Source organism: Tursiops truncatus, chromosome 6, assembly GCF_011762595.2.
Source record: "Tursiops truncatus isolate mTurTru1 chromosome 6, mTurTru1.mat.Y, whole genome shotgun sequence".
In the NCBI taxonomy this organism is placed as follows: domain Eukaryota; kingdom Metazoa; phylum Chordata; class Mammalia; order Artiodactyla; family Delphinidae; genus Tursiops; species Tursiops truncatus.
The window spans coordinates 70,859,241-71,147,598 of NC_047039.1; the positions used below are offsets into that span (position 1 = coordinate 70,859,241).

The 288,358-nt window shown below is 39.1% G+C and overlaps 5 protein-coding genes, 2 long non-coding RNA genes and 1 other non-coding gene across 16 annotated transcripts; 4 read left to right on the forward strand and 4 right to left on the reverse strand.

Moving 5' to 3' along the window:
* Window positions 1-898: 898 nt before the first annotated feature.
* Window positions 899-6,486, reverse strand: C6H9orf40 (chromosome 6 C9orf40 homolog). 2 transcript variants are annotated; one of them, XR_002176283.3, is made up of 3 exons: window positions 5,747-6,486; window positions 5,440-5,619; window positions 1,336-1,474 (listed from the first exon to the last, which is right to left on the reverse strand). XR_002176283.3 is itself a non-coding variant. In XM_019934661.3 (2 exons), the coding sequence occupies exons 1-2, from the start codon at window positions 6,173-6,175 to the stop codon at window positions 1,316-1,318; spliced, it is 588 nt and encodes a 195-aa protein (XP_019790220.1). In that variant the 5' UTR covers window positions 6,176-6,438; the 3' UTR covers window positions 899-1,315. The 2 variants fall into 2 exon arrangements, 1 of the variants encoding a protein (XP_019790220.1); XM_019934661.3 differs by lacking the exon at window positions 5,440-5,619 and having other exon boundaries at window positions 899-1,474; window positions 5,747-6,438.
* An 8,261-nt stretch (window positions 6,487-14,747) lies between these two features.
* CARNMT1 (carnosine N-methyltransferase 1) lies at window positions 14,748-54,971 on the reverse strand. 4 transcript variants are annotated; one of them, XM_019934656.3, is made up of 8 exons: window positions 54,481-54,971; window positions 46,863-47,058; window positions 45,856-46,019; window positions 32,880-33,020; window positions 31,750-31,928; window positions 29,600-29,713; window positions 18,987-19,090; window positions 14,748-18,284 (listed from the first exon to the last, which is right to left on the reverse strand). In XM_019934656.3, the coding sequence occupies exons 1-8, from the start codon at window positions 54,969-54,971 to the stop codon at window positions 18,183-18,185; spliced, it is 1,491 nt and encodes a 496-aa protein (XP_019790215.3). In that variant the 3' UTR covers window positions 14,748-18,182. The 4 variants fall into 4 exon arrangements, with proteins under 4 accessions (XP_019790215.3, XP_019790218.1, XP_019790217.3 ...); XM_019934659.3 differs by lacking the exon at window positions 54,481-54,971 and adding an exon at window positions 54,002-54,127; XM_019934658.3 differs by lacking the exon at window positions 18,987-19,090.
* A 37-nt stretch (window positions 54,972-55,008) lies between these two features.
* On the forward strand, window positions 55,009-70,026 carry LOC141278981 (uncharacterized). The gene is made up of 4 exons (XR_012332563.1): window positions 55,009-55,123; window positions 58,718-58,962; window positions 59,868-60,010; window positions 69,821-70,026. It is a non-coding gene; the product is annotated as an uncharacterized lncRNA (long non-coding RNA).
* LOC141278980 (ribosomal protein eL22-like) lies at window positions 55,658-57,222 on the forward strand. The gene is given in 2 exon segments (XM_073806226.1): window positions 55,658-56,002; window positions 56,004-57,222. Coding segments are annotated over 2 exon segments (366 nt in total). The 5' UTR covers window positions 55,658-55,811; the 3' UTR covers window positions 56,179-57,222.
* Window positions 70,027-70,078: 52 nt separating the features above from the next.
* Window positions 70,079-74,557, reverse strand: LOC141278982 (uncharacterized). The gene is made up of 3 exons (XR_012332564.1): window positions 74,404-74,557; window positions 70,770-73,191; window positions 70,079-70,635 (listed from the first exon to the last, which is right to left on the reverse strand). It is a non-coding gene; the product is annotated as an uncharacterized lncRNA (long non-coding RNA).
* A 4,993-nt stretch (window positions 74,558-79,550) lies between these two features.
* NMRK1 (nicotinamide riboside kinase 1) lies at window positions 79,551-112,200 on the reverse strand. Of its 4 annotated transcripts, none has more exons than XM_019934653.3 (10): window positions 112,061-112,200; window positions 111,429-111,532; window positions 99,257-99,310; window positions 94,792-94,882; window positions 94,448-94,496; window positions 87,591-87,738; window positions 87,439-87,510; window positions 86,716-86,822; window positions 84,379-84,462; window positions 79,551-80,158 (listed from the first exon to the last, which is right to left on the reverse strand). In XM_019934653.3, the coding sequence occupies exons 3-10, from the start codon at window positions 99,283-99,285 to the stop codon at window positions 80,139-80,141; spliced, it is 600 nt and encodes a 199-aa protein (XP_019790212.1). In that variant the 5' UTR covers window positions 99,286-99,310; window positions 111,429-111,532; window positions 112,061-112,200; the 3' UTR covers window positions 79,551-80,138. The 4 variants fall into 4 exon arrangements, with proteins under 4 accessions (XP_019790212.1, XP_019790213.1, XP_019790211.1 ...); XM_019934654.3 differs by having other exon boundaries at window positions 111,429-111,529; window positions 112,061-112,198; XM_019934652.3 differs by lacking the exon at window positions 111,429-111,532.
* A 339-nt stretch (window positions 112,201-112,539) lies between these two features.
* On the forward strand, window positions 112,540-161,503 carry OSTF1 (osteoclast stimulating factor 1). Of its 2 annotated transcripts, XM_073806227.1 has the most exons (11): window positions 112,540-112,791; window positions 134,351-134,397; window positions 137,008-137,160; window positions 140,446-140,496; window positions 143,291-143,354; window positions 145,236-145,289; window positions 146,947-147,054; window positions 148,176-148,225; window positions 151,243-151,321; window positions 154,550-154,648; window positions 160,926-161,503. In XM_073806227.1, exons 3-11 carry the CDS (start codon window positions 137,137-137,139, stop codon window positions 160,982-160,984), a joined length of 588 nt encoding a protein of 195 aa, XP_073662328.1. In that variant the 5' UTR covers window positions 112,540-112,791; window positions 134,351-134,397; window positions 137,008-137,136; the 3' UTR covers window positions 160,985-161,503. The 2 variants fall into 2 exon arrangements, with proteins under 2 accessions (XP_073662328.1, XP_019790208.1); XM_019934649.3 differs by lacking the exon at window positions 137,008-137,160 and having other exon boundaries at window positions 112,544-112,791.
* On the forward strand, window positions 124,663-124,735 carry TRNAA-UGC (transfer RNA alanine (anticodon UGC)). Its single transcript has one exon. It is a non-coding gene; the product is annotated as a tRNA-Ala (tRNA).
* Window positions 161,504-288,358: the final 126,855 nt, after the last annotated feature.

Consider the following 288,358-nt stretch of genomic DNA (forward strand, 5'->3'; position numbering starts at 1 on the left):
AACTTAGTTACTAACTTAAACACAAATTGCTTACTTTAACAATGAAACTGTAATAATGACACAATAATTCAGTTGTAACAAAGCCATCAACAGAGCAAAATAAAAACAAAGCTAACGAAGGAGGCAGTGCTTCAGCTCAAGTTAGTTATCTCCTTTAAACAGGAAAAACAATCACTAGTCTAGTGGTTCTTGAACTGGCCTGCTCATTTGAGGAATGGGTGGAAGGAAGATTGGTGCTTAAAAAAATAGCTACACCACGGGCTTCCCTGGTGGCACAGTGGTTGAGAGTCCGCCTGCCGATGCAGGGGACGTGGGTTCGTGCCCCGGTCCGGGAAGATGCCGCGGAGCGGCTGGGCCTCTGAGCCGTGGCCGCTAAGCCTGCGCGTCCAGAGCCTGTGCTCCGCAACGGGAGAGGCCACAGCAGTGAGAGGCCCGCGTACCGCAAAAAAAAAAAAAATAGCTACACCCAAAGCCCACCTCAGAACAATTATATGAGAATCTCTCAAGAGTGGGGCTCATTTGAAGTGTTGTCAGTGTTGACAAGTACAAGTCTAAAATAATAAGCAATAAAGAGCATTCCCTCAAAGCAATTCAAAACCAAGAAATTAATAAAATAAAATAAATATGATAAATTTCTTGCCTCTTATCCTGGGAAAAGGGGGAAGCACCTACTCATTTCTCTTTGTTCTTTATCCATCTTTGATTGCCCAAAGTCAAGTTTAACAAACGTTAAATATTGGAAGTTATGCAAACATCCTACCCAAATTAAAATTTTCACTACTGTACATTTAGAAAGCTCTTTTAAAACAATACCAGGTTTCAGAAAGAATCCCCCACATTTTAAGTTTGCACAGATGTTTAAGTCAGCTATTTGTTCAACGAAGAAGAGTCAATGAAATGTATTAGAAAGCATTTTATTAATAAGTTATTATAAAACAATATTTATTTCATGTACCACAAATTAACTTTTTGGTGCAACAAGAGCAATATCTGAATGTTTCCCATCTATTTCTAAAACTGTCACAATTCCTTTTTATAAGATATCTTCAAATTTAGAACCTAAACATAAATTTTTCTTAAGAATGCATACATAAAATACTTCTCCTATAACTGCACTATATCCTTGACAAATCCCTATTGGGAGGTATAGTAGTGACTGCAGGCATTTATCTTTAAAACAACTTTTCCTCATTTTTCAGGTTTGGGAATGATATCACATCAAGTATGGAAAATAACTCTTTTCCTTAAGAATACATAAATTCACTTAGAGATGTCTCCTCAAATTCAGAAAAACCCATTTCTTCAGCTCCTTCTGTCAGGACTCCATATCGATCTCAACAACTTCATTCTTGTCCTGAAGTGTTGTTTCTGTCAGGTTGTCTTCACTTACATCTTCAATGTCTGCCAGATCAATAGGTGGTAAAGGATTCCTCCAGTACTGGAAGGTGTTATACTGCCAAAATTCTTCATTGAGCTTTAGTGAAAAGGAGAGAGAGGTGAAAGTACATCAATGGTCTAGAAAAAATTAAGTTGTTTCACGAAACAAATTTTTTTCTGTTTTAAAAGCAAACTCACGTTAAGATTTTGCAGTCTTTAACTTTGCATCTTCAACAAATACATATTTTTAATTCTGCCTAATCAAAGTACTTCATGGACTCAGTCAACTCTGCATTTTCATATTCATGAATTGGTGAAAGTATTTCCTGTGAGTAAATTTAAAAGAATTTCCTCCAAGAGCTTCTCTTCCCAGAATTTTCTTCCATTTTTCAACCAAAAAAAAATGCCTGAAGATAGTCTTAAAGTTTTTTACCTTTCAGTGAGGAAAACAATTTATTTAAAAAACACATGCACACATCTTAAAATTTACTTTTGGTCTTTTTCCTGATGTTTGGTATTTTAAGGGATTGACTTGATGTAGGCTAAAATATTTTGACAACCTTCTAAAAAGCATTAGAATAAAAACATGGTAAATAACAAGAAAATCTTAAACTGATCATTTTATTAAAGATACCATTTTGTACAAGACATGACTCAAGATACCAAAACTGATAAATCCAAGTGAATGCTGGCCCCTTCAAAATTCAACAGCTTACTGTAAAAGGCTATAAAATTGTTTCAAGTAACTATGAAGTGAAGTTGATATTCCAATGAAGTTCAAAACTGGCACAAAACTAAAATACTTTGTGCAAAGGAAGTGGCATTGCAATTACATATAGGCTTCCAAAGTGACCATTTTGAAGGTTAACACCTTTCCCAGATGGATATCTATATATCTATATTTAGTCTACTAAGTTGTCTTTGTACTTTAGGTTCATACTTGCTATAGCAGCACTAACCAACAGAAATATAATGAAAGCCACATATGTAATTTAAAATTTTCTAGTAACTTCAGCTAAAAAAAAGTAAAAAAAAACAGGCGAAATTAATCTTAAAATTTTACTTGACCTTATAAAGCCAAAATACTATCATTTCAACATGCAGTCAATATTTTTAAAAATTGAGATATTTTACATTCTTTTTGTCTAACTAAAAGTTTTCAAAATCTGCCAGGTATTTTACACTTCCAGCACTATTCAGACTAGGCCCATTTCAATGCTCAATAGCCACATGTGGCTAGTTAATTAAATGGGGAGCACAGGTCTTCTCAATAATAAGTTTATTCACTGCCTTAGACACTAAGGCTTAGAGAATTAAGAGTCTCTTTGGAATTCCTTAACACTGGGATAAAAATGTAATAACTCAAAGGATGCCAAGAAAAACTTCATTTTAATAAGTAAATAGGGTTAAAAACAAGGACCTATTTCTCTGCCTTTTGGGAAAATAAAAACTATTGTTCAAATGATCTACTTATAAGAACAAACCAGAAAAGATCCTTAATGAGGTCAGTATAACCTAGTAGCTAAGAGCACAGACTTTGCCACCAGACAGACCTGTGCTTGCATGATAACTCCTCCACCCATTAACTCTGATCTTGACCTAGGTCTCTTTCATCATTGGTAAAAAGCAGAAAGGCTCTTGTGCAAATTACAGTTTAGCACTATAAATGCCCAATATAGCTAGTTATTATATCCCAAGAAGCCTACGAACCAATATCACTATGAACCAAAATCACAACATTTCTGCTTCCTTTCTATTTAAAGTATTTAACAGTAAGTGTCAGCACTGACAGAGTACTCAATCTGCGTAAAGTGACACTAAAGTGACACTAACATGAGAAAATACATGAATATTTATTGAAGTAATACCTGGTTTTATTTTAGTTCTCCGGTTAAAAAAAACACCTGAGGGGCTTCCCTGGTGGCACAGTGGTTGAGTTCGCCTGCCGATGCAGGGGACACGGGTTCATGCCCCGGTCTGGGAAGATCCCACATGCCACGGAGCGGCTGGGCCCATGAGACATGGCCGCTGAGCCTATGCATCCGGAGCCTGTGCTCCACAAAGAGGGAGGCCACAACAGTAAGAGGCCCGTGTACCGCAAAAAAAACAAACACACACCTGAAACAACTCAAATATTCTGAGGTTCTAGGACAGAAAAATAGGTATCACAATTCTGCCTAGATTGCATCTTCAATATAGAAAGGACATATTTGAGGAAATTCTTCCCAAATGAGATCCCAAGGGTACGGGTAGGGACTTAAGCTCTATTCTGAGCAAAACAGGAACCAGGAAAACATTTGCTTCATGAAGTGAAAAAGCTTTTTAACTTCTACATGTTTTTGCTATATCCTATTTTCCCCTGGCTGTAAGACCCTTAAAACAAAAACCATGCATCTTTGGTGGCAGGAAAGAAAGAGGAAAGCTGGAGAAAATTAAGTTTGCACAAAGAAGCAGCTCAAGGAACAGAACAAAAGAAAGGAACATGAGGGTTCCTGGGCTTTTGCCAAAAGAGAACAGGGGACTAGTCTTGATGAAGAAGGAACCCCTAGAGGCAAGCTTGTTCCCTGTCACAGGTTTGTAGTGACTACAAGAAGCAGAGAGCTGTCAGATGTGGTCACTGCTGTGGAAGAAGACACAGGTGTGTCTAGGAGATTCTAAGCAAATGTCTGTGTCAGTTTACTAAAAAATTCCTTTGCTTACCTGCCATTTCCATGTCCCTCTTATCAAGTTGTGGCATACTGCAGTCAGTATATTCTGGTAGCAAAGACAAGCCTAAGTATGGGTCCGGTACCAAAAATGGCCAAGTTTTCAAACTACACAGTACTTATCTCCATACCAAATAGGTCTGGATGGCTGTCACTCTGGATTTTTGTTTTTTCAGGTTTTGCACACTGGTGTGACATGATTTAATTGGAAATTCTAATTCTTTATTCTACTTTCAAAACATAAGTGCTATCTAAAAGCAGTCTGAAGAAAAAAAAATCTAAATAAGGATCATGTTTTCTAAATTCCAAGAAAACTGGGGGTAGAAACATTTACAATTTATAGTTTCATCCAGAAATGCTCATCATAATAATTATATCTAAAGGATAATTTCTCATGACCACAGAAAAAGATCTTTCCTAACTACTGTATTTTATTGGCAAGGTGTCTGATAAATTCTGCATAAGATACTTGAGACAATGAAAAATGTGGGGTGGATGCTATGATGGAGTAATTGAAGAGAATTTGGCGAAGTCTGGGCTCTACATTTGGCTCTTCCACCCCCAAAGCTCCTGGTTCAACCCAGAACTGCCAAATCGCAGCTTGAATTCCAAAGATTAGACCAACGCTGCCCAATAAATACAAAATGCCAGCCACAAACGTAATTCGAAATTTTCTGATGGCCATATTAAAAAAGTAAAAGAAATAACTGAAATGAATTTTAATATAATTTATTCAATCCAATATCTCCAGATTATTTCAACGTGTATTCAATATACAGTTTTTTGAGATCTTCGAAATCTAGTGTGTATTTTACTTTGAGCGCATCTCAATTTGAACTAGTCCCATTTTAGGTGTTGTGTCACATAGCTAGTGGCTGCCACACTGAATAGCACAGATCTAGACAGATCTTATGTGCAGAGATAGGGCAGGCTCATTTCCCAAGGAAGAGGAACTCTCCAAAGATCCTCATACAGACGGCTGATCTTAAGAACCAAATTAATTCTCAACAACGATCCTTTTTCATAGGATCCGATTTAAGACTGCCTTTTCCCAATACACGGAGGCCCTTCCTCTCAACCAAAAGAGCTGTAACATGCCTAAAGGATGTCCAACTGGTGGCTACCACATTCGTCACCCTCTTTAGAAAGAAATCGATCACGAATTCCAGAAAAAAAATCATCGTTAAACCAAGGAAGACGCAATACATCTTTCTCTGACGTTTGTCGTTGAGCTTAACTTATTGCGGTTCACGGTCAACATCTTCCCAAAGTTCTACAGTCTGTCATGACCCACGTCCCTGCTTCCCTCTTGGACAGCACAGATGCTGAAGGTGCAAGGCCACGCCTACTACCTCACCCAATGGTCTGTCTCCCCAGACTTTAGCTTAGTGCTCTCAGCTCGTCGGACTCTCCCAAAACGCTGCCAAAGGTGGTCTCTGGGGCCCCTGGTGTGCTGCCTGGGGTGGGGGGTCGGTGTTCATTCTTGCGGCGAGGATCCCGGCTTTTCATCTTTTGGGGCGTCGTGACGAACATGAGTCTAGAGGGGAACGATCGGTTCCTTCCCGGGACGCGCAGTGCCCGGGAAAGTATGACCCTTTTTCCCCTCACCCCGGGCCCCGCCCCCCGTCCCCCGCCGGAGCGCCCAGCCCACCGCCAACCCCTACCTGGTGCGGTGCGGCCCCCCAGTCTCCCCGCAGGGACTCTGCGCGCTCCGCCCCGTCGTCGCCACCGCCTCTCGGTGGCCGAACGCCCCGGGGCTCCTCCCCCGGCCCCCGGGGCCGCACGGGCGGCTGCAGCAGCGGCGGCTCGCCAGTCTCCAGGCCGCGGCCCTCACGCTCCGCGCCGTCCGGAGCGCCAGTGTCCCCGCCGTCGCGGCGCTTGCTGGGCGAAACCAAAGGCTCAGTCATACCCCCTGCGTCGATTTTACGCTTTCGGGGCAGCTCCGGGACGCCGAGGGGCTGCTCGGGATGCGAGGCCCCCGGCGGCGGGATCCAGAGCGGTGGCCGCGGCGGCTCCTCAGGAAAGTCGCAAAGCAGGAGCCGCTTCCAAGGCACGTGGAACGTCAGGGGCTCGGCCGCACGCCGCTTGGCCATGGGCCCCGAAGGCTCGGGCGGAGCCCGCCAGGCGCGGGAGGCCGAGCGCCGATAGCTGTGGGGGCGGAGGGCGAGGGCGGAGCGCGCAGCGCGCTAGGAAGGGCGAGGACCGAGTCCGGGCGAGGCTGCGGCTGGAAGGTGCAGAGGGCGGAGGGGGCGGGGCGGCCGGTGTGGCCCAGCCCGCGCACGCTGCCCTCGCGACCGCCGAGGTGCGGCCGGACGCTGAGGAGCAACCACGAAGCGGCTGAGATTCGAACCTGCGCACAAATGTGCGCGCGCGCACTCGCACCGGCGAGGCGGAGTCTTTGGTTGGTGGAGGCTCGCGGGGCGAACTCCCGAGCGCCCCTGCGGCCGGAAGTGCGCGCCCCGGGGCGAGGCGGGAAGGCCGCGGCGGGTTTGTTAAAGGCAGAGTGGCGCTGTCTTCGGAGTGCGTGATTTTTCCTCAGGGGCGGGGATAGGGGTGTGCAAATCCCGAGCTTAAAGTGTATATGTTAATATTCCCTTCCTTGAGTCAGTGGCCGTCGGGGCGTCCCCAGGAGTTTAAAACAGAGAATTATACAAATTTGATAAATTAGTGTTAACAGGCTTTAGCGCTACGTTAAATGATTACGCAAGACAGACTGCTGAACGGGGGTTGGGGCTGAGGGAAATAGATAAAGCCAACATGCAAAAACAAAACAAGAGAAAACAAACCAACGAGCGTGTTTTGCAGTGGCTGTTGTGGACGGTGAAGTAGGCACCACATTCCTTGATCTTTTGAATAAAAATTCACTGATGAAGTTGCAGAGAAGATGCGTCGCTCATCTAAGGGCTAATCCTGGAGCACAGACCTCTTCCGACTGAAACCTAAAATTGTTTGGCTCTTAAATTACGTGGGAAGTGCAGAGAATTCCCTGCTTGCTCTGCGCGGTGATCAAAAGTGAGATTCCAAGACCTTTGTTATTTCAAACTTGTGTGTGTTGTCAAAGAAAATGAGGAGACGATAACAACATATAAGGTATTTACCTTATATTTTAATGGTTAATAAAGACAGTAACCAAGTAAAGAAGAAAGTAAGGAAGAAAATTATATATAAGTGCTTTGAAGGGAGAAATTACTATGATCTTCTAGAGGAAAATAGTGCAAGGAAGATAACTGTCCTCTAAATGGTTGGTACTACCTATATATTAATTACCCCATGCCCCTATACCTCAAGGCTGTTGTGAGAAGATAGGGCAACCAGTTGTTTATTAATAAGCACAAATAAAATAAGTAGGGTAATAAATAGTAGCTTTTCTGTCTGATCTTTCCATTTCCTCTTGTTTTCCTCTCATCCCCGCGTCCCCCTCCCTTCTGGCAACCACCCGTTTGTTCTGTGTATCTATGACTACTTCTCTTAAGTTTGCTCACTTGTTTTTTAGATTCCACATATAAGTAAAATGATACAATATTTGTCTTTCTCTGAATTACTTCACTTTGCATAATATCCTCTAGGTCCATCCATATTGTTGCAGATGGCAAGATTTCATTCTTTTTCATAGCTGAGTAATTTTCCATTTATTTTATTGATATTAATATTATATATATATATGTATGAATATATCACAATTTGTTTATCCATTCACTGATGATGGACATGTAGGTTGCTTTCAGTTTGGGGCTATTACAGATAAAGCTGCTGAGAACATTTGTATGGACATAGGCTTTTTTTCTCTTGGGTGAATAAATACCTAGGAGTGGAAAGGCTGGATCACATAGTAAGTGTGTATTTAACTTATTAGCAAACTGCCAAACTGGTTTCCAAAGTGGTTATACCATTCTACATTGCCACGAGCAGTGTATGAGAGTTCTAGCTCCTACACATTCTCTCCAACAGTTGGTTTAGTCAGACTTTAATGTTAGTCTTTCTAAATAAGTATCTCATGTATCCCATTGTAGTTTATCCCTTTGCATTCCCCTAATGACTAATGATGTTGAGCATCTTCTAAGTGCTTACTTGCTATCTGTATATCGTCTTCACATTTTGACCAATTTTATTTTTGCCCTATTTTATTTTTGCCCAATTTTAAAATTGGGTCATTTGCTTTCTTATTTTTCTTATTTCATATTTTTATGCATGTAATCATATTTCATTCATTTGTATTAAGTATAGCATTCCATCATATGAATCCACTTCATTGTTGATAAACGTTTCAGTTTTTTCAGATGTTTGCAGTTACAAATAGTGTGCTATGAGCATGCTTGTTCATAATTTCTAAGGCACATGTGCAAGAATGTCTCTACAGAGTGGAATTACTGAGTTGTAGAATATGTTTAACTTCACCTGGACTAGGTAGTGCCAAAGCTTCCCAAAGTGCTTTTTACTAGTTTATCATTCTAGTAGAGGACAAGAGATGCCTTTTTGTCGCATCCTCACCAGTAAACTGAGTATGGTCTTACCGGAGCAGTGTGATATGGTATCTCATTGTGGCCTCAGTTTGTATTTCCCCAGTGAAATTGGACATCTTTTTATATCGTTTATGGACCATTCCTGGAGCAATAATCCTGGCTCTTTACTGTGCATGGTGTCTTGTTGAACAAGTTCTAAACTTAAATGTGGTTTAAATTATGTCTTTTCTTTGTCTAGTTTTTGCTTCTTTTTTGTCTTTAAGGCATTGGCCCTTTCACCACCACCTCTGCCTCAAGACCACCCTGCCTAATCCCAGTCTCTGCTTGGCCCAACTTGGATCTCTAGCTTTTTGTAAAAGGATTGTTAAATTCTTTGCCCTTTAAAAAAATTGGTTTAGTTGGGTTTTTTTCTGATTTGGAAGAGCTTCTTTTATATTCTAGAAAGCAATGTTCTTATGGGTAGTAGGTGTTGTAAATATTATAAATATTTCCTCCCAATTTGTGTCTTGTATTTTTACTCTCTGTGATACCTTAATTTTAATGTAGTCAAGTTTATCAATGTTTTCTTTTCTGGTTTACACATATTGCATCTTGTTTAAGAAGTCCTTTCCTGTCCCAGTTCTATACATTTTATGGTTTTATATTTTTGCTTCCACATTTAAATCTTTCATCCATGTGTAATTGATTTGTGTGTTTTTATGGTGTGAAAAAAGACTCAAGTTCATTCTCCTTCCCTGTATGGAATAACTAGTTTTCTTAACACCATATATTGAATAGTTGTCCTTTTTATCACTGTTATGCAGTACCTGCTTTGTCACAAGTCAAGTTTTCATAAATACACACAACTTTGGGGGAGCTCTCTATTCAGTTAGATTGGTCTATTTGCTATCCTGGGCCAATTCAACAGTGTCTTAATTACCATAGCTTTGTAATAAATCCTTGATATCTTTAGAGCAATCCTCCACATCTTGTTCTTCAGGAATATCTTGACTCTACTAGGCCCTTTGCTCTTGCATGTACAGTCATCTTGTAGCATTACATTACCCTTTGGAATCATAATTGCATTGAAACTATAGATCAATTTGGAGAGAACTGTCATCTTTACAATATGGAGCCCATTTCCTTCTCAATGATATTTTATAGCCTCAAATTATTTAGGTCTTTTAAAAAGTTTTATAATTCTCACTGCAAGGAGCTTATGTATCTTTTGTTAGGTTTATTCCTATGCACTTTATAGTTTTTGTAAATAGTTTTTCCCCCCACACCATACCTTTTTTTTCTCCAACATTTTGAGTTATTACTCAGTTGTTACTCCCGCGCTGTCTTTAAAAAATTAGTTTACTCCAAGTTTTATATAGTACCACATTCATTGCTTCAAGGAATTTATCCATTTCATTCCAGCTGTCAAATTTGTTGGTGTAATATTTTCTATTTTCTGTTTCCTTGATTTCTACTTAATTGGGGTTTACTTTGTTCTTCGTTCTCTAGGTTCTTTTGATTTAACCTCTAGCGTCATTGATTTTAGCCTTTCTTCTTTTCTAATATAAACACTTAAAGCTATAAATTTCTCTGTAGCACTTCTTTATCTGCAGCTGCCCAAATTTTGCTGTTACATTTTCATTATCTTTCAGTTTGAAATACTTTCTAATTTCCCTGATTTCTTTTTTGACCTATGGATTATTTCAATGTGTTAATTTTTCAAATATCTGAGATTTCCCTAAATATCTTTTTCTTATTGATTTCTAGTTTAATTTCATTCCTGTAATTCATACTGTGTGTAATTTTAATCCTTTTAAATTTATTGAGATTTTATGACCCAGTATATGAATTATCATGGTGCATGTACCACGTGCTCCTGAAAAGAATATATATTCTGCATGTATTGGGCACAGTGCTGTCACGTAAGTAGATGTCACAGGTAAAGGTGATTGATAATGTTTGGTGATTTTTTTGTTTCTCCCTTAAGTTCCATCAATTTTTGTCTATGTATTTTGAAGCTGTTATTAGGTACACACATATTATGATTGTCATGTCTCTGATGTACATCCATTTTTCTCTCTGATAATGCTCTTTGTTTTGAAGTCTTAATTTGAGATTAGTATAGTTGTTCCAGCTCTCCTATGCTTACCATTTGCATAGTATATCTTTTTTTTCCATCCATTTACTTTCAGCTTGTCTGTATCTTTACATTTAACGTATCTCTTGCAGACAACTTACATAGCTGGATCTTGCTTTTCTGGCATTCTGACAATTTCTGAATTTTAATTGGAATGTTTGTATAGTCCTTTAACATTTGATATAAATTATTGATATGGCTATATTTAGGTCTGCTGTTGTACTATTTTGTTTGTTCCCTTTCTTTTCTGGCTCTGTACCTCCTTTCCTGACTTCTTTTTTTTTTTAATATTTACTTATTTATTTGGCAGCACCAGATCTTAGTTGTGGCACGCAGGATCGTTAGTTGCAGCATGTGGGCTCTCTTAGTTGCAGCATGTGGGATCTATTTCCCTTACCAGGGATTGAACTCAGGCCCCCAGCATTGGGAACGCAGAGTCTTAACCACTGGACCACCAGAGAAGTCCCTTTCCTTACTTCTTTTGGATTAACGGAATATTGTTTTGAATTTCATTTTAATTCTTAACATTTAACTACATCTCTTTGCATTAATTTTTAGAGATTGCACTAAGGATTGCAGTATACATCTTTAACTTTTTAGTCTATATGAAGTTAACACAGTACCACTTCATGTAAAGCAGAAATCTTGAAACCCTTCTTTCTCACCCCTGCCCTGTCCCAGAAGCACGTTTATACTGACCCAGTAGGATATTCTACCTATCCTATAATTTCGTTAGAAGCACTCTGACTTCCTTCCCCAATACTTCTTGTGGAAAATAACCCAGAACTCATCATTAGTAACAACAAAGCAACAAAGAAGTTTTCTTAATATCTTCTTGGTAAAGAAGACTCTCATGAATTTATTCTGCTTATCTTTAAACTTGCCTGTTTCAGACTGATTGAATGAAGCCTCAGAGCAGTTTAGGGTAGGGAAGTGGTTTAAAAATTTTTAGCAACTATATATTTGCCAGACCTTTTACATATCTCATTTAATCCTAAAAACTGCAGCAGATGCTATTACCAATTTAACAGATAAACCTCACCCCTGAGCATCAGATCCCTGTCAACTTTTCAATGCGTCCAGACTTGACCACCGTATTTAAAATTGCAACTCACTCCATGTTAAGATTCCCCTTGCCTTTTTTTCCCCCACAGCACTTTACACCTTCCAATATATTATATAATTCACTTATTTGTTATTCTTATTATCTTCCTCTCTAGAAAGTAACCTCCTTGAGGGTAGGGTTCTTTGTGTTTTTTTCACTGATATATTCAAGCACTTAGAACAGCGCCTGGCATGTATTAGTAGCTCTTTACATATTGTTGGATGAATGACTATTCTTCACTTTACCTGGGTGTTTCACAGGCGTCTCATACTCCATCCTCCAGTATTCCCTATGAGCCATCATTCATCCAACCAGGTACTCATATCAGAAATACTCCTGTGCCCCTTCACAATCTTATGTTCACTCATTAATTTATTCTTTGAACAAATATTTTGAGCATCTGCTATGACTGGGCAAAATTCTAGACACTAGAGTTTCAACAATAAACAAAGCTAAAATCCCTATCCCTTGACTCTCCCACCAAAGCTTTGTATTGGGGGAATTAGACAATAAACAAGTACATCTGTCAAATGCTGAGGAAAAAAATAAAGCAGGGTAAGAAGGATAGGGAGGGTTTATATAAGGTGAGCAAGAAGGATCTCTCTGATAAGGAGACTTAAGCAGAGACCTGAGGAAAATGAAGGGACAAGTTGTATATATATATGGGGAGTGACTGTAGGCAGAGGCAATGGCAAATATAAACGTCCTAGAGCAAGAGCATACCTGGCATGAGCTTGGGACAGCAAAAAAGCCAGTGTGGCCTTTTTTCTCAGTGTTTTGTTTTGCATAGTTGCTATATCTGCTGTTAACCCTATACATTTTTTCATCCCAGACAATGTACCTTTCAACTCTAGAAGCTCAATGTGGGTTTTATATATGTCTCTACATAACTTTTTGAACATATGGAATACAGTTATGCTATTTTATTATTTTTAAAAAATATATTTATTTATTTGGCTGCACCAGGTCTTAGTTGTGGCATGTGGGGTCTTTAGTTGTGGCATGGGAGATCTCTAGTTATGGCCTGTGGGATCTAGTTCCCTGACCAGGGATTGAACCCGGACCCCTTGCATGGGTGCACGGAGTCTTAGCCCACTGGTCGACCAGGGAAGTCCCCAGTTATGCTATTTTAATGTTCTCTGCTAATTGTTGGTTCTGGGTTGGTTTCAGTTGATTGATTTTTCTCCTCTTTATGGGTGGTGTTTTCTTCTTTCTCTGCACACATGGTAATTTTTGATTGGATACCAGATATTATGAGTTTTATTTTGTTGGGTGCTTTTTTTTCCTCTGGCTTGGGTATGTAGTTATCTCACACACATGCACTGATCAGTACTCTACAGATTACTCCAGGGGCACTGTCCTTAGATCTCCAATGTTCTCTCTGTGTGCAACTCTTTCCTCTCAGGAACTCTGTCCTACACAAGGTAACAACAGCTCACTGCCGGTGGAATCTGAAGCCTGTGATGCTGTGCGATAACAAAAACAAGACGCAAACCCAACTCAAGTTCTTCTAAGATTGACTCAACCTCCCATGCCTGCCTGAGAGGCATAAATTTACACCAAGGCATAAATACTCTTTACCTCAGGTTCTGTTTTTTTCTACACAGTAAGTGGAATTCAACATTATGAGACTCAGGGGAAAAAAAAAAAAAAAAGCCCTAGTCAGCTGATGAAGCAATTAATGGAACTAGACTCAGAGTTGACCCAGATATTGGGATTATCAGTTAGGGACTAAAATATCTATAATATATTAAAGGATACAGTAAAAAAGGTGGACAACATGCACTGATACACAGGGAATTTCAGCAGAGATGAAAACTACAAAAAAGAGATAAATGGAAATGCTAGAAATAAAAAACATAATATCAGAGATAAAATTTCTTTCAACAGTTTCATTAGTAGAATGGACAAAGATGAGGAAAGACTCAAGGAACTTGAAGATAGGTAAAAAGAAACTATTCAGTTTGAAACACAAGGAAAATTTTTTTTTAAAAAAGTGTAAAAACAAAAACAAAAACTAAGAAACCACCAAAAACAGAGCATCCAGGAGTTGTGGGACAATGACAAGACAATCTGATGTACATGTAATAGAAGCCCCAGAAGCAAGAAGCAAGAGACAGCAGGGCAAAAGAAATATTTGAAGAGATAACGGCAAAGAACATTACAGAAATAGTAACAAAATATCAAACCACAGATCCAACAAATGGGGTCCAATGGGCTGCTGCTGGTCAGCTTCAGTGCCAGCTACGTAAAACCAAAAGCAGATGTGGTCAGTCTTCAGAGGCCAGAACTCAGAACAGTCCTCACGACTCTGGCCAATCCTCCGCTTAATGAACCTCACTACGTTTCTACTAACTTTTGGGTCTGGTCTGCCAGGTGAGAGCCTACAGACTGGCAGATTAAAGACACCTCTCTTTGTCCCTTAAACTTACGCAAATTGCTCAGCCTCTCTCGTAGTTAAAAGAATAAATATTAAAATTAGATACTTAAATTGACAAAATACGGAAAGCTTGGCAATATCTAGTACTGGCCAGGAATGGATGCAGTTATTCTCAAACGCTGGATGGAATGTAAATTGGTAGTCTTCTTGAAAGGCAACTTGACTGAAAGTGCACATACACACCCAATGATCCCACTTCTAAACAGCTACTGAAGAGAAATAAACATATATATGAGGCATGTACTACTAGCATGTTTGTGAAAATGAGGGTAACCCTCCATTAAATTTTACTTGTGCCCTCTGTCCCATTACCTACCATTATATTTCTTTACACTTCCCACCAAGCTTTTGGAATCTATACTTACACCTGTCATCTTTGATTTTTTTCCCTAAGAACAGTCAACACAGATTGAAATCACATTTACTTGTCCACCATATGCTTTCACATATTCACATACAGGCATACCTCAGAGACACTGCAGACTTGGTTCCAGACCATTGCAATAAAGCTAATATCGCAATAAAGTGAGTCACACAAACATGGTTTCCCAGGACATCTGAAAGTTATGTTTATACTGTCGTTTATTAAGTGTGCAGTAGCATTATGTCTTTAAAAAATGTACATACCTTAATTTAAAAATGCCATCATCATCTGAACCTTCAGCAAGTCATAATCTCTTTACAATGGTAACATCAAAGATCACTGTTCACAGATGACCACAACAAATACAATAATGGAAAAGTTTGAAATATTGCAAGAATTACCAAAATGTGACACAAAGACATGAAATGAGCGAATATTGTTGGAAAAATGGTGCCGACAGACTTGCTCAACACAAGGGTTATCACAAACCTTCGATTTGTAAAAAATGCACTATTTGCAAAGCACAATGAAATGAGGTACGCCTGTATAATATTTCACAGATAGCACATACGATCTCATAAAAACCCACTGAAATAGGTGGTATCAATCCTGTCTTATAGATGAAGAAACAAACTCGGAGCACCTTGCCCAAGATCACAAATAATAATTCAGGAAAAGTATCTAAGTGCAAGTTAAGTGCTCATCCTACTAATGGCTGGTCCTGGAATTTTCTTCTACTGGTTCCTTTACAATTCTTGGTTGATTATTTAACAAAACCAAAGACCAAGATTAATTAGTATGAGGCCCAGCATACTCAGAAACCAAGTGATCATATTAGAAGCATATAAAAATAGGCTAATCCAAGGGTTCAAAAGTATTATGTGTTCAATTAAAATTCCCATGTCTATGGTTATGAGTAATTTAGATGGAAACAACCAAGCAAATATTGTTTCATAGCAATTGGCAGACTTTAATATTCAAGAAAAATTAAGTCCATCATACACATTAAAAATATAGGAAATTTCATGCAGACATGAAGCTTCCGATTAAGCCTTTGTGGCAACTTTTAGAATGAGAGTTACATACAAATACAGTGCATTTTACAGTTCCCAAACTTCGTAATTTTATACTGTGATTTATACAGCTTCTCTTTATATTTTACATATCCCATCTTGCTCACTTGATTAATATACCCTAGCCTGCATTGCTTCAGATTATGTAAATTTAATAAAAAACAACAACAAAAGCAAGCACAGTGACCTATCTCCTCCCACTTGATGAAAATGAATGAAAACATTTGTATATAGAGTTATTTAAGAAAAATGTTTTAAACTTTAAGGCTTACACACTTTAGTAGCTATTTATACACATAAGAAATACAAAATTAAATCCTCCAGTGACACCTCTATTATTGATTGATACCACAATTTTCAAGTTTAGAATATATTAACTACAAAAGCTATAAGAAAAAGAGTGATGCAAATTTGTGAAGTACGTTTAAAAAACAGTATTCATAATATGAGGGAGAAATTAGAAACAAATGAAATGATTTCAGAATTAACTAAAATATAAGCTATAATTTAGAAATATAAGTAACATTATTAAAGAATAAAACCTGATAGCAAAAATTTTAAGTAATAATGCCAACCCATTGGTGTCAACCTGTTTTTCCCTCTGAGAAAACCAAGATCGTTTGTTTTGATACAAGTTGTAAAAAAGTGAATATTAATCAGTGAATAAAAAGCATTTCTAAATTACAAACAGCATGATTCCTTTCAATGGCTTTTTTAAAATACTTATGCTCCTTTTAAGTTTCTTTCTTTAAAAGTAAATAATAAATTTGGGGGCTTTTTCCCCTTGCAATTAATTTCAAGTTCATCCATGTGGTAGGTAAGGAGAATTCCCACTAAGTGAATATCTGCCAAGTACTGAGGAACACAAAAAAGAGAAACAGTTTTTCAGAAATACTCAACAGGTTACATACACGTGTCCATAACTTGACAAATCAAATTAACTTCACGGAATCCTTCACTGCATCATGGGCATAAAGGCCACAGGAGCTCCTGTAGTGTATGCAGAAAAGGTCCTACTGGTAAGATGCCAAATCGCGTAGTGACTCCCCCGCACCTAACTGACAGTAAAGGTCTAAAGATTTCTAAGTAAGTTTTCCTATGAAAACATGACATTTATGCTACCAGCACATTATTGAGATTAAGTCTATCTAATCCAAATTGCCACAGAGGTCACTTAATATCATCACAATCATCTGTGAAAATATTCAATATTACTTCCTTTTCTCCAAGAAAAGGTTAAATTAGTCATCTCTACTTATCAAGCTACTGGAAAACAGGATAATAAACATTAAAAAAATACAAAGGAAAACTCCCTCCAATAAAGATCCGCTAGAGGTAGAAATTTAAAGCAGCATATATACTGTTTTAGCTACAGCTATCAGGGAACAAAATTGGTATTAATCTGAAATTATATTAATGGCTGCTTCTTACAATATTAAAGACACAGACCATGGGCAGTAATTTATCCCTAAATTTCATAATCAAAATTTCTCCACATTAATACTATCATGACAGTTTTTACTAGTATATAATTGTTTTAACGGAAAAAAAAGTGCTTGCTTTTGTAATTCATGTAACCTAAAGAAAAGACATTATTGTAAACATCTCACTGACAAACTCTGTATTCATTTATAGTTTGAAATCATACATTTCAAATGGGCAGATTTTATTCTTATGTCCCCAGTTTCCGAGCAGTACCTTTAATAAAGGCTTTTGTGCCTCACTTAGAATGCTGAGATCTCATACATTTCAGAGTGATCCATGATGGGTATGCTTTCAAAAAGCGTTCAATTTAGTGTGTCCAAAAGACTTAATTTCTCAGTTATTTAAAATGCATTTTACTGGCCTGTGATCCTATGAATTCAGCACTTCATAAAAATGAAATGTTTGATGCTAACTATAAAGTCAGTTGAGCTAGAAAATAAAATCAAATAATCTGAATGATAAAAGAATAGATGCACATTTTACATATAGATTCCTTAGGTCCAAAGTAAACAAAATTCCCAATTCCAGATGTTGAAAGTGACAGAGGATCCTTAGACTTTTTAAAAAATAACATGTGCAATGCATACAAAAGAACAAAAAAGGAGATTATTATGGACTTCAATACTATTAGTCATTCATATGGCAGACTTGCAATGGACAGCTTCATGAAGACACTGGAGACAAAGTTTTTTCTACTGAAAGATAATTCTGGGCTTCAAGGAAAATGTATACTTGAAGACATTTCCTCCATTTTTACTTGTGTAGTACAAATATGCATGGCATAGTATGTTTCTGAAAAAGCAATAGACATATTAAGAAAATAGACGCTATTTCTTAATTTTGTTAGGAATAAGAAGGCACCACTGACTTGAGGTTGTGTCCTGTCATTGTGATAGTTGACTTTGAGTTGTTTATTTCAGCATCTGCTATTATTAAACTTTTTTCCTTGTGATACCACTTGAGATTGTGTCCTGTCATTGTAATAGTTGACTTTGAGTTGTTTATTTCAGCATCTGCTATTATTAAACTTTTTTCCTTGTGATACCACTTGAGACCGTTATTGTGGTTTACGGACCACAAACAAGACACATTCATAGTAGTACTTCATCATGGAGAGATCATTCACAGTATATGTTGACAAGACAGATTCTTTTTCCACCTGAAATGCAAACAATAATCATAATGATGATGATGATGACAACCATGGTGCTATTTTAAACATATTCTGTATATTCATTTATTACACACAAGTACCCCCTAAGATTGGCACTATTAGTAATCCCACTTTACCAACAACAGTTTTGCTCAAGGTCACACCACTAATAAGTGGTGGAACTGGAATTCACACTCAAGAAGTCTAATTCCAGAGCTTGAACTGTAAACTACTATAATATGTTGCTTTTCTTTATCTTTAAGAACAAACCTGTTATTTACTTTTTAAATGAATCAAATGCTTCTAAATAAACATACAACTAAAACACAATAGTCAAAGTATCATGAAACCTTATAATCACATGATAAGGAAAGACTGAACAGTACAAAAGTACATACAGTTAACAATATCCCTCTTACACCTGCCCTCCCACCCTGTCTACCTGGTACTTTTCAGTCTACAAAGGCCAATATTATAATGGTCAGCTACCACTTATTGAAAGGTGATTACACCAGAGATTACTGTTTTCCATTTACATACATATTATCTCAAATCCTTATAGTTCTAAAAGCTAAGTATTATTATTTTCACTTTATGGGTGAGAAAACAAAGAGGTTAAGAGGTAAAGCCAGTAACTACCATAACATCACCATTCCTGTTTAAGTGCTTTGGAAGTTAAATTTTGGCAATACTTCATTCCATCCTTACCTCTACCTGGAATCCATACTGCAGGACAACGTTTTTTATATCCTCATAGCTCAATTCTATGGAAAGTTCATTTGCCAAATTTTCAAAGTGGTATAGCAGAGGACCTATGGTTTAAAGATACTATGAATGAACTACTTAAATATAAACATGCACTAGTAGCCGTTTAAACTGAACTCCAAGTTGAGAAATAAGTTGGGTAGAGGATGAAACGTAAAAAGGAGAGGTAAAGAACCATTACATTTGCCAAGGACAAGTATCCAGACCACTGAAACTTTGGCCAAGTAACTGCCATTTGAGTGCTGGGCCTACATTCATGGGGAGCGAGACCCTCTGGTATAACCACCTTGCACTGTGATTCTCCACATCATGGGCCTTACACCTGTAACTCTTAAGGTCCTGAAGGAGTAGCTGAATCACAGAATGCCTAGTCCCCAAAATGCAAGGGTATACTGTAATTATAATTCCATAAGTAAATGCAAAACTGCAGTTACAAACTGAGTATCGCGTGAAAACAGAGAAGAGTCCTCAAGCCAGACTGGGAAGGAAAAATGCAGGGGTAAGGGGGGTTGGAGAGTGATAGGCTGGGCTTCCTAGAAGGAAAAGGTGATACAAGAGCTAGCTTTTTTTTTTTTTTTTTTTTCCCCTTCTTTTTTGGCAGCACCTCGTGGCTTGCAGGATCTTAGTTCCCTGACCAGGGATTGAACCCGCGCTACCGCAGTGAAAGCACTGAGTCCTAACCACTTGCCTGCCTTGTGCTGGCTTTTTAAGAGCACAGTTCATATCCCAGCTCTAACACCAACTAATTGTGTGCCTATGAACAAGTCACTAACTCTGTCCCATCTGTAACATGACTTTAACGTGAGATAACACACCTGGCGTATTGTAGGCACTAAGTTCATCAAAGCTATTACAACTTCTTAAAATGACATTCCCCCTTTACTATTCTCTCACTCCAGATATCCAAGGAACTATCACCTGACTCAAACCAAATTTTCCAATCTTTTAGTCTCACATTTTGCCCAATCTATCGGCTTTATCCAGGTAACATTATCATTCCAAAGTTATACTAAAGGATTAATCTAGACAACCATCTCTGCACCTTTCATTGGGTTAATTATAAACCCTGAGACCAACTCACCACCCACACCCCATCCCCACTGCTCATACCATGTGCTAATAATCACAAGAGATAAAAGTAACAAGACAAAGTTTCTGCTCCCAAACTGCTCACCACTCTGTGGAACATACTTACTTAGGGTTAAAAGGTTTTTCTTCTTCTCTTTTTTATTGTACATAAACCACTAGAAAAAAATAACTATAATTTATATATTAGTGCTCTTTTCAAAAGATAACAATGACTCCCCACCAAACTACTCACTCTATCAAGCTTCAATTCCTTTTAGCTGGATTAGTACTAGTAAAAATGAAAGATGCTACCATTTACTGAGCACTTATTGTAACCAAGATCATCCCAAAGCTTTTGAAGCCTTTTATTAAAGAACGCAGAGCCTCACAGCAAAGTCTTTCCAGCTCTAAAGCATATGCTGTTCCTTCTCTATTATTTTAAAAACCTCCAACAATATTGTTTTATTATATCTACATAAACACATTCCTAGGCCAGATTTTACTTCTACGTATGTTTTATTCCATTACAAGCTATATGTCTTAGGTTTCTTTTGAATCCACCATAATGCCCAGCATAGCACTGAATGTACAGTTAAGCATCTGTAACTTTACCACCCAAAGACAGCCATTACAATTGCGCTGTATTTTTCAGTCTCCTATCACAAATGGTACTTCAACAAATAGCTCTGTGTATATTTCAGATTCTCCCTTACAAAGAAATTCCTTGAAGTGAAATTTCCAGGTCAAAGAGAATAAACAGGGCTTCCCTGGGGGCGCAGCGGTTAAGAATCCACCTGCCAATGCAGGGAACACGGTTCGATCCCTAGTCTCGGAAGATTGCACAGGCCGCGGAGCAACTAAGACCATGCGCCACAACTACTGAGCTTGCACTCTAGAGTTCGTGAGCCACAACTACTGAGCCTGCGTGCCACAACTACTGAAGCCCACGCACCTAGAGCCCGTGCTCTGCAACGAGAGGCCACTGCAATGAGAAGCCTGTGCACTGCAATGAAGAGTAGCCCCCGCTCACTGCAACTAGAGCAAGCCCAAGCGTAGCAACGAAGACCCAATGCAGCCCAAACTAAATTTATTAAATAAATAAATAAAATAAAACAAAGAGAATAAACATTTTTACTGACTTGATTCAAACTGCCAAAATGCTTTCCAAAGGAGAAAATAACAGTTTTCACTCACAATTGCAATGGTAAGTACTTGTTTTAACACCTTACTTAGGAAGGGGTGGGAATACAATGGTACAGTCACTCTGGAAAACTGGTTGGCAGTTTCTTATAAAGTTTTCCATACATGCACCACATATGACCCAGTAATTCCACCAGTAGGTACTTATCCAAGAGAAATGAAAACTTGTGGCTACAAGATTTGTACTCAAGTGTTTATAGCAACTTTATTCATAATCATAATTTGGGAACAACCCATATGTCCATCAACCAGTGAAAGAATAAAAAATGTAGTATATCCATACAGTGAAATATTACTCAGCAATAAAAAAGAAAAAAGCTACTGGTATATGCAACAAAATGGATGAATTTCAAAAGCATTATGCTAAGCGAAGAAAGCCAGACACAAAAAGCAACTTACTGTATGATTCTATTTATATGGTATTCGGGAAAAGGGAGAACTATAGTAACATAAAACAGAGAACTGCCAGGTATTAAGGATGAGAAAACTGACTACAAAGGGGCACAAGAGACCTTTTGGGGATGATAGAAATGTTCCCTATCTTGACAGAGGTAACAGTTACATGATTATCCAGCTTTCAAAATGCATCAAACTGTACACTTAAAAAAAAAAAGGGTGAATTTATTATGTCAACTATACCCCTCCCAAATCTAACTTAAAAAGAAAAAACACAGTAAGTATTTGCTAAATTGGCAAGAGGAAAACAACAGGCCAGACATGATTTCATCTGCATTTCCTTGAGGCTGAGCAGTTTTTCACATTTATTACCTGGTCGCTCATTCTTTAAATGAATGTTTACCAAGCACCTAGCAAATACCTGGCACTGGATATATAAAGATGAAAAAAACACTGCCACACTCCTCAAGGAGTTCTTTATTTTCTCAACTCGCGTGTCTCTTCACATTTTTTAATGGAAATAACAGAAGAAGCAAAGAAATATTTTTTCCTTGACCATAAGTATAAAGCAAGCTCAGTAAGAGAAAGCTAAAATAACATGAAATTTCATAAAAATAAAATCAAACCAATAAGTAATCCTAACACTCAGAGATAACCACTTGAAAACTTAATGTATCTCCCTGATGCATTAGCATGAGATATTACGTATATAGTTTTGCATCTTACACTTCATTCGGAACATTTCACTATTTTATTGATTATTTCTGGAGAATGGTTTTACTATGTGGCTATCCTATGACTATCCATTCCATTACTGTTAGAAATGTAGGTTCAGTCTAAGTTTTCACTCAGTGAGTATGTCCATTAATTGGTCTTTAGTCTTCACCCATATCTAATTATTTCACTCTGACAGACTTCTACAAGTATAATTAACCTAACACATGTACGTAATACTGAATGCAATTATGTAATAGGTTAGATGGCAAGGCAAATATTTGAGGCTTTGTGGGCCACATACAATCTCAACCACACATTCTTATTTGTGTGTCCCCCTACCCCAACGCTTTAAAAAATGTAAAAAATACTCTTAGCTGGTGGGCCATAAATAGGCGGCTGGCTAAATTTGGCCTGTGGGCGATAGTTTGCCAAACCCTGACCAATGTATGAATTGTTAAGATTTTATCATACATTATCAAAATGTTTTCTTCTTGAATAAAGTTTTATTACTATACTCCCACTAGCAGTACATAAGCACACCCTATCTCACTGTACCTTATCTAAACATCAAGCAAAAAATTTAAAAATCTACCCAATATGATACGTGAAAAATGGCATCTCATGTATATTTATTTGATTAGCAATGAAGGTGAACATTTTTCCCCCTGTATATAGGTCATTTACATTTACTCTTTTATAACTTATACATTTATGTTGTCTGTCTATTTCACTTCTGAGAAGGTTTCTCTTAAAGACTTTTACTTTTTTTTCCCTTTCCAATTTTTTTCTAATTAAAAAAATAGAGCTCATTGCAAAAATACAAAAACATATAAAGGAACTTCTGCTTCCTGTAAAGGCAGGTTAGGTTATTCAGACCAATGTTTCTACTGAAAACAACTAAAATTGGCGTATATAATTTATTTTTTTAAATCGTAAAAATAAAGAACACATGGCAAGTTACTAAGAAACTACCAGGAGCCCAGAGGATTAACCAGAGGTAAAGCTAGATGCCATTTTTTTTACCCTGAGGGTATTTGACTATCCATATGAAATGGGCCTGCAATTTAACAAACTCTTTTGGCCAGGGTGATAAAAAGACAAAACTCTGAGCCTACCAAAGGTAGGTCTGACAGATCACCCAACATTATATTTGGAATCTTACAGGCTATCTTCTTCTTCTTTTTTTTTTTTTTAATTTTTTTAAAAACATCTTTATTGGAGTATAATTGCTTTGCAATGCTGTGTTAGTTTCTGCTGTATAACAAAGTGAATCAGCTATACATATATAACCCCATATCCCCTCCCTCTTGCGTCTCCCTCCCACCCTCCCTATCCCACCCCTCTAGGTGGTCACAAAGCACCGAGCTGATCTCCCTGTGCTATGTGGCTGCTTCCCACTAGCTATCTATTTTACATTTGGTAGTGTATATATGTCCATGCCACTCTCTCACTTTGTCTTATGGGCTATCTTTAAGGTAAGAAATAAGTAAACTGAATTCTATCCTTTAACCTGGGGGTGGGGGGGAAGGGGGTTGCAAGGAAAGCTGACCTAGTGCTTACTAAACAAGGGGGAAAAAGAAAAAAAATAATTTTGCAGAGATATTGTAAATCATGCTTTAGCCCTAGGGTAGATTTTCAGCTTAATTTTACATAACATGAGTGGTCCAATGAACCTCAAGTCCAGGTTTTAGTTTAATATTTAATTTTAATTTAGTTTAGAATTTAATATTCTGTTGTTTTTCTGATAATGTTCCAATCTTCTCCCAGAAGCAAATGCACATTCCTTTGGAGAAAAAACCCTTTAATGTAGGTCTCCAGAAATCTCCAAAAGTAACTTCTCAAGGGCAATGAGCAATAAATAAATGGTTAAGGTCCACAGCCCAGGGAAACAAAGAACCATAAGCAAGAACCAGCAGGAACAGGAGAAAGCAGAGACTCACCTGCAAAGACTTGAGATATTACAATTATTGGACAAAATACACTCAGTATTTTCAAAGAAATAAAAGACTATCTTGAAAATGTATTCAGAGAATAGAAGATTCTTAAATGACATAGACCAAAACACACAAACAAAACAAAAAAAAAACCCACCTAATAGAAATAAAATAGATATTAGACACAGTGAAAGAGAGAATTTGTGAATGGGAGGACAGGTCAGAATAAATTATCCAGAATGCAAAACAGAGAGACAAAAAAATAGCAAGTAAAGAGAAGTGAAAGCTAGAGTGAGAAGGTCTAAAATACATTTGATTACATTTCCAGGAGAGAAAAAGAATGAGGGAGAGGAGATTTATGAAATAATAGAAATAATACGTGTTATTACTTATTTTGATGCTATGCTTGTCTCATATTGGCAAGTGGAGACCCTTTTTTAAGCTAAGATTTTTCAGAACTGATGAAAAAATTTACAGACTCAGGTAGCCCAATAAACTGTATAGTTTTTGTTTTTGTTTTTTTTTTTGCAGTACGTGGGCCTCTCACTATTGTGGCCTCTCCCGTTGCGGAGCACAGGCTCCGGACACGCAGGCTCAATGGCCATGGCCCACGGGCCCGGCCACTCCGTGGCACGTGGGATCTTCCCGGACCGGGGCACGAACCCGTGTCCCCTGCATCGGCAGGCGGACTCTCAACCACTGTGCCACCAGGGAAGCCCAACTGTATAGTTTTTAAAAAGAAAAAATCACAACTAGATGTAATATTGAACCTGAAAAACCTACAAAGTGAAAAATCTTAAAAACAAAACTGATTACTTAAAGAAGCAACAGTTAAAATAGCTAAAGTCTCAACAGAAGCTAGAAGCCACTGGAATGATATCTTCCATGTACTGAAAGCTATATGCCAACCTTGTGTTGCTTGGGAACTAAAAGTACCAGCATAAACTCATGATCTATAAACATGAACTGTGTCTATAGACATAGAAGGGTAGAAACATATACTTCTAAAAAGGTCTAGAAGCAATACCATCACAGTGGTAAAATCCAGATTTTCATTTCTACATACCATTCCCCACTAAAAGGAACTAGGAATCCTTGGAAAAAATGACTGACTTCAGGGATCTCAGGCAGAAAAAGTATAAGATGAGCCTGGTATACCTGGTTATGCCAGAACGGAGGTGCTCAAAAAATGACAGGGATATGTCAAAAGGACACAGGAGCCAGCTTGAAGAAGATCCCATTTACCAAATCTGGGATAAGTTGATTTAAACCATTTATATCCTTAAGGTTCTAAAAGTTCCAGTTAAGAGACAGAGATTATTAGATTGGATAGTGAAAGAAAATTTAACTGTATGCTGTATATAAGAGACACATCTAAAACATAAAGATACAGAAAGGATTTAAGAGAAAAAGATCCACCATACGATTATTAAAAGCTAGTGTAGGACTTCCCTGGTGGCGCAGTCGTTAAGAATCCACCTGCCAATGCAGGGGACACGGGTTCGAGCCCTGGTCCAGGAAGATGCCACATGCCGCACAGCAACTAAGCCTGTGCACTGCAACTACTGAGCCCGCACTCTAGAGCCTGCGAGCCACAACTACTGAGCCTACATGCCAAAACTACTGAAGCCCGCGCACCTCTATCCTGTGCTCCACAACAAGAGAAGCCACCGCAATGAGAAGCCCGCGCACTGCAAAGAAGAGTAGCCCCCGCTCACCACAACTAGAGAAAGCCTGCGCGCAGCAACAAAGACCCAATGCAGCCAAAAGTAAATTAATTAAAAAAAAAAAAAAGCTCATGTAGCTATACTGACATGCTGACTTAAAGAAAGATGGCTTGCATCTGTGCAAAACAGACAGCTGGCACTCAAACTCCAGCAAAAAGTTTTATAGTCAGGGTAGGGAGGTGTTGGGGGTAGGAGTAGGGTGAACTGGTGGTCACTGCCTGATCATTTTCCAATGCAGACTTTTAATTAATCCTCTTCTTTTCTGTCCTACATTTCATACTCACTCTCTACTAGGCCATGCTTTCATAAATTCTGCTCCTTTTCCATTTACTTTTTCCAGGGAATTAAACTTCTGGTCTCCTGCCTGAGCATGGACTGGAAGGGGGCATAAGGTAGGCATCTTGGTTACATAAGAGGTCAACTGTTTCCTAAATATAGATTTTTCAACTTATGTTGTTTTCATTTGGTGCCTCATTTTCCAGGGTTATTCCACGTCAACCAGCTCTATTCACGTTGGTCTCTTTGCACAACTTATCCACCTACCCCATCTTCTGAAATACTGTTACATTCTTTCGTCCCCTGATGACATCCCTGCCATTATTTGTTCGTGTGTTTTATACCTTTTTATAAACTGTAACAAGATCTCAGTGAGGAGATAATGTATGTGTTCAATCATCCACCTTCTATAGGAAATCGTTCATGTTTTTAAAAATTCTGTAGGTTTACAGTGCTTTCAAATCTGATAGGCTCCATTTCTCATTACGCTTTACAAAGACCTCCTTTGGTACTTTAACCTGTTTCTCCTTCCAGATGAAGTTAGATTCAATTTGCTAATTCCCTGCCCTCCGCTATCCAACTATAAATGTATCAGTGCATGGGCAGAGACACGCACACCTACACCCCCACTTTTAAAAATAAATTCTGTATAAATGCATTTAAGGGGTACTGATCACCATGAAAAACAGTTGCACAGGATGCACAGGCATTCTTCTGCATTTTGCCAGACCAGAGCCTTTCCCAAAGGACATATGCAGAAGAGTTCCCTTGAAAAGCTCACTAGTTTTCCAGAACCTAGGAAACATTAAAGTGAATACCTTAAATACCTCTTAAAGCATTTTATAAATTAATAATATTCCCAACTCTAATCTCATATAATGTCACTAATTTTTCATTACAATTTAACTTCCAATGTAACTTTTTAGTATTCCAGAATGGCTAGCAGTTACCTCTCTCATTACATATGAGTATGTTGACATTCTGGTCTATGTAAGCATGATTAGGGTGAAACTGTCCCCGAAGGGCTGGGGACACACTCTCAGTTTACAGATAAAACTAATTTTCCAAGTCCACATGGCTGAAGCCAAAACCATAGGAATGTTATGAATTTACCAATATAAATGCCATTTTATTAAGTCCCTTGGCAGCAAACTTCTGTGGCATCTTAACATTACTTTGATCCTGATTTCAAATTCTGAAACAATACATCCATTCATACACCTAACAGTTGCTAAATATTCACTCCAAGTGAGGAAGAGGCATTAAGATTCCTGCCCTCATCAAGCTTAAAGACTAGTAGGGGAAACAAAAAGATGACTGACTATACCACAATGTGTTAAATGCTAGGGACAGATTCTGTGAGAATATAAAAGAGAAATACAGGATATTTAACCCAATCTGAAAGGATCTCCTGAGCTGAGTGTTAAAGAGCACATAGGGAAGAGCCAAATGAAAACAGAGAAGAAAAAGAAAGGGCTTCCTAGGCCAGAGGACTAGCACCTGAGGTCAGGGCAGCGGCAGTAAAAAAGAAAAGGAAAAAATGAAGCTGAGACACAAGATAGAAGAAAGATCACAAAGGGCACTACACATCCAGAAGAGTTTAGGTTACCAACAAAGTTAGACTTTTATGCAGGGAGTCTGTCAGGGATAGATTTGCACATTGGGAAGATCACTCTCGTGGTAAATGGAAAAACTGAAAGAGGTGTAGAGGGTTGAAGATAACTTGAAAGCAGGGATACTCTTAAGAAAACTACTGCATTAATCCAGGCAAGCAATGATGAGGGCCTGGACTGGGGCATTAGCACAAGGTTAGAGCAATGGTTTTTGATCAAGGGCAGTTTTGCATTTTTGGCTGTCACAACTGGGGAAGTACTACTGGAATCTAATAGGTACAAGCCAGGGATGCTGTCAACCATCCTACAGTGTACAGGACAAACCCCCAACCCTCAAATGACTGCATAGTCAGAATAATGCTAAGTTATAGACTGACCCAGCACAAGCCTGCAGAGGAGCTGATTAGGCATTCAAGGGGTTGGATGGGGGCTGTCAGCCTGTCTCTGCCATATATAAGCTCCACAACCTTTCTGCTAGTTACTTAACCCAAGATTCAGTTTCTTCAATTATAAAATAGCAATAATCCTATTTCAACATAGGGTTGTTTTGAGACTAAACAAGGTATTTTTAAGTGGCTAACATAATGCCTAACCCACAGGGAGCAAATACCCAGTAGGTAATGTTATCTGTCAATCATTCCTCAGGAAAAAGAATACTTTTAAGGAAGACCCAAGGTTAGAGATATTTGCTTCATATCATGGCTACAGTTTACAGCTGCTCTCATCTTTCCTATGGACTTCTAAAGAGAAGTCTGGAAAAGACCTACTACTACCTGTAGGCTTAGTCCTACTGGCTAAATCTCTGGTAAAGTCAAATCATTAAAGAGAGCACGTAACAGAACCCACCAACAAAACTACACCAATACTGAAGACACCAAGGACTCAATGTTTATCTGACTTTTATGTAATATAAAGTCTTCCTTAGTATGGATTATATATCCTACTAAAAAAGACAAGTATATTTACCTTGATTATCATTATTCTCCCTTTATTTTAAAGGAAGAGTATAAAATTGGCAATTTCCCTTAGACTCTAGATGGGAAGGACCACGTCATACTCATTATTTGATTTCTAGCACATGGCAATAGGATGCAGTAAAAAGGCTTTTGCATAAATTAAATTATATTTCTACCCTTTCTTAAACTCAAGGTAGTCACAAAAATTATCATACCTACTCTTTTCCTAGTATGTATATGTACTGGGGAGGAGGTTTCCAGGGGAGAGATTAAGTGCTTTCCCTCAAATGTTTCATTACAGAAATAAAAAAAGAACACTTCCTTCTTAAAGGAAGCGTTGTCTCCATGGAATGGAGGGTGGGGAAGATAAGGGAACGATTATAATCAAGTTAATAGTTAGTACCTCTTTGAAATTATGACTGCTGTGAGACTGACCTAGTATGAATATACAAATTTTGGGGGTTCTACTGCTTTTGGAGGAACTAACTATGATTGGAGGAACTGTACCACTAACTAGAATGCAGTCTAAAGGAAACTGCAGAGGTTTTAAAACATGTATGACATAATTACAACTTCTGTGAACATTTAGTACTGTGAAGTTACCAAATGCAGAACAGCTCTAAGTACTCAGATTAATGTGTAAATTCTAATAAATACTGAGGAACTTACCTAGATTTATCCAAATTCCACCTGGTTTGAGTATTTTCCATATTGTGTCAATATAATCAATTACATTGTGAGCTGTGTCTATGAAGAAACAGGTAGCAATACAGTCCCAAGTACCTATTCAAGGAAAATCAAATTACTACATGTTATATTATTTTGCCTTTCTTTTAATGAATTCTATAAAGGTACCAGTTACCTCTTTACAGACTATGAATATTTCATTTAACTGCAGGGGTATAGAAGCTAAACTCTTCCAATCAACTGCTATAATCAAGGCTACCAAATAAACATTTATGAGATACTTTGTAATTCATAAGAGCTTTTATTACTAATTTGATAAGGTAATCAATTTGGAAATCATTTTTGATAACCTATATCACTATATCCTTACCAAATAATATTTATAAGAGTTTTGTTTATAATCTTTTCAACTTCTAGCCTTCATTTTACATCAGTTAAGATGAAATAATATCTGAATTTTAAGTTGTGATTTAAACCAGTGTTAGCTACCAATTCCGGAAGGTTTCAAAAAGACTGCATGCATTTGCTGCCAATTGAGAAATGAATGGCATCAGAATACATAAGCGTCCACCAGTACTTGGGAGAACTGCCAGTTGAAAAGGGGGATGGGGGCAGTCAGCAGCAGTGGGTGGGAACCCAGCAGAGAACTCTGTTTGCCTTCTGGAGGCTGTGGCCTGGCACAGAGACAGAAGAGACTGCATTGAAGGTGGCTGTCTGTACAAATAAGGCACTTGATCCAACTGCGGATTACCTTCACCATCTCCTCTTTCAAACCTGCTCCAGAAGAAAGTCACTTTTACTTGACAAAGCAATGTTTTCCATTATTTCACTCCTATTTTGAGACCCTGCTCCCTAACTTACCCCCAGCACCTAACACCTTCTATCTCCCTCCTTCTACCTTCAGAGTGCAGGTTTTCACAAGGTCAGCGTTCAGGGAAAAACAAACAAAAACTTTACTATCTTGTTCCTCTCCCGCTCTAATCTCTCCAAGGCCTCCCATTTCTCTCAGAACACAATTCAAAGTCTTCGCTGTGGCCTACGAGTCAGCCTCACCAAACCCACTCCAACCTCATCTCCCATCATTTGCCCACTGCTTATCAAACCCCAGCCAAACTGACCCTCTTACTCTTCTTGAGCAGAACAAGCATACTTCCCACTCCCTAATCTTCTTTCCTTTGCCATTCCCCCTGCAACACTTTCCCCCACATATCTGAATGGCTTGCTTCTTCATTCCTTTGAGGTTCTCTGCTCAATCTTTCTTCTTAAGTTCCCCTTTTAGAAAGATCTTCCCTGGGAATTCTGTATAAACCAGCAGTCTCTCCCCAGTCACTCATTATTCCCTTTACCCTGCCTTATTTTTTCTTCCTCACAATATTAATTTGTTATCGCCTCTCTCTCCGAACTAGAATATGGGTTCCCTGTGCACAGGGGCTTTGTTTTGCTCACTGCTCTCTTTGCAATGCCTGCTACTTAGCAGGTACTCAACAAATACCTGTTAAATGAATGAACTTGCTGACCCCTCAGCCTGCTATTTTTTTTCTTCCTTTTATTGCCAATCCCTCTCTCCTCTTTCCCCATTATCATCTCCCTTTCTCTAATGCCTAGCTCAAATTTCTTCAACATTTTGCCAGGCTGAAGTCCAAACTTCATAGCCTGATTATAAAGGTCATCCACAATCTGGAACCAACCTACTTCTCTAGCCGTATCGCCCATTAAATCCCCAAATGTCCTTTTTCCTTCCAGTAAGGCTATTCTACCATCCCCGATTACCTAACTCATTCATATCTTTGTACCTCTGAATGCCATTCCTCCCTATCCTTCAAGTCACAGCCTCTCCACAAAGAGCTCACTTCTCACACTAACCTACTTCCATCTTTATTGTATTCATTACTCAACCTTTGTTTACATGTTGTCTTATGTTAATAGACCCAACAGATTCTAAATTTCTTAATTGTGGGATCTCATATTTCTTTATATTTCCCATCACTGCCTTATACATAACTTTGAAAATATTCTAAATTGTCGTTGAAGTATACCTTATATTCTATCGTCAAAATGAATGACCACAACGCTGGCCTAGTATAAAATTAGCTCATTAAATTTAGAATAAAGCATGTGATCTTTGGACTTACTGCATTCTGAGTATATCTCCTGAAAATCTCCTGCTGTCATAGAAAAGTTAGAACCGGGAGGAAGACTGTGGGGGTCAACATCAGGGAAAAAGATGGGTCGAATCTGATCAGCTGACCTCCGGTTATTGCTAAACTGATGAATCCAGGGATAAAGCTTATATTTATTAATTTCAGAACATCTGCAAAATATGAGCATAAAATTCAGTGTTAACTAAATATTTTACCAGGGAAATCTACTTTAAACACTAAAATATAATCTGTTTGATTGAAGATTTACTTATATAATTAATACTTAAAAGTGTTACCACTACACTCTACCCAATTATCTGAAACTCCACATAGGCATGTAGATGAGTAACCAATCACGGATTAAAACACAGAAACAAAATTAAGGTAAATTCAGATATATAAATGTGCTATTTTCACTCAAATTTTTAAAACTATATCACTGAAACTCAAGCTCAAGTAAAAAAGTCTAAGTATTTTTTTCAAAAAAGGTATGGGTTTTGTTTGTTACCTAATTATTTTAATTATTTTGTACAACACTCTCCTTTCTACCTTCTCACTCTCCCCTAACTCACACTGCTATCAAGACAACACATTATTTAAACAAGGCAGCTATTTATTTTTTTCTCTAACACACCTCTTCTCGCTTTAAAAACTCTTTTCCACTACTTTCTAAATGAGGCCACAGAAGTTCTGCGAGATCTTTCCAACTCAGATATGTGAGCCATTTATAAGAATTTGACTAAGAAAAAAATTATGATTGCTACATTATAATCTTACTCCACTAAAGAAACAAAGGGGTGAATAAGTTTAAGGAACAATAAGAAAATACTCCTTCCAGGACAATACTTAGCCCAAAATTCTGCAGAGAAATCATTTCAGTTTCATGGAGTACCCAATCACTTTTTAAAATATCACTTACCCATCCCGTTCAACATTCTGTTAACTAGGCAACTAATTAAAGTAGTAATTGTATAAGCAATTTAATTTTAATCAGAAACATTTATGATATATACCATATTTAAACACTACGTACTTATCTTCAAATTCAGAATTCTGCAAAAATAGGTAAGTCAATCTGATTCTGAGAAATTACTATTTCCAGCAAAAAGTAAATTAAATACCTGTTGAGTACAAAGTTGGAAGAAAAGAGCATAAAAAAACTCCATTCATTTCCTTGACAAGCATAACCTAGCATAGCTATTTCCCAGGCCAGTCTTCCTAGTCCAGCACCAGGTACCAGAATATTTACTTTAGAAGGATCCCTGAAATGAAATAAGGCAATTATGTCCAACCCCTCAAAGAAAAGGGGAAAAAAAAATAGACAAAATCCATATTAACAACTAAAAACTTAAGATATTTAGTAAGAATAAGCTCACTCAAGACTCTGACTTCTTAAATTTGAGAAATACTTCTAAATATCAGTGAGAAATAAGGATATAAAGAATTATCAAATGTTCAGTTGTTGTGTTAGGGTTTTATCCCCAAAGTATTATTTTTAAGAAGAAAAAGGAGTCGCCTTATATCCAAGACTTATGAAGACACTCATATTCCTAGTAGCTATCACCTATCTGGGAAGACAAATTATTCCAAAAAGGATCCCTAAACATACAAAGAGACTGAACAAAATTATTTTAGCATATGAGACAGTCAAACAAGACATAACTTTATTTCTGAATTCTATATGTAATACAATGGTTTATGTGACCAAATTAAGTACAAGCAGATCTTAATGTGTCAGGTCTCTCCTTAAAATCTTATATATTTCAAATGGCAAAAGAAGCTGGAGCTGGGATATTCTCATGGGGAAAATGGGGAACTGCCTTCTAATTGAGCATATATGATGGCAAACATATCACACCAAACCAGAGGTTCACAATCAAACTGTTCTCCACTTATTAGCATCACTTTACCATCACAAATTTCCTTTACTGTAACATCTGTCATTCTATTTTCAGACCACTGAAAAGCCTTAGCAAAGCAAAGACTTTTCTCAGTACTTCTGGCAAATCAACATAAGCCTAAGGGAACTAAAATGTGTTCTTGTGAAAAACCAGAGAAAAATGTGTATAATCAGCTGTCATTGTGTCAATTAAAAAGGAATTTCATTATTGTCTGTATTCCCCAAATTTAGCTCATAAGTCAAATCCAATTTCCAAGTCTACTCCCATGAACAATTCTTTTTTATCTTTAAACTGTATGGGCTTTAAGTTTGATGTGCTCCAAATGGCAACAGGACTTTTTACTAGTAGCCCATATGATAACCTTTAGCATTTCCCACTTTGAAATGAAAAGAAACAAATAGAACTATGGGGCTTCTGAAAATTCAGTCTACAAATACAGTAACAAGGGAATTTGCCCAGCATCCTTCAATCTTAAATATCTATATATGGAACATGTATTTGTATAAAAATCGCAACAAAGTCTATTTAGTCTGTTTTACTGCTGAATTTTATATATACAATAAGGCATAAACTGAAATTTGTTAAAAATGATTTCTGACAAATAGGCTTAATATGATTAGTAAGATATTCTTTAATACTTGACATGGACAAACTAATGCCAAGGTGCCTTATAATAGTTTTCACTAAAATAAAATAGAATGTTTCCTTTTCATTCCAGACTATATGCAATATGTTTGTATGTGCGAACACTAATTTTTAATAAAGAGAATGGGTACGTGCTCTCATTCTGTTCAAGCCTACCTAAATCAGTTATCTAACATGAACATATATATTTTTAATACTAGAATCTGAAAAAACTCCTAGCTGTAGGACTCTATGCTAGCCCTTGTATAAAGGACCAGCCACTGTCATTTTCTACTCCCCACCAGACCCACCAAAACACTTACTCTCCAGAACTACTACCTCTTTTCTTTTCCCAGTTCCCATTTGCCCAATCAAAATCATGTTTTTTTACAAGTGGCTGTTTTCAGCTTAGATTTTTTTAAAAAAATCAAGGTAATGCAACAGAAAGTAAAAGGATCTGGAAGTAAATTCATAGAGTATTTAAATTTTTATAAAAACAATCACTAATAATCAATTTCTGAACGGCTCATAATCCGAGTAAAAGATTACCATGCAGAAATTAGAAATCATGTCAAACTTAAGGGAAAGTTGTGTTAATAACTGTACTAATATTTATTTTGTTCACTTAAAGAAAGTTAACTTTATGATAGCTATTACCAAATACTTCCAAACTGATCAGGCCTATAGAACTCTTTATCCCTACCTTGTGACAGAAAGTTTCTATATAAAAATGCTATTAAAAGGCTGTCATAAAGCCATGGAATACAGAATACATCAAGCCTTACCTTAAGAGTTAGTAGAGATTACTATAGATCTATCAAGAGTTAGTAGAGATTACTATAGATCTATCAAGAGTTAGTAGAGATTACTATAGATCTATCAAGAGTTAGTAGAGATTACTATAGATCTATCAAGAGTTAGTAGAGATTACTATAGATCAATTATTTGTATTACAGAAAGAAAAAAGAAGGATTTTAGTGGGAATATTAAAGGAGACACATTAAAACAAATTCTCTAAGAACTGAAAAAATGATCAAGAATCAAGCACTGAATGGGAGAATTCTTCCCCAAATCTTTGTTCTTAGCTAGATTTTTTTCCCCCAATTGGGTCTTCATATAAGGGATATTAACAGCATAAAAGAAAGTCTCTCTAAACACAATGTGTATAAAACTAAGGCACTCTAAAAGGCATTTTCTAGTATGAGTTCTTATAAAGTCAAGGGCATTTCTACTCTGTGGAGAATAAGAGACATATAAGTCTAAGTATAGACCTTAATGGTGAACTGACTTAAACTTAGAAAACCGGGAATAGAGCCATATGACTAATATGTGCCTCAGTAATCAAATGTTGCCTGTTTGAGAGTCTCGGCAAAAAATTGGCAAGCAAACAAGTTTATGTAGTTATTAAGGCCCAACTATGGAGAAGCAGTATATTCACTACAAATTTAACACCTCTGATAATAGTGGGAAAAGTTTCAATGGTTTCCCAGACAAGCAAGAATGAAGACGACAGAGAGCCCCTGTGTCTGAAGAGGCCGTGGATCATGTTTGCACCAACCTTTGTGATCCAACTATTTTACCAGCAGGAAATGTTGTTCTTGAAAGAAGTTTCCTTTATTGTACACAGAATGATTTTTGCATAGCAGCTGCAAATCAGCAAATTCCAATAGACAAAATTCTTTTTCTCGGTGTGTCAGCAGAGTGACACTTAGCTGACCCCTGGTGATAGGAGTATGCACAACTTTCAAGCATCAAAAGTGCTGGGTTCTATTTGAATCACAGCAATTCACATGGTAAAAGCCACAACTCATTTGTGGCTACTAAATACTCAAAATGTGGTTAGTTCTAATTGAGATGTGTTTCAAGTATAAAATAAATACCAGATTTCATAGACTTAGTATAAAAAAGGAATGTAAAATATCTCATTAATAATCTTGTATACTGATTATATGTTAATATATTTTAGATATACTGGGTTATTAAAGTATATTATTAATTTCACCTGTTTCCATTTACACTTCTTATGTGACTACGAGAAAATTTAAAGTAACACAGGCAATTTGCATTGTATTTCTGTTGAACAGTGCTGGTCCATACAGAGAAATCATAAAAACACAATTCTGAGCAAAAAAACAATTGTGAAATGACACCACAAACCATTATATGGCCTTTTAAAACACACAGAACACAATGTGTTGTTTATGTACATGTATATAGACACGTAGCTAATGCAGGAAGGTAAGATTAGAGTAACAAATTTATATTAGTTGTTATCTCTGGAAAGAGAGAAGAATGTGCTCTGTATTGTTTGCAGGGCAGTTTCAAGTGTATCTGTAATGTTTCTTTTAAAAAATACAGAAAAAAGAGATCTGAAGCAACTATGGCAAAATGTCAAGGTTTAATAGAGTTGGATGTTGAAACACTTTTTATTCAAACTAGAAAGTGGGTTAGAAATCAGAATTAGTGTCTAGCCCCTTCAAAAATATGGTCCCAACTTCCTTATCTACTCCCAATAAAGAACTCCGTATATCAGCAAGACAACTTCTCATCCATTTCAGAAAACACTTTCTTACCTTAATCTTTAGAGCTCCTATAGAAACTGAGCTTAAATTATCACCGAATCTATAAAGTCTTCTTTTTCCAAATATCCCAGGCAAAGCTTTAAGTCACTTCTCAATGCTTTCAGTACTTCATTCATATCTCTATTATAGTTTATATACCTAGTTCATCACTTCGCTTCTTTCATTTAATACAGGGGTCAGCAACTATGACCCACTAGCCAATCACCTGTAGTTGCAAATAAGGTTTTAGAACACAGCCATGTCCAGTCATTTATGTATTGTCTATGGTTGCATTCCCATGACAAGAGAGCAAAATAGTCAGTCCCCAGAGACCACATTGCCTTCAAAATCTAAAATATTTTCTAACTGGCCCTTTAAGAAAAAGTTTACCAATCCTGATCTAATGTATCTTGAACTTCTTTCCCAATCCGTGCACAGAGCTTTCTTAATCTGTTTTATGACTGAATAAGTAGTCCATTGTAATACTGTATAATAATGTATCAAAATTTGATAATTAAGGACTAGATTGTTTCCAATCTCGTTATTATAACATTAAAACTAATATCCTTGGCATAAATAGTTTCCCTCATGTACCTCTGTGGATAGCTTTCCCAAAACTGAACTGCAAGGATCAAAAGATATGCATTTGAATTTTGTTAAAATTACCAAGTTGCCCTCCATAAAATTTTACTAATTTATTCTTCCATCAGCAACATGTTTCCTCACACCTTCAGTAAGTTATATAACTTTTAAATCTTTACAATATAATGGATGAAAATGGCATCTTAGTGTGTTTTTTTTGTTTTTTTGTTTTGTCTTTTTTTTGCGGTACGCGGGCCTCTCACTGTTGTGGCCTCTCCCATTGTGGAGCACAGGCTCCAGACGCGCAGGCTCAGCGGCCATGGCTCACGGGCCCAGCTATTCCGCGGCATGTGGGATCTTCCCAGACCGGGGCACGAACCCGCATCCCCTGCATTGGCAGGCGGACTCTCAACCACTGCGCCACCAGGGAAGCCCCTTAGTGTGGTTTTTACATTTGCATTTTTGTATGAGATTAAGCACCCTGTATTTCTTTTTCTGTTTACTATTTACATTATTTTTCTACTAGGTTATAGTCTTGAATTGTTTTTCCACTGAGTTATTACTCTAGATTTGTAAGCACTTGAAATCCTGGAATGTAGGTGCTTGAGATCTTGATTTGAAAGAAATCTGAAATATATATCTGTCTTTGTTCTAAGAGGACTTTCTGGAGAGAAAAAAGAGACTATTTTCAGTCTCTAAACTACTTCGGCATTATTTGGCAATCTCCATTTGCTCTTTTAAAATGGTTTCTTACAGCTAAAAATAATCCTTTTAAAATGTGTAAATCTTAACAGTTACTATCTCTGATAGATTAAACAATATGATTTTTTTAAATCCTTTTATAAATTATAACTTACATTCTTTATTTCAATCTAAGTGAAAAATGCTTCTTTAAAGCTCAGCATATTTCTTCCTAATGCTCAACTATATAAAAGAAAAAATATATTCAATGTAGTCAATAGTATATCATAGTCTTCTTGAAGTGTTAGACATATACTGAAATGCAAAGGCATAATAGATTTACCACCAACAAACAAAATATCACTTCAAATTCTTCTAAAATAGAATGGGTTAACAAAATTAAGCTCTAGAAAGTACAGTCCAGAAATTTTCAGGATTCATTAAGAGAATATGATTCTACATGGTTGTGATTTCCCATTTCAAATAGGACTCGTACCTAAGAATCTCTCCTTAGCAACTATAAACTTTATGGCACTAAATTCTTGAGCTAAAAACTACTGAAGTGTTTGGCATTCAGCACAATTAAAACAGCATTTCCTTAATTTAAAAATAGACCCCAATATAGATGTTAATCTGTGGCTTCAAAACTGCTTGTACTTGTAAACTCAGACGCTTAAAAATTCTAAACAGGAACAAATTGGACAAACTGAAAAGACAAATATGCTTTCATAGGAAAAATTATTTTAATGATCACAAGTACAGTTAATTTATGCATATTTAGGTATATTGTTTTTTGCAGACAGCTCAGTTAGAAAAGGCCTTTATTGAAATTTCAAAAAGAAAAGAACACAATCCAAAGGCTAGCTGACATAAATGTAAGTCAAATTCAGCCTGAGTGTAAAAATATAAAATTCTCACGTGCTTGCTGTGGCACAAACAGAATCCTAAAAATTTATCTGAGACCCAAACTTAACCAGGATTTACCTAGAGTCAACCTGGATTCTGAAGGGCTATAATTATTTCCCTTTTCCAGGACTCGGAGTTTACTTTTTATGGCAAAGTTATAACTTTAATATGGATAAAGACTTTGCTGTATTTTATTAGGTTTATTTTTTAAGTTTTTTTTTTAATAGCTCATCTTATCTATTATAAGGAAACCAATCTAAGTTTAACAAGCAAAACAAATGACGTAGGAAGAAACATGTAAATTTTCCATTGGGTACCAGAATGCCAAAAATAAAGTTTGATATTTTGGTGCACTTCATTTAAAGTTCATATATCAATGTCCACTTTTATAACATTGATTACTTTCAGGGAACGGAAATGGGTAGCTGGGTAGGAAACTTTATATCCTTTGAAACCTTTAAAATTTTGAACCCTGCAAAACGTTTTACCTCTTCGAAAATTTTTTCAATTATTTACTTATTTTAAAGAAACATTAAGAGTTAATGTTAGAAACACTGAGTGAATTCATCCTTTTCTCACCAGTCTACATTGTATCTGCCAACAGTAATAATAATAACAACAACAGTAACAGGGACTTCCCTGGTGGTCCTTCCAATGCAAGGGACGTGGGTTTGATCCCTGGTTGGGGAACTAAGATCCCACATGCCGCGAGGTAACTAAGCCCACGCACCGCAACTACTGTGCCCGTGAGCCACAACTAGAGAGCCCACACGCCACAATTACTGAGCCTGCGTGCCACAATGAAAGATCCCACGTGCTGCAACTAAGATCCAATGCAGCCAAAAATACATAAATAAATTTTAAAATAATAATAACAATAACAGATAAATAATAGTAAAATAATACTTGTGCTAGTTCAGTAAGTACCTTTAACAATGACATGCCTTTTTAGTACAGCTAACATTGTTACGCTGACTGGATACCATGGTAATACACATGATTCAATGATCACTGAGTATGAACGAAATCATGTTTAAAGTGCTAGAAATTATGCTGACTTAAGCATTTGGCCTTCCAAAAATACCCAAACTTTTGTATACTCCAACAGTAAAAAGTCTTATCTCACAACCTGCTTTTCAGAAACAAAGATATTTTGAATTTTGAGAAATACCTGGATTTTATGTTTACAAAAGCTATCAAACTATATTATCCATTATTTTATAAACAGTATATACATTGAGAGAGTGCACCAAGTAGGAACTTTAAGAATATATTTTTGGAAGCAGCAATATTTATAAAAGTTCCTTAAACTGAAAACATATATTTATAAAAAGTATGAAAAATAAGGAAATAATGAGACTAGATTATAATTCTAATAGTTGTAGAATATTTAAGGTAAGACTATCGATAAAAATTAACAAAAAAACTTGTAACATTTATTAAAGTAAACAAAGGTAGGCTTTAAGAATAGAAGAAAATTAATAGAACAAAGGGAAAAAAATGATCATTTCATCTGACACAGAAAAGGTATATGACAAAACATTCTTTCATGACAAAAACTCTCAGGACAACAGGAATACAGGGAAAATTCCTCAATATAAAAAAGGGTATTTATGAAAAACCCAGAGCTAAATGCCCCCTTTCACCACTGCTATGTATTGTTATGTACTTCCAGAGCTATTTAAATGGGGAAAGGAAGAGGTAAAAACTATATTCACAGATGAGATGCTCCTATATGTAGAAAAACACAAAGAATCCAGAAGAAAGCTACTAGAGCTAATAAACAAATTAAGCAGTTGCAGAGTACAAGATGAACACATAAAAAAGTTAGTTGTTTCTATACATCAGCAATGAACAATCAGAAAAGGAAATTAAGAAAACAATTCCATTTACAATAGCATCTAAAAGAATTTAAAACTTAGGAATAAATCTAAACAAGGAGGTGTTACATTGAAAACTTGTATACTGAAAACTAAAAAACAAAGCTTAAAGATATTAAAGAACACCTAAATAAATGGAAAGACATCCTGTATTCATGGATAGGAAGATTTAACATTATTAAGGTATCAATACACCAAAAACAATCTACCTATTCAACACACTCCCTAACAATATTCCAATAGCCTCTTTCACAGAAATGGAAAAACTGACTCTGAAATTCATATGGAATTGCAAGGAGCCCCAAATAGCCAAAACAATCTTGAAAAAGAATAAAATGTACGAATCACACTTCCTGACTTCAAAAATTGCAAAGCTACAGAAATTTAAATAGTATGGTACTGGCAAAGGGCAGACACATAGACCAATGGAATAGAATAGAGAGTCCAGAAATAAACCGTCACATATGGTCAATTGATTTTCAAGGACAGTGCCAAGACAATTCAATGGGGGGAAAAGACAGTCTTTTTAACAAATGGTGCTGGGAAAACTGGATATTCACATGTAAAAGAATGAAGTCAGACCCTTACCTGATACCATATGCAAAAATTAACTCAAAATGGACCAAATACCTAAGCTTAAGAACTAAAATTATAAAACTCTTAGAAGAGAATATTGGGGAAAATCTTCATGACACTGGATTTGGCAATGATTTAATGGATATGGTATGAAAAGCACAGGTAACAAAAGAAAAAAACTGATAAACTAGACTTCAAATTATAAAATTTTGTACATCAAAAGACACTATCAAGAAAGTAAAAACAGCCTACAGAACGGGAGAAAATATTTGCAAATCATATATCTAACAATGGATTAACACATGCAAAAAAAGAAAGAGAGTCAAACCTTATCACACAATCTTATCTATGAAAATCATCTTCAATCCAGACATAATAGAGTATAAAAATGCATTAACAAAGCCTATGGACAATAAAAATGTAAATTAAAAGCTTGTCAAGTGACTACTATATATGCCAAGCATTTGAAATCTGAAATCTGAAATATCTGTAGTTGAATATTTGAAATCTGCCTAGCTTTGAAGCCTAAGAATAAACTTCTTTCTAGAAAAAACACGTCACTAAAAAACTTCTTTCTAAATCGTATCTGCAGAGCACACACAAAAAGGCAGTGAGTTATTACCGATTCTACATCTGAATCTTGTACATTAGATATCTGGACATGCAGAAATAAGCAGTCGTCTTTTTTTTTCTTTTTTAAGTCTGACAACATGGCTGAAATAATGATAAATTCAACTGTGGGGCGTCCAAAGTTACTCGCTTACTGAGCTATTTCTGGGTCTCACACCCAGAACTCTATACACTTGACTGAAGAAATATTTATAGAATTGAACATCAGTAGTGTCATGACTTCATCAACAATGGAATAAAAATTATGAAAGCTTTAAGTGATTAAAAAAATCAAAAGTATACAACGAATCTATTATCCCTTCACCTGTGTGTTCAGAACATAATTACAGCACAGCATGCCAAAAAACTACTGGTCACAAGCAGAAATACACTGGGTGATTTTCATACTTATTCAGCTAAAGACAATCTACATGGCACACAGACATAAAAGTATTCAAACAAGGTGGATCAGCATCCGTTACATGTTAAAGGCTCACTAAATAAAACAGATATTTTCAAGTCTTTCAATGGGCTTATCAACAGACTGGCATAATAAAGAATCAGTGAAGTTCAAGGGAAGTCAATAGAAATTATCCAAACTAAAATATAAAATGAGTTAACGGAGGGGCAATGTAGAAAAAGAGCCACTTGAAACCTGAGAGACAATAGCAAACAGTTTAATATATATGTAACTGGCATCCCTAAGAGAAAGAAATAGAGAAAAAGGTAGGAGAAACATGTGAAGAGATAAGAGCAAAGAATTATTGATTCAGTGATATATATCTACTCAAACCTCCAAAAGCAAAGCCAACCTCAAGTGGGAGAAACACAAAGAAAACCACATCTAGTCATACTGCTGACAAAGGTGGGGAATGGGGTGAAGAGAATGGCAAGTAACTGTTTAATGGGTATGGGATTTATTCTGGGTTGATGAAAACGTTTTAGAAGTATACAGAGATGATGGATGCACAATACTGTGAATGTACTTAATGCCACTGAATTGTTTCCTTTAACATGGTTACTTTGAAACCACAATGAAACAAATCCTGCCAACAACCTGAGTGAGCTTGGAAGTCAATGCTTCTACAGTCAAGCCTCTAGATGAGAACACAGCCCAGCAGACATCTTGATTACAGCCTTATAAGATCCTATACAGAGAACTCAGTGAAGCCATGCGCAGACTTTTGACCCACAGAAACTATGAAATAATAAATATGTGTTGTTTTAAGCAGTTAAATTTATGGTATTTTGTTGCACAGCAACCAATATACATTTACCTTTCAGATGCAGCAATCCCACATCTAAGAATTTACACTAAAGATACATCTCCAAAAATACAAAAATATACAGGCACAAGGTTATTAACTGTAGCATTATAATTGCAAGATACTGCCAGCTACTTCACTTAAATAACCAAATATAAGAGACTGGTTGAAGTATTCCGAAACTGTTTTAAAAAAAAAAAAAAGATTGGGTAAAATTTCCATGAACTGATACAGAGCTAATCGAGGATTAAGTGGAAAAAGGAAAGTGCAAAATAAAATATATAGTATGCTCCATTTTGTGTATGAAAAAGGAGGTATTTAAAACGAAAAAAGTACTTATCTGCTTACTTCCATAAAAAAAAAAAAAACAGGGACTTCTCCGGTGGCGCAGTGGTTGAGAGTCCACCTGCCAATGCAGGGGACATGGGTTCGAGCCCTGGTCTGGGAAGATCCCACATGCCACGGAGCAACTATGCCCATGTGCCACAACTACTGAGTCTGCGCTCTAGAGCTTGTGAGCCACAACTACTGAAGCCCGAGCGTCTAGAGCCCATGCTCTGCAATGAGAGAAGCCCCGCAATGAGAAGCCCTCGCACCACAACGAAGAGTAGCCCCTGCTCGCCGCAACTAGAGAAAGCCCTCGCTCAGCAACAAAGACCCAACGCGGTGAAATAAATTAATTAATTATTTTTTTTTAAAAAAGAAGAGAAACAGTAACTAAACAGTGGGAAAACCAAATAACATCTTGATTAGAATCATCAATGATGGGCTAACAGACTTTGCATGTCTCTGAAGGTGATATCCTGAAAAGGATACAACATCAATTATCTATTATTTTGAGAAAGGACACATAATCTAGATCTAATGATGAAGAAACATCAGATAATATCAAACCGAGGAAGAGTCTATAAAATAACTTACTTGTATTCTTCAAAAATGTTAATGTCATGAAAGTCAAAAAAAAGGCCTAAGAACTGTTCCAGATTAAAGACATTAGAATTAAACATAACACAATATCCTGGATTGGATCCTAAACTGTACAGAAAAATAAGTGTCATAAAGGACATTATTAGGATAATTTATGCAACTTAAATATAGATCATTGATTAGAAAGCAGTAATCAAGTTTAAATTTCCTCAATCTGGTAACTGCACTGTATGCTTATGTAAGAGTATCATTGTTCTTAAGGAAAAAAACTCAAGTATTAAGCAGTGAAAAAGCATGATATATGGAAACTAATCTCTCAAATAGTTTAAGTAATTATCGTGTATATGTACGGCTATAGACTAACAAAGCGGGGAAGGAGAAAGGAAGGGAAATAGGAAAGGAAATAAAAAGCAAAGGTACAATGCTAAGAATTGGTGAATTTAGGTAAAAAAAATACATGGGAGCTCTTTGTACAATTCATACAATTTATCTGTAATTTTGAAGTTATTTCAAAATAAAAAGTTTTCAAAAAAGAGAGGGAGAGAAGGGACACACACATATGTACAGAAATTTCTGAATGGATACATCCAAACTTAAAGATGTCAATCAATGAGGAGGGGAAGAAGATGAGGAAAAGGAGCCTCTCGCACTACAATGGTCCTTTTAAACAACAGACTGAACTCCACCCAGTGGTTCTCTTTAAATATATAACCTGTAAGTCAGGTTCCTAACCTGGGATCCATGGACCAAAGAGGTCTACAGACAGAATTCACTGTACCTATAAGGGGGTGGAAAAAAATTACATTTTCATTTCATTAACCTTTAACTGATTGTTCTTTTGTCAATTATGAATGTAGACAACAAACAATAGTAGTTTTAGGAGTACCTGTAACTGTATCACCAATAGAAATCATATATATTTTCACTTCACATTAGCTGTTGAGATTCTCAAAATAGCATATACCATTTAGTTCTTTTCAAAGTACATTAACACTTCCTGCAAGACTTTTATTTAATGTGATACATGATAAAAAGCAGGTTACATAACATTTGCTTTTTAAGTATTTTCATAAGTATATTTCAAAATAACTGGTTTCTTTGTAATCCTATGGATGTTATTTTATTCACTTATGTTATTCTGAAAATGAAAATTATGAGCTTCAGACTGCTCAAGGTTTTCATGGCATATAAAAGTTAAGAATCTGTTCTCTGAGCTATAGATCCCTCACTTGTTTACAAATATGCCATAATGAGGAAAATTAAAATAGTTTGCAGCTTTTTGCTCTGCTATAAAGCAAATTATAAAAAAAAATGTCGCTGATAATGAACATTCAATCTAATCTTCTCATTATGTAATTTCTAGATAGAGTAATTTCCGATAGTGCTAGAGCAATAATTATTCAAAACACTAACTGCAATCTCACACAAAGTACCCAAGAACAAATATAACAGCATACACCCACACATGAAAAAATACAGTCACACAGCAACTTGTAAAAATGAATCAACACTGTGAAATATCTCTTAGAGAAACTCAGTGCTTACATATCTTAAAGAAACTGGTTAAAAACAAGATACTATTTACCATCTCTCTTTTGGAAAATTTTTTAAAATTTCTTTAATGATTGGCTGGTAGCAGGCATCCCTTTCTGCTTTCCCAGTTTCACTCCAGTCTCTCACAAACTGTTTCAATGTGGATTTTAACTTATCCATGTCAAATGTAGATGCTGGCATAATCTTTCCATTCTCCTGTTTAAAAAACAGAAATCAATTCGTTTCTCAGAAAGTAATCAATCTTGAATATGATTAAATAAACATGCTACTAAGGGGCTTTATAGATGGTTTAGAGGGTAGGTCACTAGCCTTTCAACTCGACCGGGGTTCAAGTGCAGCTTGAGATTCTAAATGAAAAGAGTTTGGTGGTCTCACTTCTACCCTCAATACAGTATGGTCCATTAATCATGAAACCACCATATAATTAAGCAGTCTTTACTCAAGAGAGAACCAGAACTGAGCTGCTATGGAGACCAAATATTCTCTCCGTCTAAGAGAGGAAAGAAAGAGCCTCCAGGTCATTGATGGGGCAGCATGGAAAGGCTCACACTGGAGTGGCCCAACTGTATCTATCCTGTGGATACAAAAACAGGACTTCAGTTTCTATTACTTCCAGTCCCTTGAGATTTATAAGGGAAAATAATCTTTTAGAGTAAAAGATGAACATCAATAGATGCAAGATTCTGAAGATAATGTTTAGCAAGGGAAATTAATTTCACACAGCTCGTAAAGTTGTTGATAAAAATGTAAGTCACTAACTCCATATGCCACAATAGGCGGAACACTATGTGAAAAGTGTATCAAAATGCCCACAATTATCTTAGTACTTTTAGGGGAAAAAAATCAGTGAACAAATCCAGTTTCTGGCATACTGTTCTATTAAACCTAATAAAATGACTGAACATACAAGTGAAAACATTCTCTAAGTAGAGCCAATGACTCTTTCATTTCATAAAAATGAAATCCAGGAAGATAAAGATCTCAAAATATAGAAGTCAAACCCTAAAATAAAAACAAATAGAACAAACTTGCACATACGTCTTCTCCATATTCTTTATTTTCAAACATATGTATGCAATCATTCACAATGGTGAGTAGTATCTCTTGATTATGATCAACGCATTTCCGTATCTTGTCCAAGTGAAGAAGAAACTGCGGAAGTAGTTTCTGCTGATTAGCTGGGAGTGATCGAAATTGTCTTTCTGTTCGGTGCACTCGCTCATGCATACTGGTGCTAAAACATAAAAGGTGTTTTTTAAATTGGCAAAGAATTCTCACCAGAGGCCAATCTTATTTTAAGTTTCTCTTCCTGTACAATTATTTCCTTATAATGTTGGATACTGTCCAGCCATTTTCAATCTTTTGGTTTCTTAAAAGGTATCGATTTACGAAGTTTCGTATATTTTCATCTTATTACAAACTCTCTAAGCAACCAAACAAAAGACAAATAGTTAAAACACCTGCACCAATTAGAAGGGAGAAAAAAGGAAACATAAAGAGGATTAATGCACAACATGTTTATTTTTATGATTTCAATTTCCAAAATTAAAATTTTCAGCAGAACAGCTTTGATTTTAGAAATTTTAGATTTCTCCATCAAGTAGCAGAATACTGCTCTGAAGTTACTTTAGAATATATACAAAATGTGTTTTGAAATTATTAAGAGCCAACCAAGTTGAATTTTTTTAAATATTGTAAAAGATCTTATATACTACAAAAGTAGTAAACAAATGAAAAACTGAAATTCTATAGCTTTTTACATGACGATATTCACACTTTGTATTCCAAAAGTTTCCAGATAACTCTAACGGTCACTTTGAGGACTTTTTAAAGAAATAAAACCTAAAAAGAACATCATTTTTAAAAGTTAAATATTATACTCAAAATAAAATGTCATTTTACATCAATCAGATGGGCAAAATTTTAAAGCCTGACTATATGAAATACTGGTAAAAGTATGGAAGATTTAGAATATTTATATACTGATTGATGGTGGGTGCGTAAATTAGTACAACCACTTCAGAAAATTTAGCATTACCTAGTAAAGCTTAATATGCAGACTCCCTATGACCAAGCAATCGTACACCTAGACACATACTCAAGAAACTCTTGCAAACGGGCACATGACACATGAATAAGTCTCATCACAGCACTGTAAGAAATAACAAGCAAAAAATCTGGAAACAACCCAAAAAGTCTATCAGCAGTAGACTGAACGAAGAAAATACAGTATAGTTATACACAGAATACAGTTAATAAATACAGCTACACACAATAATATGGATAAAACTCAGAAACAAAACATATTGTAGGGACTAAACATATGTAGAGAAACTACAAGGAAAGTAAGGAAACGAAAATGCAGGAAAATGATGTCCTATGAGGGGAAAAGGATAAGATAATGTTCTTTCTGTAGACTGGGTGGTACGCGTTCACTACATCATTCTTTACATTTTACATATACAAATAAACAAATACATAAATGCATATGCTTCTTTTAAATGTCCTTTAGCATTTACTCAATATTAAATGGAAATGAAAAATATTCTTTTTCATTTCGTTGCCTGAGTCTCTCTATTTATCCAAATCTGTCATTTTATCATATGTCAAATTACTGTATAATTTCTGAACAGTCATATTTAAAGAGGTTCTGAAGAAACTTGACAAAACTGAAGCAAAAACCTGGTCACATTTTTAGAAGATTGCGTGTGGTGGTATTCTAGGGGTGGTTAGGGATAATGTGAAACCAAGTAGGCAGTGGCTGCACTAATGTTTGCTTTTTTCCCCCCCTGGAGACAGTACAACAGTGAGCTCTGGAGTGTAACAGATCCAGATTGAAACCCAGGTTATGCTACCTATTCGCTTATGTGACCCTTGGCAAGTTACTTCCTTTCCCTGTGGCTCAACAGTCTCATATACCAAAACAAGGAAATACATAACAATGATGATGATGACAGAAGCTATGATTTATTGAGATTTAATAAATGTCAGGCACTAAACCAAGTCACTTAAAATGAATTATTCTGAAAAATCTCCATAAAACCCCACGAGGTAGACACCATTATACTCCTCTGCCTACTTAATGGATTTCATTGAAAGTGTAACAAAATAAAGCACACAACACACTTAGCCCAGTGCCTAAATCATACTCATATGATTTTTATCATAGTCATAATTTATATAACTAATGTGTACACAGTGGAAATACGAAAAATGAAGAAAAGTAAAAGTATTCAGGAGGAAAAAAATTCCTAATAATTCCTCTTCTAGAGGCAACCACTTCTAACTTTCTGGCATATTTCTCTCTGTTTAAGACAAAGTCATCTAACACCTTTCTAGTCAAAATGCGGTACAGACCACAGCAGATCACTTGGAAGTGGTTCGGAATGTAGAATCTCTGGTGCCATGCAAGACCTACTGAAATGTAATCTGCCTTTTAACAAGACCACCAAATGCTTCACATGCACATTAAAGTTTTAGAAACACTTGTAATTCTTCATCCTTATCAAAAGAATTTTCCCAGGTCAGAAAAAAAGTTCTCAAATATCTATATGACAAATGACTATAAGGGCTGCTCATCATCATCCCATCTTAAGCAACCAAAATTTACTTAGCTATTTCCCAAACATTGGGCATCTAGATACTTTCACTTGTCTATACAGTGAAATTTTGTGTTCAAAATCTGTCTACATTTTAGAAAAAAAAAAAAAAAATTACCACAAACTCCCAAACGAATTACCAGATCAGAAAGATAAGTATTTTTAAAGCTCTTGATACAAACTGATTTTCAGAAAGATTTTACCAATTTACATTCCTATCAGTAGAGTATGACACTAAGTAACTACTTAAAGTGGGCAAACAGCAGAGTTGCAACAGTTTACAATTCACTGTCAACAGGTTAAATAGTCTCACAGTAATCCTTTCCTAGAATTCCTCGGCACTGGATACCCCACCAACTCCCTCTCACCACGCCTCAAAACTCAGCATTTCCAAACTAAACTTGGCACACGTCCCACCAAAAAAACTTGCACATCTTCCTATATGGCTGATGTTGATGAATGGTACACCACACATCCACTCAAGTCAGAAATTAATGAGTCATCCTAAAATGCCTCTTCTCATAGCACACACAATCAAGAAGCCTGAAATCCTTTTGATTCTACTTCATAAAACTATCTACATATTCCCCCTCCTCCAATGCTTTACCTCGGGCCCTCACTATGTCTCCCAAAGATAAACTGAGAGGCCTGCTACCTAAATATGCTTTCCCCAACCTAACCCCCTCCCACCTCCAATCAGATAAATTCTTCTAAAATACAAAACTCATCTTTGTCACTATTTAAACTCCATATTTCAGCATATGTAAAAAGCAATCAATAAATGTTCAGTTATGCTCCCTCGGCACCACTTCTGGTTCTCCTTGGAGACTACTTATTTCCATAAGTGCAGGGGAGTTGAGTAAGTTATGGATTGGTCAGAAAAGCCAATCCATATAAAAGTTCTGTTAATTCCATATAAAAGTGATGTAATGGGGCTTCCCTGGTGGCGCAGTGGTTAAAGAGGCCGCTGACCAGTGCAGGGGACACGGGTTTGATCCCTGGTCCGGGAAGATCCCACATGCCGCGAAGCAATTAAGACCGTGTGCCACAACTACTGAGCCTGCACTCTGGAGCCTGCGAGCCACAACTACTGAGCCGGCGTGCAACTACTGAAGCCCTCGCACCTAGAGCCCATGCTCTGCAATAAGAGAAGCCACCGCAATGAGAAGACTGAGCATTGCAATGAAGGGTGGCCCCCGCTCGCCACACCCAGAGAAAGACCGCAGGCAGCAAGAAAGACCCAATGCAGCCAAAAACAACAACAAAAAGCCAAACCAAAACAAAACACAACAAAGAAAGTGATGTAACTACACAGAGCAGGATGAGATGCAGCATATCCCTTAACCCCTGGTTACTTAATGGTATGCAAAGCTGTCCATAACATACATCTACATACTATCTTGAAATAAGTGAGGTCTTATCAAAGTTGAGAAGAGTCCAATCCTTACTATACTATTAAAACTGGGGCTAATTTCCCTATTCTGTAAACGCTTACATTATCAATGTGTTTTAAGACAGCGGTGGGCAAGTTATGACCTCCTGGCTACTTGTCTGTTTTTGTAAAGAGTTCTACTGGAACACAGCTATACTCATTCCTTCGCATACTGCCTGTGGTTGCTTTCACACAAGCATACAGTTGAACAGTTTTAACAGAGACCTAGCTCTCAGAGCTTAAAATGTTCATTGCCTGGTTCTTTAAAGAAAGTTTGCCAACCTTAGTTTAAAGGAATGTTTTACAACCTTCAGACTCTCCTTGGTTCTGAACTCAGTCAGCATTAAGAGGCTACATCCTTGGGCACCTAAGAGGAGAATAGAGTCAGCAGCCACATTTCCTCAAGGGTATCCCTACCTCCAGCTCTCTCTAGAAGGCTGATCTCAGCAGTGACCCCAACTCTGACTCAAAGTGGGTCCAGTGCTGGATCTAGCCAAGGGCTAAGGTCATAGACCCATTCCTCTGCAGTTGTTGAACTATTCTACAATTCCAAACACGGAAGCATACCTTTTCAGAGGAGAGTCTGTCTCAATCCATTTAAAATATTTATTAAATGCCCAAGGTTAAAATTGTCTTACTAGTACCACTACTTACTAATGCAGGGTAAATTTTTAGTTAATGACTTTGGATTTCAGGCCAGACTCTACCACAATTTGGTCGTATAACCCTAGGCAAGGTGCTCACCATATCCCCTCACCTGTAAAAATGAGCTCTACATCTCAGTTTTTAAGATCTCACCTAACTGCTATTTCTAAAAGTAGGACATTTCTGACGACGTTTGATATTTCAAATGTAGTATTTCTTCTGTGAGTAGGTATCTCCATTCATAACAAGAGCAGTATTTTAAGGCTAACATTTTTTGCTATTCAGTACAATGCTATCATCATTTTTACCTCAGTCAGAATATGTCATCTAAGCAAAATCTGTAGAAAGTACAGGACTGGAAGCCACTGGAAAGAGAATTCTTTTTTTTTGAATTTTATTTTTTTATACAGCAGGTTCTTATTAGTTATCCATTTAATACATATTAATATATACATGTCAATCCCAATCTCCCAATTCATCCCCCCACCACCACTCCCCCCTGCTGCTTTCCCCCCTTGGTGTCCATACGTTTGTTCTCTGCATCTGTGTCTCTATTTCTGCCCTGCAAACCGGTTCATCTGTACCATTTTTCTAGGTTCCACATATATGCGTTAATATATGATATTTGTTTTTCTCTTGGAAAGAGAAAATATTAATCAAAAGACATTTCTTGCCTTATGACCTTTATCTAAATCTCCTATATATTGACAAAAAGGCAGTGAGTAGTAAAACCAAACTGTCTGAAATTTGGAAGCATCTGCTAAAGGTCTAGAATAGAATTGTTCATAAGAACTTACTACAATGATGGAAAGGCTTACATCTGCACTGCCCCATACAGCAGACAATAGCCGCATGTGGCTACTGAGCATCTGAAATGTAGCTAGTGAGACTGAGGAAAGGAATTTTTAATTTTATTAAATTTTAAGTAATTTAAGCTTAAATGCAGCCAGATGTGATTAGTGGCTATGGTATTGGACAGTACAGGTCTAGAAGATTATAAAATGTTGGAATGTAATAATCCAGTGTTTTCTGCTACACAATCCTTCCCATACCCCTAAACATACTTTTAATTGTATACTATTTTCAGTACAGGGATTTCGATTTTTTCATTAAGAGAGTACATGCAAATAAAAAGGATTGTTGTTAAAAATGAAATTTTCCTCAGTCCCACACTGAACTGGTAAAGAAGAGGGAGGAGAGTATAGGAAATTGTATCACAACCACCAGAACGTGCACACAGTGCCCTTTTCTATATTGCCACACTTAGGTTCTAGTTTCAGGTCAAAATCCCCTGCCCTCCCCCACAAAAAGGCCCAGCTGATACTCAATCATAAATATCAATTTTAAATTAGTCCCAATATATTAGAACTGCGTACAAACACACATTTTAACTGAGTCCACAATAGTCCCAAGACATTTCCCAGTATTCTTTCTACATTTTTCAACAGTAAAATATACCAGACTTCTCTGCAGCTAACACTTCTGGCTATCTATTGTCAGCTTCTTCCCCTCGCTGCATGGTTCTTCCAGACACAATACTTGTAACAAGTTCAATGCTCCAGTTGTCTGCCTTCCTCACTCCGTTGATACTAAATCAAATCCCCATGTTACTAATTCCCTTTTGAGCTCCATAAGTAATGCAATCCATGGCTCCTATGCCCGAGTTTAATTAGTAAATTATTTCATCAAGATGTCTCAACTTCAAAACTTCATGTCACCAATTTAATCAGAGTCTGAAGTAACTTTAAGCTTTCATTAAGCAAGTTTTAAAATTCAGAATAGTAACAAACTAGTTTAACCATCAGTTACAAACTGACCAACTATTTGGGAATGACAAATATACTTCTTTGCTACTACTTGTCTTATTTGTTAAAAATAGAGCTCCAACAACATGCCAAGCACTGGCAACGTAAAAATAAATAAGGCTCTGTCCCTGCCCTTGAGGAGGTCAGTCAAGCAATATTTAAAAATTTGCATAAAGCACAGCAGGAGCCCATCTAAGGGAACAGTTTTACTTCAGTAGGAGGTCACACCTATCGGATTCCAACTGCAGACTCAGAACATCGCCGTCGGTGTACTCATCTCTCACACGAATAAAAGTGCTTTCTTTACCTGAAAATCCAATTGTTTTAAGTCCCTTTCAGATCTTGGAATTATAATTTTGTGACTAAGCTACTTTACGATTTATCTACAAGAAAAATGAAAGTTAGGAAGTTTAAAAGTCCTACCACTGTGCCCAACCCACAGTGAGAATTCGATAAATATTTGCAGAAAAAAAATCATAAAAGCGGCTCCTACAGTGCTTTCCCTCATTTCCCCCTTAAAAACTCTGCAAATTTTAGAACATCCGGACCATCTCCGATCTTAATTTCACCCAGCAGTTAAAGGCACTGCGCAGCATCATTCACTCGTTCATCACAAAAGTGCTGTGTTTTCGCAGCGCCAAGGGTGGGGGGTGTGTGAGGGGCGGAAATCTTAACGCTGCTCTCACGAGAACTTACAACAGTTTGAGAAAAAAACATCCTACGGCATCCCACGTGTAGGTGAACTTGGGCTCTCCGTCTGTTCAGTTTGCAGGACAGCGACAATACATACAAATCATGCCCAGCACTGGACGATTTTACCACCACCATCTTCTATCTGAAATTCTTACAGCACTTTTCCGGTCACCCTCACCCGCCTCAAGCCAAACCTTTAACGAGGAAGGAAAGGCAAGAGGACTAATCTGATCCAGAGATCAGAAGACAAGAGGCTGAGCAACAGACGGCGCGGCAGACACGCGACAGTGCAGCGCCAGGAGGGGCTAAGGTGGTGCGAGATGACTCGGGGGCGCGGAGGTCAGCTCAGGCGGCCCGGTTCCGACGCCCCGGAGGCGTGGCGACCGGAGGGCGAGCGCGGCGTGCGCCACGGTGCGGACGGGTCAGCCGCAAGCAGCGGGCGCGCCGACGGGCTGAGCGGGGGTCCGCCGCAGGCTCCTTACCCGTAGTAGCGGAAGGCATTAATGATCTTCCAGAAGTGCTCGCGCTCGAGCCTCTCCTCCTCTTCCTCTGTGCTGCGCGTGGCCGCCGCCGCCGCCGCCGAAACCGCCGCGGCGGAGCCCAAACGCCCAGCGGAGAACTGCACTTCCACCTCCTCGTTCCCGCCGCCTCCTCCGCGGCTGCCGCCGCCTCCCCCGCAGCTCTCGGGCAGCTGAGAGACTGGCGGCGGAGGGCGCCGCCGTCGCTGCATCGCCGCCGCGGCCCTCGGCCTGGCTCGCTTGCGTCTCGCCGCGACTGAAAGCGTGGTGGCGGCTGCTTGGCCCTCCTCTAGACGGCGCCCGCCGTGGACATGCCCCCAGCACGCGGCGCGCCCCGCCCCCGCCGCCCTCAGGCCTCCATCAGCGCCTGGCTCCGCCAGGTCTTCCGAGCACCCGGAACGACCGCGCTTGCGCATTCGAGAGTACGACGAAGGGCCGCAGCCACCTGCGCTCATTTGCTGCCGGCCTTTGGCGACGGCGCGCTGATGTCACAACAACGCGTGAAGTAGGCGCGGGCAAGGGCCAGATGGGTGGGGCGAAGGAGGAGATTCCTGGCAGGTTGGGGATGGCACCTGCGAGCAGCCGCGTGGTTCGGGCTTGAGAGCCGGTGAGTGCTGGGTGGTGGAACAGGCCGCTGAACTAAGGCTAACACATTAGCAGAGGAGAAATGCAGAAAAAAAGTTCAGCTTTGATGAATTTAATAGGAACTTTTATTTCAGAAAGTCTAGAAGGAAGGTCTTGTATTCGCTCGCCCTAAGTTGTTTTAATGAATTTCTTAAGTGAATTTCTATTTTTAATTGCATAAATGTAGAGGGACACTGTCATCTTTTCAGTGTTTAGGGGCCAGCGAAAGCCCTAACCCAAGCCCTGGACTGGTCATGGCAGCAGATCGGGAAACATTCAGGAACCTAACTCTGGCTAGTACTCGCACTTTGGAAGACCACCAAAGCGCAAAGGAGCCGTAACGCGGTGCAGCATTAACATCAAACGGTGGCCCATAGCAATGTCAGACTTAACCACTAACCCTTATTTACCTGCGTTCATTTTCCGCCCCATTTCTCTCTGGGCTCGTGGATAAAACCTCTGCCCTACCTGCATTTGATGCTATTCTTAGAAAATAACTCGTTTCACTCAATTTATTCTACCATCCAGCAAAATAGTCTTTCAAAATAACGGTAAAAGAAGATTGTTTTACTCAGGAGAATTAAACTTGCTCAGGGACCACGGATTCTGTTAAAAAGATATAATCATATTGAAAATGAAGTGGCTCTCTGATCGCGCGGCGGGCCTTCAGGATGGCGCCGAAGAAAGACAAGAAGCCTAAGAAGTCAACATGGAAGTTTAATTTGGACCTTACTCATCCAGTAGAAGATGGAATTTTTAATTCTGGAAATTTTGAACAGTGTCTACGGGAGAAGGTTAAAGTGAATGGAAAAACTGGAAATCTTGGGAATGTCGTTCACATTGAACGCTTCAAGAATAAAGTCAGTTGTTTCTGAGAAACAGTTCTCTAAAAGGTATTTGAAATACCTTACCAAGAAGTACCTTAAAAAGAAAAATCTTCGTGATTGTCTTCGTGTGGTTGCATCTGACAAGGAGATTTACGAACTTCATTACTTCCAAATTAGTCAAGATGAAGATGTATCCGAGTCTGAGGACTAGATGAAGCCATCCCTTATAGGGCTTTGCTTGCTAATAAAACAAATGAAGTATACAAGAGAGACATCTTGAAATGGACCTTTCGTTTATCAGTGAATAAAAAACATTACTCTGGGGCTTCCCTGGTGGCACAGTGGTTAAGCATCCACCTGGGGACACAGGTTCGAGCCCTAGTCTGGGAAGATCCCACATGCCGTGGAGCAACTAAGCCCGTGCGCCACAACTACTGAGCCTGCGCTCTAGAGCCCGCAAGCCACAACTACTGAGCCCTTGTGCCACAACTACTGAAACCCATGCACCTACAGCCCGTGCTCCACAACAGGAGAAGCCACCACAATGAGAAGCCCGCGCATCGCAACGAAGAGTGGCCCCCACTCGTTTGCTGCAACTAGAGAAAGCCCACGCACAGCAACGAAGACCCAACACAGCCAAAAATAAATAAATACATTTATTTTAAAAACAAAAAATCATTACTCTGTATGTTAAGCATTCATCTCTTTAAGTGTATGCTGTTTATATGGTGCTGGCTTTCCTTTAATACTTTTTTTTTTTTAATTTTTATTGGAGTATAGTTGATTTACAATGTTGTGTTAGTTCTGAGTGTATAGCAAAGTGAATCAGTTATACACATATGCACTCCTTTTTTTTTAAGATTCTTTTCCCATATAGGCCATTACAGAATATTGAGTAGAGTTCCCTGTGCTACAGAGCAGGTTCTTATTAGTTATCTATTTTATATATAGTAGTGTGTACATGTCAGTCCCAGTCTCCCAATTTATCCCTCCCCCCCTTATCCCCTGGTAACCATAAATTTGTTTTCTACATTTGTGACTCTACTCCTGTTTTGTAAATAAGTTCATTTGTATGCCCTCGTTTTTTTTTAAATACTTTCTGTAAGCAGTATTTAAATAGCCTATAGCTAGTGGAATTTCTTTCAGGATTTCTAAAATGTAGTTTTGAGTTAAAGTATATAGTGAAAAAATGAAGCACAATTCTGGGTATAACTTTATATAATAAAATATTTAAATTCTCAAAAAAAATGAAGTGGCTTCATTTTCATAATTTAAATTAATAATTGAAATAAGGCAATGCTAAGAAAAAGTACTGTGGTTATTCTGTGTTAATGTTACATTTTAATACAATGTTTTTATAAAGTTTAAAGTTATTTATTTTTTGAATAGTAATGCAGTAATACATGGTTCAAAATTCAAAAGGAAAATGCAAAGGGTTACAAATGTAAAGTTTATTTACCCTGTCCCTAACCACCAATATCCCTGTCCCAGACACAATATATCAATTCCTTGCCTATTCTTCCAACTTTTCTATCCAGTACCTTTTTTCTTAGAGTCTGGTGTTTGGAAGTTATATATAAATTCTCATAATATTAACTGTTACCAATGCTGTTTTCATATGCACACACAAATTATACATGTCATAATTTGTGACATATATCATGCTAACATTTAATATTTTATATTTTGATTATTTTCCCCTATTGTATCCCCTTATTTGTTCCTTACCTCAACTCTGTGAAGTAAGTCTTGTTATATTCCTTTAAGAAATGAAGACAGACTCAGCAAAATTGTCTTACCCAGGGACACATAAATAGCAGAGCTAAAGTACATTTATTCATCCATTCTTTCCAGCAAATGTGTTGGTTGCCACCTATGTCTCTTGCACTGAGCTAAAGGCAGCTAGAAGCTAGTGGAAACATGTACTTCTCATTTTCACTTTGCCAGTTAGTAAGTGTGACCTGTTTAGAAAAGTTACTTGAGGTGTCGACTGTATTGTTTCTAAAATGGATGTAATATTACCCTTCCTACAGGGCCATTGGGAGAAATAAATGAGATAAAGAGCAAGAAATGCCTAGTATATCAGCTTAATAAATGTTTTCTCTTCAGAATACATTTTTGATCTTGTTTTAAAACACTTTTCTTAAGACTTCCTCTTCCTAACTTCTTTGCAATGAGTTTCTCCTATAGAAATCTTCCCAAACAATAGAGCCCTTTGGGCTGAAAGTTTGGGAATGTTTTCATCCCAAGGTCAATTAAACTCCAAGAATTAATAACCAAAACATACTAAGCATCCCTTAGTTTTCCCAGTCCTACCAACAAAGTTACGTCTTCATTATTCTCAAGGTTGTTTCATAATGAATAAATGTTTATAAATAAAGGCTTAGAAATCAGCAGGCCTATTCACCTGTTAATCGTAAGTATATTTCTATTCGCCTCATGTCCCCAAGTGGATATCTCACTGAAAGTTGGCACTTAAATATTATGTTGGTTTACCTTTTAACCAATTGCTTTCCCTACTAGACTCTTAAGTTCTTTGAGGGCGAGATGCATATATTGATCTGTTTTGTTCAAGACCATATCCCCAACATCCAGCACAGTGTCTGGCATGTGAAGATTTTCTAAAACCAGTTTATGGATTGAGTACAAGAATTTACAAGTGCCAGGCACTGTGCTAAATACTACATACATCATTGCCTTTAACTTAGTACTTAAAATAGTATTGTCATTCCTGGTTTTTTTTTTAACAGATGAAACCACTGTAATTTAAAGACTTTAAGTAATGCTATCAAAGCATACAGCTCCTACATGGTAAAGCCCAGATTTGAAAGCAAGTGGACAAAGCCCAAAATACTATTAACCACTGGATCTACTGCCTCTATTGAAGTTGATCTTGTTTATTCTTACATCAGTTTCATGAAGTCCTTTTACTTTTGGAAACCTTGCAAATAATTGTTATTTACAGTAATTTGACCTTCTAGGTGGGCGAGAAAAGGTATGTATACTTTACTTACGAAAAGCAAGAGACTAGATTGCTCAAGAAATATGTTTATGGAGATAAACTATTTCTTACTCTTTATGTTTAAATATCTTGTTTTTATATCAACAAAGATTCAAATTGCTATTGATCTAAGCACCTCATGGAAAAAGGGGACAGCAGCTAGGGACTTCTTCAGCTTAATATCAGGGTCCCCTTATAATCATTATCATTCTGGGGTTTACAGTTTTTCTTCCTGGAATCCCTCTATTAAGTCTGCTCTTTATGAGTACTGTCTTTGACTGAGAACTAGCTAGTTTTGCCTTTGTATTCTTTGTTCTAATACCTGGATTTAGGCTAAGAATACCATAATTTGTCTTTAAATAACGACCATACTCTCCACTGTGGAACTAAAGATATGACTCCTGTAATGATCTCTTTTTCCCTCTAGAGAATCTTTATCGTCTTAATCACAGGAGCCACTTCCAGTTGCAATCTTTTTGTACACATTATTTTAATGCTCTCAATAGTTATTCTCAAACTTGGGAAAATAAGTCCTAGATTATTTACCATACTGCTAGGAGTCACTACTTCTTTCCAGAAGCACTAAAGTAGCCCTGCAAATAAGTTTTCCCATCCTCTAAGCTCTAAATCATTTTTTTGTTGCTGTTGGAAAACATTTCAAGTTAAAAGAATCATTTGAACTGACATTATTCCATGCTTCCCTGTCCAGAAATCCAGGGCCAACCGACCCTATTGGCATCATACCCACGCATGTTTAGGGTACCAGTCAAGCAAATGTACCCCCACCAAAAATTTAAGAAGAGTAACATATCTATTACTTCCCCCCCCCAAAAAAAAGTGTCAGAGTAGTCATTGTGGAGGAAAATCAAAATTTGTACTTCCTTACACTTATTTTACAGATTATCTTGGTGGTGGTGGTTTAAATTACCTATGGTGGTGAAGATGGGAGTACCGCAATATTTTCAGGCAAAAGGCCTATAACAGTCATCTAAAAGACCTGCTAGTACCAAGAATTTGTGCTTTGTCTGAGCACCTCCTACAAGTAAGAAAGGCACTTTCTGCTTCCTTCTTCTCTGCAGAGGCAGTCTCTAAGATCTTGTCCTGGTTTCTGTCTGCCCCTGGCACCTATCTGCCCCTTACCTTTTCTGAAATTATCAGTATTAATAAGGAATAATATTGGGCTAATCTGTTTGAATTAGCAGTCACTATTGTACCTCATCCTGACTCCTGGCTCTCCCTTTAAAAATCCTGTCAGTCACTTGGAGGTTTCCCATCTATCTAACCTTTAATGAGCTATAGCTGTGGTCTACATTTGCTGCTCAAAGGTGTGGACCCTATTCCAGCACCATGGACAAATCCTGGGAGCTTCTTAGAAATGGAGTATTTCAGGCCGCACCTACTGAATTTGCATTTAAACAACACGCCCAGGTGTTTGATAGGTACGTTAAAATTTGAAAAGCACTGCTTTAGAAACAACACAGAACATACACATATGAATCCCTTTACTGATGATAGATACATGTCTCATAGTATCTTTCTCTCTGAGAGCCTATATTAGGTAGACTGCTCTCGGTGATATGAACAGAACACCCAACTAAAACTAGCTTAAATAATAAGGACATTTACTATCAAAAAAACCATGAAGTTCCAAGCTACATCAGCTCCAGATTATCAACCCAGTCCTTCCCATCCTTGGGCTCTGCTATTTTCTGCATGCTAGCTTAATCCCTCACAATCGTAATGATGGCTGCCACAGTTCAAGGCATCACACCCAGATACAACAAATTCAGCAAAGAAAGCCTGTTTCCTCCTATATGGGTCTCTTTTCTTCAGTAGGAACACTTTTCCTGGAAGCCACCCAGCAGACTTCCCATAGTGCTTCACATTCCCATTTCTAAACTAACAGTAGACAACAGATATAGAATTACCTGGACAGGCTTAGACTAATTAATATCATCTTCATAATCCTGAAATACAATCATAATTTTTTTTTTTTTTTTCAGTACGCGGGCCTCTCACTGCTGTGGCCCCTCCCGTTGCGGAGCACAGGCTCCGGATGCGCAGCTTCAGTGGCCATGGCTCACGGGCCCAGCCGCTCCGCGGCATGTGGGATCTTCCTGGACCGGGGCACTGAACCCGTGCCCCCTGCATTGGCAGGCGGACTCTCAACCACTGCGCCACCAGGGAAGCCCACAATCAGAATTTTTATTTTCGCCTAAACTTATCAGGCCCGTCTTACCAAGAAGAAAACTAAACACTCTAAGCTAGGTGGGGATGGGGGGAGTTTGCTGCTAAGAAGGCAAATAACAGTACCTTTATCTTCACGTTTAAACAGAAAAAAGAAAGTAGGAGTGACAGAAATCCTCTCAAAGAACAAATCCTCTCTGATTTAATATATACCCACACTATAAGCATAACTAACTTAATATGTATATATAATTAAGGTTTGGCTTTAGTTTCTTTTATTGTACTCTATGCTCTATGCCAAATGCATCCTTGTATGTACTTTACTTGCTAATAAATAGGCTGACATAAAAATTATTGGGGCCAGGGCTTGGCTGAGGTCAAGAATCTGGTCTATTGCAACACTTCCTAACTTATCTGCTAGCCTCCAGATTTCCCTCACATATGAGAGTGCCCCAGGTATATGAGAGACTTCAAATGATTCTTTTCTCAATAAATAGTTTTCTTTTTTCAAAAGTGAATTGAGGGGCTTCCCTGGTGGCGCAGTGGTTGAGAGTCCGCCTGCCGATGCAGGGGGCACGGGTTCGTGCCCCGGTCCGGGAAGATCCCACATGCCGCGGAGCGGCTGGGCCCGTGAGCCATGGCCGCTGAGCCTGCACGTCCGGAGCCTGTGCTCCGCAACGGGAGAGGCCACAGCAGTGAGAGGCCCGCGTACTAGAAAAAAAAAAAAAAGTGAATTGAGTAGGGACTTCCTGGTGGTCCAGTGGTTAAGAAGCCGCCTTCCAATGCAGGGGACGCAGGTTCAATCCCTGGTTGGAGAAGTAAGATCCCACATGCTGCAGGGCAACTAAACCTGTGCACCGCAGCTACTGAGCACACAAGCCACAACTAGAGAGCCCACGTGCCACAACTACACAGCTCACATGCTCTGGAGACTGCGCGCCGCAAGGAAAGATCCCGCATGCCGCAACTAAGACCTGATGCAGCCAAAAATAAGTAAATAAATAAATAAATACTTTTTTTTTAAGTGAATTGATTATGTTGCTCTTCTGATTCAAATCCTGCAGTGACGTTCCACTGCCTATTGAATAAAGTCTAAGTTCTTTAACATAACATATAACATCCTTCCCAGTGGGCCACAGGCAATCTTTCCAGTTATGTCCTATAAGTCCCCACCCATCCCCTCACCTTATCACCCACAATCACTCCTTCCCCTATGATCTCAGGGCTCTCTTTCCTCTGTTACTGAGTGCCTCACACTCCTTTGTAATTAGTTGCTAAAATATCTGGTTCCCCAGCAGAATATGAGCTCATTTATCTTCTTCATTTTGCATGACTGAATTTTCTAATTTTTCTACAAAATTTTATACCATAAGTTTTATATCAGCATTTTACTAAAAGTATGCCTTAATAAAAAATATGTTGTAAACAAGCTTGTAATATTTTGGATGGACATAAAAAATCTGGGTGGGAGGAGGCATCAGGCTGCAGAAGAAGGAAGTATCTGTGGTGGATGTGATGTCCATGTTCAGATTTAATGTCTTTTCAGAGAGAGAAAAAAAAAAAAAGCCTTTTTACCTTCAGCCAAAGGCAGAATAAGAGTATGATGTCATACAGCAGAAAACTGAAGTTCTGAAGATAGAAGAATTTCTTTTGCAGAATTAGAGCCATTCAATAGATGAAGATGAAGAAATGAAAACTTACAAGCTGGAATCATGGCTAGGGAAGTGGCAGAATTCCATTATCTCACTAAAATCTCCAGAAAAATCAATGTTTTTTGGTGGGAGGTAATGTTTCTTTCCCGCTCTTGACCTGTCCATCTATGAAAAGGGAGTTCAGTCAAGCAATACCCCTTGACTTTCTCTACTCCTCTGCCTGGAGAAGGTGGGGTGTCTCATCTGATTGGAACATCTGGGAGGAATAAACTGGGCGTGCTCAACTTAGCTCCGGGCCTTATTTATTTCGTCCCTCTTGGGAGTAAACTTGCTTACAGTAAGCACAATTTCTTCTCTGTTACTCATGCCATAAAATCCTTCCCAGCTGGAAAAGCTGTCCTGGTCCAATACTGCTATGACTATATGAGTAAGTCTAATTCCGCATGGAGTTAGGAGGCCCATTTGACTCTCGTGTAAAGATATATTCTCCAAGGTAGGCTTTATCAGTAAAAGAGGGGATATTTGGACTACCATCTGCCTCTGCTTTGTCTTATTGCTCGATTGTTCTGAACCCAGGTGGGAAAGAGAGGAGTGTAGTAACTATATTTTATTTTCTGTATACTTTTTTTTTAAGTTTTATTATGGAAAATTTCTAACATGTACAAAGTACTGAGGATAGCAATGAGAACTACCACACAGCTTCAACAGTCATCACTCATGGCCAATCTTGTTGCCTTTGTACCTCCCACTCTCCATTATTCTGAAGCAAATTCTAGATATCACATTATTTCGCCCCTAAACATGTAGGCACGCACCTCTAAAACGAAAGAATGGGAACCAAGACATTTGGTGTCTATGCCTAGCTCAGTGGGTGGCAGTCCTCTGTATCTTCATTTCTGCAATTTGTAAAATACGATTTATAGGTGGTTGCAATGAAATATTTTGTTTTTTAAGTAACCACAATCAAAAAGGAGGGCTAAATCCTCACAAGGCTCCAGGAGGGAAGCTCACCCCCTAAATCCAGGCTGGCAAAGCCCAAGGCACCACTCAGGAACAATTCCCTTCAAGGTGGGGATCCCAGGCACTGCCCATGGTCCCTGGCCGTCTAGGGTGCAGTGGGTCCTCGTCCCCCCCTTATCTTCCATATTCTTGAGGCTCTGCCACCTGGGGCCTCACTGACTGGGGAGAGACTGCTCCTCTCAGGGCTAGCTAATTGTCCAATAGCTAACAAATCCCCTGAACCTTTCATATACAAACGGACCAATCCAGAACCCACATCCATCCTTCAACCACCTTCTTTATCAGACTCTCACACACCAAGTCAATATTCCCCTGCCCTAATCAACCCAGCGCCAGGTACTAGATAACTGGAGACAGTCCCTACATCCCAGAGCCTGCTGAAATTATTCAGACTAGCCAATCCTAAGCATGCTTACTCTGCCTTGCCTTTACTGTGGAAACCACAATAAACGCTTTTGACCACGCCTTCCCCTTGACCACCCCCATCTCCTGATTGATCCTGATGCTTCCCTGTATGGCCCTATGTGGTGAAGCATGCCCCTCTTCTTGAAGACGGTAAGTAAAAACTATCTTGTCAGTGGCATCTGTCTCCTGATCTCCTGGTCTCACCATACTGAATAATAATAAAAGCTACTTTTTAAAATGGGGAGCTGCTATCAGGCTTCTCCAAAGGCCCCAAAAGATATCTTCAGGAGGTGGTACAAAATGTGTCTTTAAAACACACTCATTGATATCATTTCCCCTTCTTTCTTGCCATATTTGTTTTTAAATCAGTAAGGTGGGAACAGAATTACCCAAAGAGCTAGGCCCTGGTTAGCAACAATTTGCCCAGTTTTCATTTATTCTTGAGATTCTAACCACTGATTTCTAAAGAAAAATAACATATCCAATAGTTTATCAGTCAATCTGCATCTTAAGTGTAAAAAATTCTTAAGTGTTGTGAACACAAGAGAAATGTAATTCATGGTCCAAGCATTCAAGAAGGTTATGGTACAGTGGGGAAGTAAAACTAGGAAATATTAAACAACTGAGATGATTTAGTGTTAAAGCAGTAGATTAAGTAAGGTATAATGGGAGTTAAGGAAAGGGAAGAACGGTTTGAAAGTAGCATGAGAGCTACATCTTAAAGGGTAAACTTAACTTGAAGAGGCAAAGAGGTGGGAGTATTCTTTGCAAACCAATTCAAATTGGTTTAAGTCAAAACAGAAAAAAAAATATTTATTGTTTCTTATTACCAAAGAGATCAGTCATATGTAGATCGAGAAGCTCAATTATATCATCAGGAATCTGTCAGTTGCTGTTTCTTGGCTTTGTCAAGCACTACTTTTTCTAAAAGTTCCTGCTGAAGGTTCAGGCAAGGCTCACTTGGGCCAGCTTGGGTCATATGTTTTTTTTGTTTTTTTAATAAAGTTATTTATTTTTGGCTGAGTTGGGTCTTTGTTGCTGCGCGCGGGCTTTCTCTAGTTGCAGCGAGCTGGGTCTACTCTTTGTTGCAGTGCGCAGGCTTCTCATTGCAGTGGCTTCTCTTGTTGCGGAGCATGGGCTCTAGGCATGCGGACTTCAGTAGTTGTGGCTCACGGGCTCTAGAGCACAGGCTCAGTAGTTGTGGCACGCAGGCTCAGTAGTTGTGGATTGAGGGCTCTAGAACTCAGGCTCAGTAGTTGTGGTGCACAGGCTTAGTTGCTCCATGACATGTGGGATCTTCCCAGACGAGGGCTCGAACCCACGTCCCCTACATTAGCAGGCGGATTCTTAACCACCGTGCCACCAGGGAAGCCCCAGGTCATATGTTCTTTATTGAACTGATTGCTGTGACCAAGGGGTCATGGTCCTCTGATTAGCTGGGCTTGGGTCACATGTCCACCCTAGAGGTGGCTGTGGAGTCAGCCCCATGCAAACCTATGGACCAAAGGTAAGAGTTTGATGATTCCCAAAGGAAATTCTGAACGATGTTACCAAAAGGTAAGATCAATTCTGGACAGGAAAGTATAACAATCTTTGGCGTGGTGTGGGAATAACAGCATGAGCAAGGTGGAAAGGAAAGCAAAGACCTGTCTGAGTATAATCCATATTAAGAAACAGAGGAAAATTTTGATAATTCAGGTGGTGTAAAATTATTAGAACCTTTAAAAGTCAGACTGAAGAGACTGAATGACTCACTAAGCAGTGGAGATTCATTTTAGATTCTGAAGCAATAGAGTGATATGGTAAAAGCAGTATTACAGAACAATTAATCAGACAAGAGCCAGTAGCTAAGCTGTTGTCAGGAAGACCAGATGAGGAGATTGTTCAAATAATCCTGAAATGACATGATAAAGATTTATGCTAGACAGTAATAGTGAAGGGAAGAGATTAAGGTAAATCTAGATATTACTTTCCAAGGAAGAAAAGACTAAATTGAATACAGGGATGAAGAGAAGAATCAGAAGGGATGACAAAGGTCGTAGCTACAGTTACAAAACTATTGCTAATAGGAATTTATAATGAGAGTGGGCTTCCCTTTCTCCCAATGCTCCCACCTACTCTCTTAGCCTACGATTTCTTTCAGTAGCATGGATATAGACTGCTGAAGGGTCTAAGTACTGAAAGATTATGGTACCTAACTCCACCATCATATGTGATTCCATATAAAAATATTAAATGGTAAAATAAGCATAAGAAGTCCAACGGTCATGATGTGTCAAATGATGTTTTTTTTTACAATCACAAAATTTTCTCAGAAATTTACTGGTGACCTAAATGTGAATGAAATCCAAAAAACGTGATATATGAATACATATAGCTGATTCACTTTGCTGTACAGTAGAAACTAACACAACATTGTAAAGCAACTATACTCCAATAAAAAGTTTTAAAAATTAAATTAAAAATAAAAGAAATTTACTTATTGATACCCTAATTCACATTTAGTTTATATAATCCAGCACTACTTGTTAGTAATTATGTACTTATTTTCACCCTCGGGTTGAAAACACAAATTTTTAGACTAGTTTTTTTTTTTTTTAAGCAACTTTTAACAGTGCCCTAATACAGCTGAAATACTTCCCCCCCACCAAAGGAAATGAAAACAGGGTATCGAAGAGATATCTGCATTCTCATGTTCATACCATCATTATTCACAATTGCCAAGACATGCAAACTACCTAAATGTCCTTCAACGATGAATGGGTAAAGAAGATGTGGTACACATATACATATAAATAAGAATTCTGAAATTCTTATTTATAACTGTCAGCTGTTTAAAAAATAAAAGCTTATTTATATAATCTTAGTAATTAGGACTATTCAATTGGGAGTACTAATTACACATAGGCACAGGGAAGAGAAAAGAGCGAAGAGGAAAGATGAAAAGTACATGAGGTAAAGCTATCTCTTGATGGGGGATGGGACTCACATTAGCATTCAGGCAAAGACATTCATCTTCCCTTCTAGCTTCCCTTCTCTGGTCACTAGATCAGAGGATGGATTCCTCATTTTAGGAAGCTAGAGAGATTCAATGATTTGGTGGATAGAATACAGAGACTGTGAGAATTACTGAAGGAGTAAAGTCTAGAATGGAAAAAGAAAGCTGAGTAACAGCTCCTAATTTAAAAAATATTGATTACTGGATTGATGGAGCATGAATTGGAGTCATACTTGAATGTCTTGTCACTAACCTTCCACTGCTACAAATTTTAGACATTTTCTCTAAGTAACTAATATTTAAATAATGAATAAAAATAAATTTAAATAATAACAAATATTTAATGAACACACATTCTGTGCCAGATTACTATGTTAAATGTAAAGCATTTGCATGGGTTAAAAATGTAATCTTCACAGCAAATTTATAAAGTAAATTGATCATTATCATTATCTCTATTTTATGAACAAGGTAACTAAGCCTCAACATAGATAATAACTTGCTTGAGGTCACAGAGCTAGATTTGATTCTGCTCTATGTGATGGACACCAAGCCCTGGTTTTCACTGCCACATTATACTCTTTTCCAAATAAATAATCTCTTAAATTTCTTATAGCTCGGTGACAATGCTCTGGCCTGAAAAACCAGGATTTTTATTGCTAAAGGAGGGGCAGTGGGAAATTGGGAGGCTTTCTCTGCCACATTCAATAAATCAGCACAGTTTTTCCTCTACTGTTGGAACAGATCACTGTTTCTTCAGCTGAGCACCAGATGAAGTAACTAGCTTGCATTTAGGGGGTGTATTTTCTAAAGAGTGAACCACATTTAGCATTGTGGGATGCTCATACTATATGTGTATGTGAGGCACTAGTGGGAGATCGTATAAATTCATGTCTTATCCCGTGGTACCTGCCAACGTACATTCATTTCCTGTCTTTCTGCCTCTCTTTCTCCCTTTCCTCCTTCCAGCTATCCCTCTCTCCCTCTCTACTAAGCTTCTATAGTTACTTGGAATTTGTTGTAATAGCATATGATTTTTCTTCTGGTCTCTTTTTCTTTTTTTTAATATTTATTTGGTTGCACCGGGTCTTAGTTGTGGCACATGGGCTCCTTAGTTGCAGCAGGCAGGCTCCTTAGTTGTGGCTCACTGGCTCCTTAGTTGTGGCATGCGAACTGTTAGTTGCAGCATTCATGTGGGATCTAGTTCCCTGACCAGGGATCGAACCCCCGTCCCCTGCAATAGGAGAGCGCAGTCTTAACCACTGCACCACCAGAGAAGTCCCTCTGGTGTCTCTTTTATCTACCTTTTGAAATAATTTTTCACTTTGTAAAAGTTACAAGAGTGGTACAGAGAGTTTTCGTATTCTCTCCACCCAGCTTCCTCTCATGTTAACATCTTGCTCAATCATAGTACAATGATCAAAACTAAGAAGTTGGTACAGTAGCATTAACTACAGAATTTATATGAATTTAATCAGTTTTTCCTCTTACGTCCTTCCACTGGTCCAGAATCCAATCCAGGATGTAGCATTGCATTTACTCATCATGCCTCCTTTGTCTTCTCCAGTATGTCACAGCTCCTCAGTCTTTCTTTTCCTTTCATCATTTTGACACTTTGGAAAAGTACTGATCATTTGTTTTGTAAAATGGCCCTCAATTGGGTTTATCTCATGTTTAGATTGAGGCTCTGCACTTTCGGCAAGAATACCGCAGATGTGATGAGCCCTTCCCAGTGCACCATGTTGGGGAGTACATGATGTAAATGGCATGTTTTTAATCAAGGGAGTGGCCTGATAAAATCTACAATTTTGAAAGATAACTCTGACAGTGAGGTGCAGAGTAAACAGGAGTGAAGGAAGGTTGTTGTCAAGATACCAATTAAGGGGCGGTTGTCATAGAATAGGCAGGGTATGAAGGTAATCTGAACAAAGGCTGTGGCTGTAGGGATGGGGGTGAAAGTCTGAATATGAGATTCCCAAAGTAAAATGAATAGGATCTGGGGAGTTGTTTCCATGCGTGAAATGAGGTGACAGAGGAACTGAGGATAATTATTAGGATATTAGGATATCAGATAGATGGTTGACTCCATTATCAATTGGTGGCCAAGATCTTTGTAATTCACATTCCCTAATAAGATTTTTTAAAAAAATAATATGCTGGTGTGTGGCTGCAATAAGATGTTGTTTGCATGTTTCTGACAAAAAGATACAGAAAGAGGGGAAGAAAGAGATCTTCGGCCATTTATTTACTCCTGTTTTCAAGTTTCAGGTTTGGAAATTCAGCGTCTTTGTTCTGTATCTATGAGTGAGAGAGAAGTCAGCATCTCATCACAGCTCTCATTTTCACTGGGTAAAAGGGACTTTTCATACATACTTGACAATATTTGTAGAATAGTGCATGAAAGAGTTAGTATGTCTGAGTCAGGGGCAAGGGAGACAACAGAATGTGATGGAAGCCACTGAAAATTGTCTCATGGCCAGAAGTATTTCAAATAAACTGGCTCTGGTCTTAACCTGGAACAGTGAAGCCAAGATGGAAATTCAAGATGAAAGCAGTGAAGTTTAACCTTTCTTGCTCATTTCTATGTTAGAGATAGAAGAGAGGAAGAAACCTCGGATTTTCCTGATGTTGGAGAAACCTACCTGAGCTTCCACTGACCTAAAAGCTGACCTCACAGTGCATCATGGCGGGAAGAAGGGAGTTTAGCTGATTTGAAGCCAATGGATTATAATTGCATGTTAAACATTCATACTTCCCAATAAAACAGAGGTTTTTAACTGGGCTGCACATAAGGTTTTTAACTGAGCTGCACATAAGGTTTATCTGCAGAGCTTTAAAAAACTACAGATGCCCAAGACCCATCCCAAGGGATTCTGGTACGGAAGGCATATTATTCAGAATTTCTTTGACTGAAAACAGCAAAAGAGCAACTCAAATCAGCCTCAGCCACAATTTGGAGTGAGTTGTGAATTATTATCTAAGGCTGCATAACAAATTAACCAACTCAAACCTTAGCAGCTTAAAACACACCTTGTACAGTTTCTGTTGATCAAGATTTGGGGGCTGGCCTAGCTGGGGGTTCTGCCTCAGGGTCTTCCACGAAGTTGAAATCAAGGTGTCAACTGGGCTTCAGTCATCCGAAGGCTTGACTGGGGTTGGAGGACCCACTTCCAAGGTGGCTCCGTTACATGGCTGGCAAACCATTTTGCCACGCAGGTTTTTTGCACAGGGCTGCTTGAGTCTTCTCACAATTTATTGCCTGGTTTTCCCCAGATCAAGCAATCCGAGAGAACAAGGCTGAAGCAGCTTGATACGATTTTATGGCTCGGATGAAGGTGTCTTTGAGTAGGAGGAGGGGCATCATCACAGGTGGGATGTCTATTGTCGCAAAGACTGAGGACCATCCTAGAGCAAACATACCATATGTTCCAACACACCCATTCATTGTTTATAGGGTGAAAGTGATTAAAATGAGTATCAAGGGAAGGCTTGAAGGGGAAAGTATAATAATTTTAAAAACCTCAAGGGTTATGACTCACCTCTAACTGTGGTAATAGACTTAGATCTGTCTCAATAAGCCTTTAACATTTGCAGATCCCTTTAGAGTTTCTCGGATGATTTCATAACATCTTATTTGATCTTAAGAACAATGTTAGGTTTGTAGGCTGGCATCAGGAGGATTGGGACTGAAAGACAGAGCTAATAATAGTGAACACCCACCATTTGACTAGATACTTCATATTCATAAACTTTTTAACCAAATGCCATGAGGTCAATATTAGTAATTTCAATTTTGAAGGAGGCTTAGCTTCCTTGGGCTCAGAGAAGTTAAATGACATGCCCACAGGGCTTCCCTGGTGGCGCAGTGGTTGGGAGTCCGCCTGCTGATGCAGGGGACGCAGGTTCGTGCCCCAGTCCGGGAAGATCCCACATGCCGCGGAGAGGTTGGGCCCATGAGCCATGGCCGCTGAGCCTGCGCGTCCGGAGCCTGTGCTCCACAACGGGAGAGGCCACAACAGTGAGAGGCCCGCGTACAGCAAAAAAAAAAAAAAAAAAAAAAAAAAAAATTACATGCCCATAGCCGAGCATTGGAGCCAGAAGGGGAACCCAGATTTTCCTTCTCACAGTCCTACATGCTTTCCACTTGGCTGCTTCCCTTTCCAGCATAACAACCGCTGCTGCTACTTTCTCCACATGCTACACCTTTGACTTAACCTTCATCTTATGGTAGCATGGGACTCCCCAAAAGACAGAGGACTCAATAATTACAGGCTGGTGCAGGGGTGGTGGTGGTGGGATGAATTGGGAGATTGGGATTGACATATATACACTAATATGTATAAAATGGATAACTAATAAGAACCTGCTGTATAAAAAAATAAATTAAATTAAATTCAAAAAAAAAAATTGCAGGCCCAGACTTATAGTACCCTAAGAATGGTGTTTTTTGGGTTTTGTTCTCCCTTGTTATTTTGGTGACCACTTCATTACAAGCCTATTGGAATGAAAAAAGAAAGGCAGAGAAAAAAATATATTGAACAAGAAAAGATACCTAGTTTGCAGTTTATACTGAAAAAATCCAATTCTCTAGGAACGTCTACCTTTGTTTGATTTTTATTAAAAATCTGTCTCCAAAGCAGACAACCTGAGTGGCCACAAATAACATCTTGGCATCTCATTTTCCCTTGTTGTCAAGTTGGGTAATACTTCTTAAGGTTGGCCTAACTTTCATGGGTGTGGAAGGATAGGTGGCATGAAAGATAAGATGTACTTTGTGTTCCTACACGTGTTTGAGTGAAATAAATGATTTTCAAGAGGTAAACGTCATCTCTATTACTAACGGCCTCAAACTTCTAACTGTTCTTCTAACTTATAAATATGCAGTTATACCTCCATGTTGTTTGTGGCTTAGTAAAAGCAATGTGCAATAGTATGACCTGAGATAATCCAAAATAGATGTTAAGTCTCCCACCAAATAAATCTGCTATTTTTAGCAGCTGCAGGGTAGCTAGGCAATATGGCCTCCATCCAATATTGTCAGGCTAATCATAGCACCTTTTCTGAGCTCTGTACAACCTTTGCTTCAGTAAGGACCACATCAAAACAGAGGTCTGCAGGTTCTCTCCTCTTACATACCCTATATATCCTGGCTTACAGGATACTCAGCCAGTCATATCTTCAATGAAGTCTTATCCCTTAACCCCCTCATTCCAGTCCTACCAGTCGGGTACTCAAGCATTCCTGTTATTATGGTAGAGTACAGTAGTTAAGAGCATGAAATTGGAAATCAAATTTGGATTTGGCTCTGCCACTACTTGTACGGCCTTGAGTAAGTTATTTTACCTCTTTGTGTCTCAGTTTCTTCATCTGAAAAACAATACTATCTTCTAGTAGGATTTAATGCGTATTAAATGAGATCATATATGTAGGGAGTTTAGAATGATGCCAGGTATATGGTAAGCACTCTACAGGTGAGACCTATTTTTATTATTGCATGTATTTTTCATAAAGCTAAGTTACCTCCTAAAAATTTGAAGACTCAGGAAACTGATTGTTTAACCAGTGGGTCAAATAAACATTTATATGCTGCCTACTGTAATTAGTATTATTGGACTAAACAGAGAAGACATGAAGATCAGCATAGACCTAAACAAAGTAGCTTTAAGTGTTGATGTCATGAATCCCTGATGCCTTTCTGCCTTATTCTACCACATCCCCCATTTTTAAAACAGCGAAAGGGACAAAAAGTGATTACCAGGGGAAGCAAGTTCCAACAGAGTCTCCTGCTGGGTCTTTTACAGGGTTGGGGGAGAAAGAGGGGGGGTGCAGGGAGAGAGAGGGAGAAGGTGCATAGCAACTCACTCACAAAGATAAGTTCAAGAAGTGTGTTGAACATGGAGTCTTGAGTTGAGTTGCTACAGATTCCAGGTCTCCTCTGTCAGCCTCCTATTCTGTTGACATCTGTGATATTATAATAAAGTGAGCATGGAATGGTCCAAAGTTAGAAGGCTACTCTGATTGGTCCTTGGATTTTTAACTACGAAGGCCTTTCATAGTGTATAAATGGGGTGGCCAAGAGCTGCAGAGGTATAGTTGCAAGCTAAGCACAATGACAACAGCAAGCCGAGTCCCAGAGTTTCAGGACTAGCCTCATAATACAGAGTAGCACAGTGATTCACTATTTGGGGTCATAAAGTCTTGGGTTCCAAACCTGGTTCCAACAAATGTTAGCAGTGTGACTCTGGGTAGTTACTTTATCTTTCAAAGCCTGAGATTTATACAGTTGTTATGAGAATTAAATAAAGTAATGCATGTAAGGTACTGTCAAGACATACTTCCCAAAAAGTTAAAAACATGACTCTCATACAAATATAAAGTGAGCACGCGTCAAAGATTCATTTCACATGTTAATGAGAGAACTGACAAGATGGTTTAAAGAAAACTGGAGAGAGCAAAGTATTTACAGTGGCTAAAGAAAAAGGCTTGAAAAAGCTGGCTAATTTAGATACAAAACTGGTTAATGTACAGGGCAATAAAACTGTAACTTTTGGGGTTGTCTTCTTTACCAGATAAATAATTTGCATCTCTAGTGAACAAATTTCATTTTCATCACAATCAGCAGTTGTTCTCAAGTGGGGGTAATTTCTCTTTCCAGGGGACATTTGGCAATGGCTGAAGACATTTTTGGTTGTTATAGCTGGGGGGTGAGGGTATGTGTGAGTGCTACCGGCATCTAGCGGGTAGAGAACAGGCATGGTCCTAAACATCCTTCAACGTACATGACAGCCCTCCCCCCTCCCCCGCAAAAAATAATTTTCCAGCCCCCAATCCCAATAGTGCTGAGGTTGAGAAACCTGTGTATCAAGTTCTACAAGTTAACATCTACTCTTATGAAATTTAAAATATCCTAATCAAGAGAAAATAGCAAGTCAAACAAAGATACACACTCCCAGAGAACTGGCTAAGGTGGGTTGGCTAGAAAATGCTTAGATAACTCTGAAAGGACATGCAGTAGCCCTTTTGCCTATTTCCCAGTTTTGGAAAGTTTTCTTGACAATACTTGACACCATACCTGAAACATGGTAGGTGTTCAGTAAAGGTTAGTTATTTCTATAAATTTATAGGCCACTAGATAGAAGTCCAAATGCCCATACAGTAAAATAAATACCATACTTTGACAGAAGCATCGTCATTGTTGGAAATCTTTTCCCTGTTGGATTTTTTCATCATGGTCACTTTGAAGTTTTAAGAAAGTCCTCCAATATAACCTTCAGACTTACAGATGATAGATCTATTAAAAAAGACAAGTCATGTTTAAAAACTTTCCTGAAAGCCTCATTCAAAAAACTGAGCCCCTCCTCCTGCATGAAAAACTTATTGTCAAATTGAGAATATCCAAGATATCCTTAGGAAGTCCATTTAAAGTCTGCTATAGAAAGGATACTAAGGTAAAGATCATAGAATTGCAGATCATGGCCCTTTTTATTGGCCAAAATGTGTATGTGTGTTTTTTGGGTTTTGTTGACATTTTAAAAATTGAAGCATAATTGATGTACAATAGTATATTAGATTCAGGTGTACAACATAGTGATTCAATATTTATATACATTACAAAATGGTAACCACAATAAGCCTAGTTACTGTCTGTCACCATACAAATTTATTACAATATTATTGACTGTATTCCTTATGCCATACATGACAAGGGTAAAAAAAGAAGAAAAAGCAGCCACGCAATTGCCCAAGTTTGTCTTGTATAAATCAGTTGAAAAGTATATCCAGTGGTTGTATCTATCAGTCTGAGTCCAAAGGAAGAGGTTTTATCCCCCCCCCCAACCCCTTCCCCCCTTATTAATGACAGCCAGATCTTGTTGGAGAAGGTACTGCCATGGCTCACTGAGTATCAAGGAAGCAGCTGTGGTGAAATGCTGGCAAAACTTGCTGGAAATATATCCCCTGGAATTCTGGGGAAATCCACTCTCTAGGGTGCCATGGAAAAGCTGTTCCCCAGCAGATGTCTCACCAGAGACACTCTGCTGCATTGCTAACCCACAGGAACCTAAAAGCAAAATCCATTTCCTGCAACGGCTCTCCAGTGCCCTCTATTGACAATGCTTAACATTGTTCCACTCGGCAAAGGAAAACTATTTAGAAGGCCCAGATTCATTTTCACAGAAAAAGCAAAAAGGCAGGATTTGGAGCTAAGAGTGAATAAAATCAATAACTGATGCAAGAGTTATTCTGTAATATTTTTAGGAGCCGACAATACTGATAATTTCAGTCTGGTAGTGTCTGAATAACAGCCAGTTTGGGCCCTCCTGGGCCCGCAAGGTGCTTATTTGCCCACTATAGAGCAGTAATTCCTCCTGGGCCCTGAGTAGGCAATATCGACATCACCTGGGACCTTGTTAGAAATGCAGATTCTAGCACCCTACCCCAAATTAACTGAACCAGAAACTCTGGGATTGGGGACCAGCAATCTCTGTTTTAATAAGCCCTGCAAAGGATTCTGGTGCATGCTAAGGTTTGAGAACCACTGTTATAACAGTAAGTTCTAGGAACTTGCTGTGCAGGCACAAAGAGGAGAGTCAATAAGGATTTGTCTGTATGAGTTTTAGTCTCAATTTATTTATTTATTTATTTATTTGGCTGCTTTGGGTCTTCGTTGCTGTGCGGGCTTTCTCTAGTTGCAGCAAGGGGGGGCTACTTGTTGTTGCGGTGCACGGGCTTCTCATTGCAGTGGCTTCTCTTTGCTGTGGAGCATAGGCTCTAGGCACGCGGGCTTCAGTAGTTGTGGCACATGAGCTTAGTTGCTCCGTGGCATGTGGGATCTTCCTGGACCACGGCTTGAACCCGTGTCCCCTGCACTGGCAGGCAGATTCTTAACCACTGCGCCACCAGGGACGTCCTTAGTCTCAATTTTTAATCTTGAAGAACACAACCTAACTTCTCTGGGATCTGGAAGCTAGCACGGAAAATAAAATTTTAATCTCTACTTTTACATTGATGATGTGTTTCTGGACTCGTGGGCATGAATTCATCAGCTATGTTCACTTTGGTAAGAAATTCTGTTTTTGATGTTCTCTTATCTGCAGGTCAGGCTACCTTGATGCAGGCCCCAAAGCTGCTATTGCAATTTTCATCTGTTTCTGTGAGTACACAGAAGTGGAGAGTAATGCCCATTCTACATTTTCCATACCCTTGCTTTTCCCTAGGTCTCCACCATGACTGCAGTTACTAGAAGAAGAGCTAGAGCCACAAACCTAAGGTCAGCATAGCAGACAGTGGCATGGAGCTCACATTAGCTCACCACTGCTCCTCGCCCCTCAGATAACCTCATGAGTTGGCTCGCCTCCTTGACAAAGCTCCAACAGCCCAGAACAGAAAGCTTCATTTTCCCGACATAGCCTTTGCCTTTCCAATTTGCTCCCTTTGAAGGAAAGATGGTGAGATGTATGCTAGCAAGATATTTTTCTGCCGTTTTTCACTTTAAAATGAAAAATATGCGTGTGCGTGTTCGTGTGGTGTAGGGATTATGTCCTGTCCCTGGTCCTGCCAATAACTAGCTGCATGGGGTTGGGCAGGTCACCAACTCTGGCTCTAATTTCTACACATAAATATAGAGCATTAGACAAGCTGATACTCCTCCAACATTTTATGATTCTATGCACTACCACAAGCGTATCCTTAAAAGGTAACTTGGTGGGCTTGAATCTCACCCTTTACTGTAACAGTCTGTGCATGAGGCCCTCTTCTAAATTCCCTCCTCTGGGTTTAACATTAAGCACAATGAAACCTTCCTACAGCAAATTCATCCTAAAGGGATTGAGGTTATTTATACATAGAAGGTGAAGTCTTCAGCAGATTTGCTCCTTTTCAATAAATAAAGAGCATGTGTCTTTCTAAACAGATATCTATCCCATTAACTGCTTTGATAAGAGTAACTTAATGTGAAAGCATACACTGGAAATGAAGCACTAGTATTCTTTATTTCAAATTCCTGATTTATTTCTCACTCATAGTAGTAAGCAAAAATGTTTACTTCTTCCCCGTTTGAAGGTTTACTTTTTTTTTTTTTTTTTTTAAGTACGCGGGCCTCTCACTGTTGTGGCCTCTCCCATTGCAGAGCACAGGCTCCAGGCGCGCAGGCTCAGCAGCCATGGCTCACGGGCCCAGCCGCTCCACGGCATGTGGGATCTTCCCGGACCGGGGCACGAACCAGTGTCCCCTGAAGCGGCAGGCGGACTCTCAACCACTGTACCACCAGGGAAGCCCTGATCGTTTACATTTTTAATGTTTGTTAAAGTGTGTTTTTTTTTTTCTCAAGATAAAGAGTCTTTCTCTGACCTGTTTTCACATGCTGAAATGGGGGGAAATGACCGTGAAGTATGATGCTTCTCAATCAACAATCGCCCTCTGTGGGGGATGGTATTTCAGAAATTCTTGGAAAAAATAAAGTTTGAAAAGTCATATCTAGACTTTTACACTAAAAAAAAAAACAACCTCTTGTTTTGATAACACAAATTACATCTATCTAAGCTTGCTAAAATCAGAGCCAGGGAGGATAAGCAGAGAAAAGGTTGTGCTAATACTTGGTGTTGCTTACCTATTTTCTCCTCCTTCCTTAGTAAAAGCTTTTTCTTTCCCGTGGCAACATCCCCAGACAATGAAACACAATGAGCTCAAACCTCTCAGAACGCCTCTTCCCAGCCTCTCTTTCAGTGAGAAGTGGCCATGGAGGCAGTTCTGGCTGTTGGGGTCACTGCTGGGTGACTCTGGAAGGCCTGCGGCTGGCTGTGCGTCCTCTACCCAGCTTCCTGCCTTTATAATTGACACTGTGCGGGGAGCTTCTGCTGCCTTCCTGTGACCTCCTGGGGTAGCTCCGAAGGCAAGGATGAAAGACCCTGGCTTTTCCATAACACTTTCAAGTTGCTAAATTTCAGAAAAACAGGTCTTCAATATGTAATATTTGGGACTTACCCTAAAATGTTATTTATAGTTTATCTGAAATTCAAATTTAACTGTATGCCCTCTAATTTTCTTTTTGTTTTTTTCCCCCTAAATCTGACAATGCTAACCCTAACCCTAACTCTAACCCATAATTCTTGGTTATGTAAAAATAATAAACCCCAATAAGCTACTATTAGTCAAGTAACACGTTGCTTGCATGTGAACTCATTCCTGACATAGTAGTAATTTATAACAAGTACCCAACGTTTATTGTGTTCATTATGTGCCAGACACTGTGCTAGTTAGCAGGGGTGTGTTTGTAATTAAGTCACAGAGGTAGGTCCTGCCTTCAAGCAGCTTGCAGTCTAGCTGGAGAGACAGCCACTAAATGAGTGATTCTGTAAGCAGCAGTATAACTACAATTGTGATTAACGCTTTGAAGGAAAAGTAGAACTTTGAGAGCACCTATGAGGGCGGGGCAAGGAGGAGGGAATCCTCTGAGAAGCAGCATCTTCTGAAGGAGGAGGAGTTAGCAGACTAATTGGAGGGAGGGGTTGCAGAAGTTTGCTCTAAGTATCGGGAGCAGCACATGAGCCCGCTGTGAAGCAGGAAGGGTCCTGGTAAGTTTGAGGAGAGGAGGTCCCAATGGCTGAACAGCAGTGGGTTGAGTGACTGGAAATGAGGGTAGAGAGGCACTCATAAGCTAGATCAGGGAATGTCTTGGGGGCCATATGAAGGATTGTGAACTTTATCCTTACTCTCCACTAAACCCACACTAAGCACTGTTGATATGCCCTTCTTATAAAGAGGAAGTATACACTTTAAATGGTTTGATCAAAGACATATAGCTATTAAAAGGATGAACTTAATTTGAGCCCAGATTTTTTTTTTTTCAGTGTGTGTGACCAAAAAACCCCCTAGTCATGGGTGAGTGTAAGCTAGTTACAAATTTCTAAGTTCTGAGTGCTGATCAGATAAGTCTGTAGAGAATGTTTAAAGTTAATGTAAGAATATATTTTATATTTGTAAGGACTGAGAGGGTGTGAGCAATCTATCTATTATTAATAAATAACAAGTTGATCACTAATTTAACTTCCAGCATTGAATGAGGCCTCAAAGAAATGATACGATTATACAGATCTCCCGTTGTGTTTTTCAATGAAAGCTCCCCTGTATTACATATCACTGAAGTAACTGTAACTTATTTCTGCTATTTTAGACCAACGGTTTGACAAAAACAAAATAAAACACGCACATAAAAACCTTATTTGTAACAAAGTCTCAACATAAGTGACACAAATGATTCAGTGGTTTCAGACGCATATAAAAAAAACAGTAACAGCGGCAACAAGGACAAAACACAAAAAAGATACTGTTGGCAAATTGTTGATTTATTCAATATGATTACCAATATGACTACTCCTGGTAATCCCTTTATTTGCAGGAGGTGGGCATTGGTATGGGATGGTAACCAATATTTTTAAAAAATTAAAAATAGAGAAATATCAAGAGTACATTGTATGTGAGGTAAATATTTTATAATTCTTGATATGATACACGCAACACATATAGATACATACACACAAACACACACATCAATAGATTACATATATACTGGATTGTGATCTATATCTTATTCCTTACTCCGGGTCCCATTCAGAAGAGTTTGACAATCACTGGTCTAGAGAAACTGACTCACTCTTTGTGAGCTATGCTGTGTCTTGTACTTCCTGGAGTGAGAACAAAGTTAAAGTAAATTCCTGTCCATTGTCATGGATAACTACTCACTTTTCCATGTGTTAAGGAAATCATGTGTGATAGAACAAACAGAGAAACAAATAAACAAAACAACAGGCTGTCATCATACCAAAGTACACATTGTATCTTGGTTAAGGTTCTTGCATAGCTTCCTTTGAATGTCCTAATTCACTCCAGGAAGGATTCAGTGCATTCCAACTCTACGCTGTCACTTGCAGACCTGGGGAATAATGATAAATAGAAAAGAAATTAATGGAGAATTCCAATAGTCATTTTATTAAATCTTCACACTAACATCTAAGGATGTTAAGATTACAGGGATTGTGGGGCAAGAAATGCTGGTTTTCTGTAAAGAATTAAATAGAGTCCAAGTCTCATTCATTTAATCCTTGTGTTAAATTTAAGCCTATTTTCAGCTATCAGATATCCAATATCATCTGCAATTGATATAATAATCCTTGACTTCAAAGAATGAAATAATTTGAGAACTAGAAGAAAAACACAAAAGGTGGCTGGTACAGTAGAATTCTTGTTTTGGAATGTTATCCTTGGTTTGAGGAAAGAAGTATTCTTACCTTCAATCTTTATTTTTTTAATATTTTTTATTTATTTAAAGTAAGGAAGTCTTGCTGAATACTTAGTGACTTTGGCTTAGAAACTCAGTGATAAGCCTACCGCATTCTTATTACATATCTCATGCTGGAAAAGCACACCTATTTTAGGATACTATTTAATCTTTGAAGCATGTAAAATATAAAAATGATGATACTCTTTGACCAAGCAAGTGCTACTTCTGAAAAATTTTAATTCAAGAAGAAGAAAACCAGTAATTTGTGCAGATATTTTTATCGCATGTTATTTGTCAATGTAAAAAGCTTTCTAACAACACAAAATATCCAACAATTGGGAAATGGTTCAATAATTTTGTTAATTTGGATATTATACTATATAATTATACTACTATTACTTTGTAACTGGAAACTATTTTAAATTCAATATAGAAAAATATCCCAAATTCATTTTATTAAATTTTTATTTTACAATGTTTGTTCCTTTGATTTGACATCTTTCTTCTGTAGTAAGATGTCACTGTCAGGTCTTATAATTTACTTTTAACGAGCAAAACAACTCAGCCTTGAATCCTTCAACTGGGAGAACTATTCAGTCTTATTCAGTTTCATTACATAATGGACTCTATAAAGCTTATTAAATATTAAATACTAATTTAAAAACAAAAGTAAGCATGGCAATTAACTATGTAAACCATGTAACCATATGAAAGACTGATGGGAATAGCAAAAACATGGGATATGTACTTATCAAAATGTTAACAGTGATGATTGGTGGGAATATAGGTGATTATTTTCTCCCTAAAAGATTAAAAATTTAAAAAAATTATTATGTTTTTATAATGAGATGAAAATAAACATTTTATTTAAAGGGAGTTTGAATGTTCCTGGTAGCTAGGGCTGCCTTGTCATAGGGAGAATAGGTAATGATTAGATTTTGCCTCAAAGTCTGGATTTAAATAAGGATTAAACATATAACTTTATAAACTTACTCTCCTGGGTTATTTGTTTCATTAATAATTAAATTCAGTCTTTGTTGTTTGCCTTTCATTATTATTACTTAATCACAATTATGATTCTATATGCTTAGAATAGAAAATTAGTTAAACAGTTTATGAGATGCTATCAGAAGCTGGAGGTGTAGTCGACTGAAACATTGGAAAGGTCTCCTGGCTAGCTCAGACCCGTACTGAGGGTTAAACCAGGCTATGCTGAGGATCCCTCCAGGTTGGCTTTGGCAGGTGCTGTGGTTGAAAGAACTGGGAAATGTGATGTGTCATAAATAATGCAGTAACTTATTTATGCAACTGGAAAAAATGAACATAGATCTTGGAGGTAGGAAAAGCTGATCTTCTTTGGATTTTACGTCTTTTCTAACATTTTGCTATTATTTTTTTTTTCTTTTTAAGCTTTATGCAATATCTTGAACACAAGGAAGATAGCCTTACAAAGGAATACTTCCTTACAAGCCTCTAGGATGTAGGCAAGGAAAGAGGAGGGTGTCACACACATAGAAATGTACTTTGCTGTGGGCTTTCAGCCCTCATCAAAACATGCCAGCTATTCTTGGGCCTTGGACCAGATAGCACAAGCTGGTACTTGGTATGGAATTAGGTGCAATTTGCCTGAGCTACACGATCAAGGCTCCTTCATTTTCTTATAAATAAATAAATAAATAAATTTATTTAGTTGCGGCGAGTGGGGGCTACTCTTCGTTGCGGTGCGCGGGCTTCTTATTGCGGTGGCTTCTCTTGTCGCGCAGCACGGGCCCTAGGCGCGCGGTCTTCAGCAGTTGTGGCACGAGGGCTCTAGAGTGCAGGCTCACTTGCGGCTCAGGGGCTTAGTTGAGGCTCACGGGCTTAGTTGCTCCGCGGCATGTGGGATCTTCCCAGAACGGGGATCGAACCCACGACCCCTGCACTGGCAGGCGGATTCTTAACCACTGTGCTACCAGGGAAGTCCCGAGGCTCCTTTACTTTTATCAGCAGGTGGATCATAAGGGCAAACTTCAGCGTGTGACTTGGTCATTAAAGGAAAATTGGACCCAAGCATTAGCCATTATTGAGAGGATGGAAAGGTACAGATGTCCAACTGCTGAAACACCCAATAAGTATCTTATCAAGGTCAGCAAGGAAGCCAATAACTCTCAGAGAAGTGGCTCTGGCTCAGGTGCTATCGTTTACAAAGGCTGAGCCCCTGTCTTCACCCTACACTCTGTATCCACTTATGCTGGTGCCTGAGCTTCATCATGGGAGGCCTATCAGAGTAACAGATGGCAGGGGTGAGCAGGCATACCTGAGCAGGCAAGGATTTTTTTTTTTTTTTAAACATCTTTATTGGAGTATAATTGCTTTACAATGGTGTGTTAGTTTTTGCTTTATAACAAAGTGAATCAGCTCCTGGCAAGGATTTTAAGTTCCACTTAAAGGAAGAAATTTTAATATGGTCCTGAAATTTCTTTAAATAGGTTCATGTCTACAGGAAGGGCTGATCCTGAAATTGGGAATGTGTCAGGATCAATGAGCTGCCTGGCTGGGCTTAGACTGCTAGTCAGATAGGAATTTTACTGAGGGCATAGGAAATCTAATTCTTATTGAGAGACTTTGAGATTTGGACTGGGGGATTTGTTTCTCACCAAAAGAGCATGTAATATTCTTCACTGCCAAACTGGCTCATACGTCATCTCTTGAGCCAGCTGATGACTGCATTTTGTATGTTAGCCATGAAAACACTTTTAGTTCAAACAGTTCCAATGAAACAGCTAGATCTATAGTTTTGTTTTCCCAGCACACTTTGTCATCTTTCTTCTTCTGGTTTCTACCTCCTGTCCTGCTTTCTCTTGGGGAATTTCTCCCCTTAAGTCAGGAGGTCTTAGGAGAGGTACTCAATTACAAGATGAGTACATGATCCAGTCCTAGCCAATCAGAATAAACCATCTCCTCAGGCACAGTGACTGGTTTAGCAAAAGTCATGTGACCCAAGCAGGACCAATCAAAATTTTTCCTGGGACTTTTCCACTGGGCTAAAATGGAAAACTGCTTTAAAAAATGTTCAAAATAAAGAATTTTAAACATATGCAAAACAAGTGAGAATAATATATAGACCCCCTGTACTCAACACCCAGCTTCAACATTTATCAACTCATAGACAATCTTGAAAAAGAATAAACTGTCTTTTTACTGGGGCTGTTGGACCTAGGAGGATGGTGTGGCCAAAAGACATCATATCTGTCAGTGGAGACAGACTGACTTCAAAATATACCCAAACAGAAAATGAAATTGAGGCAAAACCATGAGGACCCCATATGAGCTCCTTAATACAGCTGAGCCTGAAGCCACTGCCACGCCTGTACTTTATTTCTGCTTAAGCCAGATATAGGAGGATTTCTGTCACTTGCAAAATGTATTGCCTGATATGAAAACCTTGAAGAAACACTCAGTAAGTAATTAAAAAAAATTTTTGTTTATTTTGGGAATAGAATTTATGAAAAATCTTTAGGAGGAATAAATGAGAAAGGGAACTTTATACATATTAAAAGAAGATCACCAGCATTTTAACTTCACTAGACTCAAAGGATAATTTCAGTCCCATTGAAATAACAGCCATCTACTAAAAATTTTAAACTAAATAACATAAATATCATTAAGAGATATAACAAAGGGTGAATATTTTCACCCTTAAAAAAAACCTCACAAAGTAATCAAGTCCCTAGACCCATTCAGAGTGTCTGATTCTGTACTATCTTCAAAGCAATGCATGAATAGATACAATCACTCCTACACTAGCTGTCTGGTATACCATTCTTGGGTATGTAATGAACTATTTCTCCTGGCTGCTCCTTCACAATCCACTTTGATTGGACAATACTTACAATTTTGCTTTGCTAGTTGTTGCATTAGGTCTTCATACACTTGTGAAAAGAGGTCCTCTTCAGATTTTGTTCCATCTAGGTAAACTGAGAAGGGGGAAAAGAGAGCAGTTTAAATGCTAACAGGCTGATTAATACAGGATGCTTACTCTGGCACTTGGCATCTCTTGAGAACACCAATAGGTTTAATCAAAGAACCCAGGAACATAACTTAAAAAGAAATTAATAGCCATTAAAGAGAGAAGTATATCACAGCCAGGTACAACGGGTAAGAAATTTTGATTTATTGCAGAGAAAATTCAAACTAGCTGATGTGAAAATTTAAAAAGAAAGAAACAGAGTTAAGTGGCACTGTGCATATGGTACTTTAGGAGCACTGAAGAGGTCCCTTCTCAAAACAATCATTTATGGAATTCCCCGGCAGTCCACTGGTTAGGACTCCAGGTTCAATCCTGGTCCGGGAACTAAGCTCCCACAAGCTGCACAGCATGGCAAAAAAAAAAAAAAAAAGAAAGAAAGAAAGAAAAAGAAACCACTTAAGGGAGTAGTTCTTGAGCTTACTTATACATCAGGATCACCTGTGAGGCTTCTTAAACCATGCAGGGGGTCTGAGTTCACATGTGTACTGAATCTGAATTCTCCAGGCCCATGAGATATATATTTTTAACAAGACTGGCATAGTCAGTTTGGGATAAAAAGCAGAAGTTATGTAGGTTAAAGGAAAGAAAGGGCCTTCTAGTCAGAAAACTGCAGAGGTTAGGGAGGTAGGAGGAACTTTGCCTGTTAAGGAAAAGATGCTCAGTTTGGAAAGGCTAGAATGTGGGGAGGCAGGAACAGTATAGAGATGAGATTTTAGAGCTGTGCCTTAGTCTTTAGTGGCCTTGAGGTCTGGCTGTTTGGATTTTATACTGAAGGGCTGGAGACTCTCTGAAGGTATTTAAGCAAGGTAGGAGCATGGTTGGATTTGCATTTTAGATGGAGAGAGAGAGGGGTAGTAAGAAGACATCCCTGCAACCAATGGTCCATGTTGGGAGTGGTGTGGCCAGAATGTCATGAGAGGCTCTGTGGATGGGGAAGAGGGGTTGAACTGGACTGAAGAAGGGATCATAACAGCTGCCAGATCATGGGGAGGCCCTGTGTGCTTTCTGTAGCTACCAAAGAGGCCACGAGGCTTCTCACAATATGCGCAACTCCCTTTATTCTGAAAAGATACGTCAGTTTTGATTGCTCTACCCCATCCAAAACCCTTCTCTCTCCAGCCTCCTGCATCTTCTCCATGTGGTACTCTATATCCCAAGGATCTGTTCTTGGCCCAGGTCCATAGATCCAGATATTTATTTCTAAATCACTGCTTTAAGTCCCTCAGGCATCTCAACTTCATTATGTGCGAAACAGACTCGCATTCCTCCTTACAAATCTGCGACTCCTTCACTTTTTCCTGTCTTCTGAAATAATGCCTGCCAATTCCTGAGCTGTTGTCCTTGCCACCTCAGTGGCCTGGACCCTCCATGTCCATCCTATCATGCAGTTCTTCTGAGTACATATGTCCAATATCGCACCCTCTACATCTACCCTTCACATAGCCAGAGGGATCTTACTAAAACAAAAATTTTATATCTACCATATCCTTGTATAAAGCCGCTCTGTACAGGGCTTCCCACTTTCCTTAGGATAATGACCTAAGTCCTTAACTGATCTATGGCCTTGCAGGGTTTGGACCCTTCCTGTATCAGCAACATCACCTCTTGCCTTGGCTTTCTCTACCACAATCTTCCTTCCGGTGCCCCTTGGTCTTTTCATGTACCATACCCACCATCTGGGGTGACCTTCTATCTCCCCAAGTTACCTCCCTTTGTCCAGTTATATCTATCATCTGGTTTAAATATGGCTTCCTCAAGGAAGCCTTCCCGGATTGCTGAGACTTGGGCGGTCCCCCTGAAGCTCAGTGTCCCAGTACTCAGCACAGCTAAAAAGGATAATCTTGTGCGTCATCCATTTAACATCCATTTTCCTGATAGAATGCTGGTTCATAAGAGTAGAGACTGAGTCTGCCTTATTTCCCTTGATATCACCAGGGTAGTGCCTTGTACATGGAAGGCATTCAATCAATATTTGCTGAATGAATGACCATCTAGAAGTTGACAAACTTTCACAAGAGCCATAGAGAAACAGAAGGCAGGAGAGCCAGTGTGGAAAAGGGGGAGCCCAGAGCGTTCTAGCCTAAAGTGTCCTTTTATAATCTAATATATGAGAAAAATGCCTTCTAAAGTCCTTTCTTTTGTGTACTTTGAGGCAATGACAAGTAAAAAGGCTTCCGCGGAGGGAAGAAAAGGCACTTACCGATTTCCCATGAGATGTTCTCCATTTCTTTCCTGTGCTTTAGATACATGGGCCACACGTGGCCCTCAAAGTACCCTGGGGTGTCTGGAGGCTCGTAGATCCTTGTACTATCAAAATACGTAGGAAACTTTACGTTGACATAAACACAATTGATAAAGTAAAATAATGGTCAGGACAACGGGGAAATCACTGAGACTGTCTAAACAGGATTACGACTACACTTTTTAGACTCAATGCCAGTTACAAAGACAACACCCAATGGATTTAGTCCCCTGATCTAAAAAATGAACTCTAATTCACTGCCATTCATAATTATTTCCCCCCTCTAGTGATTTATAAAAGAATTGAGAGACAAATGTTAATGTAAATAATGATAGAGATACTGAGATGTTGTCATAAGCTTTAAACTAATCGGTGTTCTCTGTGGCTGTAGCAGAATACAGGCCCCCTAATTTAAAACCATAATCAACATGGGATTGCTTCATATGAGGATTTAGGAAAGATAAGCCAAAGAGCTTGTACAAGAGCCTTTTCTTAGAAAAGTAATTTGCATTACTCCATGTGGGTGACCATTTATGGAAAAAGGTCTTGCTCTTTGTATGAAGAATTGAGGCTTCTCTTGCTTGAAAAATGACATACACATTGCTCAATAATGCTGTTTCCTTGTTTTTCCTAAAGTTTGTCTTTTGAATTACAATCCACAAAGGCAATTTCAAAACTTACCTCCTCCTCCTCTTACATTCTTCATACGGAATGGTCAGAAAATAGCTTCTATTCCATATAGTGTCAAGGGGCCTAAATTAACAGCATATTTAGTGCACAAAGTTTTTTTTTCCCATTCATTCAGAGTCAATATTAGAGTGGGGAATGCTTACTTGTAATTATAGAGAAGGAAACCTTCGATAATTAAGATGGGAATTTCCTCAGTGTTTCCCCTGTCTCTTGATGCCAGAGGGTGTGCTGCACTTTCCATCCAGTGGGAAATGGCGGACATCATTTCCTCCATGTTAAGTGCTTCAAGCACTTCAAACAAACACAAAAATATGAAATCAATACAACAAAATTTTACGCTGTGGCTTTTTATGATGAGTACAGCCAGTGGTCTATAAATATATAAAATAACACTATTTTATTTACCCTTCAAAACACCTAATTAGGGACTTTCCTGGTGGTCCAGTGGTTAAGAATCTGCCTTCCAATGCAGGGGACACGGGTTCGATCCCTGGTCTGGGAACTAAGATCCCACATGCTGCGGGGCAACTGAGTCTGAGCGCTCTAGAGCCTGCGCGCCACAACCAGAGAGCTAACGTGCCGCAACTACTGAGTCCACGTGCTCTAACTAGAGAGGAGCCCACATGCCACAACTAGAGAGAAGCCCACGCACCACAATGCAGAGCCTGTGCACCGCAACTAAGAGCCTGTGCGCCACAGCTAAGACTAAAAAAACACCAAATTAACAAATGCTTTAGACAAAAAATATAAACTCTAATATTGATAAAGTGGTATGCTTGATATATTTTCATTCTGGAAAATTTTATTTATCTGTTTATTTATTTTTGGCTGCATTGGGTCTTTGTTGCTGCACGTGGGCTTTCACTAGCTGCTGCGAGCAGGGACTACTCTGTTGTGGTGCGTGGGCGTCTCATCACAGTGGCTTCTGTTGTTGCGGAGCACGGGCTCTAGGCGTGCAGGCTTCAGTAGTTGTGGCTCTTGGGCTCTAGAGCGCAGGCTCAGTAGTTGTGGCGCACAGGCTTAGTTGCTCCGCAACATGTGGGATCTTCCCGGACCAGGGCTCAAACCTGCGTCCCCTGCATTGGCAGGCAGATTCTTAACCACTGCACCACCAGGAAACTCCTGGAAAATTTTAAACATATACAAAAGTAGAGCGTAGAGTACAATGAACTCCCATGTCCCCATTACCAGCTTTGACAATTATAAACTCATTGCTTTATTTATAACTTCTATTCCCCCTTGACTATATAAAAGTTTAACATTTTTGGATAACAAAATATTTATAAATTAGTTTGAAAGATATGACACACTGGTGAAAATACCTGCAATGTATTTGGCAAAGAATGGATATCTTTAATATATAAAGAGCTCTTACAGATAAATAAGAGGAGGAAAATCATTAAAAGAATTTACAAAGGATACAAGTATGTCACATTCAAATTCTAAAATGTGCATACTTTTAGAGTTTACAGTTGTTAATGCTAGAAAAGTACCCTATAAAAGTGATTCTCAAAGCATGTTATCTACACTAGCGGCATCAGCATCATCTGAGAACTTATTAGAAATGCAAATTCTCAGCCCCACTCCAGAATGACTGAACTGAGCCATCTGTTCTTAAAGGTTTTTTAGTGGAAGGTTTTAAAATTATGAATTAATTCATTTAAAAGATATAGAGCTATTAAGATTTTCTCTTTTTTTCTGGTGTTTGTTTTGATTAATTTGCATTTGGTAAGACTGTCAATTTCATTTAAGTTTTCAAATTTATTTGCATAAAATTCTTCATAATATCCTCATCTTTTTAATGTTTGCAGGATTTGTAGTGATATTAACCTTTTTGGTTTTGATATATGTAATTTGTGCCTTCTCTATTTTTTTATTGATCAGTCTTATTTAATTTTTTTGAGGATCACTCAGATTCTTCAATCTGTAGGTTTATGTCTTATGCCAAATTTGAGATGTTTTACATCATTACTTATCTGAATACTTTTTCAGTACCACTCCTCCTCTCCTTCTGAGCTTCCAATGATATAAATGTTAGATCTTTCATTATTGTCCCACATTTCTGTTCATTTTTTTTTTTTTTTGCCTGCTTTGTGTCTTCATTGCTGCATGTGGGCTTTCTCTGGTTGTGGCAAGTGGGGGCTACTATTCATTGTGGTACACAGGATTCTTATTGTGGTAGCTTCTCTTGTTGCAGAGCACAGGCTCTAGGTGCATGGGCTTCAGTAGTTGCAGCATGCAGGCCCTAGAGTACGTGAGCTTCAGTAGTTGTGGCACATGGGCTCAGTAGTTGCAGTGTGAGGGTTCTAGGGCATGTGGGCTTCAGTAGTTGTGATGTGTGGGCTCAACAGTTGTGGCTCGCAGGCTCTAGAGAGCAGGCTCAGTAGTTGTAGTACACGGACTTAGCTGCTCCACGGTATGTGGGACCTTCCCGAACCAAGGATTGAACCCTTGTAACCTGCACTGGCAGGTGGATTCTTAACCACTGCACCACCAGGGAAGTCCCTCTGTTCATTTCTTTTCAGTCTACTTTCTCTTGCTTGTTCAGATTGAATAATTTCTATTGTTCTGTCTTGAAGTTCACTGATTCTTTCCTCTGTCATATTTATACTGCTGTTACACCCATCCAGTGAGTTTTAAAATTTCAATTATTGTATCAGTTTTCAGTTCTAAAATTTCTATTTGGTTCTTTTTCACATCTTCTCTCTCTTTGTTAAGGCTTTCTAATTTTTCACTTGATTCAAGAATGGTCACAGGGCTTCCCTGGTGGTGCAGTGGTTGAGAGTCCACCTGCTGATGCATGGGACACGGGTTTGTGACCTGGTCTGGGAAGATCCCACATGCCGCGGAGCGGCTGGGCCCGTGAACCATGGCCGCTGAGCCTGTGCGTCCAGAGCCTGTGCTCCGCAATGGGAGAGGCCACAACAGTGAGAGGCCCGCGTACCAGAAAAAAAAAAAAAAAAAAAGAATGGTCACAAATGCTCACTGAAGCCTTTTTATGAATACTGCTTTAAAGTCCTCGTCAGAATTCCAGCATCTGTGTCCTCACAGTGTTAGTGTCTAATTGTCTTTTCTCATTCAAGTTGAAAGTTGCCTGGTTCTTAATATGACAAATGATTTTTAGTCTCATCCTGGAAATTTTGGGTATCATGCTATGAGGCTCTGGATCCTAGTTAATCTTTTTTTTTGCAGGCAGTGTCCCTGTTTAGGTGTAGTGTGCAAGTCCAGGTGGGGTGGATGTTCAGCTGCCTGCTGGGCCTCACCAATACTGAGGTGGGGGGTGACTGTGGGGGGAAGAGAGGAAAGCATGCGGGTGTGGCTTCATTACAGCTCAGTGAGGATAGAAGTTCAGCTCTCAAGTGGGTCCTGCTGACAGTAGTTGACACTGCCTGGTTAAGGAAAGTGGAGTGCCAACTAGCACCACCTCACACTGCCTTATTCGGTCTCTTTGCTGCCAGGTAGGTGTGGAAGTTCAGCTCCGTTTGGCACCACTGATATGATCCCTATGATGATGTGGAAAGCCAACTCACCATACCTTGCTGGTGCTGATGGGTCTAAAAGTCTAGCCCTCCACTAGGCCCTGCTAACACCATGAGGGGAAGTTGGTTTTTCCTTTTGTTTGCCTACAGTAAGGTGGATATTAACAAATTAATTTTCTATTCTGTTAGGCCACCCTTTTTCTAGTCCTTTGACTATAGGGAACAGGTTTCTTGGGAATTTTGGGTTGTACCTATTGATGGTTCCATGTTGTACACTTCTCCATCACCAGTCACCTCCTTCCAGATATATGAGAGACAGACAAAAAACAAAAATCGAACAGGAAACTCACAGCTATGTCATTCCTCAAGATCCAAATCCCCCAGTCAGTCTTCTCTCTTCATCTTTCAGAGTTTTTCCTTTTTGTTGTATTCCATCCGTGGTTTTTAGTTATAAGAGGGAGGAATAGCAAGGAATGGGGCCAAGCCATCTTGGCTGGAACCAGACGTACCATCAGTTTTAATGTATTTCCACTATCATTCAGTTAAAAATATTTTCTAATTTTCATTGTGATTTATTCTGTGACCCATGGGATATACAGAAGTGTTTTGCTTCAGATCAAATGTGATGATGTCTGGAATTTGCTTCAAAATAATATAGAAGGAGCAGGAGGGTGAGGGTATGGATGAAATATAATTGGCCAAGAGTTCATCATTTTAAAAACAGGATGGTGAATTCATGAGAGTTCATTATACTTTTCCGCCTTTCTTTGTATATGTTTAAAATTTTGCATAAGAAAAAGTTTTTAAGAATCAGACAAAAGGTACTGATTAATTTTCAAACGCTTGGGAATTTACTATTTACTCTTTTGCTATTGATTTCTAATTCAGTTTTCTGTGATTAGAAGATATCTCTATATTACTTCAATACCTTGAAATGTATTAGGACTTGTTCCATGTCCTTGTGTATGCCTTCCATTTTGGTTAATGTTCCATGCATTCTTGCAGAAAAAAATGTGTATTCTGCTGTTGTTGGGTACATGTTCTATATATGTTAGTTTGGTCAAGTTTGTTGTGTTGTTCAAATCTGTTAGACTCATAATTTTTGTGACTTTGTTCCATAAGTTACTGAGAAAATTGTATTAAAGTCTCCCACAATACTTATAGATTTGTCTATTTGTCCTCTTAGTTTTGTCAGTTTTTGCTTAATGTATTTTGAGGTCATTATTATTAAGTGCATACAAATTTTAGATTTTTTATATTCCAGTTGAATTGATTCATTGAGCTCTCTTTATCTCTAGTAATACTCTTTGCCTTAAATTTTACTTTGTCTGATATTAGTACAGTTATACTAATTTTCTTTCAGTAGGTATTTGCATGGTATATCTTTTTCTAGCCTTTTACTATTTACTTTTCTATATCCTAATGTTTAAATATATCTCTTATAAGGAGCTTATAGTTGACTTTTTAAAAAAATCCAGTCTGACAACTTTTGAGTATTTCATTTTAGTTAATTTAACTTAATATAGCTACTGATATGTTTGATTTAAGCTATCATTTTACTATCATCTTCTATTTTTCCACCATCCTTTGATATTTTAGTTCTGTTTTTTACTTCTTTTGCATTTATCAGGTATACTTTAATAATTCTACCTACTTATAAATGTGATAGCTATCTATTTTATTACTATTGTTATTATTTTAAAAAATATTTATTTCATTTATTTGCGGCAGGCTCCTTAGTTGCGGCAGGTGAGCTCCTTAGTTGTGGTGTGCAAACTCTTAGTTGAGGCATGCATGTGGGATCTATTTCCCTGAGCAGGGAACGAACCCGGGCCCCCTGTGTTGGAAGTGTGGGGTCTTAACCACTGTGCCACCAGGGAAGTACTGATAGCTATATACTTTAAAACTACTGTTTTGGTAGTTATCACAAAGATTTCAACATTACCTTGACTTACCTTAAATTTGTACATTTACCTAAAAGTTCAGGTTTCTCCTTAAGACAGATTCCTGGAAGTGGGACACCTGAACACATGGCATGAATATTTTACTGTCTTTAGGACATGTGCTCAACCTCCTTTCCAGAAAAGGTTTTTGTTTTATTTGGCCTATGCCATTACTAATTATTAATCTTTTAAAAATCTGTCTATTAGGTAAGTGAGGAAAAAATAAGTTATAATTCTTTGACTAGTTTTCTTTTTCAAATTTAAAAAAAAATTTGGCCACACTGTGCAGTATGCAAGATCTTAGTTCCCCAACCAGGGATCGAACCCGGGCGCTGGCAGTGAAAGCACCAAGTCCTAATCACCGGACCGCCAGAGAATTTCCTTGACTACTTTTTTTTTTGCTGTTACGCAGGCCTCTCACCGTTGTGGCCTCTCCCGCCGCGGAGCACAGGCTCCGGACGCGCAGGCTCAGCGGCCATGGCTCACGGGCCCAGCTGCTCCGCAGCACGTGGGATCCTCCCGGACCGGGGCACGAACCTGTGTCCCCTGAATCGGCAGGCGGACTCTCAACCACTGCGCCACCAGGGAAGTCCCCCTTGACTACTTTTGAGGTTGACTTTTTATTGTACATTCATTAATCATATAACCTTTTGCTTCTGTGAATAACTATTCACATCATTGGACATTTTTCAACTGGGATATTAGTGTTTTTCTTATCAGTTTGTAAGAACTTATTTAGATTAGGAATAATTCTTCGTCAATTGTTGAAAACCGTTTTTCCTTGTTTAACTCTTACTTTGTAATAATCTTCCTTAATAACGTTTAGAAAAGGAGGAGAGAAGAAAAAAATATCCTAGCTGCAGCTCAAGACACAAGAATAGATAGCCAGTCAAGGATTTTGCCTCTTTTAAAACTATCATGTTTCTGTAAGAACTGATTACACAACATTTTTCCTCCAAGGTTATCAAAGTTAAAAATAAAGAACAAATTTTATGGCTCTTTAAGAGAGCTCTCTCTATTGCTAGTTTGCATAAGCACTCAATGATCATCTTGTTAATTATAAATGTTGATAAGACCATTAAATATAGTTTACTAGTATGACATTCCTTTGCAGGTCTATATAGATGTTTTTCTGATGGACTTTACTCCGCTGGCTTCAAAGCAGTGTTAAGACTGGGCAAGAGGGTAAAGTGAATCCATCTAAAAAATATTCACTATTCTTTTTGAGCAGTGAAAAGACTCAGTACCTTGGGTCACTGAGAAAGTAAGCTCAGAAGATAAAGAGCCCTAAAGTTCGCTACAAGCAAGAGGAGTAGACTAACAGAGACCCACCTTACCCCACCTTCAAAAGAAAAATTTATTTTCCAATGTTTTCAGTTTTAACTATAAAAGTGGGGAAAAGGTTTCATTTATTTAAATAGCTGAACATAAATCAGAAACCCGTACAAAAGCATGCTTAAAGTACAGCAACATAATTTAAACTTATTTTGAGACTCTCTTCAGAGATAGCAAAGTTATTTGGGTTTGAAAAAGGAAACAAACATTATTGCATAATGTTTTGTAAGCTCATCTACTTACCATCATACTGAAGAAATCCATTTTCATCTGTCTCTATCTCAGACTCTGGCTGGAAAAATAATAAAGTACCCATAAAAATTGTGCAGTGCAGAAATAATGCAATCATAGAATGAAGAGTTGATAAACCTTTATTTTAACAAATGCTTTGGATGGTGAGGATAAATAAAATCAAAGATTAGCTCCCATAAGTGTGCCATCTAGTGGAGAACTAACACTACTGCATTGAGCCTCCCTTCACTACAAAAGCACAATCACTCAGCAAATGCTTTTGGATGTAATTCAATTAACTTTGCTACTATGACTTCTTTTGGTTAAATAAATTATCTGAGAAGTTTTATAGATACCTTAAAGAAATTATCCTGAGATATGATACTGCAGTTTGGAAGGCGTTTCTGCAAATTCTTAGCCAGTGTTGTCTTCCCACCATTTGTCACACTGAACAACAACAAAAAAAGAAAACAAAGTAAGAAAATACCAAGAAGGAAGATGCATTAATAGAACATAAAACATTTTAAATTGATCTTAGAAAAAGGATATTTAAAACAATATGTAATATCTAAGAAAAAAATATTTCTTTCATAGATAGGACTTTGTTGGCAAAAATCATAGGCTCAAGCAGGTCTGATGCAACAAATGATAAGAAATAAGCTGGAAAGGATGGAGCAGAAAGGTAACTAATATTGGGCAAGTGAACTGCGTAATACTAAGACTTAATTACAGCTATTGCATTGGAAGAAAAAGAAATTTTTGTCTATGCTGAAACATTCATAAGGTTCACATGCCACACAGAGAATATGAGTAGCACATTTTAGTGCAAGTATATAAAACTGCACGTGGTCACTGTGATTTTGTTTCAATGCACAGTGAAGAAAAATGGAGGAGTGGCTTATTACAAGCCCACCTATCATGACTTTTCACCTCCTTTGGAATGCCTCCTTTTCCCCAATCTCTCTCCACTTCGGCGCTGGCTGGGAGGTCCACTATAGCTTATCACATCCTGTCAGTTACTTGTCCCTTCTGGCTGGACTGTGACATCAAGGAGAATGGCGACCCTGACCAACTCCTCTGTGTATGTATCCAATTTTCCAGTACCCAGAACCATGCATAGCTGGGGGGGAAGCACTTCTCCACTCAGTCACTCAGAGTTTTTTTTTTTAAAACCTGGGGCTTATGTACTTCCAAAGAGTCTATGGACAGATTCAGGATCTTTGTGAACTTGAAAGATATTATATCTTTATTTTCAATAAATTCTAACAGAATTTTGGCATTTCCTTTAATTAAAATATGTCACAAGCAACAGTATTATTAATAGTACCTGTGGCTTTTTCACCAACAGAAATCACAGACAGGTATTTTCATATCATGTTGCACTTGGGGCAGACATCTGGAAGTATCATTGACACTCTATTACTTGAAATTTACAGCAGCTTTTAGACTCACCACAGGACACAGTTATTTAGTGAGTTAACAAAGAAGCATGTGTATCATAATGCTACAAATTTTCTTTTAAAAATATTTTTATAACTATATTATCATAACTGGTTTCCTTTGTAGTTCTGTATTTTATTTTGTGCATTTAAAACCACTACTCAGAGAAAGCAAGACTTCATCATACCACCAAATGCCTACAGCACAAAAAACTTCTGACTGCACATGAATTGTGCTTATTCCGAGGTAAGATGAATTGCAGTATGTTTATAATCTAGAAAGGGGAAAGGAACTAATACTTATTCATCAAAATTGTTTATTGGATATAATTCAATTATTAGCCAAATATCTTACACCTACAAAGTATTAACAGAAGAAACTTGATTCACACTTTTTTTGTTTTTTTTTCTGTTTAACCTTAGATCACACAATTGGGTAGGATATGGGCAATCTCCTTAAAAATGGAAAAGTGGGTGGGTATTACCCTATGCATTGAGAAAATACTGTTATGAGAATTTTTTTCCCCCTTTACAGAAAATGTCTATAATCCATGTTGAATGCCCATAGTTCGATTATTGAATTTTGGTTTAAAATACATAGTAAACAGGGAAAACTTTATTACAGTATGAGCAACCTGGCTAGAAAATGTATCATTTTCTAGACTTACCTCTTTAGTTAAGATCATGCAATTGAACCAACAGTAATTAGATCCCTTCTCACTGACTTAGCTAGAGCCAATGAGAAAAAAGCACCCCATTTTTGTAGACTTGATAGAGATGGACCAGCTAGAAGGCAGTCCAGGTCAGAAAGATGAGGGAGGGGGAAAAGCATGTAACAAGTCTGAGCCTAGGACCTGTAATTAGACTGTCACCATCCAAGTCAGGTGACACCTTAAGACTCAACCCTTCTCCTTCAGCATGCTCATACCCACCATGCACCAGCAGGCTCACAGCTTCATGCATGTGCTCTCCAACCCTGGGGCCAGAGTGTCCAGACAGGAGCATGTTCTATCCTAGGGTCTAGGGAAGGAAATGGGGGACTCCTTGGGCCCACTTGCTCCTTTGTTCATAACACCCAAATAAATGCACAACTCCTAGTCCATTTGTTTTTTATGTGACAGGTGAAGAGAGGTCACTGTATTTGGAACATGGCATTTGGGAAGGAAGAAGTTAAAAAGGCTGTCTGTAATTACTCCAACAAGTGGAGAACCCATTCTGCAATCCATTTGCCCAAGGTAGATAATAATTTTCCCATTGTCCAGTTGAGGAAACTAAGGGTTGAAAAGCTGTATTCTCATAAAACTTGCTCAAGGTAACAACTAGCAAGTAATGGAGATGAGATACAAAGTCCAACTCTAACACCCATGGAGTTTACATTTTTTAACATTAAGGAACTTTGCGAGAATCTGATGAAAGTTATAAAATCTTTCCCCAGAAAAATGAACATCTTCACACATGCATTAAGTTTTCAGGAGGTTCATGGATGCCACTTGAATCCTCTAGAACCTTTACTATTCCTTGCAGTCTCAACTGAATATTTCGTTCATAGGGCAGCAAGTGGTAAGTACATGGGAGAGATACAGCACAGTGAGTTTGGAGGAAGGAAGGCAGGAACTGCAGCTGAGTGTGGCAGGGGCTTTGCAGAAGCAGCAGCACTAAAATGAAATCCTGACACTTGCTGAGGAAGAGACAATGAAGAGAGGCTTTCTTAGGAAGTTATGCATAGAACCAAATGCACGTGGCACGAAAGCATGACACAGGTTTCTAGACAGAGGGCATTATACTGGAATATTGAGATGAGGGGAGTTTATTCACACACGTGCAGAATAGAAGTCGGATTGGATTCTGTAGTGGACCTGGTAGTGGCCTCCCCAGGTTCCACCACTGTTTCCAAGGTCTGGTTGGGATTGACCCTGCTCTCAACTCCAGAGCAAGGGCCCCAATGGCCTAAACCAATCAAGGCAATCCCCTCGCTTTTGCCACAGTAACTGTGGCTATGTGACCCAGGTGGTCCTGTCAAAGACCCTTGACCTAGGGGAAGCAAAGCACTTTTTTCCCCCTAGTGACAGGCTAAGGAGAAGCATGAGGTCCCAGGAGCTGCTAGTAGTCCCTTGAGACCAAAAAATGCAGCCAACTTTAGGATGAATCCAAAAGGAGGAAGACACAGAGAAGAGGCAGAGAGAAACGGAGTCTTTGGTGACACCACTAAGCTCCTGTATCAAATCTTTCCTGTACCCTGCCTATCTACCCACCCCGAAGCTAATACATTTTATTATTTTTGGATGGTCTTCATATATCAGGAAATTTAGACTGCATTTTAAATAACTGGGAACCACTGAATATTGTTCATCAGGTGAGAGAAAATTTAAAAATTCTGTATGAAGATTAAACTGGCACAGGTATGCAGGGAAGATTGAGAGGAGGAGATTGGAATTAGGGAATGAGGGCTTGAATTAGGATGGTGGCAGTGAGTGTGGAAAGGAAAGGAGGGATGAGAAGCAACGCAGAGAAAAACTGAACTTGGTTCTGATTAGATGGGAGCAAGTCAAGGCAGAGTTCTGGCATTTAATTCATTCAATGTTACTTCTAATTGATTAATTAGAAGTAATTAATCTAATTAGTCTAATTAATTAATTAGATTGATTGTAGTTATGTAATGCAATAATACATTGATCTCCCCCAAATTATAAACCTTTAATTTCAATAGTCTTAAATATTTTATTAACTAGACTACACATAATGTGAAAGGACTCAGAAGAAAGACGAACATAATACACTAGCAAAACAAAAAAACAAATAATGTCCTTTTAAGTTGCTGTTGTCTTATTTGATTGCCCACTTCTTGGTACCATGGGTAGGGTGACCATAAAATTTAGGACACTTCTGAGACGGAGAGGGGTGAATGATTAATAATCATGCCAGGGAAATAAGGACTACCTCAAGATGAAAAGTATGGGGAAAAGGGGTAGAGGTGAGGTGATTCCTTATTCCACATGTCCAAAGCTGGGCATAACTGGCAAGAAATGATAGATTTTCTCCTATGTCACACTGGAGGAGCAGCCGTATGGAGAACGATAAATCACCCTGAACCAACGTAGCATTAGATCAGGCCTTGCCTCTGGTGTCAGCTTTAGAAAACAAACAGTAAAGCAGGTAAACTTTGTGTACCGACTCCCCTGTTTCTGTTTATAAGAAACTCTCCCATCTCCTGTTGGCATTTACATAGCCAGTGCTCCACTGTTTTAAATTCAAGTGTCGTGTTCTCTTTTCTGGGACTCAGGAATCCTTCTCACTGCTTCTCCTTCCCCCACCACATCCACAAGGAAACACCCTTTGGACATCCTGAGTATCTCAATCAGCTGTTTGTAGCAAAATTACTCACCCACCGATTCCAATGACAAATGTTTTCATAATTAGCTTTGAAAATCACGTCTTCCTAAAATTAAAAAAAAAAAAATCGAAAGCACATCACTTAGGTGTCTAAAGAGATAAGAGTCCTAACTTACAAGGGCCAGCTGAGGGGGAAAGATGTCAGTGATCTTTGGGTTACCCCCCTAGGATTACCCACATTCTGTGGGAAAGTTTCACACTATACTGGCTTCTCTCTGCCACAGTCTCCTGCTACGTGCCAACAGCTGGAAGTGCTCAGGGCCTGTAAGCAAGTCAGGTGAACTAAAGGGGCCCCCACGGCCAAGCATACATACTTGAGGGTCTGTTTTCAAGGGCATGGAAGAGTTGCTGAGCCACAAGGCACACTACAGAGTTTCATGCTCCCCTCAGGCAGGTGGCCTGTCACCTGCATGACTCAGTCACCCAGGGATGACCCATTACCCCCAAGGCAGAGAAGTGGCAGAGATGGCCTCTCTCTCCTTCTGAAATGAGGAGACAGTCACTGCTGGCCAGAGGCAAGAGGAAGTGAATTCCCTTTAAGTATGCTATTTCCGCACCCTAGGGCCGGGGTAGACAAACTTTCAGAAATGAGCCAGTTAGTAAATCTTTGAGGCTTTACGGGCCAAGAGACAAAATCAAGATTATTATGTAGGTACTTATACAATAAGAGAGAAAACACTTCCACAAACTTTCTGATGGAGGTCAAAACATAATAATTGAGTACAATTTTTTTTTTCCTCGTAATTCATGTCTACAAATGAAAATAGAATTCCTTTTCTATTGGGATAACATTTCCCTTATTGGATATCAGAGTGAGTGTCTCCTATTACAAAAAGGGACTGCAGGTGTTCAGGCAGAAGGCCAGGTTTTATTTTTTTAATTTTTTTATTGAAAAAAATTTCTTTTTATATTTATTTATTATGTGGTTGCACCAGGTCTTAGTTGTGGAATGCGGGCTTCTTAGTTGCGGCATGCACATGAGATCTAGTTCCCTGACCAGGGAATGAACTCAGGCCCACTGCATTGGCAGTGCAGTCTTTTTTTTTTTTTTTTAACATCTTTATTGGAATATAATTGCTTTATGATGGTGTGTTAGTTTCTGCTTTATAATAAAGTGAATCAGCTTTACATATACATATATCTCCATATCTCCTCCCTCTTCCATCTCCCGCCCGCCCTCCCTATCCCACCCCTCTAGGTGGTCACAAAGCACCAAGCTGACCTCCCTGTGCTATGCAGCTGCTTCCCACTAGCTAGCTATTTTACATTTGGTAGTGTATATATGTCCATGACACTCTCTCACTTCATCCCAGCTTACCCTTCCCCCTCCCTGTGTCTTCAAGTTCATTCTCTACGTCTGCGTCTTTATTCCTGTCCTGCCCACAGCTTCTTCAGAACCATTTTTTTTTTTAAGATTCCATTTATATGTGTTAGCATACGGTATTTGTTTTTCTCTTTCTGACTTACTTCACTCTGTATGACAGAATCTAGGTCCATCTACTTCACTACAAATAACTTAATTTCGTTTCTTTTTACGGCTGAGTAATATTCCATTGTATATATGTGTCACATCTTCTTTATCCATTCATCTGTCGATGGACACTTAGGTTGCTTCCATGTCCTGGCTATTGTAAATAGAGCTGCAATGAACATTGTGGTACATGACTCGTTTTGAATTATGGTTTTCTCAGGGTATATGCCCAGTAGTGGGATTGCTGGGTCGTATGGTATAGTTCTATTTTTAGTTTTTAAGGAACCTCCATACTGTGGCTGTGTCAATTTACATTCCCACCAACAGTGCAGGAGGGTTCCCTTTTCTCCACACCCTCTCCAGCATTTATTCTTTGTAGATTTTATTTATTTATTTTTCGGCTGCGTTGGGTCTTTGTTGCTGTGCGTGGGTGTTCTCTAGTTGCGACTAGGGGGGCTACTCTTTGTTGTGGTGTGCAGGCTTCTCCTGTTGCAGAGTACGGGCTCTAGGCACGCGGGCTCGGTAGTTCTGGCACACGGCCTTAGTTGCAGCATGTGGGATCTTCCCGGAGGAGGGCTAGAACCCAAGTCCCCTGCGTCGGCAGGTGGATTCTAGCAGTTGAATTCTTAACCACTGTGCCACCAGGGAAGACCCTGTTTGTAGATTTTTTGATGATGGCCATTCTGACTGGTGTGAGGTGATATCTCGTTGTAGTTTTGATTTGCATTTCTATAATGATTAGTGATGTTGAGCATCCTTTCATGTGTTTGTTGGCAATTTGTGTATCTTCTTTGGAGAAATGTCTGTTTAGGTCTTCTGCCCACTTTTGGATTGGGTTGTATGTTTATTTGATAATGAGCTGCATGAGCTGCTTGTAAATTTTGGAGATTAATCCTTTGTCAGTTGCTTCATTTGCAAATATTTTCTCCCATTCTGAGAGCTGTCGTTTCATCTTGTTTACAGTTTCCTTTGCTGTGCAAAAGCTTTTAAGTTTCATTAGGTCCCATTTGTTTATTTTAGTTTTTATTTCCATTTCTCTAGGAGGTGGATCAAAAAGGATCTTGCTGTCATTTATATCATAGAGGGCTCTGCCTATGTTTTCCTCTAAGAGTTTTATAGTGTCTGGCCTTACATTTAGGTCTTTAATCCATTTTGAGTTTATTTTTGTGTATGGTGTTAGGGAGCATTCTAGCTTCATTTTTTTACATGTAGCTGTCCAGTTTTCCCAGCACCACTTACTGAAGAGGGTATCTTTTCTCCATTGTATATTCTTGCCTTCTTTATCAAAGATAAGGTGACTATATGTGCGTGGGTTTAGCTCTGAGCTTTCTATCCTGTTCCATTGATCTATATTTCTGTTTTTCTGCCAGTACCATACTGTCTTGATTACTGTAGCTCTGTAGTATAGTCCGAGGTCTGGGAGTCTGATTCCTCCAGCTCCACTTTTCTTTCTCAAGATTGCTTTGGCTATTTGGGGTCTTTTGTGTTTCCATACAAATTGTGAAATTTTTTGTTCAAGTTCTGCGAAAAATGCCAGTGGTAGTTTGATAGGGATTCCACTGAACCAGCAGATTGCTGTGGGTAGTATAGTCATTTTCACAATATTGATTCTTCCAATCCAAGAATATGGTATATCTCCCCATCTGCTTGTATCATCTTTAATTACTTTCATCAGTGTCTTATTGTTTTCTGTATACAGGTCTTTTGTCTCCTTAGGTAGGTTTATTCCTAGGTATTTTATTCTTTTTGTTGCAATGGTAAATGGGAGTGTTTCCTTAATTTCTCTTTCAGATTTTTCATCACTAGTATATAGGAATACAAGAGATTTCTGCACAGGGCTTCCCTGGTGGCACAGTGGTTGAGAGTCCACCTGCTGATGCAGGGAACACAGGTTCGTGCCCCGGTCCGGGAAGATCCCACATGCCGCGAAGCGGATAGGCCCGTGAGCCATGGCCGCTAGGCCTGCGTGTCCGGAGCTTGTGCTCCGCAACGGTAGAGGCCACATCAGTGAGAGGCCTGCATACCACAAAAAAAAAAAAAAAAAAAAAAAGAGATTTCTGTGCAATAATTTTGTATCCTGCTACTTTACCAGATTCGTTGATTAGCTCTAGTAGTTTTCCGGTAGCATCTTTAGGATTCTCTATGTATAGTATCATGTCATCTGCAAACAGTGACAGCTTTACTTCTTTACTGATTCGGATTCGTTTTATTTCTTTTTCTTCTCTGATTGTTGTGGCTAAAACTTCCAAAATTATGTTGAATAATAGTGGTGAGAGTGGGCAACCTTGTCTTGCTCTTGATCTTAGTGGAAATGGTTTCAGTTTTTCACCACTGAGGACGATGTTGGCTGTGGGTTTGTCATATATGGCTTTTATTATGTTGAAGTAAGTTCCCTCTATGCCTACTTTTTAGAGGGTTTTTATCATAAATGGGTGTTGAATTTTGTCAAAAACTTTTGCTGCACCTATTGAGATGATCATATGGTTTTTATTCTTCAGTTTGTTAATATGGTTTATCACATTGATTGATTTGCATATACTGAAGACTCCTTGCATTCCTGGGATAGACCCCACTTGATCATGGTGTATGATCCTTTTAATGTGCTGTTGGATTCTGTTTGCTAGTATTTTGTTGAGGATTTTGGGATCTATGTTCATCAGTGATATTGGCCTGTAGTTTTCTTTCTTTGTGACATCTTTGTCTGGTGTTGGTATCAGGGTGATGGTGGCCTTGTAGAATGAGTTTGGCAGTGATCCTCCTTCTGGGATATTTTGGAAGAGTTTGAGAAGGATAGGTGTTGGCTCTTCTCTAAATGTTTGATAGAATCTGTCTGTGAAGCCATCTGGTCCTGGGCTTTTGTTTGCTGGAAGATTTTTAATCACAGTCTCAATTTCAGTGCTTGTGATTGGTCTGTTTATATTTTCTATTTCTTCCTGGTTCACTGTTGGAAGGTTGTGCTTTTCTAAGAATTTGTCCATTTCTTACAGGTTGTCCATTTTATTGGCATAGAGTTGCTTATCGTAATCTCTCATGATCCTTTGTATTTCTGCAGTGTCAGTTGCTACTTCTCCTTTTTCATTTCTAATTCTATTGACTTGAGTCTTCTCCCTTTTCTTCTTGATGAGTCTGGCTAATGGTTTATCTGTTTTGCTTATCATCTCAAAGAATCATCTTTTAGTTTTATTGATCTTTGCTATTGTTTCCTTCATTTCTTTTTCATTTATTTCTGATCTGATCTTTATGATTCCTTTCCTTCTGCTAACTTTGGGGTTTTTTGTTCTTCTTTCTCTAACTGCTTTAGGTGTAAGGTTATGTTGTTTATTTGAGATGTTCCTTGCTTGTTGAGGTAGGATTGTATTGCTCTAAACTTCCCTCTTAGAAGTGCTTTTGCTGTATCCCATAGGTTTTGGGTCATCGTGTTTTCATTGTCATTTGTTTCTAGGTATTTTTTGATTTCCTCTTTGATTTCTTCAGTGATCTCTTGGTTATTTAGTAGCATATTGTTTAGCCTCCATGTGCTTGTATTTTTTACAGATTTTTTCCTGTAATTGATATCTAGTCTCATAGCATTGTGGTTGATAAGATTTCAATTTTCTTAAATTTACCAAGGCTTGATTTGTGACCCAAGATATGATCTATCCTGGAGAATGGTCCATCAGCACTTGAGAAGAAAGTGTATTCTGTTGTTTTTGGATTGAATGTCCTATAAATATCAATTAACTGCATGTTGTTTAATGTATCATTTAAAGCTTGTGTTTCCTTATTGATTTTCAGTTTGGATGATCTGTCCATTGGTGAAAGTGGGGTGTTAAATTCCCCTACTGTGATTGTGTTATTGTCGATTTCCCCTTTTATGGCTGTTAGCATTTGCCTTATGTATTGAGGTGCTCCTATGTTGGGTGCATAAATATTTACAATTGTTATACCTTCTTCCTGGGTTGATCCCTTGATCATTACGTAGTCTCCTTCTTTGTCACTTGCAATAGTCTTTATTTTAAAGTCTGTTTTGTCTAATATGAGAATTGCTACTCCAGCTTTCTTTTGATTTCCATTTGCATGGAATATCTTTTTCCATCCCCTCACTTTCAGTCTGTATGTGTCCCTAGGTCTGAAGTGGGTCTCTTGTAGACAGCATATATGCAGGTCTTGTTTTTGTATCCATTCAGCCAGTCTATGTCTTTTGGTTGGACCATTTAATCCATTTACATTTAAGGTAGTTATTGATATGTATGTTCCTATTACCAATTTCTCAATTGTTTTGTGTTTGTTATTGTAGGTCTTTTCCTTCTCTTGTGTTTCGTACCTTAAGAAGTTCCTTTAGCATTTGTTGTAAAGCTGGCTTGGTGGTGCTGAATTCTCTTAGGTTATGCTTGTCTGTAAAGGTTTTAATTTCTCCGTCAAATCTGAATGAGATCATTGCTGGGTAGAGTAATTTTGGTGGTAGTTTCTTCCCTTTCATCACTTTAAATATGTCTGCCACTCCCTTCTGGCCTACAGAGTTTCTGCTGAAAGATCAGCTGTTAATCTTAAGGGGATTCCCTTGTATGTTATTTGTTTTTCCCCTGCTGCTTTTAATATTTTTGCTTTGTATTTAATTTTTGATAATTTGATTAATATGTGTCTTGGCATGTTTCTCCTTGGATTTATCCTGTATGGGACTCTCTGTGCTTCCTGGACTTGATTGACTACTTCCTTTCACATATTAGGGAAGTTTTCAACTATAATCTCTTCAAATATTTTCTCAGTCCCTTTCTTTTCCTCTTCTTCTTCTGGGACCCCTATAATTTGAATGTTGGTGCGTTTAATATTGTCCCAGAGGTCTCTGATACTGTCCTCAATTCTTTTCATTCTTTTTTCTTTATTCTGCTCTGTGGTAGTTATTTCCACTGTTTTATCTTCCAGGTCACTTATCTGTTCTTCTGCCTCAGTTATTCTGCTATTGATTCCTTCTAGAGAATTTTAAATTTCATTTATTGTTTTGTTCATCATTGTTTGCTCTGTAGTTCTTCTAGGTCCCTGTTAAACGTTTCTTGTATTTTCTCCATTCTATTTCCAGGATTTTAGATCATCTTAACTATCATTACTCCGAATTCTTTTTCAGGTAGACTGCCTATTTCCTGTTCATTTGTTTCGTCCTGTGGGTTTTTACCTTGCTCCTTCATCTGCTGTGTGTTTCTCTGTCTTCTCATTTTGCGTAACTTACTGTGTTTGGGGTCTCTTTTTCTCAGGCTGCAGGTTCATAGTTCCTGTTGTTTTTGGTGTCTGCCCCCAGTGGCTAAAGTTGGTTCAGTGGGTTGTGTAGGCTTCCTGGTGGAGGGGACTAGTGCCTGTGTTCTGGTGGATGAGGCTGGATCTTGTCTTTCTGGTGGGCAGTACTGCATCTGGTAGTGTGTTTTAGGGTGTCTGTGACTTTATTATGATTTTAGGCAGCCTCTCTGCTAATGGGTGGGGTTGTGTTCCTGTCTTGCTCATTGTTTGGCTTAGGGTGTCCAGCACTCTAGCTTGCTGGTCATTGAGTGGGGCTGGGTCTTAGCATTGAGATGGAGATGTCTAGGAGAGCTTTCGGTGTTTGATATTATGTGGAGCTGAGAGGTGTGTGGTGGACCAGTGTCCTAAACTTGGCTCTCCCACCTCAGAGGCAGAGGCCTGACACCCAGTTGGAGCACCACGACCCTGTCAGCCACATGCTCAGAAGAAAAGGGAGAAAAAAAGATAGAAAGAAAAAAATAAATAAAATAAAGTTATTAAAATAAAAAAATTATTAAAAATAAAAAATTAAAAAGTAATTAAATAAAGAAAGAAGAGAGCAACCAAACCAAAAAACAAATCGACCAATGATAACAAGTGCTAAAAAGTATACTCAAGCAAACAAACAAAAAACGGACAGACAGATCCCTAGGAGAAACCCTAGGACAAAGCAATACAGACAAAATCACACAAAGAAGCATACATATACACACTCACAAAAAGGGAAAAAGGAAAAAAATATATATATCTATATATATTAAAAAAAAAGGAGGAAGAGAGCAACCAAATCAATAAACAAATCTACCAATGATAATAAACTCTAAATACTAAACTAAGATAAACATAAAACCAGAAACAAATTAGATGCAGAAAGGAAACCCCAAGTCTACTGATGCTCCCAAAGTCCACCGCCTCAATTTTGGGATGATTCAGGTATTCCAGTGATGCAGGGTATATTCAGGTATTCCAGTGATGCAGGGTATATCAAGTTAATGTGGAGATTTAATCCACTGCTCCTGAGGCTGCTGGGAGAAATTTCCCTTTCTCTTCGTTTGCACAGCTCCTGGGGTCCAGCTTTGGATTTGGCCCTGCCTCTGCATGTAGGTCACCTGAGAGTGTCTGTTCTTGGCTCAGACAGGATGGGGTTAAAGTAGCAGCTGATTAGGGGGCTCTGGCTCACTCAGGCCGGGGGGTGGGAGGAGTACAGATGCAGGGTGAGCCTGCCGCGGCAGAGGCCAGTGTGACGTTGCAACAGCCTGAGGCGCGCCATGTGTTCTCCCAGGGAAGTTGTCCCTGGATCCCGGGACCCTGGCGGTGGTGGGCTGCACAGGCTCCCGGGAGGGGAGCTGTGGATAGTGACCTGTGCTCACACACAGGCTTCTTGGTGGCGGCAGCAGCAGCCTTAGCGTCTCATACCCGTCTCTGGGGTCCGCGCTGATGCTCATAGCCGTGGCTCACACCCATCTCTGGAGCTTGTTTAGGCGGTGCTCTGAATTCCCTCTCCTTGCACACCCCGAAACAGTCGTCTCTTGCCTCTTCAGCAGCTCCAGACGTTTTCCCGGACTCCCTCCCGGCTAGCTGTGGTGCACTAGCTCCCTTCAGGCTGTGTTCATGCAGCCAATCCCAGTCCTCTCCCTGGGGTCTGACCTCCAAAGCCTGAGCCTCAGCTCCCAGCCCCAACCTGCCCTGGCGGGGGAAGAGACAAGCCTCTCGGGCTGGTGAGTGCCAGTCGGCACCGATCCTCTGTGCGGGAATCTCTCCGCTTTGCCCTCTGCACCCCTGCTGCTGCGCTCTCCTCCATGGCTCCAAAGCTTCCCCCCACCCCCCCCCATCTCTACCAGTGAAGGGGCTTCCTAGTGTGTGGAAACCTTTCCTCCTTCACAGCTCCCTCGCACTCGTGCAGGTCCCGTCCCTATTCTTTTGTCTCTGTTTTTTCTTTTTTTCTTTTGCCCTACCCAGGTATGTGGGAAGTTTCTTGCCTTTTGGGAAGTCTGAGGTCTTCTGCCAGCATTCAGTAGGTGATCTATAGGAGCTGTTCCACATGTAGATGTATTTTTGATGTAACTGTGGGGAGGAAGGTGGTCTCCACGTCTTACTCCTCCACCATCTTGAAGGTCTCCGGGTGCGGAGTCTTAATCACTGTGCCACCAGGGAAGTCCCTAGGGGGCCAGGTTTTAGCTGCAGCCCATTGCTTATTGACCCCTGGTATGAGGGGTGGAGGACAGCTTCATGCATGGCCCCCTAAGGCTCACCAAAGCAGTCCTGTGGATATTCCAAGGACCACTGTCATCTCTTTAAGTGAAAAGATGAAGCTCAGCTGCAGGGAACCTTAGCATAGTGGTTCTAGAAGGTTGCCTCTGACTGATGCTGCTCTTTATTCCTGACTCCTCTGGTGGGGTGACCAGGAACCTAAGCTGTGCCACCCGGGGTGTGTGGTGGCTGAGCTGGAGGCTCTCAGCTACCCTCCCAGTTCCTATCCTGTGTCCCCTGTGGGGAGGTAGTAGAGAAGAGCGTGGTGGAGAGAGGGCTGTTGTTCCTTGGCCTGTCCTCAGTTTTTTCAGAACACGGTTGGCCCTCCATGTCTGAGGGTTCCACATTCGCAGATCCAACCAACAGTGGCTCGAAAGTGTTTAGGGGAAAAAAATTTCAGAAAGTTCCAAGAAGCCAAACTTGAATTTGCTGCACCAGCAACTATTTACATAGTATTTTCATTGTATTTACAACTATTTCCATAGCATTTACATTGTATTAGGGATTACCTGTAATCTAGAAATGATTCAAAGTATGTGGGAGGACATGCATAGGTTATATGCAAATACTTTGCCATTTTATATAAAGAACTTGGGTATCTGCAGATTCTGGTATTCCTGGGTTGGGGGGTGTTGTCCAATCACCACTACCACCCCTACTAAGGAACAGCTGTATTCCAAATTGAGTGCAATTTAGTAAGGTTTGGTTCCACTTTCATTTACTAGACTACATGAGACAAGAATGTGACTGTGACAGAAATAAAATAACATATCAAGTTGGACATCTGAGTTTCACCAGGAGCTGCATTGTTGAATATTTATCTCCATCCACATTGCCACAGTATATCAAGGGAACAATTACATATAATGAGTATTGTAAAATAAATTTTTACATTGTAATTTTTCTGCTTTTGAATTATGTTTTACCTTATTATTACCTTTAATATGTCAGTGTAAGGCTGCCAACTATCCTTTTTTGGGAAAGGAAAGGTTACCCTTTTACAAGCAAGATGGTAGTTTGCTTACATTTGCTAAATGTCCTTTCTCCTATGAAATCATGCTGGCTAGGTAGTAGTAGATTGATGTCCTCAGTTGGCAAAATAAGAAAAAAAATTCATGAAAGTTTGTTATTCCTTGCTTCCACGTCACCTATTTTTGGATAATTCATCAGAGCATAAATTCTCAAGCCTGGAGAAATAGAGCCTTAGGTATCACACAGTCCACCCCTTCATTTTACGGAAGTTGAAACTGGCCCAGACAATGGAGTGACTTGTTCAAGATCACACAGACAGTAAATGGAAAACTAGAGAGAGTTCCCTGGTGGTCCAGTGGTTAGGACCCAGCGCTTTCACTGCTGGGGCCAGGGTTTGATCTCTGGCCAGCGAACTAAGATCCTACAAGCTGTGAGGTGTGGCCAAAAAACAAAACTAGAAACAAAACTAAACCAAGTGAGTTAACTTCTTTCCATCTTTCTAAGCTGCTAAAAAGCACTTTATTACCAAGAGCAAAGGAAGGATGTTGCACAGGTGCTGGCTTAATTGTGAGGCTCTCATGTATAATAGATGTTATTTTTATTGATGTATTATTGATGGGGCATTTTCTGTATCCACTGAATGGCAAGGACTACTAGTCTCCTGTGCTTCTTGCCACATCTATGCGTACACATGAGGATGTTGTACTGATTACCTAGCATGTAAATAACAAGGAAGTGTGGCTGAAGCACTTGAAATAGGCTTGAGGTGGTTATTTGGGTGGAAAATCTAACAATTCTGAAACTAACAGTAAGGGAGTCAAGAATCTTCTTATGAAATCTCCTGGGCTCGGGAGAGAACTCCCAGTCAAATGCCAGTTTTTACCAAAATAGGAACCCTCACTTCTATATTAGTTAGCAGTTTTAGCCTTTCCAAGACAGTGTTTGGGTAAATATTGGGCACAGTCCATCAGCAATGAACAGGTGACACTGTGGTGGGAGGTTAGGGAATTGAGAGAATTAGAAGCAAGACCTACGGCTGGGCTGAGTGGCTGGGGTGTGGGATGGGTATAGCAATCCCAGAAGCCATGTATTTCAAAACCAGTGTTGGATGCACAGGGCAGCTTCAGGTGAACTCCAAGCTCAGCCCTGGCACTGTCCATCTCCACACCATGTTCTATTATTTCACTGCCTGCTGTCCCGTTTAAGAACTATTTTAAAATCACATTTAAAAAGCTTGCACTCCAGAGGTGCCAGGCTCCAAAAATACATAGAAGTAGACTTCAATGAATGAAACACAATCTCCATCCCCTACAAACTGTAAATCACTAGATGTCTCCGGAGAGACAACCATTTGGACTTTCTAACCTCCTCAATCCAGGGCAGCCAATTACTAGGAGTACATACCACTGCCACTCTTGTGGGATATTTATGTACAGTTGACCCGTGAACAACTCAGGGGTTGGATATGTCAACCTCCTCACAATCAAAAATCCACATATAACTTTACTCAGCCCTCTGTATCCACCATTCTGCGTTCTCAGATTAAAACAACCTTGGATTGTGTAGTACTGCAGTATGAATTTAGTGAAAGAAATCCGAGTATAAATAAACACATGCAGTTAAAACTTGTGTTGTTTAAGGGTCAACTGTACTCTATTCTCCCAGTAAGTGCAAGGCTTTCCTCAACAGCAGAGTGAATTTGCTTAGGAGGAGGAGAACAGATGAAGATGGCAAACAGCAAATCCGAAATGAGTACTTTTAATTTTTTTATACTTTTTTTAACCCTAAGTAAAATATGTTGTTGAGTCCTTTTTTCATAACTGGTATGTGTTTACTATATTTAAATTATTTCACTACTAAATACGGTACATTTTGGATTCTAAAAGAGTGAAATGTTTCAGGACTTCTCACTCATTTATTTAATTCAATATTTTGATTATCTTCTATGTGACAGGGTAGTCTTTTTCTACTATTTTCTAAACTTTGCTCCTTTTTGGTAAATGCCAAGGCTGGCGTGTTTGAATACACAACCCTTGCCCAGTTCTCTTGGAATCACTCTGTCACTAACCCCTAGTAGAAACTTCAAAGCTTCATTTTACATAGACTCTCACGTAAAGTTTTTCTTTTCAATTTTTCTTCCCCCAAACATACAAGCGATTTATCATATTGCCTGTGCTATTTTGAATTTACACACGGTGCATTTATTGTCTGCTCCAGCCCTTACCTCTCAGTGGAAATTCAGTTGGCTAGGTCTGGGGTCGGCAAACTTGCTCTGCAAAGTGCTAGATGGTAAATGTTTTTGGCGTTGCGGGCAGCTGCTCAACTCTGCTGTTAGGAAGTGAAAGCGGCCGCAGACAATACATAAGCAAATGACAGTGGCTCTGTTCTAATAAAACTTTATGGACACTGAAATTTGAATTTCATATAATTTTCACGTGCCACAAAATCTGCTTCTTTTGATTTCTTTTAAGCCATTAAAATAAACTTGAAAACCATTCTTAGGCTGTACAATAACAGGCAGCAAGAGGGCCGCAGTTAGTCAACCTCAACGCTAGAGGAGTCAAGATGTCTCCTCTGGCAGGGACCTGACCCTGACCTCAGTGACTTCTCCCAACCACCTGTCCGGTCTCTAGAAGGCAGACTCCCGTTTTCAGGATTATAAGGGGGCGTGAGGGCACTACACCATCACGAGTGCACGTCCTCCTTGGCAGGCCACTTATCAGCCCATTTAGGGTGGTAGGAGTCCCAAAAGGGCTTGCAAGACACAACGGGGCTCGGGCTCCAGCGCAGTAACACTCTGGAAACACCTCCAGGCCCCAGGGAGTCTGCGCGGCGGGGCATCAGGCAGGTACTCACCAGGCGCCAGTTCGAGTGGTCCCAAGCAAAGCGGCACAGGCTATTGCCAAGCGCGCCTGTCACTAACCCGCCGCAACCCCCGAAGCTCGTTAACCGAGAGGCCCACGGCCCCTTCTCCCGTGCCCCTCCCGGGTGAGAGGCGACGCAGGGTAGAGGTGGCCACTTAGGGCTCTGCCCAACCCTGAGCGGACGCGGCGCCCGGCTCCGGCCGGCGTTGGATAGGGCGGGATTCCGGCGAGCGTGGTTGCGCGCGCGCGCTCCTGCCCAGTCCAGCCCTTTCCCGTCCGGGGCGCGCGCGCAGCCAGGCCGGCCCCGGCGCGAGCCTGCGGCGCCCCCGTTCGGCTCCCGCTGGTTCGACCGCCGCGCGCGCCGCCGTGCGCGCCGCCCGCGCTCCTGCAGCGGCGAAGCTGGCAGCCGGGGAGCCAATTAGCGCTCCGCGAGGCAGCGGCTACTTCCTCGTCTGCCCGGCTGCGCGCTCTGGACAGCTCTGTCGGCCGCGGGGCGGGGCGGGGCACTTCGCCGAGCTGCTCTGCCTGCCTCTGCTCGTCCGGCGTCCCGGGGTGGACGCAGGTCCTTGAAGGCGCACCACTGCAAACCAGACATAAAGAAACTCTGAGGCGCCCGGAGTGCCGGCTGGAGGGGCATTCGGTTGGCTTTTCGTGCGTGGTCTTTAGAATCAGCTGCTCCAGGAAGAGAGATGTCGAAGCCGCCACCCAAACCGGTCAAACCAGGTAAGGAAGGTGCTCGCTGGGTCCCCTGGCCGCTGCCGTGCCCTGCGCTCCCTCTGCCACTTGGCAGGGCAGATCAGGCACGTACCCGGCCCAGAGCCTCGCTTTCGATGCCACCCACCAGGGTGGGAGTTGTTAGCGTTGCTGTGTTCGCTGCAGGGGACGGATCGTTTTGGATAGCGAGAAGATTTTCGAGGAATTTTTTAAATTTGATTTTTAAAGAGGAGTCACCCTCGGCTTTGCAGCATTGTCATTCGCTGCAACTTTCCAGTCGACGTGATGGCTACGTCCCATTGAGATTTCCTGGAAGACAGGGCCATTGATCTCCCTTAGGAAAAAAAAATTAAATAAATGTCTTGAAATGGTTTTTTAGCCACTTCCTCTTTTTTTTTTTTTTTTTTCAGTGTGTGTCGCTGTCAAGTTTGAGCTCTTGACCGGCCAAAGCGAACGGGAAGTGCGCTGCTGGTAGGGTGGGGTGGGTGAATGAGTGTCCGCAAATTGACCTCGAGATCTTGGGAAAAGCTTTTAGAAAGCTGTACTCGAGCTCCTGACTAGAAGAATCTAGGCTGCGGCAGAGTAATCTCAGCTATTACTATTCGGAAGTGTCACTTTATCATGCAGTACAAGCCGTTTGCCTCCGCTCCCTCAGTGAATTAGGGGAGTTAAACTGGAGAGGGTGAGCTTACTAAGTTCCTCAAGCAGCTTTCTTGGCCGATAGTCCTTGTTCATTTTTTATTCGATCCTTGGAATATTTTCTGGGACATGGAGAAAGGAGAATTTAAAAGCGACTGAGGTATTTCAGTTCAACACTGTAATAAGCTCTTTCGTGCATTCATTGAGTAGGTAGTTACTGAAAACGTGGGAAATGGAAGAGAAGTGGCTCTTACATACTCTGAACTTTTTTCTTCCAATCTCATGCAACTTCATTCAGTATAGCACAGGCTGAAATTTATCCATTTACATCAAATTTCGAAGTAACCTTGATTAGGAAGGAGTAATTTCAGTGATTAATTTTTTTCTTGATTTTTCTAAACTTTAGTCAAGCACTTCAACTTTCATGATTATCCAGTTTTCTTCCTTTACCATCATACAGTGGTAGTTTCAAATCATTTTATTTGAAATTATGTACATACTCACATATATGACATAGTCATTCACTGAGGACTTAAATTTTGCTGGGCTGGGTGTGACTTTGTTGGGACTTTGGCTCCGCTGTGAGCGATGGTGGAGAAAGGCTGGAAGTGGGCTCTGTGCTTCTTTAGATATGGAGTCTGATGAGGAATTTGCATTTTAAGTCTGTTTGTAGGACGCAGCAGCCTTCTAAACTCAGATGTAAATCAGGACCTCAAGTAACCAACAAAGAAGAGTTGTTCTTTGATAGCTAAACAGAGTACTTTATTTCAAAGAAGGTCCTGAAAAGCCGTTCATGAGGTTTTTCATCTCTAGACGTTAAGTGATGTCTGTGCTGTAGCAGGAGGGACATCAACGTGATGTGTCTGTGTGTGTTTGCTGAGGTGTGGCTTAGGGATCACACGGCCATGGCCGTGAAAGCCCGGAATACTAACCAATAAGGCCACCGAGGAACTCCCTCACAAAGACTTTTTAAAAAGAGACTTTATTCTGAGTCTTGAGGTAAAGATGGGCCAAAAGATGTTGAATGAGATTTGGACTAGAATCCTCTCATTTTAAGCACGTTTGATAACCTTCCTCTGTAGTTGGAAGCCTGATGTCTGACCTTGACCAATTCTTTTAAATGGCTTATTGATTTTGGTGGTGGAAGTAAAGTGGCATAAATATTTCGCTTGTCTTGGGAAAATAAATTAGTGGGACTTTGAAGAAGCATATGTCAGTGTTTTGGGTTCTTTCATATTTACAGTAAAAACACCATAAAACTTCAAAGATGTCACACATATGTTGCTTATATAACACCTTTGAGAGGGAAAAGGTTTTCACCTAAAATGATCTGAAGTTTTGTATAATTTTTTCTTCTCTGAATAAATGAATTAGTTAAAGGTGAGATACGGAGTTGGCTCGAGGTGTGCACATGAATAATTCTCCTTCATAAACTTGATGCTCTGTTAATACCTGATGGCAGAATAAAGTCTGAGAAACATCTTGAAAACTCCAGAATGATGATGATGATTATAATAGTAATAGTTAACATTTATTTGGCCCTGAGTGTCAGGCACTGTGCCAAGTACTTTGTGTGCTCTGTCTCATTTAATTGTTCTAATTTCCCTATGAGGTGGATCCTAATATCCCCATTTTATGGATGAAATAGGACTTAGTGAGGTTAAATAAACTCTGTAAGGTCTCAGAGCTAGGAAGTGGTTGGTTTGGCCTGGGAATGGAACAAAAGCCTTAACTGGAGTCTATGCATTTTGGGCAGAGAAACCTGTGAGGGTTCTATTAGGTTGGACCGGGTTTACTTGGGCAGCCACCTTTATTAACTTATGCAGTTGTATTATTTGCATTTGCTTTGTATAGCTCCCCTCTTTAATTGGATCTGTATTAGACTATTTGACACTTAAAATTGTATTTTAATTTTATATTGGAGCATAGTTGATTAACAATATTTGACACTTTTTGAGAGTAGAATAGTCTCTTGTTTCTTTGTAACTGCACAGCAACTAAACTTTGTATGTGTGGCAGTTACATAAAAAGTCTTGATACATAATAAAGTCTTTGTCTAGAAGAAAGCAGGGGAGACTGTGATTGGGCATATCTTGTAGCTTCACATTAAATAGCAAAGGCTGGAGGCAGTGTCCATCAACACGACTTCTGGAAGTAGTGGGGTCCCCTCCCTCTTGTGTTTTCAGCATTCCCATGGTTTGACTTCAATGGGACTAAGTGATGAGCTTTTCTGACATGCCTCTGTACGGGAGAAAAAAACTCCTCTACCCCTCTTAGGTTTGATATCTAGTTACTGTGAATGAACTGAATTAAAGTAACAAAAAACCAGATTAACAGGAGGAAAAGGCATACAAGTTGAATTGATGTTTTTAATTTTATGTGTATAAGGGCTATACAGAAAAGAAGTGAAAATCCAAAGAAGTGGTTAGACTTGGACGTTTATATACCACTTTAACAAAGGGCAACACATTGTAGAGAAGTGACTAAAAGGAAAGAGGCGTTGAACTTCTGGGGGAGTAAATTGTGGGAAGGTAGAGATATGGGGAAACTAATGGAAAATAAGAGTTATTTTAGTAAGGTTTGCTTATGCAGACTCATCTCTATCCCTGGTGATAAGGGTTCTTCTCCTCTGTCTTTAATGGGGGACCTACAGGAGGAGGATACCTTCATGGGGAATTTATGCCTTGCTTTCAGGCAGATGGGGGAGGGCTCAGAGTTCTTCCTGTGTCTGCTTTTTCTCAATTGCCTTCAACTCAAAATAATCCTTATGCCAAAGTGGCATATTTTGGGTTGATATTTTCTGATCCCCTTCACCTCATACTTCACGTCCAATGAAGACCATCGCCAAATTTGTCCTCACTTGCTTAATGGCTGGGGGAAGCAAAATACATGGGGGTGAGGAGAGGAAGAGAGGGAGGGGGCAGACACACCCTTTTAGTGGGCTGATGTGAACTATTAAGTCAAAACTCTCTATTGACTTGTCATTCATATTTCAATAAAGCTGGGGAAAAAAGATTCTCTATCAGATGAATTAAGGGACTTTGGGAAAAGAGTTTCAGACACCAGTATGGAAAGAGATTTCTGATTCTTACTGCATGGTACTCTATTGTATTTATTTAAACCAGACCCGTATTAAAATGTGCTTCGATTGTTTCCACTCTTTTGTTATAACAAATAGTGTTAGAACAACCTTGTTGCTTACCTGTGTGAGTATATCCACAGGACAAAGTCCTGGCAGTGGCATTGTTGTGTCAGAGGGTATGTGCGTTGCCATATTCACAGACATTTCCAAAATGCTCTCCAAAGAGGTTGTACTAATATACTTTCCTACCAAAAATGTGTGAGCACGCCTTACATGGAAAAATTACAACGCATGTGATAGGAGATATTATCAAAGTGTGGTCAGAGGGAAGTACAAGGCAAGGAGCTTGAGGAAGCCGAAAAGGTGTCACAGAAGAGGGGAAAATTAAGCAGGGTCTTGAATGCTGAGTAAGAATTTGGTAGGCAGAAAAGAGGGAAAAGTCGTTTGACGTGGACAGAAATGAAATAACTTGGCATGACGTCCTGCCCACGTTTGATTGACTGCGTAGGAGCTGAGCTTCTCTCACAGAAGCCAGGGGGATTTGGTGTGGAACTGTGAACCAGAGAAATTTGTTCTGAATTAAAGAGAAAGCTGTTTGCCTAGTGTAGCAGGTTGTGGAAAACAGTATCGCTCCACACAGAAAGCAAGCATTGGAACGTCCACACGTGAGCCATCTACTCATGTGCTTATCAGTTTGTTAGAGTGTTAACAAGAGCTGTGGGTGGTAGTTTGCAGAAATGAGTTAAAGAGGGCCACAGCTTCAGCTCACTTACACAAGTTACTGGTGGGACTGCTGAGGCCACCTCCTTTGTATTAGTTCTTGCCAGTTGTTTCCCACTCACTGTTTGAGTATCTGTAGAATTTTTAGAAAGTTACAAGGCAAATCCCTCAACTTACTCTCAGGGTAAGAGTTAGGGGAGAGTTTTGTATTTGTGCATTTTGATTAGCATGTTCGACTTGTTAGCATTCCTTAGAATTTGATAAATTACCTTGGTTTTATATTCTTGGAACGAAAGAATGTACCCATTCTTTTCTTTTCTTGTACCCCCTGTGGACATGAATTTATTAGAGGAGCCAGGTCAGAGTGGGTACAAGTTGCAGGTTGAGAGGAAGGGGCAGGGGGCATGGGCAGCCCTGCCAGCCTGAAGCCAAGAAGACAGGAGGCCGGAGGGGGCACAGCCAGTAGAGCACTGAGTCAGCAGGCGAGCAGACAGGCTGTTCTTCACCCTCCAAGTGTCAGGGCCGACGGCAGAGCAGCAGCTTCGAGAGGGTGTGGAGAATGTAGGTGCCTGGCTCCAGTTGCGGCTAGGTGGGCAGGACGGTGAGGAAGCTCCCCACCCCAGGGGTCTTCAGCCACTGAGAGACAAGCTTGGGAGGGAGGGCGGTGCCACTCAGGGTTTTGGGAAGGGCACTTGGGTAAGATGGGCAGAAGGTGGAGGTGGTGGCTGTAGCAAGAGGGCAAGCCACAGAGGGGACAGTGGGATGGTGAGAGGCTGGGGGTCCCGGGGTTGGAGGGAGGGATCTGAGGGTTCCTTCCCAGTCTGGTGCTCCTGTTTCCCAGGGAACCTAAAAGCAATGTAAATTCAAATTCAGGAAGGCCCTAGAGATGGATCTAGGGTCTCTAGACCAAGTTGATTCTCTTGCTGGAGGGTCTGCCTCCAGCCTCTTACAATGATCTGAAAGCAGCCCTAGAGAGTCTTTCTGGCATCCCCTCACCCCAGGGATTTTGGTAGGTTCTGAGAAACTCTTGGGTTCTATTTCAGGATTCTCTCATCTGTGAGGAAAGGCTTGATTCAACTCACTTGTATGAGACAAGGAAATTACTTCCACCTGGAGGGTGGTCTGGAGTGGCTGTTATCTTCTTGGAATTTCTTGACCCAGTCCATGCCTAGGGGGAGGACCCCTCCAAATCCCAGCTCTCTGAGCATAGATGAGGGCAGCTAGAGGCTGAGAGGAGCTCCTCCAGGCTTTCGGCACAGTTGGCAGGCATCTCAAGACTCCAGATTTGGAAGATTCCAGAGTCTCATATTTCCTTTCTTGGAAACCAGACTCTTAGGACTATCTCTAAAATGTTGCCTATCCATGTTTACAGGGTTTGGGGGCTGCTTTTTGGGCCCACTGTTTCGATGAGTCAGTGCAAGTTTGTTGACAGTAGCCCTGGGAGGACCTAAACTGGTTTTTCAGGCAAAGAAACTGGCTGGGAAACATAGCAACAGACACCATTCCCTCCAAAGTTCGTTTCTGAACGGTATACCAAACCGGAGATAGTTTTCAACGTTGTTTTTCTGTTGAGGAGTAAATCATTCTCTGTTATTCGTCTGTACTCAGGTACTAAATCTAAGACACCCAAGCAGCTGCTAACCACAGCCTGGGCCTACGTTAAGCAGAGCCATGAAGTGGGAGTCAACTGCTTAGGGTGACTGCCCACTTCCTCTTTCAGGGAGTCTGTCCCATCCATAGGGCTGCTTCTAGTTCTTGCCTAACACCTTGCCACTCTTGAGGGCCAATTCTATACCTAAATATTGGGTCTCTAAATGGTCCCTAGGACTTGACACTGGTTTAGTAGGAGCTCTGTTCTCCATAATGGGGTCCTGCCCATTTCCTGATTCGTGGTTGGTACTGGGTCTCTCTGATGTTTTGACATCTAGCCAGGCACTCTCTTATTAACTGGCCCTGGGATATCTGCTGCCCTGAACCCTTGTCATTAGCTTGCTTGGACACGTGCTCCATGTTGTACGGCCCTTTGGCTAACGCACCCGTGCCTTTCCAATATGCTGTGACGTTAAGATTGGCGTCGGTCTGTGTCTGCTCTTAGATGGATTTCCCCTGGGGCACCCATCCTTCAGACCTAACCTTTGGCACACCTGAGTGCCGTAGCCAGTTGTTGTTGGAGCTCTGATTTTGGTACCTCTGGGACCAGGGCCACATGCCCAGAGAGCCTTATAATATCCCACTCAGGACCATTCTGGTTTTCGTTGCTGACATCACCTGGAACTTGGTTTCCTCTTGTCTTAGTTCTACGGGCCTCTGAGAATAAACTCGCTGCTTCACATCTGATGAGTAAATTCACCTGCAGTATTAAACCAATCATTGATTTATCAAAATCCCCTTCCCCAATGTGCTTACATTAAAAAATAAGCTATAAGTAAGATTTCTGAGACAGAAATTCGCTTTTCAAATGAACTAGCCTTTAGTAATAGGAATTTAAGCATAAAGATGGGCTAATTAGGGCAGATATTCTAGAACCAAGCTGTGATCTGGAGGAGAGGGATGCAGTATATAGTAATGGGAAATGGACATTAGTTTTGGGGTGAAGTTCTGGTCCCAGGTTTTTTTTTTTATTAACTTGCTAGGTCACTTTGATAAGCAGTCCCTAGACTACTCTGGGCCTCAGTTTTTCATTTGATTCTAAATCTGATTCTGAATTTTTATTGCCTTAGGCTGACTTTTCAGATAATTCCCCAAGTTTCTACATGATTTCATCCTGTGCTTTTTATAGAGGCCCTGGACATTTTCGATAAGCCCTACCCATCTTCCTGCTACTATCAGTGTTCAGTGCCACGTGAATGCAAACATGGAGGAATTAAATACTTTTTAAAGGCAGTTCATAAATCCAGATTTCTATGAGAGAGAGAGAAAAGAGAGAGAAGGATGGGAAGTGGGTTAGGGTGGGGACATAATGTATTCTTAATTAGGTCTGATCTGATTTCATTTAGGTCTCTGGCTACACAGGGCAGTGGAGTTTTGGGTTTGTCTTTTTTTTTTTTGCAGCTGCCTAGAAGGCAACGTTGGGATGGCTCTGCAGAAATGTGTCTGGGGTCTGCATGCACGGATTCCAGTAAGACCCTCGCAAAATGTAGCCATCATGTGGACGTTTGTGTTTGGAAAATGAATGACATTAATTATAACTCAATAATATCAGCTCCATAGATTTGAGATCTAAGAATATATCTTCGGCTAGTTTTGTTTTTTCTTTTTTTGGGCTGCGTTGGGTCTTCATTGCTGCGCACAGGCTTTGTCTAGTTGTGCTGAGGGGGGCCTACTCTTCGTTGTGGTGCGTGGGCTTCTTGTGGTGGCTTCTCTTGTTGCAGAGCACGGGCTCTAGGTGCGCGGGCTTCAGTAGTTGTGGCATGCAGCCTCAGTAGTTGTGGCTCACAGGCTCTAGAGGGCAGGCTCAGTAGTTGTGGCACTACTTTGCTTTGCGGCATGTGAGATCTTCCTGGACCAGGGCTTGAACCCATGTCCCCTGCATTGGCAGGCCGATTCTTGACCGCTGCACCAGCAGGGAAGCCCTTTGGCTAGTTTTTAGAAATTAATTCTCTGTGTAAAATACTGTTCAGAATCCCCTTTTCTCCTTGTTTTTTTTTGTTCCTGTCTTTATTGGAGGTGATAGTTTTAAGCCATGAATTCAAGTTCAGACCTCGCCGTATAGAAATTCTCACATTTCATTCCAGGAAGGAGGGTTTTCAGTGCTTCTCTCTAAAAGAGGATTGACAGTCTTCCTCTAAGAGAGTGGTTCTCAGCCCACCCATCGCCCTGTCAGTTATGTAGATCTGACACAAGAAACCAACTTTTTAAAGAAAATAACATTTACATGCTTACAGGGCTTCTGATATAATGACAGTGTTAAGAACATAGAATTGTACTGATGGGAATAAGTTTTATTGCTATAACTTTAGAACTCACACACAAAAAATTTGTTTCATAGTTAAAAATTATTATAGTGCTCTTGAGTGTTAATAACATAGAATTGTACTGATGGGAATAAGTTTTATTGCTATAACTTTAGAACTCACACACAAAAAATTTGTTTCATAGTTAAAAATTATTATAGTGCTCTTGAGTGTTAATTTTCCACTAAACATCTTTAAGACTATAGGTAAAGAACTTCAGTTTGTTAGGACAGATGACAAGAGAAGGCGGGGTACTTCTGCATCTGGACGGTGGGTACTGAAGGAGGGCAAATTCCTAGTAATTATTATGAAAGCCTGCAATTTGGATGACCGTTGCATATTGGTGGAAAGCCACTGCCCTAGAGAGCGTGGAGTTTTCCCTCTTCTGTCCCTGTGGGCAGAGAGGTTATTTTCACTGTCTACCCATCCACATTGTAAACAACAAATAGTTCTGCAAGCTCAAGGGAAAGGACCAGCAGTACTCCTAGAAGTTTAAGAACAAATTCCAATGTTTCAATACTTTGCCTTCCCCCATGACCGTGTGTTAATAAAAAAGAGACGTGATCTTCTGGGCATCCATTAATGAAAAAGAGTTAAGAAAAAGTCCAGAGCAATTTGCAGTCTCAGGAGTAGGTGTGAAAGGTGCCTTGGGCCTTCTAGTGGCTGAGGTTAGTCACTGAAAGCAAGTGTAGAACCCTCAGGAATGTTATCACAGCTCCTGCCCAAGGCCTTGAGTAGAAAGGAGATTTTCATAAGAATGGTCCTGTAATTATTACCCTATGTTAATTATAACCCCAGAAAACTAGAGCTTTTTGTTTGTCTCTCTGTAGCCTTGTCCTTCTCTAGGGGAAATCCTAAGGACTCCCTTCTCTCTTCCTCTGTTCCTCCTCCCAACAGCTGATCTGGTTTGGGAAAATACCTGAACATTTCTTGGGGTTAAGATTCTCCCCTGACCTTTTCCAGGAGTCACTTGGTCTCTTTGGGTCTTCCCAGACCTTCCAGCTGTAGCCCCTCCTTTCCATAGACAATCTTGACTTTCAGGACCAGGTGAGTTGGGCAGAGGAACTCATCACCTAGGGCATCCCCTTGCCAGGGCTGAGTCTTCAACAATGCCAGGTCTGGCCCTGGAATGGCCGATGGGCGTAGCTTCCACTAGAGGTGTCATGTCCAACGTTTCTGGGGCCACTGGGCAAGGCTCACCACTTTCATGCCAGGAACGTGACCCTTTGGAATACTTCATAAACCTTTTGAAGGAGCACTGTTGTGTGACTTGAGAAAGAATGCAATTAGGGAAACAATTTCCAGTTTAAAAGCTGTTGTCTTAGTGAGTAGATGATCTTAGAAGGAATGAATATCTTAGACATCTTGTTGGTTTCCTATAGATGGCCTCTCTGAATTCACTTTCCTGGTTTTGGTTCTGTTATAATTTTGGATAGGGACTTTTTTTTTTTAACATCTTTATTGGAGTATAACTGCTTTACAATGGTGTGTTAGTTTCTGCTTTAAAACAAAGTGAATCAGCTATACATATACATATATCCCCATATCTCCTCCTTCTTAGGTCTCCCTCCCATCCTCCCTATCCCACTCCTCTAGGTGGTCACAAAGCACCGAGCTGATCTCCCTGTGCTATGTGGCTGCTTCCCACTAGCTATCTATTTTACATTTGGTAGTGTATATAAGTCCATGCCACTCTCTCACTTCATCCCAGCTTACCCTTTCCCCTCCCCTTATCCTCAAGTCCATTCTCTACATCTGCGTCTGTCTTTATTCCTGTCCTGCCCCTAGGTTCTTAAGAACCATTTTTTTTTTTAGATTCCATATATATGTGTTAACATACGGTATTTGTTTTTCTCTTTCTGACTTACTTCACTCTGTCTGACAGACTCTAGGTAACCATCCACCTCACTGCAAATAACTCAATTTAGTTTCTTTTTATGGCTGAGTAATGTTCCATTGTATATATGTGTCACATCTTCTTTATCCATTCATCTGTCGATGGACACTTTGGTTGCTTCCAAGTCCTGGCTATTATAAATAGTGCTGCAATGGACATTGTGGTACATGACTCTTTTTGAATTATGGTTTTCTCAGGGTATATGCCCAGTAGTGGGATTGCTGGGTTGTATGGTAGTTCTATTTTTAGTTTTTTAAGGAACCTCCATACTGTTCTCCATAGTGGCTGTATCAATTTACATTCCCACCAACAGTGCAAGACGGTTCCCTTCTCTCCACACCCACTCCAGCATTTATTGTTTGTGGTGGATAGGGACTTTTTCAGAGTCTCTCATATGTGCTGCAGAAGAAAATTTTAATTCTTTTTCTGAACTGAGAGGGGCTCAGTTTCAAGGTTATTGCTTATTCTTTGCCATCTAATTACTTTTTCCTGTTGTGTTTGATAATATTTTTCACACATCCAGAGTTTGTATTATTATACAAGAGTTCTAGGATTAACTAGAAATAGTAAAATGCTCTCACTACAGATTTGACCCCTGTGTGTCCATCCGGTAAGCATGAAGTGAGTACTTTACTTAAGCTCTGTTCTATATCTCTAGAGATTCTCTTATTCTTCCTTTAGATACAGTGTATATCTTTGTCCCTATATCAGGTTTTAAAGGGGTTCTGCTTGAAATAAAGGAAACATTTTTATCATCATGTTATCTTGCTAGCGTGTGTCTTTATAGAGGGCTAAAACCATTTTTGTTGCTGTTTTTGCAAATTTTTATTTCCCATGTGCTAATTCCCAAGGAATTAGTCATGCATGAAGTCTGAAGTTTAAGCTTGTCCATTTATTATTTGCTCAAATTAAAAAAAAATCTCTTGAAATAAAATAATTTCCAAGGCCATTTTTTAATATATTCTGAGAATATTTTATTATTGCAAGGAGTACCAGATATCTAAACCTGAAAAATTTCCATATGGTCTCTAAACACTGGTTACACACATCCATACAGTAAATGTAAGGATAAGTATTTTTGGTGAAAAATTTTTGTTGTATGTGTGTGTGTGTGTGTGTGTGTGTGTGTGTGTGTGTGTGTGTTTACTTGGTCCTGATGTGCAAAATATTTCTTAATGTGGGTATCAGAAAAATTTGAGAAATCTCTAGCCCATCTGTGCTCTGGTCCCCAGCCTAATCTCTCACCATTTCTCCTGCCAGGCTTCAGGCACATTGATCTACGTGACATTCCTAGGCCACCCTTTCTGGCCTCCAGCCCCTCTGTCTGTATACTGCTCTGTTTCCCAGGTCTGCCCTACCCTGTCGTCTGTCTCTCTTTGCCACTCCTGTCATTTTTCCAAAAACAAAGTGTGTGCCCTCTCCCATACAGCCAGCACTGACCTAAGAGTTTACCCACTGTCTGTGTTGCTTACATGATCCCTGTATTCTCATTTTTGTGAGCATACTTGGCATTACAGTTGCTTGTCTTTCCACCAATTCTTTTTCTTAGTAGTGAGATCAGAGAGTCAAAGAGGACAAAGGAGGGGAATTCCCTGGTGGTCCAGTGGTTAGGACTCCATGCTCTGCTTGCTGAGGGCCCAGGTTCGATCCCTGGTTGGGGAACTAAAATCCCACAAGCCGTGCGGTGTGGCCAAAAAAAAGAAAAGGACTCATGTTAATAAATACTCTGCCGATAAATAAAGTACACGTAATTTTTAGGTTGTCCTTCAATAGGGCATTAAAAGAGACCATGTTTTCCTGGTTATGTATGGGATTTGTATTCTTTGTAGACAATTAAGAAAATAGAGAAGAAAATAAACATGACTCATAGTTCTACCACCCAGAGATTACATTGTGTTGTTTCCTCCCAGTTTTTCTTCTGTGAATATCTTTATATTACATAGCTGATTGTATGTATAAATTACCACCAGTGATATGATATTTACATAACATAAGCATATCCCCCAAAGCTAATTTTTTTAAAGATCATGATAAATCCTTTTTTTTTTTTTGCGGTACGCGGGCCTCTCACTGCTGCGGCCACTCCGGTTGCGGAGCACAGGCTCCGGACGCACAGGCTCAGCGGCCATGGTTCAGGGGCCCAGCTGCTCCGTGGCATGTGGGATCTTCCCGGACCGGGGCACGAACCCGTGTCCCCTGCATCGGCAGGCGGACTCTCAACCAATGCGCCACCAGGGAAGCCCCCATAAATCCTTTTTTTATTATTATTGTGGTAACCTGTATAACAACATATGTATGCATTTACATGTTCATGCATTTCTGTAATTCTATATTCATTGCTGTTATGGACTGAATGTTTATGCCCCCCCAAAATTCATGTATTGAAGTCCTAACCCCCAGTGTGATGGGGATGGGGCCTTGGGGAAGTAATTAAGGTTAGATTGGGTCATGAGGGTGGGGCCCACATGATGGGATTAGTGTTTTTGTAAGATGAGGAAGAGAGATCTCTTTATCTGTGCCTGTACAGAGGAAAGGCCATGTGAGCACACAGTGAGAAGGCAGCCATCTGCCAGCCAGGAAGAGTGCTCTCACCAGTACCCAAATTGACCAGCACCTTGATCCTGGACTTCCTAGCCTCTAGAACTGTGAGAAGTAAATGTTTGCTGCGTAAGCACCCAGTCTATAGTATTTTGTTCAGGAAGCTTGAGCTGACTGAGGACAATGACTATAGGTTTCAAAAATGACAACTTAAAACTCTCATTGAATTTTTTTTTTTTTTTTTTTTTTTTTTTTTTGCTGTACGCGGGCCTCTCACTGTTGTGGCCTCTCCCGTTGCGGAGCACAGGCTCCGGACGTGCAGGCTCAGCGGCCATGGCTCATGGGCCCAACCGCTCCCTGGCATGTGGGATCCTCCCGGACCGGGGCACGAACCCGTGTACCCTGCATCGGCAGGCGGACTCTCAACCATTGCGCCACCAGGGAAGCCCCCCACTGAATTTTTTAATAGCCACTAAGGGATATAATATTAGATGTTATGCTTTGTTTGCTTAACAAAAGCATTTCAGTTTCTCTGTGGGGGTCTTGTGAATGATAAATTATCTAATATACAGGATACCTAGGGTATATATATAATATAGGATATATATATCGAATATACAGGATATATGTAATATATAGGGTTTTGATAAGGCCATCTTGCCAGTGAAGATAAAAACTCAAGGAATAAGGTAAAAACGTATAGTAATTAATAAAAGCTAACACTATGGGCACATGCAATACCTCAGGAACTGCTCTCAGTACTTTACATGTATAAATTCGTTTAAACCCCTTTAATCCCGTGTGCCAGCGTGAACAGCTCAGGTCTTTTGGAGCCACATCCAGCGTGTTTAGAGCATGAGCCCTGGAGCCAGACAGCATGGGTTTAAACCTCATCTCTGCCGCTTCCTAGCTGTGTAGACCTGGACTAGTTACCCCTTCTAACCTCCGTTTCCTCAGCTGTAACATAGTCTTAATAAAGTATTTATGTCCCAGGATTGTTTTGAGGATTAAAAGAGTTGCTGCAAGTCAGCACTTTGCCTGGTGTCTGGTCCGTGGTAAGTGTCCCATAAATGTGAGCTTAAATGGGTCATTCCCTTTTAGATTAGAGGTTCCAGTGTTAGGGAATTTTCTAGTTCAATCTTGGATGTATGCACTCATTTCCCCTAGGACGAGGCCGAGCCCCAGACTGCTTGCGGGGCCAGTGAGAGGCAGGCCCAACAGCTCCTCAGCCTGTGACATATGCTTCTTTGGTCTGACTTGTCCTTCACAGGGAAAGGGGGACCATGGGATAGAGGGCAGCAGACTTTTTCTGTAAAGGTACAGATAGTAAATATTTTAGGCTTTGTGGGCCACAGATGGTCTCTGTTATAACCACTCAACCCTGCCATTGGAATGGGGAAGCAGCCGTAGAGGATACACAAATATTGGCTCCGTTCCAGAAAACCTTTATTTATGGACAGAGCAGTTTGAATTTCAGATAATTTTCATATGTCATGAAATATTTTTTCGATCCTCCCTCCCGCGCTCCCTCCCAACCATTTAAAAATGTAAAGCCATTCTTTTTTTTTTAATCTTTATTGGAGTATAATTGCTTCAAAATACTGTGTTAGTTTCTATTGTACAACAAAGTGAATCAGCCATATGCATACATATGTCCCCATTCTTAATTCTTAGCTCACAGGTTGTACAGAAACAGGCGTTGCTGTCATGAGTCAGCCCTCAGACTCATCTTGCCCTTTTGCAGAAGGCGCTGTGGCCTTTTTTCTTTAAATTCCAAGGACTGAAATAAATAGCTTTCTTCCATTCTTCCTCCCCGGTCTCCTTGTCAAACTGACGCTGGAAGCACGGTGTCTAGAGATGAAGGGTTTTACAGGCCATTGCTCTTTTGTCTAATTTTTAACCAGTCAAGACATGGTTGGCAGTGAGCTTGTCTTTTGAAATTTTGAACCCTGCTCTTACGGACTTCTGTGTTATACCGCAGAGAAGAAATAAAAATAACCAGCAGATATGGCCCCTCAAGATGTGAAAGTAACCAGCTCTGCCGAAAGGCACTGCAAAGTATAAAGCAAAGGAAAAAATGGATAAGAAAGGCACACTGTTAATAAACAGAACCCTCTTGTCAGAAAACACACTGCCTACTGTTTTTAATGAGTCTGCCATTCCTGCAGCTGCAGTCAAGACACGTTTCAAATTCTTTAGTGTTTTTTTTTTCCCCCTTTGGATTGCATAGGGTGGAAGCAGGGGAGAGGTGGTAGTGGAGTAAGGAGAGATGAAAACATGACGTTCATAGTCTTTTCTGTTAGTTATAGCCTTTAAAGGTATATGCAAATAGAGTTCGTTGGATTTGATTTAATTCATCCAAGAATATAAGTATGAGGGAAGAAACTTATTCTTTACATTGGAAACTCTTGGACATTGCTCTACTCACATGATGATTTTCTTTGCAAGAAAAACATTTATTTTTCAAGAGCACTGGGCTTTTGTGGACTGACAAATAGAGGTCGTCACCCTGAAGCCTGTTCTGAACTGACCACCTCATTTATGGGCGTTGGAATCCACAAAGCCCAGGGGAGCCCCGTGTTGGCCTAACAGCACAGCTGTTTCCTTTCACCCCAGCAATAGAAATGATGACCTTGACTCTTGGATACTATCACATAGACTCCTTCTTTTTTGTTTTTGAGCAGAAAACATCCTGTTTCATCATGCTTGTTTAATAGAATAATTTAAATATGCCTCGTAGAAATAACATTAATACTTTTACTTACCCTGAGACACATTTTTTTATACCCACAGGATATAAATTAAGATTAATACTCCCTGCATTTGCTTAGATAAATGTGAGAAATATATGTACATAGTAAATTCTTATTTTTCTATAATTTTTCCTTGTTCAAATAATTCCCTTCCTCATCTTTCTTTTTGATTGGTTATAATTATCTAAAATTGGTTATAATATCTTCTTTTGGGGGTGATGGGAGAATATTATAGTTTATATGCTGGCTGAATTTTGAGATTCATAAAGTAGAAGAATATTACCCATTCTTTAGAGTCCTGTATCAAATTTCTAACTTGATCAGATGGTCTAGAGCAGTGGCTTTCAAACTTTTTTTGACCTTGACCTCCAATAAGAAATATATATGTTTTACTTCATGACCTGGTACATTCAAAAATACACACACACACACACACACACGAGCATAGGGGTACACAGAAGTTGCCTTCCCCTCATATTTCTTCCAAAGTCTGCCATTCAGCTTTGGATGACTGACCAAATGATGGAATGCCTACTTCAGTGTCAGTTTTGGCACACCAAGACTTGCACTTGATCAAGGATTGTAGATTGCATAGGTATCCCTTATGCCATGCCAGTGATGCAAACGGCATGCCATTTGGATTTACTGTTTTCTTAATATTCACTTTGAAAGATAGGTGCATACTCTAAATGTAACTTAATTCAAATGGCCTCTTTGTACTTTATATATGAAAATTCCCTCAGTCAACTGAAAGTATAAATGTACATTTTTTATTGGAGAATAAAATATTGTGATAATTAATGATGATTGTGAGGCTATGAATTGTATATGTCCAAATGTTATTATATAAATAGTAAAAATCATAGGTGTGGATTGACAGTGTTGAGAGAATACAGTCCCTAATAATTTGGGGGAAACAGTTGTCTCCTTTGTGGGATTGCTTTCAATGAAATTGCATCACCAGCATTGAGCAAATCTTCAAGCCCGGGAGATGAAGAGGAGGTAAGTCTTGACTTCAGTCAGTTTCTATTAGGGAGGAAGGACAGCTTACTAACTTGGTGGCAAAATCATCATCAGAAACAGCTACACTGGCAGAAGTAGCACCATAATATCTTGCTTTTACACAGACCTCATCTTAGAGAGAACATTTATTTAGTTTTGCAGAAGTTTTATCAGGCTGCAGTTGCCAGTGCTGAGGAATTATGGTTCCTGCCCTTTTATATCAAACTTTAAATATGGGTCTACCAGAATTTTTAATAATAAAATTGTAATCATAATTAATTTTTGAATAAAATTTCAGATTTATTCTTCTTTCCCAGTAGTTCATTCTGTAAAGGCAACATTTAGCTTTGGCAAACGTTGATTTTAATATTTGGCCATTTGGCATTATGCCAAAGTGTGTATTTGGTAAATTTCTAAAATAAACATTCATTTCTGCATCCATCTGTCCAGTCCTAGTGAAACAAAAGTTTCACAAAGCCATAATTATTTCTATTATTTACAGTACTCTGGTCTTTTCTGTTTTATTTAATATTTTTAAAAGCCACTAAATTAGTTTTACCATCTACTAATATGTCATGATCTAGAGTTTAAAAATGTTGAGACTCACTGTACTCTGGGGATAGTGACATTGTCTGGGAGGGGTCATTTTTGTATGCAAAATAAGGATGGTTTTCTTCCTCAGAAATGCATTTAAGATCTCAAAGACATGTTAAGACATAAAAAATGAATTAATGCTACTGCCAAGTAATTTTCTATAGTGGTTGTACCAGTTTACACACCTACTGGTAATGTCTGAGAATTCCAGTTGTTCCACATCCTTCTTAACACTTAGCGTTGTCAGTGTTTCGGGGTTTAACTATCATAGTGGGTGTGTAGTAGTTATCATAGCCATTTTAAATGAAGTCCATCTAAAATGTCTCATGCCTCCCAACATTGTTCAGCAGAATGTAAATGAAATAGTCGGTCTGTTACAGATGACTAAGTTCTGATGTTTTGAATAGTCATTCTTCTTGCCATTTATGGTATGTCTATCCATTGTGGTGAGCAGTCTGCTTTTAATGCTGTCCTAGTGGCTCACTCTAGAAGCTTTTCCTCCACTCTTCCACCAACAGAGAATAAAGTAGATTAGAAATTGTATGTTTGAGTTTGTAAGCCCCAAGTCCTTCTATGTGCTACTTCAGGGCCTTAGTGCTGCAACAATACATATTCTTTTTGCAGACCTCAGAAACAGCAAATTCTCTTACTCGTTGCCTGTTCGAGACCCCATCCCAGATCCCCTTCCCTCTATCAGCCTCAACTGCTATGGACAAGGATTAGTTTATTGAAGTCGGGGGTGAGGGGAGGTTGGGAGGTGGTAGTAGGGGAAGCGGTCAGCCTGACTCCAGAGGAAAATAGTGTTTGGCTGATGACTAGTGGACTCAGCCTTTCACTACAGGGTCTAGGTGGGGTTGCAAAGAAAAGAGAAGGGTGTGCCTGGCAAGGTGAGGAGCCAGCTGCTGTTGGTGTCATAGGAATTTGCTTATCTTGCTTGTGTTAGGAGGCCAACCCTGCTGAAATCCTTAACACCATTCACATGCTAGTTCATGTTTATGAGAGTCACGTAAAGCATCAGGCAAAAGATTGGGCCTGTTTCCAGTCTTAATTCAGGGTGAATTCCAGGGTGACTTCAGGTAATTCGTGCCATCTTCTCAGTTCCACTTTCTCCCTTCGTTGTATGTAACCAGACTTCTGTGAGAAAATGGTCAAGATGGAGGGTATCTGAAGAAGGCATCTAATTTAGCCTCTCTGCACATACAAGAACACAACTATTTTACGTTGTGAATCTGCCTTCATTAAATATGTTTGGAATTGATCAGCGCCTGCTCTTGATGACTTATTAAGATTGTTTTTTTGTTTGTTTGTGTTTTGGATGTCTGCAAGGACAATACTATAGAAACACAGAGTACCCTGATTTTTTTCCCTTTAGTACTCTGTGTAAACCTGTGCTATAGAATCTTGCACACAGTTGAATTAAATATGATGTAAAAATGATCAGTGAATTAAGTATTATTAATTGCTGTTCTCTTGAGAGGCTATATCCAGGGTTGAAAGTCATCTGTTTTGCTTCTTTATGCTATTCTTTCATAACCTCTGCCTGCTTCTTTGTATTCTTTCATTTCTACTTGACTCAGCTTTGGGAATGGAATAAATTAAGGCCTAGAACTTTTATAATATATGAGTTAAAAGGGACCCACAAGGGGCTAATGTCTCAACATTAATTGAGAAAAAGGATCGTGTATGTGAAAGTGTTTTCTACAGCATTACATAGAGAGAGCGTTCCCTCGTATAATGGCCTAGAGGGTTGCCTGATGTCCTCTGTTTAGTATAAATCAAGATGCAAATAAATCTCCAACTTCCTCTTAAGTTGTGAACATTTTAAGTAAGACAATCGCAAAAGATACAGTTACAAAATTCAGCGGCTTAGTCACACTCCAAGTTTTCTTTTTCCAGGTTTTAAAATTTATACTGAATTTTCTCTAAGCTCGTTAAGTTGACATTGGATCTTGTTTCCAAAATCATACATAGCCTGTGTCATCCCTGCCCTTCCCTCAAAGGAGCAAGAAAATTCTGTCATTATTGAGTTTGGTCACGAGGGGATGCTTCCTTGTGTAACTTCTCTTTGGAAAGTTTGAAGTAATCAAGATAGTTAATCTCTCCTCTCAGAGACAGGTCAGCAGAAAATATTTCTCCTGGCAGCTCCTCCTTCCATTTAATGTTTCCTTTCTTAGGCCTAAGGGTGTGGGGTAAAAAACAAACTCCAAACAAAAAAGAGTTTTCACTTTTGCTTCTAGAAGTTGCACTAGAATTCAGATCGCAGAAATAATGTTTTCTTGCAGCCACACTAAGTAACAGGGGATTTGAACGGCTCTTCTATATTAGGGCATTTAGAAGAAAGAATGATTCCCACCCCGCTATACCCGCAGTGAAAGTATCTTTATTGTTTTCATTGATAATAAAAGTAATACACGCTCAGTGTAATAAATTTAAACAATGCGTGTAAAGTAGAATGTGAAGATTCCCATAATTGGTGTTTCCACTCAAGATGTTTGTGTGCTGTCAACATAGATAGATGGTACTTGGCATACTGTTCTATAACGTGTTTTTTTTTTTCCACTGAATATTTTGCAGGCTTTTTGCTACATCAGTGTCTGTGGGTCTGTCTGCAGCATTCTTTTTAAATGACTTTATCATAAGGTTGAATCAGAGTTGATTTACATAGTCTCTTCTTAATGGACATCATGTCATTTCTCATTTTCTGATGTTCTAAATTTGTGTCATTCAGTATGCTAGCCACCAGCCACTTGTGGCAATTTAACCTTGTTCAAATTAAATAATGTGTAAAAATCAGTTCGTCAGTAGCCATATTTCAAGTGCTCAGTAGCTATATGTGAGTAGCACAGATGTAGAGCTTTTCCATCATTGCATAAAGTTGTATTGGACAGTGCTGTTCTAAACTGCTGGTTTTCAGACTTTTTTTTTGAGTACACGTTTCCATTCCTTAATTCATCCATTCTTCATTCATTCAATAAATAATTATTAAGCGCTTCCTATGTGTCAGGCACTGTGCTAGGTACTTGGATATATCATTCATAAAACAAAACACCTACCCTCATAATGCTTAACATTCTATCAGCAAAAGGTTTTGACTACTCCCAGTAAATGTATTTATAAGTTGTATATGTATTCTATCATGCCGTTATATTTTATTTACTTATTTATTAAATATTTATTTATCTATTTATGGTTGCATCAGGTCTTAGTTGCGGCACGCAACTAAGATTTTTTTCATTGCAGCACTCAGGCTCTTCGTTGCGGTGCGTGGGCTTCTCTCTAGTTGTGGCGCACGGGCCCCAGAGCTCATGGGCTCAGTAGTTGTGGCATGCGGGCATAGTTGCCCCGCGATATGTGGGATCTTAGTTCCCCGACCAGAGATAGAACCTGCATCCCCTGAATTAGAAGGTGGATTCTTAACCACTGGACAACTAGGGAAGTCCCAATCATGCTGTTATATTTTAAAACATGTTAAAATAGGAATGAAAATGAATAAGATAAAAATGTACATAATTTCTGAAGTAGTCTTCCTGTGTCCCACCTCGGGGACCACTGTTCTGAATAATGCCCTTGGACTAGGTGGTCATCTCTAAAGGTCCTTCCAGTACTGAAACTGAACTGTTATCACATTTTAAGTAGGTAGTTCTTCTATTTTGATATGTGTAGGCTTTTTCCGACACTGTTTGAATTTGTTCTTATACTTATATATTTATTTAGCAAGCATTTATTAAGTTCATACTATATGTCAGGCAGATGCCAGGAGATTGAACAAGTCAGGGTTCCTGCCCTCAAATGAGACAGGCCAGCAAATCAGTTATTCTGATACCAGGTGTTATGGAAATGCAGCAAAGGGACATAGAAAGAGAGAGATGGTTTGGCAGAATGGACAGCTCTCATGAACATGACTCATTTTTGGATAGTTATTGAACTCTGTTGTGGGACTTAATGGAATCACAGATTTCTCCAACAGGTACAATTTTTCTCCCTGATATTTTCTTTTCTCTTGGAAAATATAAAATCCTAAGCCATTAATTTAAGAATATTCAACTACTGTTGATTGTCCCATTAAGTCTCTCTTTATGTTAAACTCTCACCTTTCTGTTTCTAAACTTAGATCTTAGGGTTGGAGAGGTTCTACATAGGACAGAAGCTAAGTACAAATAATTAGGTAGCTCCTGTTGTTTGAGAGGGGGAAGGTATGTGTTTATTCATACTTTCATTTAACAAATATTTTAAAAATACCTCCTATGCAGAAAAAACACTTAATTCCAAAATAAATTTCTCATAGGGGCTTTTAGTTAAGGAATTCTGAAGAATATAAAGGAAAATACTGTTTACAGCAAATTTAGAAATGGAAGAATTGATCGTGTGATTTTTCTTTCCTTTCTTTCAGGGCAAGTTAAAGTGTTCAGAGCTCTTTATACGTTTGAACCCAGAACTGTAAGTATTCAGTTTTTCACTTTCAAATTGACATAAAAACCAAAAGTGATTTCATTTAGATACTTCCTCTGTCCTAAATGGTCATCAGCTGCTTCAACCCTTCATTTGACTAAGGACAGAGTCCTCTGTGGTCCAGCCCCCTTTCTAGTCCTGCCATCCTCCACTCCTTCCCCTTCGTGGACCATTCCAGTCTGGATCTGGTGCACAGTACAACTCATGTCTGAACTCTTTGTAGACTCATGGCTCTGCACCTCTCTAAGCTTTGATCACACACTTCCTCTTCCGTAAAGACTTTCTGATCACCCCATGGAGGAGTGGGATGTCTCTCCCGCCTCTGAATTTCTGCACTTGGCATTGCAGTCTTGCTCACCAGCACAGTGTCTAGGGTGCAGAACACAGGGGTTTAGAACTTACAGTAGCGTTTAGGACCCGCTCTGCCTCTTTTAGCAGCTGTGTGACCTGGTAAATTCAGAAATTACCTAACCTCTGTGCCTCAGTGTACTCATCTGTAAAGTGAAAATAATAATAATCTCATAGGGTTTTAGTGAGAATTAAGTGAGATTGTGTAAAGCTGCTGTTACTGTTAAGGAGTCATTGTTACTATTAGAAGGGGTAGTGGTTGCTATATTCATAGACTCTTAACACATACTTTTGATTGGTTGATGTATTGATTACTTTAATTCACCTCCAGTTCTTTTCCAGGATGGAGTCTCTCTACTGTTATTTATTTATTTTTGGCTGCATCAGGTCTTCGTTGCTGCGTGAGGTCTTTCTCTAGTTGCGGCGAGCTGGGGCTACTCTTCGTTGCGGTGCGCGGGCTTTTCATCACGATGGCTTCTCTTGTTTGGGAGCACGGGCTCTAGGCACGCAGGCTTCAGTAGTTGTGGCACATGGGCTCAGTAGTTGTGGCTCGTGGGCTCTAGAGCACAGGCTCAGTAGTTGTGGCACACGGGCTTAGTTGCTCCGTGGCATGTGGGATCTTCCTGGACCAGGGATCAAACCCATGTCCCCTGCATTGGCAGGCAGATTCTTAACCACTGCCCCACCAGGGAGGTCCCTCTACAGCTTTTTAAAAGTCTTGGTTATTATTGAATGTGCAGGAGAAAATACACATTTAATTCACTAGGTTTTTTGAATAGTCCACATTTAAAATGCTATTTTTAATATCCACGGTCCCAAGCATCCTAGGCTGTAGAGCAGTGCCGCTAATTCATCCTGTGTGTGCTGGACGGTCAATAATGGCTACCTCATGCCCTGCTGCTCCCACACTCTGCTCCTCTCCATCTCCCCTCAGTACAGATGTTGAAGGGGAGGTGCCTGGCTGATCAGGTCCCAGGGGTCTTCCTGACTGCTCAAGTGCCCATGCTGTACCAGTTGTTCAGTATTTTGAATGTCACCCTAGAACTAGGTTCATCTTAACATTCTTTTCTGAATGAGAATTTCTTGTGGACAAGCTCGGTTTGGTCTTTCTCCCCTGGGCCCAGTGGCCATCTTCTCTAGTGGGATGGGTGTACCCCAGTATATCCTAAACTCACCTAAAAGTCATTGAGACAAAGAAGTTGGAAGGGCTGAGCTGGACTCTGTGAGACCATCGCTGACATGTACAGCACCCCAGAAATACCTGGGTCCAGTTTTTAGCTACTGTACTACTCTCAGGAGATAGGGACAGCAATACCCAACTCATCTCGGTGATCCACTGGGAAGCTTGTCACTCTTGGTTCTTCCTGTCAGTGCATTTCTCTCCTCTGTCGTGCATGAAGGCAAGGTAGTCCTGACATCACCCAGCCCTGTTTGGTTCTTATTTCTTACCCAACCCCCAATCCAATAAAGTGTCATATAGAGGCCTGGTAAGACTGGATAGACCAGTGTTGCACTGACGGAGAGAGAACAGCATTTCCTGTGTGCTGGAGGTATATTAATTTCTGCAAGGAAACCAGCAGGATCCTCCTCTCTATCATGTAACATTTGCTGGACTCCTCTAGGTTTATAGCACTATATGTAGGGGAAGGAGCCCTAGGATGGGATTCCAAAAGCTGAAGTAGGAGCCCAGCCCTACCACTCACTAACTGTGTGATTTGTGGCAAGTTCTTCAACCTCTCTGAGCCTGGCTGTGAGATGGAGGTTATACCCGTGACCCAGCCCTGCCTTAATGGGCTGTTGTAGGATCAAATGACGTTAAGTATGCTTTGCAAGTATAAGGCACTGCTGTTGATTTTGTTGTATTGCATTATGTTGGGGTGGGGAAGAGAGAAACAACAGATATTTTCCACAGCCATTGCCTTTTATCCTGATCATGACACCATGGCAGCCAGTAATGGCTATGCGTGACCCTTCTGTATGAGAGAAAGCAGAGGTGGTGATGAAGGGCAGGGACTCCAGAATCTGAACGTCACGGTTCAAGTTTAGGGTCTACCATGTACCTGCTGTATGGCCTCGGACAAGTTTCTCATCTATAATGTGATGATAAGAATAGCACCCACCTCACAGTGTTGCTGTGAGATTCTAAGTGTCCAGACCAGTGCCAGGCACATGATAATACTATAAAGTGCTAAATGAAAACATCTGTGGAGAATTTGATTTTTTTTTCTTTTTCTTTTTATTAATTCTCAGGGCTCCAGGTTGACAAATGCGGAAAATTTCAAAAGGACGTCACGGTCTTTCCAAAATTTTTCATAAAATACATATTTGCATAAACCAACCAAAATTAATGCCTTGAGAATTATATGTTACCAAGAATATATGGAACAGGATATACATTACCAAGTGGGTACTCATCCCTATAACATCCCAGTGGCCAACAATTTACTTGTTCTGATACCTTGTGGTTGTTCAAGGAGAGAGGAAAAGAAGAATGTGGTTAAAAACCAAAGAACAGACAGAAATAGACAAGTGCTTACTTGATTGTGTCACTCTTTTCCCATCATAGTCCATGAATACGATGCCAGGAATTTAAAAGTCGATCCTCACTGAACATTTACATTGTGTCCTGCAAGTGGTTTCTTAATGGAAAGTGTGAATATCGGAGGTACAAATCTATCTGAGTTTTAAAATCATGAAATTACCTTGTTGTTTATATTGCCACCAGCAGTCTGAAGAATTTGGTAAACGACCTCCTCAGCTACATTAGGAAAAACCGCCCCTAGCTTCTTTGGAAGAAGATATTTTAGCGGGGGTAGCATTGTGTGTCTGGGAGCTGTTGATTAAAAAGAAATTAAAAAGAAAATAAACGTTGATTGATTAAAAAGAAAATAAACGTTCCACTCTCTTTTCTCAGGATGAAAACTTAGCGAGACCTTTTTTTACCTGACTGAAATCGACTGCCTTTTGTTGCTCCCTTAGTTGAAAAACAAGTCTGATCTAATGGGTAGCTGAGGCAGGCACTGCTATGGAAGAGCAGCCATTAATTTAAAATCCGAAACAGCGCAAGAAGTTTTGAAATGACTGTACCTGGTGACAGTTTCCAAATCATGCATTTTACCAAACCACAAAAGAAAAGAATTATTTACAAACACCATATGATTTTAAAAATTGAGGTAAAATTCGCATAACACAACATTAACAATTTTTTGTATTTAAAGTGAACAGTGAAGCATTTAGTACAATCACAATGTTGTACAGCTATTACCTCTGTCTAGTTCCAAAATATTTTCACTGTCCCCAAAGAAAACTCTGTACCCATTAAACACTGACTTCCCATTCTTCCAGGCTTTATTCCTTTTTATGAGGAAGACTAATTACAGAGACTTGTGTATGTTCTTTATTTTTTAAGTTGTGTGTTTGGCACTTTCTCAAAATGTGCCTTTTGTTTCAAGGGTGAATGATCTTATTAAGTGTGGAAATTCAGGCAAACTTGACTTTTGTGATTTTAGACATGACTCCTTCACTTCAACGTAAGCACTGATTGAGGAGGATTGATTGTTAGACGTAAGTGGGCAAGGTTAGCTTCTCTTCAAGACATTGAACTCTTTCAAAACTCCAAGAAACTCAGTCACTCCAAAAAAATGCTAAGATTTCACATATATTCTGTTTTCTTTACTTCCTTGCATCCTGCTTCATTCTCCCCACCCATTCCTTACTGTTGTAAGGATGGCTACTCCATCCCACCAGCTGGGATGCTATGGTGGCAGTGAGTCACCTTTCTGGCCTCTGAGAAGTGAGCCAGTTAACGGCAGGGAAGTGCTAAAGTAAACAATTTGTTTCCCTAATCACTTTCTATATCCCTCACATATTGGTAGTAATATTGATCATAGATCATCAGGACATTTTAGGGAAAAATTGAGAAAAGTCTTAGAAGGCTTTACTTTTTTTCTTCCAAATGCCTATTTCCAATAATATTAAAATGTATGTCATTGATCTACACAGGCTCAACTAATTTTGTATAGATATGCTATGTGTAAGTCTAGTCTCTGTAGATCGAAGTGTAAATTAAGAAATGCTTCAGAAAGTGCTTTTTAGAGGAACTCACATTTTTTAGTTTCATTAATCATCATTTGCTAATTTTTATATTTGAATGCATATTGCATCTAAATATGAATTATGGTTGCTTAAAGCATGATATAGCTGATATAGTCTTCATCTATATTCACGGGGAAATAGTTATAAAAATAATAGAGATCATCTTTGAAACTCAGTAAATGACTGTTGCAGAGTCACATTTACTGCCGTAGTCTGCAGCTGAGAGAGATAAACAAAAGGAAAATGAAAGAATGAAATAATTTGTTTCACTAGCATAATTTTTATTTGTGTGGAGCAGTAACTGGAATCAAATATCAAAGCCTTTAAAAAAATTTTTTTTCCAACCAGCATTATGAAACTAATATGCGCTCATGATCTTATCCTATGTAAAATTTTGTGCCCTACATTCTTCACTTAGCATGACAATGTAAACATTTCCCAATATCTGAAACTTGCTCATCAGTAGACATAAATATACATATATATAGATTCTGGCCACGCCAGGCGGCTTACAGGATCTTAGTTCTCTGACCAGGGATTGAACCTGGGCCACAGCACTGTAAGCGCTGAGTCCTAACCAGTGGACCACCAGGGAACTCCCTAGACATTTTATTTACTCATACAGTCATGCTGATAAGTGTTATCTACTGATGGGAAAAAGATATTTAATTAAAGTGCCTGGCTTTATTCAGGGAGTTTGTAGGACATTTGGCTGGTATAAGAGCATGTATTGTCTGTGTAATTAATTAACCCCTTAGAGCTTGCTTAAGATCTAGAACGAGTTACTGCTTCATATCTTTCGGCTCTTTAGTCTTTTTTTTTTTTTTTGTGGCACGCGGGCCTCTCATTGCTGTGGCCTCTCCCGTTGCGGAGTGCAGGCTCCAGACGCACAGGCTCAGCGGCCATGGCTTACGGGCCCAGCCGCTCTGCGGCATTTGGGATCTTCCCGGACCGGGGCACGAACCCGTGTCCCCTGCATCGGCAGGCGGATTCTCAACCACTGTGCCACCAGGGAAGCCCTCTTTAGTCTTATTAATGGTTGAATTATGTATTAACTGTTCTCATATATAAGATATTCATTCTCTCTGAACATGAAGAGTTAAGATAATGGTTTTCTCAAAATAAGTAGAGAGCGATGTTGATATGAAAGTGTTTAAGGATTGAAGGCTAATCGTTTAGGAGAGAGCCAAGCTTCTAGCTATTTTTCATGGTTTTAGTTCTAGACATTTATCCTTTTATGAAAAAATATATATCACCTTTTGAAATTTTTACAATGAAAAAGTTTTATTAATATTCTATTTTGGTATAAAAATGCCTTGCTTTCATTGGGGAAGAAAATAAGGTGTGTGGGTGTGTGGGGAGGAATTCTTATTTCTTATATTCTTTGAAGTTTATCGTGGGAAAATTCACATTTCTGTGCATGTGTTAGCTTGTCAATAATGTTATATGGTTTATGTGCAGATTTAAGTATATAAAAACTATGCTGTCTATAAGGATTTTAGAATGTGGAATTTGTATAATTATCATCATCATTGAATTCTAATTCATGAAAAAATCACATGGAGTAAAACTTAATTTTTTTTTTTTTTTTAGCCAGATGAATTGTACTTTGAAGAAGGTGATATTATCTACATTACTGACATGGTAAGCCCAGCCAATATTTTGTCATACGACGCATGAACTAAAGATGTATAAGACTATTTTGTATAGCTGTAATATTGTACATTATTTACATGTATATCTGTATAGAAATACATATACCCAAGTTCACTCACTGAGCATAATTTGTAATAACGTAAGATTGGAAGTAGCCCTTACTCCATCAATAGGAAAATAGTTCAATAAACTTTGCTGTATCTACAAACAGTATTATGCAGCTATAAAAAGGAGTGAGGAATATCTCTATATGATATTATGGAGTAATTTAAGTGAACAAAAGCAAGGTGAAAAAAATGTGGATAGTGTGCCTTTGCTAATGTAAGTAAGAAAGGGTGAGAGGATATACATATACATATTTTCCTCAATTTAAAATAAAAAGTCAAAGGAGGAGTCATAAATTTTTAAAAAGTAGTTTCTTCTCTGAAAGGAAACGGAAAAGGGTAGAGGAAACATAGATGGAATATAGACTTTTTAAAAATTACACCTTGTTTTGGAGATCTGTCTTTGGAATCATGTAAACTTTTGCATAGTTATAAAATTAAATTAAATGATAAAAAGCAATCCCTAAAAATTAAAGGCAGAATGAATCAAATGAACTTAGTTGTACCCCAGGTATTTGGCATGACACACAGAGAGGAACTATTCCAAGTGACTTTAAAACTCAGCATTTCAACTGAATATCTCTAGTAGAATAATATGAAGAACAAAAAGAACTTCTACCCCCAAATTATGAACAGTTTTTAATCATGATGTTGGAGAAGTGTTGGTATTGTTATTCTGAGATTGATGCATGTGTACTGCAGTTTAGAGCAAATGAGTCATTAAGTCAATGATGTAGAAAACTGGCAGTTTCAGCCTGCAAGAAAGGATGTACAGATAGATGTAAGATCAATGAAGTTAAGTCGCTCTGCATTTGAATTGGAAGTATGTTGTATATTATCTAAAATAAAATAAACAAAAGGATTTCTGCTCTGTCCTTTGAAAAGGCCAAAAAAAAAAAAAAAAAAAAAAGACCAACCTAATAATAATATGTTATTTCCCATTAAAAGGAACAAAGTTCCTTTGAGAAATGTCTGGTACCAGGTTGGGGGCAGGAAAGGTACAAGATAATCCCAGGACATCTTGTTCTTAGAAAGCAAGGAAACTCCCAAAGACTACTAGGGTCCCACTGGAAAGACACAGAACTAAATTGAAGAGGCTGCCACTGGTCAAAGATAGGACAATTTGAGCAATCAGTTAGGGCAACAATTCCAAGGATTGAAACAAATCTACTCTATTTAAATTCATGAGCTCCTAATGATACTTAAAAACAAAAATCATTGGTCAACCTGAGAGAATGCTAGGGAACCAACTTTTTATTCTGATGACTCTTAAGGAAAAGAATCAGTATTTATTCTGACAACTCTAAAGGAAAAGAATCAGTATTTATTGTGCCTTTCTCCGTGAACTTTATCTCTGGGTAACCTGAGGGTTGATGAGGGAAAGTTCGTCTTTAAAGTAATATTCTAGTTATTTAAATGAAGAAGGAATGATAGAATTAGACTGTCACCATTTGCAACCCTTATGAAATAATGGATCCAAATAATGCTCATCAGTGGTTACTAATGTTACAAAAAGAGAGACATTGTGTGTCTCCTGATGGAAGAATCAATGCTACACATGAAATAGTCTTGCTAAAAAATTGAATCTGAATCTAATTAAGCCTCTAGAACTAATGACCGATTTATAGGCAATACAGGGAGCAGAGGAACACATTTTTTTATAACAAGGGATACAACAAGGAAAATCCAGACTCTTCCAAACTCTTCGGAACAAACTAGTTTCTATGAAAAGTCTATTGTGAAGGAGTGAAAAAAAAATGAAGGGGGAAACTAACTATACACTGAAAGAGACTTAAGAGGCAAATCGATCAATCATACTGTATGGACTTTATTATAAGACATACTGGAAATTCTGAGTATTGTAGATATTTGATGATATTAAGGAATTATTGTTGAAAAAATTTTAAGCTAGCAAACAAAATAACACATGATAATGGTGTTATTATTATGGAAAAGTCCTTATCTTTCAGAGATTCGTATTAAAATATTTACAGATAAAAGAATATGATGTCTAGAATTTATTTCAGGATAATCTGAAGGGGAGGGAGGTTGTAGGTGAGGATATGCATGAAACAGTATTGGCCATGAGTAAATAGTTCATGCAGTTAGGAAATGGGTATGTGTAGGTTCCTTATACGGTTCCTTCTACTTTGGTATAGGTTTGAATTTTTCTATGATAAAAAGTTACCAAAAAAGCAAAGGTGAAATAAAGAGATCTTTAGAAAAGCAAATATATGCATATCTTGAGAGTAAGAGAAATTAGACTCTGGACCAAAAAATCCTACAGATAGTCTAAACCAAACATAATTTTTCCCCTTCTCTTTCATATTATCTCTGTTTGATTTGTTTGAATGTGGAGTCTCTATGATGAAGTGTCTTTGATTTTTTGCAGGCAGATGTGTGTATATTTGTAATTTAATGATAAGGGGAATGGACATCCATAACTAGGGAGTGAGGAAGCTTGATCAGTGTGACCAGGGCTGATGGACATTTGGTAAAGCAGTAACTCTGCATTTGAATTGGAAGTATGTTGTATTTTATCTAAAATAAAACAAAAAGTGTCAACTGCTCTACCCTTTGAAAAGGCCAAAAGGAGGCCAATATGCGCCACATGGTTTTAAAAATGACTGAATGTAAACTGGATTCGGTCCCACTTAATTTAACTCTTCTTTCACCAGAGTGATACCAATTGGTGGAAAGGCACCTCCAAAGGCAGGACGGGACTAATCCCAAGCAACTATGGTAAGTATGACAGCGGTGGCTTTACTTGGGCTGTACTTTGTGTATTTTCAGTTATCTGGTTCCTGAGGCCTTTCTGCTTCCTGCTGTGGCTGAGAAATCGATGGAGTCATTGCCAGCCTAGGGCATGTTCTACTCTGAGCCTCCTCTTAATAGAGTGGTCATGGATGCTGGATGTACTTGAACTTGACTCCTTGGCTTAAGAAAATGCATTGTAACATTCTTGAAAGAACCTAAGGTTTCCAGGGAAATACTTATAGTTTTACTTTATTCAACGCTTAGACATTTTTCTTTTTCTTTTCTTTCTTCTTTGTTTTTTTTAGACTAGCCCCCCTTTCTTTTGTGATGAAGTAACCTTGCCTTGTTATGTTAATTAATGTTTGGGGCAGTGATGTTCATTAAATGAACATTAGGGCAGTTTGAGGCACTTGAGCAGTGAGACGCACTTCTAGTCGGAAGGGGGACAAAGCAGACTTTCGTAGAAATCAGCAGAGTAAAGTAAAAAGTGCACAGGATTGATAAACAAGGGTCCTGGGTTTTAATCCTTCTTCCACTTCTAACAGCAAGGGACCTTAGTTAGGGTACTTAACTGCTGCCCCTGGGACCGTTTCTCCATCTGTATAACAAGAGGGTTTGATTTAAATCACTTCTAAGGTTCCTTTGGACTTTAGCATTAGATACTTCCTTAGACCAATAGGGCTGACATCAGGCACCAGTTCCAAACACTGGAAGGGGACTTAGAAATGTCAAGGAAGGCAATTCAGAGCTCCTAGGGGAGCGGAGGGGAGGAGGTGGAGGGGAGGAGAGAAAGTGGGGGGAGGGAAATGAGTGAGACCTGGGGCTCAACACATGGGCCCCACTTACCTGGTCTAAGGGCCATATCATTCTGGATTTTAAAAGACTAAGCATTTCTACACTCCTCTAACCTTTGAAATCCCAAATAAACAACTTCTCCAGCTGGTCATAGACTGAGGGTGCAAAATGTTTCTCAGTTGCTAGATCCCTGGTAGCCAAGGGAGTATCTAGTTACAGCCCTTTGTGGTGGGAGGGGTGGGTGTGAAGTCTCATTTGAACAACAGTCTTCATGTGGTCACTCCTACTGATTCTAGGACAGCAGTGAATACACCTTCCTTAGGGGCAGGCAGGTATGCTGATTGCCCGTTCTGAATATAGAAAGCAAAATATTTCTCCTTTACCTCACCCTTCATATCCACACACACAAGGGAGACAATTATTTTTAGCCATCTTCAAAGCAGGGTGTTTTTTTTGTTTGTTTGTTTTTGTGTGTGTGGTACGCGGGCCTCTCACTGTTGTGGCCTCTCCCGTTGCGGAGCACAGGCTCCGGACGTGCAGGCTCAGCAGCCATGGCTCACGGGCCCAGCCGCTCCACGGCATGTGGGATCCTCCCAGACCAGGGCACAAACCCGTGTCCCCTGCATCATCAGGCGGGCTCTCAACCACTGTGCCACCAGGGAAGCCCTAGGGTGTTTTTATAGAATGTAAAAAGGAACCTCAAATGCTTTCTTTTGCACTTTCCTGACTAAATTTGTTGGTGAAATATTTGAGCAAACTGGTTGGCAGACCTTGGATCTGTTTGTTTCTATTTATACTTCCAGTTAATGGTTATGTTTGTTTCTGTTTATACTCCCAGTTAATTGCTGTGTTATTGTCTTAGCTTGGCTTCTTTTGACACATAATTCAGCTTCTTTCAAAGCACAAAACATCACTTTTGATTTTCTGCCATTTTTTAAAACTCACATTAAGTAAGGGAAGCTGTATGGTGGAAGGTCCTGGCACTTCTGAAGCTGGGACACTGACTGGCTTCAGGGAATCCTTTGGGTGGCCCTCTCAACATTGATTTGCATCTTTTTTTTTTCCATCTAGTGGCTGAGCAGGCAGAATCCATTGACAATCCATTGCATGAAGCTGCAAAAAGAGGTAGGTCTGATTCTTTTTGATTGAGATAAACAGTACAGTAAAACACAGACATATTAATTATGTAGTTTGATGACTTTTAACAAATGCATTTACCTGTGTAACCAACACCCAGATCAAGATCCAGAACATTTCTATCATCCCAGAAAGTTCCCTTCCCAGTTAAATCCTTGCCTCCCCCGGAGGCAATCTCTGTTCTGGCCTTCTTTCACTCTATAGAAATGTGTGATTTTAATTTTTAAAATGTCAGTCAACAAATAACTTTTGAGTCTTACCTGCCCTGTGCTTAGTTGCAAGTGGAAAGTCATGCTCTGTGACTCGCAGAGCTCAAAGTCTGGCAGGGGAGAGATGTGTGTAGCAGATCATTACAAGATGGTGTGATAAGTATAGCGGTTGAAGTGTGTTTCAGTTAAACAGGCTATAGCGGCCAGAATGAGTAACAGGAGGGCAGAGGGTGGGGGCTTCTCAGGGGTCCAGCACCAGGGAGAGTGTTAGTATATTGCAAGTATGAATGGTGAGGTTGGGGTTGGGGAGGAAGGAAGCACCAGGGATGGGGCTTGTACGTGGGGCTTTGTTCCATAGATCAGTGGCTCTCCACAGAGGGTAATTCCTCTCTGCAAACCCTGGGACATTTGGCAGTATCTGGAGGCATTTTTTTGTTTGTTTGTTTGTTTGTTATTTTGCGGAACGCGGGCCTCTCACTGTTGTGGCCTCTCCGGTTGTGGAGCACAGGCTCCGGACGCACAGGCTCAGGGGCCATGGCTTACGGGCCCAGCCGCTCCGCGGCATGTGGGATCTTCCCGGACCGGGGCACGAACCCGTGTACCCTGCATCGGCAGGCGGACTCTCAACCACTGCGCCACCAGGGAAGTCCTCTGGAGGCATTTTGACTGTCATAACTGGGGGGATGCTGGCACCTTTTGCGTAGAGGCTGGGGATGTTGCTAAACATCGTGCAGTACAGCCCCCATAACAAAGAACCCTCCAGCGCCAGATGTCAGTAGGGCCGCTGTTGAGAAACCCTGCTGTAGATCGTGGGGAATTTTTTATAAGGCCACAGTAAGCTCTCTTTCATTTAATTGTAGATATTTCTGAAATCTGAATGTGCAAAAGGAAATTATTGGTTTAGGATTGTGCATAAGTAGAACTACTAAATTGACATTTAAAAAATTCTTTGTAAACTAGATATTTAGGGCATTAGCCACAGGATATTAAATGAATAGTTATACTTTAACATATAAGAGCAGCAGCTTTGAGTAGGTTATTTAGTTTTTCTTTTCTTATAGGAACTGAAAATGCATTTTAAATATGAATATGAGTAGTATCTGCTTGTTCTTAGGTTTGAAATTTTTTCCCGAAGTTCCAGGATTTCACAAAGGAAAAAAAAGCTTTTTTTACAGAGTAAAAATACCTTAAATGGACCCATTTAGGCAACTCTTCCCATTAACCTACCATTAAAAATTGATGTTAATGCTTTCCATTAATAAACTGGAAGTCAAAATGTACCATAGAGAATGCGTTATGGGGCAGGTTTTAATTTCAGACTTACTGATTAATCCTTTGCAAATGCGAATTTATGCAGGATGAAATTGATTGAAAAGCAAAACGAAAAAAACTAAAACCCTTTTTCATGTGTTTTTATAAATGTAAAATGTTTTCAGGCAACTTGAGTTGGTTGAGAGAGTGTTTGGACAACCGAGTAGGTGTTAATGGCTTGGACAAAGCTGGAAGCACCGCCTTGTACTGGGCTTGTCACGGGGGTCACAAAGGTATTACATTTTGTTTGTTATCATAAATATCTGTGCTACTGAAAATGTGCTTCATCTAGGGGAGCCAGAGTTACACAAATGAAAAAAAAATTGGTTATTCTTTTTAAATTTTTCAGAATGTCAGCCAAAAGCCCAGTCCCTGGAAGCTCTGTAAAACAGTAGGTAGAATGTGACTGGTCAGCCTCACTACACAGACCTTTTCACTTGAAGGAGTGGAAGCTTCCTTTCCTCTCTCAGACTTGCAAAGGTCTGAGAAAACAGGAAAACAACAGTAATATAAAAACAACCCCCACTGTCTAATCTCACAGAAGAAAGGACCAGAATTGATTCCTCTGACTTAGTTTTTCCCAGGAAGCTTTTTTTTTTTTTTTTTTTTCGGTACGCGGGCCTCTCACTGTTGTGGCCTCTCCCATTGCGGAGCACAGGCTCCGGACGCGCAGGCTCAGCGGCCATGGCTCACAGGCGCAGCCGCTCCGCGGCATGTGGGATCTTCCCAGACCGGGGCACGAACCTGTGTCCCCTGCATCAGCAGGCGGACTCTCAACCACTGCGCCACCAGGGAAGCCCTCCCAGGAAGCTTTTATGATTTACATTCTAAGCTTAAGATTTAGGAAAGAGACAGCATTTGCTTGAGTTGGTGATTCAGTTGATAACTTCCTCTGTTATAATCAATAATAATGACAAATGGAATTTCTAGATGTATTTCAGCCTGGCTGAGAATCTACCACACCCACTCTCTTTCTCCCTCTCTACAACACACAGAAAATGATCCCAACAGTAATGAGAAACAAAGAATCCAACAAATTAAATAGCGTGGCCAAAGGAAAATTTAAACACAAATTAGTGGTATGAATATTAAGTGCCCCAGCAAATGTAAAAATATTCCTATCATAGATGTCATGTGAAAATACAAAAGCCAAAATATTAGAAAAAAATTTTCCCTAAGTAATTCTACCTTTTATAGTCTTAGGTCTTCTATTTACATAAATGTTGAAAACTTTGTTATAACGATTTTCTTGATGATTCTTCTAAAAAGAATCCTCTCTTTTAAAATTATTATGCTGAGTTTTGTCAGACTTTTAGTCTCCTTCTTTAAAAAATCTTTTCTATTTGAATTTCAGATATAGTGGAAGTGCTATTTACTCAACCAAACATTGAACTGAACCAACAGGTGAGATTGCTTATGCAGAAGCCATTTAACCCACCTACCTTGCTCTCCTCGTACAGCTTATGTGTGTGTAAAATCCTGTCTTGGTGTCTTGGAACTCACCTTTTCCCATTTATTATTTTTCATAAAACTTTTAATCAAAATACAACAAGCACATAGTTAAAAAATTATGATTAAAGTCCAAATTGCATAAAGCCCCCAATTCCTGCCATACTCCTCCTCGTATATCACTTTCAGCTTTTAGTGCTTTCCTCTTACCTTCATGTTACTAAGGAATATGCTTGTGGAGCTGTCTAATAATTCATCATCTTCATAAAGTATTTTGGTATCCTATCTGGTAGGTGAAGGTTTACGCTTGTCAACCGCCCAGCTGTCATCTTCCAGCACCCAGCGCCCAATCTTTCCTCCTCCGGTCCTCCTAATGTTTCATACATAGCATAGTTTTTGCTTATATTACTATATAATGCTTATGGTATTATGGCTATTTAAATATCATTCACTGCTTGTGTAACTTTTTTGTTTCTGTATTTATTGACTTTTATTTAGTGCTTTTTTTTTTTTTGTATTTCACAAAGACCTCGACACTGTTTTATACTCTCTTGATATACTTTTCTAAATTGTATAAGATAATTGCTTTCTTTCTTTTCTTCCTGGAATCATACTGAAGCCTTCCATCTTCATTCTCTGATCGGAGCAACTTGGTCTCTACTGCCCTTTGCTGTCTTCCTAGGAAACGCTTCACCTCTCTCCTGTGTTGTGTCCTCACTTTTCTGGATCCTCTGTCTTCCATTTGTTGAAGAATACCTTCAAGTAAATTCCTGAGAAAGGGGAGCTTGGGCTTGACTATTTGGCTGATAGAATTCTGGGTTGAAAATGACTTCCCTCAGAATTTTACAGGCATGGCTCCATGGTATTCTAGTTTCCAGGGTTGCTTTTGAGAGGTTTGATGCCTTTTTGAGTCCCATTCTTTGTGTATTAACTGCTTTTTCCCTTTTTTATTTGGCCGTGCTGCGAGGCTTATAGGATCTTGGTTCCCTGACCAGGGATTGAACCCAGGCCCCTGGGCCCTCAGCAGTGAAAGTGCAGAGTCCTAACCACTGGGCGGCCAGGAAATTCCCTGCGTTTTCTCATGATTAGAATTTTACTCTATCCATGGTATTCCAAACTTTCACAATGATGTGCTTTTAGAATGGGTCTTTGCCTGAAAATGGTAGTGAACTCTTTCAGCCTGGAAAAATATCTTGTATTATTTCTTATATATTTTTATCTGTTTCCTTTGCTCTTTGGTTCTGGAATGCCCATTAGTAGCTATGTGGGACCTCTCAGATTGAGCCTCTAATTTTCTTAGTTTTCCTCAGAGGTTTTCTCATCTTTGTGTTTTATTTTGGTCGCCTTTTTAATTCCCCAGAGCATTGTATTAGATCTCTGTTGCTGTGTGACAAATTGCCACGTATTTAGCAACTTAAAATATACCCATTTACCTTATGCTTTCTGTAGGTGAGAATTCTGGGTGGCGTAGCTGGGTTTCCTGCTCAGGGTCTCACAGGTGGGAATCAAGGTATTGGCTGGAGTGGGGTTCTCATGTGGAGCTTGAGTCCTATTCCAAGTTCATTCATATTGCTGGGAGAATTGTGTTCCTTGCACCTATGGTACTGAGGCCCTCAACTTTTAGAGACCACCCCTCCTGATGGACAGTTCACAACATGGCTGTTTGCTTTCTTCCTCAAGGCCAGCAGGAGATTGTGTTGCTGGTGCTATGCCTTTCCTTATAAGGGCCCACCTGACTAGGTCAGGTCCACCCAGGGTAAACATCAACTGATTAGAAAATATGGGCATGATATCCTGTTATATTCACCGGTCTCACCCACTCTCAAGGGGAGGAAATTATACAGGGAGGTGTATCCCAGGGGGCAGGGAGCTTGAGGGCTGTCTTAGAATTCTTTCTACCACAAGCTCCTCCTTTTACTCTTATTTTTACTTTTATATAGCATCTTTTTGTCATTTCCTAACATAATGTCATATTATATCTCTGATATATTAATTATATACATATTTTAAAACATTTTCTGCTATTCACTACACTGTGTCTTTTTCCTCTGAGATCCATTAGCTTTGTTTTGATCTTTCTTTGGATATTGGAGGCTGTCCTCAAATATACAGTACCTTTGTCTGTCCATTCATGTTTGAGTGTGACTGAAAGCACTGTGTGCTTGTGGGGCTTATTGACTGGTGGTTTCCTCCGTAGGGTGAAGTGGTGAGGTCCTGGATGTTCTGCTGGCTTATACCCAGATGCCAGTTAAAATATTCCCTTCCTCCCCCACATTGGGACTGTTCAGCTCTCCCAGAAAAGTATTCTCCAGCCTCCTCCCTGGGCGTAGATGCTAGACTGTACACACTGGGGCACTGGGGTAGGTAAAGGCAGCTGGGAGAGGGGTCTTACTGGTCAGTTTGCAGGTTTTTCAGCTAGCCCCCTGCTTTTAGTTCCTAGCCTAATTGCCACCTTCTCTTGTGCCTGCAAGTTCCATGAGCTTGGAAGCTATCTGGTTAATTTCTCAACAGGGTAATTCTACCATGTGTACTGGGTCATCTGGCAGCAGGGAGAAAGGAAGGTGATCTGGGGTTCTGGGGTTCTAATTACTCCTGAGAAACACTTTCACCCAGTACTCTTGGTTTCACTCCCATGCCTCATTCCTGCTCCCGTGTCTCCAGGCATCTCCAGTTCCTAATTCATGCTGGTTTCTGCGGAGACAAATCTGCTTGTTTCCTCCTGGCGTCTCCCTCTGCAGGCATCTGCACTTCCACTTGTGCACTTCCACTTCTCCTCTTCCATCCCATTCCCTTTCCCCAAATGACTCACCTCTCATCTTTTGAGTCTCCTTTCCCTCTTTGGAATTTTATATGATTTTATAACTTCGTTCTCATTTTAGATTTACTTAGGTTAGAGTAAACCTAAATTCATGCACGGTTTCAATCCACACTCTCTTTTTAAAATGCTGCTTTCTCTTGTTGTATCACCATAGAACAAGTTGGGAGACACAGCTTTGCATGCTGCTGCCTGGAAGGGTTATGCAGATATTGTCCAGTTGCTTCTGGCAAAAGGTAAAGTGTGCTTAGTTTTTCTGGTCTTTGCTTACCCTGAAAAATAGGCTACGTCCACTTTTACCACTTGAAATAGTAGGGAAAACAATAGGATTCTTATTTTAAAACTGGAATTGTGGTCTCTACTCTGTCTGCATCACGGAGTTGTTATCATAAGATAAAATTGAGGTGATTTGTGTAAGCTTTTAATTTTAACTCAAAAGCTTGGTAAGCTTTAAAATCACATATATTACCCTCAGTAAGAATTTATTGTACATTTCTGCAGGATGAAAGGGCCTCAGAAAGATTGTGTGTGTGTGTGTGTGTGTGTGTGTGTGTGTGTGTGTGTGTGTGTGTGTGTGCGCGCGCGCGCGCATGCGCATGCACACATACAGAGGAGATCTCTCTAAGAAAGCTGTATGGGTGAAGTTGCGGAGGCCCCTGTTCTCACAGGAAAGCTTGATAGATAAGAAGGAATGCTGTGGCTGCGATGTCCTGCTTTGAGCTGAGCAGATGCTAGATGTACAGAAAACAAGAAGATACGTTGATTCCCTGTTTTTACACAAGTCAGAAGCAGCAGTGAAATTATGGACTCACCATCCATTCATCTGTTTGTCCCACAAATATTAGTTAACCCTTATAGAAGGCCAGGGATATCACCCCGTACTGCACCCTGGTCTAGAAGGCTGTAATATAGGATGCTTGAATCCCCAGCCTACATGTCACATGGATGCAGTATCATTAGGGATCCTTGGAGCAATGTTGTGGGTTATATGAGAGGAAATGTTTTTGATTTAAAGGATGTTGATGATGTAAACTCCAGGTGCAAAAGATCAGACACCTTGAGGACCACTGTAGTGCCCCCCAGAGGTATGCCAACATCTGCACTGTCTGCTATGGCAGCCACTAACCACACGTGCTCCTGAGCCCTTGAAAGGAGGCTAGTCTGAATTGAGATGTGCTGTAAGTGTAAGATGAATACCAGATTTTGAATACTTAGTAGAAACAAAAAGAGTGAAGTAGCACAGTAATTTTCATATTGGTTACATGATGAAGTGATAACACTTTGGATATACTGGGTGAAATGAAATATATTCTTAAAATGAATTTCACATTTTGAAAACGTAGCCACTAGAAAAATTTAAATTACGTCTATGGCTCACATAATTTTCTTCTGGGCAGCGCTGGTTGAGAGGGACACAGGAAACGGTTGAGTTTCTTCTCTAGCATCCTGTCTCTGAACATTTCCCATCCTGACAGAAATCATGTATGTGAGTTCTCAAGTGTAAAGTAAGGAATGATCAGTCACAGAACTATGAACCTGCAGGATGTTTGACCTGTAGTACAGCGAGAGAATGAGGTTTTCCCTATAACCCCAGCTGTGGATATCTAAATCTGTTCATGAGAGATTTTCACACATGGTCACCGTATTCCTAATTAAACATACTATTCTTTTCTTGACAGTATTTTTGTGCCTTTGAGTTTTAGGACATTTATATTTTGCTTACTGACGAGGATGTGGTTGTAGAGAAAATGGCACTCTCAGACACTGTGGCAGAGAGTGTAAATTGGTAAGCCTTCTTGGCAGGCAGTCTAACAGTAGCTAGCAGAATGAAAACATACATATCCTTACATTTCAGCACCACTTCTAGGAAACCATCCTTCAGAAATGCATATAAACAAAGATGTTGTTCAAGGAGGTTCACGGCAGCATTGTTTGTGATAATGAAAATTAGGAAAAGCCTAAACACCCCTCAGTAGAGGAGTGGTTAAATAAATTTTGGAATACCCACAAAATGGAATAATTATAAATATTTAAATAGATTGGGTTATAAGTATGTGTACTACTAAGGAATGAATACGATAATATATTATTAAGTTAAAAAAATCAAAACTGGTGGTTACCAGGGAGGAGAGGGAGGGAAAGGGGTAAGATAGGGGTAGAGGATTAAGAGGTACAAACTACTGTGTATAAAATAAATAAGCTACAAGGATACATGGTACAACACAGGGAATATAGCCAATATTTTGTGACAATTATAAATGAAATATAACCTTTAAAAATTGTGAACCCCTATGTTATATACCTGAAACTTATAAATATTGTACATCAACTAAAAAAAAAGAAAATATCATTGGCAAAAAAAAAATCAAATTACAGACTAATACATGGAGTATGATTTTGTGTATATGTCCACATATGTCTGTGAATGCATTCTTGCACATAAGGGAGATGGGAACTGATGCCCACTTGTTGGGAATGGTCACCTCTGGGGAAGGTAGAAGGTGGGGAAGGAAGGGGTTAGTTGCAGGCTGAAATGAGACATAAGCTTTTGTTCAGCATACATCTGTATTTTTGAATCTTTGACAATGAGAAAGATTTATGAATTCTGATGTAATTTATCACATAATAAAGACAAGGAAAAAAGGGAGTAGAAGATGGGCTGTGGGAACAATGGATTGCCTCTAGATTTTAGTGTTACTAATTCTGCTAATAAGCATGAGAGTATACTTAAGATAAATATTAATCTCCTCAAGCTCAACTTACATGGTCTTTTCTAAAGACCTTCTTGAAAAGAAGAGGCAAAGGGTGTATTGAATTTAATCTCCAAAAACTCGTGCCAAGGCACGTTGAGTCTAACTGATTTACTGTCCACAGGGACAGTCAACTCCTCACTGAAAAGTTCACATGCAATTCTATAGGGACTCGAAAGGAAGGCTATATTTTAATTGTGTATAATTATTACAGGTGCAGCAATAAGCTCCCTGATTAAAGCTGCCAAATATGTTATTACTGTTTTGAGAAAGTTTTACTGTTTGGAAAGAGCCTAGTTCGGGGCCAGAATGGTTCTCTAGTTAGTTCTGCCAAAAGTGATTAGTTTTGATGGAAAGAGGATTGGCTGCTATATAATTAACACTACTGTTTGTTATATAAGAAAGTTGTTAAGAGAGTAAATCCTAAGAGTTCTCATTACAAGGAAAAAAAAATTTTATATTCTTTTGATTTTGTATCTATATGGGATGATGGATGTTTACTAAACTTACTGTGATAATCATTTCATGATGTTCGTAAGTCAAATCATTATCTGTACACCTTAAACTTATACAGTGTTGTGTGTCAATTATATCTCAATATAACTGGAAGAAAGAAAAGAAAAAGAGAAAAAAGAAACTAAAAAAAAAAAAAAAGGTTTGGCTGCTACTATAGAGTCTTCAAAACACCTAATTTACTTTCTTGTGTTGGGGAAGGTGCTAGAACAGACTTAAGAAACAATGAGAAGAAGCTGGCCCTGGACATGGCTACTAATGCTGCCTGTGCGTCTCTCCTGAAAAAGAAACAGGGAACAGGTACTTGATTTTAATCCTTCTTCCTCCTGATGCCATCATGACTAAGAGTTATCGATTTAATATTAGGGAAGATTTTTTCTTGGTAAATTCTTCAGGTGATTCTGAAGTTAGATTTTACATCCTTGGTCTGAATCAGAACTTCAACATGGAAGAATACCTTTATGCAAACAAATTTGAAGAGACATCGATTTTTTGCTATGATTAGTATGTTTCTTTTATTCCTTGCAATCCAGTTCTAATTACTTTGCTTTCCATTACAGTCCTTATCAGAGAACCATTGTTTCCATATTCTCATTTCAGATTTGTTTTTATGAGTGGTTATCACTAAATATTTTTTAATTATGCATTCAAGAGCTTTATGATTATATTTTGTTTCTATTTTAAATGAGGGTATCAAAATTATTTGTAATCAAAATTTTGTAATCAAAATTATTCTAGCCTTTGTAAATGTATCGGTATCTCTTCACAGTTCTATGCGTGGTTTTTTAAAGATAAGAGTGTATATTCTTTTTTTAAAAATTAATTTATTTTTGGCTGTGTTGGGTCTTTGTTGCTGCGCACAAGCTTTCTCTAGTTGCGGCGAGTGGGGGCTGCTCTTCGTTGCGGTGCACGGGCTTCTCATTGCGGTGGCTTCTCTTGTTGTGGAGCACGGGCTCTAGATGCGTGGGCTTCAGTAGTTGTGGTACACAGGCTCAGTAGCTGGTGGCTCGCGGGCTGTAGAGCGCAGGCTCAGTAGTTGTGGCGCACGGGCTTCGTTGCTCCGCGGCATGTGGGATCTTCCCAGACCGGGGATCGAACCCGTGTCCCCTGCATTGGCAGGTGGATTCTTAACCACTGCGCCACCAGGGAAGTCTGAAGATAGAGTGTATATTCTTAAAGATAATATCTATTGATGTAGGAGAAGAGGTTTGAAAAGTTCACATGCAATTCTATAAAAATGAAGAGTTTGTGTGGTGGTTTTGAAAAGGTGTTAAAGGAAATAGAGGTGTTAAACACATTTGCACCGTTCGTGATTACTATTCAGAGATTGGCTGTTGATTAGACTTCTCAGTATATAGCCTGCTGAATGTGCTCCCCTAGATTCATTCTAACATGGTGATTCCAGAAAGGAGTACTGGGAGTGGCGGGGTGTGAACTCTGCCACCTCTCCTCTGCCACCTCTCCTCTGTCCCTCTTTCATTTATCATCAGTCTCCTGGCCCATGAGAAACCCAGAGAGGTAGAAAAAAAGAAAGGTGGAAGATGCTTGGTTGGAGGGAACATTTGATCTCTTTTTTCTCACTTCTCAAGCCTTATTCTACTTAATTATCTCCTGTTTGGCACTTTAATACCACTTTGAAGTATAAGCCTGTAATGGATACATTTTTACTGCCGTTTTCTAGAAAGGAACTAGTATAATGGAGGATTCACCTTTTGCAAGTCTTTGCATTGCTACTCATCATTCTGGACTCTTTTAGTATCGCTTTAGAGTCTGAAGTTTAGACTGGTTCATGTTGGTGGAGAATCACCAAGACACCTTTTTAGAAATTTCCATTATAGAGACTAAGTGCATGTGTTTTCATTTTATCCTTAGGGTATTATTATTTTCAGAGTTCTCCAACTTGGGTAATGAGATGCTCATTTCTGTTTCTATCATTTGAATCAAATTCCCATTAATGTTTGAACCCTTGGAAAACTTATTTCTCCCTCAGGTATCCCTTGATTTATGAGAAGAGCCAATATTATGCTGTCCCATATTCCATTTCTAGCATAAGCAGCAAAGTATATCAGTCCCCTGGTTTCCTGCTTTAGTCAGTTAAAGAAAGCAAACAGCCCCCCTCTCTTTGTGGCTTACCAAGGGAACTTCCCAGAATCATCTTCCTTACCTATCATCAAATTCCCATCATAATTCTCACAAATCCATTGTTCCGTTTGTCCCTTATTTCAGATAAGTGTTTGTTCCAGATTCTTATTTAACCTCAGTTCAGGTATAATGTAAACTATTAAGCAGTTAGGGACTTCTTAATTATTTAAGCCATGAATGTTTGCTGGCAGAGCAAGTCTTTCTTTAAAGTAATTACTCATGCATAGATGTGTATAGGGTCTACCAAATGAGTGAGAAAGTGTTTACCAGCTGAGTGGTGCTCCCTAGCTACATTTTGACTGAGAAGCCGTATTTGCAGCCATGTGGTTGAAACACTTTTACTTGAGGTGGACCTCTCACGCCCTGCGGCCTTGGTTGGGTCAGGAAGAAGGACTATGACCTAATTTCCTTTCTCTGCCACTGACTTCCTGCCGCTATATGGGCACCTCCAAAACATCCTGACTGAGGAGTAAGGTTTCTTATGAGCTAACGGTTATCAGAGTCTCATGCACACTATGAGTTTGATGGTGACAGACAATGAAACTATCACACCTGCTCAGACCCCAGAGAGCTACACCCAGAAGCCTCCACATGAACAACTGGAGCTGGAAGAGGCAGGTGGCAAACTTTTCTCTTTTTCTCCTCATTTTTCTGTAGTCTTTGTAGAAAAGGGCAGGGACGTTGGTGTTCTGTTTCTCTGTTTACTCCAAGTTTCTTTAGTTTACCTTCCTAAATTTGTGCTCTACTGATTTCAGTAATGAGGTAATTAATCTTGGGGCCTGGCACACAGAGCCAAGAAATGAATCTTCGTATTTCATTTTTCATGTTACCTTTTTCTCTGTTTTCTTTTTCTTCATTTGCCCAATTATCCAGTTTAAAAAATTTTAATTTGTATTTTGATCCTCGTTGGAATGAGAGTTTGAATATTTGGCCATATAGCAAATTGCCAGCATGAGCTCTAAGCCAGAGGAGGTATATTCTGACATCGTGGTCCACTTTTAAAAGCACATCTTGAGGGCTTCCCTGGTGGCGCAGTGGTTGAGGGTCCGCCTGCCGATGCAGGGGACGTGGGTTCGTGCCCCGGTCCGGGAAGATCCCACATGCCGCGGAGCGGCTGGGCCCGTGAGCCATGGCCGCTGAGCCTGCGCGTCCGGAGCCTGTGCTCCGCAGCCGGAGAGGCCACAACGGTGAGAGGCCCGCGTACAGCAAAAAAAAAAACAAACAAACAACAACAACAAAAAAAACAAAAAAACCCACCACATCTTGAATTTCTTATAAGGACAAAATAATTTACATGTTACAGTTACCATGAAGGGTAACTTTAGGATATAGGGTGGGGTCAAGGCATACTTGAGGATTGAACCTTTCAGTTCTTTTTCCAATTTTTAAAAACTAGGGTATAATTTACATTAAGTAAAGTACATAAATCTTAAGTGTACATCTTGATGATTTTTTTTTTTACTGTGCTTACACTTTTTTTTTAATTCATTAACCTGATTTAATCCACAATGAAATTAACCTTTTTTTTTTTTTTTTTTTTTTCCGGCCGTGCCACACAGCATGCAGGATCTTAGTTCCCCAACCAGGGATTGAACCTGGGCCCCCTGCAGTGGAAGTGCAGGGTCCTAACCACTAGACCGCCAGGGGATTCCCACTGTGCTTAAACTTATTAACCATAACCCAGATGATAGAGGACATTTCCCACACAACAGAAGCCTCCCTCAGAATCCTCTCCTTCTCTCACCATAGATTAGTTTTGCCTGTTTTCAAACTTGATATAAATGGAATCAAACAGTGTGTGCTTTTTGGTGTCTAACTTCTTTCACGTAACACGTCTATGAGATTTTACATGTTATTGTGTTTATCCCTCCACCGTTTGTTTATTTATTTGTTTGTTTGTCTATCTAAGTTCTGGTGCTTTGGAACATGTAAATCCAGGGCAGTGAGATTGAGAAAAAATATGGAAGTGAGGTAGGGGAGGCTGAGAAGCACTACTAGGGGATACATTACCATGATAGTCATGCCCCAAGATGGGCTATGAAGATACCGCTCATTATCAGCACTTGGCCATATGAGAAGTTTCCAGAGAAACTGTGCCTCAGAGCAGTCCACAGAAGGAAGGAAGGAGAAGTTTATTTGCCTGGCTCTCACTTTCTATTTGGTCAGAATTTGCACCGTGGCCAGTCATCTTCCTCTCGCTTAAAGCAAAGTGCCAAAGTAACCATTGAAGGACAAGGAATATCTCCAATATTGAAAAACACAGGTTTGTAGTAGCAAAGTAGAAAGGGGAAGAGCTTTGCTATTTGTCTTTTTGTCTTTAGCTTAAAAGGCTACTTTTACCAAGTTCATGGCCAGTCCTGAAGTTTGTGGGTGTGTATGGAACAGAACAAAATACCTTCCTCCCAGGTCTCCAGAACTCCTCTTAAGGAGAATGGAGAAGAGTACAGTCAACCCGGAGACTTCTAATAGTTTGGAAGCTGAAGTCGTTGAAGGCCACCTCTGTTCTGCGTAAAGCCACTTGTTCTTTTACCTTTCTTTCTCTCTTGTATAAGATAAATCGGTTTCTATATCCCTGCCCTCTCCCCTGCCCCTTCCTTTTTTTTTCAGTAATCATTTTTCTAAACCTATGAAGACTTAAAAAAAACTACAGTATCATCAAACGTCTTGTGATGGTCTAAATTTACCATTTTCTCTTACATGTTTTTTATTCTTTGCTTATTTATTTATGTTTTTTTAAGTAGGGTCCAAACTGATAGCTATGTCTCTTGTTTCTTTGTTTTTCAATTAATGTTTCCTTTCCCTCTCCTTTTCCTCTTTGTTTAGCCTTGCAGTTTATTTGTTAAAGAAACTGGACCAATTTCCCTGAATTTCCCAGTGTAGACATTGCGTGCATGCATTCCCATGGTGTTGTCATGCTCCTCTGTCCTCTGTATTTTTGTCAATTGGTGTTACAGCTAGAGGTTTGATTAGATTTGGATTCTGTCTATCATCTATCTACCTATCTATCTACCTATCTATCTATCTATCTACCTTAGGGATAGAGGGAAGAATACTTCATAAAGAAAATTGTGTTCTTCTATCAGAGGCGCATAGTATCTGTTTGTCACTTGTCCTGCAATGTTAGCATCCATAGATGATCATTGTCTAGATTCATTATTTCACTAATGGTTGCAAAATGGTGATATTCTAATTTTGTCACTCCTTTCTTGGTTATTAGTTGGAACATTCTATAAAGAAAAATTTCCCCTTATCAACTCTTTGGTTACTCGAGCAATAGTTTGTATATCAGGGGCAGAATAAAGCCTTGATTTTTATTTACCTTTTAAGAGTTTTCAAAATAACCTGCTGGTTCCCTGTTATTTTTCAAAGGGGGCCAATGAATTCTCTTTGGTGTGTGTTGAAATATTTGCTGTGTTTTAATCCAGCATAGTTTCCTTACTGGTAGCCTATCTTTGGCTAGTGGAGGTCTCTTCTGGTTGGATCCTGAGCCCTTTTAAAATGATGCTGTCTTTGCTAGGATCCTTGTTTTATGGCATAACAAGAGGTTTCAGGTCTCTCTTTTACAGTTTCTTCCCCAGACTTGGAATCAGTCATATCTCCAATGAGCATGGGCTTATAGTATTTAGAGACCATGTTCTGGGTGCTATATATAACATACATTTATTGAGCTCTAACAATGTGCTTATACTTGCATTTCAGTTTTCCCCTTAAAACTATACCTCGTGTAACCTGTTGCTATAAGAATTTGACTAGACAGTTTGAATTTGACTGGACAGGTGAACAGTTAAAGATCAGATGTCTTCCTTTTGAACTCTGTTTAAGGTTGACTTAACATTTGATGGGGTTCAGCTCTTTCTATTTTAAAACTTTTATTTTTCAATTCAGTTTCTTTTGCTTCTGAGTATACTTTATCAATGTTTTCTAAAATGAAACTGAAGCTTTTGTGTTTTCATTCTCTTTCTTTTTCTTTTCCTTTTCCCCCCCTCATTAGTTATCTTTCTACCCAGTGACCTTGCCCTCAGGTAAGGCCACAGGTTGTCGACTGACTGAAGCCACCTGTGCACTTGTCATTGGGAAAGGAGGTTGGATGCACAGTTGTCAGGGTGGACGGGCTTCTGGTGTGTTCCACATTGGTCATGGTGCATGTGGCTGTCGTATTTTGTTTAAGGTAGACTAATGGTACCTCAGCACCATGTGCTTTACTTTTCTGCATGTCTAGGTAACATGCAGACAAATGTATTTGTCAGCCTCTGTGGCAACAGAAACTAATCAGTTAGACTGGAAAGCAAAAGTAGAAAAATATCCTTGGAGAAAATACAACCCGTAGGTCTGAGGGAAGATTACAGTGTTTTGAATTGTCAGGAGCTTTGAAAGTGAAAACAAAATCTGAGCCATTTGTAATTTCTCTGTTTTGCTTTTCCCCCATTCCTTTTAGATGCAGTCCGAACATTAAGCAATGCCGAGGACTATCTTGATGATGAAGACTCAGATTAATTCCTTTCCAGAGCTTTGAGATCTAAAACTTGTGTTGCTTTTGCCATTTCAAAACCTTGTCTTTGCCAGCAGAGTGTTGGTAACTGTAAAAAAAGAAAAAAAAAGTCTATATGAACGTGGCAGTATTGCACTGTTTGAATAAAACATGGAAATGAATAGGTCTCACCTTCAGTTTGCCAATAAGTGACTGGATATTTTGCTGTATAAAGTACATTTTTGTTCACCAGAGTAGAACAAGAAGAGATTATTTCTATTTATCAAGCTTAAAAGAATTTTAAGAAATTTTTTCTTTAAAAAAATCGGGATTTTTTTTTTTTAAAGTTCTTTACCTCAAGGATTGAGATATTTTGAATGGATTTTTCAAGGGGGGAATGCTTATTGTAATAATAAACTGAAAGACTTAATAGAAAATCGTCAGCTATTCTGACAAAAATAAACATTTTAAGAGACTTTATTTCCTTTGTTTTGTGGTATCACTCTTTGCTGGTAAATAAATAAAGCTTTTTATATTTATATTTAGGTAAAGACTGATTTGATTTTTTAAATAACATTTTGTATTATTGGCACAGAAGAATCATAGTAGCCAAATTTTCTTTCTTTCTTTTTCTTTTTTCTGGATACAGTGTATTTTGTTGATGGTACATGACAAAGTAGGGCTCCCTAAGCCCCTCCCCTTCTTTAGGGGGTCTGGGATGGAAATCGTGTGGAGGTCGGGAGATTCTCAGTGTCTTGGGGGATCCAGTTGGCATAGTAGCCAAACTTCTGTTCAGCCTTCTATATCTGCTTTGATTAAAGTGAAGACAACAGTCATTGAGGAGATACATTTCTAATAAAATATATAAACTTTAATAATTATGAGACTTTCAATTTTCTCTCCAATGTTGGCCTTAATATGAAGAAACCCAGCAACTCATTAAAGTTTGCTTAAGGTTTAAAAGATTAAAAAATTGATTTCCTTATTATGGAAGCTGCTATAATTTTTCATAATGGAGTAGCATTCAGTTTTTCACTTTGGTGACAATTATTTTCTCTAAACATGGCTCTACCTCGTAATGATCTGGATTCTTTTGTTAAAACATCAGTTTAACATTGCAGGGAGCCTTCTGTACTACTGAAGTGACACTTCATTTGAGATTCTAATCTTGTATCACTGCAGTGATGATATTAGAAATGACACAGCCATTGGCATTTGCCCGGATTCCAGGCCCCAGACCCAGAAGTATATTTTGCAAGAAGCCTTTGATGCTAATTTCAAAAACACACATTGATGAAGAGAAGAAAATGTCTGAAGAAGGAAGTGGGTTAGCTCAGGAAATGAATAACTGCCTTTAGAGGAGTTTCCTCTGTCTGTGACTTTGGCTTTTCTCTCTGTGGGTGCTTTGAGAAAGGATACCCTGAGAAGCCTGGTAGAGGTCTATCAAATACCCCAAATACATTTTAGTAGAAAGACATCTGTACAAGTAGTAACAGCGGAAGATGAGCACAAAATCTAAAATTAGTATTTTATTTTCAAAACAAATGTGTAAATTTTAATTAAACATTTTTATTGCTTCATAAGCATAAACTTGAATATATGAAATTCTCATTGAAATTCTGTTCCCACAGAACCTTTTAAGGATTTGTTTTTTAAAATAGGGCTTGTGCCTTAACAAAAAGCTTTTGGAAATCTCTAACTTTTTACTCTTGTGTACTTTGGACCGGGGGTAATCAGGATAGATGCCAACTAAGCACTCAATTTTTTTTTTTTTTTTTTTGCGGTACGTGGGCCTCTCACTGTTGCGGCCTCTCCCGTTGCGGAGCACAGGCTCCGGACGCGCAGGCTCAGCGGCCATGGCTCACGGGCCCAGCCGCTCCGCGGCATGTGGGATCTTCCTGGACCAGGGCACGAACCCGTGTCCCCTGCATCGGCAGGCGGACTCTCAACCACTGCGCCACCAGGGAAGCCCCACTCAATTTTTTTTAACATCAGTAGAGAGAACACAGTTTGTAGGAATATAGATATGTTTTATGAAAATACTACGTGCTTGTTGTAGACTTATAATGTATATGAGGAAAAGAAGCCTCACTGTCATTGCTTTTAACATTATCAAAACTAAGAGAATTCTAGAAAGTTGGCCAACTATGTATAGTTTTTTTGGCAGTGGAGGGTAGACTTAGGTATATGCACAGTTTTTTTGGTTGAAACAGCACAATGCATTTGGCTGTGGTTGAAACTCCATGGGAAAATTTACTTTGCTGCTTGTTTATTCAGTCTAGCTTATCTGAGCTTTTGCAGAGATTGTTTAATGCTGAACTCAGCAAAAAAATTCAGTTCCAGGAACTTGCCACCACTCTGACTCTGTGCAGAGGAGAGCTTTGATTATATTCTAGAAATGACTTTGAAGGTTTTGCTGTAACCCGAGCTTTCTGACAGTCACCGTGGCCTGAACTCCTTCCCAGACACTGCATCCTTTACATAGAAAATGGCTTTCAGCCCCTTGGGCAGTGGGAGACTTGTCCAGCTATAGGCCCAGTAACCTCATGCAAAGAACAGTTTTTATCATAGTTTCCCATTTTAGTTTCTTTCTGGAACTGGTGTCTTGCAAATTATTTGTTGCTAGATTGCCGTGCATTACAGTTGTCAGTTTCTGTTTTTTCAGTGAGCACCCCCATTGGCTGCTTTTTAAAATAGGATTGGGTATGTTGTTACCCAAAGGGAAATGTTGAGCAAAGCAGTGGTGACCGTATTTTTTTTAATCTTAAAAATCAAACTGGAAATAATGCTAAAACTGAAATCTGAGATAATTTTAGGCAGAGTTGGAAACATAATGTTTCCATATAAACTTTCCTCATAACTGTTCTTTATTGTGTAGAATTTCTGATTTACTGATATTTTTTCTTTTGTGAATCACGTATTTTTCATCTTTTCTTTGTAAATGATGATTTCTGATAGGCTACAAGAGCCTAACATTTACATCTGACCATCAGCATTTCCCTGTTGACTTTTTTGTGTTTGTTCTCGTGAATTTTATGTTGTAAATATGTGTGTAGCAGTAATACACAGATAGCCATACATTGTGCAGTCAAACTTCGAAGTGTCTGATTACTAAAAGTTGAGGTTTTGGTGGGAGAGGTATTGCAAAAGATTTTGCTCTCTCTTTTTAACTGAAAATATAGCTTTGGTGAACAGTTTTCTTAAATGAAGGAAAAATTACAGACCACAAATTTACGGTTTCTGTCTCCTTATTTCTTAATAACAAGTCTGTACATCTTCTCTCGTAAAATGACATAAAATTAAATAAAACAACCATTTATTAAATGCCTACTCTGCTAGTTCTGTGCTAGGTACTTTCATAGACTTGATATCACTTGATCCTTACAGCAACCCTGGGGCGGCGAACATTAACGCCCCTACCTTTTTACAGAGAAGCTGAGGTTTGAAGAAGTTAAGTAAGTGGCTCAAGGTTACACTGCTGGAAGGTGGAAATGCAGGTCTGGCCGACTCCTGAGCATGAGTGCATCTGCTGCCTACTGCAACTGACAGGTGACGCCATTCACATGCTGCCAGAAAAATATGTAGACAGAGACCAGCTCCTTTTCCAACTCAAGCTTTGGATGTAGTATCTAATAAATTGAGCTAATGTAATTGAATGTGTTATTTAAACCAACCCTCTAAAAAACCAATTTTTTTTTAATAAAGGATCTCCTTTTTTTTTCCCCAGAAAAATTTTGGCAAAACTTTTTGGTTCCCAGTAACCCTGAAGAAATATGATTTAATGAAGCAGGTCGTACCCCTAAGTTTCCAAAATTTCCAACTCAATGCATAGCAGAGTATGAAAGAAGGAAAGTCTAGAATAGCAGCTGTTCATCTTGCTCTGAGTTTGCATTGCTAAATTCAACATTTCCCTGAGAGTCTGAGGGCTCCTCACATATTTCCACCTCACCATGAAAATAAATGCGTCCCTGGGAAGGGTCAGAGAATGTTTCTTACCCAAGCGTGGGAGGTCATCATGGACATGCAGGTAACCTCACGCTTCCGAGGCAGTTCCGCTGTGTCTTCTGCCAATGGCCATCTGCTCATCGTTCCCAACAGGCTCCCACCTAAACTTGCACTGTTGCCAGCTAGGAGCTGGAGTGAGGCCAGGTTCCTGGCTATGGCTGGAAAAGAAAACTGAGGAATCTAAAGGTGCGAGTTAGAGAGACTGAGAGGAAGCAAGAAGGAAGATGGAAGAAGAGACAAGGAGGAAAGAGGCTAAACAGCAAAGGAGGAATGGTGACCTTTCCTAAATTTCCCATAGTTCTGATATGAAATCATAAGAATGCTTCAAGAAGTGGCGAAGCGTATGGCCTTTGGAGTAGAATTCTCTGGATTCAAGTCTGGTTCTGTTGCCTGTTGCTGAGTGACCTGGACAGGTTACCTAAAACACTCAGACTCCTTAACTGTAAAATGGGGGATGTAATAGTACCTACTGCTTAAAGTTAAGAAGATTAAATAAAATGATCTATGTAAATGACTTAGGAGAGTACCTGGCAGAGTAACTGCTAAATAAATGTTGGCTATACTCATAAGCTTGAATGAGGAAGTTTTCATGAAAAACAAATAGATGTGTACAGATGAAGAATGTATTAACAATGTTTTTCAAAGGCACCATTATTGTGAAGAGTGGGATTCCCTAAAATGCTTTTAAAATGGGTGGAGGACAATGATATTTCCTTACAGTCATTTAGATGTGTTTACTTGTGATAGTAGCATTTTTCAAGATAAATATACTTTCTGTGAGTTACAGGAAGAGATGTGTAACTTGAAAAGACCTGGTTATTACTGTTGTTATTATTAAAATAATTCAAACGTCAAGTGAGGAGAATGTCTCTACCACTGCTTCAGCTTTATATTGTTGCTTTGGAGTGGTTTGACAGGCTTAGAAAGACCATAGGTCCAATGTTTGGTATGTGGTGATTTCTAATTGGAATTGGATGATTTCTAATTTGGTGTTAGCATCTTGCTCTTACATACGCCTTCAACATGGGAACAATGTGTCTATTTAAACGGATAAGCTTTTCAGCTTTGTATGTTTCCCCCAGAAGGTCTAAGCTTCAAGAATTTGGTCTCCCAGTGTCAATGACATACAGTAGAGAATCTAAGACACCTGGAAGTAAAGTATCATAGAATCCTCACTAACTTTGAACAAGAAGGCGATAGTATGAGAACTAAATTGGGTATTTCATCATTTGCCACTCCAGGAGGGGAACTGTTGGGGCCACCAGGAAAATGCCTTCTTATTCCAAGAGGAAGTTTCAGATGTAGAAGTGAGGCCTGTTTGGGTACTGGGTGGTGTGGAGAATCAGCCAAAGCCAGTCATTGACTGAAACTAGAAATAGCTGCAGAGAAGTCCACAGCTCCGAAAAGCTCTCAGGTAGAGAGGGTTTGTCACCATGACACCAGGACTCAGGGAAACCTGGCCTGTAGCCCTTGCCCTGTCATTTCTGAGCGCTGTGACACTAGCCAGGCCCCTTGATGCCCCTGTAATGAGGATCAGGTGACATTGGCTCCTTGTGTGAATGCCAAGTGTCACTGCTGCAATTTTTTAGAGGACCTCGATCAGGGATCTGATTTTTGAGAATCTCAGATTACAGCATAAGTCACTGTGGTTGCTGTGTCAGTTTTCCATCATGTGATACCCACTGATCTGCAGCAGGACACATGAAGAACCCCTGCACTTAATCTCAGAACTGGGGTTCAGATGGTGGATCTCAGGATGAAAGGGCACTTGGAGGTCTTCAACCCAGCTGAGTATGAGTGTGCTGTGGTGTAGTGGGAGGTTTTTGCTTATCTTTAGGTCTGCATTCATCAGTGCTGGGGATACTGCTTTTCTATGAGTCATGTGATTTCCACGTTTTGTTTTTTTTTAACATCTTTATTGGAGTATATAATTGCTTTACAATGGTGTGTTAGTTTCTGCTGTATAACAAAGTGAATCAGCTATACATATACATATATTCCCATATCTCCTCCCTCTTGCGTCGATTTCCATGTTTTTAACCACTTGGTCACTACTTACAGATACTGTATCAAATTTGTGAATGCCTTTCTTCTCCCTCTTCAAAATGGAAACTCTGCCTTCTCTCTCTCTCCATTTTTCATTTTTAGTTAGTAATGGTTTCTTCTGTACTGTTATGTGAATTCAGTTACTACCACTACATCTGATTATTTAGCATTTATTCCCCACTGGGAAATTTCAGCAAGAAAACTTTTTGTACGAGAATTGTTCTTAAATTGCATCCTTGAACATTCCTCAGATGTTATTTATTCATTCTAATTTCTGGCCCCTCTCCACTTTTTAATAGCTGGAGCTTGAGGCCCAGAAGTGACGTCTTAATTAGAAACAGTAAATTAATGGCAGAGCTGATCACCAAGGAGGAATCAGATGCAGAGGATTCGAAATAGCTGCCATGGGTGTTTCTTTCTAAATCATGTTGCTGTGTGAGAGACTGTTTTCCTACTTCAGGCGTTTTTTTCCTCTAGAGGATTTTCCAAGTTCTTTATCTTCAGCTCTGACTCGCCGTCCTCTTTTCTTTTTCTCTAACTACATTTTAGCCACACATGGGGGGAATGGGAAGGGCCTAATTGAATCAATTTTTTTTTAATTTTATCTCCTGATAAAACGTTAGTATGGGAAGAAATGGAAATGCTAGGCAAAGTGAAATCTGAAAGGATTGAATTTATCATCTGTGTTTTGTGGCTGGCCCCTATTACCTATCCTAGATGAAAAGGAGTTGAAACTCTTGTGTCCTAATTTTACTTATTGAGTTACTACAATAAGATGACTCAATTCCATAGAGTATGTCCAATCACAGAATATCAGTGTTCATTGTGTTTTCTCTCTGTTTCATCTATCAGCAATAAATATTGCTGAATATTCAGCAAATATTGATAACACTTCTGCATTTAAGGAATTCCTTTTTAAGCTGAAGAATAACTAAATATGTTGAATGGTTTTACTTAGTACTTGTCTAACAGCATTGTCGTTAGACCCACCTAGGAATCCTAAGAATGAAACCATGGTAAAAAGGTAAATATTTGTGTCTATTATGTTTCCTTTGAACCAAGAGCCCAGTAAACTTTGTAATGACTTCAAGTGAGTAAGAATAAAGGCCAGTTTCACTTCCTCAGTTTTCACTGATGTGCCTTGCTTATTTTAATGGCCTGCCTGTATTTTTTATTGTTGTGTTAGTAATGATTTCACATAAATTCATACCAATAGGAAAAATCTCGTTGTGTTCAAATTAGTTTGTGGATCCCTTCTGCTGCATACAATTGTGGTTTAGTACTAAAACCGTAACAATATACATCCAGTACTATCAAATTTTCCTTTTTACTGCAAGTTTTGTAACAAACTTTATTCTCTATATGTCATTTTTATTTCTCTTTCAACATAATTTCTTTATTGTGAGAAAAGTCACCAATACTTATTTTTAAAGAATACTTTGATTATATACTATTTTCTTGTTCTGTATTTTATAAAATCCATGAAAATTCTCTCATCTCCACACCAGTAAGGAGTTTTTAATTGTGATCTGAGGAATTGTCTATTATTTGATTTTTTAAAAAATTGGGTTACATCATGCTGTTGCTTAAAATACTTTTAAGGTTTTAATTTGAAGTTGGAATGGCCTGTTCCCGAACATTTTTTTATTGCCCTGCATGTATTTTTTTAATGAAGAAAAATTGGTTTCATTTTAAAATATTGATTAAAGCAAACTAATATTTAAATGCAATTGTTGGATAATAATAAAATTATCACTATCTACATTTCCTCCTTTTAGAACTTTAAAACCTGTATTTGTTCTTTCTTCCCTGTTCCTTTATCCCTTACATCCAATTTACAACCCTTGTCAATCCTAACTCCAAAATGATGTCTCTCAATCTGTGCTTTCCTTTCCATTTCCACTACTACTGCCTGGATTCTCAAGGAGGAGTTTGTGACCCTGTTTTGGGGGTAGCATCTGAGTAGAGGTTGCTGGTAAATAAAATAAGCTGGAAAGGGATGCCCTTGGGGATTTGAGGACAAACTGCAGTTAAGAGACAGTATAATTAGGAAGAGCCAAAGTTGCAGCAAGGAAGATGAAGATGTGCCCCACATTTGTGAATGAGGCAAAAAACTCAACTGGTGGGAATAAAATTAAGATGTGGACCAGGCGAACCTTATACATGGTCTCCAGGGTACCTTGCAGGTGTGGGTCTAGCTGCCTAGAAAGGCTTGCTGTGCTATATGGCCAGCACCCCAGCTCAGGCTCTCCCCAAATGCCTTACCATCTAACCAGGCATACTTTCTGCACTCAGGCACTTTCCCAGCTCAGGCTCTCCCCAAATTCCTTGCCATCTAACCAGACTCACTTTCTGCACTCAGGCACTTTCTGTTGCATTCCTTCCTGCACACTATTGACATAATTATTTAATTGACCATTTTCCATAGGGAATGATCCTCTGTCCTCTCTTGCTCTTGAAACTGAAATCCAAGGCAACCTCTGCTCTGAAGCATTTTCTGTTCAGTTAAGCTGGAAATTATCTCTTCTTTAATTTCCTATAACATTTGCTGTTTTTACTTTTCAGTTATCATATATCAAATATTTTTGTGCCATAGTTACTTTGTGTTTATATTCACTCCTTATCTCATTGAGCTCATTGTTTTTGTCTCAGATAACATAGCGCCTGGCATAGAGTAAGTGTGCTTTAAAAAAAAAGTTATACTGTAAAATTGATTTTTTCCCCTTTTCTATGTAGAGTTCTATGAATTTCAACACGTGTATATATTTGTATAACCACCATAATCAGGATACAGAACAGTTCCGTCACCCCAGATAACTTTATGTGCTATCTCTTTTTAGTCACACCCTCCCCCCTACTCCACCCCAATCACTCCATCTACTGTCAATTCCTGATCTGGTCTCCATCCCTGTTTTGTCTTTTCCAGGATGTCATGTAAATGGAGTCATACAGTATATATAATCTTTTGAGACAAACTTCTTTCACTCAGCATAATGCCTTTGAGATTATCCAAATTTGTTGCATGTATCAACAGTTCCTTTTTTAAAAATTGCTGGGCAATATTCCACTTCATGAATGTAACAGTTTGTTGCTGAACATTTGGGTTGTTTCCAGTTTTTGGCAATTTTGAAAAGCCATAAACATTTATGTACACGTTTAGTAAGTGTTTGTTTTTTTTTCTCTTCTTTTCTTTTTTTTTTTTAAACGGAAAGCATATCAGATTTCCGCCTATTTCCGTCTTCACCAGGGGGGTGAAGCAGCAGAAATGGAACAGGTGCTTGAATTCTAACCTCCCACGGCTGCATGGACCTTTTCTTGCGCCCATGATTTCCTTACCTGTCCTTCAAATATTTTTCCATTTACTTTGGAAATCTACATTTCTTTGGCAACACACGCAAGGCCCAGGTGCACGGATCTCTGCTACCACCTGGGTGATAACCAAGCTGTACCTCTAAATCCGCGATTTTCCGCAAGCATTCAGCAGCCGGTCCAGAGGGTCTCCACGCAGGGCTCACCCCTCCGGACTAGCATGGGGTCTGCGCTGGCCAATGCCGTCTACCCCCCGGGGAAGGGACCCGCAGGCAGAAGCACAACTACTTGGACCGGAACGCCCGGGGCTCTGCAGCACCCGCTGCCCGGCGCTCGCTGTGCTGGTCTCCGCCCCCAAGCCTGCGCCGGGTCATCTCGCGAGATCTGGACTAGGAGATCTCATACCATCACGTGCAGTACCGCGTGGGCGTCGCAGCTGTCGCTTTAGCACTTCCAACGCAGCCTCCCTGCGACCTTTGTCGCGTGCTCCGCTGCGCCTTCTGCCACCGGGGCAGCGAGCACCCCTGCTGCTGCCACATTTCCGAGGGCGAGTCCCCAGGCTGCCGGCCCTTCGCCCTGGGGGACTGGAGCCCAGGCCTCCACGTCCAGCGCGGGCAGCGCACCAGCCACCAGGCAAGTGCCGTTTCAGTGAGTCGATTTCAACCGCTTGGTCTTATGGACCGCCTTATGTTAGCAAAACTTGGGATAGGCCTCAGTGGAGGCTGAGAAGGAAAACCTTCGTTTCCTTTACTGTTCACGATCAGACACCAATGTGCGGGTTTCCCCACCAAGCAATTCTCCAACTCTCCGGAGGGCAACCGGGTGTCCTATAATTCAGTTAAATTCTGATACTCTCTACCTGGGGTTAGGGCTAGATACCACAGGTTAAGGGCTCGGTCCTACAAGACTGCCTCTGGCCACTCTTCATATGCCAATCACAAGCCCAGGTTGTCACCTGTGTGCCTGGGTGGTTATGATTCAGATATACCCATGACCCCTGACCCCTCTTGAGCTTGATAATTTGCTAACGTGGCTCACAGAACTTAGGAAAATGTTTACTAGTTTGACAGAGCTGCATAGGGCAAGGTGTGGCGGAAAGGACTGGAAGAGTCCCCACCTCTCTGAGTGTGCTGCCCTCCCAGTGCCTCCATGTATTCACCAACCCAGAAGTTCCCCGAATCCTTTCCCTTAGGTTTTCTTACAGAGGCTTCATTACACAGGCATGATTGATTAAATCATTGGTTATAGGTGATTAACTCAACCTCCAGTCCCTCCTTCCTCCCAGAGGTGGGGAGGCTTGTTTCCCTGGTTAAACAGCTGTCATCCTGAGGCTTTCCAGGATCCCCCAGCTGTTAGTCATCTCATTAGCATACAAAAAAGACATCACTTCTGAGGTTACAAGGGTTTTAGGAACTGTGAGCCAGGAAAAGGGGAGGGAGACCAAATGTATATTTCTTATTATGTATTCTCTCTCTATATAGAATTAATGTATATGTTATACATACATTAAATTATATATACAAGTTGCATTGTATATATATATATATATATATAAAATGAGTAGTTCTAAAATAGGCATACAATGATCTTTCAGATTTCAGGAAAACAGGATTACTTCTGGCTAGTTGTGGGTGTCACTGAGGTATGATCAATATTATTTGGATTCTGAAGTCAAATAATTGCTTCCCAAACAGGGGCTTGACACTACAAATCAGGGAAATACAAGGACTTATATAAAGATTTGTTTGTTTGTGATTTATATACAACTGACCATTTTTGAAATGCTTGTTTATATCATTTATATCAAGAGGTACAAAATGTCAGTTTATATCATCGCTAGAATCATTCCCTATGATTCAGAAATACAGAACATTTTAAATATAGATTTCTTAAGACATCGTCACTTTAGACATCCTCAGAAATTTCAAATAGAGCCAGACATTCTCAGAAAAAGTCAAAATAGTACAAGACATTCTGACTTCCCCTTTTACTAACAGAAGGCAGTATGTTTTACAAATTATGGCATAGAGAAAAAGACATTCATTTTCAGGGAGAGCTGAATTTTTAGTCCTGGATTGGCTACAAACTAGCTGAATGACTTCAGGCAAGTCACTTAACCTCTCTGAGCCTGTTTCCTCATCTCTAAAATGAGGATACTATTGGCTACCAAGCAAAATCATCATGCAGATGTCAAGAGGTAATATACAGAAAATGCTAGTCATATTATTCATTTAATAAATGTTAAGTTCTTGCCTTCTTTCCTTCTCTGAAATTTAACTTCATTATCTTTAAAATTTCATTTTCAATTATCTACCATGGGTCAAACTAGAGCATAAAAGAGAATGTAAGACATAATAGTTTACTTGCTGATCTAGAAATTTTGTGCCTGAAAGATGTATCTGTTCACAGTTCACACAATCACAAAAAGTAAAAGTAAAAATTTAAAAATCCAGAACTGGAAAAATTTTATAGTAAATCATTTGGTCTTAGTTCTACACTTTAAAGATAAGGAAGTTTTTTCTATTTGAAATTTCTTTGAAGGGTGTGATGAGGGAGGTTATGCATTGTGATCCAGCCTTACAAATTAAGGAATATATTTCATTATAAATGAGGAAAAATGCCATTAAATGTTTAACCTTGAACTCAAAGATTCCTAAGTGCTCTTTAGAATTTATTTTTTAGTCTGAACTCCAGTGGTTTTTTCTTGGCCGTGCGACATGAGGGAGCCTAGTTCCCTGACCAGGGATCGAACCCACAGCCCCTGCAGTGGAAGCGCAGTCTTAACCACTGGACCGCCAGGGAAGTGCCCCCTCCCACTTTTTTTTTTTTTTTTTTTGCGGTACGCGGGCCTCTCACTGTTGTGGCCTCTCTCGTTGCGGAGCACAGGCTCCAGACCGCAGGCTCAGCAGCCGTGGCTCACGGGCCTAGCTGCTCCACGGCATGTGAGATCTTCCCGGACCAGGGCACGAAACCGTGTCCCCTGCATCGGCAGGCAGACTCTCAATCACTGCGCCACCAGGGAAGCCCCCCCACCCTTTTTTAAGACTTTATTTCTTTAGAGCAGTTTTAGGTTCACAGCAACATTAAGAGGAAAATACAGTTTTTTCCTATATCACCTGACCCCACACATGCATAATTTTCCCCATTATCAACATCTTCTGCCAGAGAATACATTTGTTATAATTGATGAACCTATATTGATACACTGTAATCATCCAAAGTCCACATTAGCGTTCACTCTTGGTATGGTACATTCTGTAGTTTTTTACAAATGTATAATGACACGTATCCATGGTTATGGTGTCATACAGAGTATTGTACAGCAGTAACACTGCCTTAAAAATCCTCTGTCCTTTACCTAATCATCACTCCTTCCCCAACAACCACTGTTAACCACTGATCTTTCTACCGTTTCCATAATTTTGCCTTTTCCAGAATGTCATGTAATTAGAATACTACAGTATTTAGCCTTTTCAGATTGGCTTCTTTCACTTAGTAGTATGCATTTAAGGTTCCTCCATGTCTTTTCATGGCTTGGTAGCTCATTTCTTTTTAGCACTGAAGAATATTCTGCTGTCTGGTTGTGCCATAGTTTATTTATCCATTCACCTACTGAAGCATATCTTCATTGCTTTCAAGTTTTGGCAATTATAAATAAAGCTGCTGTAAATATTTGTGTGCAGGTTTTCGTGTGGACATAGTTTCTAATTCCTTTGGGTTAATATCAGGAAGCATGATTACTGGATTGTATGGTAAGAGTATGTTCGGTTTTGTAAGAAACTACCAAAGTGTCTTCCAAAGTGGTTGCACTGGTTTGCATTTCCACCAGCAATGAATGTGAGTTCCTGTTGCTCCACATTCTTAGTGTTTGGTGTTGTCAGAGTTTTGGATTTTGGCCATTGTAATAGGCGAGTCATGGTATCTCGTTTTAATTTGCATTTCTCTGAATATGTGGAGCATCTTGTCATGTGCTTATTTGCCATCTATCTGTACATCTTCGCTGCTGAAGTGTCTGTTATGGTCTTTGGCCCATTTTTTAAATTGAGTTGTTTGTTTTGTTTTCTGTTTTATAAATTTATTTATTTATTTTTGGCTGTGTTGAGTCTTTGTTGCTGCACGTGGGCTTTTCTTGTTGTGGCGAGCGGGGGCTACTCGTTGTTGTGGTGTGCCAGCTTCTCGTTGCAGTGTCTTCTCTTGTTGCAGAGCACGGGCTCTAGGCATGGGCTTCAGTAGTTGTGGCTCGCAGGCTCAGTAGTTGTGGCACACAGGCTTAGTTGCTCCACGGCACGTGGGATCCTCCCCGACTAGGGCTCGAACCTGTGTCCCCTGCATTGGCAGGTGGATTCTTAACCACTGTGCCACCAGGGAAGCCCCTGTTTGTTTTCTTATTGTTGAATTTTAAGAGTTCTTTGTATATTCTGCGTAACATCTTTTTCTTTTTATCATGTATGTCTCTTGGAAATATTGATATTTCTCCCAGTCTGTGGATTGTCTTCTTATTCTCTTGACATTGTATTTGACAGAGCAGAAGTTTTTAGTTTTATTGAAGTCCAGCTTATCATTTTTTTTTTCATGGATTGTGTCATTGGTGTTGTATCTAAAAAGGCATCACCATACCCAAGGTCCTCCAGGTTTTCTCCTATGTTATCTTCTAGGCATTTTATTGTTTTGCATTTTACATTTAGGTCTATGATCCATTTTGAGTTAATTTTTGTGAAGGGTATAAGGTCTGTGTCTGGAGCCCACTTTCAAAATTAATTCTTATGGATGTTCCTAAAACACAGAGAAGATGAGAAACCCATAGGACTCTAATCAATATGTCAGACAGATGGTCAGGAGGAAATTTAGAACTGGATGTTGAATGACTAATATTGCTAGGAGTCAGTTGCACAATAGGCATTATTATCTCTCCAATAGGCATAAATTTGATGGCCGCAAATGTCCTTATTTTCCAAAGAAGAATATAGTGAGTTGAATTGCAGAAACTATAGGTAAATGGGCTTTACAGCAATCATTGCCACAATTATGGAATGAATTATAAAGCAAATAGTGAATTTATAGAAGAGAAGGATATTCTTCTATATAATCACAACACAATCAAGACATTCAGGGGACTTCCCTGGTGGTGCAGTGGTTGGGAGTCTGCCTGCTAATGTAGGGGACACGGGTTCGAGCCCTGGTCTGGGAAGATCCCACATGCCGCGAGCAACTAGGCCCGTGAGCCACGGCTACTGAGCCTGCGCTCCGCAACAAGAGAGGCCGCGATAGTGAGAGGCCCGCGCACCGCAATGAAGAGTGGCCCCCGCTCCCAGCAACTGGAGAAAGCCCTCTCACAGAAACAAAAACCCAACACAGCAAAAATAAATTAATTAATTAATAAACTCCTACCCCCAACATCTAAAAAAAAAAAGACATTCAGGAAATTTAACATTGTTATCATGCTAGTTCCCCAATTGTCTTACTAATGTCCTTTATAGCATTTTTCTTCTTAAATCCAAGACTTTTTTCTTTTGTTTTTACACAGATAGTAACTTATTTTTCCTTTGTTTATTTTTTGTTGTTATTGTTTAAAATTTTATTTTGATAATAACATTTTCTCTTTAAATTTAGATCCTCCCTCCCTCTTCTTTTTTTTTTTACATAAAGAGTGTCATATTTTACAGTCTTTTTGGGAGGAGTTTGTTCTGTTTTCATTATTGTTATTACTTAAAAATTTATCGTGGCAATTATTCTCTATGTATACATGAGACCTTTATCACTTATTTTTTAATTATCAAATAGTATTCCAGTGTTTGGCTGTACCATTATTTATTTGACAAGGTTGCAACTAATGAATATTTAGACTCTTTCCAATCTCTTATGATTATAGACAGTGCAGTGATAAATAACATTATATGTATGTCATTTTATATATGAACTATACCTATCTGTAGGATGAATTCCCAGAAGAACTGCTGAATATGTACATAAGTTTTCATAAATATTGTCCAATTACCCTGATAGGATAACTGCCCTATGTCAGTAACGTGTGAGAATGCCTGTTTACCCAAAGCCTCACCAACAGAGAATTTATCAAAAGTTTGTGATTTTAGGGCATTATTGATAGGTCTTCTGTTTGCTGAAGATTTCTCCTTTAAACTTTAGTTTTTCCACCCTTAAATCCATCTTTATAGAGCGGCCCATAATTATATTACCACCTCACTGCCCCTCTATAACCACCACTCCCTCCCCAACTCTGCACCAACCTTGCTCAACCACTGGTAGTTCCTCCGTAATGTACAGTGTTTGTCTCGCCTCCAGCCGTGTAAAAGCTGTTGTTCTTGCCCAGAATACTTTGATCCTTTTTAGTCTTATTTCTTTACCTATCCTGGTCTGGATTAGGTACTTATTTGTGTGTGGCTTGGCTTCCCAAGTTTACATCTATCCCTGAATTTATCATGGTTGGCATTAGGTATATCTGCCTCTTCTACTGGATTGTAAGTTCCTTGAGGTCAAGGACCTTGTCTTAATGTTTGTTGACCAGAGCATTAGCACAGAGTCTGGACCAGGAGGAAATGTTAGTTCAATAAATATAGTTCTCTACTAAAAGGCACATATTCCCAGGATATATGTCTGCTCACATTCGTTAGTATACATGTGTTTATTTATATATATTTTTAAACTGTGTTAAAATACATAAAACATAGAATTTACCATTTTAACCATTTTTATTTATTTACCTTTTATTTTTTAAAAAATATTTATTTATTTGAATTTTCTTGGAATGAGGATCCACCTTAAATCTGGATTGCAGTTAGTCATCTGAATCTTGGTCTTTTTTTAAAAAAATATTTATTTATCTATTTAGGCTGTGCAGGTTTTAGTTGCAGCATGCGGGATCTTCCTTGCGGCATGCAGGATCTTTAGTTGTGGCATGCAGGTTTCTGTTTTATTTTGTTTTTGTTTTTTTTTAGTTCCAGCATGTGGACTTCTTAGTTGCAGCATTTGGGCTTCTTAGTTGTGGCACGCAGACTCTTAAGTTGCGGCATGCGTGAGGGATCTAGTTCCCCGACCGGGGATTGAATACGGGCCCCCTGCATTGGGAGTGCAGTCTTACCCACTGGACCACGCAGGAAGTCCCTAAACATTTTTATATGTATAATTCAGTGGCATTAATTATATTCACTGTTGTGCAACCATTATTACTATCTGTTTCCAAAATGTTTTCATCACCCTAAGCAGAAAGTCTGTAATCATTAGGAAGTAATTCCTCATTCCCCTCCTCTCCTAGCCCCTGATAACCTCTAATTTACTTTCTGTCTCTTTGAGTTTGCTTATTCTAATATTTCTTTTTTTTTTTTTTAAGAGAACATATCCGTTTTATTTTATTTATATACATACTTTTTAAAATTTTTTATTGAGATTTAATTGATATATAACATTATATTGGTTTCAGGTGTACATCATAATGATTTGATATTTGTATCCATTGCGAAATGATCACCAAGATAAGTCTAGTTATCATTCATCACAATACAAAGTTAAACTTTAGGATTTATTCTCTTGGCAACTTTTAAGTATGCTCTAAAATATTATTGGCTGTAGTCATCATGCTGTATGTCACATCTCCATGACTTATTTACAAGTGGAAGTTTGTACCTCTTGACCCTCTTCACCCATTTTGTCCACTCCCCAAGCCCCTCCCCTATGTCAGTCACCATTCTGTTCTATGTATCCATGATTTTTGTTTGGTTTTGTTTGTTTGCTTTTTAGCCACAAAAGATTCTGTGTCTTACAACAAAAAATAATCACACAGAACTAATAATAAAAATAGAAATTGAAAATTCAGTCTAAGGAAAGAAAATCCCTCAAATACCCCAAGCATGAGGGCCAACATAATTGCTGTGGTTGAGCTTCAAATTTGGTTCTCAACTTTTGAGTGGTGAAGGTAAAGAAGGAAACACAATCAACTGTGTAGTTCTTACTATCACTAAGTGGGAAGCATACAAATTCATTATTAGAAACCAAACATTTTTCCTCCAATCATTTTAAAATACATTTCTCACATCAGACTTATCCCTCACTATATGAGGGATAGTAGATTTGTACAGAGGTGCAGAATCAAGCAGATCTGGTTTCATTCTAGCTCCATACTCAGCAACTCTGTGATCTGGGGCATATAACTTAAATTCTTTGAGACTGACTCATCTGTAAAACATGGGTAATAATAGCTCCTCCATCTTAGAGAATTAAATGAGATATATAGTCTCTAACGGTGCCTGGTACACATCAATCCCTCAATAAATGGAAGGTATTTTTTTCTATTTCCTCCTCTTCTTCTTCTTCTCCTCTCCTTCCTATTTTTCATCTCCACCCCTTCCTCCTCCTCTCCCACTACCTGATATATCATATTTGGAAACCTCTCAATGTTCATTCTGGTGCATATAATACAAAAACAATGACAGCTAACAGATATGGGACACTTACTATGTGCCAAGTAGTATTCTAAGCACTTTACACTCCTTTTTTTTTTTTTTAAACATCTTTATTGGAGCATAATTGCTTTACAATGGTATGTTAGTTTCAGCTTCACAACAAAATGAATCAGTTATATATATACATATGTTCCCATATCTCTTCCCGCTTGCGTGACCCTCCCTCCCACCCTCCCTATCCCACCCCTCCAGGCGGTCACACAGCACCGAGCTGATCTCCCTGTGCTATGCGGCTGCTTCCCACTAGCTATCTACCTTACGTTTGGTAGTGTATACATGTCCATGCCTCTTTATTGCTTTGTCACCGTTTACCCTTCCCCCTCCCCATAGCCTCAAGTCCATTCTCTAGTAAGTCTGTGTCTTTATTCCTGTTTCACCCCTAGGTTTTTCATGACATTTTTTTTTCTTAAATTCCATATATATGTGTTAGCATACGGTATTTGTCTCTCTCTTTCTGACTTACTTCACTCTGTATGACAGACTCTAGGTCTATCCACCTCATTACAAATAGCTCAATTTCGTCTCTTTTTATGGCTGAGTAATATTCCATTGTATATATGTGCCACATCTTCTTTATCCATTTATCCGATGATGGACACTTAGGTTGTTTCCATCTCTGGGCTATTGTAAATAGAGCTGCAATGAACATTTTGGTACATGACTCTTTTTGAATTATGGTCTTCTCAGGGTATATGCCCAGTAGTGGGATTGCTGGGTCATATGGTAGTTCTATTTGTAGCTTTTTAAGGAACCTCCATACTGTTCTCCACAGTGGCTGTATCAATTTACATTCCCACCAACAGTGTAAGAGGGTTCCCTTTTCTCCACACCCTCTCCAGCATTTATTGTTTCTAGATTTTTTGATGATGGCCATTCTGACTGGTGTGAGATGATATCTCATTGTAGTTTTGATTTGCATTTCTCTAATGATTAGTGATGTTGAGCATTCTTTCATGTGTTTGTTGGCACTCTGTATATCTTCTTTGGAGAAATGTCTATTTAGGTCTTCTGCCCATTTTTGGATTGGGTTGTTTGTTCTTTTGTTATTAAGCTGCATGAGCTGCTTATAAATTTTGGAGATTAATCCTTTGTCAGTTGCTTCATTTGCAAATATTTTCTCCCATTCTGAGGGTTGTCTTTTGGTCTTCTTTATGGTTTCCTTTGCTGCGCAAAAGCTTTTAAGTTTCATTAGGTCCCATTTGTTTACTTTTGTTTTTATTTCCATTTCTCTAGGAGGTGGGTCAAAAAGGATCTTGCTGTGATTTATGTCATAGAGTGTTCTGCCTATGTTTTCCTCTAAGAGTTTGATAGTTTCTGGCCTTACATTTAGGTCTTTAATCCATTTTGAGCTTATTTTTGTGTATGGTGTTAGGGAGTGATCTAATCTCATACTTTTACATGTAGCTGTCCAGTTTTCCCAGCACCACTTATTGAATAGGCTGTCCTTTCTCCACTGTACATTTCTGCCTCCTTTGTCAAAGATAAGGTGACCATATGTGCGTGGGTTTATCTCTGGGCTTTCTATCCTGTTCCATTGATCTATATTTCTGTTTTTGTGCCAGTACCATACTGTCTTGATTACTGTAGCTTTGTAGTATAGTCTGAAGTCAGGAAGCCTGATTCCTCCAGCTCCATTTTTCGTTCTCAAAATTGCTTTGGCTATTCGGGGTCTTTTATGTTTCCATACAAATTGTGAGATTTTTTGTTCTAGTTCTGTGAAAAATGCCAGTGGTAGTTTCATAGGGATTGCATTGAATCTGTAGATTGCTTTGGGTAGTAGAGTCATTTTCACAATGTTGATTCTTCCAATCCAAGAATATGGTGTATCTCTCCATCTATTTGTATCATTTTTAATTTCTTTCATCAGTGTCTTATAATTTTCTGCATACAGGTCTTTTGTCTCCTTAGGTAGGTTTATTCCTAGGTATTTTATTCTTTTTGTTGCAATGGTAAATGGGAGTGTTTTCTTGATTTCACTTTCAGATTTTTCATCCTTAGTGTATAGGAATGCAAGAGATTTCTGGGCATTAATTTTGTATCCTGCTACTTTACCAAATTCATTGATTAGCTCTAGTAGTTTTCTGGTAGCATCTTTAGGGTTCTGTATGTATAGTATCATGTCATCTGCAAACAGTGACAGCTTTACTTCTTCTTTTCCGATTTGGATTCCTTGTATTTCCTTTTCTTCTCTGATTGCTGTGGCTAAAACTTCCAAAACTATGTTGAATAAGAGTGGTGAGAGTGGGCAACCTTGTCTTGTTCCTGATCTTAGTGGAAATGCTTTCAGTTTTTCACCATTGAGGACAATGTTGGCTGTGGGTTTGTCATATATGGCCTTTATTATGTTGAGGAAAGTTCCCTCTATGCCTACTTTCTGCAGGGTTTTTATCATAAATGGGTGTTGAATTTTGTCAAAAGCTTTCTCTGCATCTATTGAGATGATCATATGGTTTTTCTCCTTCACTTTGTTAATATGGTGTATCACATTGATTGATTTGCGTATATTGAAGAATCCTTGCATTCCTGGAATAAACCCCACTTGATCATGGTGTATGATCCGTTTAATGTGCTGTTGGATTCTGTTTGCTAGTATTTTGTTGAGGATCTTTGCATCTATGTTCATCAGTGATATTGGCCTGTAGTTTTCTTTCTTTGTGACATCCTTGTCTGGTTTTGGTATCAGGGTGATGGTGGCCTCGTAGAATGAGTTGGGGAGTGTTCCTCCCTCTGCTATATTTTGGAAGAGTCTGAGAAGGATAGGTGATAGCTCTTCTCTAAATGTTTGATAGAATTCGCCTGTGAAGCCATCTGGTCCTGGGCTTTTGCTTGTTGGAAGATTTTTAATCACAGTTTCAATTTCAGTGCTTGTGAATGGTCTGTTCATATTTTCTATTTCTTCCTGATTCAGTCTTGGCAGGTTGTGCCTTTCTAAGAATTTGTCCATTTCTTCCAGGTTGTCCACTTTATTGGCATAGAGTTGCTTGTAGTAATCTCTCATGATCTTTTGTATTTCTGCAGTGTCAGTCGTTACTTCTCCTTTTTCATTTCTAATTCTATTGATTTGGGTCTTCTCCCTTTTTTTCTTGATGAGTCTGGCTAATGGTTTATCAATTTTGTTTATCCTTTCAAAGAACCAGCTTTTAGTTTTATTGATCTTTGCTATCGTTTCCTTCATTTCTTTTTCATTTATTTCTGATCTGAGTTTTATGATTTCTTTCCTCCTGCTAACTTTGGGGTATTTTTGTTCTTCTTTCTCTAATTGCTTTAGGTGCAAGGTTAGGTTGTTTATTCGAGATGTTTCCTGTTTCTTAAGGTAAGATTGTATTGCTATAAACTTCCCTCTTAGAACTGCTTTTGCTGCATCCCATAGATTTTGAGTCGTCGTGTCTCCATTGTCATTTGTTTCTAGGTATTTTTTGATTTCCCCTTTGATTTCTTCAGTGATCACTTTGTTATTAAGTAGTGTATTGTTTAGCCTCCATGTGTTTGTATTTTTTACAGATCTTCTCCTGTGATTGATATCGAGTCTCATAGCGTTGTGGTCGGAAAAGATACTTGATACAATTTCAATTTTCTTAAATTTACCAAGGCTTGATTTGTGACCCAAGATATGATCTATCCTGGAGAATGTTCCATGAGCACTTGAGAAAAATGTGTATTCTGTTGTTTTTGGATGGAATGTCCTATAAATATCAATTAAGTCCATCTCATTTAATGTATCATTTAAAGCTTGTGTTTCCTTATTTATTTTCATTTTGGATGATCTGTCCATTGGTGAAAGTGGGGTGTTAAAGTCCCCTACTATGAATGTGTTACTGTCGATTTCCCCTTTTATGGTTGTCAGTATTTGCCTTATGTATTGAGGTGCACCTATGTTGGGTGCATAAATATTTACAATTGTTATATCTTCCTCTTGGATCGATCCCTTGATCATTATGTAGTGTCCTTCTTTGTCTCTTCTAATAGTCTTTGTTTTAAAGTCTATTTTGTCTGATATGAGAATTGCTACTCCAGCTTTCTTTTGGTTTCCATTTGCATGAAATACCTTTTTCCATCCCCTTACTTTCAGTCTGTATGTGTCTCTAGGTCTGAAGTGGGTCTCTTGTAGACAGCAAATATATGGGTCTTGTTTTTGTATCCATTCAGCCAATCTGTGTCTTTTGGTGGGAGCATTTAGTCCATTTACATTTAAGGTAATTATCGATATGTGTGTTCCCATTCCCATTTTCTTAATTGTTTTGGGTTTGTTATTGTAGGTCTTTTCCTTCTTTTGTGTTTCTTGCCTAGAGAAGTTCCTTTAGCAGTTGTTGTAGAGCTGGTTTAGTGGTGCTGAACTCTCTCAGCTTTTGCTTGTCTCTAAAGGTTTTAATTTCTCCATCAAATCTGAATGAGATCCTTGCTGGGTAGAGTAATCTTGGTTGCAGGTTTTTCTCCTTCAACACTTTCAATATGTCCTGCCACTCCCTTCTGGCTTGCAGAGTTTCTGCTGAAAGATCAGCTGTTAACCTTATGGGGATTCCCTTGTGTGTTATTTGTTGTTTTTCCCTTGCTGCTTTTAATATGTTTTCTTTGTATTTAATTTTTGACAGTTTGATTAATATGTGTCTTGGCGTATTTCTCCTTGGATTTATCCTGTATGGGACTCTCTGTGCTTCCTGGACTTGATTAACTATTTCCTTTCCCATATTAGGGAAGTTTTCAACTATAATCTCTTCAAATATTTTCTCAGTCCCTTTCTTTTTCTCTTCTTCTTCTGGAACCCCTATAATTCGAATGTTGGTACGTTTAATGTTGTCCCAGAGGTCTCTGAGACTGTCCTCAGTTCTTTTCATTCTTTTTTCTTTATTCTGCTCTGCAGTAGTTATTTCCACTATTTTATCTTCCAGGTCACTTATCCGTTCTTCTGCCTCAGTTATTCTGCTATTGATCCCATCTAGAGTACTTTTAATTTCATTTATTGTGTTGTTCATCGTTGCTTGTTTCATCTTTAGTTCTTCTAGGTCCTTGTTAACTGATTCTTGCATTTTGTCCATTCTATTGTCCATTCTATCTCCAAGATTTTGGATCAACCTTACTATCATTATTCTGAATTCTTTTTCAGGTAGACTGCCTATTTCCTCTTCATTTGTTAGGTCTGATGGGTTTTTATCTTGCTCCTTCAGCTGCGGTGTGTTTTTCTGTCTTTTCATTTTGCTTATCTTACTGTGTTTGGGGTCTCCTTCTTTGCAGGCTGAAGGTTCGTAGTTCCTGGTGTTTTTTGTGTCTGTCCCCAGTGGCTAAGGTTGGTTCAGTGGGCTGTGTAGGCTTCCTGGTGGAGGGTACTAGTGCCTGTGTTCTGGTGGATGAGGCTAGATCTTGTCTTTCTGGTGGGCAGGTCCACGTCTGGTGGTGTGTTTTGGGGAGTCTGTAGACTTATGATTTTGGGCAGCCTCTCTGCTAATGGGTGGGGTTGTGTTCCTGTCTTGCTAGTTGTTTGGCATAGGATGTCCAGCACTGTAGCTTGCTGGTCGTTGAGTGAAGCTGGGTGCTGGCGTTGAGATGGAGATCTCTCGGAAATTTTTGCTGTTTGATATTATGTGCAGCTGGGAGGTCTCTTGTGGATCAGTGTCCTGAAGTTGGCTCTCCCACCTCAGAGGCACAGCACTGACTCCTGGCTGCAGCACCAAGAGCCTTACATCCACAGGGCTCCTTAATTTGGGATGATTGGTTGTCTATTCAGGTATTCCACAGATGCAGGGTATATCAAGTTGATTGTGGAGCTTTAATCCGCTGCTTCTCTGGCTGCTGGGAGAGATTTCCCTTTCTCTTCTTTGTTCTCACAGCTCCCAGGGGCTCAGCTTTGGATTTAGCCCCGCCTGTGCGTGTAGGTCGCCGGAGGGCGTCTGTTCTTTGCTCAGACAGGACGGGGTTAAAGGAGCCGCTGATTCGGAGGCTCTGGCTCACTCAGGCCCGGGGGTAGGGAGGGGCACGGAGTGTGGGGCGGGCCTGCGGCGGCAGAGGCCGGCGAGACGTTGCAGCCTGAGGCGCGCCTGTGCGTTCTCCCGGGGGAGTTGTCCCTGGATCCCGGGACCCTGGCAGTGGCGGGCTGCACAGGCTCCCCGGAAGGGCGTGTGGCTAGTGACCTGTGTTCGCACACAGGCCTCCCGGTGGCGGCAGCAGCGGCCCTAGCGTCTCATGTCTGTCTCTGGGCTCCGCACTTTTAGCCGCGGCTCGCGCCCGTCCCTGGAGCTCTCTCAAGCAGCGTTCTCTCCTCGCGCACCAGGAAACAAAGAGGGACGTAAAAGTCTCTTGCCTCTTCGGCAGTTCCAGACTTCTCTCCCGGCCAGCCGCGGTGCACTAACGCCCTGCAGACTGTGTTCACGCCGCCAACCTCAGTCCTCTCCCGGCGCTCCGACAAAAGCCGGAGCCTCAGCTCCCAGTCCCGCCCGCCCCGGCGGGCGAGCAGACAAGCCTCTCGGCTGGCGAGTTCCGGTCGGCCCGATCCTCTGCGCTGGAATCTGTCCGCTTTGCCCTCCGCACCCCTGTTGCTGTGCTCTCCTCCGCGGCTCCCAAGCTCCCCCACTCCGCCTCCCGAAGTCTCCACCCGCGAAGGGGCTTCCTAGTGTGTGGACACTTTTCCTCCTTCACAGCTCTCTCCCGCTGGTGCAGGACCCGTCCCTATCCTTTTGTCTCTGTTTAGTTTTTTCTTTTGCCCTACCCAGGTACATGGGGGGTTTCTTGCCTTTTGGGAGGTCTGAGGTCTTCTGCCAGCGTTCAGTAGATGCTCTGTAGGAGTTGTTCCACGCGTAGATGTATTCGCTTATTCTAATATTTCTTATGTGAAATCATAAATATTTGTCCTTTGTGTTTGTCTTACTTCACTTAGCATAGTGTTTTCAAGGTTCATCTATGTTGTAGCATGTGTGAGAACTTCATTCTGTTTAATGGATGAGTACCATTCCATTGTATGGATATACTACATTTTGTTTTTTCATTCATCTGTTGATGGATGGACACTTGTATTGTTTCCATCTTTTGACTGTTGTGAATAGTGCTGTAGTGAATGTTGCCCTACAAGTATCCATTTGAGTCCTTATTTTATTTCATTTGTTTTTGTTTTTTTTGGCGGTACGTGGGCCTCTCACTGTTGTGGCCTCTTCCGTTGCGGAGCACAGGCTCCGGATGCGCAGGCTCAGCGGCCATGGCTCACAGGCCCAGCCGCTCCGCGGCATGTGGGATCTTCCGGGACCGGGGCACGAACCCATGTCCCCTGCATCGGCAGGCGGACTCTCAACCACTGCGCCACCAGGGAAGCCCGAGTCCTTATTTTAAAGTCTTTTGGGTATTATACTTGGGAAAGGAATGCTGGGTCATATGGTCGTTCTATATTTAGCTTTTTAAAGGAACTACCAAAATCTTTTCCACAGCAGTTATACTGTTTCATATCCCCACCAGCAATGTTTGAGAGTTCTAATTTCTCCCATCCTCACCAACAGTTATTTTCCATTTTTTATATTTTCCATTGTTTATAGACATCCTAGTAGATGTGAAGTGGTATCACATTGTGGTTTTAATTTGTATTTCCCTAATGACTGAGGATGTTGAACATATTTTCATGTGCTTCTTGGCCATTTGTATACTTCTCTGGAGAAATGTCTATTCAAGTACTTTTTCCATTTAAAAATTGGGTTGTTTGTCTTTTTTATTGACTTTTAGGAGTTCTTTATATATTCTGGATATTAAAACCTTACATACATGTGACTGGCAAATATTTTATCCCATGCTGTAATTTTCCTTTTTACTTATATGATAATGTCCTTTGATGCACAAAAGTTTTTTTTTTTTTTGAAATATAGTTGGTTTACAAAATTGTGTTAGTTTCAGGTATACACAAAAGTTTTTAATATTGATTTTTATCTTTTGCTGCTTATGATTTTAATTTTGGTATAATATCTAAAACTTTGTTGCTAATTTCAAGGTCATGAAGATTTACCACTATGTTTTCTTCTAAGAATTTTGTAGTTTCAGCTCTTATGTTTAGATCATTGATCCATTTTAAATTAATTTTTATATATGTTGTGAGGTACGGGTCCAACTTCATTTTTTTTGCCTGTGGAAATCCAGTTGATCCAGCACCATTTGTTGAAAAGCTTGTTCTTTCCCCATTGATATGACACTCCTTCATAGATGTTTGAGTCTATTGGCCATACACGTATAGGTTTATTTCTGGACTCCCAATGCTATTCCATTGATCTGTATTCTACCCTTAGGCCAGTACCACACTGTTTTGATTACTGTACCTTTGTAGTAAGTTTTGAAATTGGGGCATGGATGCTCCAACTTTGTTCTTCTTTTTCAAAACTGTTTTTGGCTACTTGGAGTCCACTGAAATTTCATATGAATTTGAGGATTGACTTTTCCATTTCTGCAAAAAAGGCCATTGGAATTTGATAGGGATTGCATTAATCCATGGTTTGATTTAGGTAGTATTGACATCTTAACAATTTTAAGTCTTCCTACCCATGAACCTGGGATGTCTTCTCATTTATTTAGGTCTTTAATTTCTTTCAGCAATGTTCTGTAGTTTTCAGTGTACAAGTCTTTCACCTCCTTGGTTAGATTTATTTTGCCTCCTAAGTATTTTATTCTTTTGGATGCTATTGTAAGTGGAATTCTTTCTTGATTTACTTTTTGGATTGTTGATTTTGAGAAACATACTGATTTTTGTGTGTTGATCTTGTGCATTCATTTCCATCTTAGTTATTTATGTCATCTCTTTTTTCTTTGTCAGTCTAGCTAAAGTTTTGTCAATTTTGTTGATCTTTTCAAAGAGCCAACTTTTGATTTTGTTGATTTTCTCTATTATCTTCTATACTTTTTTCTCCACTCTAATTTTTATTATTTCTTTCCCTCTGCTAGCTTTGAGTTTAGTTTATTCTTCTTTTTCTGGTTCCTCAAGGTATAAATTTAGGTTATTGACTAGACATATCTTTTCTTTTCTAATGTAATTCTCTACAGCTAGAAATTCCCCACTAAGCACTGCCTTCACTGCATTCCATAAGTTTTGGTATGTTTTGTTTCATTTTCATCTGTCTACAAGTATTTTCTAATTGCCTTTGTGATTTTTTTCTTTGTTCCATTGGTTATTTAAGAATGCATTGTTTAATTTCCACATATTTGTGAAATTTTCAGTTTTCCTTTTGTATTGATTTCTAGCTTCATTCCAGTATTGTAATCAGAAAAGATATTTTATATGATTTCCATTAAAAACTTTATTGAAACTTGTTTTGTGGCTTATCACATGCTGTAGCCTGGAGAGATATTCTGCAAAGTTCCATGTACGCTTCAGAAGAATGTGTATTCTGCTGTTGTTAGGTGGAGTGTTGTATACATGTCTGTTAAATCTACTTGGTTTATAGCATTGTTCAAATCCTCTATCTCCTTATTGATCTTCTGTCTAGATGTTCTACCCATTATTGAAAGTATATTAAAGTCTCCAACTGTTATTTTAGAATTGTCTATTTTCCCCTTCAATTTTGTCAATATTTGCTTCATATATTTGGGACTGTATATTGCATTTATGTTTATAGCTGTTATATCTTCTTGATGAAGTAACCCTTTTAATCAATATATAATATCCTTCCTTGTTTCTTTTTAGCAGACTTAAAGTCTATTTTGTCTGATCTTAGTATAGGCTCTGAGCTCTCTTTTGGTCACTATTTGCATGGAGTGTTTTTTTCCATGCATTTATTTTTAATCTATTTGTACCATTGGATTTAAAGTGATTCTTCTGTAGTCAGCATATAGATGGATCACAGTTTTTCATTCATTATGCTAACTCTGCCTTTTGCATAGAGAGTTTAATCCATTTACGTTTCAAGTAATTGCTGATAAGGAAGGACTTCTGTCATTTTGTTATTTGTTTTCTGTATATCTTATATCTTTTTTGTTCTTCATTTCCTCCATTACTGCCTTCATTTGTGTTTATTTTACTTTTTTGCAGTGGATTGTTTTGATTCTCTTCTCATTTCCTTCTGTGTGTTTATTTAAGATATTTTCTTTGAGGTTACCATGGGGATTACATCTAACATCCTAAATTTATAACAATCTAATTTGAATTGATAGGAACTTAACTTCAGTAGCGTACACAAACTACTTCTATACAGTTCCATCCATCCTCTTCTTATGTTGTTGTTGTCACAAATTACATCTTTATGCATTGTGTGTCCAGTAACATAAGTTTATATATTTCAAAGCACTTACCTTTAATCCTGTATGAAATAAAAATTGTAGTTATAAATTTCAATATAATACAACTTGATAAAACTACAATAATATTTGCTTTTACATTTACCCATGTATTTACCTTTACTAGAGATTTTAATTTTTTTTATATGGCTTTGAATTACTGTTTAGAGTCTTTTCATTTCTACCTGAAGGATTCTCTTTAGTATTTCTTGTAGGTTAGATCTACTAGTAATGAACTCCTTCATTGTTGTTAATCTGGTAGTGTCTTGATTTCCCCACCACTTTCTAAAAATTTATTTATTTTTATTTTATTTATTTACTTATTTATTTTGCAGTACGCGGGCCTCTCACCGTTGTGGCCTCTCCCGTTGCAGAGCACAGGCTCCAGATGCGCAGGCTCAGCGGCCATGGCTCACGGGCCCAGCCGCTCCGCAGCATGTGGGATCTTCCCGCACTGGGGCACGAACCTGTGTCCCCTGCATCGGTAGGCAGACTCTCAACCACTGCGCCACCAGGGAAGCCCGTCCCCACCACTTTTGAAGGACAGTTTTTTTGGATATAGAATTCATGGTTGACAGTTTTTTTCTTTCAGCACTTAAATCTGTCATCCCACTGTCCTCTGGCCTGCATGTTTTCTGAAATCAGTTGTTAAGCTTATTACGGATCTGATGTATATGATGCATCACTTCTCTCCTAATTTCAAGATTCTCTCTTTGTTTTTTAACAGTTTGATTATAAGTGTCTAAGTGTGGATTTCTTTGGGTGTGCTACTTGGAGTTGATTGAGTTTCTCAAATTTGGGAAGTTTCAGCCATTATTTCTTCAAATATTCTTTCTGCCTTTTTCCCTATGTCTTCTTCTCAGGCTCCTGTAATACATATGTTGGTCTTCTTGATGTCATTCCACAGGTCCCTTAGACTCTGCTCATTTTTCTTCACTCTTTCTTTTTCTGCTTCTCAGACTCAATAATTTCAATTGTAAAAGTTTCAAGTTTGCTGATTCTTTTGCCTGCTCACATTTGCTTTTGAATCCCTGTAATGAATTTTTAAATTTCAGTTATTTTATTTTTCAGCTCCAGATTTTCTGTTTGACTCCTTTTTATAATTTCTTTCTCTTTATTGATATTCTTAATTTATTCACTCATCATTTTCCTGATTCTCTTCAGTTCTTTTTTTTTTTGCGGTACGCGGGCCCCTTACCGCTGTGGCCTCTCCCGTTGGGGAGCACAGGCTGTAGATGCGCAGGCTCAGCGGCCATGGCTCACGGGCCCAGCCGTTCCGCAGCATGTGGGATCTTCCTGCACCGGGGCACGAACCCGTGTCCCCTGCATCAGCAGGCGGACTCCCAACCACTGCACCACCAGGGAAGCCCCCCTTTAGTTCTTTCTTAAATTTATTTTTGTTTTTATTTTTTTAATTTATTTTGGCTGTGTCAGTATTTAGTTGTGGCACATGGGATCTTCATTGTGGCATGTGGGATCTTTTGTTGCAGTGCACGGGCTCTTTGCTGTGGTGTGTGGGCTTCTCTCTAGTTGTGGTGTGTGGGTTTTCTTTCTCTAGTTGTGGTGTGCAGGCTCCAGAGCATTTGAGCTCTGTAGTTTGTGACATGCGGGGCTCTCTAGTTGAGGCGCATGAGCTCAGTAGCTGTGGCTCACGGGCCTAGTTTCCCCGCAGCATGTGGTATCTTAGTTCCCCGACCAGGAATCGAACCTGCTTCCCCTGCATTGCAGGATAGATTCTTTACCACTTGACCACCAGGGAAATCCCTCCTTTAGTTCTTTGTCTGTGTTTTAATTTAGGTCTTTGAGCACACTTCAGAGAGTTGTTTTAAGTATTTGTCTAGTAAGTTTGATATTTGGGCTTCCTCAGTGATATTTCCTGTCAATTTTATTCCTTTTGAATGGGCTATATTTTCCTTGCTATTTTTGTATGCCTTGTGGTTTTTTTTTTTTTTGGTTGAAAACCAGATATTTGTATATTATAACATGGTAACTCTTGAAATCAGGTTTGCTTCCTTCCCTAGAGTTGGCTTTGTGGGTTTTTTGTTTGTTTTTGGTTTTGTTTTGTTTTTGGTTGTTGAAGGCTATAGTAGTATGTAGTGAATTTTTGAAAATATTATTGCCAAGACTGTCTTTCTTTGTTGTGTGAAGTCACTGAAGTCTCCTTTCCTTTGTTGTGTTCAGCTAATGTTTTGACCGATTTCCTTGAATTCTAGGAGCTAAAAATAATACAAACAAACCAGCCAAAAAAACCCCACAAAAAACAGGGAAAGGAAAAAACCACCTATCCCAATCTTTACAGTTTTATAAGTTTGCTTGTGTGCTGGGGCCCTCCTTCAACTTGGCCATGGTTCAGCCCAAGGTGAACGCTTAGGGTCTTCTAAGGTCTTTTCTCCGCATGTGTCTTGTCCTGGGCATGCATAGCTTTCTAAATCCCAGTGTACCCAGATGCTTTGAGTGTCCTAATATCCCAAAACACTTTCCCTAGCTTTTGCCTTAAGCAGTCTATTGTACATTTAGACTGTGATCTTTTGCCCCAGGTATCTGTGAGTTGTTCGTTTGGCTTACAATGGTTTTGAGCAGTGCTGTGCCTTTTGCCAGCCTGATTTCTGAGTTAGGCAAGACAGAGAAGATTGCCTTACATCGGTCTGTCCCATAACTCCAGACTAAGTCCCGTAGACTTAGAACAGACGTACACAATTTGTGAATAAGGTCTGCTCTGCTCCCTCCTGGACAAGTGTACCATTCTGGAAACATAGGTATCCACTGTTTAAAGACCAAAACCACTGCCATGCCAGGCAGTGGATAGACACGGACAAGTAAAATTAGAAAACGTACCTAACATTTTTTTTTTTGCGGTACGCGGGCCTCTCACTGCTGTGGCCTCTCCCGTTGCGGAGCACAGGCTCCGGACGCGCAGGCTCAGCGGCCATGGCTCACGGGCCCAGCCGCTCCGCGGCATGTGGGATCTTCCCGGACCGGGGCACGAACCCGTGTTCCCTGCATCGGCAGGCGGACTCTCAACCACTGTGCCACCAGGGAAACCCCCGTACCTAACATTTTGAAGTGCCTTTTTTTTTGACTCAGTATTTGTTTGCTCCAGTTCTGATAAATGTGGTTCTGACCGTTTCTGCCTGTTTTTCATTGTTTCTATGGGAAATGAGAGCTGGGAGCTGCCTCATCTTGTTTACACTGGTTAGTGAGCATGTCTGACTCTTCAGGATCTAGAGGCAACCCCTCTCCTCTCTGTCATCCCTACCCAGACCCTTTGACCCTGAAAAAGGAAAATGAGACATTCTAGGGAGTGCTAAAGCAGCACCTTTTCCTAGTTCTCCAGCCCTTTGTTATTTGGTCAGAGAGTCTGAAATCTAATTCTTGGCTCATGCGCGTTGTTTAGCTTTGGCTTTGAGACTTCTGCAACTTATGTCTGACGCTTTCTCTCTAACCCCCACCCTCTAAATTGAGGCTCTCCTAATCCCTTATTTAATGTTTCAAATGTGGACGGTTGTATCTTGAAAGATATTTTCTGCATGCATAAAAATTAATTGAATTTCTTCAGGAAAACAGTGGAGAAATTAAATTAAATTTCATTTTTTTCCAGTTAGTCAGCTAGGGCACCACCTGCTTATCGAGCCTTTTTCTCTACAAAGGCTTCAAGATTCTTATATGCTTGGAGAAGATTTTTGGTTTTGATTGACTTATTTTTCATATTCAGGTTATTATACAACAACCAACAAATAAAAGACAAAATTAAAAAATCATGAAACAAAACTGCCATGAGACAAACAAAAAAATCATAGTTTTGGTCACTCCTCCTACCCTAGTTGTGCTATTTTAAGTCTTAACTTTAAATTGTTGACCCCTGTGGGTGAATGGAGTGTAAGTGCCACATACTTAATACTAAGTGAGTAAAACAGTATTTATGAAGTTACTGAAAAGGATGGAAGAAACTCAGAATGATTTTTCTTTTGCACAAAAGCGCTATTAAGGTCAGTTAATGGCAGACAGTTGTGTCATTATATAATTATTTTGGGTTTAGTACTGTCCTTCAGGGTATTTTGAATTTAAATAAACAGTTGAACAAACCCACAGAATAATGGTATGCTTTTGTAGTTTGTTTTGACTAGATTGGCTTGGCCCAAGTGCTCAGTATTCAAGGATAGACGGCACGGCTACTGGTGGGCTTTGTCAGAAAAGCTCACTCATTTATTCATTCATTCAGTCAATCAATCAACAAATATTTATGTAGTGCCTAATATATGCCGGGTATTGGTGATGAATAAAGGTGATATGGTTCTTGCTATTACTGAACTGAGGTCTAGTTTAGGAGACAAACAGTAAACATATAAACAAACAAATAGTATGACTTATGATAAGTGGTATGCAGGGATGGATTAGGTGCTGTGTTAGGGAATAACAGGTCTAGTTACTTCAGTTGAAATACTCATTTGAGAAGATGGAGTTAAAATGAGACTGAATGAGAAGGATCTCTCTAGGCAGGGGAGTGGGGGATGGTGAAGCTTTCAGATTCCGGGAAAGGAATGTGCCTTAAAGCTGGAAAGAACATGTTCTGTTTAAGATATAGAAAGTAGGGCAGGATGAGAGTGAAGGAGAAAGAGAGTCCTTAAGACATAGTTGGACAGTTAGGAAGGAGCCAGATTATCTAGTTCAGTACCAATCCTTGAATTGTTCCACAAAGGGATAAATACAGAAAATGAAAAAAAGCACTTAAAATCTTTAAAATGATTTGACAAGTGGTTTTATATCTATAAAAATCTAATAAAAATTTGGACTTGTATTTTTGTCCTTTTTTCTGGCTTATTTTTTTTCTAGTAATTCATTTCCATTATATCTTATAAAAGTATCGATCAGAGACGGATTGGAAATTAAAAAAAAAAAAGAAGAAACGAGTCTTTACCATAGATAGTTTGAGAAATGCTGTTGCGGGGGCCTTATAGACCCCAGTAAAGGGTTAGATTTTCTTTTAAATGCAAAGGGAAGTCATTGAGAAGTTTTAAGCAGAAGAGTTCCATGAATTGATCTGTCTTTTATAAGAAGACCACTATGGAGCTCATTTGGCTAGCACACATGTCAAAAAGTGGACTCCCTGGGCAGGTGGGGGATATATTCCTTAGGCATTTTACTGACATATAAAAAAGAACAGTAAGACAAGAAGATTTATGAGAACAGAAACATTGCCTCTTAGAGTAAGGTCTGATACCTAAGCTGTTGTTATAGTTGAATAAGAATTCTGTAACTCTTTTTCTTCTTGAGTCCTTTGAGGGAGGAAAAATGGAAATACATGTGTATGAAAAACAAATTATTTTTCAAAAGAGCTACAGTGGTTGCTGTGTGAAGAGTATATTGAGGGTTGTCAAGGTAGGGATGGGGAGAACTGTTCAGAAGACCATGGCCATGTCCAGGGTAGCTTGCACTAGGGTTCTGGCAGTGAAAAGGTAGGTAGGAGATGAATTCTAGATATATTTTGTATGTGGACTCAGCAGAACTTGTTAATGAAGATTGGATATGGTGGATTGAAGGAGAAGTAGGAGTCAAGCATTATTCTTGAGCATATGACTGGAGAACTGGTTATATGGTGATTCGTCATTTACTGAGATAGGGAAGACTCAAAGAACAACAGATTTCAGGGTGCAATGGGAGCACAAGAGCAGTGTGAGTAGGGGCGGAATCAAATACTGTATTTTCTACATGTTGAATATAAGGTATGTGAAATATACAAGCAGAGATGTCAGGCAGTTGGATATATGATGGTGGAGCTCTGAGGAGAGGTTCTGGTCTTAAGATATACATTTGGGGGTGATCAGTGTATCGGTGGTATAGGTGGTATTTATTTATATGGGAAGAGAATGGTTGCCATTTCTGGAGCTTGAGGACCTCCAACCTTTAGAGGTGATGTCAAGGAGAAGGGCCAGCAAAGGAAACTAACTTGGAAGGAGTAGACAGAGAGAGGAGGAAACAAGAAGAGTGTGGAGTAGTTGAAACTAAGAGAGAAAAACATTTAAAGGAAGAAGAGGATAGGTTAACTGTGTGAAAAGCTACTGAAAGAAATCATAAGATTAAGACAGAGCGTGGTAACTGGTGTTGGCAGCATAGAAGTTCATCAGTGACTTTGTGTTAAGATTCTAATTATTCTTCTTATAAAGATAAGACAGTTTTCCTGTAAGAATGATCTGTGTGGAGATGGGGATTTTCAGTGTTATGATAGCCTCACCCTTAGTCACTAAAGCCGTTTCCCAGACTAATGGTACAAGCACTCCCATCAGTGTGCCAAGACTGGCTCTTACCTAGGCCTGCATGCCCAAGGTAGAGTTTTGTAGATATTGCATAAATGCCACTAAGTTCAAGTTTCCTCCCACACTCATCTCCTTTGCTTCTGCTTTAAAATACTGTGGCTTGTGCATCAACTTTCCTGTGCCCCCCAACCAATAGAGGTCATGTCTTTTCATGATCAATTTCTGTATATCTCCTTTTGCGTTTATTTTTATGACACCTTTAGACTTTTCACCTTGGCACAAACATGGAAGTTCTGTAGGATGGTTCTTTCAGTAACTACTCCTCAGTGGCACATACTGCAGTTGTTGGCAAGAGTTGCTTCTCTCCTGAATTCTGCTGGATGGGTCTGATGATTCTTTAACCTGCTTCCCATCCGGATATTTGCTCAATATCCTATAACTAATAAGCTAGGGAGATGTGAATTGAGTCAAGATCTGCCTGACTCCAGAGCCCTGCTTTCAACTTTTGACCTAAATTGTTAATGCAATCCCACTGTTTGGATCTCAGTTAACATGAAAAAGTAAATTTGTGTTAACTGAGTGTGCTGAACATTTAGTTTTTCAGACCTTAGTTGCCTCTTTTTATTCTAAGGATTATGATGGTTTGTAAACAGATAAGGAATTCTGGAATCACCCAGAAAGTAAGCATAATCACTCTACAGTGTTACAGCGCTCACTTATCCATATCAGCTCTCTGGATTGTATCTGAGATCACTGAGGGAAGCACAAAGAGGTTCTGAGAAGTGAGAAATGAAACAGAAACCACACCTTGCAGAACTGTACCATAATTTGCAAAACAGATAAACTTGTACCAAACCATGACTACAAGACAAACTGTCTAAGCTCTGATCCCTTTGTTCAAGATAAGTCACAAACTTGATCAAATAGTAACTGTATAAGGACTTGTATCTTTTAGAGATAAAAAACACTGATTGTTCCAGTAACTCACCTAGTTTGCAAATTTTGACTGATCCCTGCCCAAGACCTTGCTAGTTATCTTCTGTCCTGAAACCATTTAATGACAAACCCCAGGCCCCAAAACCCTGTAAATACCCTTCTCTAACTATCCTACTTTGAGATGTGTGTGCTCCCTCCTGCTACAGGAAGCTAATAAACCTAACCTTTTTATAAAAAAAAATTAATTAATTTATTTATCTTTGGCTGCGTTGGGTCTTCATTGCTGCGCATGGGCTTTCTCTGGTTGCGGCGAGTTGGGGCTACTCTTCGTTGTGGTGCGAGGGCTTCTCATTGTGGTGGCTTCTCTTGTTGTGGAACACAGGCTTTAGGCACCCAGGCTTCAGTAGTTGGTGGCACACGGGCTCAGTAGTTGTGGCTCGCGGGCTGTAGAGCGCAGGCTCAGTAGTTGTGGTACATGGGCTTAGTTGTTCTGCAGCATGTGGGATCTTCCCGGACCAGGGCTCGAACCCGTGTCCCCTGCATTGGCAGACGGATTCTTAACCACTGTGCCACTAGGGAAGTCCCAAACCTAACCTTCTTTTCACCAAAACTGTGTTTTGGTGATTTTTTGGTGAGTGGACTTCAATAGCAGAAAAAAAGAGTAGTGAGATAGAAAATTAAAAATCAGGAATCGTACCTTGAGGAATATATTAGTTTGCTAGAGCTGCTCTAACAAAATACCACAGAGAGAATGGCTTAAATAATATAAAGTTCTTTCTTCATGGTTCTGGAGGCCGGTTGATCGAGATCAGGGTATTGGCAGGTGTTGTTCCTCTTGAGACCCCTCTCCTTGGCTGAAGATGTCTCTCTTCTTGCTGTATCTTTCCTCTGTGTGTATGCATCCTTGGTGTCTCTTTGTGTGACCAACTTTTCTCTTCTTATAAGGACATCAGTCAGATTGAAGAAGGGCTCACCTCAATGGCCTCATTTTACCTTAATCACCTTTTTAAAGAAGTGTAACCACAAGCATAACACAGTGAGTAAAACCTTTTTTTCCTCAGAATGAACACTTTGTATCATGTGTCTTTCATGTACCGAGTAAGAAACCTTTACATCAATATGCTATTGGATCAAATCTTTACCTGAAGAGCCATGAAGAGATACCTACCTACCTGGTTAAAACAAAGAATCTCCCAAGTTCAATGGTGCCTTAAAAACACTGTTGTTGCTGGTCTTACATTTACTTTTTCAACAAAGTCTGTTTGTACAGAATTCTCAGCCTTCCACCCTTGACAATAAGAATGCCACTCTCATTCCGGCATAAAGAGGACATCTTCAGATACAGTCACATTCTTGGACACGTGAATTTGGGGGGATACGGTGCAGCCTATAACAAGGAAGGTAGATGTTTGGGGCTCTTTTGGATAAATATACTGGTTTGGATGTGAGGGTACTGAAGGAGCAATCTTTTTTTCTTGATTCTCTACTCTCATCCTTCAGGGAAGTGCGGGCCACCCCTTGGTTGAGCTGCCCTCGACTGGAGGATTATGAGCAACACATCAGGTGCATTATCAGGACAGGCTCCTTGAGTGAATTCCATGAAATGAATCATCTCAGATTTTTTTCCCACAGTGAAACATGCTGGGTAATATTCCCCGGTACAGCACACCCATGGTCAGTTCTTATTGCCCTCAAGCTAGCTCTTGCTGTCCCGTTCTCAATCCATTAAGTATATTAAGTGCAAGTGAGTAAGGGTGACATTGTTATAGAGAGGGCAAGGCCATTCTAACTTTTTTTTTTTTAAAAAAACACACACAAATGATTTGCAAACTTTAGCTGTTTCGTACCCATCAGTTTGTTGTCTGGGTGTCTTCATATCCTTCAGCCTTAGGAAGTTACCTGATCCTAATAAAATTGTTCCAACATCAGTCCCATATGCTGTTGGAAATCTGTGTTCTTCCCAGTATTTCCAGAGATATCCAGAAATTTTTATTCCTTCAGGTCACACCTGCTCTAATTTCTTGGTTCTTCTGAATCCTTCTAGTTTTTTCCCTGCTGTGACCTCATCTTCCCTATTAATCTCTTCCTCTCGTGAATACCAGTACAGCCCTGGGAAAGCCCTATAGTAACCACAAGATCGCATTCCTTACATGGATCCTCTGTATGCTTACCATGTGCATTTTGTCAGAATTGCACTTTCTTTTGGTCTGATGTCACAACGTTCCCATTATTCAACTCTACAGATTTATTCTCATGTTTATATTTCTTTAATTGTTTCAGTGTGATTGGGAAGGAAGGAGAGAGAAATGTGTATGCTTGGCTAGCTGTCTTGAAAACTAGCCATCACTGCTAGTTTTAAAAGGAAAAAAAGGTGTGTAATAATTATATTATAGGTTAATGTCAGAGAGTTCAAATTTCCATATCAATATTCATGATTCATTAAATCACACCCAGGATTTCTGATTTGTATTGCAATTACTGAAATAACTTTCTGCACCCAAGATGGAGCTGCAACTGCCTGGGGTGCCACGTCAGCAAACTGAAACTTAGATCTTTTGTGTCTCTGTAAATGCTCTGCTTGATCAGAAATGCAGTATATCCAGTCAGCCGAACCCCAAATGCCAAGCCAACTCTGGGAAAACGTTGAACAGGATACGGAGTTTATTTGTCTGGATATATCACATAGACATCTGCAGTGTATGATATATTAGATGCTCAGTATATGTTTAATCAGTGAGCAAGAAAAAGGATTAAAATGTTTAGCTTTTATTATAAGTTCTGACATTGGCCACTAGAGGACACTAGTTGCAATGATAAAAATTAGAGTTCCTAAAAAATTATATCCAGAATTTGATATCCGTAGTATTAATTCAGAGGCAAGGAGCAGAAGCAGCCTTCGGAGGGAGTGCAGTCCTGCTGACACCTCCAGAACTGTGAGAAAATAAATTTCTGTTGTTTTAAGCCACTGGTTTCCTAGCAGCCCCAGGAACTGTATACAGGTGTGCTCCAGGCTCACCTCGGGGCGGTTGTTGAAACAGATTGCTGGCCCCCACTCCCAGAGTATCTGATTCAATAGGTGTGAGTCAGGGGTGAGAATGCACGTTTCTGACGAGTTTCCATAAGATGTTGGTGCTGTTTATCTGGGAACAACATTTTGAGAATCACTGTTCTAGAACTCTGATTTTCAACACTGGCTTTACGTTACAGATTTACCTGGGATGCTCTTAAAACACTCAGAGATTCTGATTTTTAATCAGTCTCTAGTGGGACTTAGGGATCAGTAATTTTAAAAACTCACCAGGTGATTCTAATTATAGCTGGCAACGAACTACCTCAGACCTGCCATTTACTTTACAGTTCCTCCAAAGTAGCCTCGAAATGCCTGAAAAAGGGCATTTTTATGAGACTTTAAAAGCAGTAGATTGAATCATTAATATAAAGTTAACAGTGATTATTTATTTTTAAGAGGTCAGGAATGAGAATCTATTTTAAAAAATTTTTATTTTTTATTGTAGTTGATTAACAATGTTGTGTTAGCTTCAGGAGTACAGAAAAGTGATTCAGCTATACATGTATCTATTCTTTTTCATATTCTTTTCCCATTTAGGTTATTAGAGCATATTGAGCAGAGCTCCCTGTGCTATACAGTAGGTCCTTGTTAGTTATCTGTTTTAAATATAGCAGTGTATACATGTTAATCCCAAAGTCCTGATCAATCCTTTCCCTCCACCCTTCCATCCTGGTAACCATAAGTTCATTCTCTAAGTCTGTGAGTCTGTTTCTGTTTTGTAAATAAGTTCATTTGTACCCTTTTTTTTAGATTCCTCGTAAAGCAATATCATGATATTTGTGTTTCTCTGCCTGACTTACATCACTTGGTATGATAATCTCCAGGTCCATCTATGCTGCTGCAAATGGCATTATTTCATTCTTTTTAATGGCTGAGTAATATTCCATTTTATGTATGTACCACATCTTTATCCATTCCTCTGTCAATGGACATTGAGGTTACATCCATGTCTTGGCTATTGTAAACAGCGCTGCAGTGAACATTGGGGTGCATGTATCCTTTTTTTTGATCATTTTTAAAAAAATAAATTTATTTTATTTATTTTTGGGTCTTCATTGCTGTCCGCGGGCTTTCTCTAGTTGTGGCATGCAGGCCTCTCACTGAGGTAGCTTTGCTTGTTGTGGAGCATGGGCTCTAGGGAGCGTGGGCTTCAGTAGTTGCGGCACACAGGCTCAGTAGTTGTGGCTCGTGGGCTCTAGTGCGCAGGCTCAGTAGTGGTGGCACATGGGCCCAGTTGCTCTGCAGCATGTGGGATCTTCCCGGACCAGGGCTCGAACCCATGTCCCCTGCATTGGCAGGCGGATTCTTAACCAATGCACCACCAGGGAAGCCCCTGGGGTGCATGTATCCTTTTGAACCATGTTTTTCTCCGTCTATATGCCCAAGAGTGGGATTGCTGGATCACATGGTAGCTCTATTTTTAGTTTCTTAAGGAACCTCCATACTGTTCAATGAGAATCTGTTTTAAAATGATTTTCTAAAATTATAAGAAGATCTTAGTATTACAGTTAATTCTCAGAGAATGTGGGTCAAAGGATGTGCTACTTTTTGTTGTTAGCATATTATACTGACAAATTCCTCTCTGCAATTAATTTCTGAGTAATATCCCTAATATGATGCTATTTGAGACTTTGTGGTGTTAGAAATGCACATCTTGTAGAGTAGTATTTAGAACTTAAACACTAGAGGTATAAAAGATGACATTGCCAAAGAGGCAGAATCAGCATGTAGGGGGGTTAAAAGCACAGATTTTGCATAACAGACTTAGATTGGAATTATGCCACCATCATTACTATGAGTATAACCTGTGGCAAGTTACAACGTAAAAAAATTTGTTTTATTATTGGTAAAATGGATCCTCATGCTTAAATGATATTCCTTAGTTTTTCAGTTTTAAATATATTCTACCGATTTTCTACTAGAGAAGTTGAGGTTTTATCTCTCTTGTACTCCCTTAACACCTGCTCCCATCAACCCCATCTAAGCTTCTGCTCCCATCTTCCTAATACAGTCATATTATACATTTTTAGTGAAATCAATATTCACTATTTACATTATTTTGATCATGTAAATATTGTTCACAGATCATCCTAAAGTATATGATTATAGTTCCTAACAGTTTTCTTTTCCCTGAAGTTTATAATTGCTGTGTTTTTTCATATGTGCCTATCATTACTTCTTCCCCAAACGTTCTGTCAGAATGGTAAGTGTCTTTTTTGCATAGCCACAGTCATCAGATAATCTATTAGCTTTGTCCCCCCACCATGGAAACAACTCTTTTGGAGCCTTTCATCCTACTGCTCCAGTCTGGGTTGGTTGGAAGAGCTGCCATCCAGGAACCACTCTCTTCCAAATTCCCTTCACCTCTCTCCTTGTTTAACTCCTTGTTTTCTGGATCTTGTGGCTTCTTGGTTTGTTTCTTTTTTATTGGCTGGAATTTACACTATAATAGCTTTCTGGGAAACAATTCTTGAGAGATATATTATCTGAGGAGTACCTTATATTCTAAAAAGTCTTTTATTTTTTGTTTGATAATGGAGATGGGAAAGAATTCTAATTTGGAAAAAATTGCTTCCTCAGAATTTTGATGACATTTTCTATGCCCCCCTCTGCCCTTACTTTTGCTTGTTAGATGTCTGATGATATTCTTATTCCTGAATCTTTGATGTATCCTCCTTTTTTTCTATTTAAACTTTTATGATCTCTTTATTCCTGGTATGCTAAATTTTATGATGAAGTGTCTTGGTATTTTGGGGTACTTCATGGGCCTTTTCAAACTGTAGATTTGTTTTCTTCAGTTCTGAGAAAATTTCTTCTATTATATCTTTTATAGTTTCCCCTTCACTATTTTTTGTTGATGTTCTCTTTTTCTGGAATTTCTATTATTCAGATAACAAACTCCTCAAAATATACTCTAATTTTCCTGTCTTTACTTTCTATCAGTATTAAAAAGGAAAAAAACTTAATGGGAAGTTTTTTGACTTAACCTTCCCAGCCTTCTTTTGAATTTTGTTTTTAATTTTGGTTATGACGATTTTAATTTTTCAAGAACTCTTCCATTTTCTTTTTGAAAGTTCCCTTAGTTTAAGAGTTCTGTTGTATGAAGGTTATACATTCTCTTATTTTTTTGAAGTTGTTAATTATTACTTTAATAATTGTTGTTTTGGTTCCTGTTCCCTGTATTTTGTTTCCTCTGACCTCCTTAATTCTATTTTGTTTTTCCGCTTCTGTTTTTTACTTTAGAAGTATGCTACTTACTTATCTGTTGTCTCTAAGCCAGACACTTCCTCTTGCATACTTGGTTCTGTACTGTAGCATCTGGGAGTCTACAAACTACATTTCCCAGGCTCCTTTGCCAACTGGCTTCCTCTTAGGTTCTGTCATTGAGAGGCATTTGTGAGAGTTCAGAAGTGAGAGGAAAAGATACATTTTCTGTTTTTGGCTTGCACAGTAGCAGATGGTTGCTGGAAGCTGCTGGTGATTGCTGTGAGGGTTGTGGGATTGTGCAAACTACAAACTCCAGCGGTCCCTTAAGCAGCAGTAGCACCTCTTTGGCATTTCTGCTTCTATGTCTGGGGAGTCCTAGGCTGCCTTCTAATAAGAGAATGAAGGAAAGTGAAATGGTCATTGATTTGCTATTTATGAAGGTTAAATCCAAACACATCTCATTTTCAAGGAAATCAACTCCAGAGACAGTAAATGGGAAATCAATTCACCTCACCAATTTTGTACTCTCTTGACAGAATTGATGTAAACCTTGCTGTATCCTTCTTGAACAAGAGGGAGAAATTGTATTAATATGCTGTATATTTTACGTGAACTACTGGAGACAGAAGCTAAAGGAACGTGTTGAATTTGAAATAGATTGGTAGCATCTATAGAAAACTTGTTTATGACACAGCATTCTGCTTGGCCAGGACCTATGGTTCATCAGGAAAATGTTACATCTGAGTTGGAAGTAGGATTTGAGGCCATTTATTTCTCTGTATATGAAAACACGTTCAGCTTTCTTTTCTGTTCATACTAGATTATACTTTTCAAAGGCCATGGAGTCTTGCTTCAGTTACATTTGTCACCAGGTTCATTTCCGCCTCTGTGTGCAGTTACCCAGGTAACGTGTGTGTGTGTGTGTGTGTGTGTGTGTGTGTGTGTGTATGTATGTAACATGATTAGTGCTGATCACTGTTGCCATATGGTTCACCAAAGTTTTTCCATGTTAATTACGTTTATGAGTCAATAAAGAGACAAAGATAAAGGCAGAAGAATTAGAGCCAGGCAGTTTTTTGGTGTGTGTGTAAGCACAACACAGTTTTCCCCCTACTTGGTTAAGTAGGGAAAGCTGGAAAACTCTTAAAGAGGCTCTGGCCCACAGACATTGAGTCAGAAGGGATTCCCGATCCAAGCCATTAGGACAATGGCAAGAACTGCATTTTTTCTTGACTGTATGTCTCAAAAAGCATATTATTTAATAAACTATCAGTCGAGTTCTCTGGAGTGGGAATTGCATTCAACTGAATTGGGCAATCAGTATAAACTTCTATGTGTGTGTTCATGGGAATCTGCATATTTGTTTCTGTATTTGTGCAGAATCTGTGTATAGCAAATCTAATGTGGCTTAACTCTCCCCATTTTGGCATAGAGAAAAAAATATTAACTTGGAATCAGAAGAATTAGGATCTAGCTCGAGGTCAAAGATACTTCTTGCACATGAAAAACCTCCTAGGAGACATAACAACAAGAATGTTCATCAATTGTGTTGTTTATAACAATAAAATCCAAAAAAAAAATTCACTAAATTTCTAACAATTGGGAATTGTTTAAATGAGTTATGGTAAATTTACATAACGTGATTTTTTCAGCCATTTCAAATACTGCTATAGACTAATGTTTATTGGCATGTACTGATATTTTCATATATAGATTTGCTTCATAAGATGTTCATTTAATTCTTTTTTTGCCTATTTAACATTTTTAATATTTTTTAACATATTTAACATTTTTCAGACAGCTCTTTAAAAAAAGTATTTGTTTTTCACCCAAGCAATACTAAATAAATATGCTATAAGAAACATTATGGTTTTAGGCTAATGAACACTCACCAGTTTTCTCAACACAATAGTTTCTAATCAAATAATACAATATGAAACAGTGAATTGGGCACCGTATTTGGGGATTCCAAAATGATTGCTTTTTACATGTTCACTAATCAAGTGCAGTAAAGATATAGCATCTCTGTGTGCTCTTTCCATATGTTACTAAGGACTGGCAGATTTAGCCTTTATTTTGCCTGAAAAATGGTTTCCAGTGTTATAACTTATATCTAGGTCCCATTTCAGTGTAAAATAATGACCATGAATACCCCAAAGTTTGAAAATCTGGTAAAGAAAATGGTACATGGAGAATTCATCTTCTGAAAGAGTGACTCCCTCAAGCAGTGCCCAGTCAATACCTACTATCAAGACTCTTCCTCATTTTGTGAGAATAACAAATCTTTATTCTATTTCAGCCAATGTACAAACCATATTCATATTATTTCATATATTGTTGTCTATTGCTTATATAACTTGTTTTCATTTTTCAGTTAGCAGTGTGAAAATTGTCTGGGTATTATAGGTTGGGATGAAATGTATCATAATTTTCCCCATTAAAATTAATGAAAATATAAAAATTACTGTTTGCTCACTTTGCAGGGATTTCCAGAATTAAATAATGTTGTTGTGCAAGAGAGAGATGAATGATTAAATTAAATAAAGCAGGTTGCAAGCTACAGGTAGCAAAAGTTAGGAATAGTAGAAATATATACATGTACATATAAATAGATAATGAACTGAAAAGATATATACCAGAATTGTCCCCAGTGATTATGATGTTTATTGATGGGTGCTTTAGGTTTTCATATTATATCCAACTGCCTTTTCCTTATTCTTTCCTTCTTTTATTTGTTTAGGTGGCAAGATAATATTTTGAGAAATAAACTAATATTCCTCCCTACCCTGCCCCTCCCCCCCATAGAATTTGTACCTCTGTGTCAGCTTGATGTGTTATGAAATTCACCTTCATGCCATGGGGATGGGCTGACACAGAGCTGATTTTAACTTGTATTTTTGAAATCAAGACCTTGCAAAGACAAAAGTGTCCTGGATAACGTCTGCCTGGAGTTGGGCAGAAGAGAATCAGAGGGCAAGTGTGAAGGTAGTGGGTCTGAGATGGACCACGTTCTAGAATTTAGAGGGAGGAGGAGAGTGACAGAATCCTCATTTCATCTAAGGATTTAAGAGCAGGAAAGGACTTCTTTCAGAGGAATTAAAATGCACAGGTAAACAGAGTCGCCTCAAAATGACAGTAGCTGTGATCTTGATAGCTGCTGACTTAGGGGTCTTCAATGTGGTTGAGGGACAGAAGGAGAGAAAAGATGAGGGAGAGGGATGGGGTGAGTTTCTTCCTAGACTCAGAGATTTCTATCTCAGCCATAGTTGAATAAGGTTCTGGGTCAATAAGATCATTTGATGATGTACAGAATATTATTATCTCCAAATAACAATAATGACAACCACCATTGCAATACACAGAGATAAACTTCCCGGAATTTGCCTGTCTTCAGAACACAGTTATAGTTGCTCTCAAGCCACTTCAGAAATAAACAGAAGTAACAGTTTTGAAAGTTCAGAGATTCATGAGGCTTCGTTTCTATTAAACAAAACATGAACAAAATATGCCAGTCTAGTTCCACATGAGGTTGAAATGTGACTTCATTTCTAACCTGCCAAGTCGCCTAATTTAAAAAATAGCATGGCATGGGGCTTCCCTGGTGGCGCAGTGGTTGAGAGTACGCCTGCCGATGCAGGGGACACGGGTTCGTGCCCCAGTCCGGGAAGATCCCACATGCCGCGGGGCGACTAGGCCCGTGAGCCATGGCCGCTGAGCCTGTGCGTCCTGCAACGGGAGAGGCCACAACAGTGAGAGGCCCGTGTACCACAAAAAAAAAAAAAAAATAGCATGGCATGAATAAAGTATCTCTTTACGCCTCTAGTAATGAATTCTGTCCTACTATTGACATCTATTAAAAAAGTTACAACTCAAGGGTAAAAAAATTTGCAAATATGCATTGCTCTTATTTCTCACGTTGTTTTCCCTCCATTTCTCTTAGAGTTTGTTCTGCATATTCAGCCCTTAACTCTGCACCCCAGGGGCAGCCCCGCCACTCCTCTGAAGGTTCTCTTTTTGAAGTCATCAGCATCCTCCTTGCTGCTTAACCCCTGGATCCCTTCTCTGCCCTTGCCTAACTTAATCTCCCATCAACATCTGGACACTATTGCTCATGCCCTCCTTCTTGATATCTCCCTCCCCCTTTGCTTTGTCCACTGTGGTTTCTTGGATTTGTCCTTTCTCTTTTAATCTTTCTTAAGAGCTCTTCTTTTTCCTTTTCCCACTCCTTAAATAGTGGTGATCTTTTGACTTATGTCCTAAATTTTTTTTTTCTTTTTATTCATTCTCATATTCTTCCTGAGAAATCTCATTTCTTTTCAAGGCTTTGATTATTACCTTTATGCTGATTATTCTCAAATCTGTATCTCTGGTAGAGCTTTTTTCTCCTGAGCTCCAGATTGATGTATCTGCTCACTGGACATCTCCACAAGCATATCCTGTAATCTCTCAAACTCTGTCTGCACAGACCTGAACTCATTATCCTTCTCCATAAGCCTGTTTGTCCTGTGCCTCTCTAGCAGTGGCTGGTACCCCAAGCCATCCAGTGACCAAGCTAGAGCCCTGGATGTTCCATTGGACTCCTTCCCTTCCCTGAATTCCCATCTGTATTAGTCTGCTTAGGCTGCTATAACGAAATACCACAGTATTCTGTTAGGTTCTGGGGGACTTAAACAACAGAAGTTTATTTTCTCAAAATTTTTTAGATCAAGGTGCTGGCACATTTGGCTTCTGGTGAGAGCTGTCTTCCTGGCTTGCACATGGCTGCCTTCTCACTGTGTGTTCACATAGGGGAGAGAAAGAGAGAGACAGACACACAGAGAGACAGAGACAGAGGGAGGCAGAGAAAGCTCCCTCTGGTGTCTCTTCTTATAAAGACTCATTTCATCAGATCAGGTCATCCTTATGACCTCTCTTAACCTTAATTACTTCCTTAGAGGTTCTATCTCCAAATCTAGGCACACCGAGAATTAGGGCTTCAACATAGGAATTTTGGGGGGGACACAAACATTTGGTCAGTAACACCATCCATCAATCATCAAGGTTTTCCCATTCTTCCTAATAAATAGTGTTTAAAACACCTACTTCTCAGCTCCTGTGGTAATTAATTTAGTTCTGGACACCATTTCCTTTCACTCTCTTGACCACAGCAAGCATCGTTACTTGTCTCCCTGCTTCTAGTCTACCTGTGTCCCATCTAGTCCCTATGCTTCAGCTAGGGTGTCCTTTCTCAAATGCAAACCTGATCATGTCACTCCTCTTTTAAGTCTTGTCTGTGTCCCTCCATTACTGTCATGATGAAGCTCAGATCCCTTAATTGGCTCTCAAGGCCCTTTGTGAGCTGGGCCTTGCTTGCCACCCTAGTCTGCTCTCACTACTCCCCACCTTGTGCTCAGTGCTCCAGCCTTAAAAACAACACAGTTCCCCAAAGAACCATGCTCCTTCCTCCTCCCCTTTTCTCTCTCTCTCCCCGCCTCCCAGGCCTTTGCACTGCTGTCCTTTCTGCAGGAGCAGCAGTTGTGCTCTCCTTCGCCTCCCTCCCTCCCCTCCTTTCTTCTTGCCTCTCTCTTCCCCAGCAGTTCCAGAGTCCAGCTAATGTTTGTTCATCTCTCAGGTTTCAGTGTTGACAGCAGTTTCTCTGGAAAGCTTTTCCTACCCTCTAAGGCTGGCTTGGGGTCCTTCCTCCTTAGATACTTACCTGTCACACATTACTGTGTCTCCAGAGTCTCGCACAGTGTTTGGCACATAGCAAGACTTCAATAATTACATGTTTTAAAATGAATGAATACATCTTACCTAACCTTTAGGTAAGTTAATCAGTCAATAAAGCTCTTGTGTTCTCGTTACAGTCTCTTCCACCTCTGAAGGAAAAAGCAAACTAGATGCACATTATATCAACATGTGCCTTAGAGGAGCTGGCTGGAGATACCATAGCACAGAGGTCAGTGGGGTAGGAGCTGAGGGTCATGGATACACCCAGGTGATGTCAGCCAGTGTGTAGGAGGGAGGTTTGTCTTTGTATACCCTCATTTCCTGCACAGGCCCCTCCCTGACAGTTCCCTGTCTCCATGGAAACGAATGCCTATAAACGTGAGTGATGTTTGAAACAGTCAGCAACTGCTATGCTTATATACATAAATAGGTGAATAAGAAATTAAGAAATGTATTTTTTTAAAACATCTTTATTGGAGTATAATTGCTTTACAATGGTGTGTTAGTTTCTGCTTTATAACAAAGTGAATCAGTTATACATATACATATATCCCCATATCTCTTCCCTCTTTCGTCTCCCTCCCTCCCACCCTCCCTATCCCACCCCTCTACGTGGTCACTAAGCATGGAGCTGATCTCCTTGTGCTATGCGGCTACTTCCCACTAGCTATCTATTTTACATTTGGTAGTGTATGTATGTCCATGCCACTCTCTTACTTTATCCCAACTTACCCTTCCCCCTCCCCATGTCCTCAAGTCCATTCCCTAGTAGTTGTGCGTCTTTATTCCCTTCTTGCCGCTAGGTTCTTCATAACCATTTTTTTTTTTTTAGATTCCATATATATGTGTTAGCATACAGTATTTGTTTTTCTCCTTCTGACTTACTTCACTCTGTATGACAGGCTCTAGGTCCATCCACCTCACTACAAATAACTCAGTTTCATTTCTTTCTATGGCTGAGTAATATTCCATTGTATATATGTGCCACATCTTCTTTATCCATTCATCTGTCGAAGGACACTTAGGTTGCTTCCAAGTATTGGCTATTGTAAATAGAGCTGCAGTGAACATTGTGGTGCATGACTCTTTTTGAACTATGGTTTTCTCAGGGTGTATGCCCAGTAGTGGGATTGCTGGGTCGTATGGTAGTTCTATTTTTAGTTTTTTAAGGAACCTCCATACTGTTTTCCATAGTGGCTGTATCAATTTACATTCCCACCAACAGTGCAAGAGGGTTCCCTTTTCTCCACACCCTCTCCAGCATTTATTGTTTGTAGATTTTTTGATGATGGCCATTCTGAGTGGTGAAATGAGAGATGACATCTCATTGTGGTTTTGATTTGCATTTCTCTAATGATTAATGATGTTGAGCATTCTTTCATGTGTTTGTTGGCAATCTGTATATCTTCTTCAGAGAAATGTCTATTTAGGTCTTCTGCTCGTTTTTTGGATGGGGTTGTTTGCTTTTTTGATATAGAGCTGCATGAGCTGCTTGTAGATTTTGGAGATTAATCCTTTGTCAGTTGCTTCATTTGCAAATATTTTCTCCCATTCTGAGGGTTGCCTTTTCGTCTTGTTTATGGTTTCCTTTGCTGTGCAAAAGCTTTGAAGTTTCATTAGGTCCCATTTGTTTATTTTTGTTTTTATTTCCATTTCTCTAGGAGGTGGGTCAAAAAGGATCTTGCTGTCATTTATGTCAGAGTGTTCTGCCTATGTTTTCCTCTAAGAGTTTTATATTGTCTGGCCTTACATTTAGGTCTTTAATCCATTTTGAGTTTATTTTTGTGTATGGTGTTAGGGAGTGTTCTAATTTCGTTCTTTTACATGTAGCTGTCCAGTTTTCCCAGCACCGCTTATTGAAGAGGCTGTCTTTTCTCCACTGTATATTCTTGCCTCCTTTATCGAAGATAAGGTGACCATATGTGCGTGGGTTTATCTCTGCGCTTTCTATCCTGTTCCATTGGTCTATGTTTCTCTTTTTGTGCCAGTACCATACTGTCTTGATTATTGTGGTTTTGTAGTATCGTCTGAAGTCAGGGAGCCTGATTCCTCCAGCTCCGTTTTTCTCTCTCAAGATTGCTTTGGCTATTTGGGGTCTTTTGTGTTTCCATACAAATTGTGAAATTTTTTGTTCTAGTTCTGTGAAAAATGGCATTGGTAGTTTGACAGGGATTGCACTGAATCTGTAGATTGCTTTGGGTAGTATAGTCATTTTCACAATGTTGATTCTTCCAATCCAAGAATATGGTGTATCTCTCCATCTATATGTATCATCTTTAATTTCTTTCATCAGTGTCTTATAGTTTTCTGCATACAGGTCTTTTGTCTCCTTAGGTAGGTTTATTCCTAGGTATTTTATTCTTTTTGTTGCAGTGGTAAATGGGAGTGTTTGCTTAATTTCACTTTCAGATTTTTCATCATTAGTGTATAAGAATGCAGGAGATTTCTGTGCCTTAATTTTGTATCCTGCTACTTTACCAAATTCATTGATTAGCTCTGCTAGTTTTCTGGTAGCATCTTTAGGATTCTCTATGTATAGTATCATGTCATCTGCAAACAGTGACAGCTTTACTTCTTCTTTTCAGATTTGGATTCCTTGTATTTCCTTTTCTTCTCTGATTGCTGTGGGTAAAACTTCCAAAACAATGTTGAATAATAGTGGTGAGAGTCGGCAACCTTGTCTTGTTCCTGATCTTAGTGGAAGTGGTTTCAGTTTTTCACCATTGAGGACGATGTTGGCTGTGGGTTTGTCATATATGGCCTTTATTATGTTGAGGTAAGTTCCCTCTATGCCTACTTTCTGGAGGGTTTTTATCATAAATGGGCATTGAGTTTTGTCAAAAGCTTTCTCTGCATCTATTGAGGTAATTGTATGGTTTTTCTCCTTCAATTTGTTAATATGGTATATCACATTAATTGATTTGCATATATTGAAGAATCCTTGCATTCCTGGATAAACCCTACTTGATCATGGTGTATGATCCTTTTAATGTGCAGTTGGATTCTGTTTGCTAGTATTTTGTTGAGGATTTTTGCATCTATGTTCATCAGTGATATTGGCCTGTAGTTTTCTTTCTTTGTGACATCTTTGTCTTATTTTGGTATCAGGGTGATGGTGGCCTCGTAGAATAAGTTTGGGAATATTCCTCCCTCTGCTATACTTTGGAAGAGTTTGAGAAGGATAGGTGTTAGCTCTTCTCTAAATGTTTGATAGAATTCACCTGTGATGCCATCTGGTCCTGGGCTTTTGTTTGTTGGAAGATTTTTAATCACAGTTTCAATCTCAGTGCTTGTTATTGGTCTGTTTATGTTTTCTATTGCTTCCTGGTTCAGTCTCAGAAGGTTGTGCATTTCTAAGAATTTGTCCCTTTCTTCCAGGTTGTCCATTTTATTGGCATAGAGTTGCTTGTAGTAATCTCTCATGATCCTTTGTATTTCTGCAGTGTCAGTTGATACTTCTCCTTTTTCATTTCTAATTCTATTGATTTGAGTCTTCTCTCTTTTTTTCTTGTTGAGTCTGGCTAATGGTTTATCAATTTTGTTTATCTTCTCAAAGAACCAGCTTTTAGTTTTATTGATCTTTGCTCTCATTTCCTTCTTTTTCATTTTTTTCTGATCTGATCTTTATGATTCCTTTCCTTCTGCTAACTTTGGGGTTTTTTTTTTCCTTTCTCTAATTGTTTTAGGTGTAAGGTTACGTTGTTTATTTGAGATGTTTCTTATTTCTTAAGGTAGGATTGTATTGCCATAAACTTCCCTCTTAGAACTGCTTTTGCTGCATCCCATAGGTTTTAGATCGTCGTGTTTTCATTGTCATTTGTTTCTAGGTATTTTTTGACTTCCTCTTTGACTTCTTCAGTGATCTCTTGGTTATTAAGTAGTGTATTGTTTAGCCTCCATGTGTTTGTATTTTTTACAGATTTTTTCCTGTAATTGATATCTAGTCTCATAGCATTGTGGTCAGAAAAGATACTTGATACGGTTTCAATTTTCTTAAATTTACCAAGGCTTGATTTGTGACCAATATATGATGAGAAATGTATTTCTTATTCTCTAACTGAACTTTATGTCATAAAACAAGTGCTGTAAATTCTAGTGTTAATCGTTCATCCAGTTCTAATAATTTCTAAATTGTCTGTTGATTTTAGAAAAAAAAAAATGTTTTTGTGGTTATCCCTGACTAAATCATGTTGCATTTAGAGCCGTGATTCTATACCGGGAATTCCATCAAGGTCTTTCCGAGGACTTTCTCATTGCCTTTGTTGCAGCCAAAAGTGCCTGGGATGGGTGTGTATCCAGATGTTAGCACCTCTCACATGAAGGGACCTGGAGACCCCAAGTCCCAGCTCCACCCACATTGCCACCACCAAGGTGACTGCTGCCTACTTGCTCTGTTTTCCAGCCCAGGTCCCGGTGGAGCAGTGTGGGGAAGGGAAGGTGCTGCTGCCTTCCCCATTGCCTCGGTCTGCTTAGCGGCCACCGGGATCACCCTCACCCATCCTACCAGTGCTTCCAGACCCTTTCACCCGCCTTTGTGGTCCCAGCAGGTAGCAAATTCTAGAAGCAGCAATAGCTGGGATGGATGGCCCAAGGAACTACTAGCAAGCTGAATTGCTGGCTTTCAGTGGGGGAGGCTGGTTTGAGCTTTCAGTGGGGGAGGAAAGTTGTGCTCAAAAATCCTCTTTCTTTCTAGTAGGAAATACTTAAATACAGATACCTCAGGCTGGCCCAGAGAGCCCTCGGTAATACGCTCCAGTCTGCCACCCTGCAAACTGGAGCACTCCTTCTGACACACACCCACACACCCACAGGCTCCTGCCTCTCTCACTGCGCTTGGACCATTGCCTCTTTCTAAATTGCTCTCCCTCTCCCTCTCTTCCTTAATTTTGCCTGTTAATATTTTATCCCTCCTTCAAGGCATATTTGACATGCTGCCACCTCCTATGAAGGGATTCTTGATCCCTCCAACCCGATTATACCCATTCTCTCATTTGAACTTACACTTACTCCTTCTCTTATGACCTTGACTTCACTGAGCTATGTATTTTTAAATTATCATTTGCATACTTAAAAAATCCTCTCCATTTTCCTAGACTGAGGATCCCAGAGAGAAATGTGTTCTACTTTTTCTTTTTATCCCTTGAAGATCTTACTGTAGTGCCCTTCAACAGATATATAACGCTTTTTTTGGTGGGAGTTGGAATTATGTTTATGTGATATATAAAAGTGTCATTGAGGAAAAGTTCTAGAACCAGTGTGAAAACTGCAGGAAGAAATGTTTCTGGTTTCTGTATTTCTCTAGGTCTTAGGTTCCTCCTCTGCTGTAATGTGTGTGATAAAGGTACATGTATCATAGGGGGTTGCGTGGATTAAGTGAGATCATGTGTTACTTGGCACAGTGTCTGCTGTGCAGTAAGCAATCAGCAAATGGCAGTTGTTCTTGTTACTTGTACCTTTGCTCTATGGTAATATCTTCCGAAGATGGAAAAGCCCGCTACACAGTTCTTCCTTCTTTCCTTGGTGGTATTTGTTTATCCTTTCATTCAACTTATATTTATGGAGTTTTATGATGTGCTAGGTCTGTGCTAGGGGCTGGAAATCCCATGCTTAGAACAAATACCAGCTGTGGTTCCCACTTTCATAGAGTTCTGAGCCTAGAGTGGGAGATGGGTGTTTATCCAGCAATTATGCAAGGAGAGGCACCTGGCCCTGTGGGAGCCTGGCTTAGGGAACCTTGACCTAGTGAGGGAAGGTGTCCCTGAAGTGTTCACAGCAGGCCAACCACCTTGAGGAGGCACTTTTAATCAGGTCTGGGACTGGGGTGAGGCAAGTGAGGTAGTCATCTTCTGTGAAAAATTTAGGAGGACACAAAAAAGACTCAATACTCAAGATAAACAATATTTTAATACATATTTTAAAAATGGAAATTAATGCAGAATAATCCATGAGGAACAAAATATCACAATTTTGAATAAAGACGGGATCAATAACAATGGCATGCCAAACCATAGTGGAGTCTTATGCAAAAAGGAAAATCAAATACTGATCTTTAGTCTCATCTTAGCCGTGGGTTTGACTGCATAAGGGTAACTTTATTTTATTTTTTTATTGTTTTACATCTTTATTGGAGTATAATTGCTTTACAATGGTGTGTTAGTTTCTGCTTTATAACAAAGTGAATCAGTTATACATATACATATGTTCCCATATCTCTTCTCTCTTGCGTCTCTCTCCCTCCCACCATCCCTATCCCACCCCTCCAGGCGGTCACAAAGCACCTAAGGGTAACCTTAAAAGTCCCTTCCTAGCCAGAGTCTGGAAAATTATGTACATTTATGTGGAAGCTTCTCATTGTATCCAGCAGAGGGCAGTGATACCTAAGAAAACGGAGGCTTTTCTTTTCATCTCATCATCATCGTCGTCATCATTATCAAATTCTTGGAATTACTTTATTGGTTAAAAGTTTTTACAGTAGAAAGAGGATGTGCTATGGAAACTTTGTATAACTCTAGTGTTGGAGGACCAGCAAACTCTTATAAAGTGCCTTATTATAACAAGCTTTCTCTTTGGTAGATATATGTTTACAGGTTTAATTTTTGCAGGTTTAATTGCAGCAGTTAATATTTGGCTGGTTTTTCTCTTTATTCCTGATTTTTCTTCTTTCAATATTAGAATTAGAGATTTGGAAGGGAAGTTGGACATATCATGTAGAAGGAGATCATTTGCCAGATGAGAAAACTAATGCAAGCCAGGCTGTTTATTTACCTGTCAGTTCATTTGTTCATTCATTTATTGCCTCATTTATTGACAAGTATTTAGTGTCTACCATGTAACAAGACTGTGGTAGCACTGTGGACATAACATAACATAATATGGACTAACATAAATCACAGTTCTCATATTTGATGAACAACCACTCAGGAGTAGGAAACACTGGCAGAAACAGATACTTATGATACTTAGGGTAAGTGTACAAGGTGTGTGCCAAGTGCTTGGGGAACTCGGTTGAGGAGCAACTAACAAGTATTCATTTGTCCAATTTACTCTTATGAATACTTTTAGGATCTGATATATGAGGCCTAAAGTGCTTTGTTTTTATTTAACTATGACTTTGGCACAAAGTATATCTCTTATTAAACGATAAATTTCCCAGGTTCTAGTTCACTGGGGGCATCCATCAAATATGTTTATTGATAACCATCTGAGAATCAAGACGGAAAGGCTGGCTGCTAGAGAAATCGTCTAGGCATGGAGTTTGTAAATGGTGCCATAGGAAACTTGAGGGCAGTGTTTCTTACCGTGTGGTCTGTATCACCTGCATCAGGCAGTTTGGAGTACTTGGTGAGTGTTCTGATTTCCTTTCTTGAGATCCAGAGAATCAGATGCTGGAGGAGTGTAGCGGGGGAGTTACACAAGTGCTCCAGATGATTCTTATGCATCCTGAAAAGCCCCAGGGACTGTTCCCCTTGCCTCTCCCAGCTAATAATACACTTCAGCCAGAGCACTTCTTCTAAGTTGTAAATTCCACAAGGTCTGGGTTTTATGTCTATTGTGTTCACTGCTGTACTTTGAACAATGCCTGGTTCACAATAAATATTTGTTGATTGAATAAATGAACATATATAAATTGGCTTTCTACCTAAGAGTTCAGTTTGAATAACTTTCTACTGGTAATAAACCCCCCAAAATTCCCATTCCAAGAGTTTGCATTATCCTCTTTCTTTAAAGAAAACAAATAGAACTGAAGGTCCTCAGGTAATTACCTTGGGTATAGAACCTAATTAATTACATTTTCAAGGCCATGTTTTCTTTTCATTTTAATAATAATCTGTAATGCATAAGTATCACTCCAGGATTTATTCCAGTAGAGATTGTAATTTGCCAAACGTCAAATCACTGGCGAGCTTGATCTCCGGTCCAGCTGTCCTGACTTGTGGGCCAAAGCTCTTAATGCTGGCTTGTCTGACACTCTTGATTCGAGGTGAAGCTCATATGTGATTGTGACATTGTATGTGTTACATGGTCAGTGATAGAGCTGGAGCTAGGCTTTTCTACTTGGGCCCTTATGTTCAATTCTATGTTCCTTTCTAATTTTTATCCTGCTTTCATGACTCATGTGCTCAATTCTACAATTGAAAGGTAGTCATTCATTCATTCTCTTATCTGTTCATCCATGAATAAGTATTGATTGAGCATCTCTGTCTAGGAATGGCTTTATCATGAATTCAGCTTTACAGATACAGTTGGGTAGTCTTCATATATTTATGAGAAGAATCTACTTGCTATTTTATAATGTGACTTCCAGGTTTGTGTGTGTTTGTGTGGGTGCATTACCAAAAGTGAAATTCTTGGATAGCAAAGGGGATGGTCCGTTATTCCTGGGTCTCTCTTCTCAGTGTAATAGAGATCAACTATTTTTTAAAATGACTTGTAGAGATAAGCTTTCTTTGTACTGATTGGGTGTTTAAAGCAGGGAGGTGGTAGTAAGAAGGGAAGGGAGCAATGCAGAGTGAATATAGCTGCTTGGAGATGGTCTTTGTTTAGGTTCTCCCCAAAGCACATGCTATGAGCAGGATCTGGGTGCAAGTAGCATCTGTGGGAGGTTCTGTGAGGGAGTGGGGAAATGAGACAGGGAAGGGAGGAAAGATAAGTCCTGCCCTTCAAAATGGGATGGAATGAGCTTCCGAATGTCACCCTGAGTGATGAGGAATTTTGGGTTTTCCAGCAGCTCCCACCCTTACTAGTTAAGAGTTGCTCCTGGAGCATTTACTTCCTGGTACTTCCAGTCTGTGCCTTACCTCCTTGTGTGGTCAGAGGATGCCCTCAAGTAAGGAGATGCTGCGGGAAGCCATAGTGGTAAATGGAACTGTCTGCAAGTGACCTCTGGGTAGGTGAAGGGGGTATGGGCAGGATTTTGAAACCATGTGTGTATGCATTTGCTTGATTTCTTCTGGCTAGGAATTAAAGCAGTAACTACTTTTTGACAAAGAAGGCAAAGTTTTGTTGGTTTTATGTATTTTATTTTAATTATAAAATAGGTTGACATTCTAATAAGTTTTCTGAAAGTTGTAAAACATTTTGCTTAAACATTTTCTAAAGGTAACTAAAAGTATAAACTCAGACAACTTAAAACTCTTAAAACCAAGTACTAGTGTTGATAGCAGGGTTCTCATTTCAGAAGCATCTTATGCATGACAGGGGTGTACAGTTATATAAATCTGTGTTTTTGTTGTTCTTTTTGGGATCCTGTATGTAGGCTACATTTTTTTTTTTTTACAGTGGTTTAGCTCACAGTACATTCTGTCCATGAAACACTGTTCAAATTACTGTTGAAGGTGTGTCTGGCCTTATCTGTTTAGTGCTACCCAGAGTATATAAAATCAGAATGAATTTAGTATTTCCTAGTAAGTTCTTAGGTGCCTTATTCTTATCTCTGATTATTTAGGTTCTTAAGTCCCTGAAAACAACTCTTAAGAATAACTCTAGATGCAGGATAGCAACATGAATGTATTCTTATTTGCATAGTCTGAAATTTCTCTATTATATATAACTGCACTGTTTTACTACATGTCAATATTCAGTTGGAGTCCTTTGAATATCTAAAAAGCCTAAGCCAGATAAGAAGCATTAAATATGGTCTTATTTTCTACATTAAAAAACTAATTTTCAGAGCAACAGTTAGTATGAAGCAAATAATCAGATTATTTCCTTTATCTCTAAGTGTTTCCCAGATGGAACAGGCTGTATCATAGTATACTATGCAGCTTGAGTTGGATGTACATCAAAACCATTAGCTTAGTTTAAAAGCTCCACTGGGAAGATGAGAACTAGAGTCAAGATGAAATTTACTCTTTGAAGAAGAATTCCAAGAAAGTGAAGCCAAATATGTAGGAAAAAATATCTTTTGAAAAAATATCAACTATATTTAATATTCTTTGATTTCTGTTAGACAGTCTGAAGCAGACAATTAGTGATGGAATAAATTATTAAGTAGGAGATAAAGTTGGGAAGAGACTGTTTATTCTCAGCTGTCGTTCTTTGACTTATGCCATTTTGCTTATTATTAGAAGAACAATAATTGCTGCCTGTATTGATTAGAACTCTGTGGCATATAAGTGACAGAAGCCCAGGCTTCAGCATAGCCAAGCTATAGAAAGGGTGAAGCTGGACAGAAGGATAATTAGAACCAAGGACTTGAACAATGTCAAGACTCTTAGTCCCTCCCTTCCGACTTTTCTTGGGTTCAGCTTCATTCATCTTTCTTAGCGCAGACTTTCCCCATATATCATGAGATATGACCATTGATAGTTCCCAAGATTTACATCTTTAATTTCATTCACTGGAGAGAGTTTAACTTAATGTACATAGACTCAAATGCTTATGAAATACTCACATACACACAACCCTCCTCAAATTGGGTGAGGGCATTCATTGATTGAGTGTGGGACCCCTCAGCCTTGGCCAGAGTGAGGTTCCATCACTGAGTACCTGCAACATTCAGGCAGGCTCTCACTGGAGCTTCACATTCATGATCTATAATCAAGGGACTCTTGCAAGGTAAGTCTTCTTATTCCTTTTTTCCGTAACAGGCTTAGAGAGGTTAAATCATCCAAAGTCACACTGCTAATAAATGATGGACCCTGGATTTGAACCCAAGTCCATCTGTGTTCTTTCTTCTGTACCATGCTGTGTCACTAAAAAACTTGTTTTTTGGACTGAATGACATTTATAATGCAGTTTGGTCACCAACATGCCTTTTTGCCTGTTAGATACGTTCAGATTTCATCATATTCATTCTATTGCCGAGCAATGGAAAGGAATTAATCTAAATGTTTTTCAAATTCTACAAGTGGTAAAATGCTCAAGTGTTACTCAGATGAGTTTTGCTTACAGATATTAACTAGTCACACCAGCCTCTGTAACCAGTGATACAATGAAGTTGTGTTTTTTATGTGAGAGTCTCAGGTACTCAATTATTTTCCCCTTCAGAAGTTCACTGAACCTGGCAAGGTTGAACTTTGCCTGAGCCCTGAGAACACCGCAGTTAAGAGAACCCCTCACTCTTTTATCTTTTGGGAACAGCTTGCCCCAAAGAACCACCCTTCTCCATATGACTGAGATACGACTTGCCATCTACGCTTCACTCTTTCTCATGACTCTTGTAAGATTCTCAGATGACTCCTTTGTTCACCTGTGACGAGGCAGAGCACTGACCTTTCCCCCTTGGCTTGAACCTGCTGACAGTGCCGGACACAGACTGTCCAACTTTACATGCTGTGTCTCATGAATGATTAGCTCAACTCTTTGTCCCCTAAAAACTAGCCAGACACAGAGATAAGCATTTCCTGGTCCACATAAAAGACAAAGTGTGTGTGTGTGTGTGTGTGTGTGTGTGTGTGTGTGTGTGTGTGTGTGTGTGTGTATCTCTGTCTCTGTATGGATCTGTATGAGTCATTGTCTTAAAAGGAACATTGGAAGTTATCCAAATGTAAGTGGCACACCTCAAATTTTATATGTGCTAACCACATATTGGTGCTAACCACAATAGATTCAGAGGCACATTGAGTCTCCTTAGAGACATTTGCATGCTGAGGACCCAGAGAGTTTTATGTCTAGATCCATCTAGATTTTCTTTCATTCTTGCTCCTACCACCCATATGGTTGGAACCTATTTATAACAAGAGCATCGTGTCTTTATTAAGTATAAATGCAAAGAAATAGCAGTCTGACAAAAAATTGCAATTGATTACTATCAAATCTTAGAGTTTCTTAAAAACATCAAAAAGAATCCTTTTTTATAACCTATAGTCATGCTTCTTAAAACCCCTTTCCCCCCATCTATCTTTTTATCACCAAAAACCTTTCAGCTGACTTCAGCTATCCTCTCTCCTATACCCCCAAATACCCAAGGACACAATGGAGACAAGTAGTAAATTAACGTGTAAGTATATATAGTGTTCCGTCCTCTCCCATCCTCTAAGAAAAGTTCTGTCTCTGCCTGCTCAGTTTCTTGACCCTGTGATGCTGAATCAAGATGAGTAAGAGCTGGAAAAACTAGGCTAGGGCTGAGGCTTACTCATGGCAGAAAAAGAACAATGAAAAGTGGATGCATAGAGGGGCATATTTGGGAGGAGTCGGAGGACAAGAGAAAAATCACAACCTCTGTGTGACAGTTCTCTCAACACAGAACTTTGTCTACAGTAAATTCCGAGAAACTATCTGAAACAGATGAATGGCGTCCAATCAATTTTTTAAAAAAATCAGTGGAATCATTTAAAAAATCTTAAGTGAAGCTTTATTAAAGAAAATATAACTGAAGTTTGGATAAAGAGCCTGGATATCTGCACACTCGGCTTCTTTCCTGGAACCAGTTGAAAATTCTGGGTCAGTGAGAGTACATGCTACTAATTTTTAAAATTAAGTAACAAATTATCATTGATTTTTTTTTTAAACTTATGAGAGCAATGTATTTTATTTGGGGGAAAACTTAAAAATACAGACAAGTACAGAAAATACCATAATCTCAGCACCCCAAGATAACTTTGATTAAAAACACTGTTAACATTTCCCTGTTTACTCACTGATTTTTAAATATGCCAGTGTTTTAATATGGTAATGCCATAGTTTTTTTTCTGGTTCATACAAAGAATCACATTGTGTCATTAAAGGCTCAGAATTGATCTAGATACTGTCATAAGCACAGTAAACTGTGATCTCCAGGCTGTCGAAAAATTGACTTCCCTTTAAGCTTTTTTTTTTTCTTAGAGTTTCCTGTTATCTGTCACATTAAAGGTAATGATCTTGCTCCGTATTTCTTACACCTGGGTACATTCTCTGGCTCCAGTGAATTTGGTTCATAAATACCCAAACAAATGAAAACCCAAATGGTCCAATTAAATTATGCTCTGTACAGCTTCCACTGTCAGAAAGTGTAGCACAGGGCTCCAGGTCAGGGGGTCAATTTGCAGCAGGGATAAAACAGCAAGCTCAAAACTGCACAATGGGGGCTTCCCTGGTGGCGCAGTGGTTGAGAGTCCGCCTGCCGATGCAGGGGACGCGGATTCGTGCCCCGGTCCGGGAGGATCCCACATGTCGCGGAGCGGCTGGGCCCGTGAGCCATGACCACTGAGCCTGCGCGTCCGGAGCCTGTGCTCTGCAACGGGAGAGGCCACAACAGTGAGAGGCCCGCGTACCACACACACACACAAAAACTGCACAATGGGACCTTGAGAGGGCTCCACAGTTTTATAAGGTGCCATCACTTTGAATGAATTAAAAGATTATTTGTTTATTTATCTTAATTTAAGGATTTTGTTTAGTCAATCTATTAAGTAAGCGTAGAACACTAATAAAATGGGGCTGAAACTGGGGTTTGAAATTAACTGTGAAATTAATTTGTCCTTGTTATGCATGACTCTCATTTGCCTAGATAACTGAGAATTACACTCTTTTCCTAAGGAAAGAACAGTTCTGGTTTGGGGGAGATAAGAGCATTTAATGAGAGAAGAAGGGACATGGAATTTCTTAGCAGCACTCTCCCATTCCCACCTCGGTTAGGGAAGAGAGAGTCCAGGGTCTGCAGTCACAGAGCCAACCTTCAAATTGCTTACTTGACTTTAAAAAGGGAAAAGCATGTTCTGCTTTATGTTTTAAACTCTTGACCCCTGATCATTATCAGGTAAGAACCCTATCAATTACCATAACTGTAATTGCATTGCTTTTAATATTATCTAGAAACTCATGCACATTAATAGTGGAGCTTTTTATCTCTTTGAAGAACAATTACTCCTAAAAATTTATTATAGTCTGAAAGTAGATGATTTTTGTTTCATTTTTGTGCAAAAGAATCCAAGGATTGAAGTACTTTAAAGAATTGTTTTGGGGGGAAATACATTAAGTTTCTTCCACAACATGGTCTTTTAGAGCAGGAGTAATTTTGCATTATAGAAATGCAAATGTTCCTTCCTTCAGGATTGATGTGTTTATTTCTTGACTGATGACCAGCCTCTTTATCTGGCAGGGATGTGATAAGCCCAGTTTGACTACTTACATGTTTTGTTTTACAAAGCTTTATAGTTTCTATGCTATTTCATTTTGCCTGTGGGCTATAACAGCTTAAAATAATTATTTTAATACCTGAAATTGATAAGAACAGTCTAAAAAGAAATATAGCATTGTTTGAATTATATCTCCACTTAGAAGGTAATGGCTGTAATAAGATTAAACTCGTATATGAATTAATTATATTGCTGCTTCATCTCTCCAGTGAATATCTCTTGAACAGCATACAAAAGAACACAGCAAATTTGTAGGTTGTGCTTGCTTTAAATCTTTGGTTGTAATATAGTTGTTGTTGAACAGATAGCAGTTATCTTTATCGAGGACCACCATGCTAAGGTAATATTTTTAAGGTTTTGGTTATAAAATGGGTTTCTGATTATTCTGTGGTTCCCAAGGCCAACTGCTGGAGTGTGTTTCTTTTCCTTGATACATTAAAAGTTCTTGATTAAAAACGTCACTTTCTTAAGTAAAGAAACAAATATAATTTCTTTTTTTCAGGTTTTTCCCTATAGATTTTCTTCTTTTCAGCAATGTTTCACCTCAACACTATTTCCTTTCTCTGAAAACTAGCCCAACTAGATGTATTTTGGGGTGTATTCTCAGTGATATTTTGTTCTATGAGAAATAATAATCATAAATATGACCACAAATTATCACAGTTGACTTGACTCTGAGTATAACAACTTAATATCAATATGTTGTAAATAAATATCTTTTAAGATTGAGATTTTAAAAAAATTGAAGTGAAATTCACATAACATAAAATTAGCCATTAAAAAAATAATTTATTTTTGGCTGTGTTGGGTCTTTGTTGCTGCACACGGGCTTTCTCTAGTTGTGAAGAGCGGGGGCTACTCTTCATTGCGGTGCATGGGCTTCGTATTGCGGTGACTTCTCTTGTTGCGGAACACAGGCTCTAGGCGCACGGGCTTCAGTAGTTGTGGCACGCAGGCTCAGTAGTTGTGGCTTGCGGGCTCTAGAGCGCAGGCGCAGTAGTTGTGGTGCACGGACCTAGTTGCTCCGTGGCATGTGGGATCTTCCTGGACCAGGGCTCGAACCCATGTCCCCTGCATTGGCAGGAGGATTCTTAACCACTGCACCACCAGGGAAGCCCAGAATTAACCATGTTAAAGCAAGCAATTCAGTGGCATTTAGTACATTCATAATGTTGTCAATAAGCACCACCTCTATCTAGTTCCAAAATATTGTCATCACCCCAAAAGGAAACGCCTAAACTGTTAAGAAGTTATATTCAATTTCCTTTTCCTTCTTGCCCCTGGCAACCACCAGTCTGTGTTCTGTGTCTATGGATTTACGTATTCTGGGTATTTCATATAAATGAAGTCATAATATTTGTCCTTTTGTGTTTTGTTTCATTCACTTAAGATGATGCTTTTGAGGTCCATTCACATTGTAGCATGAATCAGTACTTCATTCCTTTTTATGACTGAATAGTATTCCACTGTATGTATAGATCACACTTTGTTTATCCATTCATCCATTGATGTACATCTGGACTATTTCCACCTTTTGGCTATTGCAAATATGAATAGTGCTGTTATGAGCAGGATGTATAAGTACTTGTTTGAGTAGCTCTCTTCAGTTCTTTTAACTTAGAGTAGAATTGCTGGGTTGTATGGTAATTCTCTGTTTAATTTTGGAGGATCAGAATTTTTTATTTAAAATTTGGGACAGATATTTATATCAGTCGTGCTTGTTAGATTACTAGCTGTGCTTGATTCATCTGTTGACTTAACTAGGCAAACTTAAAAAGGGTGCTTAACTAAAGACCGTGAAATGAATGAGATATGTAATAGAATGTGAACAACAATACTCACCTTAGACTAGGGCAAGTAGGGTGCCTGCCTGGGTCCCAGGCCTCAGAGGGCCCCATGCTTTAGAATACCTTGATTGAAAATTTGTAAGACCATCTTGTGCCTGGGGTTGGCCAGGGTTGTGGTACAGATGGCATTGACCAGATGCCCCAGTGAACTCATGCCTCTGGAGTTGTCCTGGGGCCCTGTGGTTGGCTGGTTCCAGGAGGACGGCAGATTGCTCCTGTTGCAGTATTTTTTTTTTTTTTTTGCGAGATCACATGAGATTGTGCCACCAGAATGATGCTGACATGCTGACTTTAGGTGACTTTCATCACACCAGACTCAAAGTGAGCTCTGGTCTGGATTTCCAACAGTCCACCTTGGGCTTGAGCCATGTGTGTGGGCTTGTGTGTCTTCTCTTGCTCACCCATGTGTCTTGACCATAGTGTCATCTCTTATCTATAGCACATAATCATGGCAGGGGTGGGGCCAGGTGTCCTTTATCCTGGGTGCGCCCCTCCATTAGTGCCCAGGCTGGTCACTCTACTTTTGTGAGGGCTCCACCACTTGTCAGACAGTCTCCAGGCATGATGTGTCTATGTTCTCCATGGGCTTTCAAGACCTTTGATCTGTGACACCACTGGAACCTTCACATCCATGTTCTTTCTTGCCTCCAATCGATATGGTGACATTTGTGCTCTCTCAGGTTGGTCATAAGGGATGAACATTCCTTGTGTGTATGGGTCAGCTCCTCTTCCAGCACCCATGGGCCCTCACCTATCCTCCTTATAGGTGTCAGTGTGTGGGGGGCAGGTGTGTGGTTAATGTGGAGAGAGTTCACATTCTAAGAATGCAGTGATTACAGGAAGACATGGTTGGAAGATATGTTGTTCTATGTTTATGCTATCAAATTTTGAATGGCAAATTTAATGGGGCCAGAAAACAAATTTTTGTCCACATTTTCCCTTCTTACTCTGGGTAAATCTTGTGTTTATGGTCTTCATCAGTGAACCACAGTAACAACCTTGGAGACAGTCATTAGAAGGCAGCTTCATGGGCAGTGCAATGGATAATGCAGTGTTATGAGTAATGAAATAATCAGCACTAAATAAATGGTATTAGGGAACTGCAAAGGCAAGACGGCTTACGTTGTTTCAACACAAAGAGTTTCTGAAGAGCTAGGGCATGGTGAATAAGTGTGTGGCTACTTTTTCTTATGGTGGAGATAGGACATTTTGTATGCATGACACATTTGACAGTGACAGAAAAGAAGACATGATGGACCTGAACAGGAAGAAATGGTGCCTGGACACTCTGAAGAATCTTCACATGCACCGATTGGACAATCAGTTAATTCTAAATACCTTTCTCTACCCATTATTCCCTATACTTCATGTGAAGCCATGAATTTTACAATACATTTAAAAATCTAATATTTCCCAGGGTCCTGCATGCCCTAGAGTGTGGCCCTACTGAGCAATGCTGTGGGCTTGGGTAAACTAATGGATGCCTTCTATAACTGAATACGATAGTTTCTCAAATGATGGAGAGGGTAGTCCTCTCCAAACAGAGATTGATCTTCATTTCAGGTTATAAAAAGAATACTGCACTCCAAATCAAATTATAAGTAATGTCAGCAGAGTCTAGGTCATGAAGAATTCTATCTCTTATTTGTAACTTGGACACTATTTCATAGTGAAACTGGTCTAGAGAGGCTGCTATTTAGTAGAGAATTATTTTATTTTTTATTTCTTCTTATTATTTTTAAAATTAATTAATTTATTTTTGGCTGTGTTGGATCTTCATTGCTGTGCTCTGGCTTTCTCTAGTTGCTGCAAGCGGGGGCTACTCTTCATTGCGATGTGTGGGCTTCTCATTGTGGTGGCTTATCTTGTTGCAGAGCACGGGCTCTAGGCACACGGGCTTCAGTAGTTGTGGCACGTGGGCTCAGTAGTTGTGGCTCACAGGATCTAGTGTGCAGGCTCAGTAGTTGTGGCACACGGGCTTGGTTGCTCTGTGGCAAGTGGGATCTTCCCGGACCAGGCCTTGAACCCGTGTCCCCTGCCTTGGCAGGCGGATTCTTAACCACTGCGCCACCAGGGAAACCCTGAGAATTATTTTAAAAGAGCCAAGACCAGACAAAATGATGCTATTTATGAGGCCACTGCAACAGTTCTGGAAGAGATAATGAGGGTAGTGATACAAAGAATGGACATAATGGGTGTTCTCTATAATGCTATTTATTATGTTTTAAAATTGAAGATGTTCAATTATTCATTAACATGGAACTGATTAAAAAGGTATGATACATTCATTCAATGGAAAATAATTCAATTACTTTAAATGATATAGACCTATATTTAACATGTAATGTTATCACATTATTTTTTCAAGTAAAAAACAGACTGTAAAACAGTTTGTATAGTATTATCTCATTTGGGAGGGAATTAACTCTGCTCCTATATGCATTTGTACATTTATACAGGAAACATTTCTGAAAATAAATATCCCCAAATACTAACAATGCTTGATTCTTCATGGCTGGATTAAAGGTGTTCTTAAAAAAATACCCCCTCTTCCCCAACCTATAACAGCATCAATACAAAATAAACTGCTATATCGATCCACCTCATCAGCTTAGGATATAATAAAGCCACAGCATATTTGCTATTCAAATGAATATGGCTTTGTATTCCCCACCCTAACATATGAAAAGTTCATTTTTCTTCAGAAGTTCTCTTCTCTGATATTTTCTGGGACCCCCCAGGTTTACTTACTAAGTCCAAAGGAGTCAGTTAAGGACACCATCAATAAAATGTTCAGGCTGCTGAAGAGTCCAGCCTCTTTGCTGCAATTTCTGCTTCTGGTGGGACACAGTGTAACCTCCAAGATCAGGTAATCCAGAGTACTGAGCAAGACTCTGTCCTTGGCAGGAATCACCGTGGTGGTTGAGGCCCCATCTGCCATAACTCTGGTCCTGCAGTCATTCCTCAGGATGCTAGATCAAGAACTGTTCTAGCATCAACTTTTTGTGTCCAGGCTCATCCCTTTTTTGGCAGTTTGCTCCAAATGCAAACACAGCTGTCTTAACCAGCTGCCTCAAGTCATGGTCCAGTGTAAACTTTCTAGTCCAGACTGAGCATCACAATAGTCCACAACACAGTTTTCAAAATGTGGATCATCCAGTCATAAATAACCCTATTTATGCGATTGTATGTATGTCTCATGCGGGTGAGGGGAGCATGGAGAACCTTATAGATTATACCAAAAATCTCTCCTCTGGGACATCTTTTTCTTTTCCCTCCTCAAGGGCATAGTCCAGTTAAACAAACCCTTAGTTTACATGATTACATTCAGTTAACATCTCAATCAGTAGTTGTTGCATTCAGATACAAGGTGGCCTCCCATTTTTCTCCAAAAGCAATGATTGGATAATTACCTTACATTCATGTAACTAAAGGATATATCCTGGTAGTTTTTCCATATATAGGATAGCTCAAAGGTCTTCCAAAATGTTCAGAAGCTCCCTAAAAGATGGTTTACTTTTTAAAATGAAAAACATTAACAAAGTTTGCTGACCATTAGTCTGGCTGATGGTTATTTGAGCAATAAGGAGGCTGTAATTTCATGACTCCCCTCATTAAAGAGGAATCATAGATTATCTTTCCAGTAAAAGAAAGTGAGTAGTCGTCATAATTAAAGGAAAATGTGTTTTTTCCCCAAGTACTATGAGTTTGGAGTTTATTCATATTATTACATTTCTTATAAATGAACTAACCTCAAGTCCTGGAATTAGCTGTCTTTAAAAATTTAATTTGTATTTTTATGAAAAGAATGAATGTGTATAGTTAGAATATCAAATGATGATAAAAAGCTTATAAAATCCAAAAAGGACTTCTATTTTACCTTATTATTTTTCTTTTTAGATCTTTATTTCCATTCACACCTATCCTCACTGACCATTGCTGATCTACTTTCCAGAGGCATCCATCTTTTTTTATATTAATTTTTACTATAGTTGATTTACAATGTTGTGTTAGTTTCAGATGTACAGCAAAGTGAATCAGTTATACATATACATATATATATATATATATATATATATATATATATATATATTCACTCTTTTTTAGATTCTGTTCCCATATAGGCCATTACAGACTATTGAGCAGAGTTCCCTGTGCTATAAGTAGGTCCTTATTAGTTATTCATTTTATATATAGTAGTGTGTATATGTCAATCCCAATGTCCCAATTTAATCCTCCCCCCCGTTACCCCCTGGTAACCATAAGTTTGTTTTCTACATCTGTAACTCTATTTGTTTTGTAGATAAGTTCATTTTTACCCTTTTTTTTTAGATTCCACATATAAGTGATATCATATGATATTGTCTTTCTCTGTCTGACTTACTTCACTCAGTATGATAATCTCTGGGTTCATCCATGTTGCTGCAAATGGCATTATTTCCTTCTTTTTTATGGCTAATATCCCATTGTATATATGTACCACATCTTCTTTATCCACTCCTCTGTTGATGGACATTTAGGTTGCTTCCATGTCCTGGCTTTTGTAAATAGTGCCAGAGGCATCCATCTTTAATTTTTTAAGCTACATCTTCTGTATTTATTTCCATGTTTCCAAATAATATAGTTTACATCTGTCTCTTTAGTCTTCAATCTCAGACATTTATTGACTTCCTATTATGGAAGATGAGAATTTTAGCTCTTTATCAACTCCCTCTTTTTATCCACTCATTGTTTTAATATAGTTTGGGTAAGTCTATATTCAAGTGATTGCATTTTCTTTCTACTACAACCTTTTGTTTTTCCTGGAGATAATGATTCTCTCTCTCTCCCTCTCTCTCTCCCCCCTTCCCTCACTCTTTCTCTCTTTTTTTTTAACTTGCTTATATATATTTGAAACCATGGGTTAGTTTCCCTGACCCTCCAGTACTATTGTAAAATACCTCTTATTTCAGTTTCCACACAAACTTGTCAGATAAAATTTCAGTTTCATATTATCTGGTAGATATCTTTCCTCAAGGTTCCTCTCCTTCTGCTCCATGCTGTCCTTCTAGACTGGTTGCTTGCTTGGTCTAATTCACAACTGTTATCTTTGCATTTCATTTTACCATATTCCTGGAAGCTCTCTTTGCTTTATTCTGTGTTGGATTCCCCATTTTGCTGAGTCATTTGCTTTCCTTTTCTCTTGGTAATTCCTTTGGTTTTCTGGAGCATATCCTTCTGTGGTGTCCTTAGAAAAGGCTAAAGGAAAGGAACAGTTTTGACACTTTGTATACCTGATAATTTTTTTTATTCTTCCCTTACACTTAACTGATAGCTTGCCTGGGTATAAAATTTGGGGTAGAAACTAATTTTCTCTTCAGAATTGCTCCGTAGTTTTCTACAGAGCTTTTAAGGATCTTGTTGGGACATGCAATGCAATGCAATGCAGATTCCTGAACGCTTCCTGGAAATTTTTAGAATTTTTTCCCTTATTCCTGCTATTCTCAAATTTCAGAATATACGCCTCAGCATTAATCTTTTACATTTATTAGTCTGAGCACTTAGTGGATCCTTTTCATTAAATTTCACTTGGAAATTTTCTCGCATTATTCTTTTCTGCAACTTTCTACTATATGGATATGATGGATCTCCTGCATTGATGTTCTCTAATTTCTTATTTTTGTTCTTTTTTCCAGTCTCTTTGTTTTTACCTTCTAGAAGAGTTCTTTTACTTTACCTTCTCACTATTTAATTGAAATTTCTGTTTAATTGAAATTTCTATTTTGGTGGTCATATTTTTAATATTGAAATTTATTTCCTTTCTTTGATCATTTATAAAGATAGTATCTTGTTCTTTTTCATGAATGCAATACCTTTTCTTTTCCCTCTGATAATATAGCTATTTTTATTTTAAAGGTTTGCCTCCCATTCCTTGCATTGCTTGTTTTCTCCAAATTCTCTTTTTAATCTATTTATTTTCTCTTTATCTTTCATGTTGGAGGCATTGTTTATTTGCCTCAAATGATCCGTGGCTCATCACTCATATTTCCTAGTGGTGGCTTGAAGCTGACTGAAAGCCAGTGTGTGTTGGTGTTGTTGACTGATTATCCAGCTTTTAGGTTGAAAACCCTTACACGTCAGTCTCTGTAGGTCTTTATTCTGGGGTGGTTCAACTTTATCAGGAAAATACTTTCCAATATATTGTTTGGGGAGTAAAGATTGGACTGCTAGAATTCTGGAACTGGTCAAAAAAGAGGGTTTGGGGGAGGTCTCTCTGTTCAGCATATAAACTTTCAAATTATGTAGTTACTGGTTTTGGTTCAGTACCTTTTTTTGTGTCTGGTGTCCTCACTTCTGCAGTTTCTTTTGTTCATTTTCCCCCAGCATACTGCCCATCTCCTGCAGGAACTGTGAAGGTATTCATCTGTTAGTGTTGGGTAGGGACCTAGGGCCTCATTGCTTCTCATAACACATTTGCAAATAATCTTTTTCTTTTCAGCCTGTTGCCTCACCTGTGTCTTCTGCTTTGCCAGGTATCTAAAATTCTTGAGAATTAAAAAAATATATGTTAGCTTGTTTCTTGACTGAATGGTTGTACCCATTCTTCCATGATTTTTCTTAATGTATTACGGCTCTGGGTTATAAGTGTCTTGGTTTTATAAAATGGAGATTGTGCTTCTGTTTCTTATTCATGTTGATGTTTTGGGGGTTAACTTTAGAGCATAGAAAATGTAAATGTTTACCATTCTTAATGTATATAAAGTATTCACGTCTCAAGTCATTACTCTTTACAATAAAAGCATAAAGAGAAACTTTATTCATGCATTTGCTAGTTATCTTTACTGGGGAATGTTAGTTGGAGTTTCTCTTTAATTATAAGATGTGTTTTTTCAGTTGACAATGAGAAATATAGGATATCAAAAACAGTCTGGCCAAAATAGCTATGGTTATATGAACATAGAGACTATATTGCTGAGATAGTTCTTAATATAGTAATGTAACATAAATGAAAAATTATACCAGTAACTAAAAATTAGAATGAACGAATCATTTAAAATGTGTCTGTTAAGTGCTAGGCTCTGAGACAACAGAAAAAAATAACCGAATTGTACACTCTTAGAAGAAAAAGCCAGAAGTTGTTAACAGTCAAAGCCTTTCATACTCTCCCTACAGAAATCAGGGGAACCTTCCTTTTCTGCTATTTTCAGCCAGTTCTGAGCATGCAGGTTGCTCTGTCTGTGACATTTTCTCGTCTGCACGACTTCCACTGAAACCAGATCCATTGGTCTTGATACAGGTTATCATATGAGAATAGTAGGAATTATAGTTAACTAACTCAGAAGTCCAGGAAATACTGCATTATTTTTTTCTTTTTTCTGGGGCTTCCCTGGTGGTGCAGTGGTTGAGAGTCCGCCTGCCGATGCAGCGGACACGGGTTCGTGCCTCGGTCCGGGAGGATCCCACATGCCGCGGAGCGGCTGGGCCCGTGAGCCATGGCCACTGAGCCTGCGCGTCCAGAGCCTCTGCTCCGCAACGGCAGAGGCCACAACAGTGAGAGGCCCGCGTACCGCAAAAAAAAAAAAAAAAATTTTTTTTCTGGAAATGAACTCAATTTTTCAGCTTGGGCCCTTGCCCCCACCCCCCATTCTGCAATCTTAGGCAAGTGCCAGGATGTTTGCAAGCCTGTTTCTGTCATTTGTCTTCTGTACAAGTGGTTAACTGTGAGAACACCGTTGTCCCAGGCCACATGGTCTTTTCAGCTCTGGCTGACCTGGTGTTTTTGGGTTGTGCTTGGTGTGTGGTGAGCTTTGGTGAGCCTGGGAGCCCCCAACCCAGAAGATTAGCCTTCATCATGTCCCACGAGATTCTTTCTTGGCAGTCCTGTTGCCTCTTGGGCATTGCCAGGGAGCAGTCTACAAGCCATCTGCTCTCTGCATTTGCAGACATCTTTCTCTTCAACTTTCATCTCTCAAATTCTTTTCTCCTATATGGTCTTGGTTCTTTTGGAAATAAAATCTAGGAAAGGAATTGAATGTAGGCAACTTTTGATTTCTAGTGTGCTCCACAGGATAGATACATTGATTTCTACCTTCTTGAATGAAAAGGTGAAAACATAAGAAAATCGTAATTAGTATCTCAAAAAGTTACTCTGTCAAGTCGTGAGCGGTCAAATCTACAAGTGTGTTTGGAAGACCATGCATTCAGAGAAGAAGAAATTGTGGAGGACACCAAGTCCAGGATTTTCATTTTTCACATGAGGAGTCCAAGGGCCTGAAAGGTCAATGACCTGACAAAGGCCATGTGAACAATTCTTCCTGTGAATTTGGTTACTGTTTCTGTTGACTCCAAACAAACACTGAATCAGTCTCACCCAGGCTTTTGGACTAAACTCTAAGGGAACCTCAAAATAGATTGAATTTGATTTTTATGTTGTTAGGTAATGTTTGGAACCAAAGGCTTATTCTATACGGTGCCTAGAACACTGTGGACTTTTCGTAACTATCAAACAACAACAGAACGTTAGTGTTTTCCAATGCTGGGCAAATGGGCATAGAGCTGACAGCATCCTTGCCTGACCCTCTGAGGCTGCAGCTTATTTGCTGTTGAAAATAGAGGACAGCTCCATTATCAACTCCTCTCATGGAGTGGATGAAAGGCAGCATTGAAAGATTATGGAAATCACCCTAAACCTCTTTGGTTTTAAATATCCTTAGCTGTAAAATGAGTTTAATATACCCTTGACTACCCACTTCCTAGAGTTAGCATGAAAATTATGTGAAAGAATGTCCAGAATTAACATATCCAACAAATATTTATTCCATGTCTGTTGTGTTCTGGAGCATATTAGGCACAGCCAGTGCAGGGGTGAGTAGAATTGTATCTACTCTTGCCTGTATAATGCCAGTAGTCACATAAATAAATCTATAGTTATTAAGCATTCTGATAAAAAGCACTATGGAAAAGTAGAATGGTGTTAAGCCCCCTTGAGGAAGTAACGTTTAAACTGATAGCTGAAGGCTGAGTAGGAGGTCATCAGGCATAGGGTTGTGGGAAGAGCATTCTAGACACAGGGAATGGCAGGTACAAAGGCCCTGATGAGAGCACTAAAATAGGCTAGTGAGGCTGGAGCAGAGCAAGAATGGCAGAATATGAAGGTGGAGCTGTAGGCCGGGGCCAAATTTTGTGGCCTTGTACGTGAGACTGTTTTGTCAGCTTGTTAAGAATTTCAGATGTTAGGGCTTCCCTGGTGGCGCAGTGGTTGAGAGTCCGCCTGCCGATGCAGGGGACACGGGTTCGTGCCCCGGTCTGGGAGGATCCCACATGCCGCAGAGCGGCTGGGCCCGTGAGCCATGGCCGCTGAGCCTGCGCGTCCGGAGCCTGAGCTCTGCAACGGGAGAGGCCACAACAGTGAGAGGTCTGCGTACCGCAAAAAAAAAAAAAAAAAAAAAAAAGAATTTCAGATGTTAAATAAGATTCAGTGAGGCTTCAGAAATCATGGCATATACCATATATAAATTCAAAATGGATTAAAGACCTAAATATAAGACCTGAAACCGTAAAACTCCCAGAAGAGAACATAGGCAGAACACTCTCTGACATAAATCATAGCAATATTTTTTTGGATCTTTCTCCTAAGGCAGATAAATAAAAGCAAAAATGAACAAATGGGACCTAATTAAACTTAAAAACTTTTGCACAGCAAAGGAAACCATCAACAAAACAAAAAGACAACCTACTGAAGGGGATAAAATGTTTGTAAATGACATGACCAGCAAGGGGTTAATCTCCAAAATATATAAACAGCTCATACAACTCAACATCAAAGAAAACAAACAACCCAATCAAAAAATGGGCAGAAGACCTGAATAGACTTTTTTTCCAAAGAAGACATACAAATGGCTAACAGGCATGTGAAAAGATGCTCAACATTGCTAATGACTAGAGAGATGCAAATTAAAACAATAATGAGAAATCACCTCACACCTGACAGAATGGCTATCATCAAAAAGTCTACAAGTAATAAAAGCTGGAGAGGGTGTAGAGAAAAGTGAACCCTCGTACACTGTTGGTGGGAATGTAAATTGATACAGCCACTGTGGAAAACAGTATGGAGGGTCCTCAAATATAATCCAGCAATTCTACTCCTGGGTATCTATCCAGAAAAAATGAAAACTAATTCAAAAAGATACATGCACCCCAATGTTCACAGCAGCACTATTTACAATAGCCAAGATACAGAAGCAACCTAAATGTCCATCAACAGACGAATGGATAAAGAAGATGTGGTATGTATATATACAATGGAATATTACTCAACCATAAAAAGAATGAAATAATGCCATTTGCAGCAACATGGATGGACCTAGAGAATATTATACTTAGTGAAGTAACTCAGACAGAGACAAATACTGTATGATATCACTTATTTGTGGAATCTTAAAAAAATAAAACAAATGAGTGTATGTAGCAAAACAGAAACAGACTCACAGATACAGAAAACAAACTAGTGGTTACCAGTGGGGAGAGGCAAGACAGGGGTATGGGATTAAGAGATAAAAACTACTATGTATAAAATAGATAAGCAACAAGGATATATTGTACAGCAACAAGGAATTATAGGCGCTACTTTGTAATAACTTTTAATGGGGTATAATCTCTAAGAATATTGAATCATTATGCTGTACACCTGAAACTGATATAATATTGTAAATCAACTCTACTTCAGTAAAGAAAAGAAATCATGGCATGGATGTTGATCAGAGTTTTGAGTTAGTTATTATCAATGCTCAGTCTGTGGTGCACTTCGTTATCAAATAGTGGTTGTACATGTGGTATCTGGAGACAACGGCCTGGGCCTGAATCTTGGCTCTGACAGTTCTTAGCTGTGTGATCTCAGGCAGCTACTTACCATCTCTGTGCCTCTTTTTCCTCATCTGTAAAACGGTGAAATAATGGCATCTACTCAGAGGGTTGTTGGGAGTTAAATGAGTCAATATGTGACAGTTATTTTACGGAGAGCCTGGGGTATAGAATGCACTCAGCACGTGAATAACTATTACCTCTATGTTTGGGCTGTATTGAGGTTAACAGTAGTCTTTCAGATGAATGGTGCCAGTATTTTTATTTGTTTGAAAATATATCTTCCAGAGCATCTTTGTGGTGTGGTGAGGAGAGCTGAGTCTGGGGTAGAAGTACTGGCCTAGTGTAGGATTATCTTCTAAATCTCAGTTTCTTCATCTGTAATTTAGGAGAAATCTTCCTGCCTGCCACTATTTTCATCATTTTTGTACTCTGCATCATTTTCAATAACCTGCATTTAACATGTAGAAGGAGGTCTCTTTTGTAATATTCCTTCTCTGTAATCTGGCGGTTTATAGACTAGCAGCTGAATTCATTCAACAGCTGAATGTATTTGCTTTCCCTGGTCTTGGAAGAACTGTAACAAAGAAGAAGCTAAGAACCATGCCTCTCCTGTTATGCTGATAAAGACCTTTTCATTTCTCACTGGACAACATTGTTCTGTCATTCCTGTTGTTGCCTTTACGTCATGGAATAGTCTCACTTTTGTCAACAACCCGGGTCCTTTCTATTTTGTGTCTTATATTTAGAGTCTGCCTTGTTGCATGATTTCACTTTCCCTTGTGATAAAATCTAACACTCATACAGGATGGGAAATGAGAATGGTGATTGTTTCCTTATTAATTGCATTATTGCCTTTTCCTAAATCCCGTGTTAATTGGTAGCCTCTGCATGTAGCCTGCTTCCTTCATATGTGTTAGATTACAGCAACTTGGTATCTGGGTTATCAAATGGGACCCATCTGTGGGGGAATTATATCACAGCAGGAAATAATTTAAATCTTTAAAACTGAATTTTTATGCGTTGTGAGAGAAAGGAGTTCCAGGGAAAAAAGGTAGAGAAATAATGTTTTACAAAATGCTCTCCCTTATGTTGCTTCATCCAGTCTCGCCCTTTGGAGAAGCACCTTGTCTGATGTCTCTTTTAGACATGAGGAGACTGAGGGCCTCATTAGCAGAGATTCACTTACCCTGAGCCACACAGCCAGCATATTGGAGAGCTGGGCTTGAACCCTGGTCTTTTGCCAACCTCAGTAATGCCTGTGCCGTGACATGCAGTTGTGGGTTATCAAGAGGGAGCTAGGTTTTCTGGTTGCTAATGATATTCTCCCTGGCTTTCATTTTAGTGATGTTGTCTGTGGGCTTGTATTAGAAATACATAAGCCATGTGGACAGAGTGTTTCAAGTCCAGAGGACCCTGGTGCTGATGTGTGCTGTTCCCAGTGACTCACAGCCGGTGATGTATGTCTAGATTAACAGGGAATGTGTGCCTAATGCACAGGGCTCCAGGGAAGGAACTAAAACTACGAAATCAATCGAATATAGCTCTTTGTATACGTGCGACACCAAACCCAGATCACGTTGTGACCGTAACACTTGGTCAAACTGATTATTCTACGCAGGACCATGGTTACATTACGTCTTCTGTCTGATTGGAGAGGAGGGGACGTCTTGGGAAGCCTCATACCTTCCTGCTTTGGAGACGGTGCTCAGGATTATTAGTCCTCGAGGCAGGTGACTACCTCTTCTGAACAGCAGGGCGAGCTGTAGATACAGTCAGAGCTGTGGGAGACAACTCCTGTAGTAGAGAGAATTTGCGTGCTTTTAACATGCATCAAGGATTGTGCACTAAGGCTGGAATATCAGCCCTAGCATTCATTAAAATTACCCCAGGAATTTTGAGAAAGTATATATACCTGAAGTCCCACCCCAGCACAATCAAATCAGAATCTCTGGAGAGAAAATTAAAAGAGAATAGAGAAGGGAGTATCTTTTGATGGGATCCCTCCTCTTTCATTCTCTCTTTTGATCAGTAAGTCTTGACTTTCAGAGTTATGTCTGCTCTGCTACACAACCACTGCCATGGTTAGGTATTGTGGACTCTTACAAAGGAACAAGACTTCTTGATTTCAGCTGCAAATGATCTCTTCCTGGCTTTCATTTCAGTGATGTTATTACTTGTGTGGGGTTGCTGGAAACTAACGAGACAGGAGGACAGAGCATCTCAAGCCTGAGAACCCTCTCAGGTGCTGATCCGTCCATTTCCATTGGATCACTGCTCATGGTGGTTCAATTAGAATAACTGGGGAAGCTTTCAAACAACAATGACACCTCAGCACCATCTCTCAAATATTCTTATTTAATTAGTCAGGTGTGGGGCTTAGGTTTTGGTAGTTTTACAAAGTTCCCAGGTGCAGCCAGGAATTGGAAAAGCACTGAGGGCTACGGGGTGCTAGGCAGCTCACCTGCACACTCTGTTTGAGGGAATGCCCTCGCATGAGTGAAGGTGCCTTTGCTGTCCAGCTAGTGGTCAGAGAGGTTATTCAGTGTTCCATCAGCAGGTGGCTATATTGTCATTCTGCTCATTGCTCTTAGGCTCCTTAGTTCTGTTTGGGAAATAATGGATCTCTGTGCTCCTGGCCTCCACCCCAGGAATTCAAAGTCAGCAAGTCGCCTGCTGAGGAGACCTTAGGTAAGTTGGTGCAGGGTTCGTGAGGATGGCTATAAGGGTTCAAAATCTGTCCACACTGGCCTTCTTAGCCTTTGGCCATCTCACACTTTGGGCTTCCATAAAAATGATTATGTTTCAGTCAAGGAAGAAACCAAAACCCTTTTAGTGGAGGGAGGCTGGAGAGAATAAGAGGTAGTAGATCAGGGAGGATCTTAGGAGATAAAGAGGTTCTATGTTTTGATTTTGACTCTTCGATGGGAATCTGACATCATCCTTCCAGCCTCTAGAGCTTGGGCTTCTCAAAGTGGCTTTTCTGCCTTTTATAAAGGTGACTGAAAATGCCCCAGTGGTCAGGTCATTCCTGATCTCCCTGGATCTGAAAAAATGGAAATATGATCTTATGGTGCTTAAGATTCCCATTTGGAAGGTCTTGTGGAAAAACATGAAGCCAAACAGAAAGGGGAAAAAAATCCCATGGACGCTTCCTCTGGCTTTCTATGTGCTTAGTATACAAAATGCCAGTGGAGTTTAGGGGCTGTCAGGCCTTGGCCTGGTCATCCCTTCCTCGCCTCAAGTCTCCTCGGTGCAGACTGCCCCTCCTTCGTGAATCCTTGCCCGTCTTGTCAGCTGAGTTAAGCGTTGTTTTCTTTTTCTTTCTTTTCTAAGCACTTTGTGGCCTCTTTAAGGCAAGGTCTTACTTATAGCACTTCTTTCTCCCCCTTAGACTGCTAAGTTCTCTCAGGCAAGAGTCCTGCTCACTCATTTCTTTGTGTCTAACATAGCACCTCTGTATGGTTGATGCTCACAGAATTGGTTTTTTAAATAAGCAAATGATTAAAGAGGCCCTTCTGCTCGCTCTGTCTTCTTGATTTGAATGTTGAAAGCATTTCCTTCCTGGGTTCTTCAAGTTAACTTTTAAATGAGAAGATTTTCATGGACAGTGGTTGAGATGGTAGAAGCAGCTAAGCTGATCTTCCTTCGAAGTTTGCAGTCCAGTGGTCAGCACAGCTGGGGGGTTGAGGGGGGAACTGTTGAGACAAGCTCTGCCCCTTTCCTGACCTCAGTAACCCTTGCAAGTTCTAAAGTATGGGCTCTGAGGTAGGGAAACTGATTGAACCACGGCAAAGAAATAAAACCCCTCATCATTTCATGAACAGAGCCGGAGAGAGGGCCTCACCTCCCTCAGTGCCTAGCACTTGGCAGACATGCAGTAAATATTTGTTGGATGAACTTGTCTAAAATAACCCAAGAAGGCACCAGTTCACAAAGGCTTCTACTAGCTTCTAAGGTGCAAATTGGCTCCACTTCTGTTGCTTTCCTAGCATGACGGAGATACTATTAAGTTGAGGTGATTCATTGGTCATTGCCAGAACAGTTTTATTGGGATGACTATTACCATGTATTTAACTTCTCAGATCCCCGTAGCATTTTATTGCTGATTATTTTTCCATTAATCCATTCAGCAGTGATGGAGATATATGGTTTTAGCAGGGGCTAATCTATTCAGCTAGCTGTGTGCCCAGTGAGCCCCTGGTTAAAATCCCCACAGAGACCCTCCCAGAATATATCAGGACCTTTAATTATGTGGTGCTCATAGAGATCACACAGAGTTGCCTGTGACATTTTCACTAGACACGTATTATAGACGTCTGTGATTACCAATGTGTAGAAAACTTACCAATGAGGGTATAATTAAGGTAGGCTTCAAGGGAGCAGCATCCAGGAAATTATTGAGTCTTTTTTAGAAGAGAAATAAAAGACGACTGACAGGTATCTAGGACTTTCACGTTTACATACATACCCCATAAAAACCGATTATTTAAATAGAGAGTTCTTTTGGTTTTGATCTCCTTGAAAGAGTTTTATAAGTTCTCCTGATCTAAGATATATTCATATATAGAGAAGGAAGACAAATACCTATGAAATATAGTTGTAAGCCAAGGCTTTTGGTTGTTGCAAAGTGTTATATATGCCATTCTATGAAATTAGAATTTTTGATGTATACGGTGACTTAGTGTGATGTTTTCAGATACTTTTTTGGCAGCAGCAGAAAAATTTTGGGGGGAGGGAGGAACGAAAGCTTACATGGGACCCCAGTATATAAACTGTTTCCGTTTATCCACAGTTTGCTCTTCCCAAACCCCCGCTTTGTAGGCCCCTGTCCCCAGACACCATCCATTCGGAAGCACCTTTCTGGAACTCGTGGGCTGTACACAGTTTGAAGAGTATTGTCCTCTTGAGCAGAGTTTATAGAAGAATTCTCTGGAGTGAAAATGGACCCCTTTTCCTCCTTGAAAAGACACGTGGGTAAACTTTCAGTCACTGCCTCTGTCTCTGAACTCTCTTTATTATATTCGATAGTAATAGTAATATCAGGTAGATCAGCCCAGTTTTAAAACATTTCATTTGTCGAATTGTTAGCATTGTTGCTAAGGGAGATCCTCCAGAAATGTGTTTCCGGTTCTTTTGAAAATCTCAGTAGACAGCGGGTGCAAAGTGTAAATGTAGTGGTATCAGAATCTGTTATCATCCTAATATGCAGTAACAGTTCAACACAGACACAAGAGAAGACACACCATAATACGCATGCTCTCGTGAAACATCTTTGCTGGGTTTTTTAGAGGGAAGGATGAATTCTAACATCTAACAAGAATTTCACACATAGGAGTTATTAAATAAATAATTGAGGCTTAAGTTACACATGATTTATGTAAAATTCTTATTTTAAAAATTTGAGGCAGACATTATATAAAATTCTATTGTCTATTATGACTTGGCAGAGTGGCCACATTTTAGGAGATTGAATGGAGGAAAGGGCCCTGAATGAGAAGCCTTATCATCTGGGCCGCAGTCTTACCTTGGCCCAGATGAGTTGGTATGGCATCACAGGCCAGAGAGACTAAATTATTTGCCTACATTTCTTATCTATAAGACGAGGAGGTTCACCTTGATGATCTGAGCTCCCTTTCAAACTGGAGCATTCCACAGGTATCCATGATCTATGCTGTTGTCGATTGTGCTGCTGCCTGTGATACGCATGGGTGAACTCAGCTGGGGAGACCAACCTGTGATTCGTGCTCCTGCATTTCCAATTCTGATCATTCGACTCCTTTACTAGTCATACCAGCCTAAACTGTACTTTGCAAACCCTCCTCCTCATGGGAAATCTTGCCTCGTTCAAAAGAGAGTTTCTGGCTCTGGTTCATGGCCCTCAGCAGAGCACAGTAGTTATCCTCTGCTTTTTATACTTGGTGATTAGCATTCGTGTTCCTGTTAAATAGCCCATGGTTAGTTTCTGCACGTCAGACAGATTATTGACGCCTTTTGCTTGTTATGAATCTATATTTTTATGGCATCATTTATTTTGTCAAAAATATACATTATGATAATAAATAAAATGAACTGCATTTGGCACTTTTTAACACCCTAATTATCTTTTTAAAGTAGCTAGTTAGAATGTAGTGCTTTCATCCATAGTACCTTATCTTAGATATAAATCACTTGTTTATCTTTAAATCTTCCTGGCTCAGAACCTCCTGTAGTATTTGCATTTCTCCCCAGTACCACATGTTTACTATTGTTTCATTTCTTTCTGCTTAAGTGTCACTTCTCTGTTCCAAAACTCTTTAAAAAAGGCCCATAGGCACAACTGCAGGCACTCAGTTGAGAGATTTTTGTAAATGGCATGAATCTGATTGCAAAAGTTCCCTTCTGGGGTTGTAGTCAAACTTTAGTGTCAATAAGATCACCAAAGATGTTTGTTAAAATACATCTTTGGGGCCTATTTCGCAGGGATTCTGATTCAGCACATCTGGGGTATGTTCTAGGACTCTGTATTTCTACCAGCAGTCCCAAGTGATTCTGATGCAAGAGAATACTCTTGCTGTAGGGTGTTATTTAATGACTCTGTGGGTGGGATATGGTGCTGTGTGACCAGGGCCTGGTACTGTATGATCCCCTTATGGCTCAGTTTGCTCCCTCTGTCCTGGGGCATGGGTTGCACTCATGGTTATCTTAGTCCAGTTAGTTTTGTAGCCTTCACAGAGGCTTCCAGAAGCATCACTTCTGGAAGCATCCTTCTTTTGCCTATGCAACTTTTTTGTATATTAATATTTGAGAACCATTTCTTGAACGGAACATCAGTATTAGATTTAAACCTTTAGAAAATTTCCTAACCAAGTGCCTGAGAGGAAGGAATATATAGATTTTAGTGTCTGGACTTAGAAAAGCAACATCCTAAGTGGAATAGTAATATGAGAAGAAATAGATAAGATACTGGGAGGAAAGCAAATACAGATAATATTCAATAAATAATATATCCCAGATTTAATAAATGTTTCTAAGGACTTCATGATTTGAATGGTCACTTCATTCTCTGAAAATTAATACCTAAACTTTCAGAGGTGGGTGTTCAGAAGCATTCTTATTAGACTTCTCTACTGGAATAACCCTCCTTACCCCTAATGAAGCCCAAGTGAAATTCTAAAGGTGTTTATTCAACCATAGTTCCAGGCGTTTCCATTCAAGTCCCCTGAACGTGCAAGTAAAAAAATGCAGATTTTGGGGTTCCACCTCAAATGCAGTGAAATATAGGCAGTAAAGTTTGGGAACCACACATGCATTTTTAGAAAGCCTTGAACTGATTCTTCTGCATACTGAAGGCTGAGGAGCTTAAAGTGCTGCTGTAGTAATGTGGAACACGGTACTTCTGTACACTGTACTTCTGCAAAACAAAACACAGCAGAACAACTCCTGAAGAGTGGTGAGAAAGAAATGCCCAAGAGCTTAAAATTTTTGTGAAGCAGAGGTTTAGAAGGTCATAGGCTTTCAGCCCAACTGAACCCCTAACTGGCTGCCTGAGCCTGGGCAAGTGTCTGAACCCACTAAGGTTGTGAGGTTGGCACAAAGAGCCAGTGATTCTTCAAATTGGGAGCCACTGCCGTCTGAACAATGCTGCTCAAGTTTTTCTGTTTAGACACAGGAGGGCTCAGGTTGGTGAAGTGATCTTAGCCAATTTGACCATTCAGCAGTATTCGGGTCCATTTGTTAAAACTCCACAAAATCCTCATATGTCCATTTCCCCCACAATCTTTCTATAGGTGGTATTTTCTGTTGAAAACAGCCTTAGGCCAAATTCTGCCAAACATTCCCAGCTTCATTAGTAAGAAGACATCAAAATAGCCATACTACCTGTTCTTATAAACCTAGAAGGTCCTTATTTCTCTGACTTTTGGCATTTCTGTGACATCTTAAATGAGAGGTTCTAGTGATGCCGATTCAATACCTCTGATGACTAGATGCTAACTCTCTTTTTGGGTCAGATGACAGTCCTCTGTGAAGTGGGAAGAACATAGGACCAAACAAAGCTCTAGACTGTCCCGAGCGTTAGGATACTTAGGATATTGCCGACTTTATTCTTCTGGTTCAAGAAACGTTGGTGAGGCCTTAACAGTCGATCTGACTTCCATTTACTTTACCAGAGAAAAATGATTTCTAACAATCCTTATGCTAATAAAGAAACCATCTGGTGTTGATTTCGATAACCATATTTGAAGTTCTTACTAAAATCCTTTGGAGGCTGGTATTCTTGGTAAGTGTATTTCAAATACTAAACAGATGCCTCTAGACACAGTCTATTTTGAAATAAATTACCACACAGCCAGCATTAGCACATGACCAATGTTTCTTTTTTACCTAATGGGGGTTGGCCTCAAAGTTTAGAAGCACCTTAGCAATCCATGTAAAGTCCTGAATTAAAGATAGAATAGTACTGGGGTTTCCAACCAAGTTTTAGGTCTCATGTATTTTTTTAAATTAATTAATTAATTAAATTTTTATTTTTGGCTGCATTGGGTCTTTGTTGCTGCGTACGGGCTTTCTCTAGTTGCGACGAGCGGAGCTACTCTTTGTTGTGGTGTGTGGGCTTTTCATTGAGGTAGCTTCTCTTGTTGCGGAGCATGGGCTCTAGGCGCACAGGCTTCAGTAGTTGTGGCACGTGGGCTCAGTAGTTGTGGCTCGTGGGCTCTAGAGCGCAGGCTCAGTAGTTGTGACGAACAGACTTAGTTGCTCTGCGGCATGTAAGATCTTTCGGGACCAGGGCTCGAACCCGTGTCCCCTTCATTGGCAGGCAGATTCTTAACCACTGCACCACCAGGGAAGTCCCAGGTCTCATGTAGTTTAAATATATTTGAAGTCTGAAGGAGTAGTACTGGGGAAGCCACAGTTCCATTACATATCTCCAGCCTTCTGCCTTTTCCTGCAGGGGGGCAGTATTACCCCTAATTAAGAACTACTGCTAAAAACTAATCTCAGGGCTCCCTGGTGGCACAGTGGTTAAGAATCTGCCTGCCAATGTAGGGGACATGGGTTCGAGCCCTGATCGGGGAAGATCCCACATGCTGTGGAGCAACTAGGCCCGTGCGCCACAACTACTGAGCCTGCGCTCTAGAGCCTGCAGGCCACATCTCCTGAGCCCGCGTGCCATAATTACTGAAGCCTGCACACCTAGAGCCTGTGCTCTGCAACAGGAGAAGCCACCGCAATGAGAAGCCCATGCACTGTTATGAAGAGAGTAGCCCCCGCTAGTAGCAACTAGAGAAAGCCTGTGTGCAGCAATGAAGACCCAACGCAGCCAAAAATAAATAAACAAACAAACAAACAATAAATAAATAAATAAAATTTATTAAAAAACCCCCACTAATCTCAGGGACTCTCCCAGTTGGTTTGTGTTGCTAAAAATAGATACCCATTCCGTTAACTGGCACACTTAATGGGTAGGTGTAAAGTGGAGCTTGAAGCTATTTGGCAGTAGGGCCAGGAGAGCAGATCTGTCCCATGAGTGGAAAGACTTGGTAGCTGGGAGGAGGTAGACATTGAGGAAGTGAGTTGGGGGAGGTGGTGAGGGGAGGAGCCATCAGCCATCAAGATGATAGGAGGTTACCTAGGGTGACAGAACAGGTGAGAAGTCTCTCGTGTTAGGATGACAGAAAGGACTTGAAGAATAGGGAAGTCAATAGTGGGATTTTATGTTTGCTGTAGAATGGAATACCTTTCTGCTGAAGGTCTTGATGCTTTGGGGATGAGGAAATAAAAATTGAGCAGGGGCATGAAATTAACACCAAAGGTGACTTTGGGAATGTGAATCTCCTGAACATTTATACAAATATTAGTAAAGGCAGTGGACCTTGCGCAGTATGGGGACTGGTGATTTGAGAAAATCTTATTTACATTTTAAGTCACAGAGTGACCCCATTCTCAGAGTAAGAATAGTAATTTACTTCAACAAATATTTCTGGAGGACTTATTATTTGCTTAGCCAGGTGCTGGTAAATTATCTAAAGGAAAGAGAAAACAGTTCTTGCTCTCCAAGAACTTATTTTCTCTGTAGAAAAACAAAATATTTCTATTTAAATGTTTAGCATGTCAGTGACCATTGTCTTTGAAGCAGCTGCTGTGTTCAATTCAGAACACTTGGGAAGGGATGGACCTAGAGCCACGGTTGTCAGCTCTGGCTGCACACTAGAATCACTTAGAGAGTCATTTAAAACTTTTTTTTTTTTTAAATGGAAGCATAGTTGATTTACAATGTTGTGTTAATTTCTGCTGTACAGCAAAGTGATTCAATTATACATATATATACATTCTTTTTACATTCTTTTTCATTATGGTTTATCCCGGAAATTGAATATAGTTCCCTGTGCTATACAGTAGGACCTTGTTGTTTACCCATCCTATATATAATAGTTTGCATCCATTTAAAGCTTTAAGGACACACAAAGACACACATATATTCCTAACCCAACATTATTGTATCATCCATATTTCCCTTTTCTCATGTTCCGGATGGAAATCAAACCAACCTAAATTTCCCCTTACTTACTCCTCTTCTGCAGGAATGCACAGTTTCTAAAATGTCACATCCTCTCTTTTATCTTCCACATTTGTATAACAAGGCAGTGGGAGTTTACTCTAGAAATTCCAATACCACAAAAAGTTATCTATAACTATAAGATCTCCAGGGCTCAGGTGGTTCGCATACTTCCTATAGCCAGCATATCTAATGCAATAGCATTCCAGCCCAACAGAATAATGTTGTCAGCCTCTTGGAACGTGTTGTGTGGGATTTGACTTACGTGCCTCTGCTCTAACAATGAAGTCAGTCTCTTTAGAAAATACTCAGAAAAAAAACAATAAAGGAATATATATGACAGAAGAACATTGCCTAAGTCAAGCCAAGTCAAGCCACTCTTACTATCAGCTCTGGAACAAAGATATCAAGGATGTTTGAGTTTATCTAATTTTATATAATCAGTCAGTCATTCCTCCATCCTTTTTTTTGTCCATTCCTAGAGTCCATCAGTAACCCTGTAGAAAAATTATCCTTCTTCTTTTGCTCTCAGTGCTATTTTTGGCTCTCTGATCAAACGAGTAACTCCTGGAATGTTCAGTTTGTTTTATGGTTGTGGCACTCTGGGAAAGCGGGGCAGCTCACCTGCCCTACTCTATGGCTGATTCTAGCTGGGAAAGCTCCCAACCTCTGTGTCTGTAATACAAGACACTACAAAAGCAAAATAAATCAGCTTTCTACCTCCATTTCTCCTGCACATTAAAGGCTGATCACCTACAGTCATGATCCTGGCCCTGAATTGGGTTGCAGCATCTGATCTGATAGCACAAGGCAAGATCAATACCTGCCACTGTAAAATGTCAATGGAACATAAATTAGGAAGAGAATATTTTCTAACGCTGGCCCCAAGCAGTGACTGGTTGGGTGCAAGCCATGCTGTTGGCCAAAGAAAAGAGAGAGCAACTTTACTTAGCAGCAGGGTAGACTCTACTAGGGCCATATTATGTGCTATTCCTAGTTCTCTTTATTGATCTCCAAATAATGAAGTGTGATGATCCTCGCTAAAGTTTTTCAAGATTTTACTACGAAAACATTATCAGAAAGTTTCTAACCATGGCTAGAGAAGTATGTGATCTAATCTAGGCATAGGTTTCCTTATAAGCATTTTGAGCATAACAGATGATTTTGGCCAGCCCCGAGACAGGGTTTACCTCATACAAGACTGCTTTAGAGTTGTAATTAAGTTGGTTGCTGATGAACAGCAGATGCACCTCTTCTCTGTCCTTCCTTGGGCCATCGTGCCTTTCCGTGATATGAGGCCCAAGCTTTTCAAATTTCCAAAATGGAAATAATTTTTTTTCTCATTTTTAACTAATACAGTTTTTTTGGGGAAAATAATTCAAGCCCATGAGAGTAAAGGAAGAAAGTAAATCTTGCCCATTATGCTATCACTCAGCAATAATTACTGATTGTATGTTAGCATATCTGTTTCCAAGTCTTTTTTGGTGTGTTCTCACACACATACATTTTTCAAAAGCGGGAACATAGTGTAGGTGGTATGTGATCTTTACGCGAACTAAATAAATAGCACCCCACTTCCCCACCATTTTTGAAATGAGAATTAGCAACAAAGGTTTAATGCAAATGAAGGTCAAAATATCACATTAATTACTGATAAAACCTTAAGATTGGAGGGTGTTTTATGGCTGCAGTCAGGAGGACTTCCTAATACTGAGACTTATTATTAGGTAGACTCAGTATAATTAATTAGATCCCTTAATATAACATGTCCATCTTCACATAGTGTTTTACTGTGTGTCCTTTTGATTGAATGGAATACAACATTTAAAAATTAGTGTAAGCTAAACAGCGACTGAGACGATGGTTATATTAAAGAAGTAGAAGAGTCTGCAGTAATCCAGGAGAACCCCAACTATTTTAGCTTATAAAGGACAAGAATTGAGGCAAATTCGGGGAAAATTTGGTCACTCTCTGGTATCTCATAATTATATATGAGAATAGAGGTTACTTACATCATCCCAGCATATTCTTTAAGTTTTGATGATGAAGTCGCTATTTTTAGTTTCTCTATTAGTTACCTTCTGTAATTTCCAGTATTAGAATTAAACCGCTATCTCTGGCTCTATCAACTTTCAACTGTATCTCCAAACTCCCAGCATCCCTCTCTTCTTAGACATGACCTGTTGGCACCCCTTGCCTTTCTTCAGCCTCCCTCAATTCTGGTCAGCCATTACATGGCTTAATATCATAAGGGAGATAACTTTAATATATTTTTTGTAGCTGTGATTAAAGTCTTCCATGCTGTATCTATAGGTTGATTCTAAAAATTGAAAACTAATATACAAAAATGTTTGCATTTTTATGATAATGTTAAATTTGTTAATTGCTGAACAAAAAGCTCTGATTATAGTTCTTTTTCTATATTGCAATATTATAAATCCTGTTCCTCTCAAGGTGAAGAGTTTCCTTTCGTACGCTGCACCAATTAATCACAATCATACCTCATCTTAGTTATTTCACATATGGCCCATGATATCCTCATGTGGAATTCTGGTTTTCCTGGAGTTTTTAAAAAACAGCCTTATTCAGATATAACTTATATACCATAAAATTCATCTGTTATAAGTGTACATTCCATGATTTTTTAGGAAATTTACAGAGTTGTGAGACCATCACCACATGTAGATTTTGAACATTTTCATCACCCCCCAAAAGTTCCCTTGTGTTTCTCTGTAGTAAATCCCTGTCCCTGTCACCAGCTCCAGGCAAGCGTTAATCTACTTTCTGTCTCTATAGATTTGCGTTTTCAGTATTCTTCATATAAATGGACTCACACAATATGTAGTCTTTTGTGTCTGGCTTCTTTTACTTAGAATGTTTTTGGGGTTCACCCATGTTGTAGTTCTAACCTTTCTATTGCTGAGTAGTACTGTATTCCATTGTACAGATATACCATGTTTTGTTTATCCATTCACTCACTACCAGTTGAGGGACATTTGAACAGCTTCCAGTTTTTGGCTAGCATGAGTAGTAACACTGCTGTAACATTTGCATGTTTTCATTTCTTTGGGGTTGAAAATTAAAGAGTAGAATCACTGTGTCATATGGTAAGTATATATTTAACTTTTGAAAGAAACAGCCAAACTGTTTTCCAAAGTAGCCGTACCATTTTACATTCCCACTAGTCATGCATAAGAGTTGCAATTTCTCCATATCCTTACCAATACTTGGTATTGTAATTCTTTTGGATTAAAGCAATTCTAGTGGGCATGCAGCAATATCATATATGGTTTTAATTTGCATATTCCTAATGACTAGTGATGTTGAGTGTCTTTTTATTTTAGTAGGCATTTGTATACCTTCTTTGGTGAAATAGTCTATTCAAATGTTTTGCCCATTTTTAAATTGGATTGTTTTCTTATAATTAAGTTGTAAGAGTTTTTAATATATTCTAGATACAAGTTTTTATTAGATATATGATTTGAAGACATTTTAATATTTTTTCATATTTTCATATGTTTATATAAAAGTCTGTGGATTTTTTAAAAAATTTTTTTTAGTTGTGATTTTGAAGAGCTAAAGTGTTTAAATTTGATGAAGTTCAGTTTATCAGTTTTTTCTCCTATGAATCATTATTTTATTGTTAACATTTAAGAAATCTTTGCCTAAACCAAGGTTACTAAGATATTCTCCAATGTTCATCTAGAAGTTTTATACTTTACCTTTTATATTCAAGTTCATGATCCATTTAAATTAATTTTTTGGTGAGTATAAGGCAAAGTGTAAATTTTTTTTCTTTTCTTTTTTGCTTGTCAAGGGTTCCCAAGACCACTCTCAGGTTTGATGATTTGCTCAAGGACTCACAGGACGCAGAAAAGCTGTTATATTCATGGTTATAGTTTATTACAGAAAGGCTTATTACAAATTAAAATCTGCAAAGGAAAAAGGATGCTTAGAGCAGATTTCAGGAAAAACCAAGTGCAGGCTTCTAGTTGTCTTCTCCTGCTTTTGCATGGGTACTACTTAATTCTCCCCACAACAATGTATGCAATATGCATATGATGCAAATGATTTTACTTTGCATTATTGCTTGAACTGATAGGTTGGCTGCCTGTAGAATTTTATACTCAAAATTATTTTCCGGGGCTTCCCTGGTGGCGCAGTGGTTGAGAGTCCGCCTGCTGATGCAGGGGACGCGGGTTCGTGCCCCGGTCCGGGAAGATCCCACATGCTGCGGCACGGCTGGGCCCGTGAGCCATGGCCGCTGAGCCTGCGCGTCCAGAGCCTGTGCTCCGCAACGGGAGAGGCCACAACAGTGAGAGGCCCGCGTACCGGGGAAAAAAAAAAAAAGATACAAAATTATTTTCCCTTTGGACTTGGAAGACTTATTCCATGGTCTTCTAGCATTCATTGTTGTTCAGTCTTATGACTGATGCTGGTCTGATTGTTGTTTCTTTCTGCAGAAGACTTTAGGCTCTTCTGTTGATTCTTGGGGGTCTGAAATGTTACCAGAGTAAGTCCAGATGTTTGTCTCTTTTCATTCCTTCCACTTAGCAATCATTGGAACCATTCAGTTTGAAGACATATTTTTCAACTTTGTGAAAACTTTCCCATTATTTCTTTGACAGGTTTTTACTCAACATTTTCCATTTTTCTATTTCTGCTGTACCTGTTAGTTAGATGTTAAAACTCTTGGTCTGATCTTCTTGGTCTTTATATTTTCTCTTTTTTTCCCCTCTAATTTCTTGAATTCTGCTTATACATTAATCTAAAGTTTAAAAAATTTTGCAACTCTGTTTTTTCTGTAGCAATACATTTATCCACCCAACATTTTATCTTGAGAAAATTTTTAAATTAAATTAAATTAAAATTTTTTTTTGGCCATGCCATGTGCACGGCATGCAGGATCTTAGTTCACTGACCAGAAATTGAACCCATGCCCCCTGCAGTGGAAGCACAGAGTCTTAACCAGTGGACCACCAGGGAAGTCCCTATTATGAAAAATTTTAAACATCTTTAAAAGTTGAAAGAATAATTTAACAAATATTCTAGTAATGTCTACCTAATTTCAATAAGTGTTAACTTTTTGCCACATTTCCCCCTCTCTTTACATATACATGTATATCTTTGCTGTGGACCATTTGAAAGTAAATTGCACTTACCCCTAAATATTTTAGAATGAGTATCATAAGAATAAGGATATTTGTTTCTAATATCACAATACCATTTTTACAACTAAGAAAATTAACAGTTATTCAATAACATCGTATAATATTCCACCCATATTCAGTTTCCTCAATTGTCCAAAGAATATCTTTTATACATTTTAAAAAACATAATCTAGATTCATTCACTGCATTTAGTTGCTATGATTGACTCTTTTTAGCCTGAAAAAGTATACTGACCTTCTCATCCCCACATTGCTACCAATTTTTTTTTCTTGTATAGTGTCCCACAGTCTGGATTTTTCTGATTATATCCTGATATCATTTAGCATGTTTTCCATGCTAAATTTCCAATTTATTTCCTCTAAATTGGATCCAGAGAATTGATTATATTCAGGTTAAAAAGTTTGCCACAAGAATTTTGTAGGTTAAGTTGTGTATTTCATATTATGTCACATAAGAAGGCATATTATATCAGGTTGTTCCAGTAATAGTGTTACTAGGTCTGCTCATTTTGTTAAGGTGATACCCTTCAGATCTCCCCACTGAAATGGTATATTTTCCCTTTCGCAATCAGTAAGTTATCTATGAGGTGATTAAGTTTTTCCAAAGATCTTTCACCTGATGGTTTTAACAAAGATTATGTTGACCTAAGTCAATTATATTAAAAGTTACAAAATGGTGATTATCTACTTCTGTAATTCCTTATACATTTATTAGTAGACGTTCTTTTATAGAGAAGAGCTTTGTTTTTATCTCCTTTCTCTCTCATTTTGAATTTCACTGTGTATTTCAAGGACTTTTTATTTAAAATGTTATAATCAATAATAATCACTATTCTTTTCAATGGCCAGATTGTCCTGAATTTGATCACTGGGAGCTGATTCAAGCTAGCTCCCTGTGTCCTTTTCTCATGACTCAGCTTGTCTTTGGGCACTTTCTTACTTTTTGACACAACATATCCCACATTGCCTAGTACTTTCTGTACGTCAGATATGGAATCAACCATCTCTCCAAGGATCCCTGGTTGCTTTCACTGGGATATGGTACTTAGAAACCAAGATCTGGGTGCTTGTTCATTGCTACTAGTTGTCACTGGTTCTAGGCCCTTCCTATAAGTAGAACTGGGAGAAATCTTTAAAAAAAATCATACTGTTTCCAGTTGAAATTTAACATTATAAGATTTTTAAAAGCTTATTTTATATTGTTCCACCTTTTCTGTAACACTGAGGATCTTGGTTCTCAATACCATTCACGTACTCATCTGCTTTATCCTGTAATATGCACAAAATAATTTCTAAAGTGCACTGTTACTACCAACAGTAAACATACTGAGTAAAGTTTTACATATCTTTGCAATTCTTTTTGTCCTTGGACTATATCACAGTAAGAACAAACAGTCAGTTTATTGTACTCGAAATAACTCTTCCTCTGTGTGGTTATTGATTTTATACAGTTAGGTTCATTTGTTTGTATTGGTGTTCAATTTTATGGTTTGCTTTCTCTTTTTTATTTAATTTAAGTTTTGAATATATAAAACATTCACATGTTGCGTCAGTTATTAAGCTACTGATTCTCAGCCTTCTGCACCCAGCTTTGTGATGCTGGGCCTGGGATTCTGCAAACCACATTTCTGTTCTTCCAGCTGGTTCTCTGCTGTGATCTTCCAAAGGTGATGCTAGAGGGAGACCGACCGCAGAACTAGAAGAGTTAAAAGGAACTTTGCTCCTTCCTGTTTTTACCTTGTGGGGCTATTTGTCAGCTCTTTGTCCTGTGCATACCACTCTAGCCATGCTTTCCCCCGCCTGCAGCATAATTTCCTTCCATAGAAGCAGTTGAAGGCAGTTTGCAGTTTTTCAAATACTCGTAGAACCAGCCTCCCCCAGAGGTCCAGCTCATGGACCCTTCCTTTGAACTCATAGACGTCAGCACCACCTGAACAGTGACCCTTCCTAGAAGTTCTGAGTTTCAGCCCAGCAGAGCAATTCTAAATTTTAAATAATTTCTAAATCTTAATAGTTCCAACGTCTCTAATTATTCTTCTGCCATAAAGGTGGTAGCTGCTTCCTGCAATTATTGTTGTCCTGATACATTTGTGTTCTTTTTTTTTCAGTCATATAGTTAACAATTTGTCATATTAAATTCCCTCTGTTCAAATAACTAGTGTGCTTTGGTCTCCTGACTAAACCTTAACTGATAAACATGGTTCATACGTAAAAATCATTACTCAGAGAAACCTTTCTTCCATCCTTAGCCTTCCTACCGCATTCCTATCTAAACCCTTGAGGTAATCATTCATTAGTCACTGTATTCTTGACTGTGTTTGTTTTGACAAAATTAATCAAACACACTCGCACATGCGTGTGCATACCTACATAGAGATTCTTATTTTCTCTCTCTTTTTTAAAGTTTTTTTTAAGTTGAAGTATAGTTAATTTACAATTTGTGTTAACTTCAAGTGTACAGCAAAGTGATTCAGTTATATATATACATATATATATTCTTTTTCAGATTCTTTTCCATTATAGGTTATTACCAGATATTGAGTATAGTTCCCTGTGCTATACAGTAGGACCTTGTTGCTTACCTATTTTATATATAGTAGTGTATATATGTTAATCCCAAACTCCTAACTTATCTCCCCCGTGCCCCTCGCTATCCCCTTTGGTAACCATACGTTAGTTTTCTGTTTGTGAATCTATTTATGTTTTCTAAATAATTTCATTTGTATCATGTTTTTTTAGATTCCATATATAAGCACTGTCATATGATATTTGTCTTTCTCTGTCTGATTTACTTCACTTAATATGTTAATCTCTAGATCTATCCATGTTGCTGCAAATGGCATTATTTCATTCTTTTTTATGGCTAAGTAATATTCCATTGTGTGTGTGTGTGTGTGTGTGTGTGTGTGTGTGTGTGTGTGTATACCATATCTTCTTTCTACATCTGTGACTCTATTTCTGTTTTGTAAATAAGTTCATTTGTACCATTTTTGCTTAAAATTCCACATATAAGCACTATCATATGATATTTGTCTTTCTCTGTCTGACTTACTTCATTCAATATGACAATCTCTAGGTCCGTCCATGTTGCTGCAAATAGCATTATTTCATTCTTTTCTAAGGCTGAGTAACATTCCATTGTGTGTGTGTGTGTGTGTGTGTGTGTGTGTGTGTGTGTATATATATACATATATATATATATATGCCACATCTTCTTTATCCATTCCTCTGTCAGTGGACATTTAAGTTGTTTTCATGTCTTGGCTATTGTAAGTTGTGCTACTATGAACACTGGGGTGCATGTATCTTTTCAAATTATGGTTTTCTCCAGATATATGCCAGATCCTGGATTTGCTGGATCCTATGATAATTCTATTTTTAGTTTTTTAAGGAACATCCATACTGTTCTCCATAGGGGCTACACCAGTTTACATTCCCACTAACAGTGTAGGAGAGTTCCCTTTTGTTCACACCTGCTCCAGCATCTATTATTTGTAGACATTTTAACGATTGCCATTCTGACTGTTATGAGGTGATACCTCATTGCAGATTTTTTTCTTTTATTTGGCCAAGTGGCATGTAGGATCTTAGTTCACCACCCAGGTATCGAACTCATGCCCCCTGCAGTGGAAGCACAGAGTCTTAACCACAGGACCTCCAGAGAATTCCCACCTCATTGTAGTTTTGATTTACATTTCTCTGATAATTAGTGATATTGAACATCTTGTCATATGCCTGTTGGCTATCTGTATGTATTTTTGGAGAAATGTCTGCTTAAGTCTTCTGCCCATTTTTAGATGTCTGTCTCTCTTTTTAGTATGAAAGGTAGTGTAACATATATACTGTTCTGTGCCTTGCTTGTTCACTAAATATAATATATCCTGGAATCATTCCATATCAGTTCTTAGAGATTATTTTCTTTGGGGTGGATGCACCATAATTGTTGCACCAGTGTTTGACTGATGAGCATTTGAATTGATTCTAATAGTATTTTGTTTTTGCCAGTAATGCTACAGTGAATCACAATTTTGAGCACCTGTTGTTTTGTATTTGAGTTGGTGTATCTACAGGTGGAATCCTAAAAGTGAGATTGCTGAGCCAAAGGGTAAACCCATATATAACTTTATTATATTTTTATCAAATATTCCTCCATAGGATGGTACCATTTTCTGTTCTCATCGGGAATGTATGAAAGTTTTTGTTTCTCTTCAATTTTAACAACTGACTGTATTGTCAACTTTTTGGATTTTTACCATCTGCATAGGTAAGAAATGTCATCTCAGTGTTGTTTTAATTTGCATTTCTTTTACTGTACTGAAATTGAGGTTCTTTTCATATGTGTCATGGTCATTTGCCTTTCTCTTTCTGTGGGCTTTCTCTTTATCCCATTTTTCTACTAGGATTTTGGTCTTTTTCTTCTTGATTGTTAAAAGTGGTTTATATACTAGTGAGATTAGCTCGTTTGTTATATCTGTTGCAAATATCGCCCAGTTTGGAATTTTAATTTTGACTTTGCTTATAATGCTTTCTTCATGCAAATATTTAAAAATTTTTACATAGTCAAATTTTTAATCCATCTTTTGACTGCTTTTGGGTTTTGAACAAAAGTCATAGTATCTTGTAGTACTTGAAACTATGGTTTTATTTTATTTTTTTCACTAAGTCCTTTATTTATTTTAACATCTTTATTAGAGTGCAATTGCTTTACAATGTTGTGTTAGTTTCTGCTGTATAACAAAGTGAATGAGCTATATGTATATATATATCCCCATATCTCCTCCCTTTTGCGCCTCCCTCCCACCCTCCCTATCCCACCCCTCTAGGTGGTCACAAAGCACTGAGCTGATCTCCCTGTGCTATGCGGCTGCTTCCCACTAGCTAGCTATTTTACATTTGGTCGTGTATATATGTCAATGCTACTCTCTCACTTCGTCCCAGCTTACCGTTCCCCCTCCCCGTGTCCTCAAGTCAGTTCTCTATGTCAGCGTCTTTATTCCTGTCCTGCTCCTAGGTACATCAGAACCATTTTTTGTTTTGGATTCCATATATATGTGTTAGCATACGGTATTTGTTTTTCTCTTTCTGACTTACTTCACTCTGTCTGACAGACTCTAGGTAACCATCCACCTCACTGCAAATAACTCAATTTAGTTTCTTTTAATGGCTGAGTAATATTCCATTGTATATATGTGCCATGTCTTCTTTATCCATTCCTCTGTTCATGAACACTTAGGTTGGTTCCATGTCCTGGCAATTGTAAATAGTGCTGCAATGAACATTGTCGTAGATGTCTCTTTCTGAATTATGGTTTTCTCAGGGTATATGCCCAGTAGTGGGATTGCTGGGTCATATTGTAATTCTATTTTTAGTTTTTTAAGAAACCTCCATACTGTTCTCCGTAGTGGTTGTATCAATTTTATTTATTTATTTTACATTTTTTTTTCTTTTTTGTTTTAATAGATTTTATTTATTTATTTATTTATTGGCTGCATTGGGTCTTCTGTTGCTGAGCGTGGGCTTCCTCAAGTTGCTGCGAGCGGGGGCTACTCTTCGTTGCGGTTCGAGGGCTTCTAATTGCGGTGGCTTCTGTTGTTGCGGAGCACAGGCTCTAGGCGCGCAGGCTTCAGTAGTTGTGGCACACGGACTTCAGTAGTTGTGGCTCGTGGGCTCTAGAGCGCAGGCTCAGTAGTTGTGGTGCATGGACTTAGTTGCTCCGCGGCATGTGGGATCTTTCAGGACCAGGGCTCGAACCCGTGTCCCCTGCATTGGCAGGCAGATTCTTAACCACTGTGCCATGAAGGAATATTTTATCAATTTACATTCCCACCAACAGTGCAAGAGGGTTCCCTTTTCTCCACACCCTCTCCAGCATTTATTTTTTGTAGATTTTTTGATGCTGGCCATTCTGACCTGTGTGAGGTGATACCTCACTGTGGTTTTGATTTGCACTTCTCTAATGATTAGTGATGTTGAGCATCCTTTCATGTGTTTGTTGGCAATCTGTACATCTTCTTTGGAGAAATGTCTATTTAGGTCTTCTGTCGATTTTTGTATTGAGTTGTTTGTTTTTTGATATTGAGCTGCATGAGCTGCCTGTATATTTTGGAGATTAATCCCTTGTCAGTTGCTTCATTTGCAAATATTTTCTCACATTCTGAGGGCTGTCTTTTCGTCTTGTTTATGGTTTCCTTGCTGTGCAAAAGCTTTTGAGTTTAATTAGGTCCCATTTGTTAATTTTTGTTTTTATTTCCATTTCTCTAGGAGGTGGGTCAAAAAGGAGCCTGCTGTAATTTATGTCATAGAGTGTCCTGCCTATGTTTTCCTCTAAGAGTTTTATAGTGTCTGGCCTTGCATTTAGGTCTTTAATCCATTTTGAGTTTATTTTTGTGTATGGTGTTAGGAAGTGTTCTGATTTTATTCTTGTACGTGTAGCTGTCCAGTTTTCCCAGCACCACTTATTGAAGAGGCTGTCTTTTCTCCATCATATGTTCTTGTCTCCTTTGTTTTAGATTAATTGACCATAGGTGTGTGGGTTTATCTCTGGGTTTTCTATCCTGTTCCATTGATCTATATTTCTGTTTTTGTGCCTGTACCATATTGTCTTGTTTAGTGTAGCTTTGTAGTATAGTCTGAAGTCAGGGAGTGTGATTCCTTCAGCTCCTTTTTTTCCCCTCAGGATCGCTTTGGCTCTTCGGGATCTTTTGTGTTTCCATACAAATTGTAAAAACTTTTGTTGTGGTTCTGTGAAAAATGCCACTGGTAGTTGGATAGGGATTGCATTGAATATGTAGATTGCTTTCACTAATATAGTCATTTTCACGATGTTGATTCTTCCAATCCAGGAACATGGTATATCTCTCCATCTGTTTGTATTGACTTTAATTTCTTTCATCAGTGTCTTATAGATTTCTGCATACAGGTCTTTTGTCTTCTTAGGTAGGTTTATTCCTAGGTACTTTATTCTTTCTGTTGCAGTGGTAAATGGGAGTGTTTCCTTAATTTCTCTTTCAGATTTTTCATTGCTAGTGTATAGGAATGCAAGAGATTTCTGTGCATTAATTTTGTATCCTGCTACTTTACCAAATTCATTGATTAGTAGTTTTCTGGTAGCCTCCTTAGGATTCCCTGTGTATAGTATCTTGTCATCTGCAAACAGTGGCAGTTTTACTTCTTCTTTTCTGATTTGGATTCCTTTTATTTCTTTTTCTTCTCTGATTGCTGTGGCTAAAACTTCCAAAACTATGTTGAATAATAGTGGTGAGAGTGGACATCCTTGTCTTGTTCCTGATCTTAGAGGAAATGGTTTTAGTTTTTCACCATTGAGGACAATGTTGGCTGTGGGTTTGTCATATATGGCCTTTATTATGTTGAGGTAGGTTCCCTCTATGCCTACTTTCTGGAGAGTTTTTATCATAAATGGGTGTTGAATTTTGTTGAAAGCTTTTTTGCCTCTAATGAGATTATCATACGGTTTTTAACCTTCAGTTTGTTAATATGGTATATCACATTGATTGATTTACATATATTGAAGAATCCTTGCATTCCTGTGATAAATCCCACTTGATCAGGATGTATGTATGATCCTTTTAATGTGCTGTTGGATTCTGTTTGCTAGTATTGTGTTGAGGATTTTTGCATCTATGTTCATTAGTGATACTGGCCTGTAGTTTTCTTTTTTTGTGACACCTTTGTCTGGTTTTGGTATCAGGGTGATGGTGGACTTGTAGAAGGAGTTTGGGAGTGTTCCTTCCTCTGCTATATTTTGGAAGAGTTGTGGGGTGTTAGCTCTTCTCTAAATGTTTGATAGAATTCGCCTGTGTAGCCATCTGGTCCTGGTCTTTGGTTTGTTGGAAGATTTTGAATCACAGTTACAATTTCAGTGCTTGTGATTGGTCAGTTAATATTTTCTATCTCTTTCTGGTTCAGTCTTGGAAGGTTGTATTAGTCTAAGAATTTGTCCATTTCTTCCACATTGTCCATTTTATTGTCATAGAGTTGCTTATAGTAGTCTCTCATGATCCTTTGTATTTCTGCAGTGTCAGTTTTCACTTCACCTTTTTCAGTTCTAATTCTATTGATTTGAGTCTTCTCCCTTTTTTTCTTAATGATTCTGTATAATGGTTTATCAATTTTGTTTATCTTCTCAAAGATCCAGCTTTTAGTTTTATTGATCTTTGCTACTGTTTCCTTTATTTCTTTTTCAGTTATTTCTGATCTGATCTTTATGATTTCTTTCCTTCTGCTAACTTTGTGGGGTTTTCTTTGTTGTTGTTCTTTTTTCTCTAATTGCTTCAGGTGTAAGGTTAGGTTGTTTATTTGAGATATTTCTTGTTTCTTAAGGTAGGATTGTATTGCTATAAACTTCCCTCTTAGAACTGCTTTTGGTGCACTGCATAGGTTTTGGGTCGTTGTGTTTTCATTGTCATTTGTTTCTAGGTTTTTTTTTTTTTTTTTTTTTTTTTTGCAGTACGCGAGCCTCTCACTGTTGTGGCTTCTCCCGTTGCGGAGCACAGGCTCCAGACGCACAGGCTCAGCGACCATGGCTCACGGGCCCAGCCGCTCCGCGGCATGTGGGATCTTCCCGCACCGGGGCACGAACCCGTGTCCCCTGCATCGGCAGGCGGGCTCTCAACCACTGCGCCACCAGGGAAGCCCTGTTTCTAGGTATTTTTTGATTTCCTCTTTGATCTCTTGGTTATTTAGTAGTGTATTGTTTAGCCTCCATGTGTTTGTATTTTTTACAGTTTTTTTTCATGTAATTGATATTTAGTCTCATAGTGTGGTGGTCAGAAAAGATACTTGATATGATTTCAATTTTCTTAAATTTACCAAGGCTCGATTTGTGACTCAAGATATAGTCTATTCTGGAAAATGTTCCATGAGCACTTGAGAAGAAAGTGTATTCTGTTGTTTTTGGATAGAATGTCCTATAAATATCAATTAAATCTATCTGGTCTATTGTGTCATTTAAAACTTCTGTTTCCTTATTTATTTTCATTTGGGATGATCTGTCCATTGGTGAAAGTGGGTATTAACATCCCCTACTATGATTGTGTTACTGTCCATTTCCCCTTTTATGGCTGTTAGCATTTGCCTTATGTATAGAAGTGCTCCTATGTTGGGTGCATAAATATTTACAATTGTTACATCTTCTTCTTGGATTGATCCCTTGATCATTATGTAGTGTCCTTCATTGTCTCTTGTAATAGTCTTTATTTATTTATTTATTTATATATTTTTTGTGGTACGCGGGCCTCTCACTGTTGTGGCCTCTCCCGTTGTGGAGCACAGGCTCTGGACGCACAGGCTCAGCGGCCATGGCTCACGGGCCCAGCCACTCCGCGGCATGTGGGATCTTCTTGGACTGGGGCACGAACCCATGTCCCCTGCATCGGCAGGCAGACTCTCAACCACTGCGCCACCAGGGAAGCTCAATAGTCTTTATTTTAAAGTCTCTTTTGTCTGATATGAGTATTGCTACTCCAGCTTTTGATTTCTGTTTGCATGGAATATCTTTTTCCATCCCGTCACTTTCATTCTGTATGTGTCCCTAGGTTTGAAGTGCGTTTCTTTTAGACAGTATATATACTGATATTGTTTTTCTATCCATTCAGCTAGTCTGTGTCTGGGTGGAGCATTTAATCTAATAACCATTAAGGTAATTATTGATATGTATGTTCCTATTACCATTTCTATAATTGTTTTGGGTTTGTTTTTGTAAGTCTTTTCTTTCTCTTCTGTTTCCTGCCTAGAGAAGTTCCTTTAGCATTTGTTGTAAAGCCGGTTTGGTGGTGCTGAATTCTCTTAACTGTTCTTGTCTGTAAAGGTTTTAATTTCTCCATCGATTCCGAATGAGATTCTTGCTGGGTAGAGTAATCTTGGTTGTAGGCTTTTCCCTTTCATCACTTTAAGTATGTCCTACCAGTTCCTTCTGGCTTGCAGAGTTTATGCTGAAAGTTCAGCTGTTAACCTTACGGGGATTCCCTTGTATGTTATTTGTTGCTTTTCCCTTGCTGTTTTTAATATTTTTTCTTTGTATTTAATTTTTAATTCTTTGATTAATATGTGTCTTGGCATGTTTCTCCTTGGATTTGTCCTGTATGGGACTCTCTGCACTTCCTGGAGTTGATTATTTCCTTTCCCATGTTAAGGAAGTTTTTGACTGTAATGTGTTCAAATATTTTCTCAGAAAATTTATTTTTCCCTTCTTCTTCTGGGACCCCTATTATTCGAATGTTGGTGTGTTAAATGCTGTCCCAGAGGTCTCTGAGACTGTCCTTAATTCTTTTCATTCTTTTTTCTTTATTCTGCTCTGTGGCAGTTATTTCCACTATTTAATTTTCCGGGTCACTTATCCATTCTTCTGCCTCAGTTATTCTGCTATTGATTCCCTCTAGAGAATTTTTAATTTCATTTGTTGTGTTGTTCATCATTGTTTGTTTGCTCTTTATTTCTTCTAGGTCCTTGTTAAACGTTTCTTGTATTTTCTCCATTCCATTTCCAAGATTTTGGGTCATCTTTACTATCATTACTCTGAATTTTTTTCCAAGTAGACTGCCTATTTCATCTTCATTTGTTTGGTCTGGTGGGTTTTTACCTTGCTCTTTCATCTGCTGCATAGTTCTGTCTTCTCATTTTGTTTAACCAACTGTGTTTGGGGTCTCCTTTTCTCAGGCTACAGGTTTGTAGTTCCTCTTATTTCTGGTGTCTGCCCCCAGTGGGTGATGTTGGTTCCATGGCTTGTGTAGGCTTCCTGGTGGGAGGGACTGGTGCATTTGTTCTGGTGGGTGGGCTGGTACTTGTCCCTCTGGTGGGCAGGGCTGTGTCCAGTGGTGTGTTTTGGGGTGTCTGTGAACTTAGTATGAGTTTAGGCAGCCTCTCTGCTAATGGGTGGGGTTGTGTTCCTGTGTTCCTAGTTGTTTGGCATGGGACCTCCAGCACTGGAGCTTGCTGGCCCTTGGGTGGAGCTGTGTCTTAGTGTTGACACGGAGATATCTGGGAGAGCTCTTGCCGATTGATATTCCGTGGGGCCAGGAGGTCTCTGGTGGTCCAATGTCCTGGACTTGGCTCTCCCACCTCGGAAGCTCAGGCCTGACATTTGGCTGGAGCGCCAAGACCCGCCAGCCACGTGGCTCAGAAGAAAAGGAAGAAAATAAAGGAAAAAAAAAAAAACAAACCCAAAAACGAACATATAGAACCCCAAACCAAATGGTAAAAGCAAAACTAAACAGACAAAATCACACAAAGAAACATACACATACACACTCACAAAAAGAGAAAAAAGGAAAAAACGAAAAAATATATATATTAAAAAATAATAAAAAAGTAAAAAAATTAAAACAAAAAAGAGAGCAACAAAACCAGTAAACAAATCCACCAATGATAACAAGAACTAAACACTAATCTAAGATAAACATGAAAACCAAAAAGAAATCAGATGCAGAAAGCAAACCCAAGTCTACAGTTGGTCCCAAAGTCCACTACTTCAAGTTTGGGAACATTCATTGTCTATTCAGGTATTCCACAGATGCGGGGTTCATCAAATTGATTGTGGGTGGGGATTTAATCCACTGCCCCTGAAGCTGCAGAGAGAAATTTCCCTTTCTCTTCTTTGATTGCACAGCTCCTGGGGTTCAGCTTTGGTTTTGGCCCCGCCTCTCCATGTTGGTCACCCTCAGGTGTCTGTTCCCCGCCCAGACAGGAGGTTGGTTAAAGCAGTGGCTGATTAGGGCTCTCTTGCTCACTCAGGCTGGGGAGAGGGAGGGGTACAGTAGTCACAACTGGAATGCAGGGTAAGCCTGCGGTGGCAGAGGCCAGTGTGACATTGCAACAGCCTGAGGCGTGCCATGTGTTCTCCTGGGGAAGTTGTCCTGGATCTCGGGACCCTGACAGTGGCGGGCTGCATGGGCTCCTGGTGTGGTAGTGACCTGCGCTTGCACACAGGAGTCTTGGTGGCAGTGGCGGCAGCGCTAGTGTTTTATGCCTGTCTCTGGGGTTCGAGCTGATAGCCGCCACTCGTGCCTGTCTCTGGAGCATACTTAGGCAGTGCTTTACCTTCTGTGGGCGCATGGAGCAGGAATCCCTTCTCCTCATGCACCCGGAAACAATGGTCTCTTGCCTCTTCAGCAGGTCCTGACTTTTTCCCTGACTTCCTCCTGGCTAGCTGTGGCGCACTAGCCCCCTTCAGGCTGTCTTCACGCAGCCAACCCCAGTCCTCTCCCTGGGGTCTGACCTCCGAAGCCCGGGCCTCAGCTCCCAGCCCCCGCCCGCCCTAGTGGGTGAGCAGACAAGCCTCTCGGGCTGGTGAGTGCTGGTCGGCACCGGTCCAATGTGCAGTAATCTCTCTGCTTTGCCCTCCGCGCCCCTGTCGCTGCGCTCTCCTCTGTGGTTCTGAAGCTTCCCCCCTGCCCACCCCACATCCCCACCAGTGAAGGCGCTTCCTAGTGTGTGGAAACTTTTCCTCCTTCACAGCTCTCTCCCAGAGGTGCAGGTCCTGTCCCTATTTTTTCTCTCTGTTTTTTCTTTTTTCTTTTGTCCTACCCAGGTATGTGGGTACTTTTTACCTTTTGAGAAGTCTGCAGTCTTCTGCCGGCATTCAGTAGGTGTTCTATAAGAGTTGTTCCACATGTAGATTTATTTTTGACCTATTTGGGGGGAGGAAGGTGATCTCCACGTCTTACTCCTCCGCCATCTTGAAGGTCTCCTTCAAAACTATGGTTTTAATATTGAAGAATTCTTTCATTTTCTATGATATTTCCTTTCCATAATATTATGTTGTCATTTCATGAAAGTAATAACTTCTTGTATCTCTTAGAGGGATATCAATTAGGGACTTCAAAAATTTTCTTTTCTTCTCTGAAATATCTGTTCATCTGGAATCAATATTTCGGTATATTTGTCTTTATCATTCTCTTTGATGCATATTTTTCTTGAAAATCTAGTTAGTCTTATATTTAAGAGAGAGACCTAAAGAGTGATCTGGTAGGTTCAACCTAAGAAGTTTCCTTTGGGTTGAGTGGTCAGGGATCTAACTGTTACACTGTTAGAGGAGCTCCCATTGTGTGAATGAAGGGGACATTTGCTGGGGTGCTAACATACTCATCCTCAACAGCAGTTCTGATCAGAAGAATTTTTTTGCCTGTAGGTGTGTGCCAGGGAACCGGTGTTAAGATTGTAGTTTGTGAGTAGGTAGGCTACTATGGTGTATCCAGATCTTAAAGTACTCCCCTTGTTTTTATCTTCACTTCTTACATTCACACTTTATTGTCTTTAATCTCTGAGTCCAGAAGCTTTCCAGAGATTCTTTTCTCCTCACTTCCAGTTTTCATATGTGTTAGAGTCTTCAACATCATGCTTACATCTACCAGAAATTTGTTGAAATCTTTCATCTGTTTAGCCATAACCTTATTTTCGTTTCTGTTGTGGGATTATACACTTTAATTTTTTAACTATTATTTTAATGGGTCTTTGGGTAAGAAAGAAGAAAAACCAAACCTTAGCCAGAAGTCTCTGTGTCCAAGTCATAAATCAGGTCATGTAAGTCTTGCATTACTGGATAGCCCATATAAGGGCTCCCTTTTGAGTTAGATTCAATTTTGGTCAAATTAATCAATTCCACACTGGTGAATATTTAAGTTATTTCTAGTTGTTATTATTTTGTACAATCCTGTGAAGAACACCTTTTACATACATTTTGGGACACATTTCCAAGTATTTATTTAGGATACATTTTTAGATATAGAATTCCTGAATTGAAGGGCATTGTTTCTTTGGCTTTTGACACATTATCCTTCAGAAATGTTGTACCAATTATACTCCCAGACATCGCAGGTAAAGGAGGCCCGTTTCTCAAAGCTCACTGACAGTGAGATTACTTATGTTGGTTTTGGAGGTGATCGTGGTTACTTGCTTTCACTCATGGAGCACACAACTTGTGTTATGAATTATATCCCTGATTTTCACATCAGTTCTATATGATGTGAATTGAATTACATTATACAAAAGAGGAATATGAGATTCAGAAATGTTGGTTATTATTTCAGTGGCTTATCTAGTATTCAAACTGGTATCTATGTTACTCCTATAGACAGTTGAAGGCAGAATTTTGTGCAAAATCATAGTAAAGATGGATAAATGTTATATTATTCTTTGAACATAGTGATATTAATATTATTAATAGGGCTATCAATATTTGGAAATAAATCCCCTATTGAGTGATGATGAAAGCTAAATGCTTTGTACCTTCTGATGACGCTTTGAGGAACAGGATGGAGCAACTGTGATCTTTGTACTCTGACATGACTTTCACGTCACTTCAAATACCAAGTATGTTATGAACTGCTCTGTACCACTGATACATATCACTCACTACTGATAGAAAACAAGCATTGATTTTGTGGGATGAAGGAATGAGATTTTGCATCGTTTATAATTATCTATTGCTGAGTGACAGATTCCCTCAGAAGTTGGGTTAGAGCAATAAACTTTTTTTTTTCCACAGTTTCTGTGGGTTAGAAGTTTAAGAGTGGCTTAGCTAATTCTGGTCCAGAGAGAGATTTCAGTCAAAAAGTTGGCAGTGGTTGTAGTTACCAGGAGACTTGACTGGGACTAGAGAATCTGCTTTCAAGGTAAATCACTCACATTGCTGGCAAGTTAGTGCTGGTTAGAGGCTTCAGTTCCTCGGCATGTGAACCTCCCCATAGGACTGCTGAGTTGTCATCCTAACATGGCAGCTGGCTTGCTCTAGAATAAGTGACTCAAGAGGAAACAAGGCTGAAACTGCAATGTCTTTTATGAACCTTCTTTGGAAGTCACACTATTATTTCCACAATATCCTTTCAACATGGGAGGAAACTGCAGAAGGGCATGAATATCAGTAGACAAGAATCATTGGACATCATCTTAAGAGTCTGGTTACCACACTTGGATATGTAGTATCCAGGCAGACAGTGGATGCAGGAATCAATAAACAACACTGAAGATCTGCTGGGTTTGAGTAAACACAGATAGATGGATCCCTACTCACATAAAAACTGAATAACTTTCTCTATTTTATAGCAGTAAAATAAATATGGTTAGAATTCTTTTGTAAATGTTTGTCCAAAATGGTTGTCCTTCAATCTCAACATTTATTTGAGAAATGCTTGTAGTGTTACTTTTTGCACTAGACAATGAACTAGGCAAATTCACTTAATTCCCACAACATTTGCATTATTATTTATATTTTACAGATGAAGAAACTGAGCCTTGTTGAGATTAAGGGACAGGCCCAAGGCTACTTAACTCAGAAGTGGTAGAGTTGAGTTTCATCACTGGGCCTATGCCACTGTTCTGTGTTGTGTCCCATCACACACAGGCCTTCATTGCCTGAAGTTCCAGGAGTGCCAGATTGTCATGTTGGGGATAATAAAAGGCAGAACTGAACCTTATACGTAATCACATCGTGAGAACAATACTTTGAAGCTGATCTCCAACCTTCTACTCATCCTACTGGGAAAGTTAAAAGGACCTTTTGAGGATATAGGTAGAAATTGGGTTTTAACCACAGAGCAACAGAATCTGTTTTTGAGAAAGAAGAAATTTTGATGCTTTCAGCATACCTTGACCGTCTTAGTAATAAGGTTGGGTTTTTATCCAGCCAGAAGGAGAACATCACCGAGTTCTTCCTTTGCAGCACTCCCCACTTCCTCTTTCCCAGTAAAGAGGAATATGCTTAGACAGCAAGTCAGCTACATTTTTAAGGCAATTTTTAAAGGCAAAAATTGCTCTCAGTAACCTGGTAGTGTTTTATCTGGCTTAAAAGTCACTGCTTGGTCACTGAAGATACATCTTTTAGGCAATAATAGTTACGTGCTTAAATTATGTGTAGTTGTGTAGACCTTCAGAATGCTGATTCAATTTGATAATCATGATGGGTGTGAAACTATTATACACACTTCAGTGTCTCAAGATGTCAGGTTCAGTTGGGTCTGATTCACTTGGGATCAGCTTTTAGTTTTCTTTCAGAGTTGATACTGGGTTTTAAGAGATTCAGAAGTGTGGTTAGACCCTTCACTTAGGACTAGTGAGGACTAGTTCTGGCCTGCTCAAAAGATTTTTGAAGAGATATGATCTTGGAGGTCTACAGGAAGCTGCTTGTTCTAGATAGATAATGATTTCTTTTTATGGGGCTTTATTCAGTAATCCTGTCATTTCATATCCACTTTATCTGCGTTGATATTACTACCCTCATCTTTGATTGAGATGTTTTCTTCCTCCCCACTGGGTCTTAGGGGAATGAAAGTGCTGTAGACTGAATGTTTGTGACCCTCCAAAATTCATATGTTGAAACCCAGTTTCCAATGTGACAATATTTGGAGGTGGGGCCTTTGGGAGGTGATTAGATCATGAAGACCAAGCCCTCATGAATAGGATTAGGGCCCTTTATATAAAAGAGTCTCTGGAGAGCTCCCTAGCCCCTTCTGCCATGTGAGGACACTGTAAGAGGATGGCTGTCTATGAGCCAGGGAGCAGGCTCTCATCAGACACTGAATCTAGCAGTGCCTTGATCTTGTATTTCCCAGTATCCAGAACTGTGAGGCTGTTTAAGCCACCCAGTCTATGGTATTTTTGTTAGAGCAGCCCCAATGGACTAAGACAGGGAGTCACATCTCAGTCACTTTTGATGATAACGCCCAGGGAATCTAAGTCTCTGTAAACTCCCATTTACCTAGACAGAAAAGATCTGCACTAGTTTTCTTTGAAACAAGGAAATTAGTTCTTACTTAGTCTGTTATAGCCCCCTTACTTTGGGTCTGTCTTTTCTGACCACATTATCTAAGTTTGTTTGTACCCTGATTATTCTTTATTATAGCAACCTGTTTCTTTCCTTTAAATTATCTATTCCAGCCTGTAATTATCTTATTTGGTGGTTTATGTGTTTATTATCTGCTTTCTCCACTAGAAGGAAGGCTGTATCAGTGTGGCTACAGTGTCTGCTTTGGCTCACTACTCTTCTGCAGGACCCAGCCTGGTGGCTGGAGACACAAACAGAGGCCACAATGGTTACTTGTTCAATGAATGAATGAGCATTTATGAAATACTCCAAGTTAGTCTAACAGACGATGTTGATGCTGTGCCCATAACTCCTTGCCATTGCCACTGCAGGGTACACCAGCTCTCTTCAGCTGCCAATATCTGCACTTAATTACCTGAGGGTGGGTTGTTTTTTTTTTTTTTTAAAGCCACTGAATCTTTCTTTCTACTCAGAGCAGGATGAAAGTTCCTGGAAGTGTGCATACCCCTGGAAGCAGCTCTCAATCACAGACAGATTGGAGTTGGTGTATAGATACCCTAGCTCCCTTGTCCTTTGGGTGGGATGACTCTGAAGCATTTTCACACTGGCTCCCAGAGTTGCTGAAGTAAAATTAAGCTTCAGTCACTGAATGTGCTAGCTGCCTCAACTCTGCACCCTTTATTATAAGCTGTTCTTCATTCTTTCTTTGCTTCACTTTCCAACTCCCTTGCTGTTTTCCTCTTACTTCCCCAGTAAACCACTTGCACTTAAAACCTTGCCTCAGGGTCTCCTTCCAGACAATCCAAAACAAGACAGATAGGAAACAAAAGTTCGCAAAAGCTTTACAAGCGTTCTGAACTCTATTTCTAAATGAGGGAGGATGCACTCTATTTTGAAATGAAAGTAAGTTGGAAAAAGGTTATTTCCTTTCCTAAAGCATACGTTTTATTACTGTCTTTTGATTACCTTGTATACTAAAAGTATGGCTATTTTAAAATATTGTTTTATTAAATTGCTTTTCTAAGCTTCCAACTTTAGTTTTTTGTTGTTGTTGTTGTTGTTGTTGTTGTTGTTTTTGCGGTACACGGGCCTCTCACTATTGTGGCCTCTCCCATTACAGAGCACAGGCTCCAGACGCACAGGCTCAGCGGCCATGGCTCACGGGCCCAGCCGCTCCGCGGCATGTGGGATCTTCCCAGACCGGGGCACGAACCCGTGTCCCCTGCATCAGCAGGCGGACTCTCAACCACTGCGCCACTGGGGAAGCCCACAACTTTAGTTTTTAACATGTTCGCATTTCCAGACAACCATCTTGCAATTGGAAGCATGCATTTTGTGAGTCACTATACAGAAATGTGGCTAGCAATTTAATGGTCATTTATAGCACGTTTACTGTATGAAAAGTGATGAAGTCCTTATGGAGGACACTAAGTTGAACAGGACATTTGTCTCCATCCCTCAAGAGCTCACAATATAGTAGTAGAGAGAAGTGCATATATGAATACATTAAAATGGGGGTCAGCACTTTTCAAGCTAAAAGAAATGTGCTATATGGGGCTCCAAAGTATTGGGTTGGCCACAAAGTTCGTTCTGGTTTTTCTGTACCATCTTATAGAAAACCCAAATGAACTTTTTGGCCAGCCCAACAGATCAGAAGAATTCTGGTGAGGAACTTTGCAAGGCAGAGCCTGAAGGATATGTAATTCTGCAGAGGAAACATTGTCAACACAGACAGTAGGTTGGAAAATACAAAGTATGATGAGAGGACAGCTCTTATTCTGATTACACAGAAGTAGGGAACAATGGTAGATAAGGTTGAAAGGCAGAAATAAATCTTTCTGAAATGCTTTATATTAAGAAGATGAAAAGTTCCTAAAAGTTGGGACAAAATGTAACAATTGCAAAGTGGGTCCATTACAGCTCCACTCATAGGGAAATCCTCAGCTGTTTCACTCACTCATAGAGAAATATCACCAAGGTATCACCCGTTCCCAAACAAGTTCCCTACCATCTGACTAGGGGAGCTTTTACTTGTCTAGATCAGGGGCCTACAAACTTTTTCTGTAAAGGACTAGATAGTAAATATATTAGGCTTCATGGGCCATATGGTTTCTTTTGCTACTACTCAACTCTGCCATTGTAGTGTGAAATCAGCCATAGATAGTATGTATATGAATGAGTATGGCTGTGTTCTAATAATACTTTATTTAAAAAACAGATGGCCAGCTGGATTTGGCCCATAGGCTATATTTTGCTGACTCTATGATAGACTAATTCTAGTCAAGCTAAAATGTCCCAAATGACTTGCTCATGTTTTAACATGAAGGAAGCAACAGAGCTAGAGGAGAATATTGGGCGTGGGAAGATAGAATTTCTGGTGCCCATCCAATGGTACTGGATAGATAGCTGCTTACACAAAAACTGGGTCAAATGCCCAGTCCCACGTGTTTGGGACTTAATCTCAGCATGAGCTCTTGGAGCATAACAAAAAAGTGAGGCTAGAATTGAACAATGCAGGGATAGAGCAGTGCAAGCCAATTTAGCTATACATTGACAGCATAGTGAGATTATTGTGGGTTAGGATTGGGAAGTATATTAGTTTGGTACAGCTGTCATAACAAAGTACCACAGGCTGTGTGGCTTAAAAAACATAAATTTATTTCTCATCGTTCTGGAGGCTGGAAGTCTGAGATCAAGGTGTTGGCAGGGTTAGTTTCTTCTGAAGCTTCTCTACTTGGCTTTTAGATGGCTGTCTTTTTTACCCTGTGTCTTCCCAAGGTCTTCTCTCTGTGCACATCTGTGTCCTAATCTCTTCTTCTTATAAGATTACCAGTCATATTTGGTTAGGGCCCATGCTAATGACTTCATTTTAACTTAATTACCTATTTAAAGATTCTATCTCTAAATATAGTCACATTCTAAGGTACTGGGGGTTGTAATGGACTTCCACATATGAATTTGGGGGAGGGGATGCAATTCAGCTCATAATGAGGAGACAGAGTGATAGGGTGTGTACGTATGTATATATATGGGTTTACATACATATGAGGTAAGGTCAAGTTCATCTGATCTCAGTGATGTGAAGGAGTGTGGTTTCATTGAGCAAAGAATGGGAGAAGGAAGGATCAAAGTAGGCTGGGCAGAAGGAAAAAGAAAAACGGAAAAGAGGCTGGAGGTAGTGGTAGAAGGAAGAAAAGATAGTTATGGAGATTAGGAGAAAGAATAGAGGAAGATTAGAGAGAGAAAGCAATGATGAATGGATAACAATGATTAGCAGAGAGGGTGGTCATGGCAAGTGAAAATCAAGATGGCTAATTAGTTGAAAAACAATGGTCAAGAAGGCCTGAAGAAGAAAGATAATCTGTTCATATGTATTTTCCCCAAGAAAAATGCCAAGCATGCTCTCGTAAAGCAACGTTACATGTAAATTTAGGCAGAGGCAAGCTCGTGTGTGTGTGTGTGTGTGTGTGTGTGTGTGTGTGTGTGTATTTTTTAGGGTTTTTCTTTTTTTAAAATTAATTTTTATTGGAGTATAGTTGCTTTACAATATTGTGTTACTTTCTACTGTACAGCAAAGTGAATCAGCTATATATATATATATATATCTCGTCCCACTTCTTTTGGATTTCCTTCCTTGTTTAGGTCACCACAGAGCACTGAGTAGAGTTCCCTGAGCTATACAGTAGGTTCTTATTAGTTACCTATTTTATACATAGTATCAGTAGTATATATATGTCAATCCCAATCTCCCAATTCATCCCACCCACCTGCTTTCCCCCCATGGTGTCCATACTTTTGTTCTCTACGTCTGTCTCTATTTCTGCTTTGCAAATAAGATCATCTATACCATTTTTCTAGAATTCCACATATGTACATTAATATACGATATTTGTTTTTTCTTTCTGACTTACTTCACTCTGTATGACAGACTCTAGGTCCATCCACATCTCTACAAATTACCCAATTTCATTTCTTTTTATGGCTGAGTAATGTTCCATTGTTTCTACATTTCCATTGAAGAAATGTACCACATCTTCTTTATCCATTCCTCTGTTGATGGACATTTAGGTTGCTTCCATGTCCTGGCTATTGTAAATGGTGCTGCAATGAACATTGGGTGCATGTGTCTTTTTGAATTATGGTTTTCTCTGGGTATATGCCCAGTAGTGGGATTGCTGGGTCATATAGTAGTTCTATTTTTAGTTTTTTAAGGAACCTCCGTACTGTTCTCCAGAGTGGCTATATCAATTTACATTCCCATCAACAGTACAAGAGGGTTCCCTTTTCTCCACGCCCTCTCCAGCATTTATTGTTTGCAGATTTTTTAATGATGACCATTCTGAGTGGTGTGAGGTGACACCTGATTGTAGTTTTGATTTGCATTTCTCTAATAATTAGTGATGTTGAGAATCTTTTCATGTATTTGTTGACCATCTGTATGTCTTCTTTGGAGAAATGTCTATTTAGGTCTTCTGCCCATTTTTGGATTGGGTTGTGTGTTTTTTTGATTTTGAGCTGCATGAGCTGTTTGTATATTTTGGAGATGAATCCTTTGCCTGTTGATTCATTTGCAAATATTTTCTCCCATTCTGAGGGTTGTCTTTTCATCTTGTTTATGGTTTCCTTTGCTATGCAAAAGCTTTTAAGTTTAATTAGGTCCCATTTGTTAATTTTTGTTTTTATTTTCATTACTCTAGGAGGTGGGTCAAAAAAGATCCTGCTGTGATTTATGTCAAAGTGTGTTCTGCCTTTGTTTTCCTCTAAGACTTTAATAGTGTCTGGCCTTACATTCAGGTCTTTAATCCGTTTGGAGTTTATTTTCGTGTATGGTGTTAGGGAGTGTTCTAATTTCATTCTTTTACATGTAGCTGTCCAGTTTTCCCAGCACCACTTATTGAAGAGCCTGTCTTTTCTCCATTGTATATTCTTGCCTCCTTTGTCAAAGATAAGGTGACCATAGGTACATGGGTTTATCTCTGGGCTTTCTATCCTGTTCCATTGATCTATATTTCTGTTTTTGTGCCAGTACCATACTGTCTTGATTACTGTAGCCTTGTTGTATAGTCTGAAGTCAGGAATCCTGATTCCTCCAGCTCCGTTTTTCTTTCTCAAGATTGCTTGGCTATTTGGGGTCTTTTGTGTTTCCATACAAATTGTAAAATTTTCTGTTCTAGTTCTGTGAAAAATGCCATTGGTAATTTGATAGGGATTACAGGCTGGTATATTTTTTAAATGTCAGAGAAACAGGCTCATGATGACGTACAAATGTGGATGGCATGTATTACATGTCCACCTGTATTCCACATTGACATAATGGAAGCTTGTTTACTCTGAGTACTACAGGATTGATTATCAAATAATGGTGAAATGAGATTTTTACTGTAAATTAACTGTGTAGTACCAGCTTCTACACTGGGACCAAAGAGATAAGATATGACTTCTCTCCAGAGGAGTTCATCTTTCTATTCAATGTATATTTTTACATATTTATATAATTTCAACATTAAGGAAACCTTTTATTTCTCCATGTTTCACTTGTGTGGACACTCATTCCTATCTGGAAACCTCAGTAGCTGACAGGAAAAGAGGCATTTTGTTGTAAGAGTTTGGTTGAAAGATGAACACTTATCTCACTGGTATTCAAAATATTTGAGCCTGGAAGTTTACGGGCTAGCTTGAAATTTTAAACTCTAGTTTCTGAGCTTTCACTGGTAACAAGTTTACAAATTTGCCATTGCACTTCATTCTGCCACTTTGTGATGAAAACTCATGATGTAGAATGCACCATGGAGGATAAAAAGAATTGTAAAATATGGGTGTTTAGAGAGCTTAGTGGTACAGTAACTATATTCCTGGGCTGGAAAGCAGAAGAGCTTATGCTAATGCTAACCCTTGCACTGGCTCTTGCGCTTTGGGAAAAGTCACTTTTCCCCTAAGCTTTCATTCCCTCTTCTCTCACCTTATACTTTTTTATTTTGAAAAATTTCAGACCTTCAGAAAAATACAACAGTTATAGATCCCTCTAGCTTTACCAATAGATAACATTTTGTCACATTTGTTCCATTTCTCTGTACATCATTATCTGTCTACATACGTATTTATGTGTGTTCACAATTTTTTTCTCAACCATTTGAAAATAAGTTGCAGACATGACATAACATGCTTAAGTATGCCAACCTTTATCACCTAAAAACAAGGACATTCTCCTTTATAAATCATAACCACCTACCTTATTTGTCAAGATATTTAACATTGATATAGAAATATTACCTATATTCAGACTTTGCCATTTGCTCCAAATGTGTCCTTTAGAGTTTTTTCCTCCCAATTTAGAATCTAAACAAACAATATGCATTGCATTTAGTTGTCATGTCTCTTTTGTTTCTTTTAATCTTGAGTATTTTGTCTTTTGTAATACTGATAATTTTGAAGAGTTTAAGCCAGTAATTTTGTAGATGATATCTCAATTTGAAATTATTCTGATTATCTTCTGAATACTAAATTCAAGCTAATAATTTTGCAGGCAAAAATATTACATAGATGACATTATATACTTTTTATTGCATCCCATTAAGAGGCACATGATATTAAATATTTCATTGTGTTATTAAGTGTGACCAGTTGTTTGAGGAGGTGTCCTCCAGATTTCTCCATTATAAAAGGTACAGTTTTTCCTTTTTAGTTAATAGGCAATAAAAGGGTCATTTTTTTGAGATCATGTATTTTATTTTCCAATGAATTTCACCCAATGGTTTTGTTATCCATGCATGATCCTTGCTTCATTCAGTATTAAATTGATGTTCTATCCATGATTGAAAATGGAGTGTTGAAATCTCCAGCTCTTACTGTTGAATAATCTGTTTCTCCCTTCAAATCTGTCATTAACACATGTTATTTTCTGTTTTTCTTAGTAGTTAGTCTAGTGGGTGTGAGGTGATATTTCATTGTGCTTTTGATTTGCATTTCCCTAATGATGAGATATTAAGCATATTTTCATATGCTTGTTAGCCATTTGTATATAATTATTAGAGAAATGTCTGTTCAGTCCTTTGTCCAGTTTTGTATTGGTGTGTTTGTTTTTTTGTTATTGAGTTGTAGGAGCTGTTTATATACTGGATATTAACCCCGTATCAGATACAGGATTTACAAATATCTTTTCCCGTTCCGTGAATTACCTTTTCACTCTGTTGATTGTGTCCTTTGATGCATAAAAGTTTTAAATTTTGATGTAGTCCAATTTACTTATTTTTTTCTTCTGTTACCTGTGCTTTTGGTGTCATAACCAAGAAGTCATTGCCAAATCCAATGTCATGAAGTTTTTCCCCTGTGATTTTTTTCTAAGAGTTTTATAGTTTTAGGAATTACATTTAAGTCTTTTCCATTTTGAGTTGTTTTATAAGTATAGGGTAAGGGTTCAATTTCATTCTTTTGCATGTGGATATCCAGTGTTCCCAACAATATTTGTTGAAAAGGCTGTCCTTTCCCTATTGAATGGTCTTGGCACCCTTGTCAAAAATCACTTGACCATATGTGTGGAGGTTTATTTCTGGGCTTTCTGTTTTATTCCATTGGTCTATATGTCTGTCTTTATGGCATTACCACATTGTTTTGATTATTGCAGCTTTGTGATAAGTGTTGAAATCAGGAAGTGTGAGACCTCCAACTTTGTTTTTCTGTATCAAGATTGTTTTGGCTGTTTGAGGTCCCTTGAGATTTTAGGATGGATTTTTCTATTTCTGAAAAAAAAAAAAAAGCCACTGGGATTTTGATTACATTAAATCTGTAGATAGCTTTCGGTAGTATTGACTTGTTTATTTATTTATTTTTGGCTGTGCGATGTGGCCTGTGGAATCTTAGTTCCCGGACAAGGGATCAACCCCAGGCCCTTGGCAGTGACAGCACAGAGTCTTAACCACTGGACTGCCAGGGAATTCCCTGTATTGACATTTTAACAATGTCAAATCTTCCAATCCATGACCATGGGATGTCTTTCTATTTATTTGTGTATTCTTTATTTTCTTTCATCGGTATTTTGTAGTTTTCAGTGTACAAATCTTTCACCTCCTCAGTCAAATTTATTCCTAAATTTATTCTTATTGATGCTATTGTAAATAAAATTGTTTTCTTAATTTTCTTTTTGGATGTTTCATTGCTTATTTGTTTAATTATGATTTTTAATTGCATTATAAATGACTTATAAAAGTATATTAATTTCAGGTGTACAACATAGTGATTTAATATTTTTATACATTGCAAAATGATCACCACTGGGTGGTTCATTGTTATTGTATAGGAAAACAGATGATTCTTGTGTTGATTTTATATCCTGCAACTTTACTGAATTCATTTATTCTAAAAGTTTTTTTGTGTGGAATACTTAGGTTTTTCTACATCTAACATCATGTTGTCTCTGAACAGAGATGATTTTAATTCTTCCTTTCCAATTTGGATGCATTTTATTTCTTTTTCTTGCCTAATTGCTCTAGCTAGGACTTCCAATACTATCTTGAGTATAAATGGCAAAAGTAGGCATTCTTGTCATGTTCTTGTCTTATAGGAAGAGCTTTCAGTCCTTCACCATTGTGTATGTTGTTAGCTATGGGATTTTCTTATACAGCCTTTATCATGTTGAGGTAGTTTAGTTCTGTTCTTGTTTATTAAGTGTTTTTATTATGAATCTCTGTTCATTTTTCTTTATTCTTTTTTTCTTCTTGTGTTTTGGATTGTGTATTCTCTATCAATCTATCTTCAGTTTTTCTTTTTTTTTTAATAAATTTATTTATTTGTTTTATTTATTTTTGGCTGCGTGGGGTCTTCGTTGCTGCGGGTAGGCTTTCTCAGTAGCAGCGAGTGGGGGCTGCTCTTTGTTGCGGTGCGCGGGCTTCTCATTGCGGTGGCTTCTCTTGTGGAGCATGGGCTCTAGGCGCATGGGCTTCAATAGTTGTGGCACGCGGGCTCAGTAGTTGTGGCTCGCGGGCTCTAGAGCACAGACTCAGTAGTTGTGGCGCACGGGCTTAGTTGCTCCACGGCATGTGGGATCTTCCTGGACCAGGGCTTGAACCCGTGTCCCCTGCGTTGGCAGGCAGGTTCTTAACCACTGCGCCACCAGGGAAGCCCTATCTTCAGTTTTTCTGATTTTTTCTTCTGCCATTCAAATCTACTGTTGAGCCCCTTTAGTGAATTTTTCATTCAATTATTGTACTTTGAATGCCAGAATTTGTGCTTGGTTCTTTTTTTATTTCTAAATAATTTCTATCTCCTTATTTATTTTCTCTATTTAATGAGACATTTTCATCATAGCTTCCTTTACACCTTGAAGTATGATTGCCTTCTGTTCTTAGAACATACTTACAAAGGAAACTTTGTTGCCTTTGTTAAATTTGATGTCTGAGCCTCCTCACAGACTTTTTCACCTGCTTGTTTCCCCTGTGTATGGGTCACTCTTTTCTGTTTCTTTTCATGTCTCATAATTTTTTGTTGATGGACCGCTTTAGATACTGATTCTCCACTGCCTCTGGATCTTATTTTGGTTGTTTGCATGTTTATTTGTTTAATTACTTGGCTAGATAATTTTAGTGAGTTATATATCTCCTATAGTGGGAAGCTTTTTGTTTTGCTTCTCATAGAGTACAGGCTTGGGTGTGTGCACAGTCACTCTGGGACTTTCTCTTTCACTGAACTCTCTGTTAAGCTGTTGGCCTAATTTTTTTTTTTTTTTAATCACAGCAAGGTGTTGAGACCCACTAATTGCCAGATGATTGCTCTATTATTTAGACAATGCCCTGGGGCATAAATTGCTCTGCACTCTGATTCAGTTAAGTTTGAGCAGGGGAGATACAGAGGTCCATGTTTGAGGTTTATTCTAACCTCAGGAGGGCTCTTAGCTTTAATCTCTGTTTCTCTCCAGTGAACTAGTTGGCCTATGGTTTGTTGCTCTTAATTAAGAGGAGCTATTGGGGCTTCCCTGGTGGCGCAGTGGTTGACAGTCCGCCTGCCGATGCAGGGGACACGGGTTCGTGACCCGGTCCGCGAAGATCCCACATGCCGCGGAGCGGCTGGGCCCGTGAGCCATGGCCGCTGAGCCTGCGTGTCCGGAGCCTGTGTTCCGCGGCGGGAGAGGCCACAACAGTGAGAGGCCCGCGTACCGCAAAAAAAAAAAAAGAGGAGCCATTGTTTTTGAGAGCATTCTGAGGCTTGAACTTCTCTGCCCTCTGTTTCAAATAAAGGCAATTTATTTGGGGAGAATTTTTGAACTCTCTGTTCTTATGAATTGCCTCTTCCCTCTCTGTCCTGGGTGCTGGGTAGAGGAAGGGATCTATTGACCTTTTGTCTGCATTCACCAGGAATTTAGCTTCTTTGACTAAATTCAGAGTTTGAGGGAATGAGAAATGCTGATGACCTGCCCCCATGGGTGAGAAACTGTATTTCTTTTTTTTTTTTTGTCTGCATTGCATGTTCGTTGCTGCACGCAGGCTTTCTCTAGTTGTGGTGAGCAGGGGCTACTCTTCATTGCAGTGTGCAGGCTTCTCATTGCAGTGGCTTCTCTTGTTGTGGAGCTCCGGCTCTAGGTGCGTGGGCTTCAGTAGTTGCAGCATGTGGGCTCAGTAGTTGCAGAGAATGGGTTCTAGGGCACGCAGGCTTCAGTAGTTGTGGCGCGTGGGCTCAGTAGTTGTGGCTTGTGGGCTGTAGAACGCAGGCTCAGTAGTTGTGGTGCATGGACCTAGTTGCTCCGCAGCATGTGGGATCTTCCCAGACCAGGGATGAAACCCCTTGTCTCCTGCATTGGCAGATGGATTCTTAACCACTGCACCACGAGGGAAGTCCCTAGAAACTCTATTTCTTGATTTGCTGCTGAGGTAGCAGAAAGCTTTGAGTCTTGGCCACACCCACTGAGAGTTTCAAGCTAAGTTGGGGGTCAGGGTGAAGAGAGGGAGCAGGTTGTGCTGTAAATACCACGGACTCTCCTTTTGTTGTTTTTTTTTGTGGTACGCGGGCCTCTCACTGTTGTGACCTCTCCCGTTGTGGAGCACAGGCTCCGGGCGTGCAGGCTCAACAGCCATGGCTCACGGGCCCAGCCGCTCCGCGGCATGTGGGATCTTCCCGGACCGGGTCACGAACCCGCGTCTCCTGTATCAGCAGGCGGACTGTCAACCACTGCGCCACCAGGGAAGCCCTGTTTTTGTAACCAAGTTTTAGTAGTTTTTCTTGAATAAATGCTTCTTCATTTTCCATATGCCTTTAGGACAATTTCCAGAGACTGTTTTTAAAATACTTTTCATTAGTTATTTATGTTTCCCTGGGTAGTGAATCTATGGAGCTCCTTACACAACTATCCCAGAAGTTCCTCATCAGTTTCGAGAAGTCTTAAAGTAAGGTGTTAACAGGGTCATGCTCTCTCTAAAGGTTCTAAGAGAGGATGCTTCCCTGCCTTGTCCAAGCTTTTGGTGGGTTGCTGGCAATTCCTGTTCCTTGGCTTGTAGGTGTGTCACTCCAACCTCTGCCTCTGTGTTCACATGGCATACTTTCCTCTGTCTGTCTCTGTGTCAGATTTCCCTCTTCTTTTCAGGACAGTGTGACCTCATCTTTACTTAAGTACATTTATAAAGACCCTATTTCTAAATAAGGTCACATTTGTAAGTACTGGGACTTAGGACTTGAACCTGCTTTTTGGTGGACACAATTAACCTGTGGTACCATATAAGAGTGTTTGCTTCCCCATAGTCCTGCCAAAAAACTGTGTTGCCAAACTTTCAATTATTTGCCAACCATATAGGTCCTAAATGGTATCTTAGCATTTCTAATTCTTTTACAACAAAAGAAGTTGAATGTTTTGTCATATGTTAATGTGCCATTTTAAAACTGTCTCTTTATGTCTTTTTAGGTTGTGATTAAAAACATCATTATGGAAAATTTCAAACATTGCACAAAAGTAGAGAGACCATTTAATGATCCCCCATATTTCTAACATCTATCTTAATTAGTTGTCAACATTTTATCAATATTATTTCATCTATGACTCCCCACCACGGCCCCATGTATTTAAGAACTTCAGTGGGTAATTATAATGCATATAACTTAAAAAAACACATAATAGCAGTAGCATTCTTACACATAATAAAATTACCAATGATTCCTTAATTTTATCTAATGCCTAGGCTGTGCTCACGTTGTCTCAAAAATCTCTTTTGTAGTATAATTTTTTAACCTATTAAATGAAGGGATTGGATAAGATTATGTCTAGGGTCCTCTTTCATTTTGAAATTTGGTGATTTATCCTCTAATTCTCCATAATAAATGTAGAGAAACCTTGCTATTATAAGCCTTGAAATACTGCTGGGTAATGATCTCATTACTTACTGGTGAATTCTACAGAGCACAATTTTCACGTTCTCTTTCTTCAGTTTGTAATAGTCTTATCTATTGTGCTATCATTAGATTGTTATCTGTTACTTCTCTGGAAATAGAGTGACTTGGTTCCCTAATGGGACTTTGTCCTCAAAGCATTTTTCAGATGTGACAATAGACCATAATGTCACCTTAATCTTGCTGTGAGCTTAATAGGGAGTGAAAAATATCATTGGCGATGGTATGACTGTAGACCCATTTTTCTCATTTGTTATATCCTACAATTCTTTCAAAATCTTGACTTTACCTCCTCTCTGTCCCCCTGACATTTGCATTACTGCCACAATCTATGTGGCTTCCCTCCCAGGCAGAGCCAGACTTCCAGGGTTCAAATCTCAATTCTGCCATTCATCAACTGTGATCTTGGGTACTGTTTTCTTATTTGTGAAAGAGGGAAATAATGAAGTTATTGACTGCATTGTGTTTTTGTGAAGATTAAATTATTTAATCCACATTAAACTATTAGCAACAGAAACAATGACCAGCATACAGGAAGTGCCAAGGGAATGGTAGGTTTTACTAATCTGTTCCATGCCCTAAGTGCCTCTGCCTTAACCCAGTTCTGCCTACCATTGTCAGAATAACCTGACAGCTGTTCTTAGAGACCTCTACTGTTTAATATGGATGCCACTATTAGCCATATGTGGCTATTTAAATTTAATTAAAATTATAGAAAGTTAAACATTTGGTTTCAATCTAGGCACTTAACAAGTATTCAGTAGACACACATGCTTAGTGGCTACCATATTGGGCAGCATAGATAGAAACATTTCTTTCCATTAGGACAGAAAGTTCTGCTGGACAGTGCTGCTCTAAAACTTTCTCTTGCTGGGGTGATGGCACTAATATCAGAAGGGGATCCTTGTTCCCCTTCTTCTCTTCTTTTCATGAAGACTTTTTCCTCTGCTTTCAAGGACACAGTTTTCAGAGGGAAGACAACATCCGTCACTCAGTCCTCTTTATGGGGTAATAATCTAATGGGATAGAGAGCTGGAAAAATTTACTGGACCAAGTTTCTTTGTTGGGAGGGAATAACGTATTAAAAATCTTTCCTCATGTGTGACCCTGCTTCTTAGCTCTTGTTCCTTCTTAGACTTTCTTTCTTATCTCTGTTTTTTGCCTCACGTGTGTTAAGCACACTAGGGTATAGATTTCTGGCAGTGTGTCTTCTCCCTCCCTACCCCTCTTGTGACTGGCTAGGTAAGTTCAATTCAGAGAAGAGCTAGTGTGAATATTTTTGGCCACAGATCTGGGCTGCATTAGCCATTCCACTTTTATCAAGGATCCTAGTGCTTAGAAAATAAATATAATACCTTATTTTTATCACCATGTATGTATTTCTCAAATTGGTTAGACCCCATGGAGGAGTCTGAGAGATTAATTAGTATCCTATAAAAAACTTTCACTTCCACACTAGCTCCCCCAAGCCTGCCCCATCAAGTCAAAATTCCTCACCCTGACTTCCAAAATTCTCTATAATTTGACTCCACTGTAATTATTCAATCTTCTTTAATTCAATTCAGTGACTATTGGCTGGATGTCTATTATACTCTAGTTCCTCTGCTTGACATTGAAGTTATAGAAATGATAAGACATGGGATCTTTCATAAAAGTCTAATAGATTAGTTTGATAGAAAGACATATATATATAAATAATATATATACTGTGCCAAGTGCCATAGTCAAAAAATGATCTAAATACTAGGTGAACATGAAAGAAATAGCAATAAGTCCTACATGGAGAGAGAGAGAGAGAATGGGATACACACACACAGAATTGAATGGCTGATAGGAGGTTACCAGATAGAAATGTTAGGGGAAGGATGTTTTAGATAAAGGGAAGAGTATGGAAAACATAAGGCATAAAGTTTATATTCTTTACTCCAACCAGGCTTCTGTCCACAAACCATGAGTCCATGCATACATTTGAGTTGCTGTGCAAGGTTATGGAAGAAATCAAACCTACTGCTCATTTTGGAGGAAACCTATCTGATGATTTTTATTTTTGCACCTGTAGGGCAGACCTAGGAAAAATGCTTCCTATTTAATAAGAGAACGTACACAACATACTACAATGGAGGATTAGTTATCACAAGGCTCATAAATTAATTTGCAGAGGTTAATTACCACCATGGTTGGTGAATTCATTTACAGTGGGAAAAAATTCAATTTTTTTCTAACAAATATATTTTAAAATTTATAGCTTCTTGTAACAAATATTTCTATAGATTGTTGAAACAAATAAAATTTCCCATATGAAAATACTCTATGATGAAGTGAACAAAGCCAATTTTCCATACAAAGAAGCTTTGTGATCATCATAGACTTCAAGTTTAAGAATTATATTCCTTGGAAATCAAATAAACAATGAAGAAACAGAGAAGATTATTTATGATTAAGAGTTGAATAGCTTAGAGTACTTTAATAAACATTAAAAGGAAGATTGTAATTAATCATATCAAGAATTAGAGCACACAGATATATATCATACTAGTTTTCTAAAAGTGCTTTTTTAAAATTTAATTTTTATTTTATAATAGAGTATAGTTGATTTACAATGTTGTGTTAGTTTCAGGTGTACAGCAAAGTGATTCACTTATACATATACAAATATCCATTCTTTTTCAGATTCTTTTCCCATATAGGTTATTACAGAATATTGAGTAGAGTTCCCTGTGCTATACAGTAGGTCCTTATTGTTTACCTGTTTTATATATAGCAGTGTGTATATGTTAATCCCAAACTCCTAATTTATCCCTCCCCCACCTTTCCCCTTTGGTAACCATAAGTTTGTTTTCAAAGTCTGTGAGTTTGTTTCTGTTTTATAAATAAGTTCATTTGTATCATTTTCTTTTAGGTTCCATGTATAAGTGATATAATATGATATTTGTCTTTCTCTGTCTGATTTACTTCACTTAGTATGATAGTATCTAGGTCCATCCATGTTACTGCAAATGGCATTATTTCATTTTTTATGGTTGAGTAATATTCCATTGTGCATATATACCACTCTTCTTTATCCATTCCACTGTTGATGGATATTTTAGTTGCTTTCATGTCTGTTGTAAATAGCCAAGTGCTGCAATGAACATTGGGGTGCCTGTATCTTTTATTTTTATTTTATTTTTTAATTTTTTTAACATCTTTATTGGAGTATAATTGCTTTACAATGGTGTATTAGTTTCTGCTTTATAACAAAGTGAATCAGCTATACATATACATATATCCCCATATCTCTTCCCTCTTGTGTCTCCCTCCCTCCCACCCTCCCTATCCCACCCCTCTAGGTGGTCACAAAGCACCAAGCTGATCTCCCTGTGCTATGCGGCTGCTTCCCACTAGCTATCTGTTTAACATTGGTAGTATATATAAGTCCATGCCACTCTCTCACTTCATCCCAGCTTCCCCTTCCCCCTCCCCGTGTCCTCAAGTCCATTCTCTAGAAGGTTTGCGTCTTTATTCCCGTCCTGCCCCTAGGTTCTTCATAACCACTTTTTTTTTTTAACATTCCATATGTATGTGTTAGCATACGGTATTTGTTTTTCTTTTTCTGACTTACTTCACTTTCCGTATGACAGACTCTAGGTCCATCCACCTCACCACAAATAACTCAATTTCATTTCTTTTTATGGCTAAGTAATATTCAATTGTATATATGTGCCAAGTCTTCTTTATCCATTCGTTTGTCGATGGACACTTAAGTTGCTTCCCTGTCCTGGCCTTTGTAAATAGAGCTGCAGTGAATATTGTGGTACATGACTTTTTGAATTATGGTTTTCTCAGGGTCTATGCCCAGTAGTGGGAATACTGGGTTGTATGGTAGTTCTATTTTTAGTTTTTTTAAGGAACCTCCATACTGTTCTCCATAGTGGCTGTATCAATTTACATTCCCACCAACGGTGCAAGATGGTTCCCTTCTCTCCATGCTCTCTCCAGCATTTATTGTTTGTAGATTTTTTGATCATGGCCATTCTGACTGGTGTGAGGTGATAACTCATTGTAGTTTTGATTTACATTTCTCTAATGATTAATGATGTTGAGCATTCTTTCATGTGTTTGTTGGCAATCTGTGTATCTTCTTTGGAGAAATATCTATTTAGGGCTTCTGCCCATTTTTGGATTGGGTTGTTTGTTTTTTTGATATTGAGCTGCATGGGTTGCTTATAAATTTTGGAGATTAATCGTTTGTTGCTTCATTTGCAAATATTTTCTCCCATTCTGAGGGTTGTCTTTTTGTCTTGTTTATGGTTTCCTTTGCTGTGCAAAAGCTTTTAAGTTTCATTAGGTCCCATTTGTTTATTTTTGTTTTTATTTCCATTTCCCTAGGAGGTGGGTCAACAAGGATCTTGCTGTGTTTTATGTCAAAGAGTGTTCTGCCTACGTTTTCCTCTAAGAGCTTTATAGTGTCTTATTTAGGTCTTTACATTTAGGTCTTTAATTTAGGTCTTTACATTTAGGTAAAGACCTTACATTTAGGTCTTTAATTTACATTTAGGTCTTTACATTTAGGTCTTTAATCCATTTTGAGTTTATTTTTGTGTATGGTGTTAGGGAGTGTTCTAATTTCATTTAGGTCTTTAATTTACATTTAGGTCTTTAATTTAGGTCTTACATTTAGGTCTTTAATTACATTTAGGTCTTTAATCCATTTTGAGTTTATTTTTGTGTATGGTGTTAGGGAGTGTTCTAATTTCATTCTTTTACATGTAGCTGTCCAGTTTTCCCAGCACCACTTATTGAAGAGCCTGTCTTTTCTCCATTGTATATTCTTGCTTCCTTTATCAAAAATAAGGTGACCATACATATGTGGGTTTATCTCTGGGTTTTCTATCCTGTTCCATTGATCTATATTTCTGTTTTTGTGCCAGTACCATGTTGTCTTGATTACTGTAGCTTTGTAGTATAGTCTGATGTCCAGGAGCCTGATTCCTCCAGCTCCGTTTTTCTTTCTCAAGATTGCTTTGGCTGTTCGGGGTCTTTTGTGTTTCCATACAAATTGTGAAAATTTTTGTTCTAGTTCTGTGAAAAATGCCAGTGATAGTTGGATCGGGATTGCATTGAATATGTAGATTGCTTTGGGTAGTATAGTCATTTTCACAATGTTCATTCTTCCAATCCAAGAACACGGTATATCTCTCCATCTGTTTGTATCATCTTTAAATTTTTCATCAGTGTCTTATAGTTTTCTGCATACAGGTCTTTTGTCTCCTTAGATAGGTTTATTCCTAGGTATTTTATTCTTTTTGTTGCAGTGGTAAATGGGAGTGTTTCCTTAATTTCTCTTTCAGATTTTTCATCATTAGTGTATAGGAATGCGAGAGATTTCTGTGCATTAATTTTGTATCCTGCTACTTTACCAAATTCATTGTTTACCTCTAGTAGTTTTCTGGTAGCATCTTTAGGATTCTCTATGTATAGTATCATGTCATCTGCAAACAGTGGCAGCTTTACTTCTTCTTTTCAGATTTGGATTCCTTTTATTTCTTTTTCTTCTCTGATTGCTGTGGCTAAAACTTCCAAAACAATGTTGAATAATAGTGGTGAGAGTCGGCAACCTTGTCTTGTTCCTGATCGTAGTGGAAAAGGTTTCAGTTTTTCACCATTGAGGATGATGTTGGCTGTGGGTTTGTCATATATGGCCTTTATTATGTTGAGGTAAGTTCCCTCTATTCCTACATTCTGGAGGGTTTTTATCATAAATGGGTGTTGAATTTTGTTGAAAGCTTTTTCTGCATCTATTGAGGTGATCATATGGTTTTTATTCTTCTGTTTGTTAATATGGTTTATCACATTGATTGATTTGCATATATTGAAGAATCCTTGCATTCCTGGGATGAACCCCACTTGATCATGGTATATGATCCTTTTAATGTGCTGTTGGATTCTCTTTGCTAGTATTTTGTTGAGGACTTTTGCATCTATGTTCGTCAGTGATATTGGCCTGTAGTTTTCTTTCTGACATCTTTGCCTGGTTTTGGTATCAGGGTGATGGTGGCCTCATAGAATCAATTTGGGAGTGTTCCTCCCTCTGGTATTTTTTGGAAGAGTTTGAGAAGGGTAGGTGTTGGCTCACCTTAACAGTGCAAGAGGGTTCCCTTTTCTCCACACCCTCTCCAGTATTTATTGTTTTGTAGATTTTTTTGTAGACTTTTTGACTATGGCCATTCTGACTGGTGTGAGGTGATAGGTCATTGTAGTTTTGATTTGCATTTCTCTAATGATTAGTGATGTTGCAGTGATATTGGCCTGTAGTTTTCTTTTTTTGTGACATCTTTGTTTTGTTTTGGTATCAGGGTGATGGTGGCCTCGTAGAATGAGTTTGGGAGTGTTCCTCCCTCTGCTATATTTTGGAAGATTTTGAGAAGGATAGGTATTAGCTCTTCTCTAAATGTTCGATAGTTTTCACTTATGAAGCCATCTGGTCCTGGTCTTTTGTTTGTTGGAAGATTTTCAATCACAGTTTCAATTTCAGTGCTTGTGATTGGTCTGTCCATATTTTCTATTTCTTCCTGGTTCAGTCTTGGAAGCTTGTACTTTTCTAAGAATTTGTCCATTTCTTCCACGTTGTCCATTTTATTGGCATATAGTTGCTTGTAGTAGTCTCTCATGAACCCTTGTATTTCTGCAGTGTCAGTTGCTACTTCTCCTTTTTCATTTATAATTCTGTTGATCTGAGTCTTCTCCCTTTATTTCTTGATGATTCTGGGTAATGGTTTATCAATTTTGTTTGATAACAAAAGAACCAGCTTTTTATTTTATTGATCTTTTCTGTTGTTTTCTTCATTTCTTTTTCATACATTTCTGATCTGATCTTTATGATTTCTTTCCTTCTGCTAACTTTGGGGTTTTGTTGTTGTTGTTGTTCTTCTTCTTTCTCTAATTGCTTTAGGTGTAAGGTTAGGTTTTTAAATTTAAGATGTTTCTTGTTTATCGAAATAGGATTTCATTGCTATAAACTTCCCTCTTAGAACCGTTTTCGCTGCATCCCATAGGTTTTGGGTCATTGTGTTTTCATTGTCATTTGTTTCCAGGTATTTTTTGATTTCCTTTTTGATTTCTTCTGTGATCTGTTGGTTATTTAGTAGCGTATTGTTTAGCCTCCATGTGCTTGTATTTTTTACAGCTTTATCCTGTAATTGATATCTAGTCTCACGGCGTTGTTGTTGGAAAACATACTTGATATGATTTCAATTTTCTTAAATTTACCAAGGCTTGATTTGTGACTCAAGATATGATCTATCCTGGAGAATGTTCCATGTGCACCTGAAAAGAAAGTGTATTCTGTTGTTTTTGGATGGAATGTCCTATAAATATCCATTAAGTACAGCCAGTCTAATGTGTCATTTAAAACTTGTGTTTCCTTACTTATTTTCAGTTTGTATGATCTTTCCATTGGTGAAAGTAGGGTGTTAAAGTCCCCTACTATTATTGTGTTACTGTCGATTTCCCCTTTTATGGCTGTTAACATTTGCCTTATGTATTGAGGTGCTCCTATGTTAGGTGCATAAATGTTTAGAATTGTTATGTCTTCTTCTTGGATTGATCCCTTCTTCATTCTGTAGTGTCCTTCTTTGTCTCTTGATATAGTCTTTATTTTAAAGTCTATTTTGTCTGATATGTGTATTGCTACTCCAGCTTTCTTTTGATTTCCATTTGCATGGTATATCTTTTTCCATCCCCTTACTTTCAGTCTGTATGTGTTCCTAGGTCTGAAGTGGGTCTCTTGTAGACAGAATATTTATGGGTCTTGTTTTTGTATCCATTCAGCCAGTCTCTGTCTTTTGGTTGGAGCATTTAATCCATTTATATTTAAGGTAGTTATTGATAGGTATGTTCCTATTACCATTTTCTTAATTGTTTTGGGTTTGTTATTGTAGATCTTTTCCTTCTCTTGTGTTTCCCATGTAGAGAAATTTCTTTAGCATTTGTTGTAAAGCTGGTTTGGTGGTGCTGAATTCTCTTAACTTTTGCTTGTCTGTAAAGGTTTTAATTTCTCTGTCAAATCTGAATGAGATTCTTGTTCATCCCTTTAAATATGTCCTGCGAGTCCCTTCTGGCTTGCAGAATATCTGGTGAAAGATCAGCTGTTAACCTTATGGGGATTCCCTTGTATGTTACTTGTTGCTTTTCCCATGCTGTTTTTAATATTTTTTCTTTGTATTTAATTTTTGATTGTTTGATTAATACGTGTCTTGGCGTGTTTCTCCTTGGATTTATCCAGTATGAGACTCTCTGCGCTTCCTGGACTTGACTATTTCCTTTCCTATGTTAGGGAAGTTTTCGACTGTAATCTCTTCACATATATTCTCAGACCCTTTCTTTTTCTCTTCTTCTGGGACCCCTATAATTCTAATGTTGGTGCATTTAAAGTTGTCCCAGAGGTCTCTGAGACTGTCCTCAATTCTTTTCATTCTTTTTTATTTATTGTGCTCTGCGGCAGTTATTTCCACTATTCTATCTTCCAGGTCTCTTATCTGTTCTTCTCTCTCAGTTATTCTGCTATTGATTCTTTCTAGAGTAATTTTAATTTCATTTAT

What these genes read in the sequence shown, in the direction of transcription:
- CARNMT1 (XM_019934656.3), bottom strand. Translation starts at nt 54,971, where the DNA reads ATGAGCGCAGGTGGCTGCGGCCCTTCGTCGTACTCTCGAATGCGCAAG. An exon ending in ATAAAGAATATGGAGAAGAC is followed by an intron (nt 46,020 to 46,862) that starts GTATGTGCAAGT and finishes TTTTTTAAACAG; the next exon opens with GAGAATGGAAAGATTATGCC. An exon ending in TGGAATTTGGATAAATCTAG is followed by an intron (nt 19,091 to 29,599) that starts GTAAGTTCCTCA and finishes TTTAAACCATAG; the next exon opens with GTCCTCTGCTATACCACTTT.
- OSTF1 (XM_019934649.3), top strand. Translation starts at nt 112,758, where the DNA reads ATGTCGAAGCCGCCACCCAAACCGGTCAAACCAG. An exon ending in ATACGTTTGAACCCAGAACT is followed by an intron (nt 134,398 to 140,445) that starts GTAAGTATTCAG and finishes TTTTTTTTTTAG; the next exon opens with CCAGATGAATTGTACTTTGA. An exon ending in TTGTCACGGGGGTCACAAAG is followed by an intron (nt 147,055 to 148,175) that starts GTATTACATTTT and finishes TTTGAATTTCAG; the next exon opens with ATATAGTGGAAGTGCTATTT.
- C6H9orf40 (XM_019934661.3), bottom strand. Translation starts at nt 6,175, where the DNA reads ATGGCCAAGCGGCGTGCGGCCGAGCCCCTGACGTTCCACGTGCCTTGG. An exon ending in GGGGGGCCGCACCGCACCAG is followed by an intron (nt 1,475 to 5,746) that starts GTAGGGGTTGGC and finishes TTTTCACTAAAG; the next exon opens with CTCAATGAAGAATTTTGGCA.
- NMRK1 (XM_019934652.3), bottom strand. Translation starts at nt 99,285, where the DNA reads ATGAAAACATTTGTCATTGGAATCGGTGG. An exon ending in CTCAGGATAATTTCTTTAAG is followed by an intron (nt 94,497 to 94,791) that starts GTATCTATAAAA and finishes TTATTTTTCCAG; the next exon opens with CCAGAGTCTGAGATAGAGAC. An exon ending in GAACATCTCATGGGAAATCG is followed by an intron (nt 84,463 to 86,715) that starts GTAAGTGCCTTT and finishes CCCCCTTCTCAG; the next exon opens with TTTACCTAGATGGAACAAAA.